Consider the following 258207-nt stretch of genomic DNA (forward strand, 5'->3'; position numbering starts at 1 on the left):
AGCTAGGCTATGGAAACAGCCAAGATGCCAAGATGTACATATCAAGAAAATGTGGTATTGATATACAATGGAATTTCATTCAGCCTGAAAGAATGAACTTTTGTCATTTGCAAGTAAATAGATGGAACTGGAGAACATCATCTTAAGTGAAGGTGGCTAGGTTGGAGAAGTTGAAAAGTTGCATGTTTTCTCTCATGTGGAATATAAACCTAATACAAGTATAGCAATTCTATGAAAAACAGTTCACAGTAAGTAAGGTTACATATAAGGGGGGAGGATGAAAGAAGGAAGTTGAGAAGGTAACTATGGTTTTTGTACTCTCTATAGAGGAATGAATATAGAATTTTTACTGTGGTTGAAACCACCATAAGAAAGGGACTAAGGTAGAAAGAAGGAAAAATAGAGGAGATGAACCAAATCAATCTATAACACATATAAAAATGGACATTCCACAAGAAAACTCCCTGTGTAGCTATCATTTTTTTTTGTGATACTGGGACTTGAACACTGAGCCTTCATCTTGAGCCACTCCACCAGCCCTGTGTTTATGAAGGGTTTTTCAAGATAGTTTTTCACAGAACCATTTTCCTGAGGCTGGCTTTCAGTTATGAATCTCCTGATCTCTGGCTCCAGAGTAGCTAGGATTACAGGCATGAACCACTGGTGCTTGGCTGTGTAGCTGTCTTAAACAACCAAAAATGTGATTTTTTTCTTCTTCTTTTTTTATACAAAACTGGAGAACAGAGGGGAGAACTAATCCTGTCTGCGGATGGAACCAGTAGGAAAGGGGAAAGGTAAAGGAAGGTGAATATGGTGCAAATATTGTGTACACATGAGTTTAAATGAAAAAAAGTATATCTGTTGAAATTATTCCAGGAATTGGAGGGAAGGGAGGATGAAGGAAAATGGTGGAGGACTGAATTTAAGTATGATATATTTTATATATTGTAAGGACTTTTATCAATGCCACACTGTACCCCCACCCAGCACAATAATTTAAAAAGAGTCCCCAAAGTCTTAATACCACCAGCACTGCAGAAATTTCAAAGTCCAACTCCCCTCCAAAAATCAAGTGAAACTCAGCTGTGAGACCTTGTAAAAAAATTCAAAAGAATTATTACATACTTCCTGTATATAGAACATTGAAACCTGTTGAGGTCACCATAAGAAGGGAATGGAGTAAGAGGGAGAATAAGGGACAAGATGAACTAATTCAGGAAATAATACATGAATATTTGGAAATATCACAATGAAACTTCCTGTATAACTATTACAAACTAACAAAATGTCTTTTTAAAAAAATGAAGAACAGGAAGGTAAAAAAGGTCCTATCTGTGGATGTGTATCAAGAGGGTATAAGGAAAGCGTGAAGAAGGGGAAGGTACTCATGTATGAAAATAGAACAATTAAAGCTGCAGAAATTGTTCTAAGAAGGGGGAAAGAAGGAGAAACCTTAGGGATGCATCTAATTAGGATTTATTGTAAGTATTTATGTAAAAATCACAATGTACCCCCTATACAACCAGAATATGTTAATAATTTAAAAGAAAGAATGGAAAAATAGCAAGGAAGGATCAGACCTAAGCAAGACTGAAACCCAGCAGGGCAAAAACTACACACTGAGGTCCACGTCCTGCATCTGAGGCACACAGAGGCATGATGTGAGCCCCAAGTGTCTTGGGAAGCTCTGTCCCATGGACTTGCTGTTTGCAGCCCACACAGTCTCTCTCTTGTGCTGGTTCTGATCACCACCTGTAGCTTCCCTTGCAGACTTTTCACATTCCTGGCCCCTCTTCCTTACTGAGGTCCCCAGTGCAGCTCCAGCTTCACCCACACAATTTCATCCATTCCCCTCTCAGGAGTTCCTCACAGGGACACCTGTCCTTCCACACTATGTCTGAGTTCTCAGGCCTTCTTTTGTAATCTGGGTGGAAGCCTCCATGATCCCACAGCATCTGCATTTTGATGCCTACAAACACAGCAGCATGTTTGATGATGTCAAACATAGCCACCAGCTCAAGTGGTAACTGGACCCCCTTGGAATGTGGCTTCAGTAGCCTCTGGGTACCTGAATGGCTGAGCAGGGGAAGCAAACCCTGGGGAAATATTTCCTAGACAGGCTAGTAGGAGCAGGACACCTAATGGTCTATTCTTAAGCCCAAGTCTTTCACATAAGTTTGTCCTGCTACATCATTTGACCTTGCAGTTGGATGAGGGATTTTTGACTCCTGAGATGTCCTCAAGGGATCTTCCTGATGTCCCAATGCAAATTACTTGGCTTCATTTAAAAAATATAATATACATATATATATATTTTTACCACAGTGTTCTCTCTCACTCACTCTCTCTTTTTTTACTATGGACATTGAAGTTGGTGTTCTACAATTCAACCATACCACCAGCCCTTTTGCTTTCTTAAATATTTTTCACATTTATTCACTTGTTAACTTTGTATGGGCTGTTTCAAAGCACAATCCTATAGTCTCCTGAGTAGCTGGGATAACAAGAGCAAACCACCATGGCTGGCATTTTTGTTTCATTACAAAATAGTGGGTTTCATTATGACATTTCAACATATGTATGCATTGTACTTTGATCACCCTCACTTGTTCCCCATCTCCCACTGTTCCTCAATCCCCAAATAATGTCTTTTTTGCTTGTTTTTTTTTAAATCTAGTTTCCATATAAGAGGGTGAAAAAAACATGCAATACTTCTCTTCCTGAGTGTGGCTTATTTTGTCTTTTTCTATTAGCATGTATTAAATGAACAAAGGGGTTTCATTCTTGTACTTCCATGTGTGAATATAATGTGCTTTGATCTTTATCCTCCCCTCTTGCTGGTTCTTATTCCTCATCTCCTAGCTGTTTTTCCAAAAATAATTGTTATTGAGTCTCTCCATTCTATTTTCACATATCCATATATAAGGACTTCAATCACATTTATCTTCGCAATCCCACTCCCACTGATTCATTTTCCCCAAATAGTTCCCTTTCATTTATTCAGGTCTACCTTTGAAATCTGAAAGGAAGCATGCAATATTTGGCTTTCTGAGTTTGAATTATTTCAATCAATATGGTGATCTCCAATTTCATACATGTTCCTGCAAAAGACATAACTTCATTTTTGTTTATAAATCAAAAAATATATAATATATTACATGATATGTGATTAATATGAATGATTTATCTCACATTTATTTATTGAGTCATCAATTAGTAGGTGCCTGGGCTGATTCATTACCTTGGCTATCGTGAATAGTGCTGCTGTGTAAACATGGATGTGCAGGAATCTATTGTACATTCACTTTGATTCCTTCACATATATAGCCCAGAATGGTGTGGAAGGATCATATGGTACTTCTAATTTTAAGTTTTTTGAGGAACCTTTATACTGAATTCCATAGTTGATGTAATAGTTTACATTCCAAACAACAGTTTCTTTTTTTCACATCCTCGGCAACATTCATTATTGTTTGTTTTCTTTGTTGTTTGTGCAGTACTGGGGTTTGAATTCAGGACCTACACCTAAAACCACTCCACCAGCCCTTTCTTTGTGATGGGTTTTTTTGAGATAGGGTCTCACCAACTATGTGCCTGGGTTAGCTTTCAACCACAATTCTCCTGATCGCTGTCTCCTGAGTAGCTAGAATTGCAGGTGTGAGCCACTGGCTCCTTGCTCATTGTTTTTTGAATGATAAGTACATCCTGACAGGGGTGACTTGGAATCACAGTGTCATTTTGATTTGTATTTCCTTTATGACAAAGGATGTTGACCATTTCTTCATGTATTTACGTGACATTTTAGCATCTTTCTTTGAGAACTGTCTGTTCAATGAATTTGCCCACTCATTAATTGGATTTAATTGATCTTTTAGGGATAAATTTTTGGCTCTTTATCGATAATTCTTTCTTTCTTTTGTTGGTACTGGGGTTTGAACTCAGGGCCTCATGTTTGCTAGGCAGGCACTCTACAACTTTAGCCACTCTGCTAGCCCCATAGCATTTTATCTGTTCTGGATATTGTCCAGTGAATATCTAGCAAGGATGTTCTTGAGGTCTGCAGGTTCTCTCCTCATTCTGTCAATTATTTCTTTACTGTGTTGAAGATTTTCAGTTTGATAAATCCCATTAATCAGTTCTTGCTCTGATATCCTGAACAGCTGGATTCCATTCACAAAATTGTTGCCTGTTTCTGTATCTTCTATTTGTCTTCCCTGTTTTCCTGTGGTACTTTCAAAACTTTAGGAATTACAGTAGATCATTGATATACTTGAATTGATTTTTCTACAAGGTGAGAGATAAGGATCTATATTTAGCTTTCTGCATGTGGAGATCCAGTTTTCCCAACACCATTTTGGGAACAGGCTGTCTTTTCAATGGCATATGTTTTTTGCCCTTTGTCAAATATCAGATGGCTAAAACTGTGTCCTTTTATTTCTGAATCTCCTATTCTATTTCCATGTCAAACATTAATATGGACACAGTATCCAGACCGAGAAACAATAAGGAAACAGGGGACATGAGCAACAATACAGACCCAACAGACCTACCAGACAAATGAGAACACCCAGCCAGTGGCAGCAGAGCACACGTTCCCGAAGATAAGCCAGAACAGAGCACATCAGGAAAGAACAGGGGTGGTCATAAGACAAGTCTGAATGAATTTCAGAAGACTGATATCACAACAAGTATCTTTTCGGGCCACAAAGGCAAGCAGGAAACCTAACAACTGCATGGGACTTTAAAAACACATTATTGAACAAATGTAGGGTCAAAGAAATCAATATGGAAATTGGAAACTATTGCAAATCAAACTAATTTGAGAACAGCATATATGGAATGTTATGGGATAAGGTGGGGTTACAGCTAGGTGGCCGAGCACATGCTTAGCATGCTACAGGCCCAGGGTCCAGTTCCCAGCACCAAAAGTGAAATAAAACCTTAATGAGTGGTGCAAAAGAAGTTCCAAGAGGGAAGTTTATAGTAATAAATGCCTCTAATATTAAAAATTTTTAAATTTCAAATAAACGTCCTCCCTTCACAATTCTGTGCCTGATCTCTCACGGAGCACTCCTCCCAGGGCTGATGCAGGAATCCAGCCTAATTAGGTTCATCTGTCCTGTGTAGTCCACTCTTATCAACTTAGCACTTTCTCAGATTTGTGGTATGTAAGAATGGGTCCAATGTGACCTTCACACTCGTGTGTCAGACAGACACCATGGATGACAGCACTGGAGTGAATCTGACTTATTCAAACAGATGGGTTCTGAACAGTGAGCAGAGAAAGCCCAGTGCCATCTGCAAACACAGGGAAAGTGACACACACCTGCATCCCTCACCTGGAGCCCTGACTCCACCTCCATGTGGAGGAAGAAAGCTGCCCTAAGTGACCCCTGGATGATCTTAGAATCCAGTGGCCCCTAACTCTGGCCTCTGTCTTTGATGTGGATTCTCCTCCATTTGGGGGACTTTCCTTTATCTTTTTCTGCTGATGACTGTGATGATATGTAGATTTTAGGTATATTGTATAGACCATTTCTAGTGCTCAGATCAGATAAAGACTGATTAGTGGGTGCCTACCTTCTACAACACCAAGAAACTCTCATGTCCAAAGCCCATGTTCCATCTTGCTCTACAAATTAATGATGGCTGAGCCACTCCAAGTCCCAGACTCCACTGACCCATGATGACTCTGAGGAGAGAAATGCGGGATGCAAAGGAGGAAGGTGGGGCTCAGAGATGGGGTGTCCATCCTCAATATGACCCAGGAAGTGTGTGGTGAGCAGGCATGAAATACAAATCAGCCCCCAACCAACAGGGAGAATTCAGATCTGAGAAACAGGGGCACAGAGGAGGTAAGAATGACTCAGAATGTCTTCTGGGGAGATGGGTGTGGGGATTTTGTTGCTAAAAAAAAAGGTATACCATAGATTGGATGGATTATCATGGTAGATCCACAATCAGATCCCAGAGAAGAGCCATGTTTCCTTCCACATGCCTCTCTATCTCCTCTATGGTCATTCCCATGATGAAGCTCCAGATGAGCTGCACAGTCAGGTGTCTTTGTGTCTCTTCTGCTCAGCATCTGCCCTGCAGCAGGGACCTGCAACTTTCCAACAGCATCCACAGCACTGGGAAAGTGACTGGCCTTGGTTAGGACCCCACAATGCAGTGCAGTTGGATGGGGTGAAAGTGTAAAGGGACTCCATGGAAGGCTTGAGAAGGAGGGACTGTACTTCAGTCACTTTCACCTGAAAGATGCTGGCTCTGAAAGAACCAGGTGTATTTGGTGCCATATACTAGCCATCAGTGAGATGAGGACAGACCAGGTGGATGTGGAAGGGAGTGGAGGAAACCTCATTTCTGTTGGAGGTGTCTGCAATGAGCATAGTGTAAGCCCTGGTCCCAGTTATAGGACAAGAACCAGGCTCCTGAGAAGGGTAGTTCCTCTTCCTGTGGGGCTGCTGATGTGACAATCCCATGACTGTCACAACATGAATTCCAAAGTCATACCCTGACCTGATGTGTTATGTGGCCTCATCCATCTGCACAGCTACAGCCATGGTTGATGTCATGACCCTCACTCTTACAACCTTGTTCTGCCTCTGTGAGACATGAGAGAGAATGGTGCCAATGTCTGGGAGGAATCTAAAACCATAGCCTCCCCTGATTCATAAGGAGACTCCAGGGGCTCAGGAGGCTCCAGGGAGGAGAAGAGGATCTGCTCAGACTTCTGGGGCAAACCTCTCACAGGGAACTCTCTTCCAGGGCTGAGGGTGAAACCAAAGACCCAAGTGCTGGCAGGTGTGTCTCCAGCTATCTTTCCTCATCACTGGGAGCAAGGGTAGTGGGGATGGAGAACAGCACGTGTGGCTGATGTTTGGAGTGCCTGGAAGATACTGGGTTGAGATCTGGGATAGGAGGTGGGAGATCCTTAGACCCAGCCTCAGATCTCCTTGCAGGGTTGCTCCCAAAACCCACCCTCTGGACTGAACCAGGGTCTGTGATCACCCGGTGGAATCCTGTGACCATCTTGTGTGAGGGGACCCTGGAGGCACAGGAGTACCATTTGAATAAAGAGGGAGGCCCAGAGACCTGGATTGGACAGACTCCACTGCAGCCCCAGAAAAAGGCCAAGATGTTCATTTCAACCATAACAGAGCAGGATGCAGGAGAATATCTCTGTTATTATGTCAGCCCTGCTGTCTCTTTAATGTTCAATGAACCCCTGGACCTGATGGTGACAGGTGATGGTACACTCAGGGGTCTCAGTACAGAATCTGCCTCCAGGAAAGGGTTCTAGTCTTCAGGATGTCCTCCTTTCACAGCCCAGCCCTGAGTACAGTGTGTGAGGTGTGAGTTAATTTAACACACTGTTTCCTTCTCTCCTAGGAGTTTAATACAGCAAATCCAGCCTCTCAGCCCTGCCCAATCCTGTAATGACCTCAGGAGGGAATGTGACCCTCCAGTGTGGCTTCGTGGCTGGGATTTGACAGGTTCATTCTGACTAAGGAAGGAGAGCATAAGCCCTGTTGGACCCTGGACTCCCAGTAACACCCCAGTGGGCAGTTTCAGGCATTCTTCCTTGTTGACCCTGTGACCACCATCCTCATGGGAAAGGTCTGATGCTACGGTTATTACAAGAACAAATCCCAGGTGTGGTCAAGACCCAGTGATTCCCTGGAACTCCTGGTCTCAAGTGAGGTAGCTTAATTTTTGACACAATTATTTTTGAATCCCAAACACTTTGCCATTAGCTGAGACTGAGGGAGTGCAGAGAAGCTGAGTCAGAGACCCAGAGGGGAGAATAACTAAAACGGGCAATGGACCTTCATCCACTGGCTCATCTTTGCTCCACTTGGATCCAAGAAGCCATTCCTCCTTATCTAGGAGGACCCTGAGTCTTCACTAATGGAGAAAACCAGATCCTCCAGGGTCAATCTGTCATCATCTAGGACAGATTCTCTCTGTCCAAGGATGGGGAACTTAACCTCAGACAGCATCCTGTCTGGCATCTCCAGGCTGGGATCACTGAGGTCAACATCCTCCTGGGTCCTGTGACTGGCTCCCATAGTGTCCAGTACAGATGCTATGTTGCACACAGCCTCTCCTCCAAGTTGTTGCCCTCCAGCACACATTTGGCATCCTAATCACAGGTAAAGAGCCCAGCAGTGTCAATCAGAGCTCACACTCTGCACAGGGACTTGTGGAGGAGCCTCAAGAGGTGATATGGACCATGGGAGGGATACATACAAGCATAGTAGGAGGTGTGAGGGGAAGAATCAGAGAAAAGAGAGACAGAGATGTGTGTATCCTCAGAGACATGCCCTGTGAGGTCTCAGCTGAGAACAAGATGGGGATACTTATCACCCTCTTCTATCTAGGACAGCTCCCTGATATTCCCTCCCTCCTGGTGCAGCTGGACACCACAGTGTCCTCAGGAGAGGATGTGACCCTGCTGTGTCAGTCATGGAGCTCAATAGACAATTTCCTTCTTTCCAAGGATGGGACAGCTGATTGACCCGCTGCCATCTCTTATCAAAGTTCCAAGCTCAGTAACACTGGGAAGAATTCTCCATGAAAACTGTGACCCCAACCCTCAGGTGTGCAATGATTCTAACATAGCTCATCCTCTTAACTTTTTTCACATCCCAGTGACCTTCTGAAGCTCCTGATCTCAGGTGAAGTCCTTGGACCTGTCCATTATGAGCTTAACAGGCCACTGAGGGCCCTGCCCCAGGACAGCTCTGAAATTGATTGAGAGTGAGGCAGACATAGGGGAAGCACGCCTCAGAGAGGAGTAGGGCTCCAGGGCCCTCTCAGGCATGTGACCAACTCCCCTTCATTGAAACTTAAAGTGCCAAATGGGGTGTGAGATGTCCTTGAATAAGGCACAGGGCAGGTGTAGGGGAATGAGAAGATCTAGGGTCCTCAGGGGCAGCTCCAGCTCCTCACCCAATTCTCCTTATTCACCGGACCCTCTGGGGTACCAACACCCCCATACTCAGGGCCCATCTCAACAGCTGGTGAGTCTTCACATATCAGTGTGTCAGAATCCATGAGGTACAGGAATTCAGAAGCTGGGTGCCATGCGGGTGAAGTCAAGACAGAGGGAAATTTAGGGACCCAGGAAGAGGGAAAAGTAGCCAGGCTAACACAGGGAGCAAGATGCCCAGTCACTCACCTCATATCCACCCCCACAGGCCCTGAGCATCATTCCCTCACCCCCATGGACTCAGGACCCCAGACAGGAAAAGGAAGGGCTCTGGTAGGAGGTTGGGTGCAGGGGAGCAGAGTCTGAGCTCTGGGATTCTTGCAGCATCCTCTGGAGACACTGACTTGTACAAGCCCCTCTCTCATGTGGGCCTCAGTTTCTCCAACTGTAAAGGAGTGGCCTGACCCAGACGTTCAAGCTTCTTCCAATGGTTGAACCAGAATCTTGGCATTCCAGCCATGTGCTATTCCACTGATTTAAACTCCCAGCTTTCGGTGTTTTGAGAGTCTCACTCTGTTCCCTGGCTGGCCTTGAATTTTCAGTGACCCAGCCTCTGCCTCCTAAATGCTAGGAATAGAGGTGTGTTCCACCATGTCTAGCTTCTGTTATGACCTTGGTAAAAAGTGGTGGGAGTGGACAGTTTGTCTCTTTCTAAATTTCAAATCATTCATATTTTCTCATGAGAGCAGCTATGGCACACAGCTCTGTATTGAGTTCCCAACCCCTGGCCCTGTGGATGTGTGGGAAGAAGAGGGAGAAATGGATGGGCCAGCAGGATGTGGTTTCCAGACCTGACTTGGAAACCGGGAAGATGCTGAAGCTGATGGGGGAGGAGGAGCAGCTGGTCATGTTAAGCACAGGACACATGGACACATCCCTAGGGACTCTGAGAACACAGTCCTTAATTCACACCTGATGGGTCCCTTGGTCTCTTAGAACTGGGAAAAAATCTGCTCTGATGGGGTCTGATTGTGGGTGAGAAAGGAGCCCCCACCACACTGACTCCATTAGAGACATGCATCCCAGGTATGGGTACTGCTAGCATGGCCCCTCCTGAACTCACCTTGTGTCTTCCATACTCAGAGCGTACCTGAGACTAAGGAAGGGCAATGCACCTGCTCACTGAGGTGACTCAGGATCCCTACCCTACTTGTCTATGTGCAATTCAATTTGTTTCTACTCTGCATTTTTTTATTATACTTGTTCTATTTTTCTGAGACTTTCAAAATAAGTTTTTCATTTAGGAATTTACACCAAGATATATAAATATATTCTTTAAAAAGAAGTGATTCTATGTACACAGATTTAGATAATATTATGCATTAATTATGTAGAATAACTTCCTCCTAATTTCAAGTCTTCTTAGTCTAGATATTTAAATTGAGGATTATTTTGGACATTAAAAATATTTTGTGCTAGTGCCTGTGTCTCATGGCTGTAATCCTAGCTACATGGGAGACTGAGATTGAGAGGATTGCAATTCGAGGCCAGCCCAAGCAAATAGTTCATGAGACTTCAATCTCCAAGACAGCCAGAGCAGAATCGACTGGAGGTGTGACTTAAGCAATAGAGCACCTGCTTTGCAAGTGTGAAGCCATGCATTCAAACCTCAATCCTAGCAAAATAAAACAATATTTCACACCTTTATTGTTAAACAATTATGTACTTTCAGGGGGATTTTTTTTAACTATAGGCTGTTTTAATAATTTGTATGTCAAGGTTTTTATTACTTTATATTTTATAATGATTGAGTATATATGAGAAAGCTATGAGTTTGTGACAATTACTTTTATTTCATATTAACTTAGGGTCCTCTCCCTTCTAATTTCAATCAATTCCTTTTGTTTTACTGACAAAATTTACATCCACCACAATAAGATAGAATTTTGCTTCTATTAAGAAGTGAAATTACAGACTTATAATTCTTGCCTTAAATATACATGCATAATTACTCATATATACCCTATAAAGTGCATATATGCATATGTGTATATAAACATATATGCATATCTATAATTACACATTGTGTATATAGTTCTTTACATTTGCTTAATATTTTCAAATATTCAACTATATCAATACTGCTCAAATGGTATGTTTTTACATTCTTGGTATTGGTGACTATGTACATTTACCCTTGCAAAATTAGCATATAACAATTGTACAGGGAGATACATTGTGATATTTATGTATGTGCTTACAATGTATCTCCCTCTTCCCCTTACCCATCTCTTAGGAAAATTTCAACAGGTTTCATTCTTCTATTTTCATAAATGAATACAAAATATCTACCATATCCACCCTCACTCACCCTTTGCTATGTCAACCTTCTCCCACTAGAATCTATCAATGGAAAAGTCCTATTTTTACCCTTCTGCCCTTCATTTATTTTTTTAAGTATATTGACAGCCTAAGGTTTTTTGCCTTGGTATTTTAGGCTTGTATATATCATGCTTTGATCAAATTATCCCACCCCCTAGTTACTTACACTTTCTCTATCACCATGCTCCACTAATATTTGACAGCTTACATTAAGTATAATATATTTACATGTAGATGAGTTATTTAGATATTTTTCACTATCTAACTTTTTCTTTTCCTTTTTGACTTCCCATAGTTCCCTCAGACAGACTCACTAATAAAATTTTGTTCTTCCTCTCACTACATATATGTGTGTACCTATAGATATATGATCATATACATAGCTACACTTATTTTTACTTTTGCAAGGGACCTAAATAAGCAATATTGTTTTTATAACACACAAACATCACCGCACTTTAGAATATGTGTGCGTGTACTTTTGTGGGTGGAGGTGTGTGTGTTACATTTCAGGTATTTTTTGTTATATGAAGATTAGTTAAGAAGAGGTTAAGTGCATCATGCACTTCAGAGGAGCTCTGTAGGGTGAGGTACAAGAGAGGGAGCCCCAGACTATCACCACTTTCTACTTCTGATATTCATGATCCTTGAGCCCCAACCCCTCACCCCTGGACCCTGGAGCTTCATGGTGAGTCAGTGGAAACTCATCTCCAGGGGAATTAGCTTACATGGTCCTGGGTTCTAGTGTAAAGAGAGAGAAGACAGGCTTCCACTATTTCTGAACTGAAAGGCCATTTCTCCCACTCATACTGACCACTTGGGAATCAAGTAAAATCTGTTCCCAGAAGACTCAGACCTCAATTGCTGAGCTCACAGAGCACAGTGAGGCTTAAGAATGAAATGAGGTGGTCAGAGGGAATCCTGGCAAAGAAGTACTAGGGTTTGTTCAGGATGTACATGAAATTATATCATGAGAATAAGACAGGAATGTGAAGTCCAGGGAAAAGGCTCAGGTCTCTTCAACACTTCACACACCCTACTGCTTTTAGTTCTCAGGAGCAGCTGAGAACCTCAATCAATCACAGAACATATCAGATCCCAAGATGTGGATAATGACAATTCTCAGAAACAGGGCTGGGCACAAAAGGACAGTTTTATTCAAGGGATCAGGTGCCCTGGAAGGACATGCAGTGATCCTGGTTATTTTGTACACTGCTGATCTCCATGTTCTCTTTTTCCACAATCCCCAGCCTCACAATCCCAGGATTACACAGTGGAGGATCTCATCCTGCTGGGGATGGATGGCCTGGTCCTCATGGTCCTCAGGATTCTGTTATTTGAAGTTCAACACAGCCAGAGAAGGACCCAAGATGCACTCTGAAGATGTGTAAGAAACAGGACACCACGCAGAGAAGTGGACCTGGAAGAACAAAATCTGGGGCATGAGTTGTGTTCTGAGAATGTTCAGGAAGCAAACGTGATTTGGGTGGATGGATTCCCTGGGGTTGGTGTGGCTCATCTGCTAAAGTGTGATTTCCTCCATATTGTCATGGACTTTTTTTGATTGCCTCCCTTCTCCAGTGTCCAAAATAACTAAAGGAAAATAGCCTGGAAGTATGGCTGAAGCAGTAGAGCAACTGCTTTGTAAGTGCAAAGTCCTGTGTTCAAACCCCAGTTCCAACAAAACAAAAACATATTTTGCACTTTTTCACGTAAAAATGATGTACAACTCAATCACTGTATTCTTTACATACACAAATCTAACAAGTTTTCTACTTCTGTATCTATTGCTCTACCCATGTTTTTACCAAATACTTCTCATTAATTTCTTGATGGTCTATTCTACATTCTTCCTTCACTATAACCAAGTTCTATTTGTGTTTCTAAAATATTGGGTAAAGTTGTTTGTCCTATTATGACGAATTTCATTTCACTGAGTTCTTTTATATCAGTAATGAAGATTTCAAAATGTTGGCATTTGGTTATGAAATACATTGCTTGTGCACACATATTTTGTTAGACAAATTATTTAAAATATTGAGGCACTCTGCAGGAGTGGGCTCTCTGCATTTCTTCAGATCTCATTTTACCTTCTTGATTTTCTTGTACTACTTCTTCTACATTTATTCAGTTGTGTGTTTGGTTTATGAAAGTTTATGTATTCTCTTAAACAGTTCTTTTATGACAATTTCAAAAGTAAAACTGTCCATAAAGAAAGTCTGCAAATGATTGCTTTACAAATAACTTACATATTTTTAAAACTCAAAATATTAATAAAATTACTTAATTTTATTCTAGTTAATCAAAAATTATAATGTTTAGTAATAATACACCTTTTTCACTTCCAAATGGTGAAATGGTAATTTTGTTGTTGGAATACATACATTCCTAGGTAGACTTTTTCTTGCCTTCTCGATTATGTTTGCTGGAGATATATTGAATCTTTAAAACTGGTGGATTCAAAAGTTGTGTTCTCATTTCTAAACAGCTTCCATGTGTTGAGAATTATAATCACTGTAATAATCAGAAAGATGGTCTTCACTGCTGAGGAATAATAAAATATTACAAGTGGTCATACCTTCTTAATATGTCATAGCTTTATCCTTTACCAGGTTCAGGAGTGGGACCCATGAGTCCCGAATGAGTAACAGACACATCCTGTTCTTCCTCTCTAGGCATGTTTTAAGTGAATTCATTAAAAATGCACAGCTTGATGCTTATATATATATGTGTACACTGTGAAATAATCACCGCAGTTAAGATAATTGTCATCCACCAACCCACAAAGTCACCAGTTGAACACCTAGGATCTGTTTTCAGCAGGTGCTGGAAGGTTGCTTCCAGTAGTCCCCATGCTCTGTCAGCTCTCCAAAATTTATTCATCTTAGAAAAAATTGAAACTTTGTATCCTTTGACTATCTCATCTTTCCTCATCCCACCTCCTAGTAACTGCCACAATGAGGGAGTGGGATGCAGGTAAATGTCCATCTTGGATGCATTTATTCTCCAAATTTTATGCAAATTGGATGCTATAATCGTATCTGTGGATACCTGAGGTCCCACAGCAGTATTTGTTGTTATGGACCGTGGTGAAAACTGATGATTTGTGGGTGTGTGCAGGCAAGAATTGTCTCCTCTCACACCTTGATTACATCTCTTAGCCTTGGGTTTCATTGTAAATTTGCTGTTTATTTAAATATATTTATTTGCTGTTTATGTGAAGTTAAAGATATTTTGAAAAACAACCTAGATTTGAAAATATGATATCGCAAAATTTTAAAAAGTCACTCCTGAGATCAAAGATCTCTGTGTCTCTCATTCTCTACTTGTCAATTCTGCCTGTGGCTGGGTTCACTGTTTATACATCAGAAAGACAAATTAGTGCTTATAATCAACATCCATCACCACCATTGATGTTTGTTGCTTGAACACTCAGAGTACAGAAAGCACACATCTGGTCCACCCTTTGCCATTATTAAGCAGAAAACTCCTACAGAACCGAGAATCTTGTGGATTAGCTCAGATAGAAAAGGGAGATGTTGCCTCTTTCCCTCTGTTTTCACCTTTCCAATGTAGTGATTGGATTGTTCAAGTTATCAAACGTGAGGTGGTTTTTGCTTTATTTTGGTTATAGCATCATTAAATATAAAACACCATGTTTAAATCTATTACAGGCCTTATTTGATGGGCTTTTTGAGTGACTTAAGTCGTAGAGCACTTGCCTAGCAAGGTTGACTCCCTCAGTTAAAACCACAGTTCTCCCCCCCAAAAAAATAACAATTAATTGCAGACATTCCTTGTTGCTCATACATCCCTCCCTTTGCTTTGGGAATCTTCTTCATAGTGTTTCTGATCTGATCACAGGTGTCATTTTGGGGTTGCAATAATAATAACTCACTTTTCTGTCTTTGCCTTCCCTAGATATGAATGAAATCAGATTATAACTGCTCCAAATAGGTTCTCAAAATACTTAAATAAAACATTGCTTTTACTTGGCAATTCTGTTTTTCAATATGTAACCAAAGAAATACAAGGAAAGATTGTCATACACCCATCTTCCTATTAACAATAATAAAAATAAAAACCATTCAATGACCACAGAGAGTTAATATTGTAGACATGTGATGGATGTTTTTCCACCTTTGTGGGGATCCCAGAACCAAACTCAGTGCTTTGTGCACACAAGGAAGTCAGTCCTCCAGTAAGCTACATCCCTAGCCTGGTTACCATCTCATCTTAAATACAAATTAACTAGGGCACAGAAGAACATTGAAGACAGTGTACTGAGTGACATCCTCTAGCTGCACTGTGACAAATACTGTGTGATTCATATGACATGAGGCAGATAGAGAAGTTCATCTCCTAGAGACAGAATTTGGAGCAGGGTTTGGGGAGGAAAGCAGTGGTTGGTGTCTCATAGGGCAGAGTTTCAGTCTGGAAAATGACAACCTCTAGAGATGAAGGTGGTAATGTTTGTACAGAAGTGTGAGTGAGTTCCAACCAAACCATTTGTGTGTGTGTGTGTGTGTGTTGGATATTTTCAAGACAGGCTTTTGGGAACTAGTCGCCCTGGCTGGCCTTGAGCCATGACCCTCCTGATCTCTGGCTCCTGAGTACCTAGGATTACAGGAGTAAGCCATGAGCACCAGACTCCTTATTCTCTCTTTGGTATGTGATTTTTCACTCCCTCTTCACTGGATAAAATGTCTTCCCCTCTGATGTTCTGGGCTGTTCTCCACAGAGAGCTCCAAGTCCACTGCACAGACACAAGAACAGTCTCCTGGCTGTTTCCAGAGACCCAGTTGCAACCTACTGCTTGTTTCCAGAGACCCAGCTGCAGTCTCCTGGCTGTTTCCACAGCTGCTCATCTCTTTTCATGGCCAGGGCTCAGTTGCTGAGCCTTTTTTAGAATATCCTGGGAAAATCCACTTTGTTTTCATGAACTGCTTGGTGGAATCAAAAATCCTCTCTAGACCACAGCACTGACCCTGAGTCTGGGCTGTGCTCAGAAGCTGAGAGCTGAGCCCATTCTCCCCATTAGGCAGCTCTTTGTGCATCAGTGGACATTTTTATGCAATGAACATCCACAGCCCTGTGGTGGTCCTGGGCACACAGACATGTGGATCACTTCTCTGCCTTCACAGGTGCTGAAAGGGGTAAAGGAGAGCCACAAAAGTGTCTAATTGAGCAAGACTGCACATGTTCAAGGTGGGCACTGTGAGGAGCTGATGTGCATGTCTGTTTTGCACCCATGGCTGCAATCAAACACACATCACATTTGCTATACCAATGCTGCACATAGGAACCCTGAATCTGTTCATTTGACTAGTGAAGTTCAGGTCCATCTTTGCTGATGGAGTGTGTGGATGAAGGATTAAGACAGTGAGGGTAGAATGGCTTCACATACCCACATCTACACACGTGTGTACCCTCACAGACACACACAGGCACCAGGAGAACCATGAACCCCTTGTGAGATGGAACTTACCAGTATTCCTGCCCTCAGGAAAAGTCATATGCTCTCGTTTCTCAAATTAAAAGGGAACAATTAATTCCCTATGAGGCTATCTTGCACAGAAATACACTTTTTCAAAAATAAAGGAATTAAGGTAGGTAAAAATGGGTCCTACTTGGGGGTTGGTACCAATGGGAGAGCAGAGGATTAGGGAAGAGGTGAAGGAGAGTGAATATAATGGAAGTAATATGTATTTGTGTATGAAAATGGAAAAAATGAGACCTGTTGAAACTGTGCTAACAAGATGTGAGGGGATATAAAGGAGAATTATGGGGAGTGAATTTGACTATGATATATTGTAAGCCTTTTATAAATGTCACAATCTACCCCCAGTTGACAATAATATAAGAATATTTAAATACATAATAAAACAAAAAATTAAAATGAAGAATTGTGCAGAGAATCAAGAGGGCAAGAGAGTCTTATCTTGATTATGTGCCTGTCTTCAGAACACGAACCACAAAGAATCCACCACAAAACCAGAAATCCTTTTGAGTGTACATGGATTAAAAAAATCAGACAGTGGTTCTGGCAAGACCTCATTGGGCAGAAGAGCTGCCAAAAGTGCATATCAAAACCCCACACCTTACCCAAATCCACATCTTTGAGGAGCAGGTACTCATGGATATGCAGACCCACTGGAACTAAGGGGATATTCAGTCAGCAAGAAATGACCCTACCACTGAAGGAGCAGAGACAAGATGGACTCCAACCAGAGCATCAGGCACAGACCCAACAGAAGCCCCCACCACCTGGTGAGCACCCAGAAACTCCAGTCAGCTCACCTCAGATCCATGGACCAGTAGGGGACAACAAATGACCCATCTGTGAATGCAAAGAAGGAGAAAGGAGGGTGACTCCCAAGTTGTCAGTGGATGCCTGCACGATCACCCTTCCCAGTCACTGAACCCTGTTCTGAGGTCCACCACGGTCCCAGGCAAGAATCAGCCACCACCCCAGAGCTATCTGGGTGTTTGTATTCTGGGCCTTCAAAAAAGCCCTATCCCGAGTGAATAAAGTAATCATAAACTGACACAGGCCACTATGGTGAGGTGAACAGGAAGTAGTGAAGAGGTCTGATAGAGATGAAGCAATTCGTATTCTAGTACACATGCACATGGAAGCTACTCTAGGAATCTCTCTGTATAGCTATCCTTATCTCAACTAGTAAAAATGCTACGTCTTTCTTATTATCTCTTATGTCTTATCCTCAAAAATATTGGAGAAGAGGGCAGAATAGGTTCTGTCTGGAAGCAAGAGGGTTGGGGGTAAAGAGAGGGGACGAGGGGCAATGGAGAGAGATGACCCAAACAATGTATGCACATATGAAAAAATGAATAAACAATTTAAAAAAACTTCTAAGTAATTCCAAATAAGAATAAAAAGCCCTGTTCAGCAGCCTCTGCACAATTGTTTCTCTGCTTTTGCATTTGTAAACTTTTTGTTGTTATTGTTGATACTGGGGTTTTAAACTCAGGGCCTTGGGTTTGAGTGGCAATTCCTCTAGAACTTTGAAGGAATTTAAACTTTTGCTTCAGCTGTTTTTCAGATAAGGTCTCAAATTTTCCCCAGGTAGGTGTTGGACCATGATCCACATACCTATGGTTCCCTCACTGCTAAGTGACAGAGGTGCACACCATGCCTGGCTTGTTCTTTGAAGTAGGGTCTTGATTTTTTTCCCTCAGGTTGGTATTGATCCACCATCCTCCTATCCCTGCCTCCCATGTAGGTGGTATTAGAGGCACAAGCCACCACACCCAGCCAACACATAGGCTCTTTCAATCCTGAATGGGGATATTTGAGAACCACAACCACATTTTCCAGTGCAGGTTCTACAAGACAGCTAGCTGGGGTCCTTCTGCTCTACCTCCATAGAAATTCTGGGTAGGCACAGAGAAGTTCCTCAGTTATCCCAGGCCCTTGGCTGTTTTGTGCAATCCTGTAGATGACACAGAAGGTAATAGCAGGTGACACGTACTCTTGGCAGAGTCAACAATGGGGTCAGGATCTGTGTTTCCTGTCAGCAGCTGCCTCTGAGCTTGATCACCTAGTGTCAGTTCTGCTCTCACTGCCCTGCTGTGATCTCTACTACTGCCCATTCTCTTCTTTATTCCTGTTACCAGTTCAGCTTCTCTATTAATGATGAAATTCAGAAGTAGGAAAGGAAGTCACTTGTGACAAATCTTCATTGGACCTGCAGTTGCCACAACTGGACCTGTTGTCCCCTGGTTACTCACAATGTGAGCCAAAGTCTGCTGATGTATCCAGAACAGGTTTGTGACAGGTATTTGCATACAGTCATGTAAATAAAGGATTATATTTGCACCAATCCTGGCACAGACCCTGTCACCAATTATGGTAGTCTCTTATGGAAGAGAAAGACAGTGTTTACACCAGTCACAGGTCTTCTCCTAGACACCCAAGAAAAGGAAGTGGTCCCCCTGTGGCCTGGGTGGAAGTGACTGGCCTCAATAGTTCAGCCAGGTTTGTAGTGACAAAATGGGTGGTGCTAGCTACTTAGAGAGGCATTGCCATCCATAGCTGAGTTGTACTTCAGCAGCCAGCTCTGGTTGTCATTCCACTCCCTCAAGGTGGACCTGGAATGAGGGCAGTCTGCAACTGCTTGGCTGCCATTCCTTCCCTCAAGGCAGCCAGCTACCCAGGGAAGGGGCTAAGAGCTTTCAATTAGAGCATTAAATGACCTCAACCCCCCTCACGTCGGCACAGTTATAGGAAAAATAAACATAAAATAAAGGTGTGCAACAAAGGTTCATTATTAACATTAACGGTGTTTGGACAGTGTTTAACAATGGTCTAATATTACTTAAATTCCTACCCTGGTGTCCAGGAGACAGGTGGTCTTTGCCATCTGTTTCACAGTGGAGGAAAGCAAGTTCTGGAAGGTGATAGCCAAAGGGACCTGACACTCTCCCTATGATTCTCAGCAGTGAAACACACTGAGGAAAGGAGGAGGCTGTGGGAACCAAGTGATCCCTGGTACCTGGGCTCAAAGCTCTCAATCTACCCAATAGCAAACCACACGTGTTGGGGAGGTGATCCAGTAAGTGGAGTAATTCACTGGACCAAAGTTCAGAGCTCTCTGCCCCACTTGCAAGCAACCATATGTGGCAGAGATGCAGCTCCAGAGGACATTCAGTCACTGGCCATAGTTTGGGGCTTGCAGTCTCTGAGGAAATTCACAGTAAGAGATTTGCTCCTTGCTACAGTGGGCAGCACCAACAACCACTGTCCTCTCGACAACCAAAGGTCTCTGCTTCCTAAAATTCTCAGTGGATCCATGACTGACTATCCCCAACTCCACAAGCCTCTCTCTTGGAAGTCTCCACCCAGACACTGTGGGCAGTGTCCCCAGGATCCCTGACTTGTGAGTATTCCTTGTGCTCAGGTCCCTAGAGTAGCTCAGCCTAAACAATGGACTCCCTCTGAAGATGGTACCTAGCTATGGCATCTGAAATGGGGTGTGATTACTCCCATAATGGACTCCTTCTCCAATGCTGGCCTGCCATGTAGGAGGAATCACAAAAAGTCCCCCATTAGATATGAGGCCTGTGAGAATTGTGGGTTCCTCCTACATCTCAGAATCCCAGTGTATTGTCACCATGAGTTCCTGGCTGACCTTGTCTGTGTGCTCTCATCTTTCCCTCCCACACTCTGCAAGCCAGTAGTTTGAGTTGTAGACTTTTTCTTTCTATTATCTGCACTGCCTATTTGATTCTCCATGCTTTTTGTGGGGTCTTCTTACCTCTTTCTTGATTCCTGATCCTCTATCTCTCAACTCTCTTTGGAATGTAATCTTTCCAATGCTTCTCATTCAATGATTCACATGGAGGAAAATTCTAATCCACCATTTTACTGAATTTTGTGTATCCATATGAATCTTCGGATTGCTTTTTAACTTGCCTAGAAATTGTTACTGGGATTTGGTAGGTCGTTTAGGGTCTTATGGGAATTTTAACAATGCAATGCTTCTGATTCACAAATGCAGGATGGCATCCCCAAGAAAAGACACAAACGACCCAGGTACATGAAAAGTGTCTCCACATCACTAATGCCCAGAGAAGAACAAATCAGAATCACATTAACATGTTGTTAGTTTTCCATTGCTGTGACAAAACTCCTGAGGAAATAAATTTAAAAAGAGGAAGGAATTATTTTGCCTCAAGTTTTACAGGCTTCAATCCATGGTCATTTGTTTCTGTTGATTTTGGGCCTGTGACCAGGCAGACATGTCATGCCAGTGTCATGGCAGGGAGCACATGGTGGAGCAAAGCTGCTCACCTCATGGTAGCTGGAAGCACAGATTGGAAAGGCTGGGAACCTAATGTACCCTTTGAGGGCATGAACCCATGACCTAATTCCCATCCCCTAAGCCCTGCTTTCTAACTACCCAGAGTGTTAGAAACTCCAATAGCACCACAGACTGTGACCACACCTTCAACACAGGGGTCTCTGGGGACGTTCAAGTTCCAAACTGTGACATTCTTGTACTAAATTCCTGTTCTGTCTTCATTTCTATAAATATAGCCACTACCTCTGCAAATATTGCCTAGTGCGTCCATTTGTTTCCACCTTGAATGTGACAGGTGTCCATTTCCTCCTTTCATTCCCTTTCTTGTGCATATTAGTCATCTGTTCTATTTTTCCACTTATGTTCTCTGTGTGGTGCTTTCCATAATCTTTAGTCAATATTTTACTCCAATTTAATGTTCACTATTTCAGCTATGAATTGGTCATAAAAGAATTTCTAGGCAGCATCATGCTACATTCTCAGTCTTCAAGCTCGTGATCCTCTTCCCTCAGACCCCTGAGTGCTGAGATTGTAGAAATGGAACACAATGCCCAGCCTCAGGTCAATATTTTTGTGGTACTTGGGCTTAAATTCAGGGCCTACACCTTGAGCGACTCAGTCCTTTTTTTATGAAAGTTTTTTTCAAGAAAGTGTCTCACTAATTATTTCCCCAAGCTGACTTCAAACTTTGATCCTCCTGATCTCTGCCTCCTAAGAAGCTAGGATTCTTTATAGGCATTAGCTGCAACACCTGGCTTCAGGTGCATTTTTACCCAATTTTTACTGTGTTATGTAACCTTAACAAGAAAGCTTCCCTCTAGAAAACTTAAATTCTCAATACATTATTGTGAATTGCAGGAATCCTGTTGTGCAGCAGATCTCTAGAACTTATTCACAATATCTAACTGTGACTTTATCCATATTGAACATAAACTCCTAACCCCACCAACCAAAGACCCCAAAATCACCTTGCGTGTTCTGTTTTTATGAATTTGACTGCTTTAGATCCCTTAGTTAAGTAACACCATCCAATTTTTGTCCTTATGTGACTGGGCTACTCCACTGTGTCATCCTTATTGTCAAATATGGCAGGATCTCTTTCTTTCTGGAAGTGTAATAACATTCTGTTGAGTCTAAACCACATTGTGTTCACCCAGTGGTCCACCAATAGGATTTTAGTTTGCTTTCACACTCTGGCTACTGTGAGTAATGCTTCTGTATCACAGGAGTCAGACATTTTGTAAGGACCTAATTATATTTCTTTCTGTAATAGCAAAAATTATGAGGGTTGAAATATGGAAATGCGTTCCTTCAAAAATGGAAGACAAACAGATTCTGAGGGAGTTCATTGCTACTAGATTTGCATTAAAACCAACAATGAATGGAGATCTTCATCTTTCAACCTAAGGAAGCTACTCAGCACTATGAGAGCTGGGTTCAGGCTCAGTTGAGTACTTTCCTTGCATGGTGAAGCCCTGATGCAATTCCAGGCCCTGCAACAATCACAAAACATCTGGGCAACAAAAAAAAGTGAAAGTATAAAGCTCTCTAATAATGGTCAAAAGTATGTAGGCAAATGCAGAATATCATGGGGTGTAATGGTGTCTGTAAATTACTTTAATACTAATGTATTACAAACACATTAATATCCCTAACCACAAACATGTGCTAATGAATGAATGATATAAATGATTTGAATTATGGCATCAGTGATGTAAGAATATGAAGAAATGAAATACAGTTTTTTGAAGTCAAAGTGTCATCAGCATAGGAAAGACTTAAGTGTAATGTAAATCTTTAGTTACACAGAGAAAATCTCTACAGAAGATGTACAAGAGAAAAAAGAGAAAAGAATCACACCATGTCACTACAAAAATATAGCAAAGGAGGACAGCAAGAAAGAAAAGACAGGCAAAATGCTATGAGACAAAAAATAAATTTAAAAATTGCAGCGGGAAGCCCTCACCTACCAGACAAAACAGATCCAACTCTCCAATCAAAGACACAAGGAGTTGAACACATCCAAACATGTTGCAGCTATGTACTGTCCACAATAGACTCCCTTTAAATTTTAGGACATTGTTTGTTTCTTGGTTTTACTTTATTTTAGTTTTTGAGGTAAGGTCTCATTATGCTCCCCAAGCTGATGTTGAGATGTTGAACTCCTGGATTCTAGTTATGCTCCTAATTCAGCCTTGTGAATATCTGGGACTGCAGCTGCCACCACAACTGTCTCCTAAGACTCCGTGTAGACATGAGGACATACATAGGCTGAAGGAGAAGAGTTGAAAAGGATATTGTACACAAATGGTAACAAAAGAGCAGGAGTTGGTATATTTATGACAAACAAAATAGACTTGAGTCAACATTCGTCACCAGAGACAAACTCACTAAATAATGACAAAAGAATCAATCTATTAGAAAATATAACAATTATTTATGTTATATTTTGGATGGATATATATATATATATATCCATTCAAAATAAAAACACATAAGTATAAAAGGCAAACACTGATGATGTGAGTGGAGAAAGAAGATAATAAGAGAAGTCGACATCCTACTTCAATGTCAGCCTCACAGAGAGAAAATCAATAAGGAAGCAGGGCACGTGAACAAGACTACAGACGTGATGGACCTGACAGACAATAAGAGCACCCAGCCCACATAGGGAGAGCACACGTCCCGTCACAGACACCAGACCACTCTCCAGGACACAGCACAGGGGTCACAAAACCTTCTGAGTGAATTTAAGATTCAAATCACATCAAGTACCTTTGCAGATCACAATGGAATGATGCCAGAAATCAATAACAAAAAAGAAGCAGGAAGATCAAAAACACATGGAAATTAAACAACATGTATCTTAAGAAGGCAATCCAGTATTTTTAAATCATATCCAATGTGAACTTACAAAAGAACATAAGGAAAATAATTCCCCAGCACAAAAATAAAATTAAATAGAATAAAAACTAAAAGTAGTGCCACACGGATCAGAATTGTTTTTACTACATCAGTTCAACTCACTGCTTCCCTCCACTATCACAACTCCCTAATCACTTCTGATGCCTGTTTCACCTGTAGCCTGCTGTGTGCTCTCCATTCCTGTTGGGTGTCTTTTCTGCCCTGCACCTCATCTTCCAGCCTGATGGGGGATGGTTCACCTGCTCTGTGGAATCCCCTCTTCCAAACTTAGAACCTTCTCATGGTTGTGCCTGACAGGGATGGGTCCAACGTGACCCTCACACTCACACGTGAGACAGACAAGACGGGTGACAGCACCTGAGTGAATCTGTTTTACACACATAGGGAGGAGGCTCAGTGTTGACCATGGGCCCTGGACAGTGAGCTGAGAAAGCCCAGTGCCATCTGCACACAGTAGAGGGGACACTCAGCTATAAGCCCTCATCTGGAGCCCTGTCCACAATTCCACCCCACACAGTGGAGTAAACCTGCTCTTAGTGAGGTTTCTCACTAAGATTTTCAGGAAGATCCTAGAATCCAGTGGCATCGCCTCTGGCCTCTGTCTTTGATGTGGATTCTTTTCCACTTGGGGAAGTTCTGTTTCTCCTTTTGTTCATAATTGTGATGATTTACAGGTTTCACACATACTACATTGACCATTTGTAGTGTTCAGAACAAATAAGGACCATTCAAGGGTACCTACATTGTACAACACCATGAACCTCTCATTTCCAAAACCCATGTTCCATCCTGCTCTGGAAATTAATGATGGCTGAGCCTCTCCATGTCCCAGACACCACTGACCGATGACCACTCTGAGAAGTGAAGTGCAGGATGAAAAGAAGGAAACAGAGGCTCAAAGACAGGTTGTCCATCCTCAAGATGGCCCAGGCAGTGAGTGGTGAGAAAGCAGAAAATACAAATTAGCCCCCACCCAATCAGCAGAATTCTGCCCTGGGAAACAAGGTCACAGAGGAGGAGAGAATTCCTCAGAATCTATTTTAGTGAGATGGAGGTGGGGATGCTGTTGCTAGGAAAAAGAAAGACCATGGAGGGGATAGTTTAGCAAAGGAAACCCACAACCAGAGCTCAGAGAAGAGCCGTGTTTCCTTCCACATGTCCCTGTGTCTCCTCTGTGCTCATCCCCATGATGAAGCTCCACGTGAGTTGCACAAATGCTCTCTGTGTCTCTTCTGCTCTGCTTCTTCCTTTCTGCAGAGACCTGCAAATTCCCATCAGCATCCACAGGTCTGGGAAAGTGACTGGCCATGGTAAAGACCCCACAACGCAGTGCACGTGGATGAGCTGAAGGAGTTAACGTGACTACAGCAGGGCTTGAGAGGAAATGACTAGACTTCAGTCACTCTGAAGGAACCACGTGTATTTGCTGCTGTATCCTAGCTCTCTGCATGTGAGATGAGAACAAATCAGTGAATTTGGATGGAGGTGGAGAGACTCCATGTCTGTTGAAAGTGTCTGCATAGAGTCTAGTGCCAGCCCTGGTGCCACCCTTAGGGCCATAAAAACTAGTTTTCTGAAAATGGCAGTTCCTCTTTCTGTAGGGCTGCTGAGGTAACAATCCTCTAACAGGCAAAACCCATATTTCAACATCACATCCTCTATGTCTGCCTGTCCTTCTGGACAATGTGGCCTCATCCATCTGCACAGCTAGAGTCATGGGTGGAGATGGCATGACCCTCACCCTCACAATCTTGTTCTTCCTCAGTGAGACCTTAGGGGCAAGGGTATCCTAGTCTGAGAGGAGTTTCAAACCACAGCCATTCGTGAGGTCCATCAGGAGACCCCATGACCTGAGAAGGCTCCAGGGAGGAGAGAACCTGCTCAGTCTTCAGGGGCAAACCTCTCACAAGGAACTCTCTTCCAGGGCTGAGCATGAAACCAAAGACCCAAGTGTGGGCAGGTGAATGTGTTCCCAGGCTGTGTTTCCTCATCACTGGGGACAAGGATGATAGGGATGGAGAATGGCAGGTGTGACTGATGCTGGGGGTGTCTGAAGGGTACTGGACTGAGAGCTGGAATAAGAAGGGGGATGTCCTGTGGCCTAGCCCTTAATTTCCTTGCAAGGATCCTCTTCAATCCAGTCCTCAGTGCTAAACCAGTGTCTGTGATCACCAGGGGGAGTGCTGTGACCATAGGGTGTGAGGGGACCCTGGGGGCTCAGAAATACCATCTGTATGAAGAGTGAAACTGAGTATACTGGAATACACAGAAGCCTCTGCATCCCAGAAACAAAGCCAAGTTCTCCATCCTATCCATGTCAGAGAACTATGCAGGATGATAGTACTGTAGCTATCACAGCCCAGCTGGTTTTTCAGAACACAGTGACCACCACCCCCTCCCCAGAGCTGGTTGTGAGAGGTGAGAGGACATTCAGGTTCCCAGCCCCAGGCTCTTCCCCCAAGAAGGGGGTCTGCTTTTAGGGGTCTCCCTCCCTTTCACAGTCCATCCCTGGGAATAATGAGGGAAGTGTGAACCCAATTAACACACTGCTTCCTTCTTTCCTAGGAGTCTAAAGCAAACCCAGCCTCTCAGCTCTGCCAGGCCCTGTAGTGACCTCAGGAGGAATGACGACCCTGCAGTGTAGCTACTGGCAGGGATTTGGCAGATTCATTCTGACTCAAGAAGGATAACCCAAGCTCTCGTGGATCCTGGACTCACAGTGACACGCCAGTGCACAGTTATAGGCCTTGTTCCCTGTGATCCCTTTGTCCCCCATCCACAGGTGGATGTTCAGATGCTATGGTTATTGCAAGAACAAATCCCAGGTGTGGCAAGGACCCAGTGACCTCTGGAGCTCCTGGTCTCAGGTGAAGTAGCTTAATTTTTGACACAATTATTTTCTGAATCCCTAATACTTTGCCACTAGCTGATGTTGACATAGATCAGGGATTCTGAGTCAGAGACACAGAATAAAACAGAACTGAGACAGGAAATGGACCCTCATCTCTCAGCTCATCTCCTTCCAGGAAGCCATCCTTCCTGACCCAGAAGGGTCCTGAATTTATTCCTGGAGAGAACTTGATCCTCCACTGTCACTCTGTCACCAGCTGTGACAGATTCTCTCTGTCCAAGGAAGAGGAACTTGACATCACCCAGCATCCAGGCTGGCCAACCTAGGCTGGGCTCTCTGAGGCCAACTTCCCTCTGGGGCCTGTAAGAGGATTCTATGGGGACAAATACAGATGCTATTGTGCACACAGCCTCTGCTCCACCTGGTTGGCCCCTGTGACCCCCTGTACATTCTGATCACAGGTGAAGAGTCCAACATTGTTATTGAGAGACTCTAACCATGGCCTGCTTTAGGAGACTCAAAGGTGATGTGGGCCTCAGGAGGGAGACATGGAGACTGGGTAGGAGTGGGGAGGGGAAGAGTCAGAGAAAAGAGAGACAGAGAGATGTAGATCCTCAGAGATATGCCACGTGAGGTCTCAGCTGAGGGCAAGGTGGGGATGCCCATCATCCTCCTTGTATCTAAGACAGCTCTCTACCAGAATCTCCCTCTCAGGGCACCTGGGAACCACAGTGTCTGTCACAGAGCTGATGGACACTTTCCTTCTACCCAAGGAGGGTGCGGCCAATATTCCCCCTCATGTCATGTTAAAGTCCTGAGGTCAGCAGCAATAAGCAGAATTCTCCATGGCTGCTGTGACCTCATCCCTCAGGGGCACTTACAGGTGATCTATTGTTTGTTATTGGTAACAATGTAGATACACACCTGCAAAATTAGCAATATGTTTTTTCCTTTTATAAAAATTTTATTAGGATACAATATTAGTACAGGGGAATACATTGTGATATTTGCATATGTGCTTTCAATGTATCTTAGTTAGATTCCTCTCCTCCATCATTCCCAGAACATTCCCAGAATATTTTCAACAGGGTTTATTCTTCTATTTTCATGTATGAATATAAATACATGCACCTACTCACTCTCATCCACCCTTTCCTTATATCCACCCCTCCTACTTAAACCCACCCCTGGAAAAGACCTATGTTACCCTCCTGCCCTTCATTTATTTTTAAGTGTATATTGATAGTCTAAGAAGGTTTCACCTTGGCACTTCAGTCCTGATTACATCATGCTTTAATCAAATTAACCCCCCCCATTACTTACTCTTTCTATCACCATGAACCCCTAATATCAACAGCATACAGTGAGTGTAATATATTCACATGTACACTGGTTGTTTCAATATTTTTCATTATCCTACATTTTCATTTCCTTTCTCGCCTCACAGAGTCCCCTCAGACAGACTCACTGATACAATTTTGTTCTCTCACTATATATATGAATATATACATACATGATCATATATATGTACATATGCATTTAACTTACAGTTCTAGCTTTCACATGTATGGGAAAACATGTGACCTTTGACATTTTGAGGCTGGCTTACTTCAATTAATTTGAAGTACTCCAGTTCCATCCATTTACCTGCAAACAACATAATTTCAAACTTCTTTATGACTGAATAAAACTCCATTGTGGATATATACCATGTGTCCTTTTTTAAAGGCTTCCAGTTAATATCTTTTTTAAGTTTTATAAATATTTTATTAGGATACATTTGTTATACAGGGGGAGATTCATAGTGACAATTCCAATTAGGCTTATATTGTATGTTAGTGACATCACCCCCATCGCAACTCCCCGTCAACCTCCTCGCCACACCACTTAAGGCAACTGCAAGAGTTACCTTTGTTATATTTCATGTAAGTATATGAAGTCCATCCACCATATACTCTCACACATTTTCTTAATCCATTCATCAGTCATGGGACATCTGAGCTGTTTCCAAAGCTTGGATATGGTGAATAGTGCTACAATCAACATGGGTGCGCAAGTGGCTCTATCAAGTCCTGGAGTAAATTCCTTTAGATATGCACTCAAGAGTGGTATCAGTAGTTCTACTTATACTTTTGTGAGGGACCTCCATAAGTTTTATGGTTTCTATGAACCACTGACATCACCAGTCCTTACAATATATGTGCATACACTTCCGTTGGGGGAGATGTGCTTGTGACATTTCAGGTGTTTCTTCTTATATGATGGTTAGTTAAGAAGAGGTTAAATGCATGATGAGGTTCAGAGGAACAGGAAGGGGTGGGGTACAGGGCAGGTAGCCCCAGACTGTCACTCCTTTGTGCTTGTTCAGTATCCTTGAGCCCCAACCCCTTACTCAGACCCTGGATTTTCAGTGCCGAGTCAGTGGAAACTCATCTCCATGGGAATTAACTTACATGGTCCTGTGTTCTAGTATGAAGAGAGAGAAAACAAGGGGTCCAGTATTTCTGAGCTGGGAGACCATTTTTCTGCTCATTTTAAACTCTTGGGGATCAGATAAAATCTGTGTATCCAAGGACTCAGACCACAATTTCTGAATTCACACAGCACAGTGAGGCTGAAGAATGCAATGAGGTGGCCAGAGGTAACCTTGATGTGGTAGAATGAGGGTGTGTTCAGGATCTACGTGTCATTATGTCATGAAAATAAGATACATGAATGGAATGTGAACCCAGGTCAAAACTCAGGTCTCTTTAACACTTTACACGTTCTACTTCTCTTCTTTGTTCTCAGGAGTAGCAGAGATTTTCATCCCATCCCAGAACATGTCAGACCCCACGATGATTGAGTAATGAGAATTCTCAGATACAGGGCTGGGCACAAAGGGACAGTGCTGTCCAAGGGATCAGGAGCGCTGGGTGGACATGTGGTGATCCTTGGTAATTTTGTCCTGCTCTGACCTCTATGTCCCCCTTGTCCACAATCCCAAGCCTCACAGCCCCATGATGAACAGTGGAGAATCTCATCAGCCTGGGCATGGCTGGTCTGGTCATCATGGTCCTCAGGATTCTTTTATTTGAGGCTCAACACAGCCACAGAAGGACCCAAGAGTCACTCTGAAGGTGAATAAGAAACAGGACTCCATGCAGAGCAGTAGAACCTCAAAACTGAATATGACAATTCCAGGAGGATCTGGAAGAGAATCTGGGGCATGAGTTTGGGGACTGTGTTCTGAGAATGTTCAGGGAGCAAACGTGGTTTGTAAACATGGAATGTCTGGGGTTGGTTGGCTCTTTCTCTACTAAACTGTGATTTCCTCCACATGTCAGGTATGAGGGATGAAGAGCAGTGAACTCAAGTGGTGTTGTGTGTTTCATTTCAAATTCCTCTGTTCATTGCTGGTCTACCCAACATAAATTCACTTGTATACTAACCATGAATCAACCTTCCTCTAAGCCTTCATTATCTTTTATTCATTTTGTCAAATCATAAAGTTTTTCTTTAAAAAACATTTTCTATATGTACAACAATCAATGTCTTCTGAAAATAAAGTTCTATTTTTCCTTTCTGATCTGTGCACCTTGTGTTTCCTTTATTTCTTTTCCTTCCTTAGCCAGGACTTCCAGCGCAATGCTGAAAAGGAATGGACAGGGGAATGCCCTTATTATCTTCCTTATTTAGTGGGAAGTTTCTCAAAATTAAATATCATGTAAGTGTCAGGCTTCTATGCATCTGATTTTAACCAGATTTAAAAATTTCTCAACTCCTAGTTATGTGGATGGTATTTGAGATCATGACAAATGCTTTTTTTACATCTACAGATATATCATTGTCATGTAATTTTTCTTTTTAACTCTGTTCCTATGACTGATTACATTGCTAGGCTTTTGAATATTAAAATAGCTTTATATACTTAGGGTAAATTGCACTTATTCATGCAATGCAATTCTTTTTACACATCATTGGATTTAATTTACAATTTACTTTTATGACTTTTTGACATAATATGTTTTGAGGAATGCATCCATGGACAATTTTGTCATTGTGTGATCATAGAGTGTACATACACAATGTCACATGGATCTGATGTCACAATGTTCTCTAATCTTGTGGGACCACCATCCCATATGACATCCGTCATTGACTCAAATGTAATTTTGTGGGTTATGAATGTATTTTTGAGGATTTTATACCTGCATTACTGACAAATATAGGTCTATACTTAGTTTTCTCCAATATTCTGTCCAGGTTCTGCATTAGGATAATGCTGCCTAGCATGAGTTAGGGTCGTTGGCCCAGTGCCTAGGCCTGTGTGCAGCTGTCTGAGTGGTTCAAATCTCACCTTCTCCCTCTAGGAGTTAAAGAGAACCTTCTGGGAGAGGAGAGGCCTGGTTGACCCTCCCTGTCCTTCCCCTTCCTAATCCCATTCACATGGGCACCCTATTCCTGCCACAGGTCATCAGTGTCTTTAAGGCTCATGATCTGACCCCATGGAGTAAGGGAATATCTCATGATCTTCTTTCTTCCCTGAAGAATCAGAATATTCCACAGATCCTGGAGCTCTGACAGTCATCACCATGGGATGTCAGCACCCAGGGATATCCCAGGACCTGGTATCTCACATGGGACACACCCATTTTTAGGTTCCCAAGTTCTTCTAATTATAAGCTCAGCGCATTGCCCCAAGAGAACTCCAGATGCTGGGGTGCAATACAGTTGACAAAGGAGGGGGTCAGGTAAAATCCTTCCTCTCCTAATAAGAGAAACACATGCATCATACAACTTTCATCCATAACTGGCACATTTTACAAGATCTCATACACTGGTGTTTTAAGCTATGATGCAGACAGATGGAACCTAAAACTGATGCAGGACACGAAGTGTGGATGGGAAGAGCAGGGACAGCCCTGTCTCCACTGAAGTTCCAGCTCCTCACCCCTGAATAAGATCATGGAACTCCAGGATGTGAGAACAAAGGGTCAATGTCATGTCTCTGTCCTCTCTGCATAGTTCACATGGTGGGTGAGTGGACATCATCAGGCACTAACCTCTCATTCATCCTCAAAAGGCAGAAGGGGAGTTTGTGTCTTAATTTAGTCCTGAGGTATTTGGGAATTGGGACCCTTGCCTAAAATCTTGCAGCTGACTTTGACCCAAGACCCAAGACAATGCCAAAGGAGAAGGTCCCTGGCATCCCATCCATGCTGTTGTAACATAATCTACCCAGGATTTCCTAACTTGGGAAGACTTAGAGATGAACACAACCATTGATGAGGAAGAAGTGGGACTTTGTTCAGATCCAAGTTGCTCCTGACCTTCACACATTGGGCTCTCTTTAGCTAATGGCATATTTGGAAAAGTATCAAGTATGACCCTCAGAGGTTCCTGACAGGCAGAAATTGATTTTGGAAAAAAAGATAACTTATGTATCTTATTTTGGAACTCTGCAAATGCCAATGTGTTGGGAAATAGCAGTTTTGCTTCCTGGGAAACTTCAGTGTTGAAACATAGATGAGATATTGTAAGGCCTGAGGATCAGGAGTGCTTTTTACAGTCCTTTGTAAGTCTTTATCAAAATAGCCTCTGCCATCTCGTCTGCAGGCCAAAAGCTCCTCCAGTGTTAAGAATACCTCATGCCCATCAAAGTGATTATGCATGAGATGGACCTCATAGACACAGCAGCTATTAGAGAAAGTTGATGGAAACAAAAGGATTCTGAGTGGAGAAAGAAACTTAGCAAAATTCAGGTTCTTACTGCCTTGATACAACTTCTAGGTGTCCACATTCGTGAGGCATGTTGAAATTCTCCATACAAAGTGAAGATATGTTTAGTTGGACATGTGTAATAAGGAGAATCCCAAAGCATTGTGGGCCTCTTCTGGAGTTCAAGGAAAGCATGTGCCTCTTTGGGTGTTTGATCTCAGTCGACCCATAAAGTATCTTGAAAGGCAGCTAGCTCAGGTGAGGACAGGAGCCAGAGAAATCTTTGAAATTGATGCAGGCTGCAGAAAACCTGAGTCACAGGATGCAGCACAGGCCAAGGTGTGGCAGGAGTATATGAAGAGTCACAGCACAGACCTTAATATTTTACAGCCACACTGTCCCATTTCTTCAGAGAGACAATCTTCTTTGGGGAAGGGATTTCTGTATTTCTATTGAGTTCCACATGAGTGGGAATGTCTGGCCATGTGTATGTAGCCTACTCATTATGGAACCAGAGGTGAACAACATGGCCCACTCAACACTAAATTGAACTCATCCACTGTCCATTGTCCAAGAAGTGACTCTTATGAGATTTGGCTTAAGAAGTTCCCAAAAACATGTGGTGTGCAAAATAGAAAATCCAGCCACTAGGCTGAACCAGGCTCTGGGATGACCTGTGGAAATCTGTGACCACATGGTATCAGGGGAACCTGGATGTCCAGAATAACTTTTGCATAAAGAGGGAAGCCCAGTGCCAGTTTCCAGTGAAGGGAAACTTCACTGGACTCAAGTACAATTATATCCACATGCTCATCCAGCGAACCCATGACTGCATTTCCTTACTTGGAAGGAATGGGCTTTCCAAATTAGCTTAATTTAAGGAACTTCAAAGGGAGATAATCCATAGGGTCCCAACACAATAGCAAGGTCCTTGTAGGTGACAGAGTGCGGCAGGGTCAGAGATGGAGGTGAGAAGGTGGTGCAGAGATGGGAACATCATGTTTGTCTGTAAGAGGGGAGGGATGAGGAGGCACAGGATGCACAGACTGCAGGAGCTTGAAGAGGTGAGTGAGCAGAGTCTGCCCTGGTCTGTAGAGGGCACAGCCCTGGGGGAATGTGAGTCAAGCTCAGAGATCATCTTGCACTTAAGATCTGCAGAACTAATGATCTGAGTTTTTCTAAGGAATAAGAAAGTTATACTGATTTTGTGTGTGTGTGTGTGTGTGTGTGTGTGTATTTCTTACTTTGAGTTGTGAAAATTAGTGTTTTCAATGTGTGTCATTCAGTGATGTACGTGAAAATACTCAAAGATATGTGGTTGATTTGAGGGCAGAGAAGAAAATAAAGATGGAAATAGCTAGTAGTCAAGGACATCACCCTTTCTGTCTCGTGTGTGCCACAGGTTGGTGTTCACTCCACCTCAGCCCTCAGTACATGAGAGCCGTTTTAGGCAGTGCACTTCCATTTAATGTAGGGCTCCTGATGCCACAACCACATGATAGGCAGGACCTGCCCTCTGATTGGCCACACTTTGCTTGTCTCTCTGGCTGTCCTGCTGGGGAACTTGGTCTTATCCATCTGCACATCCCTGGTCAGCGAGCAGAGACACCATGATCCCTACACTCGTGGCCTTGCACTGCCTCGATGAGCTGAGAAAAGGGAGACAGTGCACTCTTGGCTGGAAGGGATGCCACCCAAAGCCAGGTCTTGTACATCAAAAGACCTCAGGGCTCAGTAGCCTCTGAGAAGAGGTGCTTAGGCTTCAGGGAAAAATTCTCAATGGAACTCACTTCCAGAACTGAATCTGCACACTAGGACCCAAGTGTAAGGAGTTGAATTTCTCCCCAGCTAACCGAGATCCCTTCTCCTCACTGGGGTCAAGGGGAAACCCATGGGTAGTGGGGGATAGAGAACAGCAGGTGTGGATGATTTAAGGTGGCCTGTAGGGTCTTGAGGCTGAAAGCTGTGGTTTAAGGGGGTTGTGCTGAAACTACCTTCTGTTTCCATTCAGGGACCCTCTCCAAATCCACCCTCTGGGCTGAGCACACCCTCTGGGGTATGCCTGCAGCAGGATGGTGTGTGGTAACCCTGGATGCACAGGAATACCAACTGATTTAAGGAATCAGCTCATACCCTGGTACACATATTGCCCACTGCAGTCCAACAAAGCCAAGTTCTCCATCACCCACATGACAGAGCACTATGCAGGGCTAAATCACTGCAACTATCCCAGCACTGTTGGTTTGTCAGAAGACAGGGACCCCATGAAGCTCATGGTGACAGGTGATAGGTCACACAGGGGTCCCAGTTCCAGGCTCTGCCCTCAAGAAAGGGGTCTGCTCTCAGAGATGTCTCCATCTCACAGCATAACCTGGGGACAATATAGGAGGTTAGAGTCCATTTTAAACACTGCTTCATTCTCTCCTAGGACTCTACAGCAAACCCAGTGTCTCTGCCCTGCTCAGCCCTGTGGTGACCTTAGGAGTGTGGCATGATAGGGATTTGAGAGATTCATCTGACCAAGGAAGGGAAACAGAAGATCTCCTAAACCGTGGACCCACAGTGCCACCCCAATTTATGTTTCAGGCCCTGTACTCTGTGGGCCTTGTGACCCCCCCACCACCACAGAGAGACATTCAGATGCTATGGGTCATACAGGAGCAATCCTCTGCTCTGGTTTATACACAGTGACCTCTTGGAGTGCCAGGTCTCAGGTGAGGAAGCCCCAGCCTTTCACTTAAAGACATGTGACTTCATACAGGTCCTGAGGAGTTCCTGGTGTGTGGTGGGATGAGGAGAATCAGGACTCCTGAATTCATTGATACAGAGTGTTGGAGACAGTTATTTATATAGAAATTAAACCAGACAATGAAAGCCAAAACCAGAAGATATGAAAGTGGAGTGGGTTATCTCATGACTCCTCTGCTCCTTATGCTAGTTAGGGATCAACTTAAATGTCATCTCCAATTCAAACATCACAGCTGCACTCTTCAGAACTAACCCATTTCATTTTCTCTTGCTTCCTTGCAGGGACCATCCCCAAACTCACCCTCTGGGGTGAGTCAGCCTCTGTGAACATGTAGGAGAGCATTGTGACCATCTGGTGTTAGGCTACCAAAGAGACCCTGGAATACCAGGGGACCATGGATGCCCAAGATCTGTGGGAACTAGGACACACAGACCTCACTGGAGCCTGGGAGCAGTTTCCATGCCATCCATGATTGAGCAGCATGTATGATGCTATCTGTGGTACTATTGCAAACCTGCTGGATGGTCAGAACTCTGTGACCCCCTGAGCTCCAGATCTCATGTGAGGAAGCCCCATCTTGTCCCAATTACTTCTTGAGGCCTCATGCATTTTACCATGAAGCACGCTGCCAGGGAGCTCTAGGGACCTTGACACAGAGTCCCAGAGGGTGAGACACAGTGAGACCTGCAGGCCTGGAAGGGAAGGCCAGGTGTTTGGTAGGATCTGAGTACTTTATCTCTGGCTTTCTTTGCTCTAGGGCTGTCCAGAAAGCCATCTCTCAGGACCTAGCAGAACAATATTCTGGCTCCTGGAGAGTACCTAACTCTCCAGTATCTCTCTGACATCAGATATGACAGATTTGCACTTCCTAAGAAAGGGGATTGTGCTCTCCCCCAGCTCCCTGGCACTCAGCTCCAGTTTAGGCTCTGTCAGGCCAACTTCTTCTGGGACCTGTGAGCAGATGCTATAGGGGTTGGTACAGATACTATGGACAACTCAGTCTTTCCTCTGAGCTGTAGCCCCCCAGGCACCCCTGTAGACATCCTGATCGCAGGTGAGGAGTCAGCAGGGTCAGTGAAGACCCCAGAATCTACACAGGTCCTGTAGGAGAAACCCAGGGGTTAAAGGACAGGATGAAGGGTGAGATATCAGGAAAGGAGATAGAAAGAGAAATAGGGGAGGGTTGTGGAAAGCATAGTCAGAGAAAACATCAACATATAGAGAGACTGAGGTTGTCAGACATAGATCTGATAAAGTCTTACTCAGAACAAGATGGGGCAGCCCCTCATCATCTTTCTTCATAGGACACTTCCTGACATATCTATACTCTTGGTGTTGTCAGGCACTACAGTGTCCTTAGGAGAAGATATGACCCTGTTGTGTCAATCATGGATCCTGATAGATACTTTCCTTCTTTCCAAAGGGGGAGGCAATCAACCCTCAGCCCTGTGTCTCAGATCAAATTCCCAAGCTCAGCAACACAGGCTGCATTCTCCATGACTGCAGTGAGCTCAGCCCTTGGTGGGATTTACAGGTGCTATGGATCTTGAAGTTCATACCCCTACCTGTTGTCACTCCCTGGTGGCCCACTGGAGCTTGTGGTCTCAGGTGAGGAACTCCTGACCCTGTCCAATCTGAGCAAAAAGATTCACACAGGGGCTTGTGCCTCCCACCCATGCACAGCTCTGGTAACATAACAACTCATGAGGTGAAGGGGAGGACACAGATGGAGGGTCTTCTGCATTAAAGAGTTGAAAAGACTGAGCCTCCCCCATCTGGGTTTCTGACTTCTGATACTCAAACAGAGTTAAGTGGTAGAACAGATGGAATGAGATGGGGTGACGCTCACAGGAAACACGATTAGCCAGAGTTTGATGGACAGTGGCCTCAACGCCTACCTCACCATATCTCTATCTCAGAGTAAACTTCCTCAGGTATCCCACCTCTCACCAACAGTTCCTGACCCCACGTGGGGTGGAAAGACCTTTACCTTTTTCAAGAGAATCTTCTAGACCACTCTCAACCGTATTTCTAATCTTCAAGATTTATGTCCCAAGTAGCAGTTAGAAGTACACATTAAATGAATGTCAGGTGGTTTTCTGGGTCTCCAAAGATGGGGCAGGTGTTCATCTGTATTTCACAGGAGTGGAGGTGTTGAGATCCAGAGAGGAAGGAGACATGTGAGTTGATGAGGTGCGAGAGCTGTTCCTATCCAGCCCTCCTTGAGCAGGACTCCAGGAGCCCCTCTGCTCACTTAATTGTCAGGACCAGGACAGGCTATAGAAAAACAGAAAGACAATGAATCCAGTAACCAGGCATGGCAGTGAACACTGGGAAGTGTTCTGAGTCAGCACTGGCTCAGCCTGTCCTAGGAAGTTGACATTCTGAGAAAGTGCTCTCCTTCCTACTCTGTGCTTCCCTTCTCAACAAGGGGAGCTGTCAGGACCTGACCTACAGGGACGATTTATTTTTCACCTCAGGGGCATCTGGATGGGAGTATCCTAGGACTACTCCAGTCTCCATTCTTCTCTGTCTTGTGCTTCTCTCAGTAACTGACTTGTGAGGAAGAAAAAGCTGAGGGAGGTGGTTAGGCACAAAGATTTAATCCATATTTGCTGAGTGATAACCTTAATATGAAACCACAGTATTATAGAAAATGCTGAGATTTACAAAATCCCACACGTTTAAAGTTCACCCCATTTTGTGAGTCATGCATGATTGTTGAGGTTTTCTGCTAATACACACCACTACATACAACCACGCATGATGTCCAACACCAACCTGTCCCAGGGACCCTGTGAGGAATAGAGGCAGGAGAAGAGCCCAAGTCAACAGGACATGGTATCCAGGCCAGACTTGGACACAGGGAAGATCTTGAGGGTGATTGATGAGGAGGAGCCTCTGGACCATTTGGAGCATACACTATTATTTCATGAGAATAAGACATAAGAAAGTGGAACCCAGAGAAAACGTCAGTCCCCTTCAGAGTCCCATCAACACCCTCCTTTTTGGTTCTCATAAGATGCTAAGTCTACTGGTAAAGCGGTTCAGTTGATAAAAGCACTTGACTAGCAAGCATGAGGCCTTGAGTTCAAACCCCAGTGCTACCAACAAAGAAGATATTAAGGCATTCATCCTACTATAAAATTAGTCAGACACCAACAGAAGTCAGTAACGAGAATTATGAGATCTGGTCCTGGACACACAGGGACAAGTCCTGTCCAGAAGAGGCAGGTTCCCTGTGTGGATGTCTAGGGATATGGGTAAAATTTTTTCTTCCCTGAACTCTGTGACCCCTTTATCCACAATCCCCAGCCTCCCATTCCCAGGATTACACAGTGGAGAATCTCATCTGCCTGGGCATGTTTGGCCTGGTCCTTGTAGTCCTTGCGATTCTGCTATCTGAGGCTCAGCAAAGCCGGAATAGGACCCAAGAAGCAGCCAGGTGTTGAACAGGAGAGAGCAGTGCACTACTCAGACAGGTGGAGCCTGGGAGATGGGTCCAGTACACAGTGGTTCTGGAAGAAAATCTGGGGTATAAACTGCTAAACTGTCCTCTTGGAATCATCAGGGGAGTGACCTGGTCTGCGTGTAGGGAATGTCTGTGATGTCTTTAGAGAAATCTCGTCCTCTATTAAACTGTGACAGTTTCCTTCATATGTTTCTCACTTTCACTGACTGGTTTGTTCTTTTCTGACCCCTATGCACCTGTGCAGACATCACTTCCCTCTCACACTTTCACACAGTGCTCCCCAGAAACCACATTTCCTGATGTATGCTATTGCTTCTCTACATCTTCAGCTCAAACACGGAATCTGGTGAAAAGAACAAAATAAATGAGCCTAAGTCAGACTCCAATCTGACATGGCTACATCTAAAATGATGCCCACCCTCCCCTCTTCATGTGATCCTGTGTAGTTTCTCCTGGAACCCTTTTTGATCAACACACTTGTGTTTATAGGTACTGCCCAATGAAGAGGCAAAAACCACATCTGAGAAAATCATTTTTTATAAATGTACTGGTTTGTGGCATTTTCGGATTTATGTGGTGTGTGTCCTCTGTCCTCTGGATTCCGGGAGCCAGTGTGATGGCACTAGATGTGGAGTTGGGAAGTGATGTGCAGAATTGTCTTTCCCAGGCAAGCAATTTCTGAAGATGTGTGTGTGTCCCTTCTGTTTGATGATAATTTATGTCCCAGTGTGGTGCAACAATTTCAATGAAATAATATTTTACAATCCTGTCATATGTATGATAGACAAAAAAGAAACTAGTAAAGTCATGCTTGGAGACAGTACTTAGCACATAGAATGATCCTGCTCTATTTGTAGGAGTAGAGATTGATACTTAGGGGAGTGGATTGGAACCCTGTGGTTAAAGGAAGAGAAACAATGCTATTGCTCCTAACTACATAAACTAGAGAAGATCGTGTACATCTGCACTTGGAGAAACAACCACAGGAATATCAATAGGAATGTTGCTCACATCACCAACAGGACAAAGTTCAAAATCCATCAACCACAGCAACAATAATGTTTGTTAGTATATGTACACATTGGAACTCCTTGTGAAATTTTCTTTGTTGTAAATAGTGAGCATTGAACAAATTCACCCCTGTTTAATTTTCCCTTAACTCCTACCCTCCTCGCCTGTTATCAAACAGTATTTGTTAAGATTCACCATGGTATATTCATATATATACAGAGAAAGGGAGAGAGATTATATTTTGAGTCTCTTCACCCCCCAAATACCCTCTCCTTTCCCCTCCTTCTTACCTCTGAATTCCCCTGACGGTCTCTCTTTTATACTCATGTTCCAATGTTATAATAATTATTACTTTCAGCATTATCAACATCATCATTATCAGTTTAAACCTAGATTCTGCATATGATAAAGATGTGTGACATTTGACTTTTTGACCTTGGCTTATTTTTCTCAGTATGATGAGACCAGTTCCTTCCATTTTCCTGAAAATAATAATATAGTCTTGGACTTCCTCATGACTGAATAATACTCCATTGTGTATATGCCCCATGTTTTCCTTATCCATTCATCAATGTGGGGCATCTGGACTGATTCCAGAACTTGTCTGCTATAAACACTACTGTGATGAACACAGGTGTGCTCTCCTGTATGCTAATTTAAATTCCTTGGATATATACATATGCCCAAAAGTCATATAGCAGGTTCATAAGGTAGGTCTACTTTTAGTTCTATGATGAATCTCACACTTATTCCATTGGGGTTGCACTAGGTCACACTCCCACCAACAGCACGAGGGTTTCTTTTCCCCTGCATTCTTGCCAGCCTTTGTTGCTGTGTGTTGTCTTGATGGCAGCCATTTTGCCTGGGCTGACATGGAATCTCAATGTGGTTTGATTTGCATTTCCTTAATTGCTAAAGATGTTAACATCACTTCATGTGTTTATCAGCCATGTGTACTTCTTCTGAGCAATGTTTAATTCATCTGCCCATTTATTAATGGGTTATTTGTTCTTTTGCTGTTTAACTCTTTGAGCTCTTTCTATATTCTGGATATTAATTCTTTTTTGTTCATTTATTCACATGTGCATACATTGTTTGGGTCATTTCTCCTCCCTGTCCCCTGCCCCCACCCTCTCCTCCACAACCCCCCTCACTTCCAGACAGAACCTGTTCTGACCTTATCTCTAATTTTGTGGAAGAGAAGACATAAGCATAATAAGAAAGACAAAGCGTTTTTGATAGTTAAGGGTAGATATACAGAGAGAGTCCTAGCATTGCATCCATGTACAAATGTGTTACAACCCAAGTTGATTCATTTCTAACTGATCTTTACACTGGTTCCTGATCCCCTTCTCCTGTTGTCCTCTGTCACTTTAAGGTTTCTGTATTAATTCCTCTGGAGAGGGGACATCAAATGCGTTCATGCTTTGTGTTGTTTACCTATTCCCATACCTCCCGTATGTGCTCTCCTCTTGTCATGTGACCCAAGTCCAAAAACGTTGCTGCATTTGTAGATCTAAAGTCCACATTGAGGGAGAATATATGTTTTTTTTTTTGTCTTCTGAGCCTGGCTAACCATGCTCAGAATAATGTTTCTAGTTCCATCCATTTACTTATGAATGATAGGATTTCATTCTTCTTTATGGCTGAGTAAAATTCCATTGTGTATAAATACCACAATTTCTTAATCCATTTATCAGTATTGGGGCATCTTGGCTGTTTCCATAACTTGGCTATTGTGAATAGCGCAGGAATAAACATAGCTGTGCAGGTGCCTTTGGAGTAACCTGTGTTGCACTTCTTTGGGTATATCCCCAGGAGTGGGATTGCTGGATCATATGGCAGATCTATGTTTAGATTTTTAATCCTCCAAATTTTTTTCCAGAGTGGTTGCACTAGCGTGAGTTCCCACCAGCAGTGTACAAGGGTTCCTTTTTCCAGACATCCTCACCATCACCTGTTGTTAGTGGTGTTTTTGATAATGGCTATTCTAACAATGGTGAGGTGGAAACTTAGTGTGGTTTTGATTTGTGTTTCCTTTATGGCCAGAGATGGTGAGCATTTATTCATGTGTTTTTTGTCCATTTGAATTTCTTCTTTTGAGAAAGTTCTGTTTAGTTCAGTTGCCCATTTTTTATTCATTCATTGATTTTGGGAGAGTTTAGTTTTTTGAGTTCTCTGTATATTCTGGTTATCAGTCCTTTATCTGATGTATAACTGGCAAATATTGTGTCCCACTCTGTGGGTGGTCTCCTCAGTTTTGAGATCATTTCTTTTGTTTTACAGAAGCCTTAATTTTATGAAGTCCCATTTGTCCATTCTTTCTTAGTTTCTGGGCTACTAGGGTTCTATTGAGGAAGTCCTTGCCTATACTTATTAATTCCAGAGTGTTTCCTGCTCCTTCTTGTACTAACTTCAGAATTTCGAGTCTGATATTAAGGTCTTTGATCAATTTTCAGTTGATACTAGTACAGGGTGATAAACATGGATATAGTTTCAGTTTTGTGCAGATTGTTAACCACTTTTCCCACCATCATTTGTTGAAGAGGCTGTCTTTTCTCCATCATATATTTTTGGCACCTTTGTCAAAAATAAGGTGGGTATAGTGGTGTGGTTTCATGTCTGGGTTCTCTATTCTGTTCCACTGCTCTTAATGTCTGTTTTTGTGCCAGAACCATGCTGTTTTTACTGCTATTGCTTTGTAATTTAGTTTGAAGTCGTGTAGTATGATACCTCCAGCGTTGCTCTTTTTGCTGAGTATTGCCTTGTGTATTTGAGGTCTCTTGTGTTTCTCAGTGAACTTTAGGGTAGATTTTTCAATCTCTGTGATGAAAGTCATTGGGATTTTGATGGGAATTGCATTAAACATGTAGATTGCTTTTGAGAGTGTGGCCATTTTTACTATATTAAGTCTTCTAATCCATAAGCTTGGGAGATCTTTCCACCTTCTGTGGTCTTCCTCCATCTCTTTCTTCAAGGTTTTGTAATTCTCCTTATAGAGTTCCTTCAGAGCCTTTGTTCAGTTTACTCCTAGACATTTCACATTTTTGAGACTATTGTAAATGGAATTGTTCCAATATATTCTTTCTCAGTTTATTCATTATTGGCATAAACAAAAGCTGATGATTTTTGAAAGTTGATTTTGTAATCTGCCACCTTGCTGTAGCTGTTTATGGTGTCTAGGAGTTTTTGAGTAGAGTTTTTTGGGTCTTTAAGGTATAGGATCATACCATCTGCAAATAGGGATATTTTGACAGTTTATTTACCTATTCGTATTCCTTTTATTTCTTCCTCTTGCCTAATTGCACTGGTTAGGAATTCCAGCACTATGTTGAATAGGAGTGGGGATAGGGGGCACCCTTGTCTCATTCCTGATTTTAGGGGAAATGGTTTCAGGTTTTCACCATTAAGTATGATGTTGGCTGTAGGTTTGTCATATGTACCTTTACTATGTTGAGATACACTCCTTCGTCTCCTAGTTTTCTTAGAGCTTTTATCATGAAATGGTGTTGGATCTTGTCGAAGGGTTTTCTGCATCTATTGAGATGATCAAGGGTTTTTTGTCTTTCCTTCTATTAATATGCTGTACTACATTTATTGATTTGTGTATGTTGAACCACCCCTGCATCCCTGGCATGAAGCCAACTTGGTTATGATGTATGATCTGTCTTATGTGCTGTTGGATTCGGTTTGCCATTATTTTATTCAGGATTTTTGCATTGATGTTCATTAAGGAAATTGGCCTATAGTTCTCCATTTTGGAGGTGTCTTTGTCTGGTTTTTGGATGAGAGTAATATTGGCTTCATTAAATGAGTTAGGCAGTGTTCCTTCCCTTTCAATTTCATAGAACAGTTTAAGGAGGGTTGGTATTAATTCTTTTTTAAAGCTCTTGTAGAATTCAGCGGAGAATCCATCAGGTCCTGCACTTTTCTTGTTTTGGGAGACAATTGCTGCTTCAATTTCATTTTGTGTAATAGATCCATTGAGGTAATTATTATCCTCTTGGTTTAGTTTTGGATGGTCGTAGGAATCTAGAAATCTTTGCATTTCTTCAAAATTTTCAAATTTATTAGAATATAGTTTCTCAAAGTAGTCTCTGATTATTTCTGTGTGTTTGTTGTTATCTTCTCTTTTGCATTTCTGATTTTACAGATTTCGGTTTTTTCTCTCCTCATTTTAGTCAGGGTTGCCAGGGGTCAGTCAATCTTTTTATTTTTTCAAAGAACCAGCTTTTAGTTTTATTCATTCTTTGTATGGTTTTTTTTTGTCTTGTTTCATTGATTTCAGCCCCTATTTTTATTATTTCTCTCCTTCTGCTTATTTTGGGATTTGTTTGTTCTTGTTTTTCTAAGAGTTTGAGATGTAGCATTAGGTCATTGATTTGAGATATTTCTGACCTTTTAATAAATGCACTCATGGCTGTAAAATTTCCTCTCAAGTCTATGTTTGCTGTGTCCCATAGGTTCCAGTAAGTCGTGTTTTTATTTTCATTAACTTCCAGGAACATTTTAATTTCCTCTTTTATTTCATCAATGGCCCACTGATCATTGAGCAATGTGTTGTTCAGCTTCCAATTGTTTGCATGTTTTTTACTCTTGTTTTTATGGTTGATTTCTAGTTTTAATGCATTGTGATTAGATAGAATGCATGGGATTATTTCCATTTTTGTAAATTTCTGAGACTTGCTTTGTGCTCTATGATATAATCAATTTTGGAGAAGGTCCCATGAGCTGCTGAGAAGATGTATAATGTGCAGAAGTTGGATGAAATATTCTGTAGATATCAGCTAGGTCTGTTTGATTTATGGTATGATTTAGTTCTAGAAATTCTTTATTGATTTTTTTTGTTTGGATGACTTATCTGTTGGTGACAGGTTGGTATTAACATCTCCCACTACCACTGTGTTGGAGTCTATATATGTTTTTAGATCCTTCAGAGTATGTTTGATGAAATTGCATGCATTGATGTTGGGTGCTTAGAAGTTGATAATTATTATTTCCTTTTGATGTATCTCCCTTTTTATTAGTATGGAGTATTCTTATTTACCTCATATGATCAATGTATGTTTGAAGTCTACTTTGTCTGAGGTAAGTATTGCTACCTCTGCCTGTTTTAGGGGGCCATTGGCTTAGTAAATCTTCTGTCAGACTTTTACCCTCAGCTATTGCTTGTTTATGTCAATGAGATGGGTCTCCTGTAGACAGCAGATTGTTGGATCTTTCTTTTTTAATCCAGTTTGCCAAAAAGTGTCTTTTGATGGGAGAGTTAAGTCCATTAACATTCAGTGTTAGTACTAATAGGTATGTGCCACCTCCTGTCATTTAGTTGTCTTTGTTGTTTAAGGGTTTGATTGTGTGCAGCTGAGTCAGTGTTACTCTCAACTTTCTTAACTTTTCTTCTCCTGTGATTTGGTGCTACCTGCCCTTTCATTGTTTTGTTTGCTTTCAATTTCTGTATGCAGGATCCCTTGAAGAATCTTTTGTAGTGGTGGCTTGGTGGTCATATATTGTCTTAGTTTCTGCTTATCATGTAAGACTCTTATTGCTCCACCTGTTTTGAATGATAGCTTTTCTGGGTAGAATATCCTAGGGTTGCAGTTATTTTCATTTAGTGCCTGGAAAACCTCACTCTATTCTCTTCTTACTTTTAAGGTTTCTATTGAGAAATCTGCTGTGATTTTGATGGGTTTACCTTTGCATGTTATTTGTTTTTTCTCTCTTTCAGCTTTCAATATTCTTTATTTTCTGTGCTTGTTGTTTTAATGATAATATGTTGTGGGATAGTCCTATTTTGGTCGAGCCTGTTTGGTGTCCTGGAGACTTCCTTTACCTGAATGAGCATAGTTTTCTCTAGATTTGCGAAATTTTCTGTTATTATTTTTTTGAATTGATTACAGATTACCTTACTTGCACATCCTTTTCTTCAATGTCTATGATTCACAGGTTCAGTCTTTTTATGGAGTCACTGAGTTCTTGCATATTCCTTTCACAGGTTGAGTTGATGACAAATAGTTCTTCAGTTTTTCCTTTAATTAACATTTCATCTTCAAGTTCTGAGATTCTGTCTATAGCGACCTTCCATGGTATTTTCTATTTATATTTCATTCTTTTTTCTTGAGATCTTCCATATCATGGGTCACTTCCTCTTAATTAATTAATTTATTTATCTCTCTATTTATGGTGTTCTCTGTTTCACTTTGATATTTATTTAAGGCTCTTATGATTTCATTTATTAGTTTCTGTTTCTTGTTGTATTCTTTAGTTTTGCTGTCTTGGAGTTTCTTGAGTGCCTCCTGTACTTTTTGATGACCATGTGTAGTATCACCTCTATGAAATTCTCAATGATTACCTACAGGATTTTTTCTTTCAAAGAGTTCTGTGGTATTCGTTGGGTTCTTTGGTATAGTTTATCTTTGTTTGTTAGGACTGGATTTGGGTATCCATTTTCTTCATTTCCCTCTGAATCTTGTACTAATTTATTTTGAGGGGGAGAATAGTTTCCATCCTTTTTTCGTGTTCCCATGATTCTGCTTGGTGTTGTTTCTGTCCTTGGTCTATGTGTAATTTAGTATTAGCTAACTTACAATAGTAAAACTAACAAAACCAAGAAAGGAGGGGGGAAAAAAGAAAAAAGAATCGAGAACCAAAGAAATCAACAAGGAGATATGGTGGACAATCAGACAGTGAACAAGACAAACAAACACTTACTTAAAAGAGAAAAAAAGAAAAAAAGAAGAAAAATTCCTAATTCAGGAACAGTAGAATTTCAGTTTTAGTACTTCTGTTGTTGTGCAGTTGGCATCCAATCCTGTTTGTCTGCATCTCCTAGGCAGGTTTGGAGACAGTGTCTGGTTGTGTTGGAGCCCTCTTGTGGCAGGCTGGTGGGCCAGTGGACAAGCAGCAGTCTGGAAGTGTCACAGGGTGGAAGCCTGGCAGTTCCATGGGGCAGAGGCCTGATGGCCCAGCGAGCAGTGGTCTGGTTTTTCTGTGGGGCAGAGGCCTGGCAGGCCAGTGAGCAGCACACTGGTAGGCCTGCAGGGCGGAGGCCTGGTGGGCCTGCAGGGAAGAGGCCTGGCACAGGGTGGCATTGTTGGTGCCTGCTTGTTCTTTCAGTGTATAGTGACATGGAGAATCCTTCCAGGGTCTAGAGGTTCAGGGTGCTGAAGTTTCAGCTCTCACTTGTGCTTTACCTCAAGCTTGTGTGTCTCCACCATCTCAGCAAGGTCCCTGATTCACGGAGCTCACTCTCTTCATCTATGTCACAGTTGCCATTTTGGATCCTCTGATATTAATTCTTTATCCAATCAGTGGCCCTAGCTGGCAAAATTTTCCCTGTTCTATGGATTTTCTCTTCACTCTGGTAACTGTTTCCTCTGATGTTCAGAAGCTTCTAAGCTTGATGAAATCCCATTTGTCAACTTTGCTGGCAATTTTCCTGAGTGATAGGAGTCCAGTTTAGAAATGCTTTAAACTGAGGGTCTTGTGGTTGTTTGTCAAGTGCTTGAACACTTGAGCCCTGCCTCCCACCATTACTGATTTAATTTTTATTTTTCAGTGGAGTCTTATTCTCATGCCCAGAGCCAAACTCAGTATGAATCTCCTGTCTCTGCTTCTTGAGTAGCAGGGATTATAGATGTGCACCACCTGGCCTGCATTGTTTTCTTTTAAAATTGGTTCTTGACAACTTTTGGCCTGGGCAACCTTGAACTTCCCCCTGCACAGTTTTGATTTCAAGTTCTTACACCATGCCTGGCCTAAAATTGAGAAATAATTTATTTTAAAAACTATTAGAAATATCACTATACATCCAATGAGACTGTAGGAGAGAGAAGCTAGGACTTTCATAGGGAAAACTAGAGGTTTGCAAATTTTTAAAGTGGTAGCATTTTAAATTAAGAGTAAATTTAAATTCATTAAGTTTAAAATTTAAAAATAATGGAGTATAGCAAAGGAATGAATGAAAAGGAACATAAGTAAAAGGAAGAAAAGAAAATGGGATGATGGTACAAGAAATAAGGTAGGAGATAACAGTATAACTATACTAGAGAAAGGCAAAACAAAGTGAATTGGGGGGAGGAACCATCCAATATTTCTTCGTGCTGAGAAAGAGAATGGAAACAGGCTAGGTCCTCTCTGGACAACAGCTGTTTTTCCCTAATGTCCCTCAGAATTCTGTGCTCCCCTGATGTATTGTACTGTTCCCTTCTAGGCACAGGCCTGCCTGCAATTCCCGTCTCATGTGACTTGGGCTGGTAAAAGCATGGTAGTCAGCTAAGGCTCGGGTATGGAATGAGAACTGGTTGTGGCCACAGCAGAAGCACAGGGACATAAGTCTGCTTTTGGTGCAAAGCAGCAGCTCTGGGGCCTGGGGCAACTGCAGGAACAGCAGCCACAGCTTCAGTGGGGTCAACTATGGAAACCCACCCAACTACTACATCTGGAAGAGTGGGACTCCTTCAGGTATGTGGGGTTTGCTTCTTCCTTTGTACTTTCCTGATATCTCTTGAATGAACTGGAATTTATTTCTCTCATTTAACTATAACAGCACTTTGGAATTGATAGGTAGTCTTTCTTTTTCTGTTTTTCTGATGTTACTGAGTTGAACTCAAGGCGTCATGATTTCTAGGCATTTGCTCTACCACTTAAACACACTAACAGCCCTTTTGTTGGTGGTTAGTTTGAGAGTGGATTGCACTTCATACCTGGGTGGCTTGGACCACTATCCTCCTCTGTGTGCTTCCCAGCAAAGCTTGAATGACAAATTTGTGCTACTATGCCCAGGCATTGCTTGACAAGGGGCCTGGAAAATTATATGCCCAAACTGGCCTTGAACCAAGATCCACCCAATCCCCAATCTCTGACTCTTTGATAAATTATAGGCTTGAGCCAATGTATCCACTCTTTCTAAATGTTTCCAATATGTGGCATTTCTGTCTTTTTTTTTATCATTACCATTGCTGCAGAGTGTCTCAAGTGTAAAGTGCCTGCCTAGCAAGCATGAATCCCTGAGCTCAAAGCTCAGTACCACAAAAATTCAAATTGGTCATTACCCTCATTTTCACTGAGTAACTTGCATTGTTCTATGTACTGTTGTGCCTGGATGAAGGTTGGATCTTCTCACCTAATGACCTCATTTTGTTCACAGGCCTTGGTAACCTCTTCAATTTGCCTTCATTCCTTACTAAGCTTTCTACTTCAGTTGGGGAAATTGTATTTCACTATTTCTCCTCACAAATATTCTAGTTCATACGGAAGCAGAACTGTGTACAAATTCGCACTTTTAAGAGTAGATGGATGTTGTTCAGTGAACACATCACTTGTCCTCCTTGACTCTAGAGTCACATGTCAGGTTGCTTTGTGTCTGAACCATTTCCATTTGTCTTAATAACAATGGATCCCGTAACACTTCATAAGAACCACGGAACCCAACATAGGTTGTGGATTGGGTTTCATGGCGACATACTCCAGGATAGGGAACCCACGGTTCAGAGAAGTGGTGCCAATGCTCAAAGATGATAATTACCAGGAATTTTTTTTTTCAAATCCACAAAACCAGAGTTCAAACCTAAGTGTTATTCCACAAGACTTAAATGGACAGCAACAGATGAAGATGCCTTATGGTGCCCTGGAAAAAAATGTAATACTGAGGAATAGGAGCAACTCAAAGGTTTGTTACCCAGCACACAGGAGTAGATATGCTGGACAGGGTAAAAAGGAAAGACATACAGTGAATTGTTTATAGAAAAACAATAAGCAATGTCATGAAAAGACTCATAAATTTCAGTTGTTTCCTCTGTGCTCATCCTTGTCATGAAGCTCCATATGTGTAGCTCAGTCAGGAATTTCTCTGTGTCTCTGCTGCTTTGATCAATCACCATGGATGTGGAGGCAACTGGACCTTCCCATGAAGGGCCATGCAATGCTGTGTCGATGGACAGGCTGAAGAAGGGGTGGGGACCCCATGAGAAGGCTCCATTGGGAAAGGCCAGCTCACCTAGAAGGTGCCAGCTCAGGAAAGCTGCGTATGTATTTGCTGCTCCACCCAGGCTATTGGTGAAATGACAGAAGAGGTGGACAGCAGATGTGCTCAAGGGAAACCACACTTCTGTTGGAAGTGGCTGTAGGGAGTCTAGTGCACACCCCAGTTGCAGCACAGGAGAAATGAAAGTCTGGTTCCCAGTTAGGACAGTTCCAATTTCTGTGTCCTCCTGATGTGAAAATCCCTGTTGGAGAGATGTTCTACAACTACCCAAATCCTGTGCTTTTGTTAGTCCTTCCATGCTCACTAGTCTCATTAATCTGCAGAATCACACAGCCAGGGGACAAGAAGACCATGACTCCCCCCTCTCATGGCCCTACTCTTCCTTGGTGAGCTGTGAAGAGAGGAAGGGAAGCTGTAGCATGTGAGGGACCAAAACCCACAGCCAAGCACTGGTCTATCAGCAGACCCCAATGGATCATGAGGTTCAGGGGAGGAGAGGATTTGCTCTGGGACAATCCTATCACAGGGAACTCCCTTCAAGGACTATGTCTAGACTCCACAACACAACTGCTCATAGGTGACTGTGTCCCTACCTGTCCCAGGTCCTCTTCCTCACTGGCAACAGGGGCCACCCCTGAAAAGTGAGGATGGGAGAACTGCAGATGTGGGCTAATGGCAGGATTCCTGGAGGGTCCTGTTGTTGAGAGATCTGAAGGGAGATGACTTGGAACCAAGACTCTTATTTCCTAGATGATGTTTTCTACAAACCCCCTGAGTTGAGCCAGTCTCCATAATCACCTGGGGTATACCAGTGACCATCTAGTGTAAGGAGATGTTGAAGGCCCAAAAGTACTACCTGCTTTAAGAGGGAATCCTAGAGCCCTGGGACACATAAACGTACTGGAGCCCAGCAACAAGGACAAGTACTTCATCCCATGCATAGAAGATCAGCATGCAAGGCAGTATCACTGTTACTGCCAGAGCCTTCCTGGCTCTTCACTCTATAGTGATCCCATGGTGACAGGTGAGAGGACATTCAGAGGGACAAAGCCCAGTCTCCTCTTTCAGGAAGGGGAGGTCTGCTCTCACAGGTACTCCCTCGCATTCCCTACCCTGTGGATAATGTGGGACATTTGACTCCATTTAGCACACTGCTGCCATCTCCCCTAGGAATCTCCAGCAAACCCAGCCTCTGATCCCTGCCCAGCATTATGGTGACCTCAGCAGGGGATGGGACTCTCCAGTGTGGCTTAGGGCTAGGATTTGACAGTCTCCTATTGACTAAGGAAGGAGAACCAAAGTCTCCTGGATGTAGGCCAAGACACCCCAGACGGCAGTTCCAGCCCTGTTCTCTGTGAGTCATATGTCAACAAGCCACAGGTGGATGTTAAGATGCTATGGCTATAACAGCAGCAAAGCTCAGGTGTGGTCAGTACCCAGTGACCCCCTGTCCTGGAGCACTAGGTCTCATTTAACACATTCATTTTGAGCCCACAAACACAATACTTTGAGTAATGTTTCCAAGGAGTTTCCAACACTTTCTGGGAACAAAAGGGGATTTTGGTCTCCTGAAAAAAAATCCAGAGTATAAGAGGCACTGAGACCTGCTGTGAAAGATGTGAGAAGGCAGGTGTTTCCCAGGAACCAGTCACTCAGTCCCTGATTCATCTTCACTCCAGGGGGTCAAGGAAGCCCTAGAGTGACCCTACCTGACCCACGAGGGCCGTGTAATCATACCCTGGAGAAAATTGACCTTCTTGTTTTTCTCTGATATCAACTACAACAGACTCATTCTGTCCATGGAGGGAAATGTGACATAAACCAGTGTCTTGGGCCATGGCCCCATATTTGTCTTTCTCAAGCCCTGGGTCCTCTGAGTGGCTCCCATGTAAGAAGGTACAGATGTACTGCACACACAGTCTCTCATCTTAGCCCCAATAACCCACTGGACAACCTGATCCTAGGTGAGGAGCCAGCAGAATCAGTCAGAGACCAGACTCTGCAGAGGCCCTGTAGTTGAAGTCTCAGGAGATGATGTGCAAGATGAATGGTGGGGATGTCAGGGAAGGAGAAAGACAGACAGAAAGAAGAGGGGTGTGGGGATAAGCAGAGTCTGAGAAAACAGAGACGTACAGAGAGAACAAAATCTTCAAACACATGCCCTGGTGAGGTCTCAGCTGAGAACAAGGTAGGGAGCCCCTCACCCTCTTCTTTCTTTCTAGGACAACTCCCAGACAGACCCTCTCAGCTGCACTGAGATGGACACTGTGGGGCCCAGTGTCCTTAGGGGATGATGTGACCAAGAGCCCAAAGGACCCTTTTTGTCCAAGGCATGGGCAACAGATCTTTGAATAATAGAGTAGACTAAGTACAGTGGTTGGTTTGGGACACATTAACTCATTAATTCATTTTATATTAACTTAGAATTCTTAACTTACAAATGCTTTTCAATCAATCTCTTCTAATTTATTAGCAAAATGTAAATCAAAGACAGAAATTTCACCTATTAATTTTGAATTCCACAACATTTTTCTTGTTTCTGATATAAATATTTATGTATTCATGCATATATCTACTATTATATAAATATGTACATGTAAGTCTATAATATATATTATTAATAGTAATATAGATTTATAAATATATTTATACTTATATCATTAAATGCATTTATGTTGACAAGTAATTCATCTACAAATATTTATCCATATTAGTATTGTTCAATTGGTATGCTTTTACTACCTTATTATCAGTCATTCTACATTTATTTACATATCTAAAATGGATAAACACATGTCTTTATGAACCATGTGCATTACCACCATTTAGATTATACATACATTTGTTTATTTATCTCCATCTGTGCATTGCACATTGCAGGTGTTCTTAAATATGTGAGACTCAGTTAAAGAAAGGATAAATGGATGGTGAATCCCCAGGAGAACTGGCTAAAGTTTGTATAGGGGAGGTAGCCCCGGACATTCACCCCTCATTGCTCCTGAAGTACAGGATCCTTGAGTCCAACCACACACCCATGTACCCTGGGTTCCCACCTTGTGAGTCAGTGGAAACTCATCTCCAGGGGAACTACTTTATGTGGTTCTGTGTTCCACATTTATCAGAGCACAGAGGGAATGATTATTTACAAAGTGGGAGATCAGGTCTGAACTCATGGAGCAGAGTGAGGCTGAAGAATCCAATGAGGAGATAAGAGGGAGCCCTGCTACAGCAGGAAAAGGATTAACTCAGGGTCTGCATAAACCTATGTCTGAGACTAACACACGGGAATCGGGAGTCTAGGACAAAGGCTGGGCTCTCTTCAAGGCTTCACATATCCTACTCCAATTCTATGATTTTCAGGAGCAATAGAGACCATCAGCTCATCACAGAACAGGTCAGACCCAGAGACAGGTGAGTAAGGAGAATTTGCAATCATAGGGTAGGAGAGAGGGTAAGACAAGATGTAAAGTCCTGTCTAGGCAGGTGAGTGCCCTCAGTGGTGGACATGCAGGGGTACTGGGATGATTTGGGACTGCACTGACCACTGACCCTTTGGTCCATACTTTCCAGCTTCACATACCCAGGATTACACAGTGGAGAATATCATCCAGATAGGCATGGCTGCCTTGGTCCTGGTGATTCTTGGGATTCTGCTATTTTGGGTTTAGTAGAGTCACAGAAAACCCCAACATTCAACAGGAGGAAAACAGGAGGGCAAACCATGGACGTCTGAGGGTGGTTGAGGCTGCGCAATGAACTCTACATGCTGAGGAGATTCTGGAATAGCATCTGGGGATTCGGTGAACTGTCTGCTGGGGATCTTGAGTGAGGTGACATATTTGGTTTGGGTGAAGGGAATGTCTGTGTGAGTTGTGAAGGAAACATCCTGTATTAAATTGTGATGCTTTCCTCAAAACATTATTCACTTTAATTGATTGGGCACTTCTTTTCTCAACCCTAAGCCTTCTCACATCCCCACCTCTCCACTGCACTCCAGGTAACCTTTCCCACCTTGGTGCAGTTTCCACATTATCTGGTGTATGCTATTGTTTTCTATTTCTTCAGCTCAAACACAAAATTTGGAGAGAGTACTAGAACAAATGGTCTAAACTCAGATTGGAAAATCAAGAGAGCTAAATTGAAAACACTGCCCCTAAGATCCCCACTCTTCATATGTGGTCCTGTGTCATTTCTCCAGGATCCATTTGGGATCAACACAATGATGTTTCATGAGACTTAACAGTGGAGAGCCTGAAAAGCACACTGTAAGACAATGACTTTTTAAAAAATGAACTGTTTTCATAAAGACAAAAGCCACATCTTTTCTCTCATATGTGGAAAAGTCTAAAGATAAATGTGTACACAAAAATGAGCATGAACATACTGACATCTAACGTAGAACATGTTTGTAACAGTGGAAGGACACATGGAACACGGAGGAAGAGGGAAAGGAAAAGAGAGGGACAGAAATACAACAAAATCGAAATACTTCATATCTGGTCAGGTAGAGGACATAGTGATATCTACTGAAAGCTGTCAAATGATGGGGTGTGGGAGAGAAGGGGTAAGAAAGAATAACAGAAGTGGTTGAACCGACCAAATTAGAGCGTGTTCTCAGCTGGCATTCATTGAGAAACCCCTCTGAACATTGACTATGGAGATAATAATGAAAGACAGCACTGTAAAACAGGTACAATTTTGGGGATGCTTGTGGGATGGTGGAGGTGAATGAAGGAGAAGATGAAGGAATAGGGTCAGGATCGTGGGCTTTGTGTACATAATAGAACAATGGAACACCTTGTACTTGCTTTAAGTGGGACCAGGAGAAGGTGCAGAAGATGGAAGGGGCAGAGATGGAAGGAGATGATGTAATGGAAAGCCATTCAGAAAGGCCACAAGAAAAAAAATTTAAATAACAGTCTATGTCAATTAAAAAAAAGAAAAACAAGGAATACAAATGTCACAATAAATCCTCCCTGTACAATGAATACATGCTAATAAAATGTCCTGGCTTTGGTATTTTCCACCTGCGGTGGTATGAGTCCTCCCTCCGACAAATTCCAGGTGCTAGTGTCATGTCACTACATGTGGAGAAGGGACGTGATGTGCAGGATTGTCTCACAAGTGACAGTGAGGGAGCCACACACATCTTCTGCCAATGTGTGCATAGGCCTCTTTATGTGGATCCTGGTGATTATTTACACCCCAATGTGACACCACCATTCAATGAAATACTGGTGCAAAAATCCTACCACATCCCTGTTACTGGAAAAACAACTTAGTAACATCATGTTGGGATACAATATTAAGGATGTAGGTTTATCGTTCACTAAGTGAATGAGTATAAACTGGATTAATCAATTTGGGGAGTATACTAGGATCTTTCTTAAAAGGAAGAAACACAGAGCTATGGCTAGTTAGTTTATACCCTAGAAAAAATATGTAGATGCGTGCTAAGGATGTAATCACAAAAACTTCAAGAAGAGTGTTGCTCATATATATATAAATCTATAAAGAACAAGAGAATCTATTCAATGCCCTCCCAAAAAAGGAAAATTTGAGGGTATATGTACATATTGGAATATTACAAAAAAGGAAGATGCATCAAGTAAAACTGCAAAACGCTATGTGTTCAATTTTCAAGAATGATTGTGAGGCAATAACTAAGCTATGGAAACAGACAAGATGCCCCATTACTGGATGAAGGAAGAAAATGTGGTATTTATATATAATGGAATTTCATTCAGCCACAAAGAAGAATGAAATTTTGCCATAAGTGATCTTAGTCAGGTTCAGAAGGCAAACTTCACAAGTTTTCTCTCATATGTGGAATATAAACCTAATACAAATAGAGCAATACTATGAGAAATAGGTCATGATAACGGGAGGTCACAAACGAGAGTGGGAGGGTAAAACAGAGAAGGTACGCACAAGATGGTTGATGTACTCTCTATACAAGACGAATATAGAATTTTTAAGCTAGTTGAAACCACCACAAGAACGGGACTAAGGTAGAAAGAAGAAAAGTAGAAAAGATGAAGAAAATTGGGCTATAAAATATTTATACAAGGAAATGCCACTAGAAAACTCCCTGTGAAGCTATCTAAAATAAGTAAAAATATCATTTCTTTTCTTCTTTTGTTCTTATATAGTGGAGGGGTTTGCACCAGTGGAATGGGGGAGGATGGAGGAAAATTGTGAAGGAAGGTGAATATGGTACAAATACTGGGTACACATGTGTGTAAATGGAAAAATGATATTTGTTGAAATTATTCCAGCAATGGGGGGAGAGGAGAGGAAGGAGAATAGTGGAGGAGGTGAATTCAAGTATGATGTATCTGTTATATTGTGAGAACTATTGTAAATGCCACAATGTAACCCCAACCCAGCACAACAAAACAAACAATGGTTGTGAGAAGGGCAAGCCAAGATGGCAGATTGGATATGCCCCCCATTGTGATCACATGAATGAGAAAAGACAGGTAACAAAGGACAGACTATTATCTGAAGAGAGAAAGAGAGGAACCCCATTGAGAATCATGAAGGAGACAAGACAGCTGAAAACCAGGGAGAAAGGGAAAAGCAGAAGAGAAAGGCAAATAGCTTCAAACAGCATCCTCAGCTTCCCAGGAAAAGAAGGAAGCTAAAGATGCAACCACAAAGGAAGCCAGATGGCTCTAGTGGCCAACTGGCCACTCTAGAGGTGGGGTAAGCCCACACTCCCTGCAATACTTAAACACAGTGTGGGATTTGGTAAGACTGCGACTGCTCCAGTGTGGAAGGCTAGGCTCACAGAGAGGAAAACAAATTTTGTCACTCCCCTCATATTGCAGAGCTATAGCTTGATACCATCTTGAGAATAGCCAACTGAGACTAAGATGGGGTGGGGGGGACTTGAAAACAAGAACAAGCAATACTCTGATACCAGTGAAATTGCAAGCATCATTAGGGAATACTTTGAAAATCAGTATTCTAATGAACTGAAAATCTAGAAGAAACGGGTAAATTTCTGTATGCATAGGATTTATGAAAATGGAGGCAAGAGTATTGAAATTTCATGCAAACCAAACTCAGCCACACATTTAAAGATCACAACTCATTTCTTTCTTTTATTTCCTGGGCAAATGAAGTCCGGTTCAGAAAACAATTACCTAGGTTGCTATCTTCCAGAATTTTCCCTAGCTTTTTCCTGTAGTGTTTCAAACATAGAGGGCTTACTTTAAAATCTTTGATCCATTTGAAGTTGATTTTTTTTACAGGATGAGAGATAGAGGCTTAGTTTCAGTCTTCTGCATATAGATAGCAAGTTTTCCTAGCACCATTTGTTGTAGATGCTGTTGTTCCTCCAGTGTGTGTTTTTGGGCCTTTGTCACAGGTCAGATGGCTGTAGCTGTGTGAGATTATTTCTGTATCTTCTATTCTATTCCTTTGGTATTAGTGTCTGTTTTTGTGCCAGTGTTTTTGTTATGATGGCTCTGCAGTATAATTTGAGTTTCCTTTCATCAAAGTCCACAATTAGAAGAATCAAGAGACAACCCACAGAATAAGAGAAAATCTTTGCCAGCTACCCAATAAATAAAAATAATAAATATACCAAGGAAATCCACTACAAATGGATGTGGCATCAGCAAGTGGCAGACAGGATCTGTCTGTCACCTCCCCCAGCAGTCACTGGTTTTGACAGGGTTGATATTGCTGAAGGATGATATCACATTTAAGAGAGTCCAGTGAAGAATTAATTCACAGAGCACAACTGGAGCAAAACCGTCCAAAAGTGGACACACCGAGAAGAATGGTTCTACATCACTTTCCTCATCCTCCCCATGAGGAGAAGCTGAGTACCAACAGAAACATCTTACTCATGATTCCTACTGAAGAGGAGAGAGAGGAGCAGTGAGTGCAGGATCCCTCACTGTGTGGACTTGGTCAAGAAGCCCTCTTTCTTTCCACACACCGGAGTCCTCTTGACTGAGTATTAGGAGAGGTTGGGCACAAAGAAGAGAAGTCACAAGCAAAATAACTGCTCCTTTAGTCTCCTACAGGAAGGCCACCCACAAGTTGTTTGGCAAACATTACCTGCAGTCATCCCTCTGTTTGTTGATGGACACTCAGATGCACCCCATGCTGGTCTCAACCCTACTTGGCTTCCCAAGGACAGACAGCAAGGACAAGGGTCTCAGACACTCAGCTCACTGCTGGGTTGACCTTGTCAGGATCTAGCCCTAGCAAAACCTGTTGGGACATTCTCAACATCTGTGTTACCTGTGTGTGATCAACAGAAGGCATGTTGTTAATAGTCATAATTGTAGGAACCCCACTTCCAGACAGAACAAGCTGAGGCAGCCTCACAAACTCACATGGGATTCCTGGTGAAAATATTTCCTGCCCAAAGCCAGTCAGCAGATATTCCCCACCCTTTCCATTCCTATCCCTACATGAGGGTGACAGGTGAGGAGAGGGCAGAGATTGAAGAGAGAATCCAGGCCAACCTCTGAGCTGAAGAGGGAGGAAGAGCAAACCACAGCCCCACAACCTCCTCTGTCTACTTTTCAAGCAGCAAGTACAGTGTGTAGCCTCTCACCCCTGTGGACACTGTTGACTCACAGAGTACCATCAGCCTAGATGAGTCACAGTGTCCCTCAAAGTCCTTGCTCACCTTAGGTTACACTTTTCCATTTTGAATGTCCACAGAGGGACTGGGAGGGAAGAAGGGAGGAGCTCATGCATCTAACAGCACTGAGGTCATAGGTGATGAAGGGTGGTCAATGTGGAAGGAACTGTCCCGTTGATGGGGCAGAAAATACCAGATTCACTTTGGCTTATCGTCTCTGAATGAAGAAAAATGGAAAGAAACAGATTAGCTGGCAATGAGGACAAACAGAACATGGGCACAGCTGTCAGTGAAGAGTAAAACACAGGGAAGGCAATCCTGCAAGTTTCAGAGGTAGCCACAGAGCACGCTGAGCAATTTTATGACAACATGCAGATAAAACACACAAATCCCCCAGCATGAAATTCACTACATGGACACAAGGAAAAATACAAATATAGAATGTGAGCCATTTCATACACATTGATCATGGGTGTGGAGTAAGTGGTACAATGCCTGCGTAGCAAGCACAAGGCCCTGAGTTCAAACCCCATTACCACCAAAAACAAGAACAAAACGTTTCCCAAATGAAATCCTAGTTCTGGAAACTTTGTTGGTCATTTCTCAAACCCTTATGCAGTTATGAAGCACATATTCCCCAAAGTTACACAGACTATTTCTAAAACTAGAAAAGAGGAAATGCAGCCGAACACAGTTACCAGATTGGGAAGAAATTAATATCAAAACTTGACAAGAAAACCACAGAACGTGGAGGCCTCAGGACAATCACTCACATAACATACATTTGACCCCTAATTTTTCAAAGATAAGAGTCACTACTATATAAAAAGGATAATATATTATGACTGCACTGGTGTTTTCATTTTGTTTTCCTTTTTAATTTTGTTTGGAATACAAGTTTAAAATTCAATAATCATCCTAGCAAGCATGAGGTTCTGAATTCAAGGGACAGTACTGCCAAAAAACAAAAACAAACAAAATGAATCAATCATGAGAATTGTACACATTAACAGAATGTGTAAATTTATCATCTCTTACATACCTACATGGATAAATAAAAACACTGCCAAAGGGAAAAAAAGTGATCATCTCAGTAGATGCAGATGAGCTTTCAATAAAATAATACAATCCTTCATAATAAAAATACTTCAGAATTAAGGGGAATTCCTACCACTTACACAGATACTGTTAAAATCTCCACTATCATCATTTTTTCTTTGGTGCTACTGTGAGGTTTGAACTCAGGGCTTTGCTTGAGCCTCTAGTCCTGCTACCATCATTTTTAAAGTGAGAATTTCAAGTCTTTCTGCCTAGTGTTGGGAGCGGCCCCAAGTCACTTCTGTTCAGTGACTTCTCTTGTATCAGAGTTACCAACCAATTATGTAAACCAAAACAGAATGATAAGAACTGACAGGGTGAGAAGATCTCATCACATATTGCTGACACAAGTGTGTGTATAGGAAGCATAAAATCATGTAAACACACTTTACTCAAATTAAAAAGGAATATTGCGAATTGAGCACCCTACACCAATAATCTCAACAGAAGGCTGAGGCAACAGGACTGAGAGTTTGAGGTCAGCCTGAGCTACATAGCAAGACCTGTCTCAAAAACCTAAAAAAATAAAAAGGAAGGAAGGAGAAAAATAATTATACTTTCATGTCTGGAAAATATAGGAATCTTACAAATGTGTAAGGTCTTTATCCTCATGCATTTTTGTTATAATTGTTATATGTATTATATCTAATATCTATGCACATAATTATATCCATATCTAATACATTGAAAATGTCACCAGAAAAAATTAGAATTTTTATTTTAACAACCATGCATACATTAAAGAACTCTTTTTTTGTGGTACTGGGGTTTGAACTCAGGCCTACACCTTGAGCCACTCCACCACTCCTTTTTTGTAATGGGTTTTTTCGAGGTAGGGTCTGAGGGTCTCAAGAACTATTTGCCCAGGCTGACTTCAAACCACAACCTCCTGATCTCTGCTTCCTGAGTAGCTAGGATTATAGGCAAGAGCCACTGGCACCTGGTTACATTAAAGAACGTTAGAAAGAAAAATACATTTACCTTTGTTTGCCCTTTTCCATTTTTTGGCAGTAGTGGGGTTTGAACTGAGGACCTTGTGCTTGCTGGCAGGCTCTCTATCATGAACCACTCTGCCAGCCAGCCCTCCTTCTTCATTCTGGTTTTGTCTTTGTTGAGACAGGGTCTTGCTACACTGCCAGGCTGCTCTTGAATTCAAGAGTCCTACCATCCCAGCTCCTGTGGTGCTGGGACTACAACATCTGCCATCATGCCTAGTTCTAGTTCTGCTCTTTTAATTTTCATGCCTCCCTCTGGAATTATTGCCATTTTTCCTGGAGTACTTACTGTAGCATTTCTCTGACATCTTGTCTGCTGGCAGCAAATTTTCTTAGTTTTCCTTTCTCTAAGAATTGCCTTTGGGCTGGTGGAGTGGCTCAACACAAGGCATTGAGTACAACACTTGAGTACCACCAAGGGGAGGAAAAAGCCTCATTGTAGGCTAGGCATGGTGGCTCAAACCTGTAATCCAAGCTGCTCAGGGGAGAGATCAGCAGGACTGTGGTTTGAGTTCAGCTTGGGGAAAAATAACACATCAACAAACAAGCTTTTCCATTTCTACAAAAAGTGCTGTTAGAACTTTGGTTGGAAGTATATTTAATCTATAAATCATCTGGGAAAATGTTGCCATCCTAACAATATTAAATCATTGAATTCATGAACACAGGAGGTATTTCCCTTTAGGAAAGTCTCCTTTAATTTCTTTCAGTTATGCTAGTTTGTAGTTTTTCACCATCTAAGTCTTGTGCCCTTTGGTTAAGTCACTTCCTAAATATTTTATTCTTTTTACACTTTTGTAAACACAATCATTTTCTTAATTTTCAAATCACTAATTGATTTTTTGCATGCTGATGTCTATGTATAAGGTCGTGTCATCAGAGAACACAGTTGTGGTTAAAATTAAGTGGTTTTAATTTTCTTTCAGTTTAAATGTTTTACTCATCTTTGCCTAATCTCTCTAGCTCAAACCTTAGTCCAAGGGTGAGAAGAAATGGCCAAAGTGGCTTCCTGATATTATACCAGAACTTGGGGGAAAGCCTTCAGCCTCTCACCACTGAGAATGTCAGCTGTGGGATTTTCAAAAATGCCCTCACTTATGCTGAGGAAATGTTTTTGTTCCCTCTGATTGAAGGGTATTGGAACCCGTCAGGTGTTTGCTCTGAATCCACTGAGCTGATCATGCCTTCCTTTCATCCTTCTGTGCATACAGTGCATTGCCTTGACTTAAGTGTGTCAAAACAACCTTGCTTTCCTGGAATACATCCCACTGGGCCATGATGAAAATTCTCTCAACATGCAGTGGATTTGGGTAGCTAGGATTGCTGAGAAATTTTGCATTTGTGTTCACAAGGGCCACTGACTGATGGTTTTCTGAGGCTGCCTTTGCTTGGCTTTGACATCAGAGTAATGTTTGCCTCATGGAATGAGACTGGAAGTGGTTGCTCTTCTGTTTTTTGGAACATTTTGAGAAGGTGTTCATATCTCTTTAATGTTTGGTAGAATTCAGCAAGGAAGCCATCTATTCCTGGGCTTTTCCTTGTGGAGAGGTGTTTCACTAATTAATTCATTCTGTTTACTGGTTCTAACTTTGTATTTCTTCTGTGTCAGTGTCAGTGATTTGTCTCTAGGAATTTATCATCTTTATCTAGGTTATCTAATTTCCTGTTTTACAAATGTTCATAATATGCTCTCATAATCATTTTTTTATTTCTCCATAAGGTCTGTAGAAACATCATCATTTCCCATTGTAACTTCGGTAATTTGAGATGGCTCCCTACTTTTCATGGTAAATCTAGTTAAAAGTTTGTCAATTTGTTGATTTTTTCAAGAACCAGTTTTTAGTCAGGCACCCATGGCACAAGCCTGTAACTCTAGCTACTCAGGGAGCAGAGATCAGGAGGATCGTGATTCAAAACTAGCCCCCATCAAGTAGTTTTCAGGACCCTGTTTTGGAAATACACAACACAAAGAAGGGTAAGTGGAGGGGCTCCAGTGTTATAGTGCCTACCTCGCAAGTGTGAGGCCCTGAGTTCAAACCCTTGAGGTAAGAACAAAAAAAAGGAGAACAAATTTTTGTTTAGTTGATTCTACTGTTTCTCCATTTTCTATTTTATATATCTCCACACTAATCATTATTTTTTTTCTTTCCCCTAGTTTGGCTTGTTAGTCTTTTCCTAAGGTAAGAAATTGGGCTACTTTTTTATTTTCTGTTTCACTTTTGCAGTGCTGGGTTACTAAACTTGTTTTTTTTTCGTTTGAGACAGAATCCCACTATGTAGTGCAGGCTGATTTTGAGCTCTCTGTCTTTCTGCCACAGCCTTCCAGGTGCTGGAGCTAAAGATATGTTCCACATCACCCAGCTATTATTTTTTTTATATAAGCAATAAATCTATAGCACATTACTTCTGTTTTGCATTTGACAAATTATTTAGTTAAGGAAAATCTTTTTAAAATAACAAATATTTGTTTTCAAGCAACCAACCTGTAAATACTGTGTTTTTTTTTTAAACATCACATAGTTTTGCTTTTCTTGAGCTGGAGGCAGCCTCTTTATTAAACAGATGTTCATTACTGTCCTTCAGGGCAGATGAGTACAGCACAGCAATGTCAGAGGCCTGTGTCAGCCCCAGGAATGTGGATCTCCCTAATGCTCACAGTTGGCAGACTTCTTTGGAAAAGTCCCTAATTCTTGGACAATCAGTCTCCAGGTTTGAAGCAGAATTGGAAGGTCTCAGACACCTGCACACATCCAGAGGGCATCAGGGAGGAGATTTCCATGATGTGCCAGGTCTCCCCCTCAGACACCACTGAAGCCTGGTAGGAGAGCAACTGCATACCTCCCTCTGCTATTACAGAGTGGGACGGCTGAGCCCAGAACATGTGCAGGGTGACTGCAGTGTAGAGGCCCTTCTGGCCTGAAGACTACCCCACTGAGCACCTGAAGCACAGGTGCGTGCCCAGGTGCCCAGGACTCAGCCCACAGTCTGGTAGGGCTCCTACCTGAGCCATGGTCAGGAGATACTACACACTGCCCTGCTCCCTGGTGCCACAGATCTGCTGGTGGTGGTGACATTAAAGCTGGCCTCTCTCACCAGAAACTTGTTATTCACCAAGTTCACGTCCACCTGCTGGGATGCCTCTTTGGGGAGGGTGGCAATGACAACAAGGCTTAGGCAGTTCCCATCATTCTTCAGAGACATTCCCTATGTTACCACCAGGATGGCCTTTGGGGAAGCCAGTCCAGGCTCCTGTCAGTGTTCCCAGAGATTCTTCAGACTCATCCAAAGCTTGGTGTGTGAACAGAATGCACTGGTAAGGGCACACATGCTTACAAACCTTACACAAGATTCTCCCTCACCAAACGGATGGTAACTTCTACCTCATAGTGGCTCTGGGCTTCCCTGGTGCTTGAGTCAGGTGGGGGCAGCTGATGAAATTCTCATGGTCCACCAAGGCTTAGTCCTTTGTTGGCTGTCCTGCAAACACATCCAGTCAGATCGTCAGATCCAGCACAGTGAATAGACTGCAGGGCACAGCAGGACACATTCATCCTGTACCTACTTAAGCACAGATCACCAGACTCGGTCCTTCTTGCCTTGGGTGAAATGCTGTCACTCAGTAAGGCTGTCATGGAAGGCAGAGGATGTATGTGCACAGTGATGAAACCACAGAGAGACCAGATCTCCTCCAGGGGCAGCTGCTGAACACTGATAGAGTCAAACCTTTTAGAGTTCATCCCAAAGTACTACATCCAGATAGCCTGCCAGTCCAAGAATTCCCAGGGTCCTCCATTCAGCTCTGTTTCCAATATTCTTTCTGCTGCCATTTGCCATCCTTCCTCGAGCTATCCCTTGGGCAATCTGCTAGCCTAGGTCAGCCTAGAACACTCCTTCCCCATATACACATTCATACATACTCATACACACATTCTGTATTTAGAAGGAATGGGTTTCTGGGTATGCCCACCTCAAGTGATAAAGCTGGAGTTTAGCTAGTTTAGAACTAGTTGGAAATCAGGGGAAAGTACAGTTAAGCATTCCTGAGTCTGTGGATTCCCATCCTCCCTCACCTGAGTTGTGGGTGTAAAACCAACTCCCAATATCCCCAAAGCTGAGAGGTTGGGTGTGATCCCAGGATTCCAGGAACCTTGAAGAAAATTGAGAAGGGACCACTGTATGTTCACCCTCAGCTGGGAGTTGAGGTAAGCAAAGACTTTCATAAGACTCTCTTAGGAGAAGGAAAGATAACGTGAAGGACTCAGGGCAAACAGGTTAGGAGGCTCTACTGTCCTTATTCATCAACTGTCCTTATTCATCCACTGTCCTTATTCATCCACTGTTCTTATTCATCCACTGTCCTTCTTCTTAGGGCAAACAGTGTCCCAGAGTAGTGGATAATTAGAAAATTCCCTCTTCAGAATGTGGATGTATAAACACCCATCCAGAGCTCCTAATGTCCGTGAGTCTGGTCTAGACCTCAGTGACCACTGCCCTTTTAGTTGACAGACATTGTCCTCCAGACCACACAGTGTGTAAACTCATCTAGATGGGAGAGGTTGGCTTCATCCTGAAGGAGCACATTGAGAACCCAACATGGAAACTCAGGATGCACTTGAACTTACCTGTCATTTTGAACAACCTTGGAAAATCTCTACACAGGAAGCTTAGATGGGCCCAGAATAAAGTGGAAAAGCAGCTGGAGCTGTATTTTTGTGAAGTCTGTGCTTCATTTTACAAGAAGAATGACCTTAACCAGATATGGTGGTACACTCTCAACACTTGGAAAGCTGAAGCAAGGGGATCACAAATTCTGTGTCAGTGTGGGTGACATAGTAACACCAAGCTTAAAAGAAAAGAGAGAGAAATAGCCTTTCATGTGTCAGCAGATGTGTGCAGGAGGGCTTTCCCTAGGAGTGTTGAGTTTATCAACATTTTTAAAACATTTTGTTGTTTGTCGATAGCACATAGCCTTTGTATGCCAATAAGGTACACTGTGACATTTTAACACATGTACACACTGGGTGGTGATCAATTCAGAGTAATTAGCATATTCATCACCTTGAAAGTGTATCATTTCTTTACAGTGACTTTACAAGGTCTTCCATGTGGAATTGGCCCTTACTGTGAAGCTAGGAACATAGTTTTGGGAAAATTCCTTATGTGATTAAAACATGAGGTGGCTTTGTATGCCTGAGACACTTAATTCCTTGCTGTCTTGCTCTGCCTGATTGTTGAAAAGTTGAGATTCATGTCATATACCTGCTTTCCTTGTGGCTGATCACTGTTGTGTATAGAAACTCACACTTCATAAAACTTTGGGCTTTGGTGTCACCCTGGCTACCTAGAAAGCAGCATGGCACATGAGTTGTTTAGTTTTCTACTAACAGAAACAGTACGTTGACACCCAGACAGGAGGAAGCTAACAACACCATTACTTTCCTTCAATATTTGTTGGTAAATGAACAAATGTAACTAGTTTAAAAAATGTAAACTAGTTATACTGATATAAAAGAATCATGGCTTTATTTAACTTATCAATAATAAAGGAATAAGAAAGATGTTACAGTCAGTTCAGAGAAAACCAAGGGATAAGTGTTGACAGAACACTCTTGTTAATTGGGTTCCAACATGGGGAAAACTCATCTTCAAAGTGTTTTCTCTCTTTTGGAATTCTAAACACTCACCCAGGGTAGGTGGAACACTGCTTTCAACCTCCAACTCCTCCCTTAAATGTTACTTCATGAAACCAATATCTCCAGAAGACTGGCTGAATCCCCGTCTTCTTATCTCCTAACTGCGTAATGTTGTACCTCCCAACACGTGTTTTATATGTAGATATATGCTTGTTAAATGTTGATTACCATGTCTGTCTTTCCCAAGACAAATTATCTCAACACAGTAAGATTCTTGTTTATCACATATTTCAATTATATTCTTTGAAAATGTGTGAAATGCATTCAACTTTCCATGGACATAGTTGGAAAGAACAGATCAAAAATGGATGGATGGGTGAATAGATAAATGTGTGGATGGATGAATGGATGGACGGATGGATGGAGGGAAGGAGGGATACATGGAAGAAGGTTATGATGGATGAATGGATGAATGCAACTATTCATCAATAGATCAGTTGCTGCATTGCTGGATGGCAAATAGACAGATGGACATATAAAGTGATTAATCGGTTATTTAGTAGAACGTGCTGAGGTGAACCATCAACTTCCTGAAATTCCTGAAGATCTGACAAAATCTCTCCATCCTGACAGTAATTTCCTTCTCATTTTCTCTTTCCAAACACTCAATATCCTCCATATTGTAATTTGGCAAGTTATAAAATGAGATAAGAAGACGATCGTGGGTCTTAGATCACTAAGCACTGCATGGTGGGGAGGGAGGGTGCGATGGCCCTTGTCAGCTGCAGTCTGAGCACCAGGCCCTGTTTCCACCCCTTCACACGCCAATTCAATGTTCTCACACACCTTAGAGGTGGGAGCACCTTCCGTCTCTCAAACATAGCAGTTCTGAGGGTCAATTAGTGAGGGAACCTCCCTAGACTCCACATTCAGGAAGGGTTGACTTCAATTCCAAATCAGTCACCTGTCTGCACCATCCCGCCTTACCTTGCAACCTGTGTGGCCTATTCAGATTCTCCGAGTCTGACAGCGACCCCGGCCTCCTACAATCCTTCCCTTCCAGCTCCATCCTGCCTGCTCCACCTCAGGGCCCTGCAGAGTGAGATGACCCAGGGCCTTTGCCACCTACTGAGCTCCTGTCTGCCCACCAGGAATTTTCACCTGTACGTGGAGCAATAGCTTAATCCATTGGGGAGGGCAGCAGACATCTCACCTTCAGGTCCAGGTGACGGTCTTCATGTCTATCTCCAAGAGTTTTTAAAGTCTTAATGGCTCCAACATTGAAGAAATTTCCATGTCCATTGTCTCCTCCAAAAATCAAAGGAAACACAGCCATGAGTCCTTGTACAAAAAAGTCAAAACTCAGAACTCACAGAATCTTCTGTTGAGGTCACCATAAGAAAGAGAGTGGAGTAAGAGGGAGAATAAGGTAAATATGAACTAATTCGTTTTATAATACACGTACATACTGAAATGTAATATAAATTAATGAAAATATCTTTTTTAAAGAAAATAAATAACAGACATGAAGTGAAACAAGTACTGTCCGGGGTAGACAACAGGAGGGTATAAGGAAAAGGTGAAGAAGGACGAATATGGTGGAAATATTTTGTACTTATGTATGAAAATGGTCCTCCTCAAATCCACCCTCTGGGCTGAACCAGGCTCTGTGAACATTCGGGGGAATCCTGTAACTATACAGTGTGAGGGGACACTGGAGGCCAAAGAATATCATCTGTATAAAGAGGGAAACCCAGCACCCTGGTCAAAACCGACTCTACTGCAACCCAGGAATAAGACCAAGTTCTCCATCCCATCCATGTAAGAGAACTATGCAGGGAAATATCACTGTTACTGTCATAGCCCTGCTGGCTGTTGAAAGCTCAGTGACACCTTGGAGCTGGTGACCACAAGTGAGAGGACAAACACGGGTCTCAACCCCAGGTCCTGCCTTCAGGAAGGAGGTCAGCTTCCAGAGGTGTCCCCCTCTCACAGCTCAACCCAGGGGATAATGTGGGAGGTGTGAGGGCATTTGACACACTGCCTCCTTCTCTCCTAGGAGCCTACAGAAAACACAGACTCTCAGCTCTGTGGTGACCTCAGGAGGGACTGTGACTCACCAGTGTGTCTCAATGCAGGAATTTCTCAGGTTCATTTTGACTCAGGAAGGAGAACACCAGCTCTTCTGAACTCAGAACTCACAGAATCTTCCCAATGGGAAGTCCCAAGCCCTGTTCCTTGTGGGCCCAGTGAATCCAAACTAGAGGTGGACATTGAGATATTATAGCTGTCATAAACAACCCCTATTTGTGATCAAATCCCAGTGACCCCTTGGAGCTCCATGTCTCAGGTGAGGAAGCCCCAACTTTTCCCTTGAATGACCTTGGACTTGAGACAGATCCCAAGGGAGGCCACTTGGTGTGTGGTAACCTGAGGGGAGCCAGGGTCCTGAACCCATTGACAGAGTGTGGGAGACAGGGGACCAGTGATATAGAAACTCAGGGGACAGTGGAAGGGAAAAATAGATGGTCCAGAAGACTGATTGTTCTGCATGTGGGTCCTCTGTCTTTGTGCTGATGGGATCTGCTTAAATATCATCTGTAAGTACAACATTCGCTGTGCCATGATTAGAATAGATATGCTTCCTTCTCACCTGCTTCCTTACAGGGACCCTCCCCAAACCCAGCCTCTCAGCTGAATCAGGCTCTGTGATCACCTGGGGGAGCCCTGTGAAAATTTCATGTGAGGGGACCCTGGAGGCCAAGGAATACCATCTGCATAAAGAGGGAAGCTCAGAGCCCTGGAAAAGATAAACCCTGCTGCAGTCTAGGAACAAGACCAAGTTCTCCATCCAATCCATGATAGACTATGATACAAGGCGATATTACTGTTATTACCAAACCCAAGCTGATGGTCAGAGCACAGTGTCCCCCTTGAGCTGGTGGTGACAGGTGAGAGGATCCTCAAAGGCCCTGCTGCAAATTCTGTTCTCAAGAAGCGGGTTGTTCTCAGAGGTGTCCCCCTCTCACAATCCCCCCACCCCGGCTAGGGATAATGTGGGAAGTGTGAGCCCATTTGACACACTACCTCCTTCTCTTTTAGAAGTCTACAACAAACCCTGTCTCTCAGCCCTACCATGCCCTGTGGTGACCTCAGGAGGGAATGTGACCCTCCAGTGTGCTTCAGAGCAGGGTCATTCTGATGAAAGAAGAACACAAGCTCTCCTGTGTCCTGGACTCACAGCAATAACCCAGTGGGCAGTTCCAGGTCCTGATCACTGTGGGCCCTGTGACTACCAGCCAGAGGTGAATGATTGGATGCTGAGGTTATTACATGGGCCAATCTCAGGTGTGTTCACAGCCTAGTGACCCCCTTGAACTACATATTTCAGGTAACGACTCAAATCACTTGGGGCAGTACAAACACGTTTCCATGAGCCCTACTTCTAGGGAACCCCAGTTGGAGGGGGCCTGATAGTAGCCTGAGTACCCTGAGTCAGAGACCCAGAGTGTGATAGTGAGACCTGCAGACAGGATGGGAGGAGGGAGGTGTTTGGCAGGAAGCATCACCTCAGTTCCTGGTCATCTTCCTTCCAGCTATGTCCAGAATGCCATCGCTCCTGACTAGGCAGGGTCCTGTTCTGTACCCTGGAGAGAACTTGATTCTCCAGTGTCACTCTGACATCATCTATGATGAATTTGCTCTGTGCAAGCAGGGTGGGTGTGACATCCCCCAGCGACCTGGACAGTAGCCCCAGGTTGGGCTGTCTGAGGTCAACTTCCCTCTGGGCCCTGTGAGTAGCTTCCATGGGGGCCAGTACAGATGGTATGGTACACACAACCTCTCTTCTGAGTGGTCAGCTCCTAGTAACCCTGTGGACATCCTGATCACAGGTGAGGTGCCAAGCAATATCAATCAGATTTTAGGGTTGCTCTGAGAATGACCATGATCAGGTGTGGGGCTGTCAGAGAGGGAGAGAGGTAGGGAGAATTTAGATACAGGGTCAGAGAAACAAAGTCAGCCAAAGAGGTGATCAGACACCCTCCCTAGTGGGAGAGGTCTCTGCTCAGAATAAGGTAGGACAGGCCCTCATATTCCTCCTTCTCTCTAGGACAGCTCCCTGACAAACCTTTGTTCTTGGTGAAGCCAGAAACTACTGTGTCCCCAGGACACAGACTGCTGTGTCAGTCACAGAGCCTGATGGACACTTTCCTTCTGTCCAAGGAGGGAGCAGCTGGTCCCCTACTGAATTTCAGATCAAAGTCCCGAGCTCAACAGCATCAGGCAGAATTCTCCATGATGGTTGTGACCTCAGCCCTTGGGGGAACCTACAAGTGTTATGGGTCTCAAAGCTCATCCCACTTCCCATTGTTACAGCACAGTGACCCCTTGAAGCTCATGGTTTTCATGTGACTCACTCCTAACCCTGTCTTCTCAGAGACAAACGACTCACTCTGGTCTGTGCTTCTTGGAAGTTCTGGAAGGAATAAGAGTGTGGGGACCTAGGGAGGACAAGCTAGAGGGTGCTTCGTCCCTCATAGAGGAGGACAAGAGTGGTCTCCCAGGCAAATGCAAACCCTCCACCTTATTGAATTGAGAAAAATCTAGGTGGGCAAAGGAAGGGTCTTGGGGAAACCACAGGGTAGATGCAGGGGAGTGAGTGAGCAAAGACAGGATTCCCAGATGCAGACCAAGCGCCTTACCATCCTCATATCCTCATTCATAGGACCCTCTGTGAGACCCAGACCCCCACATTCAGGGTCCATCTGAACAGCTAGTGAGCCTCAGTGGCCTCTGAACAAGGAGTGTCCTGGGTCCCCAGGCTGCCTGGAGATATAGCCATCTAAGTCCTAGTTTCTTTCTCAGCTCTACCTGTGTTCAGACATTTGAATATTGGGAAAAACTGTGGGCAAATACCCCTGATCCCCAGTGGCTTAAAGGCTGGACTGCATGAGGGTGTGGGCAAGCAGAGAGAGATGTTGAGGAACAGGCTGAGTGGAAAGCAGTCAGGTGGAGGTGGGGAGCAGGGAGTCCTAACCTCCCATCCACTCCCACAGGCCCTGAGCATCAGCCCCTCTTCTTCAGAGTGAGGACCCCAGAACCTTAAGTGAGGGGATCTATTGGGAGGTGGGGAATAGAGGGAAGAAGCTGAGCTATGGGGTTAATGCAGCCTCCCTTGGAGACATTGACTTGAACAAGACTTTATCCCATTTGGGCCTCAGGTTCTCCAAGTATAAAGACTTGGTCCAGAACTTCAAGGGCCTTGAAGAGCTTAACATTGTAGCACTCATGGTAGAGGAGACATCCTAAGCCTGTCAGCTCTGCCACAGTGACAGTGACATTGTGTGGGATGGGGAATGGTACAGTGACAGTGACAATGTGCGGGGAGCAGCAAGAGACTGTGGTGACATTGTGCACAAAGGGGCACAAGGCTGTGTCAGTGGTGTTCAGTCTTTTTGCCTCCAGCTCAGGGGCCTCAGCTCTGGCAGAGGAAAGAAGGCTGGAAGTCAGATACCCCAGGTCCAACCTCAGTTCTGCTCTCTCAGTTACCACCTCTGCAAACTGGTTGGGTGGGATTGGCAATGCCAAGTTCCTGGAGTGTGATGGTCAGAGGTGAAGTTTACAAATACTCAGCATGGGCCTGGTACACAGTAGTTGCTTAGTTAAGCAGCATTGTTCCTTCTTCATGATATCACTTGCCCTCAAGGACTGGAGGAATACAAAAAAAGTTCTCATTGGGGTCTCAGTGCCCTTCTCCTAATGCTCTTCCCGTTCCTCCTCCTCCTCCTCCACCTCCTCCTCTCTATCCTCAGACACCAGCGTCAGGAAAAAGGCAGGAGGTCAAGTGAATATGGAGTGAGTGACCTGGGCCTCAGTTGTTGGTGGAATCTCTCGAGGGCCAGTCAAGGATGAATTCTGGGCAGGAGACCCAGGGAAAACATCCAGGTTTGAACAAGACAGCTTAGAAACCCTTCTGCAGATTCTCAGATCAGAAAACCTAGAACAGGAAATAATACTTGATCCTGGTGCCTTTGCAAATTTTAGGAATTCCCTGAGCTTTTTCATCTCAAAAACATGTGGACAACTGCCCAGTATTTTAAAATCTTTGTCCTCCCCTCAGGGGTCCTGTAGGGTGGGCCCTCCTGACCAGAGACTCTGCCCTCCCACACATACAGTCAGACTTCCACTGTCCTTCAGGAGCCATGGAGTCACTGCCCAGGAACAGAAGCCTACAAAAGAAGTAACTCTTGCCCAAGGACCCAGACCTTCACCCACCTGCCATCCCTCACTGACACCTGACCCCTCCCTGTCCCCCCAGGTTCAGCCCAGCTGTTGCTGTCCAGAAAGACAACCTCTGTGAGAAGAAGAGGGACCTTGAGAGGGAGATGCCCAAAGGCTCAACACCATAGAGGGAAGAAGGAAGGGACTGGTCTTTGACTGACTCAGAATGAACCCTACACTGTGGATCTGGAATGGTCCCTGGCTTTGTCTCCCATCAAGGACAGCAAAGGGTCTGTGGGACTAGAAACCCCAGGACTCTGGCAGGAGGTGACCCACATGTTCTTTTCCCACAGATGCCTCTGTGAAAGACACACAGCATGTTGAAAGGGTAGAGGTGGACATTTAGGCGAGAATTATTGTCACTCTAGGGCACCCCCCATCCTCTAGGGCACCAAGTCTTCTCTTGTCCCTCATTCAAGGGAGCCTCCCTGACCTCCCCTCAGTTCTCAGCCACGTCCACAGCTGACCCCTCCCATCTGGAGCCTCCTGTCTCTCTCTGCTGTGTCCATCTGTCTCCTGATTTTCTGTGACCTTGTGACCCTCTCCCTTCTGGCCTCTTTCCAGCTGCTGAGCCTCTGTTCCCAGCTCCTGGATCTCAGGAAGATATAAGTAAATAGCCCTCTCCACTCCTTCACCCAGTGACACAGAGGAGCCCCATCTTAACCAAGCTCGCTGTAAGCAGTGTAGATACAGGACCATTTACAGCTGCCCACCTGCCCTAAGCTTCCCTCAGATTCAGGGGAAGAGGTGCAAGTAAATGTGGTGTCAGGAGTGCAAGTTCTGTCAGGGAAATTAAACAAAGAAAAGAGAGCAAGGAGCAGAGAGGACCAGTGTGAATTACAGGGGGAACTCTGACAAGCTGTCTTCTGAGAAGCAGCCCAGAAAGGCCACACACACATCTAGTGGAACAGCTTCTGCAGGCAGGTGGCACAGCAAGTGCAAAGATCCTGAGGCAGGAAAATACTCTTTCAAGAAGATGAATCATGTGACTGGGATCAAATGAGCAAGGGTCAGAGTGTTAGGATGAGTCCTCCAAACTGAAGGAAGAGAATGAAGAGATTCAAGAGGTCTTATAAAGCCCCTGAAGACCCCATCAGGAATGACATAATCTTCAAGTTTTGAGAGGATCGCTAGCCACAATAAAGAAAACTGGCTGTGGAGATCCAGGTAGAACCAGGAGGTTCTGTCTGATTCACTGTCTCTCTGCTGCAGGAAACACCTGATGAAGATCCCCAGAGAGTGACCTATCCTCAGGTGAACCACTCCAGACTTAGGAAGGAAGGGCCTCTCCTTTTAAACACTATCCAGGGAATTCTTGGGCAGGAAGAACATACAGGCAGGAGGGGATAGAGATGTGGACAGTCAGGTGAATCCTGTCCTCCACAGGTCCCAAGGTTCCTCAATGCCAAGCAACCTCCTTCCCTCTCACTCTCTCCTCTCTAGGCTGCTGCACCTGAGGGTCCCCAGGATGTGACCTATGCCCAGCTTTGAAGCCTGAAACTCAGACAGGGGACATCTGCACCTCTTTCCTCTCTCTCAGAGGAGCCCAGTTGAGAGCAGCGAGCTCACTGCTCTGGTATCCACCAACCCAGGGAGACCCTGACTCCTCCTTCCACACAGGGCCCTCAGGGGACATTGGATCTGCCTTGGTAGACACTGACTAATGAGCCAGCCACCATGGGCACTCATGTATCACAAGGAGCCTCTGAGAACTTGTGGGACATACCTGATTTTGATTCTATAGTCAGAGATAACAGATATCTCCACATTTTGGAAATAAAGCAAGAAACCTTTTGAAAAAGAATGTGTGATGTGAGAAAACAGAACTGTAGTGAGAAGAGGATTGAATTGGGTGATCATGTAACCATGACATGATAACTATGGAAATGGAAAATCACAGCTGTTAATAAATAAATAAGTAAAGAAAAAGATTTCTAAGTCATTTTTCATATCTATCATATTGAGAAAATATCCAGAGAATAAAACCCTGTTGCAAGTGAAGGCACAAGGAGGAAGTAATGTGACATAGTTACTAATGAGGTCAAACACAAAAATGGATAAATATAAATAACACCCAAAAAGTTCATCTTAAAACACTAATGACATTTGTAAGTTTCACTCACAGTGACCCAGAAAGACAGAGAGAAGATGACATTTCCTCAGAGAACCACACAGCAGAGCTGAGGACATGTTCACTTGAAGAACAGAGCATATGAACATTTTATGTGCACAGATTAAAAAGGGAAAAAATTTTCAGTATGTAGCTTACAAAATGGACACAAGCATAAGCACAATATTTGAATTGTTTTCTATGCCTTAAATGCCTGTGACTTTAGTCTATTTCTTCACGTGTGAACATCATGGAGTTACTTACACAAACCCAGCCAGCACAGCTCACTGTCCATCCAGGCCATGTGGCTTAGCCTACAGCTACTGAGCTGAAAACCCATGCAGGTGTCACTGTCTTCAACACTGCAGGCAACAGTGATAAGAATTCATGTATCTAAAAGAATCTAAACTCAGTAAAGGTAAAGTAAATATGGCAGAGGATAAAAACTTTTCAGCTCCATTGCAATCTTACAGGACCACCATCTTATACACAGTTCACATTTGTTCTGTGGCACATGCTGTACATTGACTTACTAATAAGAACCTTTCTCACCTTAACTACAGTCTAGGGAGCTCCCTTAGGGATTTCTTCCAAATGTTTTTCACTTATGAAACACAAAAGCAAATACACAAGTATGTGGATACACACCCCAAACCTAAATTTCACCTGAGAGTAGGAAAAGAAGAAATATACTCAAATGCATTTCATCAGGCATGAAAAAGTTGATAATAACCTTGGCAAAGACTTTAAAAACTTGGAAAGTTGTAGGAAAATGCCTTACATGCACTGAGAAGTCAATCATTAAACAAATACCACCAATAAGGTTCATTAATGTATCAAAAAGACATTACATAAGGACCACACTGGATTTTTTGTTGTCGATTGAATGTTCATTTATTATTCAAACTCAACTAATGTATCTCAAGCACTCACAGATAATTTAAAACTTTCCATCTCAACCAATGCAAACCAATCTTTTGTCTGTTTTTCCCATGTTCTTATTTGCATGTCTTCTGCTTTTATTTCATTTATGTATTTATTTATTATTTATTTTGCAGTTCTGGAGTTTGAACTCATTGCCTCATGCTTGTGAGGCAGGCACTCTAACCTTGAGCCATGCCTCCAGCACATTCTGCTTTGGTTATTTTGGAGATAGTTTCTCAATTTTGCCTAGGCCAGCCTATAGCAATTCTATTTTAAGCATCCCCAGGTAGTTAGGATGACTGGTGCAAAAGCTTTCCCAGGCATTTTTTTGTTAGTGTGGCATAACCCCCTACGTCTATTTTGCTTCTGCTACCTGTGCTTTGAGGCCCCCAGACCAATGTCATGCAGGGGTCCCTGTGCTTTTCCAATAGCTTTGCAGTTTCACATCCTACATTTAACTCTTGAATCTCTCTTGTGTTGACATGTGTTGAATGAAGTTCCTACAGTTTCCACATTCATTCTTCTGCATGTGAGGAACCAGTTTTCCCAGCACAATTGACTAAAGGACTGTGTAGACACACTGTATGACCTTGGCAATTTCACCAAAAATCAATTGACTATAAGTGCATGGACTTAGCCTGGGCTCTCTATTCTGCTCCAGTGACTGTAAGTGTGATTTTATACCAGTTCCACACAGTAACCTTGTAATGGATTTTGAAGTAAAGTAGTGGCATTACCCCAGCTTTGTCTGTTTTCTCAGGATTGTTTTACTGTTGGGGAACTTTTTGCAATTCTTTGCAAATATTGTATTGTATTTTCTGTTCCCAGGGAAAAAAGTTACTGGAATTTTCATGGGTATCAATTTGACTTTGTAGGTAGCTTTGATAGTATGGATTTCTTAACAATATCAGACTGGTGGCATGGATCAAGGGGCTAGCATGCCTGCCTAGTAATTGTGAAGCCCTGAACTCAAACCCCAGTATTGCAAAAAAATTGTTTTAAACAGACAATAGCTAGGTCCTAGTGCTCATGCCTGTAATATTAGCTTCTTAGGAGGCTGAGATCAGAAGGGTTACAGTTTGAGGCTATCCTGGGCAAATGGTGATACCTAATCTTACCCAACAGCTGGCTCACTGGTGTGGGCCTGATATCCCAGAAGCACAGGAACCTGAGATAAGGAAAATCACTATGCCAGTCCAGATTGGGAAAAAAGTTTCTGAGACTCTGTCTAAATAAATGGATAAAAGCTAGGCTTGGTGGTACATGCCTGTCATCTCAGCAAATGTGGGAAGGGTAAAATTAGAGTACCATAGTCCAGGCTGGAGATTCTATCTCTAAAACAACCTGAGTAAAAAAAGCTGGAGATGTGGTGAAGCTGGAGAGCACCTGCCTTGCAAGTGAGAAGCCCTAAGTTCTAACTTCGGTTCCACTAAAATAAATAAATAAACACTATATCAATTTCTCTTGTTAATTTCTCTCCATTCATTTGTATCGTCCTTGTTTATTTCATTTTTTTCGGTGTACACATCTGCCACTCCTTGGATAAATTGTTCCTAAGTATTATGTTTTCTTTTGAAATTGTGGATAAAATTGTCAGTTTTATTTCATTTGGAGACTCTGCTGTGAATGTGTGAAAAACAAACTGACTTTTGTGTTGATTTTGTGTCCTGCAACTTCACTGGATTCATTTACCAGTTCTAATATTTAAAAAATTTTATAGCCATATATTTATTGTATATAAGTATGGGTTTCCTTGGCTCTGGATGTGTGGGTTTATTTCTGGATTTTCTGTTGTCTTCCACACGTGTTTGGTTTTGTGCCAGTACCATGCTGCTGCTGTTACTATAAATCAGTAGTGTAATTTGAAGTCAGGTATTGTGATTCCTCCTGCATTGCTCCTTTTGTTCAGGATTGCTTTGGCTATTCAGGGTCTCTTGTGTTTAAATAATGATTTTCAGGATTTTTTCTCTATTACTATGAAAAATGACATTGGAGTTTTGTTTGGGATTGCATTGACAATAATATGGCTATTTTCATAATGTAATTTTTCCAACCCATGGGCATGGAGGAGTCTTTCTCTCTTCTAGTATCTTCAGTTTCTTTCTCCAGTGCTGCACAGTCTTCACTGTGTAGTTCTTTCACATCATTGGTTAAGTTTATTCCCAGGCATTTCTAGAGGGAATTGTGAGTAGGTTGATAGGGTCTCTAGGGTTTGATTCTGATTTATGGTCTGTCTTCTGCTTGTTGGGAGAAGAATGAAAAAGAAAAGAAGTGAAAGGAAAGGAAAGGAATAAGAAGGAAAGGCAAAAGAAGGAATGATGGCCAGAGGCTTTTCTCACAGAGCCAGAGCTGGACACACCTTTCTGGCTGTGCCAGGCAGGATGTTCATGGCTGTTAGCTGCAATTCATGACTGTTTTAAGGGTCTTCTTTGAGTTTTATCTACACCTAATGTGATAGGGGTTATTATTTTGGCTAGGAGCAATCAGAATACCCCATGTGTGTCTCTAGCTTCTCTAGGAGGTTTCTGAAATCACAGAGCTTAGGAGTTCTGATTTTATACCTTAGCCACCATTTTTTTCTCTATATCACATTTCTTAAGAGTGGTAGCCTGATCCACTCACCTCCAGGCTAAAGATGACATGCAGTCAGGGACACACTCCTTTCTGGAGGCTCTGGGTGGATCTGCATCCTGGTCTTTTCAGCTTCAGGAGGCAGCTGGTTTCCATGGCCCATGGCTCTCATCTTCCTTTCATTACCAAATAAATCTTTCTCAGACCCTGACCCTCTGTGTTTCAGAAGCTTTTACAAATAAAGCCTCTTGTCACTTGCACACCCACGTTTATTGCATCACTATTCACAATAGCCAAGTTATGGAAACAACCAAGATGCCCCACTACTGATGAATGGATTTTGAAAATGTGGTATTTATATACAATGGAATTCTACTTGGTAATGAAGAAGAATGAAATGTTATCATTCACAGTAAATGGGTAGAAGTGGAGAACATCATCCTGAGCAAAGTTAGCCAGGCTCAGAAGACCTAAAGTTGAATGTTTTCCAACATATGTGGACTTAGATCCAGGGAAAATACAGGAAGGGGATTGGACTTTGGTCACATGATAAAGTGAAAGCCCACAAGGCAGGTATGAGGACAGGTAAGGAACCCAAAAAACATGATGTGCTCAATACAAAGGAACTAATGCAGAAACTTTAATGCAACAGAGGCAAAAGAATAAGGAGACTAAGAACTAGAGAAAGGGTCAGTTCAAGAAGAATCAATTTAGAATGTAACACATATGTACATGAAAACAATGTGAGCAATCTTCCTGTATAGCTATCCGTATCTCAACTAGCAAAAACCCTTTGTCTTTCTTATTATTGTTTATACCCTCTCTTCAACAAAATTAGGCAAAACAGTTTCTGCCTGGAAGTGAAGGGGTGGCGGTGGAAGGAATGGGTTTGGGGGAAAGGGGGACAAATGACCCAAACATTACATGCATATATGAATAAATGAAAAAAAGTCTCTTGTGATGACATTAGGTGACATCAGCATAGTACAAGATGATTTCTCTCCATTTCAAGAACTTGAGCTTAGTCACCTCTGCAAAGTTTCTGTTGTCACGAATGTAAGACACTGTTAGGTCACATCTACATGGAGAACAATATCCCTCTGGGCCTTTCCCCCTCCTCCTTTGACTTTGCCAATACAACAGGGGAGGAGCAATGTCCCCAACCTATGAGCCTTTACTAAAACCAATGAGAACATGAACCTCACTTGGGAGGAAACTTGGAGTCACAACTGATAGTCATCTTCCTCAATGTCACATAACATGTAACTCAAAATTGTTTGTGGATGTGTATGAATTGAAAAATACACGTCTTCAATTAAAATGAAAATTCTTCATTCTTTCCAATCAGATGTATAATGAATGTCTATGTGGGCTCAATTTCTGTATCAAATGCACTCAGGGGTCAATTAGAGGTGATCAGTCCTGAAATAATTTTATTTCATCTCATGTGCTGAGGTCCACTCATGGGAAGACTTTCTTCATGACAGTTTGCAATGCTTCCCTCTTCCTCACAAGATTACTTCATTTAGATAAATCAAATTCACTATTGATATCAGATCTACACATCAGCTCCCTTACCACCTACAAATCCAAATCCCCAAAACAGGTGATATATCTTGTGCTGTCATTGTGTTTCAAACAGTTCTATCATGAAATTAATCTTTGTAATTTCAGACTTACTTGTGCAGTAATTTTTACTCATTCAGTTGTTTCCTCTAACAGTAGACCTTCCATAAGCGAGAGAACACATGTGCTTTATTCAACATCAAAATTAGAGATAAGGGCAAAACAGTTTCTGCCTGGAAACTGTTCATCTTCTGGGATGGCCCTAGGTTGACTTCTAAAGTATTTCTTAAATAAAGGGCATAAGATTTACAGAATGGGGAATGGAGGAATCAATAAGCCAGGCCCAAGCAGAAGTCCTGCCTAGGTGAGGAGAGGGAAGCCAAGTGGTCAGGGAAGGGGTGGAGTCACTGAGGAAAGACAGGGCACTAGCTGGACCCATCATACCATGCATCACTGAGAAGGCAAGGCCTCAGTCACAGACATGAGTACAGGTGGTTTATTTGAGATGCAAGAATGAAGGGAGGTGGGTTGGGAAGTGAGAATGGGAGAGTGGGATGGGGAAAGAGAACATAAAGGGAGCTCCTGATGTCAGGGTGCACTTGAGTTCTCTGGAGTCATAATGTGGAAAGTCCACACCAGCATGTCCAAAAGTGACAAAATTTTATGTGAATCTTCTTCAGAGAGGACTTGCCTGGGAACATGTTCATGGGTTCCCACTCCCCATTGCTTGGACTTTCACCTAAGACTTGGTACAGTCTTCACTGTTTGGGACACAAATAACTTGTGTAAGCTCCTTACACACAGATGTTAGCATCTCATGGAAAGAATTCTAGCTACATGATTCTGAGATATACCGAACCATTGACCAAACCCAATATGAAGTCAACAGAGACAGAAAGGGACATACAATGTAGAACTTAATGTAAGTGGTTAAATGCAAAGCTCAGAGGTGTTAATGCAGGGCCTGGTGATTTGATGTTTACCTCTTGTGCAAACCTCTGCCTTCTGGACAAAGACATGAAAGGTACTTTCCAATTATTTCAATTCCTGCTCATCTTTCTCCACCAAGCCTAAGTTTCAGATCTGAAATGAGAAGCTCCTCTGCTCCTTTTAAGGAGAATGAATCTGAAACATTAGTAAGATTACCTAGAACAGACCACAGTCCAGGTTACCCCAGGCCACAGCCAACGGAACTGGGGCTCATGGGTACTGGGCAGTCTTGGAGTCTAGACAAGCAGCTATGCAGTGACCCCATACTGGACACTGTGTTTGTTTCTTTCTGTCTTGGATTTAGTTTTTTCTTCTTAAAATATTCACTTATTTTTGTTGCATTTTACATCAAATAGACAAAAAATTATACTTATTTAGGGGGCCAATGAAATGTTATGATATATGGATACATGGTAGAATGACATCAAGGGTATTTACAGTGAGGACACTTAAATATATTTTAAATGTTTCAAGTATACAATTCACTGTTACTAACTATAACCACAAAGATGAGAAACAGATCTGAAAACTCCTTCTTTTTGTCTCATTGAAACTTTGTAGCCTTGAGCCAATAACTTCCTGTTTCCCATCAACCCAACCCACATCCCCGAATAACTCACATTGTCCTCTCTGCTTTTACACTTTGATTTTTAAAAATTCCACAGAAAAGTGAGATCATGTGGTACTTGTCTGGCCTTGCATTATTTCACTTCTTCAGGAAGATGAATAAATGAGGTAGAAAAGGACGCAGGCACTGGTTTCCTGCTTGGAGTCTCTAGTGTGTGGTCAGGGATGGGAGAGAACACAGATAAACAGCCAGGAGTGGAGGCAGCTGGATTTATTACAGAAAGAAACAGGTAAGAATTTTCTGGAAGATGAAGGGAAATGAAGGATCGTAGCCAAAGGCTTCATACCTTAGCTTGTTGTTTGGTTCTATTAACCTTAAAAGATCCCTCCAGAAACTCTGGCCTGGAAGGAAGGGCTTGTTTTTATTGCTTGTCTCACTGTATTGTCATTTAACATTCTCATTTTGTTAATTAGTTTGAGAAATAATTTCACCATGTAAAGATATAAGACAATATCTCATTTGCTCCCAAACCCATTATTTGTCAATTAAAAATTAAAGATATTTATGAAAAATTGTAAAGATTCTTATACTTTCCTATTATTTGCTCCCTAAATTAGGCATCTCACTTCTATTTCTTACATTTTCAGACTGTTTTCTGCCAGGCCACTTGTCAAGGAAAAAACATGGACTATTATAGTTCTTGTAACTGAATGTTGACAAATGTTTGTGCTCACTAAACTTGTTTGCAATGTGCGACCTTTTCTGTGCATAGATCATAGTGTGCTACTCTGCAGGAAGATGAGCAAAAGATAGAGCTGCCAAGGCAGATGCATTCCAGCCCCTTGAGCACATTAAATTCTGGGAGATTTGAGCAGGTGGTTCTTGGACATCCTGAAGACATGGGATGTGGGTTAGAAATGATGGGTCCTGCAGTGAGGGTGAAGGGTTCAGCCACTCATAAATAAGGCAATCAGCAAAGTGATTGTAACAAAATTAGCTCATGCAAGCCAAATAATGACCAGGAAGAAGAAACTCACTTGAGTATCAATGAAACAAAGAAAAATCTAAGGGCAATCATAATACTAATGTGAAAAACAGAAATGTGTACCTTTAAATCATCACTGGATGGCACATATACTGTACAAGAATGAGAGGGGAAATGGGCCACATTCCTGGATAGAATGACTCTGTGATAAAGAAGTCTGTTCTCCTACATTATTTAATAAGCTCCTCCAGCCACCAAAATATACGAAAAAAGGGTTCCTTTTGAATTAAATAGTTGCTGGGGTCCACTCTGAAAAATTTGAATGCATAACTTAAAATGCAGATGTACTAGCAAGAAAAGATTGGAAAGTAGATTTCATAAATAAACATATCTCTATATGTGCATGGGACACACACACAAAAGAAAATCAATGCACAAGTTGAAAACTGAGATAAATATTTATAGACATTGAAAAGATTATGTACACTTGTATATATCCACATAAACCTGCATTAAATTACATGATATAAAATTATGGAATCATAAGAATTACATAGTACATAGTTTGTGCTACATCATTATACAATTATGTGAATTAAATATCATTATATACATAAAGTTAGCCTTCATCCTTCCACGTACACACACATGGATCTTAATTATTAAAGAAAAAGATGGAAAAATGGCATATGATAGAGGTAAAAATTACTAAAATCACTAAATTAGAATTACTAAAAAAAGATTATGAGGGCCATTGAATACATGAAGAACTGTTCAACTATAATTGTATCAAAAGAGAAATGAAAAGCTAGACTAAATCAGAATGCAACTGTACCTATTTGCATGAAATCAGTAACTTCCTAACTTACTGCTTTTAGGAAGTCTTTGAATAAACAGACTGAGCTTACACTTTTAGTAGGAATGTAAAGGGGACAGTCCATGATGAGGGAAAACTGTCAATATTGACCAGTGTGTGAATTCATGCTTTTGTCCCAGGAAATGTCTTCAAACAATTTTCTGAAGGCATGCATCCACAATAAGGAAATCTATTTCCTAAGGCTGTTAATGGAAACATTGCTTGTACTGTGAACTATGGGGAAAAAACCTGGAATACACCCAAAAGTAGATAGTCTACATGAACTCAGGTTCTTAACAAAATGGAGTCACATGCTTCATTGAAGGAAAAGAAAAAAGTTTCCTTTGTATGGAGGATGCTCCCTCATGTGCTTCCAAGTGAAAAGAACAAATAAAAAGACAAGAAAAATGATGCTGGGGAAAAGTTGACATTGATGAGAGAATCAGGAGGAAATATGAAATCGGGAGACACCTGCATGATGACAGAGGGAAGCATGAGAAGCACCAACTGTCCTCCACAGACAGCTGAAGGAATGGATTACTACAATGTGTTTATGCATAAATGATACATTTGGTAGCCATGAAAGCTTTGGCTACTGTGGTCCTTTAAGTGAAAGTTGAATGGAGAACATGATGTTTACACTGTCTCAAAGTATCTCACTACAAATAAATGACCAATTATGAAAGACAAAGAACAGCTTTAACTTGGAGAAACCTGGTGGATGCCAAATCAGTCAAGGTGTCAAAGCAAAACCTCACCAGTGAGGAGCAGAAGACAGTGTCACTTAGGTGTATTGCCCTCACAAATGGGACCACAAATCTAACCATGATTCATTATTGTTTAAGGTAATTAAAAAATTTTTACTAGCATATAATACTTGTACAGGGGGTAGGCATTTTGATATTTACATATGTGCTTACAACATAACTTAATTAGACCACCCTGCCCATCATTTTCCTTCCTCCTCCCGTTATAAAACAATTCTAACAGACTTCATTATTCTATTTTTATAGACATGTACAACGTACACCCACAATATTCGTCCTCCTTCACCCTCTCCATCTACCCTATCTTCTCCCACTGATGTCCTCCCTCCCACAGGATCTGTCTTAATTTCCTGTTCTTCATTTTTAAGCATATATTGATCAAAGTGGTTTCAACTTGGAATTTCACACACACATATATTGTGCTTTAATCAGATTCACAACCTTTATTACTTACTCATCATTGTCCTGTCCCCTTTTATTCAACAGCTTACAGTGCATTACTTTATACCATCTCCACACAGAGTGCATTCTGTATCAGTATTGTTCATAACTCATTTTCTTTTCCTCTTTCACCTGCCCATAGGCCCCTGAGCCACTAACACAATCATGCTCTGTCTCAATCATGTTTTCTCTTCATGTGTGTATGTGTGTAAAGATCATACTTGTATTTATTCATTTACCTTGTATGTCTAGCTTCCACATATGAAGGAAACATGCAATCTTTTCCATCTGAGTCTGGCTTACTTCACTTAACATGATGTTCTCCAGTTCCATGTATTTACCTGCAAACAACATAATTTCATTCTTCTTTATGGATAAGTAATACTCCATTGTGTATATATATATACACCATATTTTCTTAATCCATTCCTTAGTTTTAAGGCATTTGGGCCATTTCCCAAGCTTGGGTATTATGAATAGTGCTGAAATAATCATGGCTGTGCATATACCTCTATTGTATCCTGGCTTACAAGACTGAGAGAGTTATGAAGAACCTCCCAACAAAGAAAAGCCCATGGCTGGATGGATTCACTGCTGAATTTACCAGATCATTAAAAAGGAACTAACACCAATGCTGTCCAAACTATTCCACAAAATATAAAAGGAACACATACTATCAAACTCATTCTACAAAGTCAGTATTACCCTAATAACAAAACCAGGTAAAGATGAATCAGAATGAAAAAGGTATCTCTGAAAAACATATATGTATATGTATAAATCCTCAAAATACTTTTAGCAGAATCCAACCCATAGTAAAATAGATCATACACTGTGATTAAGGAGGTTTCATTCCAGGGATTCAAGGAAAGTACAACCTACACAAAGCAACAAATGCAGCAAAACACATAAACAGAATCAAGGCAAGAACCACATCATCACACCCATGATTCAGAAAAAGCCTTGAACAAAACTCAACATCCTTTCATGATTAAAGCTCTTGAGAAACTAGGAATAGAAGGAATATTCCTGAATCTAACAAAGGCTATATATGACAAACCTATAGCCAACCTCATACTAAATGGGGAAAAATTGAAACCATTTCCTCTAAAATCAAGAATGAGGCATTGGTGTCCACTCTCCCCATCCCTATTCAACATAGTACTAAAATTCCTAACCAGAGCAATAGACAGGAGAAAGAAATGCAAGGTATTCACATAGGGAAGGAAGAAGTCAAATTATTTCTATTTGCAGATGATTTGGTGTTATGGATGAAAGACCCTAAAAATTCCACCAAGACCTTAAAATCTTATAAACACATTCAGCAAAAAAGCAAGATACAAAATGGATACATACATAAATCAGTACCATTTCCATATACAATCAGCAGTCTGAAAGAAATTAGGAAAGTAATACCATACACAACAGCATAAAAATGCTAGAGAAAATGTAATAAAAGAAGGAAAAACCTGTACAACAGAAAGTATAAATCACTGAAGAAAGAAATCAATGAAGTCATTAGAAGATGTATGATATCCCAAACTCATGGGTTGGCAGGATCAATATTGTGAAAATGACTATACTACTGGAAGCAACTGGTATGTTCAATGAAATCCCCAACCAAATTTCCATGACATTCTTCAAAAAGATGGGAAAATCAATCCTGAATTCACATAGAAATGCAAAAGACCTTGAATAGCTAAATCAATCTTGTGAAAAAAAAGAGCAACACTGGAAGTATCACCACACCTGACTTCAAACTATACCAGAGAGCCATAAACTCAGCATGGCACTGGCACACAAACAGACATGGAAACCAATGGAACAGAACAGAAGACCCTGACACAAACCCAGGCAGCTTCACCCACTTGAGTTTTGACAAAAGACATGAAAACATGTGTTAGAGAATGGATAGCTTCTTCAATAAATGGCATTGGGAAAACTGGATCTCCAATTGCAAAATATTGAAATTAGATCCCTGTGTCTCAGCCTGTCTTAGTATCAGTTCAAAGTGGATCAAAACTCTTAATGTAAGATCTGAAAGTGAGAAACTACTACAGGAAAGACTAGGGAACACACTGGACCACATAGGCATAGATAACAACTTTATGAACAGAACTCCTATAGCTCAGCAATTAAGAGAACGGATTGACAAATGGGATTGCATGAAACTAAAAAGCTTCTCACAGCAAAGGAAATAGTCACTAGAATGAATAGACATTCCACAGAAAGGCAGAAAATTTTTGCCAGTTACACAAGTGACAAAGGATTAATAACCAAAGCATATGGGAAAATCAATAAACTAACCCTACAAAGAATCAATGACCCAATAAAGAAATTGGCAAATGAACTTAACAGACAATTCTGAAAAGAGCAAGTACAGATGGACAATAAATACATCAAGATGTCATTGAGAGCTGACCTCACTCAAGTCAGAATGGTGATCATCACTAACATACCCAATAACAAATCCTGGCAAGGATTCTGGCAGAGGTGGTGGGATGGGCAAAGCAACATTTACTCATTATTGGTGGTTGTAAATTAGTGCAACCAGAATGGAAAGCAGTATGAGATTACCCCATAACTAAAAACAGACCTATCAGATAATCAGTGATGAATCATTGTTGACGCATCTCTTTCCTCAGAAGAGCTCATGATTTCTTTCTCTTCAGAATTCCCTTCTTCTCCATCAGCCCTCACTCATCTCCACTTTTCACATTAGCTGTGAACAATAAGAAAAGGATCCCCAAGGTGCTATTCACACCCTTACTGTAAACAGATCAAACCAGCTGGTTGAAATTCATATCTGATGTGTCTAAACGAAGCTCCAGCCCAGTTCTGGGGAAATGAGAGCCAGGCTCCTTGAGAGGACAGTTCCCCTCTGAGTGGTTATTGATGTGCCAACTGCTTGATAGGGAGGATCTGCCCCAGTGTCCACACCCTGTGTGTCTGTCCACCCTGTTGCATATGCTGTTTTCATTCAACTGCATAGCTTGATCGAGAGAGAGGACACGGCATGACTCCCACACTCATCACTCTTCTCTGCCTGTGTGAGATGTGAAGAAAGGAGAGGGTACCCTAGCTTGGGGAACACCTCACCCCACAGCCAAGCTCTTGTAAATCAGGAAACCCCAGGGCTCAGGAGTATCTGGGTTGCAGAGGACCTGTACAGGCTTCAGGAGCAAACCTCTCACAGGGATCTCTCTTCCAGGGCTGACTCTGCAACGAAGGACCTATGCACAGGCAGGAAAGTGTGTCCCCATCTGTTCCAGGTGTTGATCCCTCCTTGAATACAAGGAGAATGTCCTGGGCAATGGGATAGATAACAGCAAGTGTAGGCTGGTTTTGAAGGAGGGGATGTTCCGAAGGTATTGGAACTGAGAGAGTAGGCCGCAAATGATATCCTGGGACCCAAACCTTGAATTTGTCTCAGGGACTATCCCTATACCCATCCTCTATGCTGAACCAGACTCTATGAGCACTTTTGGAAAGTCTGTGACCATCTGGTGTCAGGGTACCCTGGAAGTAAAGAAGTACCATCTTTATAAAAAGGTAAGCAAAGGAAATTGAAAGACATACACAAGAGAGAAGCCAAGGATCAAGGCCAAGTTCTCTATCCCCTCCATGAGAGACCATCATGCAGGAAAATATCACTGTAAATATTACAGCCCTGCTGGTTAGTCAGAAAGCAGTGAATTCCTGGAGCTGAGTGAGAGGACACTCAGGTTTCCCAGTCCCAGTTTCTGCCCTCAAAAAGGGGGTCTGGTCTCAGGGTTGTTCGCATTTCAAAGCCCAGCTTTGGTATAATGTGTATGGTGTGAGTCCACTTACTAGACTGCCTCCTTCCCTCCTAGGAGTCTACAGCATATGCAACCTCTCAGCCCTGCCGAGCCTGTTGACCTCAGAAGTGAATGTGAACCACCAGTGTAGCTCATGATAGGGATTTGACAGTTCCATTCTGATTAAGGAAGAAGAACACAATCTCTCCTGGACTGTGGACTTACAACAGCACCCATATGGATATTTCTATGCCATGTTTCCTGTGGGTCCCATGACCCCCAGTCATAGGTGGATGTTCAGATGCCATGGTTATGACAGGAGCAACCCACACATGTGGTCAGCATCCAATGACCCCCTGGAACTCCTAGTCTCTGGTGAGGAAGCTTATCATTTTTTATGCCCTAAACTCATTGCCATGAGCTCAGCCAAGGGAGCCACAGTTGGAAAGGGGACTGAATGTTTTCAGGAACCTGTGTCAGAGACCCAGAGCTTGAAAGATGGTGCAGGGCAGGATAGGAGGACCCAGGGGACTGGCAGGAACTGGGCTCTCAATCCTGGCTCATCTTCCCTCTAGAGTTGTCCAGGAATCCAACTCTCCTAACCCAGAAGACATTTATCTTGAACTCTGGAGAAAATCTGACCCTCCAGTGTGAATCTGAGGTTGGCTATGTCATATTTTCTCTGTCCAAGGAGGGAAGTTATGTTTTCTGCCAACACCCTGGCCAGGAACTCGAAGCTGGAACCTCTCAGGCTGACTTCCCCCTAGGCCCTGTGAGAGGTTCCCATGGGAGTCATTATAGATGCTGTGGTGCACACAGCCTGTCCTCTGTTTGGTTGGCCTGCAGTGAGCTCCTGCACATACTGATCACAGATGAGTGGCCAGAAATTTGAGTCTGCAGCAAACTCTGTCTAGACTCTGATGAGGGATTTTCAGGAGGTGACAGCATAATGGGAGTGGTGGCCTCAGGGAAGGAGAGGGACAGAGAGAGACAGGAGAGCAATGGGAGAGGCAGAGTGGAGAAAACAGAGACAGACAGAAAGATCAAAATTGTCAGACACAGGCCTTAGTAAGGCCTCAGCTGTGAGCAACGTTGTATAACCCCTCACCCTCTTGCTTCTCTTTAGGACAGTTCCATGACAGACTCCCACTCTTGGTGCAGCCAGGTCCCAGAGTGTCCCCAGGAAAGGATGTGATCTTGCTGCACCAGCCACAAAACCAGATGGACACTTTCCTTCTATCCAATAAGGAGGCAGTTGATCCCCCCATGCATTTCAGATCAAAGTCCCAAGCTCAGCAGCACCAGGCAGAATTCTCCATGACTGCTCTGACCTCAGCCCTTGGGGGAACCTACAGGTGCTATGGGTCTCAGAGCTCATTCCCCTGTCTGTTGTCACAGCCCAGTGACCCCCTGGTGCTCATGGTCTCAGGTATGGTGTCTGTTATGGCTTACGTCTTATGGATCCTACAATATCTCTTGTGTTACACACACACTCTGCTCCAGCTGAGGGTGCAAGTGGACATCATGGAGACTGTGATCTCTGGGTCTTTGTTAGAGGAATAGGACATTGGGTGCTTGCACACAAAGGGTATATTGGGACCCCAACCCCTTCCTCTTTCTTCTCCTGCTTCCTGGCTGCCATGAGGTGAGACCTGTTGTACGCCATGTGATTCCACTCTGATGAACAGCCCAACTACATGCCATAAGTCTACTGGGCACATCAGCCATGGCCTGCAGCTGTGGATCCATACACCAAATAACCTTTCCTCCTTTAATTTGTTTTACCTCAGGTACTTGTCACAGTAAGAGAAAGATGACTAGCACAGATCCCCTACCATGTCCTCTCCCTGAGCAGCATTTCAGGAACCCCACTACTCCTCAGGGAGCCAGGACCAGGTAAAAACAAGGCAGGCACAAGTTCCAGAAACCAGGTATGGGAAGAACCCCTGGGAAGTGGGCTGACTTTATGCTGGCTCACTCTCCTTAGGAGGTGACCTTCTGACAGAACCCTCTCCCTCCTGCCCTGGTCATCTGAAGAGCGGAGCTGTCTAGACCTGATCTGCAAGGATCCCTGATTTCTGACTTCTGAGGCTCTGGACTGGGAGGATCCCAGACCTGCTCCAGTCTCCAGCCCTCTGTCCCGTCCTACTTGTCTCAATAAGCTGTGATCATGATGATGAAAAAGCAGAGGGTCAGGGCAGGTATATGAGATTTTACCTATAAGTCCTGGAGTGTCAGCTTAGTAAGAAGATCCACAGTATAGGGAAACAGTAAATCTTTAAACCCACATGAGTCTAGAATTAGTCCCACTTTCATGGGTCACTAAATCATTAATATTTTCTAAGAGCCAGTAAAACACTGCTGTGTATGACCTGCTGGCTCCAGTCTGTCCCAGGGGCTATGTGAGGAGCAGAGGAGGGAGAAAGTGCCAGATCAGCAGGATGTAGTTTACAGGCCTAATTTGGACAGGGGAGCTGTTGGGCTGATGGAGGCAGAAGAGTGGCTGGATAGGACACTGTTCTTATTCCTCATTATTGAGAGACCCTGAGGACACAGGCCCTCAGCCACCCCTTCAGGGTCCCCAAGACTTCTCAGAACTGGCAGAAGATTGATCAGGCAAGCAAGGGATCTGAGGTTGGACAGAACAAGTCAGATTCAAAGACACATGAGTCAGGAGAATCTTCATTTATGGGACTATACATAGAGGTTAGAGTCCTCTCATGGAAAGACAGGTATCCTTGGTGGACATGCAAGAACATTGGAGTGATTTTCATCTGACCTCACCCAGTGTTCTTTTTGTGCACAATCCCTAGCATCACAGGCCCAGAATTACACACTGGAGAATCTCATCTGCATGGGTGTTGCTGTCCTAGTCCTCATGGTCCCTGGAATTCTGCTATTTGAGACTCTGCACAGCTGGAGAAGGACCCAAGATGAAGCCAGGAGGTGAACAAGAGAGAACCATGCACACACAGAGTAGTGGAGCCTGGGAGGTGTATCTGACCATCCCAAGAGTCTCTGGAAGAAAATGCAGTGCTTGATTTTGGAAACTATGGTCTGAGAATGTTCAGGGGCGAACGTGGTCCAGGGAAGAGAAACACCTATGTGTTGAGTTGGAGAGTTATTTCCCTGCTGAACTCTGGAGATTTCTTCTACCTTGCTGTGGATTTCTGCTGGCTGTCCTCTCCTCTCACCTCCATGACCTAAACGTGAAACCCACAAACACATTTGGGTTCTCATCTTTGTGCACCTCCTACTTTGCTCCACTTCATTTAACATTTCATTTATTTTAGGGAAGAAGTTTTTTTTTTTTGTCTTTTTTCTTTTTTGGTGCTGGGATCGAACCCAGGGCCTCACGCATGCTAGGCAAACGCTGTACCACCGAGCTACTACATCCCAGCCCACATTTCATTTATTTTAAATCATCACATTCCCCATGCCTCTCTCATCTTTTCAGCTGAGGATGTGAGCCTTGGCTCAAATAACAGAATCAAGTTGCAAAAATCAGACTTCAGCATGAAAAATATTCAATGCACAATGAAACCCCAACAAAGTCTGCACCCTCTAATCTTTCAGCCTTCATCAGATACCCCTTGTGATGTTTCCCCTGAACTTGTGACTTGGAATTAACACACTACTGCTGGAAAAAAGAGTCTGTTGGAACACCAATGACATCACTATGAAAAATGCCACTTAAAAATATCCCACTTAGTGGAATTTTCTGATTACTGTGTCCATTCCTCCATGGCCAATCTCAAAAATTCCAGTGTATTGTCACTTGTGTAGAGTTGAGAAGCAATACACAGAACACTGCTATGGCTTCAACGTCAAGTTCCTCTCATCCTCTTTATTTCTGCCAGTTTTTCCCTCAGGTGCCTCAAGATGCTTTCTGTGGTTTAAAAAAAAAAGCTTTCAAGGAAAACCTTGTGCTAATGCAGCTTGGTCTTGGTTGTGTCCCATCTTTGAGATCCTAGAGGACTCGTGGGTCAGAGCTGCACTGATTAGATTAACTTGGTAACTTAAATAGAGATCTAACCAGATCTCTATGTCCACATGCTATCTGAAATTATCTCATTGATGAAAAGCAGATCTCTCTCTCTCTCTCTCTCTCTCTCTCTCTCTCTCTCTCTCTCTCTCTCTGTCTCTTTCTCTCCAATCTCATTTGTACTACCAATTTTTCAAAAATGTTCAGAGAGGGGAAATATTTGAGGATTGTGAAGATCTGAGACTCTGATCCACCTGTGTGGCAGAAGACAGAGAATGGTGCATCCTGCAGCCAGCAATTGGTGTGAAAATCAAATGCCCAGTCGAACTTCAACTTGTGCTCTTGACGAGGCTTCATTACTACAGACAGTCCATAACTTTAAATAGATATGTACCTATGCATATCTATAATTACAGACATTGAATATATCTATATTAACATATATTTATATTAACAGACATTCATCCAATTTAACATTGCTAGAGTGATATACAGTTAAATGATCATTATGGGTCATCCATGTAGATTTACATATTTTTTATGAATCACTGTCATTACTACTCTTTAGAATTAATATCCATTAGTGTGTGGGTATCTGTGTCTATGGTTGTTATATCCCAGGTGTTTCTAACTATGTGATAACTAGTTACTGAGAGCAGCAGAGAAATGGATTGGGATGCAGAGAACACAACACCAGAACTTCACTTTGTGTTCTTGTCTTTCAGAATCCCTGAAGACCAATCCCTCACCCCTAGATCCTGGTGATTCAGTGTTACCTCATCTCCAGGGGATTTAGTGTTCATGTTTCAAACTGAACAGAGAGCATACAAGGGCTTTATGACTTCGGAACTGGGAGACCATTTTTCTTTTCGTTTTTAAAATTTTTATTAGGAGATGATCCAAGTTGGTGACTAGGGAGAGAAAGTAGACAGTGTGAGCTCAGTAAATCAGAAATCTTGCCGAGACACTGAAGCCACACTTGGCCAAAAAAACCCACCAAGAATAAACAAAACTCCAACGCCCTGATCCCCCAGCCCATACAAAGCTTCTCCATGCCATGTTGCACTGAGAAACAGTTGGGTTCCTGGGCTGCCAAATGCTGGCTGCAAACCTGTTTGGGAGATGCAGACCAACAGAACAGGGACAGAAATAGCACCAAATGGAATGATGGGAAGATGAAAAAGGGACAGAAACCATTCTTCCCCAAAAAATACATTAGTACAGGATTCAGAGGGAAATGAAGAAAACAGATATCCAGTTGCAGAACACAACAAAACAAAGATAGACTATCCCAAGGAACCCAACAAATCCCAGAAGAACACCCTGAAAGAAGAAATCCCTGAGAATTTCACAGAGATGTTACTAAACAAGGTCAATAAAATGTACAGGAGGCACTTAAGAAATTCCAAGAAAATAAAAATAAAGAATATGAGAAGACACAAAAGCAAATAAGTGAACTCATAGGAGACCAAAATAAGTACCAAAGTTAAACAGAGAACACCATCAATAGATAAATGAATTAAGGACGAAAATTGACAATATTAAAGAGGAAGTGACCCACAATATGGAAAACCTCAGAAAAAAAATGAAACAGAAATACAAAACACAGTGGATGGCCAATCCAGCAGACTAGAACAAGCAGAAGACAGAATCGCAGAACGTGAAGTTGAAATGGAAATTAAAGGGAAGATTGAAGAAATAACACTCAAACAACTCAAAATTTGTGAACAGAATATGCAAGAACGCACCAACTCCATCAAAAGACCAAAACTAGAATCATGGGCATTGAAGAAGGTAAGAGGTGCTAGAAAAAGGAGTTCATAATATGTTCAACAAAATGATAACAGAAAATTTCCCAAATCTAGAGAAAATTAGGCCTATTCAGGTACAGGAAGCCTCCAGGTCACCAAACATACTTGACCAAAATACAACTACCCCAGACATTTTATCATTAAAACAACAAGCACAGAAAATAGAGAAAGAATATTGAAGGCTGTAAGAGAGAAAATACAAATAACATACAAAGATAAACCCATCACAATCATAGCAGATTTGACAACAGAAACGTAAAGGAGATGAAGAGCATGGAGTGAGGTCTTCCGGACACTGAATGAAAATAACTTCAATCCTAGGATACTCTACCTAGAAAAGCTATCATTCAAAACAGGTGGACCAATAAAAGCCTCCCACCATAAGCAGAAACTAAAACAATATATGACCTCCAAACCACCACTAAAAAATATTCTCCAAGGAATTCTGCACACAGAAAGTGAAGGCAAACAAAACCATGAAAGTGCAGGCAATACCAAACCATAGGAGAAGAAAAGGCAAGAAAGTAGAAAGTAACATTGATTTAGGTGCATACAATCAAACCCTTAATCAACAAAGACAACTGTATGACAGGGATCACCTCATATCTATCATAACTAACACTGAACGTTAATGGACTTAATTCCCCCATCAAAAGTCCAGTTTGGCAACCTGGATTAAAAAGGAAGATCCAACAATCTCTTGTTTACAGGAGACCGATCTCATCACTAGAAACAAGCACTGGCTGAGGGTGAAAGACTGGAAGAAGATCTACCAAGCCAATTGTCCCTGAAAACAGGCAGGAGTAGCAATACTTATCTCGGACCAAGTAGACTTCAAACCTACATTGATCAAATGATATAAAGAAGGACACTCCATACTTATAAAAGGGGAAATACACCAAAAGGAAATAACAATTGTCAACCTATATGCATCCAATGTCAATGCACCCAATTTCATCAAACACACTCTGAGGGACATAAAAACATATATAAACTCCAACACAGTGGTAGTGGGGGACTTAAAATCCTCCATCACCAATAGATAGATCATCCAAAAATATCAATAAAGAAATCCTAGATATAAATCACACCATAGATGAAGTGGACCTAGCCAATGTCTACAGAATATTTCATCCAACTTCTGCACACTATACATTCTTCTCAGTAGCCCATGGAACCTTCTCCAAATTGATCATATCTTATAGCACAAAGCAGGCTTCAGCAAATATAAGAAAATAGAAATAATCCCATGCATTCTGTCTGGTCACATGGTATTAAAACTAGAAATCAACAGTAAAAACATGCAAACTGTTGGAAGCTAAACAACACATTGCTCAATGATCAATGGGTCGTTGGTGAAAAAAAAAGAGGTAATTAAACAGTTCCTGAAAGTTAATGAAAATGAAAACACAAACTACTGGAACCTATGGGACACAGCAAAAGCAGTCCTAAGAGGAAAGTTTATAGCCATGAGTGCATATATTAAAATGTCAGAAAGATCTCAAATCAATGACCTGATGCTACATCTCAAACTCCTAGGAAAACAAGAACAAGCAAATCCCAAAACAATCAGAACAAGAGAAATAATAAAAAGTAAGGGTCAAAATCAATAAAATAGAAATAAAAAAAAATACAAAGAATCAATGAAACAAAACGTTGACTCTTTGAAAAAATAAAGATGATGGACATACCCCTGGCAAACCTGACTAAAACGAGGAGAGAAAAATAACCCAAATCAGTAAAATCAGAAATGCAAAAGGGGAGATAACAACAAACACCATGGAAATCCAGGAAATCATCAGAATACTTTAAGAACCTATATTCTAAAAAATTTCAAAATCTTGAGGAAATGGACAGATTTCAAGATACTTATGACCATCCAAAATTGAACCAACAGGACATTACTCACCCAAATAGATCTATAACGAAAAATGAAATTGAAGCAGCAATAAAGGGTCTCCCAATAAAGAAAAGTCCAGGACCTGATGGATTCTCTGCTGAATTCTATCAGACCTTTAAAGAAGAACTAATACAAACCCTCCTTAAACAGTTCCATGAAATACAAAGGGAAGGAAAACTGCCTAACTCATTTTATGAAGCCAGTATTACACTCATCCCAAAACCAGAAAGAGACATCTCCAAAAGAACTATAGGTCAATCTTCTTAATGAATATCGATGCAAAAATCCTTAATAAAATAATGGCAAACCAAATCCAACAACACATCAGAAAGATCACTCACCATGACCAAGTTAGACTCATCCCAGGGATGAAGGGGTGGATCAACATACATAAATCTATAAACGTAAAACAGCACATTAATAGAAGCAAATACAAAAACCACTTGATCACCTCAACAGATGCAGAAAAAGCCTTTGATAAGATCCAACACCACTTCATGATAAAAGCTCTAAGAAAACTAGGAATAGAAGGAAAGTACCTCAACATTATAAAAGCTATACATGAAAAACCTACAGCCAACATGATACTTAATGGTAAAAAACTGAAACCATTTCCACTAAAATCAGGAGCAAAACAAGGGTGCCCAGTATCCCCACTCCTATTCAACATAGTATTGGAATCCCTAGCCAGAGCAATTAGGCAATAAGAAGAAATAAAAGGAATACAAATAGGTAAAGAAATTTTCAAAATATCCCTATTTGCAGACAATATGATCTTATACCTTAAAGACCCAAAAACCTCTACTTAAAAACTCCTAGACACCATAAACAGCTACAGAGAAGTGGCTGGATTACAAAGTCAACTTACAAAAATTATTGGCTTTTCTAGTCACCAATAACGAACAAACTGAGAAAGAATATATGAAAACAATTCCATTTACAATAGCCTCAAAAAAAGTCAAAAACCTAGGAGTAAGCCTAACAAATGATGTGAATGACCTCTTTAAGGAGAACTGCAAATCCCTGGAGAAAGAGATCAAGGAAGACTACAGAAGATGGAGAGATCTCCCATGCTCATGGATTGGTATAATCAATGTAGTAAAAATGGCTATACTACCAAAGCAGTCTACAGTTTTAATGCAATTCCCATCAAAATCCCAATGATATTCATCACAGAGATTGAAAAATCTACCCTAAAATTCATTTGGAAACACAAGAGACCACGAATAGCCAAGGCAATATTCAGGAAAAAGAGCAATGCTGGAGGTATCACAATACCCAACTTCAAACTATATTACAAAACATTAGCAATAAAAAGAGCATGGTACCGGCAAAAAAACAGACATGAGGAGCAGTGGAACGAAACAGAGGACCTGGACATGAATCCACACAGCTATGCCCACCTTATTTTTGACAAAGTTGCTAAAAATATATGATGGAAAAAAAACAGCCTCTTCAACAAATCGCATTGGGAAATGTGGTTATCCATCTGCAAAAAACTGAATTAGATCCATGTTTATCACCCTGTACTAGTATCAACTCGAAATGGATCAAGAACCTTTATATCAGAAATGACAACTCTGAAGTTGGTACAGTAAACAGCAGGAAACACTCTGGAAGTAATAGGTATAGGAAAGGACTTCCACAATAGAACACCTACAGCTCAGCAACAAGAGAAAGTGTGGACAAATGCGACTTCATAATACTAAAAAGATTCTGTAAAAAGAAATGGTCTCTAAACTGAAGATACCATCCACAGAGTAGGAGAAAATATTTTCAGCTATACATCAGACAAAGGACTGATAATCAGAATATACAGAGAACTCAAAAAAGTAAACTCTCCAAAAATCAATAAACCAATAAAGAAATGGGCAACTGAACTAAACAGAATTTTCTCAAAAGAAGAAATTCAAATGGCAAAAAAATATATGATAAAATGCTCATCACCTCTAGCCATAAAGGAAATGCAAATCAAAACCAAACTAAGATTCCACCCCACCTCGTTAGAATAGCCATCATCAAAAACACCACTAACAACAGGTGATGGTGACAATGTGGAGGAAAAGGAACCCTCATACACTGCTCTTGAGAATGCAAGCCAGTGCAACCACTCTGGAAAAATAATTGGAGGCTTCTTAAAAATCTAAACATAGATTTGCCATGTACTCGAGCAATCCCACTCCTGGGGATGTTCCCAAAGGAATGAGACACAGGTTATTCCAGAGGCACTTCACACCCATGTTTATTGCAGCACTATTCACAATAGACAAGTTATAGAAACAGCCAAGATGCCACACTACTGAAGAATTGATTAAGAAAATGTGGTAGTTATACACAATGGAATTGTACTCAGCCATGAAGAATGAAATCTTATCATTCACAAGTAAATGGATGGAACTGAAGAACATCATTCTGATCGAGGTTAGCCAGGTTCAGAAGAATAAACATCATATGTTCTCCCCCATATGCAGACTTGCATCTAGGGCAAATACAGCAATGTGATTGGACTTGGATCACATGATAAGGGGAGAGCACACATGGGAGCTATGGCGATAGGTAAGAAACCCAAAATATCAAAGTATTTTATGTCCCCAAAGAAACCCAAAATATCAAAGTATTTTATGCAGAGGAACTAATACAGAAACCTCAAAGCGACAGAGGTTAATATGAGAAGGGGATCAGGAATTAGTGAAAAGGTCAGTTAGAGATGAAGCAACTTGGGATGTAACACATTTGTACGTGGAAACAATGCTAGGAATCTCTCTATATAGCTATCCTTATCTCAACTAGCAAAAATGCTTTGTCTTTCTTATTATTGCTTATGTTTTCTCTTCAACAAAATTAGAGGTAAGGGCAGAACAGATTCTGCCTGGAAATGAAGGGGGTGGAAGGGAGAGGGAGGGGGTGGGGGTTAGGGGGAGAAATGGCCCAAACGTTATGCACATGTGAATAAACGAATAAAAAACAAAATTTTTATTAGCATGTAATTGTTGTACAGGGTGATACATTGTGATAGTTGCATATGTGCTTATAATATATCTTAGTTAGATTTACCTCCCCCAACATAATCCTTCTTCCTCCCCTCCATCCTCCTTAGAACACTTTCAACAGTTTTCATTCTTCTATTTTCATATATGGATACAAAATATATCCACCACATTCATCCTCATTCAACCTTTCCTTATGCCCACCTGTGCTCCCACTGTGTCCAACCCTAGAAAAGACCTAAATTTCCTTCCTGCCTTTCATGAATTAAGTGTATATTGATAGTCCAGGGGGGTTCACATTGGTACTTCAAGCCTGCATATATCTTGCTTTAAAAAAATTAAACTCCTTCCTGTTACTTACTTGTCCTCCATTACCATGTTCCCCTAATATTCAAAAGCTTACCATACAGTATATTAAACTATATTCATATGATAGTAAAAAATCCAAGGAATATCGCAGACTGAGCCCTGCAACAGCAGGGAAATGGTTCATTCAGGATCTACATGATGTTATGTCATGAGGATCAGACATAGGGATGTGGAGACCAGAGGAAATGCTCAGTCTATTCAGGCCTCAAGCATCCTACTTCTCTTCTTTGGTTCTCAGGAGCAGCAGAGACCACCCACTTATCACACACTATGGCAAATCTTAGTTATGAGGCTGAACACAGAGAGCCAATCTTCTCCAGGTGAGGCAGGAAATTGTGAGGACGTCAAGGATTCTGAAGTGGTTTTTGCCCTGGCATCTGTGTCCTCCTTGTTCACAACTCACAGCATCACAACCCCAAGAGAATCCATCCACATGAGTGGAGCTGACATGGTTCTGGTGGTCCTGGAAGTGACCCAAGGTATAACTAAAGAAAAGGAGGCAAAGAACAGTGCACCATGCAGATGATGGAGATTTGGAAAGAAATCTGAGGAACCCAGGAGGCACTGGAAGAATGTCTGGGGTAAAAATTGGGAAGTATGTTCTGAGAATGTCTTTGTAGCACACATGGTTTGGGTGCAGCAATGGCTGGTGTTGGTGAGGGGAGCTCTTTCCCTGATTAAAAAAAATGTGCCTTCCTTCACCTGGCCAGGGACTTTGCTGACTGTCCTTCCTCCCCTCTCACCTCCATGATGTGAGATCAAATTCCACATGCCAGTGTTGTGTCCTCATCTTTGTGAACCTCATGCTTGTTCCACATCCATCCAACATTTGCTTTAAATTTAGTCACCACATTTCTCCTCATGCACTAATGAGATCCCATCTTTTCAACTGAGAACATGGAACTAGGTCATATGGCAGAAAAAATGAAGAAAAATCTAATTCACCATAAGTCCAAAATGATGTTCTAATACTGTGTCTGGACCCTCAAACCATTCAGTTTTCATTAGAGGCCCTTTGTGAGGTGACTCCTGAAATATAGTGACTTGAAATCAATACATTTTTGTTTGAAAAAACAGTTGGATGAAGGACTCTTTTCATGACTCTGAAAAAAAGTCATTCTGTAAAAAAGACAAAATCTTGGTTTGTGGTGTTTTTTTATTACATTTCCTTTATGGGGCACTTCAAAATGTCAATGTAATGGCACTTGTGCCGAACTTTGAAGATTGCACGGAGGATATTCTTCTGTGAGTCCTCCCTGTCCTCCCTCTCCTTGTCCCCATGCACATGGACGCTCTGGTAATTTCACGGCATCCTTAGGGTCTGTGAAGCTTACACTCCAACCCTATGTGGGAGGGAACATCTCATGGTCATAGGACCTAAGGTCTCAGGAAAAACCTGCAGATCCTGGAGTAGTGAAAGTCACCACCATGGGATGCTGGCATGAGGGGTAGCACTGGGGCTGGGAGAGCAAATGGACTCCCCAAGCCCACAAACTCTAGGGTCCTCCTCACTGTATGGTCAGTACACAGCCCCAAGGGACCCACAGATATTGTGATAGAGGAGGATCACTGAGAGAAAGGAGAGCAGAATTCTTCCTGGCTATGTCAGAAATGGAAACACAGAGTCATCCAACTTCATCCATCCCTGACCCCTTCCAGGATCCCAGATGCTGAAGTTTGAAGCTATGAGAGGAGGGATGGGAGTACCCACAAGTGAAACAGGAAACAAAGGGTGATGTGTGCTGGGCAGAGACAACCCCAGCGCCTCTGGAGTCCCAACAACTTCCTTGGATCCAGGTCATTGAGTTGTATCCATGAGGCAGTGACAAGTCATAGGTCCCATTGTCTGTCACTCATCATCATTTGGCTATAGGACCTGGCTTGAGCCTGTGGATGACTCGGTCACATGCAGTGTCCAGAGGACAGCACACCCTGGTGAATGGAGGATGGTGTCCATACTTCCCATGTGTTCTGTGTGAGGCAGTGGCAAGGAGGTGGATTCTCTTTTGTCCCTGTCCCTCTTCTCAGGACAAAGGAGTCCTGTTTGAGTACTGTCTTGTTTTCTAGGTTAAAATGCAACCCAGCTTCTCCTGTGTCCCTAATGAGAGTCCTTGATTCCTTGAACAAAGTCTAGAGAATGAGGTGGTGTCTCTGTGCTCATGGCCAATGGGATTGTGTTCTTTATGGGACCCTTAATTTTCAGGGATGATGCAAAGAGTGAATTCACCAAGATGTTTCTACTCCTGATGTGAAATTACACAGTTTTATCACCTTTTATGGTATGATGATGTCCTATGATTAAAACCCCAGGTCCTCATATGTTATGTGTGTTCACTTTTGCTCCAACTCGTGTTTGTATTGTCAACTTGATATAAGCTCTTGTTTATTTTTGTTTATATTTGTCTTAAGGTGTATATTTTTCATATTTTACCATTTTACTGAGTACTTTGGAATACATATACTAAGTGTTTCCAAGTTATGGCTATACACAGTGGCACATCAGAGACCATATGTATCACCCTACACACCCATGTATTGCAGGTAACTGTCTTTATTGGTTTCTGGACTTTAGAGAGAAAATGATATGTAAAAAATAAATTCTGAAAGTTAGTGATTTTCATGCATGTCATTTAGTGATTTACAATGAAAATACTGAAAATATATGATGATTATTTGGGGGCAAAAGAGAAGATAAAGCCAGGTGGAAGGAACCAGAAGTCACGGACATCACCATTATTATCTCATTTATCTGCCAGGAGCCTGGTGTTCACCACACCCCAGTGCCCCTCTCACAGCCCAGCCCTGGGTCAATATTGGAGGTTTGAGCCAATTTGACACACTGCCCCCTTCTTTCCTAGGAGCTTACAGCAAACCCAATCTCTCAGCCCTGCCCAGCCTTGTGGTTATCTCAGTAGAGACAGTGACCCTCCAGTGTGGCTCACTTCTGGGATTTGCCAGGTTCATTCTGACTAAGGAAGGAGAACCCAAGATCTCCTGGACCCAGGACTCTCAGAGACATCTCACTGGGCAATTACAGGCCCTACTCCCTGTGGGCCCTGAGCAGGTGGATGTTCAGATGCTTTGGCCATTACAGAAACCAACCTCAGGTGTGGTCAGCACCCAGCGATCCCCTGGAGCTTGTGGTCTTATGTGAGGTAGCTTAATTTTCAGACAATTACTTTTGAATCCTTAACACTTTTCTATGAGCCCTGTTCCCAGTGGTATGGAAGCGGTGTCACCCTGAGTCAAAGATCCAGACTTGAGAGACAGTGTGACAGGATCCACTCTTTAGCCCTGACCTGTCTTCACCCAATGGATGTCTAGAGAGCCATCCCTCATGAATAAAGGCTTCCCTATCTTCACTCCTGGAGATATCTGACCCTCCAATGTCACTCTGCTTTAGACTATGAAAGATTTTCTGTCCAAGAAGGGTGAAGGCATGATTTCACCAAGCATCATGGCCAGCAGCCCTAGGCAGGGCTCTCTCAGGCTGACTTCTCCCTGGACCCTGTCAGTGACCCATATAGATGCTATGGTACACACAGTCTGTCCTCTGAGTAGTCACCCTCCAATGACCCCCCTGGATATCTTAATCACAGATTAACAGTCCAGCAGTTTCATTCAGAGACCATGCTCTGCACAGGGTGAACTGGCAGAACACAGATGTGATGGCCAGGATGAGGTCTGTGGGCATCAGGAAGGGGACATAGAAACTGGGTAGAGATGGGGAGAGGAAGAGTCAAAGAAAAGAGAAACAGAAAGATGTACATCCTCAGAGACATGCTCTGTGGATCTCAGAAGAGGGCAAATTGGGCAGCCCCTCTCCCCTCATCTTCTCTCCAGGGCAGACCCTCCTTCTCAGTGCAACCTGGCCTCATAGTGTCCCTAAAAGAGAATGTGACCCTACTGCCAAATGGACACTTTCCTTCTGACCAAGGAGGGATCAGCCAATCTGCCCACCTCCCAAAGTCCTGCACTCAGCAGCAGCAGGCAAAATTCTCCATGACTGCTGTGATCTTAGAGGACACTACACGTGTTAAGTTTCTCATAGCTCATCCCCAAACCTGTCATCACATCCCAGTGACCCTCTGAAGCTTTTAGTCTCAGGTGAGGCCCCTCAGTCTGTTTACTCTGAGCTCAGAGGATCAATCATGGCCCTGCCCCTATGAGAGTTCTGAACTTTATTGGGAGTGATGCACACAGAGGGGAGCATTCCACAGAGAGGAATAGAATAGCAGGGCCTTCCCAGGCATGTGACCCCATCTCCTTCATTGGAACCTAAAGTGCCATTGGGCAGTGGGAGTTCTTTGAACTAGCCACAAGGTAAATATAGCAGAAGGAGCACAAATGGGGTCCTCAAGAGCAGCCTCAGCCACTCACAGTTCTCTTCTTATTATTCACAAGAACCTCTGGGATACCAACAACGCCATATTCAGGGCCCATGTCAACAGTTGGTGAGTCTTAGAGGTCTCTGTTCAGAGAGTGTTCTGATTCCCCAGGCTGCCTGGAGACATATCAGAACACGCAAGTCCTCCTCCTGTGCCAGCTCTGTTTGTGTCCAGTGTGCTGTTGGTCATACTGAGAAGTGTGTTGGGACCCATGAGCTACAGGGGCTCAGAGGCTGGAGTAAGACGAGGGTGGAGCTAAGACAGAGCGAGACGTTGAGGCCCAGCCTGAAGGAAAAGTAGAAAGGCGTAGGTGAGGAGCATGGTGCCCAGCCCCTTAATGCCTATCCACCCCCATAAGCAGTGAGGATTAGCCCCTCATTCCTATATAATCGGGACTCCAGACAGGTAAGAAAGGCCTCTGTTGGGAATTGAGGTGCAGGGGGTCAGAGGCTGGGCTATGGGATTAGTGCAGCCTCCTCTGGAGTCACTGACTTGGATAAACCCCTCCCCCATGTGGACCTCAGTTTCTCCAGGTGTAAAGAGAGGCCTGACCCTGACCTTTAAGCTGCTTGCAGTGCTTAACTTGACTGTGACTTCCAGGAAGAGAAGGACTTCCAGGGCAACCTCTAGGACACTATTATGCAGTGGACCTGTCCCATGTGCCATAGTGACAGTGACACTGTGCAAGGAAGGAACACAAAAATGATCCTGCACCCAGGACAATTTGATTCTTCCTTTCCAGTTCAGATGCTTTGGATACAGCATCCATCATTTTCTTTTAATTCTTTCACTTTTTTGGTGCTAAGGATTGAACCAGAATCTTTTGCATTCCAGGCATGTGCCATCCTGCTGAGTTTAACTCCCAGTTCTTGGTGTTTGAGACAGTCTCACTATGTTCCCTGGCTGGCCTTGAACTTGCAATGGCCCAGCCTCTGCCTCCTGAATGCTAGGAATACAGGTGTGCACCACCATATCTAGCTTCCATTATGATCTTCATTAAAAGTGGTGGGAGTGGACAGCCTTGTCTCATTCCAAATTTCAAATCATTCATATTTTTTCATGAGAGCCGCCATGGCACACAGCTCTGTATTGAGTTCACAGCACCTGTCCTAGTGGATGAGTGGGGAAAGGAGGCAGAACTGGATGGGCTAGCAGGATGAGGTTTCCAGACCTGACTAGTAAACAGGAGAGATGTTGAGGCTGATGGGGGGAGGAACAGCTAGGCAAGTTGAGGGCAGGACACAGGGACACTTCCCTGGAAGCTCTTATTTCTCATTTATGAGGACACAGCCCCTTACCCACACCTGCCTTGTCCTGGAGTCCTCACAGAGCAGGTCAAAAGGCTGCTCAGCCCATGGTGGGTCTGATTGTGAGTGAGGCTGGAGACCACATCAGACTCTCCCAATTAGAGACATGCATCCCAGGTTTGGGTATGGCTGGCATGGCCCCTCCTGAACTCACCTGGGGACCTGCATATTATGTCCACACCTGAGACTAAGGAGGGGACATGCACATGCTCAATATAGTGACTGGGGATCTCTACACAGCTTGTCCATGCAATTCAATTAATTCCTACTATGAATTTTCTGCTTGTACTTGTTCGATTTTTTGGAAACTTTTAAAACAAATTTTTCATGTGAAAATGTATACCAAGATATATGGATATCTACTTTAAAAGGAAGTGACTCTGTTTACAGAGGTTTAGGTCACATTATACATTAATTATGAGGAATAACTTCCTCTTAATATCAAGTCTTCTTATTCTAGTTCAAACTGAGGATTATTTTGGACTTTAAAAGTATTTTTCACCAGCTCATGTGGCTCACACCTGTAATCCTAGCTACATCAGAGGCTGAGATTGGAAGAATCACAGTTTGAACCCAGCCCACTCAAACAGTTTGTGAGACTCCAATTTCCAAAATAAACAGAGCAAAATGGACTGGAGGTGTGGCTGAAGCAATAGAGTGTTTGTTTTGCAAGTGTAAAGTCCTGTGTTCAACCTCAGTTCCCTGCAAAACAAAAAATAGTTTCCACTTTTATTCATAAAAATTATGTTCAGAGGAAATATTCTGAACTGTAAGCCTATTCGAATCATTTGTAAGTCAATTCTTTTATTACTTTGCACTTTGTAAATAATGATTAAGTATACATGAAAAAGCTGTGGGTTTGTGACTATTAATTTTCCTTCATTTTGACATAGGGTTCTCTCCCTTCTAGCTGTAATAAATGTCTTTTAATTTACTGGTAAAGTTTATATCAACCTCAATAAGATGGAATTTCACTGCTTAATTTCTAAAGTACAGATTTACTATTCTTGCCTTTAATATGTATATATAATTATATGTACATACACTATAAAGTGTATATCTGTATATTGCATATAGGTTCACATAATTGCACAAATCATATATTTAGTTTACATTACTTTAATATTTTCAAATATCCATCCATATTAATGTTGCTCAACTGGTATGTTTTTACATGTTTGTTATTGGTGGCTATGTAGATTTATACTTGTGAAATTATAAATATGGCTTCTTTCTTTTTAAAAATTTATTATCAGTAGTAGTTGTATGAGGGGATACATTGTGATATTACGTATGTACTTATAATGTATCTTAGATTTACCCCCTCCATCATTCTCCCTCTTCCCTCCTCCCAGCTTCACAGAGTAACTTCAAAAGGTTTCTTTCTTCTATTTTCATATGTGCATACAAAAACATCCACTGTATTCACCCTCATTCATTCTTTCCTAATGCCCACCCCCTCCCACTAGTACCCATTCCTGGAAATCACCTATTTCCCTGCCCTTCATTTATTCTTTAAGTGTATACTGATTGTCAGAGAGTGTTTCACCTTTTACTTCAGGCCTTTATATATCGATCTTTAATCAAATTACACCCCCCTTACTTCCTCTTTCTCTATCACCATCCTCCCCTAATATTCAACAACTTACAATAAGCATAATATATTCATATGTATATGGATTGTTTCAATATTTTTCATTCTCTAACATTTTCATTCCATTTCCCAATTCCCATAGTCCCCCCCTACAGATTTACTGACACAATTTTCTTCTCCAACTATAGAGAGATAAATTGATAGAGAGAGAGATGCATGATCGTTTACTTATCTGATTACATTTCTCTTATAATTCTAACTTCCACACATGAGGGAAAGCATGTCACCTATGACTTTTTGAGTGAGACTTACTTCCTTTAGCGTGATGTTCTCTAGTTCCATTCATTTCCCTACAAAAAACATGATTTCATTATTTTTAGGACTGAATAAAACTCCATTGTGTATATGTACCACATTTTCTTAACCCATTCATCACTTGTGGAGCATCTGGGCTGTTTCCAAACCTTGGATACTGTGAACACTATTGCCATATTCATGGGTGTGCAAGTGACTCTATCATATCCTGAGCACATTCCTTGGATGTACTCCCTAGAATGATATCACCAGATCCTATGGTAGATCTATCTTTATTTTTGAGGGAACTCAATAAGCAATATTTTTTCATGAACCATTGACATCACCACCCTTTAGAATGTGTATGTGCATAGACTTTTGGGGGGGGGATGTGTGAGTGTGTTACATTTCACATGTTTCTTATTTTATGATGGTTAGTAAGAAGACTAGTGCATGATGAAATTAAGAGGGACTGGCTGGGGTGGGGTTCACAGGAGGCAGCCCAATATTTTACCACTTTGTGCTTCTGATATTCAGGATCCCTGAGCCCCAGCCCCTCACCCTTGGACCTTGGAATGTTGGTGGTAAGTCAGTGGAAGCTCATCTCCAGGGAAATTAATTTACAAGGTCCTGTTTTTGACTCAGAAGAGAGAACAGATTAGGGGGATCCATTATTTCTGAACTCTTGGGGATCAGATCTCAGACCTCAATATCTGAACTCACAGAGCACAGTGATGCTGAAGAATGAAACTAGGTGGTAAGAGGGAGCCCTGGTGTGGTAGTACTTGGGTTTGTTCAAGATCTACTTGATATTATGTCATGAGATTAAGACACAGGAATGTGGAGCCCAGGAAAAGGCTCAGGTCTCTTCAGCACTTCACACATCCTACACCTCTTTGTGAAGCCAAGTCCACCTTGGATGGGCACACTACCTTTAGATTCCCCTCTAGGTCCATAATATGAATCTGCTCCACCATCAGGGAAATAGTAAATATGTCAGAGGTGCAGTGAGCAGCAGCTTGGCCACATCTGTCATCTCCTCTCCCTCCTCCTTGCTTTCCCACCTTGGCTTCTGCTCCCTCCCCCCTAGCCCCACCCCCTGGCTGTCTTCTTTTTAGAGCTCTGTGTTTTGCCCTTGCCTCAGCAGCATCCCTGTCCCCCAATATGCAGGTACTCCAGGATGGATGTATAATCTGATCAGCCATTAGCAAGGGAAACATAAGCATCTCATGGCTGTCTCAATAACAGACCAAGCTTATAGCACCAACCTTCTGGAACAGTTTTTCCCACCAGCAACAGTCAAAGACTTTTTTTTTCTTTTTACCTTTTTTTTCACATTCATAACCCTTCTGTGACCTTTCTTTTCTTTTAAGTCAGACCAGATCTTATGTATCAGTGCAAGTCCATCCTTTATGTGTTAACTTTTGTAAGAGCTCAGTTACTGGTGAGCCTCAATCCTCCTTCAGGATGTTCATTTATATGTGCCTTATAATTGCAGATGTCACAAGATAGACAAAGGAGGGGGGTGCCTCTCAGGGAGGGTACACAGATGCTGGCCTGGCCACAACTTCAAACAATGGAGCCATGTGACTTAGCCAGAGTGGGCTCAGCCCAAAAGGGTGATTTACAATTGGATGCCAGTCCAATCCCATCATAGACCATATGTCAATGAACATGACTCAGATGGAGCCCACTCAGACTCCACAGCCTTCAGGGAACCTTAAGGGTGCCCAGCTATGGAGCCACAAATTAGAGCTTGAAATGCCAGTGAATCAAGCTTCTCACTCACACACCATTCACTCAGAGTTTAAAATAATCAGTCCCTATTTATTTCCCCTGAAATCCTGGGTAGCCTTAAACCAAGATGACAAGAATCACATCAGTCCCTAAATCCAGATGACCAGAATCACATCAGTCCCAGAGAAAGGGGACATATCACCCTGGAATCACGTCAGGGCTCAGCTGGTTCACTGTGGGGATAAATTCACTCTGGCTCCTATGCTGACTACCTGTGGGGTTCCTACCTGGTTCAGATATAGTTTGCAGGTCAGGTCTCCATTTCATTCCACTAGTCTGAAGGGCTGGTCCTTGACTCCAAAGCTTCCTTCAGTCATCTGGAAGGAGAACCAGGAATCACATCGGGGTGTGCACTGTCCAGTTCCAGAAACCTCCATAGGATACAGGGCCAGGGAGTGGGCATCCACTACCCAATGGGGTGTGGTAGTCTAATCTCACTGCAGCCTCCAAAGTGTTGCAGAAAACATTACAGACAGGATGACTGACCAGCGAGAATAAGACTCAAACCCAGGTGGTTGGAGGAAAGGAAGGTTTATTATGCTAGTATGCCAGCTCCAAAATGGAGAAAAAGCTTTGTAAACCAAAGACTATAATATTGAGAAAATAAACAGTGAAATAAAAATGTATTTCAAATGAAGGCACAAGGAAGAAGTAATATATGATAAGCATAGTTACTAATGAGAATAACACAAAAATGGACAAATATAAATAATGCCCAAAAGAATTCATTCTCAAAATACTAGTAACATTTGTAAATCTTAGCCACCTAGAAAGAAAAAGAGAGCAGGTGACATTTCCATAGATGAGCGACACAGAACCACACAGGAGAGAGCACATATTCACATGAAGAGCAGAGTGTTATGAGTATTTCATGTGCAGATTGAAAATGTCAACAAAGGGAAATTTTTCAACATACAGTTTACAAAATGGACATAAGAATAAGTACTATATTTGAATTGTTTTCCATGACTCAAAGACCTGTGACTTTAGTCTATTTTGTCATTGTGTGAAGGTCATGGAATTACTTACACGAACCAGAAGGCACAGCTCACCAGGGCCACGTGGTGTAGTCTACAGCTCCTGGGCTGAAAATCCTTGCAGGTGTCACTGTCTTGAACACTGAAAGCAACTGTAACACACTGATAAGTATTCATGTGTCTAAAAGTATCTAAACTCAGTAAAAGTACAGCAAAAAGGCTGGGAATAAAAACTTTCCAGCTTCATTGAAATCTTACAGGAACACCATCCTACACACACTTCAAATTTGTTCTGTGGCACCTGCTGTACACTGACTTGCTGATCAGAACCTTTCTCACCTTTACACCATTCTGGGGAGCTTCATTGGGTATTTCTTGTAATATTTCTCCACTTATAAAACATAAAGCAAGTATGCATGTGTATGGACACACCCCAAACTGAAATTTTCCCTGTCAATAGAGAAAGAGGAAATATACTCAAATGCATTTCAAGTGGCAATGAAAAAACCTGATAATAATAACCTTGGCAAACAACCTAAAAGCTTGGAAAGTTGTCCCTAAACAAAGTCAATCCATAAACAGTATCACTAATAAGATTTGTCCCTATATCCAAAAGACAGCACATGAGGACCACACTGGATTTTTGTTTTTTGTGGATTTAAGGCATGGTTCCTTTATTGTTCAAAACTCAATCAATATATTTCAACAACTATCAGAATGACTAAAAACTTTCCATATCAATTAATCAAGCAAATCTTTCTGTCTGCACTTTTCCCATGTATCCATTGGCATTTGTGTGTCTTCTGGTTTTTCTCTTATTTATTTATTCATTTTTGAGGTTTAAGTTGAACTTGGAGCTTGATGCTTGTGACACAGGTGTTCTACACTTGAGCCATGTCTCCAGCCCATTCTTCTCTGGTTATTTTTTAGATAGGTTCTTACTTTTTCCCTAGGCCAGTCTGGATCATGATTCTCTATTTTAAGCTTCCCACAATAGCTGGGATGTCAGGTGTGCATGATCATTCCCTTTTTTTTCTGTTGAAGGCAGGGTCTTATGAGCATTTTTCCCAGGCTGGGCTCACACCATGATCCTCCTGATCTCAGCCTTCCCAGTAGTTAGGATTACAGGCTTAGCCATGGAGGCCTGGCCCATTGCCTCATCATGAGAAATGTCTGTTCAGGTTCTTTTCCTAGTTTTACTTGTTTGAGATGTTTGAGTTCTTTATGAATTTTGAGGACTCATCCTTTTGTAAATAAAGGTTCACAATTTTTTTCTCTCACTCCATGGACTGTCTCTTTCCTCTTGGTTGCTTTCCTTAATCTGCAAAGTTTATTTAGTTTGGCGCAACCCCATTTGTCTATTTTACTTCTGCTACCTGTGCTTTGAGGCCCCAGACCAAAGTCATGCAGGGTCCACTGTGCTTTCCCCAAGAGCTTTCCTGCTTCACATCCTACATTTAACCCTTGACTCTGTCTTGTGATAACGTGCGTTGTATGAGGATACAATAATGTCCATATTCACCCTTCTGCAAATCAGTACCCAGTTTTGCCAGCATCATTTATTGAAGAATTGTGTTCTCTACTGTGTGATCTTGGAGATTTCAACACAAACCAATTGACCATAACTGCTTGGATTTATTCTGGGTTCTCTATTTTGCTCCAGTGACTGTAAGTCTGATTTTATACCAGTTACATGTGGTTTTCCCTATTGTTGACTTGTAGTAGATTTTGAAATCAAGTAGTGGGACAACCCCAGTTTTTTGTCTTTTCTCAATTGTTCGTGGCTACTATGGGTCTTTTGTGATTTCTTGCAAATATTGGATTGGAATTTCTGTTCCTGTGGAACAAAACACCACTGGAATTTTCATGGGTACTATATTGAATTTGCAGATGGCATCTCTGCTTGAGGCCAGCCTGGGTAAATAGTGAGACCCAATCTTAACCAATAGCTAGGATCAGTGGTGTATGCCTGTCATCACAGCTGCACATGAAGGTGAGATAAGGATGATCAACATTCCAGGCCAGATTGAAATATATGAGACCCCATATTACAAAAAAATCTAGGCTTGGTGGTACATGCCTGTTATCCCAGCAAAAGTAGAAAGTGTAAATAGGAGGATGTTGTCCAAGCTGGGCATTCTATCTCCACAACAGCCAGAGCAAAAAGAGATGGAGGTTTGGCTCAAGCCTAGAGCACCTACTTTGTAAGTGAGAAACCCTATATTCTCACCTCAGTACCACTGAAAAAATAGAGTATCAATTTATCTTGTCAATTGCTATCCATTCATTTGTATCATGTTCAGTTTATTTCATGGTTTTCAGTGTACACATCTGTCACTCCTTGCATAAATTGCTCCTATGTGTTATGTTTTCTGTTGCAATTGTAAATAAATTGTCATCCTGTTTTCATTTGGAGACTTTGCTGTGGATGTGTAGAAAGGAAACTGATATTTGTACTGACTTTGTATCATGTGACTCAACTGAGTTCATTTATAAGTCGAAGATTATAAAAAATTCATTAACATATATTTATTTTTGCAAGAATGAGTTTCCTTCGCTCTGGATGTGTGGGTTTAATCAAGGGTTTTCTCTTCTCTTTCAATTGTGTTTTGTTTTGTGCCAGTCCTATGCTATTTGTGTTACTGTGGCTCTGAATATAATTTGAAGATAGGTATTCTGATGCATCCAACATTTCTCTTTTCAATTTTATTTGTAATCACTTTTGCATTTACTTACATGTGTATACATTATTTGTACCTCCCCCCCAGCATTGGTCTTTTTGCTCAGAAGTCCTTTGACTATTCAAGTTTTCTTGTGTTTCCATAATGACATCAGGATTTTTTTTTTCTCTATTACTATGAAAAATGACTTGGGAACTTTCTTTGAGATTGCATTGAGTCTGTAGACTCATAAAGCTTTCAGTAATATGGCTATTTTAAGCTATGCTTGCAACATGAATTCTGCCAATCCATGAGCATGGGGCTTGTCTCCCTCTTCTAGTGTTTTCAACTTCTTTTTCATTGCTGTGTAGTCTTCACTGTTGAGGTCTTTCTCTTCATTGGCTAGGTTGATGCCCAGGCATTTCAAGAGGCAATTTTGAATGGGTTGATGGAACTGTTAGGGTTTATGATCATGTCCTCTGCAGAGACAACCTTAGTTCTTCATCTCTGATGTGGATTGCTATCAGGTCATTTTCTTTTCTTTTTTTAAAAAAAAGTTTGCTGGGAAATATTCATAATATGGGGTGGGATTCATAGTGACAATTCGGATTAGATTTATATTGTAAATTGGTTACATTATCCCATAGTCTCTCCCCCTCAAGCCCCTCGCTGCCCCATATAAAGCAATTGAAAGAGGTTTCTTAGTTTTGTTTCATAATAGTATATGAAGTGCATATACCAGATACCGTCACCTTAATCACTTCATTCACCTTCCCCATTCCAATAGTACCCCACACAAACTGTGCCTGTTTTATAGGCATTTTTTCATAATCAATATTTAACTTGATGATCAAAGGGGAGTCTCAATGTACACTCACTGTGGGTGTGTTTTACTTTCGTCCAGTCAACCCCTTCCATTACTATCCCTTACCCCTTTACCTACCACCCTCCATTTTTCAACAGCTTTCCATACACACCCTTATATCTTCTACCTTCACATCTTATATTATGCAATATTATTGAGGCTCTATCATTCTCTTTTCCTATCCCTCATTCCCTGAGTTGCATAAAGTAATTCCACTGTTACAAACATGTTCTACATCTGAGATCGAATATGATGATGCTTGTTTTGTGTTGATGTTTGTCTTTGGATCTACCTTCCATGTATGAGAGAAAAGATGATGCCCTTGTGATTCTGAGCCTGGTTTACTTCACTTACCATGATATCCTCTAGGATTTCCGTAAATAAAATCATGCCATCAGCAAACAGAGACATCTTCACTTTTAAGTCTCCAATGTGGATGGTGGTCAGGTCATTTTCTAACCTGGTTGTGTGTCTAGGGTTTGCAACATTATTCAGTGTCTAGGTGATGAGAGTAAATACAGTTGAGCAGGGATTTACACCTGTTCCTTCAGAGAAGACGGTTCTACTGAAACTAACTGAACTCTGATACTCATCTAGAAGGAAGTCTGAGCCTGTGAGTGTTCCCAAAAGGGGAGTTCCTTCTCAAGAAAACACAAATAGTGGATGATAGGTACATAATTAAGTAAAGTTCAGATTTCCCCTCAAAACTGGAAAGAAACCTAATCATCACCCTAGAGAATGAAGCCAGAGTACAGAGGGAGGAGAGTTCTGAGGGAGGAAGTAGGGACACTGCAGAGGCTGGAGTCAGTCAAGTGTGATGTGCAGTGACAGGTGGTGCCTCTGTAGGACAAAAAGAGAAGTCCAGGGAAAGAATGTTTGGAATAAAGAAAACCATACTCTAGGGTGAGAGGATATTCATGGTATCTTCCTTATTCCCTGCATCTCCTCTGCTCATTCCATGATGAAGCTCTGTGAGCCACACTCTCAGGTGTTAACTCTGTCTCTGCAGCTCTGTGTCCCCCTGCAGCAGGAACCTGCCACTTCCCTGCAGGATTTCCAGGACTGGGGAGACATCTGGCCATGGAAGGATCCAACAGTGCTGTGCAGAAGGATAGACTGAAAGAGTGAATGAGACCCCATGGCAGACTCTAAGATGGAAGATACCTTCTGACTTATTCTAAGCTGCCAAGGCCAGCTCAGGTCAGCACAATGTCTAATTGATTCTATGTCCTGACCCTCAGTGAGATGAGGAGGGATCAGCTACTCAGAAGTTGTGGTAAATGAATACCCTATTTCTATCTTCAGAGAGGGTGGTGCCCACATTAAGCCAGCCACCTGTGGAGGGCAGCTCACCTTCCTGTGAGGCTGGTGATGTGACATCTACATGCTAGGAAATGCCTGGCTTCAGTGTGGCCATGTCCTGTATCTGTCCATCTTCCTGGGAGCAATGGGAGCAGATGCTATGACCCAAGTTTTCATGGTTTTACGACTTGTGATATTTGCAGCAGTGGAGTGGGCAACCTAATCTAGGAGGGACCCCAAATTGCATCCATGCCCTGTTCTATCAGGAGTCCCCAAGTTCTCAGAGCCTTAAGGAGAAGACCTGCTCCAGCTTCAAGGGCAAACGTGTCACAGAGATGTATTCCTTGAGCTAAGTCTGGGCACAGTACCTCAGTGCAGGCAGTGCATCCCCAGCTACCCAGGTTCTTCCTCTCCATGGACAAGAGACTATCCTTAGGCAGTGGGCATAGAAAGCACCAGTTCTCACCAGCAGATGTTGGAGACGCTTGGAGTGTCCTGGAGCTGAGAGCTGAGATCTGAGGGGTACATGTCCTGGGGCCCATCTTGATTTCCTACAGGGACCCTCTCCATACCAACCAGAGGTTTCTCTGGTCCAGGGCAAAACAACCAATCAAAAACACCCGCAGCCTCACCTGTGTACCCAGCAGTGCCCATGTACCTGTTGAAGATTTAGACTTTAAAAGGATTATTTAGAGTTCAGTCATTGTAGATGTGCTCTGTATATTCATTGGTGACCTCCACTTTAGCTAACCAACCCGACCAACTACGTTTTCTACCATGAACCTATTATTATCTATCAGGTTTGTAGTATTTTGGTGATCTGAAGTCTGTCAGCAATTGCCATCATGTAGCCCAGGAATGGATGTTTTATTGTTTATTTATATGTTTATTATAAACCATAATATTTATGGTTAGGATAGAAAATATATTATTTAGGAAGAAATGTAAATGTTTACAATCTATGAATAAAGACATGAAATGACTAACTTCAAATTCAGTTGAATAGAAGGAGTCATTTCTAGGGCTCTACTACAGGACAGGTAACACTTGTTCACAACAGTTTATTAGGTATTGTATAAAGGAGTAGAAAGGAGGACTTTGAGGGTTTACATCACAAAGTAATGGTAAATGTTTATGGAGATGACAGTGCTGATTTTTTGTTTTTGAAACATTTCAATGTAATTTTTGCTTTGTGTTTAATTAACAAATAGTTTCACATATTTATGGGGTAAAATGTTATGCTATGACACATGAATAAATTTTTCAATGATTAAATCAAGGTAATTAGCATATACACATTTCACATATTTACAATGTGAGAATAGAAGAAGGGAAAGAGAGGTAAGAATTGAAGTACTGCCTGCCCCATTTCACCACCTGGTTCTATAAATTTTTAAAGATAGCTCCTGAAAGAAAAAAAAGAGAGAGATTTTTCCAGAATACCTAGTCTGGTAAGAAGGGTTTATTCTTGATGATTTTCTTATTGCTTTGTACTTTTAGACTTTTACTTCATAAATTTGTTGATTTCATATTTTAACCATGTGTACATTCATGAAAACAACACATGATACTCCAGAAAATGTACAATTACATTTGTCCATGATAAATTAAACTAAATACACTTGCAGAAATGTTTAGACACTGTTTTGTTAGAACTTATTCTCTTATTTGAAAATCTAGATATTATTCCTGTATTTTCAGAGCAATTATAAAAGTGCATATTGAATGCAACATGCTATGTTGTTCTATAATTATTAAAATGTAAAAACAGATAAAAATTGACATCAACCCATATATACTTATATATATATAGCTTCATTATTAAAAACAGAAAAATTTCCTATAATACAAACAAAGATCAATGATATAAAACATTAATGGGTACTTTATCTTGTAGAAAAGAATTCAGATTTACTTAAGTCAAAAGACAAGCACAGATTTAAACTACACTGGAATGCAGTGCTGTCTGTTTGAACAAAGTCAGTATCTTGCTCACTCACTGCTCCCAGAATGTCTGTGAATGAACAGCTCTGCTCTTAGATTATTGGTGAAAATTGGACAACCTATATTTATGGGAATTTGTCAATGCTGCCAGAAACATGTGCATTTATATTTTCCCCCAGAAAATGTCTTCAACGAATATTCTTGCACACACACTACAAAAGTACAAAAATGTAATTCTCCAGGGCACTGATGAAAACATTGTTTATACTCATGAACTATGGGAAAGAACCATGAATGGGCAAATTTATTACATTGCTAATAAAATGAGGTTCTTGTGAAAAATTCAGTGATTAGCTACTTGAAATTTATCATGGTATGGAATGAATTCCAGAACAGCTGTGAAGTGAAAAGGACAAACCAATAAAAGGAAAAAAATGTATGCAAGAACCCTGGATATTGATATGAGAATCTCAGGAAATAAGAAAGTCAGGAGAATCTGGTTATTATTGCATAAGAAGCATCAACCATATTCAATAACTGTGTGAATGTAATGAGGTGGCATGACCAATGATTTTACACATGACAGAATACATTCAAAGCAGGGGAGGCTTTTGCTATAGTATAAAGTTTAGTGGCTGATTAAATGAAAGGTGAATGAGAAACATGCTGTGTACAAGTTCTCAAAATGTCTTCTTGGAAATTCATGATTAATGATGAAAGGCAAATAGCAACTTTCCTGTGGTGAAGCCTAGTAGATGGCAGGTTAACTAAGCTTTCCAAGAAAACATCCCCAGTGAGGACAGAGAAGAGCAGTGTCAAAAAGTGGTATTCAGCCAAGAATGCATACTCACATCTAATCGGGAGACATTGTTGACAGTTCTCTTCCCTTGGAAACAACTCAGGACACTTTCCTCCACACAATCCCTTTCCTCTCTATCAGCCTCAATAATTTCCAGTCATTAACACTGAATGACCAGTAACCATAAGAAAAGTATCCCCAAGGTAGCATTCACACTCTTGCTGTGAACACAAATTAATACACACAAGATTCTCTGTCCCAGGAAGACATAGAGATAAGCACATCCACTGAGGAGTGGGGAGAAATGGGACCTTGGACAGAACCAGGCTGCTCCTGACCTTCACACATTGGGCTTTCCCTACTCCAAGGAATATCTGAAAAAGAAGTGAAGTGTAGAATTTGGGGTTCATAACAGGCAGAAATTGATCTCTGAAAAAGGTGAAGTCCTGCCTCTTAGTTGGGTCCACTACAAAGGCTGATGTGTTGGGAAATAGCTGAATAGAGTACTGTAAAACTTTCAGTGTTGAAACACAAATTGGGATGAATGCCCACCTTTGCATCATCTCAGGCCATTGAGCACTTGGGGATCCTCCTCCCATCCTTCCACACAGCACTGCAGGAAAGAAAATCATGCAGTTCTGAAACTCACCACCCAGCATAGCCCACTCCACAAGGAAGACAATGAGGCATATTTTCTTTATTGTTTTGAACTTTTAAAAGAAGCCTTGAATTTCACTTTCATAACTGTCCCAAATAATATTATCACAATCATGTTACTAATGTATCTATTAAAATTATTTTAAATAAAGTACTAGTTCCCAAAAAGCTTAGTCACTGTGTATGAGTCCATCTCCAACATGCTGTAAGGCCAAAGAAATAGTCAGATGCAGGATAATGTAGTGTGATTTTTTTTTCTTGCCATCTGTTTGAGCTCAGAGCCTTGCAAATACTAACCAAGTTCTCTGCCACTGAGCCACCAAACTGCCACCTATGGAGTGCACTTTATTGGTGCTTACAGAAGCACGGTCATGAGCAGAAAAGAGAACAACAGGTCCTGTGATTTGGGTCACAGGTAGGGGGCTTATGTAGAAGTCAGGACTAAAGTTACTTCCTCTAACCCAGAATGATCCTGGCTTATGTGAAGAAAATATCAAACACATCAGGCACATTCCTGGTGCTGACTGTACCAGGTCCATCATGGAACTCCACACACCTCTGGATGAATCTGTGCATAACTATAGTGTGCTGGGAACCGTGGTGGGGAGAGAGACTAGGGCCAATCAGACACAATCATGGTGGTCATGACTGACAACAGAGGTGGTTATGTTAAAAATGCCATTCCCAAACAGCGATCACAGAAATACAGGGGAATCACTCAACAAGGCAAAAAGAAAAGTTTCACTTCTGCAGGAAGTGCAGCCACAGACCACAGTCTGATATGCGGAACACACTGTGCAAGGAGACAGCTCAGTTTTTATCTCTCTGCCCCTCACCCTAACAGATGGGTTTGGGTTCACAATCTTCCCTATTGGTTATTTAGAAAAGGTGGCACATGGGATAAGGGGCACCTTGAAGCAGGGAGAATGAGAAAATTCTTTTGGGCAGCATTCATCTTTATTTAGCTGTTTCACATGAGGACACCTGGCAATGTAAGTGGATGAAAGTGAATAACATCACCTTAAGTGAAGTTAGTCAGGCACACAGGCCAAAACTCACATGTTCTCCCTCATATATGTAATATAAACCTAAAACAAATGAGTAATATTATTGGACACGGGCCAAACACTAATGGGAGACTGTGAATGGGAGGAATAGGGAAAGAGAAGGAAATTTAAACCTTGAATGTGGTTGATGTGCTCACTGTAGAGGAGTGAATAAATTAATCTAAACTGACAGAGGCCACTACGGGAAGGGGATCAGGAAGTAGTGAAGAGGTCTGGTAGACATGAATCAATGTGGGTTGTAATACACATGTGCATGTAAGCAATGCTTGGAATCTCTCTGTATAGCTGTCTTAATCTCAAACTAGCGAAAAAGCTATGTCTTTCTTATTATCTCTTTTGTTTCTCTTCAACAAAATCAGAGAACAAGAGGGCAGAACAGGATTACCTGGAAGTGGGTGTGGGGAGTGGTGAGGTGGCCCAAACAATGTATACACATGTGAGTAAATGTAAAAATGATAAGATAAAAAATAAAGAAAAAGGTTTCTTCATTCCATTTCATAATGATATATGACTTCCCATCTACCATATGCCATCACCTTAACCTCCTTCATTCATCTTCCCCGCTCCTACTAATACACAACCACACACACTGTAACTATTTTATAGTCCTGTTTTTTGTCATTAATTTTAAGTTGATGATCAAAAGGATCACTGTGGGTGTGCTTTACTATGGTCCGTCCTACACCCTCCATTATTCTCCCTTATGCCTTTACCTCCCACCCTCCATTTTCATCAGTTTTCAATACACATCCTTATATCCTCTACCTTCACATCTTATGTTTTATGATATTACTGATGCTCTATCTTGTCTTTTCCTTTCTCTCTTTCCTTGAGTTCCATAGAGAAGTCCCACTATTACAATCTTGTTCTACATCTGAGTTTGAATATGATCATGCTTGTTTTTGTGCAAATGTTTATCTTTGGATCTATTTTCCACTTGTGAGGAAAAACACGTGACCTTTTTGTTTCTTAGCTTGGCTTATTTCACTTACATGATGTCCTCCAGTTGCATCCATTTCCCTTCAAGCCACATGTCATTATTCCTTATCACTCAGTAATACTCCATAGTATATGTACACCCCTCATTCTTGATCCATCCATCAGTTATCAAGCTCTTGAGTTGTTTCTAAATGTTGACTATGGTGAATAGTGCTGTGATGGACATCAGTGTACAGGTGTATCTATTGTATCCTGTCTGTATTCTTTTTGGTAGATGTCCAAAAGTCATATCGCTGGATCATACACCAGTTTTATCTTTAGCTTTTCAAGGAATGTCCACATTGCTTGAATCTGTGTTGTGATGATGTGTGTTATATGAAAATGCAAAATCTCAACCAATAGCTGGGGACACTGGTATGTGCCTGTCATCACAGCTGCACAGGAGATTGAGATAAAGAGTATCACTATTCCAGTCCAGATTGGTAAAAATGTTTGTGAGACATCATGGCAATGGAGAAAACCTAGGATTGGTGGTACATGCCTGTCATCCCTGAAAAAGTGGGAAGTGTAAATTAGGAGGACCTTGATTCATGCTGGAGATCCTATCTCCAAAACAACCAGAGCAATAAGAGTTGGAGTTGTGGCTCAATCTGTAGAGCACCTGCTTTGCAAGTGAGAAGCCCTGAGTTCTCACCTCAGTATCACTGATAAAAAAAAACCCACAGTATCAATTTCAGTTTTCAAGCTCTCTCCATTCATTTGTGTCATGTTCAGTTTATTTTCTGGTTTTCAGTGTACACATCTGTCATTCCTTAGATAAATGGTTCCTAAATATTATATTTTCTGTTGCTATGGTAAATACAATTATAGTCTTTATTTCTTTTGGAAACTTTGCTGTCAATGTACAGAAAGGAAACTGGCTTTTGTGTTGATTCTGAGTCCTACAACTTCACTGGGTTCATTTACCAGTTCTAAGATTTTTAAAAAATTAATTATATATATTTATTCATTGTACACAAGAGTGGGTTATTTTGGCTCTGGATGTGTGGATTTATTACTGAGTTTTCTGTTCTTTTCCATATGTGCTTTGTTTTGTGTCAGTCCCATTTGGATTTTTTACTGTGGTTCTGTAGTATAATTTAAAGTCAGATATTGTGATTCCTTGAGCATTGCTTTTTTTGCTCAGGATTACTTTGGCTATTCAGGGTCTCTTGTGTTTGCATAATGAATTTCAAGGTATTTTTCTCTATTACTATGAAAAATGTCAGTGGAAACTTGTTTGGGATTGAACTGAGTCTGTAGATTGCTCTTAGTAATATGGCTGTTTTCACAAAATTAATTCTGCCAATCCATGAGCATGTGGGACTGGGTTCTCCCTCTTCTAGTGTCTTCCATTTCTTTCTTTAGTGCTGTAGAGGCTTCGCTGTGGATTTCTTTTACATCACCAGTTAGGTTTATGCCCAGGCAATTCTAGAGGCAATTGTGAGTGGCTAGATGGAGTATCTAGGGTTTCTATATTTAAGGTCATGTCATAGGCAAGCAGTGACAACCTCACTTCTTCCTCTGCATCATGAATGGTGTTCAGGTCATTTTCTAGCCTGGTTGTCTATCTAGGATTAGCAGAACTATGTAGTGTCTAGATGATCAAAGTAAATAATGCTAGGCAGGGATTCCTCACCTCTTCCTTCAAAGAAGACAATTTCTACCGACACTGTCTGAACTCTGACCCTCACCTAGGAGTGAGTCTGAGCCTGAGAGTGCTCAGAAAAGGGAAGTTCCTGCTCAAGGTCACCCATACAGTGGATGAATCATTAGGTAAATTTCAGATTTTCCTTCAAACTGGAGAGGAAGTCAACCAGTGCTTGAAGGCAGGAGCACAGGGTGAGGTTACTTTTGAGAGAGGATACAGGGATGCTGCCGAGGCTTCAGGGAGTCAAATGTGCTGTGCAGGTACAGGTGTTGCCTTTGTAGGACAAAAAGGAAGTCCAGGAAAAGAATGTTTGTTATAAAGAAAACCACACTCCACGGTGGGAGGAGATTAGTGGTATCTTCCTTATTCCCTGCATCTCTTCTTCTCATCCTCACAATGAAGCTCCCTGTGAGCTGCTCTCTCAGTTAGCTGTGTCTCTGCAGCTCTGTGACCCTCTGCAGCAGGAACCTGCATCTTCCCTGCTGCATCTCCAAGGCTGGGAAGACAACTGACCATGGAATGATCCCACAATGCTGTGCAGATGGATGGCCTGAAGGAGTGAAGGAGACCCCATGGGAGGCTCTGAGAGTGCAAAAACAGCTCTCAGTTATTCTCAGCTTCAAAGGCCATTTCAAGAAAACACCAGGTGACTTTTTTCTCTGTCCTGTTTCTCAGTGAGGTGTGGAGAGATCATGTACCCACAGGATGTGGTCAATGGAAACTCTATTTTTATCTTCGCAGAGCTTAGCGCCCATCCAAATTGCAGTGTCCTTGGGAAACAAGAGACAAGCACCTGTGCTGGGCAGTTCCCCTTCCTATGAGGCTGATATCTGACCACCATCTCATATTCAGAGTGATCACACCTGGTGTATCTGTCCATACTGCTGGACACTGCTCTCATCCACTTTCACAGCTGCGAATAATAGGAGGAGATGCTATGACCCTTCATTGTTCTTCTGGAATAAAATAAGGCTCTATTCTCCATCCCAATATGTGTACCTCTTGTTTCCTATGTTTCTCTTCCTGCAGAAGACAGAATATCCAGAATATCCACGGGACAACCTTGACTTCTATATTTAGTGGGAACATTTTGGTATCTCAAACTTGAATATGATGTAAGTGTCACACTTCCTTATATATGATTTTAACCACATTAAAAATTTCTCAGTTTCAAATTTGCTGATTTTTTTTAATGAGGGATGGATTTGGGATATGACAGTGCTTTTTCTGCATCTACAGATATGGTGTTGACTGGTATTTTTTCTATTTAACTCTGTAGCTATGACTGACACATTACTTGGTTTTTCAATGTTAAACTGACTTGGTAAATTTTGGGCAAATACCAATCGTTCTTTGAATATAATCCTATATGTCATTGAACTTAATTTACAATATATTTGTTCATGACTTCATAAAAGAATGTTTTGAGAAATGCATCCCTGGGGAATTTTGTCATTGTGTGATCACAGAGTGTGCATACACAATGTCACAAGGATATGATGTCACAAAGTTCTTTAGTCTTACCATCACATCAGAGGTCTGTCATTGACCTAAATGTCATTATTTGGGATGTAACTGTATTTCTGATGCTTTTGTATCTGCATTTATGACAAACATGGGTCTATACTTTGTTTTCTCTAATATTCTGTCCAGTTTGTGTATTAGGATAATACTGGTCACTTAAAATATATTAGGTTCAGTGGACCACTGCTTGGACCTGTGTGCAGCTCTCTGGGTGGGTTCCAATCTAGCATTCTCCCTGTAGTATTTGAAAAGAACCTTCCAGAATGTTGCCTGGCTGACTCTCCCTTTACTCCTCTTCCATGTCCCCATGCATCCGGGTACATCATCCCTCACTGAGTCTTTTTGCATCCTCACACAACACAAGAAGTGTTTGCCTCCCAATTTAGACTTGGGGCTGGAAGGGACCTTTGCCTTCAATCTGGTAATTGAGTTTGACCCAATCAAGTGAAAATGCCATATGAAAAGCTTCCCCCTACATCCCTTCCACACTGTTGTAACATGAACAGCTTATTTAGGATTCCTGGGAAGAATCAAGATTAATAAAACCATTGATAAAGGGAAGATCTTCGACTTTGAACAGAAACAGACTTTTCCTGACCTCCCCACATTGGGCTCTTTACTTTCCATGGGATATGTGGAATTCTCTCAAATATGCAACTTGGGTTTCGTGACAGGCAAAAATTGATTCCTGAAAAAGGAGAAGCCATGTATCTTATTTTAGACCACTTCAAAGATCAATGAGTTGGGCAATAGTAGTTTTGCTTCCTATAAAACCTTCACTGTTGACACACAGACTTTGGTGATGTACTCCCACTCACAGGGTCTTCTCATCTAATGAGACCTTAGGTTCTCTCCCTCCATCTCCTCCACACAGTGGGCATACAGGAAAATCCCCAAGATTCTGAACTCACCACCTAGCTCTGCCCACGCCATAGGCAAGGATGAGTGACACTTCTACTGTTGTTCTGTACTTTTAGAGGAATCCTTGAATATTCCTGCTTTGATGATCCCTAAGTAGGCTTCTCACAGACATTTTGATGATTTATTTTTTATTAACATTTATTTTTATTAGCAACTTATTCATGATTTCTTTAAAATAAGAATTGGTTCTGGTCAAAATCATCCTCAGTGCATGAGAACAACTTGCAAGCTGCCAGACAACCAAAGAAAGAAGCATACAGACCAAGTGCTGTGTATGTTGTGATTTCCTGGGGACTCACTGACAAAAGTGTCGCCATAGGGAGCACAAATACCAGTGGATCCTGTGATTTGGTCAGAGAAGTGGGCTTACTAGCAATCAGAAAAAGGAAGGCCATCCAAGCCTGAAAGACCCTGATTCACATCAAGATCACATCAAATAAATCAGTCTCATTCTTGGTGCTCAGTATAGCCAATTCCTTCCATAGAGCTCCACAAATCACACTAAGGATCTGTGCATACAAAAAGTGCTCTGGGTACCATGTGGGGAAAGAGACCAAGGCCACTGGGCACAATCATGGTGGTTATGACTCAGGATGGCTCTGAATAGGTCAAGAATGGACCCTATAGCAACAATGACAGATCTGTCAATAACTGATTACTTAACTGGAATAAAGAATTGCACCTATTAGTTTTCACCTATTTTCAGTTTATTATCAATTAATAAATATTCTTAATTGAAGCATTGTTGATCAACTTGTCAATAATCATGGTCCATTCATTTTCTTTTTCAGGCTAGAAATTATGAATGAAGAGTTGGTGATTTGCTTCGGTATTGAGAAAAACATGCCTTCTAATGCCAAGTGGTATTTAATTTCCACCGATTCTGCTGTTTGTCTAGAGAAGCTCTATAACACATTTTGAGGTTCACTTCCTTCCCTGAAAAGCACAGTTTCTTATTTAACATGTGGAAAATGTACAGATACTAAATAAAATCAGTTTGAAATGTAGAATCAGTCAAATCCCTGATATTCCTGAATACCATAAGCTTCTTCATTTGTAAATAGGAAAAATAGACATACACCCTGCAGATATTTGCACTAAAGTATTCATTGTTGACTATTCCATTTTACTAAAGAGCATGCATTCCCCAGGACCACTGTGATTCTGGATATTTATGGTCATCATAGACACACATGCTAGTGGGTTGGTTAGTGGGGGTCTGGCTTGGGTCCATGATACCACTCCACAGATATTGGGATGATCAAGAGGTATGAACACACTTACCACCTCATTCTGGCATCACAGACACCATGGAAGGAAAAGCCAGAGGGAGTCACTAGAGATGCCTCTTCCTACAGAAAGAGATACAATAGCCACTCCACATTCCTGGATGGAATGTGAAATCCAGTATCCTATCAAGGACCCCATGTTCCCATGCAACTCTCCTGTGTGGCAGAAGAAGAGGACAGTGAAGCCTGCAGTGGGTGTATGAATCAAGTGCTAATTCCAACTCCCAACTTCTGCTCATGAAAGGCTTCATTCACTGCTAGGGAAAATCCATACTTCCCTGCCCCCAAGGCTGAGGATCAGAGATGCTTGCCCACTGTCCTGTGTAGGTCTGTGTCAATCCACTCACTGCCATCTGGTCTGAAAACACAAAGTCACACATGATCACTGTGATTTGATCATGTACATCACAGAGATGATGTGTGAGGTGGACCTCACAGGAAGAGCAGCTATTAGAGTACCTGGTGGAAAGACTGAGTTCCTGAGTGGGAGATAGAAACCTTTCAAAATTTTCATTTTCATTCTTGCTGCCTTGAAACAAGACCTAGGAGTCCAGATGCCTGAGGCATGTTGAAATTCACCATAGAAAATGAAGAAATGTTCAGTTGGATATTCATATAATAAGTAATATCCCAAATCCTAGTGGGCCTCTTCTGGAGGACAAGGACAACATGTGTCTCCTTGGGTGTGTGATCTTAATCTATTCATTAGCTACCTTGAAAGACAGCTGCTTCATGTGGGGCGATGAATAAGAGAAGTCTATGCAACAGATCCAGGCTGTAGGAAACCTGAACCACAGGACCCAGACGAGGCCATGGTGTGGAACATCTGTGGTAGGAAGAAGTGAAGAGTCACAGCACAGCACGTTAGGACTTTTAGATATTATGTCACATGGTGCCATTTGTACAAAGAACTAATGTTTTAAGAAGTGATTTCTGGAAATGATTCCACCTGAGTGGGAATGCCTAGACATGAGTAATAAAATCATCATGCAATCAAGAGGTGAGCACAATTAGCAGGTTTTGATTGACCTACCCATCTCTAAATTGGTCTCATCAACTTTCTATTTTCCAAGAAGAGGGTCATATGAGTTTTGGCTTAAAAATTCCCAAAAACATTCAGTGTGCAAAATGGCTATGTGAGTACCTGGGAGAGACCAGTCACGTTATGGTGTCTGGAGGACTGCAATGCCCAGAGTAACTTCTGAATAAAGAGGAAAGCCTAGCAGTATGGGACAAAGACTTCATTGCTGTCAAGCACAACCATGTCCACATGCTCATCCCACAACCTGTGACCATGTTGCCTCACTTGGCAGAAAAGAGCTTTGCAAATGAATTGAAGTTAAGGATTTGGAATGGAGATTACCCATGTGGTCTCAATGGAATAAGAAGGTCCTTGGAAGTGAAGGAGGGATACAGGGGATCAACATCAGAGAAGGAGTCTAGAAGGTGGTGCAGGTTGGGAACAATGTATTCCCTTTTTCACATGGGAGGATGCACATTCTGCAGGAGCCTGAAGGAGTGAGCACAGCCTGCCTTGGGCATGCAGAGGACACAGCCCTGAGGGAAACTTGACTCAACTACAGCAGTAACCTTGCACTTCAAAACCTGAAGGACAGTGAGATAAAGAATCTGAGTTTTTCTAAGACACTATTACAGCAGAAATAGAAAGCTAATGTACAAGACATTTATGGATTTCTTACTAATATGACATGTGCAGTTAAAACTTTGAATCTACTTCATTCAGTGATTAAAGTAGAAGTACTCTACAAATATTTGGTAGAAACTCTATGAAGAAGTTCAGGCCAACTCAAAGCAGGCAAGAGTCCAAAGAGACATCGTTTCTATCTGAAATACTTTGGGGTTCAACCCAACCACAGCACTGGGAAATGAGAGCCAGGTTCAGGGGCAGGACAAGTGCCCTTCCTATAGGGATGTTGATGTGTCAGCCACATACATTGGAGGACCCGGGTGCTTGTGGCCACACCCTGGGTGTCTGTCTTTTGCTGCGGGACAGTGAGGCCTCATCAATTGCAAGGCTGTGGTCAGTTAAAGCAGACACCAAGAGCCCCGCCCTCACAGTCCTGATCTGCTTTGGTAAGATGTGAAGTGGGAAAGGGGTTCCCCTAGTCTAGGAGGAGCCACCCAACAGCCAAAATCTGGATTATCAGTAATCCAAGGTTCTCAGAAGACTCTGGAGAGGAAATTTTCTGCTCTAGCTCAGTGTCAAAGGTTTTACAAGGAATTCTCTTCCAGGGTTGAGTCTGAGAATCTGGACCAGAGTGTAGGCAGGTAAGTGTCTCCATCTGTCCCATGTCCCTCCTATCCATTTGGGACAGGGGACACACGTGAGAAGTACAAATGGAAATGAAAACCTGAGGAAAGCGGTGCTGGTAAACACTGGGTCTGAGAGCTTTAATCTTAAAGGGAATGTCCAGGGATCCAGCCTCTGATTTTCTTACAGGGAATCTCCCAAAACCCAACATCTTGGCTGAGCCAGATACTGTAATCAGCTAGGGGACACCTGTGAGTATCTGGTGCCAGGGATCCCAAAAGCCCAGGAGTACCACCTGTATTAAGAAGTGAGCCCAGCACCTTGGGACAGAAAGACACCAGGGCAGTATGTGAAGAAGGCCATGTTGTTCATACCAACCATGGCAGACCACCATGCCTGACAAAATCAATCTCTCTTGGAGTCATACTATTAGTCAGAATACAGTGATGCCCTATTTATGCCAGGTGGGAGGACTCTCAGGTGTCCCATCCCAGTCTCTGTACTCAGTAAGGGGGTATGGTGTTAGGTGTGCCCCTTTCACAGCCTGGCCCTGGGAATATTGTGGGAGGTATGAGTCCGTTTAACACAATCCAGTGATCCACTCCTGATCCAATGGGTGTCCATCACAGCATCCCATTACTGACATTGAAAACTTGCAAGATGGGCTAGTGAGAGTTAGGGGGAGGCAGCAGAGCATATGGAGGACTGTGAGCAGAAATAGGGTTCACAGAGTGTTCCCCTATCCCTCACTATCCTCTTGTCTTCATTCATAGGCTCCTCTGGTGGCTTCAGCACTCCACATTCAGGGACTATCCCAATGGCAGGTGAGTCTAGGGTCCCTGTCATGGGAGTTTCCTGGCTCCCCAGGCTGCTTGGAGCTATCTCAGATCATTTAAGTTTCTGTCACAGCTCGACCTGTGTCTAAAAAGTTGGACATCAGTCTAGGATGAGGGTGGGGACCCCTGAAACTGAGAGGCTCAGAAGATGAGCGTGGAGTCAAGGCATCAATGATGTGGGGTTTAGGCTGGGGGAGGAGTAGACATACTGAGGTGTGGAGCAGGTGCACAGCCCCTCATCTCCCATCCAGTCCCACAGGCCCAAGCATAAGCCCCTCTCTGCCATGGTGTCAGGACCCCAGAGAGGCAAATGAGAGACTGTGTTGGGAGAGCGGTCCCAGGAGCTGAGGTATGGGATTGGTTCAGCCTCCTATGAAGATATTGACTTGGACAAGCCCCTAACCCACTGGGGCCTCACTTTCCCCCAATGGAACCAAAGGCTTGGCCTGGACCTCCAAGATCCTTCCATTGTTGACCTTGGCATCCCAGGGGAAAAGAAGCATCCCAGGGGAGCATGAAGGACATGATTCTGCATGGGCCTATCCCCTCTGCCACAGTGATGGTGACATTGTGCAGGGAGGGTGGTAGATAAGCTGTTATTTGGCAGGGAGTGGTGTAGACCTGTAACAGGAGAGAGCTCAAGTTCTTTCCTTCCAGCTCAGAGGGCACAGCTGCATTGGCAGCATCAGAGCTGGAAGTAAGACATCCCAGACCAATCCCAGTTCTGCGGCTTTCTGCTGTGTGACCTGAGGCAGACGATTCATCTCCCTGAGACTCAGTTTCCTCCTCTGTAAACTGGCTGGGTGGGATTGGCAATCCCATATTGCAGGAGTGTGGGGGTTGTAGGAGATTGCTCCAAATACCCAACATGGGCCTGACACACAGTAGGTGCTGAAAGAAGGACAATTCTCCTCATTCATTATGTCACTTATGCCCAAGGTCTGGACAGCTACTTGAAGGTTCTCATCAGGGTCTCAGTGGCCTTCTGCCTGATGCTCTTCCTCTTGCTCCTGCTTGTCCTCCTCAGACACTGTCTTCATGGCAAAGGCAGGACTTCAGGTGAGTAGGGAATGGATGACAGGGTTCTCAGGAGTCTATGGATCCCCTATAGACTTATTGAGTTTTGGCTTCAGAAGCCAAACCCCAGAGAAAACAGCCAGATGAGTACAGGACAGCACTGAAACACTTCTGCAGATTGTCAAATCAGAAATCCTAGAAAGGGAAACACTTGATGTTGGTACATGGGCAAATGTCAGACATTCTCTGAGGTTTTCAATCACAGAAACATGTGCATGCATGTTTAAAAGCTCAGTCCTTACTTCAGGTGCCTGTGGAGTGGGCTCTAAACCTCCTGGCCTGAGACTCTTAGCTCTCACGCAGCCCACAGAGAGGCCAATGTCCTGCAGGGGTCATGGAACCAGAGTCCAGAGAAAGAGGCCTGCAAAAGCAGTAATTTCTGCCTGAGGACACAGACTCCCAAACTTCTGCTTTCCCTCACTAACACCTGATCCCATCTTGTTTCCCCAGCATACATTGTACAATGATTAAATCACAGAAGTTAATATATGCATCAACTCACATATTTACAAAACGTGAATAGAAGAAGGGAAAGAAAGATAATAAGCAAAGCACTTCCTGCCACATTTTACCACCTGGTTCTATCAATTTTTTAAGAAAAAAATGTCGCCAAAAAAAACAAATGAGAGAGAGAGAGAGAGAGAGAGAGATTTCTCCAGAATCCCTGGTCTCATAAGAATGGATTATTCTTCTTGATTTTCTTCTTATTTTCTACTTTCTGACTTACCTCATTAATTGGGTTGATTTCATTATTTCACCTTGTTTACATTCATGAAAACAACACATGATACTCCTGAAAATATATGACTTTTATCTTTACAAATTAAACTAAATACACTTGCAGAAATATTTAAACCCCATTTATTATTACTTGCTCTCACAATTGAAAATCTAGATATCATTCTTACATTTTCAGAGTAGTTATAAAAGTACATATTACAGGTAACATTACGTTGTTCTAAAATTATTAAAATCCAAAAATACATAAAATTGACATCAATTCATACATACTTACAAACATAGCTTCATTGTTTATAAAAGACAAATTTCATATGATATGAACAAAGATTAATGACATAAAAGATTAAAAAGGCAATTTAACTTGTGGAAAAGAATTCAGATTTACTTACGTCAAAAGACAAGCAAAATTTAAACTACACTGGAATGCAGTGCTGTCTGGTAGAACAAAATCAGAAACTGCAAACTCACTGCTCCCAGAATGTCTGTGAATGAACAGCTGTGCCCTTAGATTATTGGTGAGAGTTGGACAATCTGTATTTAGGGGAAATTGTCAATGCTGCCAGAAACATGTGTATTTCTATTTTCCCCCAGAACATGTCTTCATAGAATATTCCTCAACACACTTCAAATATACAAAAATGTATGTCCCCAGGGCACTCGTGAAAGCATTGTTTATAATCATTAACTACGGGATAGAACCATTAAGTGATCAAATTTATTACATTTCTAATAAATTGAGGTTCCTGCTAGAAATGGAGTGATTAGACACTTTAAAACACACAAAGAATTTATCATGATTTGGAAGGAATTCCACAATATACTGTGAAGTGAAAAGGGAAAACTAATAAAATGAAAAAAAAATATATGGAAGAAAACTGGTTGCTGATATGAGAATCTCAGGAAATAAGAAAGCCAAGAGAATCTGGTTATTATTGCATAAGAAGCATCAACCATATTCAATGGGTGTGTGAAGGTTATGACATATCATGAACAATGTTTTTACACACACTAAATACATTGGTGAGCAGGGAAGGGTTTTGCTATAGTGTAAAGGTCAGTGGCTGATTAAGTGAAAGTTGAATTTGGAACACACTGTTTACAAGGTCTCAAAGGGTCTTCCAGGAAATCATCGATTAATGATGAAAGGGAAGGAGAAAATTTCGTGTGGAGAAGCCTAGTGGATGGCAAATTAACCAAGCTTTCCACGAAAACATCCCCAGTGAACACCAGAAAAAGACAGAATCACTAGAGTGGTATTCCAGCCAGGAATGCATACTCAAATATAATCGGGAGGCATTGTTGACAACTCTCTGCCTTGGAAACAACTCAGGACACCTTCCTCCACACAATCCCCTTCTTCTCTATCAGTCTCAATAATTTCCACTCATTAGCAATGGATGTGACAACTGGCCATAAGAAAATTATCCCCAAGGTCTCATTCACACTCTTGCTCATCTGTGAGATGGGAGGGATGAGGAGGCACAGGATGCACAGCATGCAGGAGCTTGAAGAGGTCAGTGAGCAGACTCTGCCTTGGGCCTGTAGAGGACACAGCACTGAGGGGAGCTTGCCCTTCAGACCTGGAGAAGTGCAACATAGTGATCTGAGTTGTTTTCAGACACTGTTTGTTACAGTAGAAATAGGAAGGTAATATATTCTTTGTGTGTTCTGTGTGTTTGTGTGGTGTGTGTGTGTGTGTGTGTGTGTGTGTGTGTGTGTGTGTGTATTGTGGTTTATGACCACAAGTGCTGAAAGTTAGTGATTTTGGTGCATGTCATTCCGTCATGTACAATGAAAATACTCAAAAAATATATAGATGATTGTGGGGCAAAGAAGAAGATGAAGCCAGATGAAGGTAGCCAGAGGTCACAGACATCACCATTTCTTTCTCATGTGTCTGCCAGGAAACTGATGTTTGTCATACCCCAGTGCTCCGGAAATGAAAACCAGGTTCCTATACAGTGCATTTCCATTTCCTGTGGGGCCCTGATGTTACAACCATGTGTGAGGCAGGACCTGCATTCTGAGTGGTCACACTTCGCTTATCTCTCCATCTTTCCAACAGGGCACCTTAGTCTTTCTTATCCATGTTTCCATCCCTGATCAATACGGGAAGAATCCATGAACCCCAAAGTCATGATTTTGCTCCTCCTGAGTGAGATGTCAAGAGGGGAAGGGGATTCCCTAGTCTGGGAGGGATGCCACCCCAAAGCCAGGTCATGGATATCAAGAGACCCCAGTGGCACAGGAGACTCTGGAGAGGAGAGGACCTGCTCAGTCTTCAGATACAAATTTTTCAAAAGGAACTCTCTTCCAGGAATAAGTCTGACTCCTGGACACGAGTGCTGGCAGGTGAGTTTGTCCTCAAATGTCCCATATTCCTCTCCTTTACTGGGGAAAAGATAACACCCTGGGCTTTGAGGATGGAAAACCTCAGGTGTGGCTGATGCTGGGTGTGCCTGAACGTTCCTTCCTTGAGATCTGGAATGGAGCAGGGGATTTCCTGAGATCCAGCCTTTGATTTCCTTGAAGAGATCCTCCCGAAACCTACCCTCTGGACAGAGTCAGGCTCTACGAACCCCTGAGGTGTGCTGCTGACCATATGGTGTGAAGGCAACTTGGAGGCCCAGGAGTACAATCTGTTTAAAGAGAAAAGCTAAAAAAGAAAGAAATTGTACTGAAAACAGTTAAAAAAAATAAAGAGAAAAGCTCAGCACCTTGGGACACACTACTTTTAGAGTGTCCTTAAATTTTACTACTGTGATGATCCCTTGTAGGATTTTCACTGGCATTTTGTTAAATTATTATTTGTGAACATTTATTTTTATTTGCAAATTATTCTTAATTATCTTTAAATAAGAATTGGTTCTGGTCTTGTCAGCCTAAGTGCATGAGAACCAGTTGCAAGGTGCCAGGAGACCAAAGAAAGATACAGACAAACCCAGGGCTGCACAGTGTGATTTACTGAGGACTCGCTGACAAAAGTGTGGCCATATGGAGCACTAAAACTAGTGGACCCTGTGATTTGGATCAGAGGAAAGAGTTTATGTAGTAGTCAGAAAAAGTGACTTCATCCAAAACAGAAAGTTCCTGATTGAGCTCAAGATGACATTACAGGTGACAAGCATAATCCTTGTGCTCACTGTGTCAGGCCCTGTCATAGAGCTCCACATACCGCTCTATAGATCTGTGCATAAATACAATGCCCTGGGACCCATGTGGAGAAAGAGACCAGGGACACTGGGACGATGATGGTGCTTATGACTCAGGATGTCTGTGAACAGGTCAACATGGGTCCCTACAGCATCAATGACAGGTCTGTCAATAACTGATTACTGAACTAGCAAAAAGAATCACGACTACTTGTTTTCACTCATATTTTCAAAAAGTTTATTATCAATTAATAAACACTCTTAATTGAAGCATTACTAATAAACTAGCCAATAATCACTTTAATTAGTACTAGTTTTGATTATTAACAAATGTCCATTTATTTTATTTTACAGGCTGGAAATTACCTGTGAAGCATTGGTGATTTGCTTGGGTACTGGGAAAAATGTGTACTCTAATTCCATAGGATATTTAATTTCCATCATATCTGCTGTTTGTTTAGAGAAGCTCTGTAACACATTCTGAAGTTTTGGAATTCCCTTTCCTCTCTGTCCTCCTTGACTACAATCCTCAGAATTAAACAGTGGGGAATCTCGATGCATGGACATGGATGGTGTGGTCCTCCTGGGACTCAGGATTCTGCTGTTTGAAGTTCTGCACAGAGAAGGCCACAACATGCAGCCAAGATGTGAACTGGAGAGATGACAGTGCAGAGTGATGGGAGGGAGACAGAAGAATCTGGCCATCCCTAGAGGTTTTAGAAGAAAATATGGGACCAAGATGGAGAAATGTGTCTGCAGGGACCACCCTGGATTTGGGTGCAGAAAAACAAGTTCATGCTGGTGTGCAGACTTCTTTCCACACTACACTTTGGCTCATTCTCATAACTTGCTGTGAACTTTTGTGAACTGGCCCTCCTCTCCTCTCACCTGCACGACATGAGTGTGAATCCCACAGGCCAGGTTTGGGACTACATTACCTCACTTCTGTGTAACATTTACTATTTTCATTACTAATCACTGCACTCACATTGGACATTAGTGAGACTGTATTTTTTATCAGAGAACATGAATCTCGGGTGAAACAACAGAAAAATTAAAACCAGATTCCAGAATGAAAAAATGCCCAAATGCAAAATGCCCTAACACTCTGTGGACTCACAAATGCCCGTTCTCTTGAGATGCTGCATCTACAGTTTCTCCAGAAACAAAACAACTGGGATCAGTACCGTGGTGTTTGAAGGAACAGTAGAATTCCTCTGCTTATTGCTGCCATGTACAAAAGAAATTAACTGTGTGTTAGCACTTAATCATCTTACGGTAATCATGATAATTTCCAGAAGGTTTTCTTTCTTTTTGTCAGATAATTCAGATATTCAATTTAGACAACCATGTCATCTGAATGGAAAGATGGTTCTATTTCTCCTTCTCACCTGTGTACCTCTTGTTGTCTTTATTTCTCTTCCTGCGTTAGCCAGGCTTTCCAGTGCAATACTGAAAAGGAATGGAATGGGTGATGCCCTTGCCTTCTTCCTCATTTAGTGGGAAATTTTAGATTTCTCATGATGATATATGATGTAAACACCAGGCTTCTTTGTATATGAGTTTAATGAGATGGAGGAATTTCTCTATTCCTAATGTGCTGACACTTTTTATGAGGAATGGGTTTGGATCACGACCAATGCTTTTTCTGCATCCACAAAGAAATTCTGTTGTCATGTAATTTTCCATTTTAACTCTGTGGCTGTGAATGATCACATTACTTGGTTTTTGAATGTTCAACTGACCTTACAACCACTGAGTAAATCCCACTCACTAGTGGAATATAATTACTTGCCCAACATTGGATTTAATTTATAATGTTTTTATTCATGATTTTATGAAAGAATGTGTTTTGAGAAATACATCCATAGACAACTTTGTCATTATGTGATCATCAAGTGAACAATGTCACATGGATCCAATGTCACAAATCTTATTGGGCTCACCATCACATATGAGATCTGCCATAGATTCAAACATCGAGTGCGAATGTTTTTTGAGGGTTTTCCATCTGTGCTCATGAAAATGTTGGTATATGCTTTGTTTTCTCTAAGGTTTGTCTGATTTGTGTATTAGGATAATGCCACCTAAAATGAGTTAGGTTCTGTGGCCTCACTGCCTGGACCTGTGTGCAGCTTACTACATGGGTTCAATCTCATCTTCTCCCTCTAGTATTTGATAAGAACCTTCTAGGAGGATGAGAGCCCTGGCTGAACTTCCCTGTCCTCCCCTCCCTTACCCATACATATGGGTACCCTTTTCCTATCACAACTCAGCATTGTCTGTGAGGCTCATGCTCTGACCCCATGGTAGAGGGGCACACTGCCCTGAGTTCTCAGCCAGACTTGGATCCTGGTATTCTGACAGTCACTGCCATGTGATGTGAGCAATCTGGGATGTCCTGCAGCCAGGGATTCCATGTGGGACACACCCAGACCATAGGTTCACAGTTCCTCACTATATGCTCACCATATAGCTCCAAGTGAACTCCAGATACTGGTATGCAGGACAGTTGACAAGGGAGGGCAAACAGAAGTCATCATTCCTGTACTAAAGACAGAAACACGTGGGTCATACTGCCTTCATCCATCACTGGAACTTCTCACCAGGGTTCAGACACTGATGTTTGTAGCTGTGAGTGGATAGAGATGGAACCTAAAACTGAAGCCAGGCACAAATGCTGAATTGGCAGAGCAGAGGCAGCCCTGCACCTATTGAAGTTCCATGTCCTCACCCCTGAATAAGATCATGGAACTCCAGGATGGGAGAGCAAAGGGAATGTGTCATGTCTCTTCCCTCTGCATGCTTCTCATAGTGGCTGGCCTCTCATTTCTTCATCAAAAGGCAAAAAGTGTTTGTCTCTCAACTTAGTCCTAGGGCATATGAGGGGGTGGGTCTCTTGCACTCTACCTTGGAACTGAGTTTGACCCAAAGCAAGTGTCAATCCCTTAAGAAAAGGGCTGCCAACATCCCACCCTTGCTACTGTTGTAACACAGTCAGCCCAGGATTCCTTACTCTGGGAAGACTTACACATGAACACAACCATTGAAGAGAAGAAGTAGTAGAACCATGGATAGAACCAGCTGCTCCTGACCTTCCCATATGTGGTTCTCTTTTCTCCATGTCATATTTGGAAAATACATACGTATGAAACTCGGGATTCAGGACAGATAGAAACTGATTTCTGAAAGAGGAGCACTTGTATATATTATTTGGGACCATGCAAAGGCCAATGTGTTGGGAAATAGCAGTTTTGTTTCCTGTGAACCTTTCAGTGTGAAAATACAGACAAGGGTATTGCATGCCCATCTGTGGAGTCCTCTTATCTAGTCAGACCTGGAGCTCTCGCCTCTCATGTCCTCCACATAGTGTGCAGGCAAGGAAATCATCATAATTTTTAAATGCAGCACTCAGCTCGGCCCACTTCATATGGAAGGACAATGAGTTACTTTATTGATAAACAGAACGTGTATTCTGTGGAGTTTTTGTACTAATATGTGTATTGTTGACTTATCCATGGAAGAAAAGCCAGGGGAAGGCACTGCAGAACAATGAGAAAAATGTCACTCCACATTCCAAGAAGGAGGTGACTCAGACTCCCATCAAATACTGCACATTCAATGCTCTTGTAGGGAAGACAACACAGGACCGTACAGCCTGCAGTGGGTGTGGGAATCAAGTACTGATTCCTACTCTAGCTGCTGCTCAAGACAAGGTTGCATTAAAATGAAAATCCACACATCTGTGACCATGTGTGAAGCTATGGGTCTGGCTGAAGTCTATTTTCCAAGGGTCTTAGGGCTGAGGATCAGAGGTGCTTCTCCACTGTCATATGCAAGTCTGTGTCAAACCAGCTTCTGCCATGTGGTCTGCAGGTGAGGAGCTTCTCCATTGAGCAGGTTGCCCTGAGTCCATCACAGTGATGGTGCATGTTGTGGAACTCTAATAGCTGTTGTACTATTAGAGGGTGTTGGGTAAAACAAGGAGTTTCTGAGTGTTGAGTATAAATCTATCTGAATTCAAGATCTTGGTACCTTGATCAAAGCTCTAGGAGACCAGATTCCTGAACATGTACAGATTGTCCATACAAAGTGAAGACATGCTCCACTGCACACATGTTTAATAAGTTAAAAAGTTCCAAATATATTGGGCCTCTACTGAAATTTAAGTACATCATGTGCCTCTTTGGGTGTGTGATCACAATTCATTCAATAAGATCTTTAAAAGTCAGCTGGTTCAGATGGGGCCACACACAAGAGAAAACTTTGCAACAGATACAGGCTGTAGAAAACCTGAATCACAGCATCCAGCAGAGTCCATGTATGGAACATCTGTGTAAGGAGGCTGTGATGAGTCCCAGAATATACCTAAAGGTTTGAGAGTCACACTGTGACATGTCTTCAGAGAGCCATTCTTCTTAGGGAATTGACTTCTGTATTTCTATTGAGCTCCACCTGAGTGTGAATGCCTGGACACATATAGCCAAGTCATCATGGAATCAGATGTCACCATCATGACCAACACAACCCTAAATTGAATTCAACCATCGTCCAATGTCAGAGAAATGGCTCATATGAGATTTGGCTGAAGAAGTTCCCAGAAGTGTTTCGTATACAAAATAGCACACTCACTTCTGGGCTCTGCCAAGCTCTGTGACAACCTGGGGAAAACTTGTGACCACATGGTGTCAGGGGAACCTGGATGTCCAGAATACCTGCTGAATTGAGAGAAAAGCCAACCATGATGGAGAGACAGACATCATGGGCCTCACACACAATCAAATTCACATGCTCATTCCCAGAACCTATGACAGTGTTACCTTACCTGACAGAAAGGGGCTTTCTCAATTAATTGACCTTAAGGAACTAAGAAGACAGAATAACCACGGGGTCACAGAAAAATAACCAAGTCCTAGTAAGTGAAAGAGGGAAGCAGAGACTCATCATGAAAGACGGAGTAGAGAAGGTAGAGCAGAGTTGGGAACAACATGCTAACCTCTGAGATGAGAGGGATGAAGAGGGATAAGATGCACAACCTGCAGGAGCTTGAAGAGGTGAATGAGCAGAATCTGACCTGAGCGTGAAGAGGAGACAGCTCTGAGGGGAGCTTGACTGTGTCCCTGTGGTCACCTTACCCTTCAGACCTGGAGAAGAGTAATATAGTGATCTCAGTTGTTTTCAGACACTGTTACAGCAGAAATAGGAAGGTAATAATATTCTGTGTTTGTGTTCTGTGTGTTTGTGTGTGTATGAGTGTGTTTACACACTAAGTGCTAAAGTTAGTGATTTTGGACCATGTTATTCTGTGATGTACAACGTAGATGACTTTGGAGGAAAGAAGAAGATAACGCAAGATGGAAGTAGCCAGAGGTCACAGACATTACCATTTCTGTTTCATGTGTCTGCCAAAAGAGTGGTGTTTGCCACACCCTAGTGCTCCAGAAATGAGAACCAGGTTCCTATACACTGCATTTCCATTTCCTTTTGGGCTCCTGGTATCACAACCATGTGCGAGGCAGGACCTGCATTCTGTGTGGTCACACTTCGCTTATCTCTCCATCTTTCCAACTGGGCAACTTATTCTTATCCATCTGTGCATCCCTGGTCCATATAGAATACGCAATGGATCCCAAACTCAAGGTTCTGCTCTACCTGGGTGACCTGTGAAGAGGGGAAGGGATTTCTTTAGTCTGGGAGGGCTGCCACCCCAAAGCCAGGTCTTGGACATAAAGATACCCCAGAGGCACAGGAGACTCTGGAGAGGAGAGTACCTGTTCAGTCTTCAGGTATGAAATTTTCAAATGAAACTCTCTTCCAGAACTAAGTATGGACTCCTGGACACGAGTGCTGGCAGGTGAGTTTGTCCTCAAATGTCCTATATTCCTCCCCTTCACTGGGGAAAAGATGACACCCTGGGCACTAAGGATCAAAAACCTCAGTTTAGGCTGATGCTTGGTGTGCCTGAACGGTCCTTCCTTGAGACCAGGAAAGGAACGGGGGATTTCCTGAGACCAAGCCTTTGATTTCCTTGCAGAGATCCTCCCAAAACCTACCCTCTGGGCTGAGCCAGACTCTATGAACCCCTGGGGTATGCTGGTGACCATATGGTGTGAAGGCAACCTGGAGTCCCAGGTTTAAAGAGAAAAGCTCAGCATCTTGGGACAAACAGAAGACTCCGCAGTCCACACACAAGGCCAAGTTCTCCATCATGTATATGACAGACCCAAATCTAGAGAGATGTCACTGTAACTATCACAGCCCTGTTGGCTGGTCAGAGGACAGCGACCCCCTGGAGCTGTTGATGACAAGTGAGAGGACACTCAGGGTTCCCAACCTCTGGCTCTGCCCCAGGAATAGGGTCTTCTGTCAGGGGTGGCCCATCTCACAGCCCAACCCTTGAACTACTGAGAGATGAGAGCCACTTTGACACACTGACCCCTTCTTTCCTAGAAGCCTACAGCAAACCCAGCCTCTCAATCCTGTCCAGACCTGTGGGGACCTCAGGATGGAAAATTATTCTCCAGTGTGGCTCAAGGGAGGGAGGGATATGACAGGTTCATTCTGACTAAAGGAGGAGAACAGAAGGTCTACTGGTCCCTGGACTCTCAGAGTCATCCCAGTGGGCAACTACAGGCCCTGTTCCCTGATGGCCCTGTGATTCCCAGTCACAGGTGGATATTCAGATGCTTTGGCCATTACAAGAACAAACCTCAGGTGTGGTCAGCACCCAGTGAACCCCTGGAGCTCCTGGTATCAGGTGAGTTTCCTTAATTTTGACCCAATTACATTTGAATCCCCAACATTTTGTCATGAGCCCTGTTCCCAGTGGGAGGGAAGCTGTGTCACCCTGAGTAAAAGATCCAGACTTGACAGACAGTGTGGCAGGAATCTACTGTTTAGACCCTGACCTCTCTTCAGGGATGTCCAGAAAGCCATCCTTCATCAACAAACATGGCCCTATCTTGGACCCTGGAGGAACCTTGTTCTTCCAATATCATTCTGCATTTGGCCATGACAGATTTTCTGTGGAAAGAGGAGTAGGCATGACCTCACCCAGCAGCATGTCCAGCACCCCAATCTGGGCTCTCTCAGGCCAAATTCCCAATGGGACCTGTGCGTACCTCCATTGGGTTCTGGTATAGATGTATGATTCACACAGCCAGTCCAGTGAGTGTTCAGACACCAATGAACCCCTGGACATCCTAATCATAGGTAAAGATCCCAAAAGCGTCAGTCAGAGAAAAGACTGCACGGCTCATGCTGGTAGATCCCCAGAGGTGATGGCCAGGATGAGGGTTGTGTGCCTCAGAAAAGGGACAAAGAAACTGTGTAGAGGTGGGGAGAGGAAGATGGAAAAGAGAAAAAGAAAGATGTCAATCCTCAGAGACATGCCTTTTGAGGTATCAGCTGAGAATAAGGTGGGGTCAGATCTCCAGAGAGTTAAGCAATGAGCTCCATTAGGAGTTGGAGTCCAGGTGGGAAGGGACTGAGTTAGAGGGTTTGTGTAGAGTCCTGTAAGCTGTTGACTTGGACAAGCCCCTGTGCCATCTGTGCCTCAGTATCTGCAAGTATGAAGGGTAGGCTTAAACTATACCTTCAAATTCCGTTCAGTGTTGAACGTGGCCCTTACCTCTTGGGGGAGGAGGCTGCCCAGGGGAGATTCCAAGACCCATTTGTGCAGTGTACCTGTCCCCTCTGCCACAGTGATGGTGACATTGTGCGGGAATGGGGCACAAAGCAGTGACAGGAAAATTCAGATTCTTTCCCTCCTGTTCAGGAGGCTCAGCTCTGGTGCAGCCATCCAGGCTGAAAGTCAGACTCTGCAGGTCCAATCCCAAATCTACTGCTTCCTATTGGGTGACCTGGGGCAGTTGATTTGCCACTCTGAGCCTCAGTTTCCTCCTTTGTAAACTAACTGGGATGGGGTGGCAATCCCATGCGACAGGAGTGTAAGGGTCAGAGATAAAGGGTACAAATTACCCAGCATGGGCATATCACACAATAGGTGGTCAGATGAGTGGCATTGTTCCTCATTCACTACATCATTTGTCCCCAAGGACTGCAGTGGTATCAGCTTGTTCTGATCGTGATCTCAGTGGCCTTCCTCCTGCTGCTCCTCCTCTTTCTCTACCTCTTCTGGCATGGACGTCAGGGAAAATGCAGGAGGTCAGGTGAGCAGGTAGTGGGTGACATGGACTGCAGGTGTGAGTGGGCTTCCTCAAGCACTGAACAAGTTTGGGCTCAGGACACCAACTCCCAAAACACCATCCACGTGGAGACAGAACAGTTGAGAGACCCTTATGCAGAATCTCCTATCAGAAAACCTACAACAGGAAAACTTGATCTTGGTATGTGTGAAAATTTCAGATATTCTCTGAGCTTTTCCACCTCAGGAACATGTGGACATCAGTCCAATGTGTTTAAAGTCCCTGTCCACCCATGCAGAGGCCTGTGAGGTGGGTTTTGCCCTCTGGTCTGAGACTCTTCCCTGTCATGCAGCCCACAGAGAGGCTGATTTCTAACATCCTGCAGGGGCCATGGAGCCAGCATCCAGGGACAGAGGCCTGCAGAAGACGTAATTCCTGCTCAAGGATGCAGACCCCAATCTGTGTACCATCTCTCACTGATACCTGATGCTCTTCTATTCCCAGCTCCAGCCCAGCTTCTGAGGTCCTGGAAGAAAACCTTTGTGAGAGGATGAGAGACTTTGGGTGACCAATGTTTCAGGGTTCAATACCACAGTTGGAGGAAAGAAGGGACTGGGCTTGGCTGAGTCTCACTGAACTCCACACTGTGAACCTCAGGACATCACCAGAAGATGACACCCAGTTCTGTCCCAACAGATGCAGCTGTGAAGGGCACACAGACTGAGTACCAGGTGGAGCTGAGAAGTGGGGTGAGACCCCCCACAACCATCCATGGCTCTAGGAACGTCTGTTCCTCAATTTCATTCAAGGAACCCTCTCTGTCCTCCACTCATTCAGCACTTTGAGACATTCTGATCCCTATCTTCTGGGAGCTCTTACCTCCACCTGCTGTGCCCTCTCTTTCTCTCCTGGCTTTCTTGTGCCTCCCTCCTGTCTCTTTCCTGCCTCCTCAACATCTGTCTGGCTGTTAGTCTGCTCCTGGGTCTCAGAAGCACTCATGAGTAAATGAGCCCCCTATGCACCTGAGGACCCTCCACTCCTTCCCCCAGCCATGCAGAGGAAGACCTGTCTTGGCTGGGCTCATCTGCAGGGGCTGCAGATGCAGCAGTGACAGGAAACCCACTCTGCCCTAAGTTCACCTTCAGATTGGGATACAACACCAAATAAATGCCACATATTGGGGGTGCAAGTCTGTTAGGGAAAATGAAGCAAAGAATGGAGAGCTTTGGGCAGAGAGGTCAGTGTGAACTACAAGGGGACTCTGATGAGTTGTCTTCAGAGATGCATGGATGGAGAGAAACTACAAACATTGACTACACTAGTGCCTGCCTGCAGGGGACACAGCAAGTACAAAGGTCTTGGAGGGGAACACACTTTTTCAGACAGGCCTCTGTGGCTAAAGCCATGTGAACAAGGGTCAGAGTGTTAGGATGAGAGCTCAGAACTATAGGAAGGAAGCTGTCTGAAGTTCAGAGGTCTTAGGAAGCTCCTGAATAGCCCATCATAAATGACATAATGTGATTTAAGGTTTGAAAGTATCACTTGGGCCAACATGGGGAAAAATGGCTGAGGAGATCCAGATGGCTCCAGGACAGTCTGTCTCTGTCTGTCTCCTTGCTGCAGGTAACACCTGAGGAAGACCTCCAGGGGGTGACCTACATCGAGGTGAAGCACTCTGGACTCAAGAGGGGAAGGACTGCCTGTCATTCCCTGATGTCAGGGGAATTCCTGCACACAAAGGAAACACTGGTAGATTGGGACAGGCAGGTGTACACTCAAGTGGGTCTTGTTTACCCAAGGCCCTGGCTCCCCAATACTAAGTGTGCACCTTCCCTCTCACTCTCTCCCCTCCAGGCTGCTGCTCCTAAGGATCCTCAGGAAGTGACCTATGCCCGGCTGGCACTCAGACAGGGAAAACTGCACTTCCTCCCAGTCAGAGGTGCCCAGCTGAGACCAGCAGGCTCACTGATCTGGCGTCCACCACCCCAGGGAGATCATGAATCCTCACTCCCTGGAGGGTTCTCAGAGGACATGGAACCTGCCCTGATGGACATTGACTGATGAGCCACACATCACAGATGTCTCACCTGGCACCAGGAGCCTCCAGGAACTTGTGTGTTTAACCTGATTAGGCATTCAGAGATAATTTATATCTTTATATTTGAAAATAAAACAAAGACTGTTGATAAAGAATGAGTGATGTGAGAAAACAAAACTGGTGAAAGAAGGTTTGAATTGGACAGTCATATAACAATGGCACATTAAAATATGATGTTGGAAATTTCAAATGCATTAAGAAATAAAGAAAATTTTAAAACTCTTAAAATCTCTTCTGAAAGAAAGCAAGGGAAGGAAATAATGTGATAGAGTAGCTCCTAATGAGGATGAACAGACATATAAATAATACCCAAAAAGTTCATGCTTCAAACATGAATGACATTTATAATTCTCAGACACAGTGACCAAGAAAGACAGAGAGCAGGTGACATTTCCAGAGGAATGAGACAGAGCCCATATTCATGTAAAGAAACAGTGTTACGAACATTCTATGTTCACAAACTGAAAATGTAAACATCAGGAAAAATTTTCAACATTTAGGTTACAGAATAGACATAAGAATAAATAGAAGATTGAATTGAAAGATGGTGGCTAGAGAGAGGAAGCAGAAAGCGTGCCTCCTATAGTGAAATCTTGGAGAGACCCTGGAGACACGCCTTGCAGGCAAAATCACTGAGAAGAGGCAAAACTTTGACCCTTCCACACCTTCAGCGAGAGCAGAGAATCTCCACTTCATGTTAAACAGAGAAACCAGGAGGGCCCCCAGGCCACCAGTTGCCCATGTCCACACAGCTTGGGAAGACAAGGTGAGCTAAGCAGTACGCAGTACTCCCACAGACAACCCTGGGCCAGAACAGCATAGCTCCCTGGACAGACGGACCTCCACCCCGGGAAAAAAGGGAAACTGAGTAATAAGCAATAAGAACAATAAAGACACCTTGCAAAGAAGTGGGGCACCCTGAGCACCGAAGAGGGTGGAGGGGACTCCTTCCTGGAACTGTAAATTAACAAGCCAGGACTGGCCGGGGAGGGCAGGAGCAGCAGAGCTTGCCCAGCAACCAGAAGCAGGACAGCTTGTGAGAGTGGAGGACGGAGGAAAACCCCACAGGAGAGGGGGGAAGACCAACTTCCCATGTGAACTGTAAACAAACATGTCAGCTGGCAGGAGCAGCAGCACCGCCCAGCAATCAGGAGCTAGAAAGCTTGTCAAGTGGCAGTGGGAGGAAAACTCCACAGGAGAAGGGGGAAGATCCACTTCCACTGTGAGCTGTAAACAAACATGCAGGCCAGAGAAAGTGGGTGCAGTGTCACCTCCCCCAGTGTGCTTGGAAAGGGGAAAGCTTGTACCAGAGGTTCACACACAGCAGAACTCTGAGTAAACAAAGCCTGCAGGGCAAGGGGAGTGTTAAGCTTACCCCAAAATCTGCATAAATAACACCTCCAGCAACAGCAGGCTGACAGTAGGGGGCAGGGAAGCTACAGCCGCAGATACCATTCACAGAACTGTCTCCAGACTCTTTTTTTTTCTCTCTCCCTACATTTGATAAGAAAACAATGGAACTACACCTGCATGCTGAAAAACTTACTGAAATTGTATTGCATTTGACTTGGGACACTTTTGTCTACTTTATGCATCCCCTTTGATGAGACAACTACAGAACAACATCTGAGGCACCATCTCCACTATTGGAGATTGAGACAGACACCAAAATTATTAAGACTGAAACTTCGTTGCATTTGAATTTGGAGGATTTTTTTTCTATTTTTCATTTGTTTTATTTTATTTTTACATATATATATATATCTTTCTTTCATTTACTTATTTTTTATTTTTATTCTTACCTTTATTCTTTTTATTTCTTATTTTCATTTCTCTCTCTGTCTCTCTAATGCCAGTTGAGTTACTGTCGACTAACGCTCCCTGTTTATACCCTTGAACCTTTTTTGTTTGATTGTTTGCTTTGCTTTTTCCTACTTGTCTGTTCATTTGCTTTTCCCTTTTTCTTTAACTTCTTTGCTTTCCATCTCCTCTCACCCTTCCATTCTAAATATCACCATTGTTATTATTACAAGCTAGAAAGGACTTAATTGCACACAGTACAGGGACAGTAACAACACCAAGGGCAATGATGGGAAGACAGAAAAAACAGGGAAACCAGTTTTCCCACAGCAAAAAATTAGTACAGGAACCAGAGGGAAATGAAGAAAACAGATACTCAGATCCAGACTCCAAAAAATGAACATAAACTATGCCAAAGAACCCAATGAAGCCCACAAGAATAATTTAAAAGAAGACATACTACGGGTACTCAATGAGAATTTTATAAAGATGATACTGGATATGGTCAATCAAAATGTACAGGAGACACTCAAGAAATTCCAAGACAACAAAAATAGGAAATTTGAAAAAGCAAAAGAAGAAATAAAGGAAACCATAGAAGCAATGTATAAACCCTAAAGTGAAACAGAGAACATGATTAATAAACAGATAAATGAACTCAAGACAAAAATAGACAACATTAAAGAGGAAACCACCCAGGATATGGAAAACCTCAGGAAAAAAAGAAGGAAACAGAACTGCAAAACAAAATGTAAGGCCAGTCCAGCAGAATAGAACAAACAGAAGACAGAATCTCAGAACTTGAAGATGAAATGGTAATTAAAGGAAAAATAGAAGAACTATTAGGTAAAAAACTCAAGACCTGTGAAAAGAAAATGCAAGAATTTACTGACTCCATCAGAAGACAAAACTTGAGAATCATGGGCATCGAAGAAGGAGAAGAGGTGCAAGCGAAGGGAATATGTAATATATTCAACAAAATAATAATGGAAGATTTCCCAAATCTAGATACATACAAATCCCATACAGATGCAAGAGGCCTCCAGGACACCAAACAGACCCGATCAAAACAGAACTACCCCACGACATATCATCATTAAAACAACAAGTTCAGAAACTAGGGAAAGAACATTGAAGGCTGCAAGAGAGAAAAACAAATAACATACTAAGGTAAACCCATCAAAATCACAGCAGATTTCTTAACTGAAACATTAAACGCAAGAAGAGCGTGGGGTGAGATCTTCCGGGAATTGAATGAAAATAACTTCAACACCAGGATACTCTACCCAGCAAAACTATCATTCAAAATAGGTGCAGCAATAAAACTCTTCCAGGATAAACTGAAACTAAAACAATATGTGACCACAAAGCCACCACTACAAAAGATTCTTCAAGGGATTCTGCACACAGAAAGTGACACCCAACTTAACCATGAAAAGACAGGCAGCACAAAACCATAGGAAAAGAAAAAGCAAGAAAGTAGAGAGTAACCTCAACTTAGGTACACATAATCAAACTTTCAAACATCTAAGACAACTAAATGATAGGAATCACCACATACCTATCAGTACTAACACTTCTTTACCATCTTAATTCACCCATCAAAAGGCACCACTTGACAAAATGGATTAAAAGGGAAGATTCAACAATTTGTTGCTTACAGTAGACCCATCTCACTGACAGAAATAAGCATAGGCTTAGGACAAAAGGCTGGAAGAAGATTTACCAAGCCAATGGCCCTGGAAAACAGGCAGGAGTAGCAATATTTATCTCTAACAAAGTAGACTTCAAACCTACATTGATCAAATGAGATAAAGAAGGGCATTCCATACTAATAAAAGGGGAAATAGACCAAAAGGAAATAATTATCAACCTGTATGCACCCAATGTCAACACAACCAGTTTCATCAAAATACCCTGAAAGACATAAAAGAATATATTAACTCCAATACAGTGGTTGTGGGAGACATTAACACCACATTATCATCAATAGATAGGTCATCCAAACAAAAAATCAATAAAGAAATCCAAGATTTAAAATATACCATAGATGAAATGGACCTAGTTGATGTCTACAGAACATTTCATCTAACTTCTACACAATATACATTCTTCTCAGCAGCCCATGGAACCTTCTCTAAAATAGATCATATCCTAGGGCACAAAGCAATTTTCAGCAAATATAAGAAAATAGAAGTTATACCATGCATATTTTCTGATCACAATGCAAGAAAACTGGAACTCAACAATGAAAGTAAAGACAAAAAACATGCAAACAGCTGGAAACTAAATAACCCATTACTTAATGAACAATGGAACATTGATGAAATAAAAGAAGAAATTAAAAAGTTCCTGGAAGTCAATGAAAATGAAAACACAACCTACCGGAACCTATGGGACACAGCAAAGGCAGTACTGAGAGGAAAGTTTATAGCCATGAGTGCATATATTAAAAAGACTGAAAGATCCCAAATCAGTGACCTAATGATACATCTCAGACTCCTAGAAAAACAAGAACAAGCAAATCCCAAAACAAATAGAAGGAGAGAAATAATAAAAATAAGAGCTGAAATCAACGAAATAGAAACCAAAAAAACCATACAAAGAATTAATGAAACAAAAAGTTGGTTCTTTGAAAAAATAAACAAGATCGATAGACCCCTGGCAAACCTGACTAAAATGAAGAGAGGAAAAACCCAAATTAGTAGAATTAGGAATGCAAAAGGGGAGATAACAACAAACACCATGGAAGTCCAGGAAATCATCAGAGACTACTTTGAGAACCTACATTCAAATAAATTTGAAAATCTTAAAGAAATGGACAGATTTCTAGATACATACTGCACCAAGAGGAAATTAATCACCTGAATAGATCTATAACACAAAATGAAATTGTAGCAGCAATCAAGAGTCTCCCCAAAAAGAAAATCCAGGATCTGATGGATTCTCTGCTGAATTCTATCAGACCTTTAAAGAAGAACTGATACCAACCCTCCTTAAACTGTTCCACGAAATAGAAAGGGAAGGAAACTGCCTAACACATTTTATGAAGCCAGTACTACATTTATCCCAAAACCAGGCAAAGACACCTCCAAAAAGGAGAACTAAGGCCCATCTACTGAATGAACATTGATGCAAAAGTCCTCAACAAAATAGTGGGAACACATCAACAACCCATCAAAAATGTTATTCAGCACGACAAAGTAGGCTTCATCCTAGGAATGCTGGAGTGGTTCAACATATGAAAATCCATAAACGTAATAAATAACATTAACAGAAGCAAAGACAAAAACCACATGATCATCTCTTTAGATGCAGAAAAAGCCTTTGATAAGATCCAACATCATTTCATGATAAAAGCTCTAAGACAACTAGGAATAGAAGGAAAGTTCCTCAACATTATGAAAGCTATATATAACAAACTACAGCCAGCATTATACTCAATGGAGAAAAACTAAAACCATTCCCTCTAAAATCAGGAACCAGACAAGGTTGCCCACTATCTCCACTTCTATTCAACATAGTACTGGAATTCCCAGCCAGAGCAATTAGGCAAGAAGAAGGAATAAAAGGAATACAAATAGGTAAAGAAACAGTCAAAATATCCCTATTTGCAGACGACATGATCCCACACCTTAAAGACCCAAAAAACTCTACTAAGAAGCTTCTAGACATCATCAATAGCTACAGCAAGGTAGCAGGATATAAAATCAACATAGAAAAATCATTAGCATTTCTATACACTAATAATGAACAAACTGAAAAAGAATGTATGAAAACAATCCCATTTACAATAGCCTCAAAAAGAATCAAATACCTAGATGTAAACCTAACAAAACATGTTCATGACCTCTATAAGGAAAACTATAAACTTCTGAAGAAATAGATTGAGGAAGACTATAGAAAGTGGAGAGATCTCGCATGCTCATGGATTGGTAGAATCAACATAGTAAAAATGTCTATACTCCCAAAAGTCATCTGCATGTTTAATGCAATTCCCATCAAAATTCCAATGACAATCATTAAAGAGATTGAAAAATCTACCGTTAAATTTATATGGAAAAACAAGAGGCCACAAATAGCCAAGGCAATACTCAGTCAAAAGAACAATGCTGGAGGTATCACGACACCTGACTTCAAACTATATTACAAAGCAGCAACAATAAAAACAACATGGTACTGGCACAAAAACAGACATGAAGACCAGAGGAACAGAATAGAGAACCCAGATATGAAGCCACACAACTATTACCAACTTGTCTTTGACAAAGGAGCTAAAAATATACAATGGAGAAATAGCAGCCTGTTCAACAAAAACTGCTGGGAAAACTGGTTAACAGCCTGCAGAAAACTGAAACTAGATCCATGTATATCACCCTATACGAATATTAACTCAAAATGGATCAAGGATATTAATATCAGAGCACAAACTCTAAAGTTGATACAGGAAACAGTAGGAAATACTCTGGAGTTAGTAGATATAGGAAAGAACTTTCTCAAGGAAACCGCAGCAGCACAGCAACTAAGAGATAGCATAGATAAATGGGAATTCAGTAAACGAAAAAGCTTCTGTTCATCAAAAGAAATGGTCTCTAAACTGAAGAGAACATCCACAGAGTCAGAGAAAATTTTTGCCATTTCACATCAGACAAATGACTGATAATCAGAATATATAAGGAACTTGAAAAACTAAATTCTCCCAAAACTAATGAACCAATAAACAAATGGGCAAGTGAACTAAACAGAACTTTTTCAAAAGATGAAATTCTAATGGCCAAAAGACACATGAAAAAATGCTCACCATCTCTAGCAATAACGGAAATGCAAATTAAAACCACACGAAGATTCCACCTCACCCCTTAGAATACCCATCAGTAGCAATACCGCGAACAACAGGTGATGGTGAGGATTCGGGGGAAAAGGAACCCTCTTACACTGTTGGTGGGAATGCAAACTAGTAGAACCACTCTGAAAAACAATTTGGAGGCTACTTAAGAAGCTAAGCATTGATCTACCATTTGACCCAGCCATACCACACTTGGGGATATACCCAAAAGATTGTGACACAGGTTACTCCAGAGGCACCTGCACACCCATGTTTATTGCAGCACTATTCACAATAGCCAAGTTATGGAAACAGCCAAGATGCCACACCACTGATGAATGAATTAAGAAAATGTGGTATCTATACACAGTGGAATTTTATACAGCCATGAAGAAGAATGAAATGTTATCATTCGCTGGTAAATGGATGGAATTAGATAACATCATTCTGAGTGAGGTTAGCCTGGCCCAAAAGACCAAAAATCGTATGTTCTCCCTCATATGTGGACATTAGATCAAGGGCAAACACAACAAGGGGATTGGACTTTGAGCACATGATAGAAGTGACAGCACACAAGTAAGGGGTGAGGATAGGTAAAACACCTAAAAAATTAGCTAGCATTTGTTGCCCTTAACTCAGACAAACTAAAGCAGATACCTTAAAAGCAACTGAAGCCAATAGGAAAAGGGGACCAGGAACTAGAGAAAAGGTTAGATTCAAAAGAACTAACCTAGAAGGTAAAATACATGCACAGGAAATTAATGGGAGTCAACTCCCTGTATAGCTATCCTTATCTCAACTAGCAAAAACACTTGTTCCTTCCTATTATTGCATATAATCTCTCTTCAACAAAATTAGAGATAAGGGCAAAATAGTTTCTGCCTGGTATTGAGGGGGTGGTGGGGAGAGGGAGAGGGTGGAGTGGGTGGTAAGGGAGAGGGTGGGGGCAAGGGGGAGAAATGACCCAAGAAATGTATGCACATATGAATAATTTAAAAAAAAAGAAAAAATATTGATAGGACCAGGTGGTAAAATGGGGCAGGAAGTACTTCAATATTACCCCTCTTTCCCTTCTTCTAGTCACATATTATAAATATGTGAAATGTGTATATGTTAATTACCTTGATTTAATCTTTGTAAAATGTATGCATGTATCATAACATCACATTTTACCCCATAAATGTGTGAAACTATTTGTTAATTAAACACAAAGCAAAAACTTATACTAAAATGTTGCAAAAACAAAAAATCAGCACTTTCATCTCCTAAAACATTTATCATTACTTTGTGATGTGAACCTCCAAAATCCTCCCTTCTACTCCTTTATACAATACCTAATAAAGTACTGTGAACAGGCATTACCTGTTCTGTAGTAAGCCCTAGAGATGACTCCCTCTATGCAACTGATTTGAAGTTTGTCATTGTATGTCTTTTTTCATAGATTGTAAACGTGTGTTTCTTCTTACATAATACACATTTTCCATCTTAACCATAAATATTATGGTTTATAATAAGCATATAAATAAGCAATAAAACATATCCATTTCTGGGCTCCCTGATGGCAATTGCTGACAGACTCCAGATCACCAACCTCCTCATGGCAGCAAATGTATTGGTAAGGTTAGTTAGCTAAAGCATAGGTCACTAATGAATACACAGACCACATTTACAATGATTGAACTCTAAATAATCCTTTTAAGGCATAAATCTTCATCAGGTACATGGCCACCGATGGCTACACAGGTGTGACTGTGGGTGTTTTTGTTTGTTTGTTATGCCCTTGACTGTAAAAGCCTCTATTTTGTATGGAGAGGGTCCCTGTAGGAAATCAAGATGGGTCCCGGGACATGTACCCCTCAGATCTTAGCTCTCAGCTCCAGGACACTGCAGGCATCTCCAACATCTGCTGGTGAGAACTGGTGTTTTCTATCCCCACTTCCTAAGGATAGTCTTTTGTCCATGGAGTGAAAGAAACTGGGTAGCTGGGCACACACTGCCTACACTCAGGTACTGTGTCCAGACTTATCTCAGGGAATGCTTCTCTGTGACAGATTTGCCCTTGAAGCTGGAGTAGGTCCTCTCCTTAAGGCCCTGAGACTTTGGGGACTCCTGATAGAACAGGGCATGGATGCAATTTGGGGTCCCTCCCAGATTAGGTTGCCCACTCCACTGCTGCAAATATCACAAGCCATAGAACCATGAGAGTTTGGGTCATAGTGTCTGCCCCCATTGCCTCTGTATGTGCTGGTAGATGAGAACAGAGTGTCCAGCAGGATGGACAGATACAGGATATAGCCACTGAAACCAGGCTTTCCCTGTCATGTGGATGTTACATCACCAGCCTCACAGGAAAATGAACTGCCCTCCACAGGTGGCTGGCTCTCATTTCCCCAGGACACTGTGGTTAAGGTGGGTACCAAGCTACCTAAGATAAAAATAGGATCTTCATTGACCACAACCTCTGAGTGCTTGATCTCTCCTCATCTCACTGAGGGTCAGGACATAGAATCAATTAGACATTGTGCTTACCTGAGCTGGCCTTGGCAACTGAGAATAACTGAGAATGTATCTTCCATCATAGAGTCTCCCATGGGGTCTCCTTCACTCCCTGAGCCTGTCCTTCTGCATAGCATTGTTGGATCCTTCCATGGCCAGATGTCTCCCCAGCCCTGGAAATCCTGCAGGGAAGATGCAGGTTCCTGCTGCAGGGGGACACAGAGCTGCAGAGACAAAGTTAACACCTGAGAGTGCAGATCACAGGAGCTTCATCATGGAGATGAGCAGAGGAGATGCAGGGAATAAGGAAGATACCATGAATATCCTCTCACCCTGGAGTGCAGTTTTCTTTATTCCAAACATTCTTTCCCTGGACTTCCCTTTTTGTCCTACAGAGGCACCACCTGTACCTCCACACCACACTTGACTGACTCCAGCCTCTGCAGTGTCCCTACTTCCTCCCTCAGAACTCTCCTCCCTCTGTACACTGGCTTCATTCTCCAGGGTGATGATTAGGTTTCTTTCCAGTTTTGAGGGGAAATCTGAACTTTACTTAATTATGTACCTATCATCCACTATTTGTGTTTTCTTGAGAAGGAACTCCCCTTTTGGGAACACTCACAGGCTCAGACTCACTTCTAGATGAGTATCAGAGTTCAGTTAGTGTCAGTAGAACCTGTATTCTCTGAAGGAACAGGTGTGAATCCCTGCTCAACTGTATTTACTCTCATCACTTAGACACTGCTTAATGTTACAAATCCTACACACACAAGCAGGTTAGAAAATGACCTGACCACCATCCACATTGGAGATTTAGAAGTGAAGTTGTCTCTGTTTGCTGATGGCATGATCTAAATTATGGAAATCCTAGGAGACATCAAAGTAAGTGAAGTAAGCCAGGCTCAGAAACACAAGGGCCTTATCTTTTCTCTCCTATATGGAAGATAAATCCAAAGATAAACATATACACAAAAACAAGCATGATGATATTAAAACTCAGATGTAGAACATATGTGTAATAGTCGAACTACTTTATGGAACTCAGGGAAGGAGGGACAGTTAAAGAAAATGATAGAGCATCAATAATATTGCATAATATAAGATGTGAAGGTAGATGATATAAGGGTGTTTATGGAAAGCTGTTGAAAAATGGACAGTGGGATGTAAAGGGGTGAGGGAGAGCAATGGAAGAGTTTTACTAGACAAAAGTAAAGTACACCCACAGTGGGTGTACATTGAGACTCCCCTTTATCATCAAGTTAAATATTGATAACATAAGACATGGCTGTAAAATAGGCTGAGTGTATGTGGTACTATTAGAAGGGGGAAGATGAATGAAGGTGATTAAAGTGACGGTATCTGGTATATGGACTTCATATACTATTATGCAACAGAACTAAGAAACCTCTTTCAATTGCTTCATATGGTGCATGGAGGGGCTTGACAGGGAGAGAAAATTTGACAATGTAGCTAATGTACAATATAAGTCTAATCTGAATTGTCACTATGAATCCCACCCCATACTATGAATATATCCTAGTAAAAATTTATAAAGAAAATGATCTGAATGCAATCCACATCAGAGAAGAAGAACTAAGTTGTCTCTGTGGAGGACATAATCATAAACCCTAGCAGCTCCATCAACCCATTCAAAATTGCCTCTTGATATGCTTGGGCTTCAGCCTAGCCAATGAGGTGAAAGACCTCCACAGTGAAGACTATACAGCAATGAAAAAGAAACTGAAGACATTAGAATTGGGGGACAAGCCCCATGCTCATGGATTGGCAGAATTCTTGTTGTGAACATAGCTTAAAATAGCCATATTACTGAAAGCATTATGAGTGTACAGACTCAATGCAATCATAAAGAAAATTCCAAAGTCATTTTTCATTTTAATAGAGAAAAAAACTCCTGAAATCATTATGGAAACACAAGAAAACTTAAATAGTCAAAGGACTTCAGAGCCAAAAGAGCAATGCTGTGGGGGGGTGGAGGTGAAAATAATGTATATACATGTAAATAAATGCAAAAGTGATAAAAATTATAATTGAAAAGAGCAATGCTGGATGCATCACAATACCTGTCTTCAAATTATATTAAGAGCCACAGTAACACAAACAGCCTGGGACTGTCAAAAAACAAAACACAATTGGAAGAGAATAGAAAACCCAGAATTAAACCCACTAGTTCAGAGCCAAGGAAACTCATTCTTGCATAAAATAAATATATGGTAATGAATTTTTTTATAAATCTAAGACTTGTAAATGAACTCAGTTGAGTTGCATTAAACAAAATCAATACAAATATCAGTTTCCTTTCTACACATCCACAGCAAATTCTCCAAATGAAATCAGGATGACAATTTTATTTACAATTGCAACTGAAAACATAATACTTAAGAGCAATTTATCCAAGGAGAGACAGATGTGTACAGTGAAAACCATGAAATAAACTGAACATGGTACAAATGAATGGAGAGCAATTGGCAAGATAAATTGATACTCTATTTTATCAGTGGTACTGAGGTGAGAACTTAGGGCTTCTCACTTGCAAAATAGGTGATCTACCCTTGAGCCACACCTCCAGCTCTTTTTGCTCTGGCTGACAGGCATGTACCACCAAGCCTAGGTTTTTTTGTGAAATGGGGTCTCATAAACTTCAATCTGGCCTGGAATGGTGAGCATCCTTATCTCAGCTTCATGTACAGCTGTGATGACAGGCACATACCACTGATTCCAGCTATTGGTTAAGATTGGATATTACTATTCACCCAGGCTGGTCTCAAACTGAGATGCTACCTGTTTTGTTACACAGGAACAAAAAATCCAATCCAATATTTGCAAGGAATCACCAAAGACCCATAGTAGTCAAAAGCAATCAATAAAAGACAAAAAACTGGGGTTGTCCCCCTACTTGACTTCAATGGCAGGGAAAACCAAATTTAACTGGTGTAAAATCAGACTTAGTCAGTGGAGCAAAATAGAGAGTCCAGAATAAATCCATGCAGTTATGGTCGATTGGTTTGGGACAAAATCCCCAAGATCACACAGTGGGCAACACAATCCTTCAATAAATGATGCTGGGAAAACTGGGTACTGATTTGCAGAAGGGTGGATGTGGACATTGTTGTATTCTCATATAACACACGTTATCACAAGACAGAGTCAAGGGTTAAATGCAGGATGTGAAGCAACAAAGCTATGCAGAAAGCACAGGAGACCCTGCATGACTTCAGCCTGGGGCCTCAAAGCACAGGCAGCAGAAGCAAAATAGACAAATAGGGTTACACGAAAGTAATACACTCTGCAGAGTAAGGGAAGCAGCCAAGAGCAAAGAGACAGTCCATAGAGTGACAGAAAAAAATTGTAAACCTTTATGTACAAAAGGATGAGTCCTCAAAATTCATAAAGAACTCAGACATCTCAAACAAGTAAAACTGTGGAAAGAACCTGAACAGACATTATTCAAGACGAGGCAATGGGCCAGGCCTGCATGGCTCATGCCTGTAATCCTAGCTACTGGGAAGGCTGAGGTCAAGAGGATCAGGGTTTGAGACCAGAGTAAAATGCTCATAAGACTCTGTCTTCAACAGAAAAAAAGAAGAATGGTCATGCACACCTGACATCCCAGATATTGTGGGAAGCTTAAAATAGAGAATCATGTCCTGACTGGTCTAGGGAAAAAGTGAGAACCTATCTCCAAAATAACCAGAGCAGAATGGGCTGGAGACATGCCTTGAGTGTAGAACACCTGTGTCACAAGCGTCAAGCACTGAGTTCAACCTTAGAACTGAAAAATGAATAAAATAAATAAATGAATGAATAAACAAATGAAAAACCAGAAGATACACAAATGCCAATGGAAACATGGAAAAAGTGCAGACAGAAAGATTTGCTTGATTAATTGATATGAAAAGTTTTTACTCATTCTGTTAGTTGTTGAAATATATTGATTGAGTTTTGAACAATAAATGAACCATGCCTTAAATCCACAAAAACAAAAACTCCAGTGTGGTACTGATGTGCTGTCTTTGTGATATAGGGATGAATCTTATTGGTGATATTTGTTTATGGAGTGACTTTGTTTAGGGACAACTTTCCAAGCTTTTAGTTTGTTTGCCAAGGTTATGATTATCAGGTTTTTCGTTGCCTCTTGAAATGCATTTGAGTACATTTCCTCTTCTCTACTCTCAGGGGAAGTTTGGGGTGTGTCCATACACATGCATAGTTGCTTTTCTGTTTTATAAGTGGACAAATGTTACAAGAAATCCCCAGTGACGCTCCCTAGACTGGAGTTAACATGGGAAAGGTTCCTATCAGCAAGTCAACCTACACCATGTGCCACAGAACAAATTTGAATTATGTGTAGGAGGTGGTCCTGTAAGATTTCAATGAAGGTGGAAAGTTTTTATTCCCACTCTTTTTACTATACTTTTACTGAGTTTAGATACTTTTAGATACATGAGTACTTATCACTGTGTTACAACTGCTTGCAGTGTTCAAGACAGTGACACCTACTTGGGCTTTCAGCCCAGGAGCTGTAGGCTACACCGGGTGGCCCTGGTGGACAGTGAGCTGGGCCTTCTGGTTCTTGTAAGTAACTCCATAACCTTCACACAATGACAAAACAGACTAAAGTCACAGGTATTTGAGGCACAGAAAACAATTCAAACATTGTACTTATTCTTATGTTCATTTTGTAAAGTATATATTGAAAAATTTCCCATCATTGACATTTTCAATCTGCACATGAAATATTCATAATGCTCTGTTCTTCATGTGAATATGTGCTCTCTCCTGTGTGGTTCTGTGTTGCTCCTTTGTGGAAATGTCACCTGCTCTCTCTCTCTTTCTAGGTGGCTAAGATTTACAAATGTTACTAGTGTTTAAAGAATGAACTATTTGGGGTGTTATTTATATTCATCCATTTTTGTATTATCCTCATTAGTAACTATGCTTATCATATTATGTCTTCCTTGTGCCTTCATTTGAAATACATTTTTATTTTGCTGTCTATTTTCTCAGTATGATAGTCATTGGTTTACAAAGCTTTTTCTCCATTTTAGAGCTGGCCCACTAGTATAATAAACCTTCCTTTCCTCCAACCACCTGGGTTTGAGTCTTATTCTCGCTGGTCAGTCATCCAGTCTGTAATGTTTTCTGCAACATTTTGGAGGCTGCAGTGAGATTAGACTTCTATGCACCGTTGGGCAGCGGGTGTCCACTCCCTGGCCCTGTATCCTCTGGAGGTTCCTGGAACCAGAAAGTGCACACCCTGATGTGATTCCAGGGCCTCCTTCCAGATGACTGAACGAAGCTGTGGAATCAAGGACCAGGTCCTTGGACTAGTGGAGTGACATGGTGACCTGCAACAGATGTGTGGACCAGGTAGGAACCTCAGAGTTAGTATAGGAGCCTGTGTGGATTTATCCCCACAGGGGACCAGCTGAGCCCTGCTTTGATTCCAGGGTAATACGTCCCCTTTCTTTGGGACTGATGTGATTCTGGTCAACTAGATTTAGGGATTGATGTGATTCCAGTCATCTGGGTTTAAGGTCTTTCAGGATTTTAGGGGAAATAAATAGGGACTTATTGTTTTAAACTTTGAGTGAATGGTGTGTGAGTGAGCAGCTTGATTCCCTGGCATTTCAAGCTCTAACTTGTGGATCCAGGGCTGGGCACCCTTAAGGTCCCTTGAAGGCTATGGAGTTCAAGTCAGCTTGATCTGAGTCACTGTGGTTTTCATATGGTCTATGGTATGATTGGACTTGCATCAAGTCATAAATCACCCTGTTGGGATGAACCCACCCTGGCTAAGTCACACAGCTCCATTGTCTGAAGTTGCAGTCAGGTCAGCATCTGTGTGCCCTCACTGAGAGGCACCCCCCTCCTTTGTCTATCTTGTGACATCGGCAATTATCAAGCACATGTAAATGAACATCCTGAAGGAGGATTGAGTGTCAGCACTAACTGAGCTCTCAACAATTAACACACAAAGGATGGACTTGCACTGATACATAGGATCTGGTCTGACTTCAAAGAAAAGGAATGTTACAGAAGTGTTATGAATGTGAAAAAAAGAGAAAAAAGAAAAAAAACACCTTTGACTGTTGTTGGTAAAAAAAACTGTTCCAAAAGGTTGGTGCTATAAGCATGGTCTGTTATTGAGACAGTCATGAGATGCTTGTGTTTCCCTTGTTAATGGCTGTTCAGATGATCAGATTATACATCCATCCTGGAGTACCTGTGCATCATGGGCTATGGATGCTGCAGAGGCAAGGGCAAAATACAAGGCTCTAAAAAGAAGACAGTTGGAGGGGAGCAGAAGCAAATGGGAAAGCAACGAGGAAGGGGAGGAGATGACAGATGTGGCCAAGCTGCTGCTCACTGCACCTCTAACAAATGGACTATTTCCTTGATGGAGGAGCAGATTCATATTATGGACCTAAAGGGAAACATAAAGGTGGTGTACCCATCCAAGGTGGACTTGGCTTCTGCTCCTCCCCATGTGACTATGGTTCACTGATGAGCCCAGCTATGTGTCAGTACCAAAAGCTGTGTCACACGTTTTTTAGAGCTCATGGATGATGCTGCTAAGTTATTCAGTACTTTGCAGCTTGGTGTTTTTAAGATGTCTGGGCTCTTTGTTCTGCCTTTCTAGGTTGTTGTTAGGTAATGCTGTGTTCTTATTACAATACTACTCTGATCTCACTGGTTTCCATAAAATTAAAAGAAACAAGGTGTCTTAAAGAGAGCTTCTGCCAAAACCAATTGATAATTATTAAATAGATCAGGACTCCAAAACAAAGGGGAGCATTCATCCTAAGGTAAACTCAACTACCCCTGGATACAAGTTAAAGCAGTAAGGACTCTCAATCTGACCAAATATTTACCAGAAGAGGAGGGGGAACCCTTCCACTCCTGTGAGGAAGTTTTAGACAAGGTCTTCTTTTCCAGCCCAACATAGCAGACAATGCTAGTCCCAATGCTGACCTGGAGCTCTTCACTGATGAAAGCCAGAGCTTACAAGAAGGATACCAGACTGGGTATGCAGTGACCACCACCACAATAGATGTGAAACATGGACAGCTGTCAGACCATTGGTTGGCTCAACAGACAGAGTTATATGTCCTTATCCGGGCCCTCACTGTAGCAGAAGGGAAGAGAGCAAATATCAACACTGACTAATGTTATGCCCTTGCTACCTTACATATGCATGGGGCCATGGGGTCCCATGGGGTGACCATGGGGTCAGAGTACAGCCCACAAGAAGGGAACAGGCCCATAAAACAGGGGCTAAAGAAAACTCAGAAAGCTGGTTCATCACCACAGAGGGAATGATCCTAATACCAGAAAAGGTGACTGTTCAGGCTTGGTAAGCCTGGCACACTACATCACCCATTTGAGCAAAACCTCCCTACAATGACTGTTACAAAAATATCTGGTCATTCCTTGATTGGCGACTCTAACTCAGTTGGCCAGCCAGGAAGCCTTGTCTGTGTTGTGCCCAACACAACCCAGGATAGGGGTCTAAGCCCCCACTACTCATCCAGAAGTGGGGAATCTACCCATTCCAACACCTGGAAATGGACTTCCCTGAGATTTAGCCAATAAAAATTATTGTTTGCACATGTTTCTTTCCTGTGTTCCCTTTGAAAATGGTAATGCCTCATGCCAATTTTCCCAAAGTAACCTGGGTGATACCTATGTGCCAGAAAAGGAGGGAAAACTCTTCCACTCCAGGGAGGAGAATGTAGAGAAAGTCTTCTACAGGATAAAAACAGGGTCCCTGGGTAGTCCCCCTGGCAGGCCCATTTACTGTGCTTCTCCTACTACTGTTCATAGGGCCTTGTGTGGTAAGCCTCCTCACTAGTTTCATTCACAACCAGATGAATGACATTAAATTACAGTTAGTCAGACAGTACCAAAGATTGCCCCTAGATGACTTCCCCAAAATGGCCATAAGGGATTATGATGGAAAAGAGGAGGGAATAATAAGGAAACCTGGAGAAAGATCAAGGGCAGGGAGAATATCAAAGAGTAAAGACCTTCCCCCCTGTCAGCACTCCTGCTTCCAGGTTTCCCATTAGAAATTGTGGACCACCTTCATCCACAGCTGTGCTGACATGACATATTGTAACCTTGAACAGCTAACTGCCAAGTCTGCTTCTGTACTCCCTGCTTGATTGCTGCTGCTTTTCTCAGTATAAAAACCTCAACCACCCTGAGCTTGGGGCCTGTGCCATTTTGGAGATATCCAGGTACTGGCACTCTACATAATAAACCTTCCTTTCCTCCAACCACCTGGATTTGAGTCTTATTCTCACTGGTCAGTCATACTGTCTGTTATGTTTTCTGCAACAGATTTATTTCCAAAATGTGAGGATATCAGTTGTATCTGACTATAGAATCAGAATCAGATGAGCTCCACACGTTCCCAGAGGCTCCTCATGGTATGTGAGGTGTCCATGGAGGCTGGATCATCAGTCAGTGTCCACAGGGTCGATCCCGTGTCCTCTGAGGGCCCAGAATGGAGGGAGGGGTCAGGGTCTTCCTGGGCTGGTGGAGGCCAGAGCAGTGACTTCAGTGGTCTCAAAAAGGCTCCTCTGACTGGGAAGAAGTAGGTATAGTTCTCCCGTCACAGTGTCACACTTCACATTTGGGCATAGGTCACATCCTGGAGACCCTCAGATGCAGCAGCCTAGAGTGGAGATGGTGAGAGGGAAGCTGCACACTTGGCGTTGAGGCACACAATTGCTAGAGGCCTGGAGAGGAAAGGACTCACCTGGCAGTACAACTTGTCTGTCTGTCCCCTCCTGTATGCCTGTCCTTCCTGTCCAAGAATTCCCTGGACAGTGGGGAAGAATTAGCAACCCCTCCTGTCCCAAATCTGGAGTGGTTCACCTGGGCATAAATTGCTCCCTATGGGTCTTCCTCAGGTTTTCCCTGCAGCAGGGAGACAGAGAGACAGAGACAGATCCTCCTGGTTCCACCTGGATCTCCTCAGCCAGTTTTCCCCATGAGGACCACAGTGATCCTTTCAAAACTTTAATCAGATTATGTCATTCCAGATAGAGTCTTCAGGGGCTTCCTATGGCTTTGGAAGTCTGGCATCTTCCTTTGTGCAGTCCTGATCTCTCACACTAACACTTTGACCTTTGCTCACTTGATAACAGTCACAAGATCCATCTCCTGAAAGAGTTTGTGCTTACCTCAGGCCCTTTGCATTTGGTTTTCTATTGTACTTCCCAAGGGTGGCCCCTGTCCCAAGTGTGGAGGAGAGACCTGGGAAAAAAGGAGACACTTACTTGCCTGAGCTGGAGTCCAGGTACTCAGAATCAGCCCTGGAAGAGAGTTCCCTGTGAGACCATTGACCCTGAACCTAGAGCAGGTAATTTCCTCTCCAGAGCCTCCTGAGAAACTTGGTTGTACTGATGATCCAGAGCCTGACGGTGTGGTGGTCTCCTTACAGACTAGGAGACTCCCTCCCTCACTTCCCATCTTATAAAAGCACATCAAGACTGTGAGAATGGCAGTCATGGTGTCTGCTCCAAATGACCTCAGCTGTGCAACTGATGAGGCCACAGTATCCAGCAGCACAGACAGATACCCAGGGTGTAGCCATAAAGGCCTGGATCCTCTCATGTATGTGGATGTCAGATCAGCAGCTCCACTCAAAGGGCACTTGCCCTGGCCGGGTGTCTGGTTTTCATTTTCTAGTGCTATGGCTGGGTGCAGTGTTTCAGATAGAATTGATGTCTCTTCTGACTCTTGGCTGCTTTGAGCTAGCCTGAACCCCTTCATGGCCAAGAATTACTAAATATTGTTGAGTATTTCCATAGCAATACTGAGTGAAGAAGATCCAAAGAGCTAACTGCACATGTCAGATTAGTAAGAAATCCATAAATGTCTTGTACATTAGATTTCTATTTCTGCTGAAATAGTGTCTTAGAACAACTCATATTCTTTATCATATAGTTCTGCAGGTTTGAAGTGTAAAGTGAGTGCTGGGGTTGAAATAGGTTTCCTTCAGAGTTGTTTCAATTGTGGGCCCAGGTAGGACTCTGCTCACTCACTTCTTCAAACTCCTGCAGGCTGTGCATCCTCCCAACTCACAGAGTAAACACACTGCTTCCACCTCTGCTCCACCTTCTCACCTCTTTCTCTGATGTTGATCCCCTGCCTCCCTCTTTCACTTCCAAGGACGTTTTTATTCCGTTGAGGCCACATGGGCAATCTTCCTTCCAAATCCTTAACTTAACCTCATTTGCAAAGCTGTTTTCTGCCAAGTAAAGCAACATGGTCATGGGTTCTGGCATGAGCATGTGGACATGGTTGTGCTTGACACAAATGAAGTCTTTCTGTCCCATAGTGCTAGGATTTCCACTTTATTCACAAGTTTCTCTGGGCATCACAGTCCCCCTGACAACATAAGCTGACAGGTCTCCTCCCAGAGGAGGAGAGGCTGTGCATACCATACATAGCATTTGTACCTCCGCCAAGGATCTGGTCGCAGGGCCCAAGTTGAAGTTTGCCTGAGAAAACCTAACCTGGGACTGCCTGCCAGGTAGCTGGGGGAGGTCACAACCAATCCCCATTGCACAGAACAAATCTCTCCAAGTGGCACCGATGGGTCAGGTCCACTCAAGGTGTCAGGACATGGCTCTGCTGGGTCCTCGATGATGGCTTTCTGGACAGCCCTGGAGAAAAGAAAACAAGGGACTGAGTGACCATATCCTACCAAGTATTTTCCCCTCTCCTCCTGTCCTGCAGGTCTCACTGTCTCTCACGCTCTGGGTCTCTGTGTCAAGGTTGCTAGGGCCCAATGGCAATATGATTAATGGCAAGTTTTGAGGCCTCAAGTAAGTGGTAATTAGGAAAAGATGGGGCTTCCTCACGTGAGACCTGGAGCTCCAGGAGGTCACTGAGCTCTGACCTTCCAGCAGGATTGCAATAGTAACTCAAATATCATCATACATGGTGCTCGGTCATGGATGAGCCTTGTTGCCAGGCGCCAGTGAGGTCTGTGTGCCCTCGATCAAAGATTCCTGGTTTAATAAGATGGTATTTCTGGGCCTCAGGATTCCCTGACACCAGATAGTTACAGAATTTGGCTCAGCCCAGACAGCAGATTTGGAGAGAGCCACTGCTAAAAAACCAGAGGCTGGGTCACAGGCTATCTCTCACTCACATCTCAGTCTTAGACCCAGTGGTCCTACAGAAACTTCCAGCATCTCCCTGCTTTTATCCATTGTAACTTTCCAAACTGAGGAGGAGAGATTTGGGGCAGCTGGAGAGTACTCATCTGACTGAACTCAGGTCCTGGAGCCCAGAATCATCCCTGGAAGAGTGTTCCTGTGAGACCTTTGACCCTGAAGCTTAAGCAGATCTTCTCCTCCCCAGATCCTCCTGAGAACCTTGGGTATAATGATGGCCCAGGGTCTGGAGAAGAGGTGGGCTCCTTCCAGACTAGGCTACCCCCTCACTCACTTCACTTTCATCAAAGTAGAGCAGCCTGTGAGGGAACGGGTCATGGTGTCTTCTCCAACTAACCACAGCCGTGCATCTGCTGAGACCTCACCATCCAGCAGCACAGACAGACACCTAGGGTCTGACGACTAGAACCTGGTTTTTCTCGCCTATGTGGTTGTCACATCTTCAATTTCACAGTAAGTTGAGCTGACCTGCCCATGGTCCTGGCTCTCATTTTCCACTGCTGTAGATGGGTTGAACACTAGAGTTCATTCTCAGAAACGAATGACATCTCCTCTGACTCTTGGCTGCTTTGAGTTGGCCTGAACACCTTCTTGTCCAAGAATCATCACATATTTGTTGTGTATTTGCATTGCACATCCGTGAATGAAGTAGAATCAAACAGTCCTCTGCAGATCTCAAATAAGTAAGGAAACCACAGATATCCTTTACATTAGCTTCCCTATGTCTGCTGTAACAAATAGTGTTACATAACTCAGATTATGTGATTGTTCTCCAGGTGTTAACTGCAAAGTGCTTTCTGGGCCCAGTCAAGTTTCTCTCAGGGCTGTGTCCTCTGCAGGCTGAGGGCAGACTCTGCTCCCTCACCTCTTCAAGTTCCTGTAGGCTGTGCAACCTGTGCCTCCTCATCCCTCCCATCTCACAAGGTGAACATGCTGTTTCCACCTCAGTTCCACCTTCTCACCTGGTTCTCTGATTATGAATCCCTTCAGCCCTCTTTGACTTACAAAGACCTTGCTATTATGTTGAGACTCATGGGTAATCTCTACTTCCAAGATTCTTAAGCAGCATATTTGGAAAACACCTTTCTGCCGAGTAAGTTAACACATTCTAGGTTCTAGGATGAGCATGTGGATATCATTGTGATTGACAGCAATCAGGTCTCTTTGTCCATGGTGCTGAGATTCCCTCTTTATCCTAATTTTGCTTCTGAACATAAGGTTCCCTGGTTACCATGTGGTCACAGGTCTTCCCAGGTGGTCACAGAGCCTGGTTCAGCCCAGAGGTTGGGTTTGTTATTTTTCACACCACACTTCTTTGGGAACTTCTTCAGTCAAAATCTCGTATGAGCCACTTCTCCGAGTATGGGCAGGAGATGAATACAATTTAGGGTTGGGTGTGTCAGTCAACACCTGTTCATCCTCTGGTTGCATGGTGACTCAGAGGCATATGTCCACTCAATCACTCAGGTGAAGCTCAACAGAAATACAGATGTCACTTCCACAAAGAAGATTGGATCTCTGTAGAAATGTCATAGTGTGGTTCTAAAATCTGAAGGTCTGTGCTGTGGATCTTCACATCCTCCTGGCACAGATGCTCAACACCATGGCCTACCTGCATCCTGTGGATCAGGCTTTGTGCAGCCTGGACCTGTTCCAAAGACTTCTCTTGTTTGTGGACCACCTGAGCCAGCTGCCTTTCAAGATTCTTAATGAGTGGGTTGAGATCACACATGCAAGGAGGCACAGGTTGTCCTTGAACTCGAGAAGAGGCCCACTAAGCTTTGGGATTTTAGTTCATTATATAAGTGTCCAAAGGAACATGTATGGCAAATCACAACATGCCTCAGGCATATGGACTCATAGAACACATATCAAACATCAAGAACCTGAATATTGATATATTTGTATCCCCCCTCAGGATCCCATTGTTTTTTCCAACTTTCTCTAATACCTGCTGCTTCCTGTGAGGTCCACCTCACGCATCATCACTGTGATGGACAGGAGGCATCCTCTACAATGGAGGAACTTGTGGCCTGCAGAGGATGGGTTGACAGAGACCTGCATAGGACAGTGGAGAAGCACTGCTGATTCTCAGCCCTTACACATAGTCCTGTGGAACACAGACTTCTACCAGACCCGTAGCTGCACCCAGGACCAGGAACTTGTGGATTTTCCCTAATAATGGAGCCTTGTCAGGAACAGAAGCTGGAGTTGGAATCAACAGTTAACTCCCACACCCAGTGTAGGTTTCAAGGTCCTCTGTCTTCTACCATACAGGAGATTTGCATAGAAACTTGGGGTCCTTCATAGGATGCTGACCCTCACAGTCCCTCCAGTAATGTGTAGTGACTGTTGTTTCACTGATCTGTAGGAAGCGGTATCTCCAGTTCCTCCCCAAGTCTTTCCTTACTTGTTGTCTGTGACTCCAAGTGAGAAAAAGCACAAGGTGCTAAGGGTGTTTGTGTCCATTCATCATCTCGGACCTGTGGCAAGATCCTGAGGTGTGTTCAGGGACCTCAGCCAAACCCCCACTAACCACCAACTTCTATACACTGCATACATCCAATCACAGAGGCACTGGGCTATCCAGGCTCTTTAGCAGAATAGAACAGTCAACAATGAACACTTCAGTGAAAAAATTCCACAGGTTTTGGAATGGTAGGTGGATTGATCCTGTACAGCAACAGTGTGGATGGGATGTTGGGGGACTTCTCAGTATGGTATTGTCACTTGCCTTGGGTCAAACTCAGTTCCCAGATGTTAGGCAAGTGTCCCACTCCCTCAAATACCCTTGAACTAAATTGAGAGGCAAATACTTCTTCTTTCTTATAAGGATGCAGTGAGAAGCAGTGAGGGATGATGTCCAGGTTACTCACTATGAGTACCAAGCAGAGAGGGCAGTGGCTGGGACACCTGATGACACTATGTCCCTGGGTCTCCCATTCTGGACTTCCACTGTCTGGCTCAGGGGTGAGGGACTGGAACATCATTGGGGATAGAATTGCCTCTATTCTGCCCATCCAGACAGAATATCCATATCTCTCCATTCACGGTTTTGAAGACATAGATAATGGTGTTAGTGATGGATGGAGGTAGGATGACTCCTGTGTTTCCATCTCTGGGACAGGAAAGATGAGTTCTGCTCATTCCTCCCTGTCAACTCTCCTACATTCCAACATTTGAAGTTCACCTTGGGCCATGTGCTGAGCATACAGTGAGGAGGACCTGGGAACTTTAAGGCTGGTTGGCTCCCACATGGGAACTTCAGCCCCAGTGCAACCAGAGCTCAGGATCTGTGGACCTCAGGACACGATCTTTCAATGTCCTCTCTCTCCTTGGGGTCAGATCATGTGTCCCACAGACACTGAAGCTGCAATAGGACCAGGGTGCCCATATGCATAGGGACATGGAAGGTCAGCATACTTCTCCTTGTCCTGGAATTTTCTCCTCAAATACTAGAGGAAGAAGGTGAGATCATAACCTATCCAAACAGGTGCACACAGGTCTAGGTAGTAGGACCACTGAATCTAACACCATCTAGATAGCCAGTATTATGCTAATGTGCAAACTTGACAGAACCTTGGAGGAAACAAAGTGTAGACCAGCATTTGTCATGAATGCAGATGAAAAACCCTCAAAAATACATTTATACCCCAAATAATGGTAGTTGAGTCAATGACAGATGTGATGGTGGTCCCACATCATTAGAGAACTTTGTGACATGGGATACATGTGACATTGTGTATGTACACTCTGTGATCACACAGTGACAAAATTCCTATGGATTAAATTCTCAGAATACATTTTTCAACAAAATAAAAATAAAATATTGTAAATTAAATCCAATGGCCTGTAAAAAGATTATATTCCATGTATTGTGGAATTTACCCAAAGTATGCAAAGTCAATTCAATATTCAAAAACATAATAATGCAATCAGTCACAGCAACAGAGTGAAAAAGAAAAATTACATGACAATGACATATCTGTAGATGTAGAAAAAGCACTTGTCATGATCCCAACCCGTTCCTCATAAAAAGTATCAGCAAACTAGGAATTAAGAAAATTTTCAATCTGGTTAAAATCATGTGCAAAGAAGCCTGATGCTTAGATGATATTTAATTGTAGAAACCAAAAATTTCCCACTAAATAAAGAAGATGACAAGGGTTTCCCCCAGTCCACTCCTTTTTAGCATTGTATTTCTCTTCCTGGTTAATGCAGGAGGAGAAATAAAAGAAACATGACATACACAGAATGAGATGGAGGAACAGAACTTTCTTTATTTGCAGATGACATGATACTTTATGTTTAAAATCTTGTTGAATTGACTAAATAAAAAAAGTCTGCAAATATTAACTGACTATATGAAGGATGATTAATGGTTAATATACAAGTTAATTTCTGTTGGATAGAGCAGCAATGAAGAGATAAAGTTGAAATGAAAACCACAACACCAGTTGACTTCATTGCTTCCCAACTCCTCATGCTTAACATGACATTTGCATTTTGAAGTTGAATGTGAAGGGAATGCACACAGTTTTCAGCCAATACCACAAATCATGCTAGAATCTGAGTTTTTTCCTTTATTCTGTTAATAGAGAAAATGTTCACATTCTCAGATGAGAAGATGCAGTCCAATGAAATCACAGTGGGGAATGTGGTAATTAAATATCTTGTAAAATATTACATATAAGTAAAGCCAAGCAGTAGGTGCAGAAAGATGAGGACCCACACACAGCTTGTGGGAATCAGCCTCACATGGAATTGAGAGGAGAGGAGAGGCTATCAACCAAAGTCCACTGCAATGTGGACAAAACCACAATTTAGCAGAGAAAGAGGTTCCATGCTCCAAAACCACGTTTTCTCCCTGGACATTCTCAGAACACAGTCCCCCAGCTCATGCCCCAGATTTTCTTCTAGACTCTGTGGGATTGTCATATTCAGTTTCAAGACTGCACTGCTCTGCGTGGTCATTTTTCTTATTCATCTTCAGAGTGCATCTTGGGTCATTCTCTGATTGTGTTGAGTCTCAAATAACAGAATCCCAAGGACCACAAGGACCTGGCCATACATGGCCTAGCTGATGAGTTTCTTCACTGTGTAATCCTGTGGCTGTGAGTTGGGGATTGTGGACAAAGAGGACATGGAGGTCAGGGCAGGACAAAATTATCCAGGATCACCGCATGTCCACCCAGGGCACCTGATACCTTGGACAACACTGTCCCTTTGTGCCCAGACCTATAGCTGAGAATTCTCATTATTCACCCATCTTGGGGTCTTACATGTTGTGTCATGGGCTGAAGATTTCAGCTGCTCCTCAGAACCAATGAAGAGGTGTAGGATGTGTAAAGTGCTGAAGAGACCGGAGCCTTTTCCCTGGGCTCCACATTTCTGTGTCTTAATCTCATGGCATAATGTCATGTAGATCCTGAACAAACCCAAGTTCTACCAGAGCAGGGTTCCCTCTTACCACCTCATTTCATTACTGTGCTCTGTGAGTTTTGATATTGAGGTCTGAGATCTGATCCAAGAGAGTTCAGGATAAGTGTGAGACATGGTCTCCCAGTTCAGAAATAACGGACCCCCTAATCTGCTCTCTTCTGACTCAAACACAGGACCTTGTAAACTAATTTCCCTGGAGATGAGCTACGGATAAGGATAGCTATACAGAGAGATTCCTAACATTGTTTCCATGTACAAATGTGTTACATCCCAAGTTGATTCATCTCTAACTGACCTTTTTACTAATTTCTGATCACCTTCTCATATTGACCTCTGTCACTTTGAGGTTTCTGTATTAGTTCCTCTGCAGTGGGGACATCAAATACTTTCCTGTTTTGGGTTTCTTACCTATCGCCATAGCTCCCATGGGTTCTCTCCCCTTATCATGTGACCCAAGTCCAACCACATTGCTGTATTTGCCCTAGATGTAAATCTGCATGTGGGGGAGAACATTTATTCTTCTGAACCTGGCTAACCTCGATCAGAATGATGTTCTTCAGTTCCATCCATTTACTTGTGAATGATAAGATTTCATTCTTCATGGGTGAGTACAATTCCGTTGTGTATAAACACTACATTTTCTTAATCAATTCTTCAGTAGTTTTCAGGCACTGTTTGTTACAGCAGATAGGAAGGTAATATATTCTGTGTGTGTGTTCTGTGGGTGTGGGTGTGGGTGTGGGTGTATATGGGTTTACAACACTAAGTGCTGAAAGTTAGTGATTTTGGCCTATGTCATTCTGTGATGTACAATGTAGATGATTTTGAAGCAAAGAAGAAGATAAAGCCAGATGGAAGTAGCCAGAGGTCACAGATATTACCATTTCTGTCTCATGTGTCTGCCAAGGGACTGGGGTTCACCACACCCCAGTGCTCCAGAAATGAGAACCAGGTTCCTATACACTGCATTTCCATTTCCGGTGGGGCTCCTGATGTCACAACCATGTATGAAGCAGGACCTGCATTGTGAGTGGTCACACTTCGCTTATCTCTCCATCTTTCCAACAGGGCACCTTATTCTTATCCATCTGTGCTTCCCTGGTCAATACAGAATATGCAATGGATACCGAACTCATGGTTCTCCTCTACCTGGGTGAGATGTGAAGAGGGGAAGGGATTTCTCTAGTCTTGGAGGGATGCCACCTTAGAACCAGGTCTTGGACTTCAACAGACCCCAGAGGCACAGGAGACTCTGGAGAGGAGAGGACCTGCTCAGTCTTTAGGTACAAACTTTTCCAAAGGAACTCTCTTCCAGAACTAAGTATGAACTCGTGGACACGAGTGCTGACAGGGGAGTTTGTCCTCAAATGTCCTAAATTCCTCCCCTTCACTGGGGAAAAGATGACACACTGGGCATGGAGGATGGAAACCCTCAGGTGTTACTGATGCTGGGTGTGCCTGAATGGTCATTCCTTGAAACCTGGAATGGAGCGGTGGATTTTCCGAGATCCAGCTTTTGATTTCATTGCAGAAATCCTCCCCAAACCTACCCTCTGGGCTGAACCAGGCTCTATGAACACCTGGGGTGTGCTGGTCACCATATGGTGTGAAGGCAACCTGGAGGCCCAGGAATGTAATCTGTTTAAAGAGAAAAGCTCAGCACCTTGGGACACACAGAAGCCTCTGCAATCCAGCAACAAGGCCAAGTTTTCCATGAAATATGTGAGTCAATTTGAAATACTGACCCCTTCTCTCCTAGAAGCCTACAGCAAACCCAGCCTCTCACTCTTGTCCAGACCTGTGGTGATTTCAGGAGGAAATGTGACCCTCCAGTGTGGCTCTGAGGAGGAATATGACAGGTTCATTCTGACTAAAGAAGGAGAACCCAATGTCTACTGGGCCCTGGACTCTCAGAGACATCCCAGTGGGCAATTACAGGCCCTGTTCCCTGTGGGCCCTGTGACTCCCAGTCACAGGTGGATATTCAGATGCTTTGGCCATTACAAGACCCTACCTCAGGTGTAGTCAGCACCCAGTGATTCTCTGGAGCTCCTGGTTTTGGGTGAGTTTCCTTAATTTTGACCCAATTACTTTTGAATCCCTAACACTTTGTGATGTGCCCTCTTCCCAGTGGGAGGGAAGCTGTGTCACCTTGAGTCAAAGACCCAGACTGGAGAGACAGCATGGCAGGAATCTATTCTATAGCCCCTGACCTGTCTTAATTCCAGGGATTTCCAGAAATCCATTCCTCCTGAACAAACAGGGCCCTACCTTTGTCCCTGGTGGGACCTTGAACCTCCAATGTCACTCTGCATTTGGCTATGACAGATTTTCTGTGGAAAGAGGAGGAGGCATGACCTCACCCAGCAGTATGTCCAGCAGCCCAAGGCTGGGCTCTCTCAGGCCAAATTCCCTCTGGGACTTGTGAGCAGCTCCCATGGGGGCTGGTAAAGGTGTACGATTGACACAGCCAGTCCAATGAGTGTTCAGACACCAATGAACACCTGGACATCCTAATCACAGGTAAAGATCCCAGCAGGGTCAGTTAGAGACCAGACTACATAGCCCATGCTGGTGGATCCCCAGAAGTGATGGCCAGGATGGTCTGTTTCCCTAAGAAAGGGGACATTGAAACTGTGTAGAGGTGGGGAGGGGAAGAGAGAAAAGAGAAACAGAAAGATGTCGATCCTCAGAGACAGGCCTTTTGAGTTCTCAGCTGAGAACAATGTGGGGCAGCCCCTCACCCTCCATATTCACTCTAGGCCAGCTCCCTGAGAGACCCTCCCTGTGAGTGCAAGGAAGGCAGCCTGTTTCCCACCTCTTCCCACCCCACCCCTGTCTCAGATCAAAGTGCTGAGTGCTCAGCAGCATCAGGCATAATCTTCCATGACTGCTGTGATCTCAGGACTCAGAGCACTAATGGTGCTGTGGGTTTCACAGCTCATTCCTCTACCCCTTATCACTACCCCAGTGACCCTCTTAAATCCTGGTCTCAGGAATCAATGCCTGAGCCTATCCACTCTAAGCTCAAAGGATCACTCAGGGCCCTGCCCCCAGGATTGTTCTTAACTGGGTTGGGAGTGAGGCAACTGGAAGGAGTGTCAGCCAGAGGGATAGTGACCCCTCAGTTAGGGGTAGGAATGCAGGAGTTCTCCCAGGCATATGTGCCCCTTCCTTTCATTGGAATCAAGAACATACTATATGGACACTGAGAGTTCCTTTTTTTTATTATTCATATGTGCATGCAAGGCTTGGGTCATTTCTACCCCCTGCCCCCACCCCCTCCCTTACCATCACTCTGCACCCTCCTTCTCCCCCCTACACCCTCAGTACCCAGCAGAAACAATTTTGCCCTTATTGCTAATTTTGTTCTAGAGAGAGTATAAACCATAATAGGAAGGAACAAGGGTTTTTTCTGGTTGAGATAAGGATAGCTATACAGTGAGTTGACTCACATTAATTTCCTGTGCATGTGTGTTAACTTCTAGGTTAATTCTTTTTGATCTCATCTTTTCTCTAGTTCCTGGTCCCCTTTTCCTATTGGTCTCAGTTGCTTTTAAGGTATCTGCTTTAGTTTCTCTGCGTTAAGGGCAACAAATGCTAGCTAATTTTTTAGGTGTCTTACCTATCCTCATCCCTCCCTTGTGTGCTCTTGCTTTTATCATGTACTCAAAGTCCAATCCCATTGCTGTGTTTGCCCTGGATCTAGTGTCCACATATGAGGGAGAACATATGATTTTTGGTCATTTGGGCCAGGCTAACCTCACTCAGAATGATGTTATCTAATTCCATCCATTTACCAGCGAATGATAACATTTCGTTCTTCTTCATGGCTGCATAAAATTCCATTGTGTATAGATACCACATTTTCTTAATCCATTCATCAGTGGTGGGGCATCTTGGCTGTTTCGATAACTTGGCTATTGTAAATAGTGTCGCAATAAACATGGGTGTGCAGGTGCCTCTGCAGTAACCTGTGTCACAGTCTTTTGGGTATATCCCCAAGAGTGGTATTGCTGGATCAAATGGTAGATCCATGTTTAGCTTTTTAAGTAGCCTCCAAATTTTTTTCCAGAGTGGTTGTACTAGTTTACACTCCCAACAACAGTTTATGAGGGTTCTTTTTTCACTGAATCCTCGCCAACACCTGTTGTTGGTGGTGTTGCTAATGATGCCTATTCTAACAAGGGTGAGGTGGAATTTTAGTGTGGTTTTAATTTGCATTTCCTTTATTGCTAGAGATGGTGAGCATTTTTTCACATGTTTTATGACCATTTGAATTTCTTCTTTTGAGAAAGTTCTGTTTAGTTCACTTGCCCATTTCTTTATTGGTTCATTAGTTTTGGGAGAATTTAGTTTTTTAAGTTCCCAATATATTCTGGTTATCAGTCCTTTGTCTGATGTATAGCTGGCAAATATTTTCTCCCACTCTGTGGGTGTTCTCTTCAGTTTAGAGACCATTTCTTTTGATGAACAGAAGCTTTTTAGTTTTATGAGGTCCCATTTATCTATGCTTCTCTTACTTGCTGTGCTGCTGGGGTTTTGTTGAGAAAGTTTTTACCTATACCTACTAACTCCAGAGTATTTCCTACTCTTTCCTGTATCAACTTTTGAGTTTGTGTTCTGATATTAATATCCTTGATCCATTTTGAGTTAATATTGGTATAGGGTGATATACATGGATCTAGTTTCAGTTTTTTGCAGACTGCTAACCAGTTTTCCCAGCAGTTTTTGTAGAAGAGGCTGCTATTTCTCCATCGTATATTTTTAGCTCGTTTGTCAAAGACAAGCTGGTTATAGTTGTGTGGGTTCATATCTGGGTCCTCTATTCTTTTCCACTGGTCTTCATGTGTGTTTTTGTGCCAGTACCATGCTGTTTTTATTGTTATTGCATTGTAATATAGTTTGAAGTCAGGAATTGTGATACCTCCAGCATTGTTCTTTTGACTGAGTATTGCCTTGGCTATTCATGGCCTCTTGTGTTTCCATATAAATTTAACAGTAGATTTTTCAATCTCTTTAATGAATGTCATTGGGATTTTGATGAGAATTGCATTAAAAATGTAGATTACTTTTGGGAGTATAGATATTTTTACTATGTTGATTCTACCAATCCATGAGCATGCGAGATCTCTCCACTTTTTATAGTCTTCCTCAAGCTCTTTCTTCAGAAGTGTATAGTTTTCCTTGTAGAGGTCTTTCACATCTTTTGTTAGGTTTACACCTAGGTTATTTGATTTTTTTTTGAGGCCATTGTAAATGGAATAGTTTTCATACATTCTTTTTCAGTTTGCTCATTGTTAGTGTATAGAAATGCTAATGATTTTTCTATGTTGATTTTATATCCTGCTACCTTGCTATACCTATTGATGATGTCCAGAATCTTCTGAGTAGAGTTTTTTGGGTCTTTAAGATATAGGATCATGTTGTCTGCAAAGAGGGATATTTTGACAGTTTCTTTACCTATTTATATTCCTTTTATTCCTTCTTCTTGCCTAATTGTTCTGGCTAGGAATTCCAGTACTATGTTGAATAGAAGTAGAGATAGTGGGCATCCTTGTCTGGATCCTGATTTTAGAGGGAATGGTTTCAGTTTTTCTCCATTAAGTATAATGGTGGTTGTAGGTTTGTCATATATAGCTTTTATAATGCTGAGGTACTTTCCTTCTATTCCTAGTTTTCTTAGAGCTTTTATCAAGAAATGGTGTTGGATCTTATCAAAGGCTTTTTCTGCATCTATTGAGATGATCAAGTGGTTTTTATCTTTGCTTCTGTTAATGTGGTTTATTACATTTATTGATTTTCATATGTTGAACCACCCCTGCATTCCTGGGATGAAGCCTACTTTGTCATGGTGAATAATCTTCTTGATGTGTTGTTGAATTCGGTTTGCCATTACTTTGTTGAGGATTTTTGCATCAATGTTCATTAAGGAGATTGGCCTATAGTTCTCCTTTTTGGAAGTGTCTTTGCCTGGTTTTGGGATAAGTGTAATACTGGCTTCATAAAATGTGTTTGGCAGTTTTCCTTCCCTTTCTATCTCATGGAACAGTTTAAGGAGGGTTGGTATCAGTTCTTCTTTAAAGGTCTGATAGAATTCAGCAGAGAATACATCAGGTCCTGGACTCTTCTTTTTGTGGAGACTCTTGATTGCTGCTTCAACTTCATTTTGTGTTATAGATCTATTCAGATGATTAATTTCCTCCTGGTTCAGTTTTGGATGATCATATGTATCTAGAAATCTGTCCATTTCTTCAAGATTTTCAAATTTATTTGAATGTAGGTTCTTGAAGTACTCTCTGATGATTTCCTGGACTTTCATGGTGTTTGTTATTATCTCAACTTTTGCATTTCTGATTCTACTAATTTGGGTTTTTTTCCTCACCTCATTTTAGTCAGGTTTGCCGGGGGTCTATTGATCTTGTTTATTTTTTCAAAGAACCAACTTTTTGTTTCATTAATTCTTTGTATGGTTTTTTTTGGTTTCTATTTCATTGATTTCAGCTCTTATTTTTATTATTTCTCTCCTATTTGTTTTGGGATTTGCTTGTTCTTGTTTTTCTAGGACTTTGAGATGTATCATTAGGTCATTGATTTGGGATCTTTCAGTCTTTTTAATATGTGCACTCATGGCTATAAACTTTCCTCTCAGGACTGCCTTTGCTGTGTCCCGTAGGTTCCGGTAGGTTGTGTTTTCATTTCAATTGACTTCCAGGAACTTTTTAATTTCCTCTTTTATTTCATCAATGATCCATTATTCATTAAGTAATGAGTTATGTAGTTTCCACCTGTATGCATGTTTTTTGTCTTTACTTTTGTTGTTGAGTTCTAGTTTTACTGCATTGTGATCAGATAGTATGCAAGGTATATTATCTATTTTCTTATATTTGCTGAGGCTTGCTTTGTGTCCTAGGATATGATATATTTTGGAGAAGGTTCCATGGGATGCTGAGAAGAATGTATATTGTGTAGAACTTGGATGAAATGTTCTGTAGACATCAACTAGGTCCGTTTGATCTATTGTATATTTTAGGTCTTGGATTTCTTTATTGATTTTTTTTGTTTGGATGACCTATCCATTGATGATAATGGTGTGTTAAAGTCTCCCACAACCACTGTGTTAGCATTAATATATGCTTTTAGGTCTTTCAGGTTATGTTTGATGAAATTGGGTGCATTGACATTGGGTGCATATAGGTTGATGATTATTATTTCCTTTTGGTCTATTTCCCCTTTTATTAGTATGGAATGTCCTTCTTTATCACGTTTGATCAATGTAGGTTTGGAGTCTACTTTGTCTGAGATAAGTATTGCTACTCCTGCCTGTTTTTGGGGGCCATTGGCTTGGTAAATCTTCTTCCAGCCTTTCATCCTAAGCCTATGCTTATTTCTGTCAGTGAGATGGGTCTCCTGTAAGCAACAAATTGTTGGATCTTCCCTTTTAATCCATTTCGTCAAGTGGTGCCTTTTGATGGGTGAATTAAGTACGTAAACATTAAGTGTTAGTACTGATAGGTATGTGGTGATTCCTGTCATTTAGTTGTCTTAGTTGTTTGAATGTTTGATTGTGTGTACTTCAGTTGGGGTTACTCTCTACTGTCTTGCTTTTTCTTTTCCTGTACATTGGTGCTGCCTGTCTTTTCATGGTTAAGTTGGGTTTCACTTTCTGTGTGCAGAATCTCTTGAAGAATCTTTTGTAGTGGTGGCTTTGTGGTCACATATTGTTTTAGTTTCAGCTTATCATGGAAGACTTTTATTGCTGCACCTATTTTGAATGATAGTTTTGCTGGGTAGAGTATTCTGTGGTTGAAGTTATTTTCATTCAGTGCCTGGAAGATCTCACTCCACTCTCTTCTTGTTTTTAATGTTTCTGTTGAGAGGTCTGCTGTGATTTTGACGGGTTTACCTTTGTTTATTACTTTTTTTTCTCTCTTACAGCCTTCAATATTCTTTCCCTAGTTTCTGAACTTGTTGTTTTAATGACGATATGTCGTGGGGTAGTTCTATTTTGATCTGGTCTGTTTGGTGTCCTGGAGGCCTCTTGCATCTGTATGGGAATATCTTTCTCTAGACTTGGGAAATTTTCCATTATTATTTTGTTGAATATATTACACATTCCCTTCGCTTTTCTTCTCCTTCTCCAATGCCCATGATTCTCAAGTTTGGTCTTTTGATGGAGTCAGTGAGTTTTTGCATTTTCTTTTCACAGGTCTTGAGTTGTTTAATAGTTCTTTGGTTTTTCCTTCAATTACCATTTCATCTTCGAGTTCTGACATTCTGTCTTCTGTTTGTTCTATTCTGCTGGATTGGCCTTCCATTTTGTTTTGCAATTCTGTTTCGTTCTTTTTTCTGAGGTTTTCCATATCCTGGGTGGTTTCCTCTTTAATGTTGTCTGTTTTTGTCCTGAGTTCATTTATCTGTTTATTCATCCTGTTCTCTGTTTCACTTGGGTGTTTATACAGTGCTTCTATGGTTTCCTTTATTTCTTCTTTTGCTTTTTCAAATTCTCTATTTTTGTTGTCTTGGAATTTCTTAAGTGTCTCCAATACATTTTGGTTGACCATATCCAGTATCATCTCTATAAAATTCTCATTGAGTACCTGTAGTGTTTCTTCTTTTAGATTATTCTTGTGGGCTTCCTTGTGTTCTTTGGCATAGCTTATCTTCATTTTGTTTATCTTCATTTGAGTATCTGTTTTCTTTATTGCCCTCTGGTTCCTGTACTAGTTTTTTGCTGTGGGAAAACTGGTTTCCCTGTTTTTTCTGTCTTCCTGTCATTGCCCTTGGTGTTGTTATTGTCCCTGTACTGTGTTCAATTAAGTATTTTCTGGCTTGTAATAGTAGCACTAGTGATATTTAGAATGTAAGGGTGAGAGGGGATGGAAAGAAAAGAAGTTAAAGGAAAAGGGAAAAACAAATAAACAAGTAGAAAAAATCAAACAAAAAAAGTTTAAAAGATATAAACAGGGAGAGACAGTGTACTAATCAACCATAAGCTGAAAAGGCATTAGAGAGACAGAGAGAGGATTGAAAATAAAAAATAAGAAAATATGAGAATAAAAACAAATTATAAGTATATGAAAATATATATGTATGCATATAAAAAATAAAATAAAATAAATTAAAAATAAAATTTAAAAAATCTCCAAGTTCAAATGCAATGAAGTTCAGTCTTAATAATTTTGGTGTCCGTCCCTCAGCCTCCAATCCTGGAGATGGTGCCTCAGATTTTGTTCTGTAGTTGTCTCATCAAAGGGGAAAAATAAAATAGAAGTAAACCATACAAAACAAACAAACAAAAAACCCCACAAAGTGTCCCAAGTTGAAATGCAATACAGTTTCAGTAAGTTTTTCAGCATGCAGGTGTAGGTCGGTTGTTTTCTCATCAAAGGTAGGAAGAGAGAAAAAAAAAGAGTCTGGAGACAGGTCTGTGAATGGCTATCTCTGGCTGTGGCTTGCCTGCCCACTGCTGTCAGCCTACTGTTACTGGAGGGTTTATTTATGCAGATCTCTGGGGTAAGCTTAGCACTCACCTGGCCCCACAGGCTTTGTTAAGTCAGAGTTCTCCTGGGCATGAGCCGCTGTTACAAGCTTTCCCCTTTCCAAGCACACTGGGGAAGATGACACTGCACCCGCTTTCTCTGGCCTGTGTGTTTATTTACAGCTCACGTGGGAAGTGGGTCTTCCCTCCTCTCCTGTGGAGTTTTCCTCCCACTGCCACTTTTACAGGCTTTCCCACTCCTGATTGCTGGGCATGTGCTGTTGCTCCTGCCAGCTGGCATATTTGTTTACAGCTCACATGGGAAGTGGGTCTTCCCCCCTCTCCTGTGGAGTTTTACTCCCTCTGCCACTCTCACAAGCTTTCCCACTCCTGGTTCCTGGGCACGCAGCACTGCTCCCGCCCTCTCCAGCCAGGCCTGGCTTGTTTATTTACAGTTCCAGGAGGGATTCTCCTCCCCGCTCTTCGCTGCTTAGGGTGCCCCACACTCTTTGCTGCATGTCTTTATTGTTCTTATGCTTATTACTCAGTATCTCTTTTTTTTCCCTGGGTGAGGGTTGGTCTGTCCAGGGGTCTATGCTGATCTGGCCTAGGGTTATCTGTGGGAGTACCATGTACCACTTAGCTCACCTTGTCCACATCTTCCCAAGCCATCTGGGCACAGGGGTCTCACGGCAGCCCACGGGCCCTCCTGGTTACTCAGTTCAACGTACAGTGGAGGGTTCAAAGTTTTGCCTCTTCTCAGTGGCCTTGCCTGCAAGGTGTGTCTCCAGTGTCTCTCCAAGATTTCACTTAAGGAGGCACGCTTTCTGCTTCCTCCCTCTAGCTGCCATCTTGGAATCTCCTGGATTCAAGTCTTAAACACTGTAAAGGCCACCTTGAGAGAGAATCCTTAACCTGTTCTGCTAGCAGTGGTTGACGCTATGACCTCTTCTTTTTGTGGGAAAAGTATTCTCTTGACTTCCCTTGCTGCCTCTCAACTCTGCTGCTCTGGTTTCTCCGCTGTGTTTGTATCTTTGAGTCTGTGTGTGTTTCTCTGCAGTTGTTTCTAGTTATGTGAGGGTTGCTTAATGAAAGTTAAACAAATGATGAAGCTCAGGGGAACTATCTGGGTGGATGCAGGAGAGCAGCCCCAGACTGTCACCCCTTGTGTTCCAGAAGTTTAGGATCACCAAGGAACAATAATCACCCCTGGACTCTGACCCCTCATTTGGTGGTTCAGTAGAAACTCCTGTCTGGCAGAATTACCTTCTGAGGTGCTATGTCCCAGACTGAACAGAGAGAACATGAAGGCTCCATTACTTCTAAACTGGGAGACCATTTTTCTCACTCATCCTGGGTCCTTGGGACTCAGATAATCTTTGTTCTAAAGTGACTCAGACACAAGTTCTATTCTCCCTGAACAGAGTGAGGCTGAGGAATTCAGTGAGAAAATGAAAGGGAACCCTGATACAGCAGGAAAGAGTCATTCAGGATTCACAGAAAGTTATGTCATTAAAATAACGCATAAGAATGTGAACCCCAGGGGAACGGCTCAGTCTCTTAAACACATCACACATCCTACTCCTCATTGGGTCTCAACAGTTGCTGACACCATAAGCCCATCAGAAAAATTCATTTCCCCAGATACATGAGAGGGGAAATTTGTTAGTTTAGGGGCTAGACACAAAGGGTCAAGCACTGTCCAGGTGAAGATTGAACTGTGGGTGTACATGCAGGGATCTCAGTGTGATTTTGGTGTTCTCTGACCTCTCTGTCCTCTTTCTCTACACTCCCCAGCCTCTCATTCCCAGAATTACACAGTGGAGTATCTCATCCACATGGGCATGACTGCTGTGGTCCTCATGGTCCTAGGGATTCTGCTATTGAAGCTCTGAACAACAGAAAAAATACGACATGCACTCAGGAGGTGAAGAGGAGAGAGGACAGGGCTGAGTGATGGAGATTGGGAGATGAATCTGGCTATCCCTGGAAATTCTGGAAGAAAATATGGGCACAAGAAAGAAAACAGTTTTTGAGAATGTGCATAGCCCTGGTTTGGGTGAAAAAGAAACACAAATTTCTGGGTGTTTAGAACTCTTTCCAATGAAACTGTGGATCAATCCTGCACGTTACTGGGAACTTTTCTTACTGTCCCTCCTCTCCTCTCACCTGCATGATGGGAGGGTGAAACCCACAGGCCAGGTTTGAAGGGTTCTTGACTTTGTACACCTGCTACTTTGCTTCATTTTCAAGCAATATTTTGCTATTTTCACTATTAATTAATCTACTCCCATTGGATGCTAGAGACACTATATTTTCATCAGAGAATGTGTATCTTGGCTGAATTAACAGAAAAAAATAGATCCCAGGATGAACAAAAGCCTAAATGTAAAATGTCCTAACACTTGTGGATCCCCAAATGATCAGTCCTCTTAACATGCTGCTTGTATGGTTTCTCCAGAAACATAACAACTTGAGATCAGTACCCTGGTGCTTGAAGGAACAGTTGAATTCCCATGTTTGTTGCTGGCATGTACAAAAGAAAATAAATTGTGTGTTAGGCCTGAATCATCTTCCTGTTATCATGATTACTTCCTGAACATTTTTCTTGCCTTTTTGTCAGCTCATTCATATCTTCAACATAAACAATCATGTCATCTGAACAGAAAGATGATTCTATTTCTCCTTCTCACCTGTGCACCTCTATTTTCTTTATGCTTTTCCTGCGTTAGCCAGGGCTTCCATGCAATGCTGAAAAGGAGTGGACAGGGGGATGCCCTTGCCTTCTTCCCTATTTACTGGGAAATTTTAGTTTTCAGGTTATTATATATGAAGTCAACATCAGGCTTCTTTGTATGAGTTTAATCAGTTTGAGGAATTTGTCAATTCCTAATTTGTTAACACTTTAGGAGGAATGGGTTTGGGATAATGACAAATGCCTTTTCTGCATCTACATAAACAATGTCACATGGATCCAATGTCACAAAATTCTCTAATCTTGTGGGACCACCATCCCATATGAGATCTGCCACTGAGGCAAATGTTATTATGTGGAGTCTGAATGCATTTTTGAGTGTTTTTATGTTTATGAGAAATGTTGGTCTGTACTCTGTTGTCTGTAAGGTTTTGTTTGATTTTCATGTTAGGATGATGCCACCTAGAATGAGTGAAGTTCAGGTTCAGTGGCCTCACTTACTGGACCTGTATACAGATGTTTGGGTGGGTTCTGGTCTCACCTTCTTCATCTAGTATTTACATCAGCATGGTTCCTGCTCTGACCCCATGGAGGAAAGGGCCATCTCATGGTCCTCTTCCCTGAGGTCAGCAGGACTCACAGATCATGGAGCTCTGACAGTCACCACCATGAGATGTCAGCACCCTGGGATGTCCCAGGACCCAGCAACTCACATAGGACCCACCCACCTGACCATAGGTCTTTCTCACTATAAGCTAAGCACATTGCCCAAGGTGAACTGCAGATACTGGAATGCAGTACAGTTGACAAGTCAGGGGTGAGCAGAACTCATCCTTCCTGTCCCAGAGATGGAAACAGATGAGTCATACAACCTTCATCCATCACTCTCACCTTTCCCAAGGTCCCAGACACTTATATTTGAAGCTATAATGGAAAGAGATAGAACCTAAAACTGAACCTGGACACAAAGGCTGGATGGGCAGAGCAGAGGCAGCCCAGGCCCAATGATAGTCCAGCCCCTCACCCTTTAGCCAGATCATGGAACTCTAGGATGTGAGACCCAAGTGACAATGTCATGGCTCTGCCTGCTTCTCATGGTGGGTGAATGGACATCATCATTCACTGACTTCTTCCTTCATCCTCAAAAGGCAGAAGAGGTGTTTCCTGGTGCATTTCAGATGTGGGTCCCTTGCCTTCCACCTTGGAGCTCAGTTTGACCCAAAATAAGTGACAATGCCATACAAAAATGTTCCTCAATCTCCCATTCACACTGTTGTGACATGAAAAATCCACCCAGGATGACCTAACCTGGGAAGACATAGAGATGAACACAACCATTGATGAGGGGAGAACTGGGACCTTAAACAGAAACAGGTTGCTCCGACCTTCAAACATTGGGCTCTCTTCATTCCATGGCATATCTGGAAAATGTCTCAAGTATGGAACTCGGGATTCACTACAGGTAGAAATCAATTACTGGAAAAGGAGAAGTTGTATATCTTATTTGGGACACTAAAAAGGCCAATGACTTGGGAAATAGCAGTTTTGCTTCCTATGAAACTTTCAGTTGTTGAAAGATAGACTAGGTGGTGCATTCCCACCCTTGGCATCCTCTCATGCTGTGAAACCCCAATCTCTCCCCTCTCATCCCCTCCACATAGTGGGGCAGACTGGAAAATCATTGTGGTTCTGAAATGCACCATCCAGCTCTGTACTCACCATGGGGAAGGACAATGAGCTTCTTTACTGGTTAATAGAACATGTCCTCTGTGGTGTTTTTGTACTCAAATGTGTATTGTTGACTTACCCATGGAAGGAAAGGACAGGGGCAGGCTGGAGTTGCCTCTTCTGATAGAACAGTGAGACAATAGTCACTCCAGTGATGACCGTGAAGGTCAGCATCCCATCAAGGACCCCATGTTACAATTCAATGTCCCAATTGCTGTGTGGCAGAAGACATAGGACTAAGCAGCCTCTAGTGGGTGTAGGAATCAAATGTTACTTCCAACTCCAGCTTCTTCTCCTGAAGAGGCTCCATTACTAGGGAAAATTCACTTGTTCCTGGCCTGGGTACAGCTAAGTTTCTGGCAGAAACCTGTTTTCCACAAGTCTGTGCCTAAGGGCTGAGGATTAACAGTGCTCTCCATTGTCTTATGCACGTTTTTGTCAACTCAGCCTCTGCCATCTGGTTGGCAGAACACAAGTCCTTCCAGTGTGAATGATGCCTCATGTCCGTCATTGACGATGCATGACGTGGACCTCACAGGAACCAGCAGCTATTAAAGGAACTGGTGGAAAGAATGAGTTCCTGAGTGAGGGATAGAAATCTATCAAAATTCACATTTTTGCTGCCTTGATACAAGTCCTAGGAGTCCAGATTCCTGAGGCATATTGATATTCTCCAAAGAGCCTGGAAATGAGGAGGGTGAGGAGGGAAGTGGAGAGGGGCATATGGGAGAGGTGGCCAAGACAACATATACACTTATGAATAATTGTATAACAATAGAAATATTCTCCATACAAAGTGAAGACATGTTCAGTTGGACACATGTATAACAAGTAAAAGTTCAAAGCCTAGTGGGCCTCTTCTGGAGTTCAAGGACAGCATGTGCCTCTTTGGGTGTGTGAACTCAGTCCATTCATTGAGAACCTTGAAAGGCAGCTGGCTCAGGTGGGATAACTAATAAGAGCAGCCTTTGCAACATATCCAAAATGAAGAAAAGCGGATCCACAGGACCAAGCCATGGTGTGAAGTGTCTGTGGCAGGAGAATATGAAGAGTCACAGCACAGACCCTAATATTTTTGTGCCATACTGTACCATTAGCTCTATGTACCATTTATACATATTGCTAATCTTCGGGGAAATGATTTCTGTGTTTTTATTGAGCACCACCTGAGTGTGAATATCTGGACATGTGTAACCAAGTCATCATGGAACCAGAGGTTCCATCATGACCCAACCAACCTGAAGTTGGTCTCATCCACTGTCCATTATCATGATGTGGTTCATATGGTGTTTGGCTGAAGAAGTTCCCAAAGATATGTGGTGTGCAAAATAACAACCCAATCTCTAGGCTGAGCTAGGCTTTTGATGTCCTGGGGGAAACTTGTGATCACATGGTGTCAGGGGAACCTGAATGACCAGAAGTAATGTGTGGACAAACAGGAAGCCCAATGACACAGGATAGAGAGACTTCATTGACCTCAAGCACAATGATATCCACATGCTCATCCCCAAAACCTGTTACTGTGTTATCTTGCTATAAGATTTGTAAATGTGTTAGTTAAGAATCTTGATTTACAGATTACCCATCAGGTCTCAAAGGAATAGCAAGTTCCATGTATGTAAAGAGGAAGGCATGAATTTATCATTAGAGGAGGTAAGAAGGTGGAACAGATGTGGGAACAGCATGCTGGTCAGCAGCCTCTAGTGGGTGTAGTGGGTGAGATGGGAGGGACAAGGAGGCACAGGAAGCATAGTCTGCAGGAGCTTGAAGAGGTGAGTGAGCAGAGTTTGCCCTGAATCTGCTGAGGACTCAGCTCTGTGGCGAACTTGACTGGGCCCAGAAACTGCCTTGCAGGTAACACCTGCACAACTGTCATAAAAGTTGAGTTGTTCTAAGACACTACTTGTTGCAGCAGACATCTGAAGCTATGTACAGGATATCTGTGGTTTTCTTACTTATTTGAGATCTGTAGTTAACTGTTTGGATCTACTTCATTCAGAGATGTACAATGCAAATACTCAACAAATATGTGATTATTTTTGGACAAGAAGACATTCAGGCCAACTGAAAACAGCCAAGAATCAGAAGAACACCATTCCATTCTGAACGCTCTGGTGTTCAGCTCAACCACAGCTCTGGGAAATGAAAGCCATGACCATGGGCAGGGCAGCTCAACTTACTGTGGGACTACAGATGTGACAACCACATAGGTGGGAGGAACAAGGTTCTAGTGGCCTGTGACCCGGCCTCTGGTTTTTTAACAGAGGCTCTCCACAAACCCACCAGCAGGTTCTGAGATCACAGTGGGAACACCTGTTACCATCTGGTGTCAGGCGACTTTGGAGGCTCAGGAGTACCTTCTGTATAAAGAGGAAACACACAAACTCTGGAATACACAGACCCCATTGGAGCCCTGGAAAAAGGCCATGTTCTCCATAGAATCCACAACAGGCCACCATGCAGGACGATATCACTGTTACTATTGGAATCATGCTGTGTTATCAAAGGGCAGTGAAGCCCTTGAGGTGGTGGTGACAGGTGAGAGGCCACTCAGAGGTCACAGCTAAGGCTCTGCCTTTAGGAAGAGGGGTGCCCTTCTTATAGCACAGGCCTGGGGATAATATGGGAGCTCTGAGTACATTTAACAAACTGCCTATTTCTCCCCAAGAATTCTACCACAAAACCAGCATCTCAGCCTTGCACAGCTCTGTGGTGACCTCAGGAAGGAACCTGATCCTCCAGTGTGGCTAATGGAAGGGATTTGACAGCTTCATTCTGACTAAGAAAAGAGCACCCAAGCTTTTCTGGACCCTGGACTCACACTGCCACCCCAATGGGCAGTTCCAGACCCGGTTCTCTCTGGGCCCATTGATCCCCAGCTACAGGTGGATATTCAAATGCTATGGCTATTTCAGAAGCAATTATCAAGTGTAGTCTGTACACACTGACCTCTTGGAGCTCCAGTTGTGAATTAAGGAAGCCCTAGCCATTCACTTAAAAACCTAGGACTTGATAATAGGTCCCAGGGCCGGCCCTGGTATGTGGTAGATTTAGAGGAGCCAGGGCCTTGAGCTCATTGACACAGGGTGTGGGAGACAGAGGACCAGTTAAATAGAAGCCAAAAGAGACAGAGAAAGCCAAAGCTAGAAGATATGAAAGGGATCTGTGTTATCTCCAGAATCCTCTGGTCCTTTTGCTATTCAGAGATCAGCTTAAATATTACACTTCTCTGTTGATCTGTTCAGAACTGACCCACCTCATTTTCACCTGCCTCCTTGCAGAGACCTCGCTAAACATATCCTTTGGGTGGGGGAGCACTGTGACTAGCTGGTGTCAGGGGACCTTGGATGCTCAGGGATACCATCTGCTTAAAGATGAAAGCTCCATGAACTAGGTCATGCAGACTGGGAACTGGACTGCAAACAAGGCCAAGTTTTTGTTCTGTTGTGGTTTTTCTCAATTCTGTGCTCTAAGTCTGTCTGAGCCTTACCTCCAACTTCTAGGATATTCATCATCATATTCTTGTGTGTGATTTCTTGGATTTTGGGAGGAGGATATTATGAAGACAGAGAAGTCCTATTGCATCCTCTTGCTGACATCACTCTCCAGTTGACATTATTTCATTCACATTGATTCTGCCTTCTACTCCAAATAATTTGACTTGTTTTAGCAAATAATTTTTCATAACCAAAGATAGGAAGAGTCTCTTATTCAATTAATTTTCCATTTTCTTCTACAAAATTGGAAAACAGAAGGGCAGAACGATTCATGCCTGGGGTGTGGGAGGGTGGTTCCTGTGGAAGTGGGTGTGTGGCTGGCAGGAAAATTGGGTAGGTGGGTGAATACAGTGCAAAAAGATGTACACACATATGTACATGTAAAAATGATAACTGTTGAAATTATTCTAGGAATGAGGGAGGGCCAAAAAGGAGAGGGTGGAGGGAGGAATTCAAGAATGATATATTTGATACATTGTAAGAACTTTTGTAAATGTCACAGTGTTCCCTACCCTGAAAAAAATAAAGAATAAATGGTCAGCCAAAATACTCCCTGTAGGAAGGTGTGTCAAGTCTTTGTGGTGGTGGGAGACATGGTACTGGTACACTTGCATAATAAGTAAAAATCCAAAGCTTGTGGGCCTCTTCTGGAGTACAAGACAACATGTGGCTCCTTGGGTGTGTGATCTCAGTCCATTCATTAACTACCTTGAAAGACATCTGGTTCAGGTGGTGTGATGGATGAATAAGAGAAGTCTATGCAACAGATCCAGGCTGTAGGAAACCTGAACCACAGGACCCAGAAGAGGCCATGGGGCAGAATGTCTATGGTAGGAGGATGTGTAGAGTCACAGCACAGACCTTTAGGACTTTTAGATATTAGAACCACATGGTTCCATTTGTTTGTAGAACTAATCTTTTACAAAATGCTTCCTGGAAATGATTCCACCTGAGTGGGAATGCCTGGCCATGAGTAATGAAGTCAGCCATCACAGAATCACAGGTGACAACAATGAGCAGGTTTTGAATGACCCACCCATCCCTAAATTGGACTTATCCTTCGTGTATTTTCTTAGAAGAGGCTCATATGAGTTTTGCCCAAAATAGTTCCAAAAGACATATAGTATGCAAAATAGCAAACTCAACCTCTGGCTATGTGAGTACCTGGGAGAGACCTGTCAACTTATGTTGTCAGGGGTACTGGGATGCCCAGAGTAACTTCTGAATAAAGAGGAAATCCTAGCACTATGGGACAGAAAGAGTTCACTGGTGTCAAGCACAACCATGTCCACATGCTCATGCCAGAACCCATGACCATGTTGCTTTACTTGGCAGAAAACAGCTTTGCAAATGAGCTTAAGTTAAGGATTTGGAAGGGAGAGTGCCCATGGGGTCTCAATGGAATAAAAAGGTCCTTGGAAGTGAAAGAGGGAGGCAGGGGAACAGTGTCAGAGAAGGAGGTGAGAAGGTGGAGCAGAGATGGAAGCAGCATGCTTACTCTGTGAGTTGGGAGGATGCACAGCTTATGCAGTTTGAAGAAGTGAGTGAGCAGAGTCTGTCCTGGGACTGCAGTGGAAACAACTCTGAGGGAAACCTAATTCAACCCCAGCAGTCACCTTACACATCAAATCTACAGAACTATGAGATAAAGAATATGAGTTGTTCTAAGACATTATTTCAGCAGAAATAGAAATAGAAATAGAAATCTAATGTACAAAACATTTGTGGATTTCTTACTAATCTGACATGTGCAGTTAACTCTTTGGATCTTCTTCACTCAGTATTACTATGGAAATACTGGACAATATTTGGTAATTCTTGGCCATGAAGGGGTTCAGGCCAGCTCAAAGCAGCCAAGAGTCAGAAGAGACATCATTTCTATCTGAAACACTCCACCCAGCCATAGCACTAGAAAACGACAGCCAGACTCCCGGCCAGGGAAAGTGCCCTTTGAGTGGAGCTGTGATGTGACAGCCACATACATAGGAGGATCCAGGCCCTTATCGCTACACCCTGGGTATCTGTCTGTGCTGCTGGACACTGAGGCCTCATCAGTTGCACAGCTGAGGTCATTTGGAGCAGACACCATGACTGCGACCCTCACAGTCCTGATCTGCTTTGGTAAGATGGAAAGTGGGGGATGGAGTCTCCTAGTCTGTAAGGAGCCCACCCTACAGTCAGGCTCATGATCATCAGTACAACCAAGTTTCTCAGGAGGCTTTGGGGAGGAAATTGCCTGCTCTAGGTTCAGGGTCAATGATCTCCCAGGGAACTCTTTTCCAGGGCTGATTCTGAGTACCTGGACTCCAGCTCAGGCAAGTAAGTGTCTCCTTTTTTCCCAGGTCTCTCCTCCCTGCTTGGGACAGGGGCCACCTCTGGGAAGTACAAAGAGAAGACCAAAGTCTGAGAAAAGTGGTTCCTGGTTGACACTGGCTCTGAAAGCTGGAATCTAAGGCAGAATGTTCAGGCATCCAAACTGTGATTTTATTGCAGGACCCTCCCCAAATCTAGCATCTTGGCAGAGCTATATTCTGTAATCAGCTGGGGGAGACCTGTGACTATCTGGTGCCAGGGACCCCAGAAGCCCAGGAGTACCATCTGTATAAAGATGAAGCCCAGAATCCTGGGACAGCAAGATACCAGGGTAGTACGGAAACAAGGCCATCTTGTTCATACCAACCACAACAGACCACCACGCAGAACAATATCACTGTTTCTATTGGAGTCATACTGTGTGATCAGAGTGCAGTGATACCCTAGAGCTGATGGAGGAGAGTGAGAAAAATATGACCCCCAGAAGGTGCCCCTAAACCTCACTGTGTTCTTGTCCTCATTCACAGGCTCCTCTGGCAACTCCAGCACTCCACATTCAAGGACTATCCCAACAGCAGATGAGTCTCAGTGGCCTATGTTCTGGGAGTTTCATGGCTCCACAGAGTGCCTGGAGACATCTCAGCCTGTCTATGTTCCTGTCTCATCCCCACCTGTGTCTAACCAGCTGGAAATTAGGCAGGGATGTGGGTGGGTACCCCAGAACCTGAGAGGCTCAGAGGATGAGATGCCTGAGTGTGGGATCAAGGCATCAATGATGTTGAGTCCAGGCTGGGAGAGGAGTATCCAGACAGAGGTGTGGAGCAGGCACACAGCCCCTCACCTCCTATCCACCCCCACAGGTCCTGAACATCAGCTCTCTCCACCATGGTGTCAGGACCCCAGAGAGGTAAATGAGAGGCTGTGTTAGGAGGGGGGTCCAAGGAGCTGAGCAATGGTGTTGATTCAGTCTCCTCTGGAGACATTGACTTGGATAAGCCCTAACCATTTGGGGCTTCACTTTCTCCAAATGGAACCAAAGGCCTGGCCCAGACCTCCAACTTCCTTCCAGTGCTGAAAATGACTGTGACCTTTGGGGTAAGGAGGCATCCCAGGGGATCCTGCAGGACATGATTCTGCATGGACCTATCCCCTATGCCACAGTGATTGTGACATTGTATATGGAGGGGTGGAGGGTAAGATGTTATTTTTCAGGGAGTGGTATAGACCCATAACAAGAGCGAGTTCAGGCTCTTTCCTTCCAGCTCAGAGAGCTAGCTCTGTTGGAGGCATTGAAGCTGGAAGTAAGACACCCCAGATCCAATTCCAGCTCTGCTGCTTCATGCAGGGTGAACTGAGGCAGATGATTCACCTCTATGAGCCTCATTTTCCTCCTCTGTAAACTGCTGGGTGGAAATGGCAATCCCATGTTGCAGGAGTGTGGGGGTTGTAGGTGATTGGTCTAAATACCCAACATGGGCCTGTCACACAGTAGGTGCTGAAATAAGTGCATTGTTCCTCATTCACTATATCACTTATGCCCAAGAACTGGACAGCTTCCTGAAGGTTCTGATCAGGATCTCAGTGGCCTTCCACCTGATGCTTTCCTCTTGCTCCTGCTTTTCCTCCTCAGATACTGTCATAATGGCAAAGGTAGGAGGTCAGGTGAGTAGAGAGTGGGTTACAGTAGCCACAGGTATCTATGGATTCCCCTAAGAACTAACTGACTTTGAAATCACGCCCCAAACTGAAGAGAAACCATTCATGTATGGACAGGACAGCACTGGGAAACACTTCTGCAAAAGTCAAATCAAAATGGGATACATTATTTTGGAATGTGAGAAAATTTCAGGCGTTCTCTGAGCTTTTCCATCTCAGAAACATGTGGACACGTGTGCAGTGTGTTTAAAATCCCATCCTCACCTCAGGGACCTATGGAGTTGGCTCTAACCCTCCTGGCCAGAGATTCTTCCCTCTCAAGCAGCCTATAGATAGGCCAACTTCCAATGTCCTGCAGGGGTCACAGAGCCAGTTACCCAATATCATCCAAGGGACTCTCCCTGACCTCCTTCTGGGTTCTCAGCAATGTTCACAGTTGACCTCTCCTACTCATGCCTCCCCTGCTGTGTTCTCCCTTTCTCCTGGTTTTTCTGAGTTTGTGGGCCCCTCCCTTTTGTCCTCCTTCCTACTTCTGGGCCTTTGTCTCCCTGATAGTGTGATCCTGGATCTCAGAAACATGGATGAGTAAATGAATACCCTTCACTTCTTCACCCAGCCACACACAGAGAACCCCATCCTGACCAAGTCAGGACTGCAAGTTCTATCAGAGAAAACAAAAAAATAAAGAAGGGCAGGGGGCAGAGGAGGCCACTGTGAGTACAGGGGGTAGTCTGACAAGTGTCTTCTGAGAAGAGCCTGGACAGGCCACACACACATATCTAGTTGACCAGCTGTTACAGGAAGATGGCACAGCAAATGCAAAGGCCCTGAGGTAAGCACAAACTCTGTAGGGGATGGATCTTTTGGCTGTTATCAAGTGAGGAATGGTCAAAGTGTTAGTATGAGAGCTCAGAACTGCAGGAAGGAAGATGCCAGACTTCCAAAGCCATAGGAAGCCCCTGAAGACTCTATCTGGAATGACATAATCTGATTAAAGTTTTGAAAGCATCACTGTGGTCCCCATGGGGAAAACTGGCTGAGGAGATCCAGGTGGAACCAGGAGGATCTGTCTCTGTCTCTCTGTCTCCCTGCTGCAGGGACAACCTGAGGAGGACCCACAGAGAGCAACCTATGCCCAGGTGCACCACTCCAGATTTGGGACAGGAGGGGTTGCTAATTCTTCCCCACTGAACAGGGAATTCTTAGACAGGAAGGACAGGCATACAGGAGGGGACAGACAGACAAGTGTACTGTCAGGTGAGTCCTTTCCTCTCCAGGCCCCCACCAAGTGTACACCTCAACACCAAGTGTACACCTTCCCTCTCACCATCTCCACTCTAGGTTGCTGCATCTGAGGGTCTCCAGGATGTGACCTATGCCCAGCTGTGAAGTGTGACACTGAGATGGGAGAACTGTACCTACTTCTTCCCAGTCAAAGGAGCCCTGATGAGACCAATGAGATCTCTGCTCTGGCCTCCACCAGCCCAGGAAGACCCTGACCCCTCCCTCATTCTGGGCCCTCAGAGGACATTGTCTCGACCCTGTGGACACTGACTGATGATCCAGCCTCCATGGACACTTAACATACCATGAGGAGCCTCTGGGAACTTGTGGAGCTCATTTGATTCTGATTCTATAGTCAGAGATAACTGATATCCTCACATTTTGGAAATAAATCTATTGCAGAAAACATAACAGACAGTATGACAGACCAGTGAGAATAAGACTCAAATCCAGGTGGTTGGAGGAAAGGAAGGTTTATTATGTAGTGTGCCAGCACCTGGATATCTCCACATGGCACAGGCCCCAAGCTCAGGTGGTTTAGGTTTTATGCTGAGAACAGCAGCAGCAAGCAAGCAGGAAGTACAGAAGCTGACTTGGCAGTTAGCTATTCAAGGTTACAATATATCATGTCAGCACAGCTGTGGACGAAGGCTGTCCACAATTTCTTGGAATAGCTGGAAGCGCAGGTCATGGCAGGGGGTAAGAGCTTTACTCTTTGATCTTCTCCGTGTCCTTGATCGTTCTCCAGGCTTCCTTATCATTCCCTCCTCTTTTCCATCATAATCCCTTATGGCCATTTTGGGGAAGTCATCTAGGAGCAATCTTTGGTACAGTCTGACTAACTGTAATTTAATGGCATTCATCCAGTTGTGAATGAACCTGTTAAGGCAGTTTATCACACAAGGCCCTAGGAACAGTAGTAGGAGAAGCACAGTAAGTGGGCCTGCCAGGGGGACTACCCATGGGGCCCTGTTTTTATCCTGTAAAAGACTTTGTCTAGAATCTCCTCCCTGGAGTGGAAGAGTTTTCCCTCCTCTTCTGGCACATACGTATCACCCAGGTTACTTTGGGAAGTTGGCCTGAGGCATTACAATTTGCAAAGGGAACTCAGGATAGAAACATCCACAAACAATAAGTTTTATTTGGCTGAATCTCCGTGAAGTCCATTTCCAGGTGCTGGAATGGGTAGATTCCCCACTTCTGGATGAGTAGCGGGACTTGGGCCCCTATCCTGGGTTGTATTGGGCACAATGCAGACAAGCCTTTCTGGCTGGCCAACTGAGTTAGAGTCGCCAATCAAGGAATGACCGTTTTTTGTAATAGTCTTTGTAGGGAAGTTTTGTTCAAATGGGTGATGTCGTGTGCCAGCCTTACCAAGCCTGCACTGCCACCTCTTCTAGTATTAGGATCATTCCCTCTGGGGTGATGAACCAGCTTTCTGAGTTTTCTTTAGCCCCTGTTTTATGGGCCTGTTCTCTTCTTGTGGGCTGTACTCTGATCGGTCCAGGAGGACAGAGAGGGTGAAGCATATTTTGGCTGAAATAGCATGTTCTTTTTGGACGTCTTTTAAAAGGGTTGCTTCCTTTGGTATCCTGTCCACTAGTCCATTTCCTTGATTGATCTTGTCTGGTTGGTTGGTATGGGCTGGACAGTGGATGACTGTAATGGCTCAGGGCTTCCAGACTGCCTCTGACAGTTGTAAGATTTTTTTACTGTTTTTGATTTCTTTACCTTCAGACATCAGTAGGACTCTCTCTTTGTAAATGGTCCCATGGATATGTAAGTTAGCAAATGCATAACATGAGTCAGTGTTGATATTGACTCTCCTCCCATCTGCTATGGTGAGGGCCCAGGTAAGGATGTATAATTCTGTCTGTTTAGCCAACCAATGGTCTGACAGCTGTCCATGTTTCACAATTTGTGTGATGGTGGTCACTGCATACCCAGTCTGGTATCCTCCTTCTTGTAGGCTCCGGCTCTCATCAATAATGAGCTCCAGGTCAGCCTTGGGAATAGCAGTGTCTGCTAGGTTGGGCTGGAAGAGAAGACCTTGTCTAAAACTTCCTCACAGGAGTGGAAGGGTTCCCCCTCCTCTTCTGGTAAATATTTGGTCAGATTGAGAGTCCTCACTGCTTCAACTTGTATCCAGGTGTGGCTTGAATTTACCTTAGGATGAGTGCTCCACTTTGTTTTGGAGTCCTGATCTATTTAATAATTATCAATTGGTTTTGGCAGAAGCTGTCTTTAAGACACCTGTGTTTCTTTTAATTTTATGGAAACCAGTGAGATCAGGGTAGTATTGTAATAACACAGCATTACCTAATAACAACCTAGAAAGGCAGAACAAAGAGCCCAGACATCTTAAAAATACAAAGCTGAAAAGTACTGAATAACTTAGCATCATCATCCATGAGCCCTGAAAAATCATCAATGCACATGTGACACAGCTTTTGGAACAGACACACAGCTGGGCTCATCAGTGAACCATAGTCACATGGGGAGGGGCAGAAGCCAAGTCCACCTTGGATGGGTACACCACCTTTAGGTTCCCCTTTAGGTGCATAATATGAATCTGCTCCTCCATCAGGGGAATAGTCCATTTGTCAGAGGTGAAGTGAGTAGCAGCTTGGCCAATCTGTCATCAACTTCCCATCCTCTTTGCTTTCCCGCTTTTGCTTCTGCTCCCTCCTTCCCCTCCCCTCCAGCTGTCTTCTTTTTAGAGCCTTCTATTTTGCCCTTGCCTCTTCAACATCCCTGTCCCAAGATGCACAGGTTCTCCAGGAAGGATATTATAATCTGATCAGCCATTAGCAAAGGAAACACAAGCATCTCATGACTGTCTCAATAACAGACCAAGCTTATAGCACCAACCTTTGGACCACTTTTTTTACCAGCAACAGTCAACGTTTTTTTTTCTTTTTACCCTTTTTTTCACATTCATAACACTTCTGTAACATTCCTTTTCTTTTAAGTCAGACCAGATCTTATGTATCAGTGCAAGTCCATCCTTCATGTGTTAATTGTTGAAAGAGCTCAGTTAGTGCTGATCCTCAATCCTCCTTCAGGATATTCATTTGTATGTGCCTGATAATTGCCAATGTCACAAGACAGACAAAGAAGGGGGATGCCTCTCAGTGAGGGCACACAGATGCTGGCCTGACTGCAATTTCAGACAATGGAGCCATGCTACTTAGTCAGTGTGGGTTCAGACCAACAGGGTGATTTATGATTGGAAGCTAGTCCAATCCCACCATAGACCATATGTCAATCACCATGACTCAGATCGAGCCCCTTGAACTCCATATCCTTCAGGGGACCTTAAGGGTGCCCAGCCGTGGATCCACAAATTAGAGCTTGAAATGCCAGGGAATCAAGCTGCTCACTCCACACCATTCACTCAGAGATTAAAACAATCAGTCCCTATTTATTTCCCTAAAATCCTGGCTAGCCTTAAACCCAGATGACTGGAATAACATCAATCCCTAAATCCAGTTAACCAGAATAACATCAGTCTCAAAGAAAGAGGTGCATCACTCTGGAACCACATCAGGGCTCAGTTGGTCCCCTGTGGGGATAAATCCACAAAGGCTCCTATACTAACTCTGGGGTTCCTACCTGGTCCAGACATCTGTTGCAGGTCTCCATTTCACTCCACTAGTCTGAGGGCTTGGTCCTTGACTCCACAGCTTCCTTCAGTCATCTGGAAGGAGACCCTGGAATCAAATTGGGGTGTGCATTTCCCGGTTCCAGGAACCACCACAGCATACAGGGCCAGGGATTGGACACCCGCTGCCAATGGGGCATAGAAGTCTAATCTCACTGCAGCCTCCAAAATGTGGCAGAAAACATTACAGACAGGATGACTGACCAGCGAGAATAAGACTCAAACCCAGGTGGTTGGAGGAAAGGAAAGTTTATTATGCTAGCAGGCCAGCTCCAAAATGGAGAAAAGGCTTTCTAAACCAATCACTAACATATTGAGAAAATAGACAGCAAAATAAAAACATATTTCAAATGAAGGCACAAGGAAGAAGTAATATGATAAGCATAGAAACTAATGAGGATAACACAAAAATGGACAAATATAAAACCCAAAAGAGTTCATCCTTAAAACACTAGTAACATTTGTAAATCTTAGCCACCTAGAAAGAGAGAGAGAGAGCAGGTGATATTTCCACAGAGGAGCAACACAAAACCACATATTCACATGAAGAACAATGTGTTGTGAATATTTCATGTGCAGATTGAAAATGTCAACAAAGGGAAATTTTTCAACATATACTTTACAAAATGGACATAAGAATAAGTACAATGTTTGAGTTGTTTTCTATGCCTCAAACACCTGTGACTTTAGTCTATTTTGTCATTGTGAGAAGGTCATGGAGTTACTTACAAGAACCAGAAGGCCCAGCTCACTGTCCACCAGGTCCACGTGGTGTAGCCTATAGCTCCTGGGCTGAAAAACAAAGCAGATGTCACTGTCTTGAACACTGCAAGCAGTTGTAACACAGTGATAAGTACTCATGTATCTAAAAGTATCTAAACTCAGTAAAAGTATAGTAAAAAGAGTGGGAATAAAAACTTTCCACCTTCATTGAAATCTTACAGGACCACCTCCTACACATAATTCAAATTTGTTCTGTGGCACATGGTGTAGGTTGACTTGCTGATAGGAACCTTTCCCATGTTAACTCCAGTCTAGGGAGCGTCACTGGGGATTTCTTGCAATATTTGTCCACTTATAAAACAGCAAAGCAACTATGCATGTGTATGGACACACCCCAAACTTCCCCTGAGAGTAGAGAAGAGGAAATGTACTCAAATGCATTTCAAGAGGCAACGAAAAACCTGATAATCATAACCTTGGCAAACAACCTAAAAGCTTGGAAAGTTGTCCCTAAACAAAGTCAGTCCATAAACAAATATCACCAATATGATTCAACCCTATATCACAAAGAAAACAGATCAGGAGTACACTGGAGTTTTTGTTTTTGTGGATTTTAGGCATGGTTCATTTATTGCTCAAAACTCAGTCAATATATTTCAACAACTAACAGAATGAGTAAAAACTTTCCATATCAATTAATCAAGCAAATCTTTCTGTCTGCACTTTTCCCATGTTTCCATTCGCATTTGTGTGTCTTCTGGTTTTTCTTTCATTTATTCATTTTTTTATTGTATTCATTTTTCAGTTCTAAGGTGCTTGACGCTTGTGACACAGGTGTTCTACACTTGAAGCATGTCTCCTGCCCATTCTGCTCTGGTTATTTTGGAGATAGGTTCTCACTTTTTCTCTAGGCCAGTCTGGACCATGATTCTCTGTTTTAAGCTTCCCACAATAGCTGGGTTGTCAGGTGTGCTTGACCATTCCTTCTTTTTTTCTGCTGAAAAGAGGGTCTTATGAGCCTTTTTCCCAGACTGGGCTCAAACCCTGATCCTCCTGATCTCAGCCTTCCCAGTAGCTAGGATTACAGGCGTGAGCCATGCAGGCCCAGCCCATTGCCTCATTTGAGAAATGTCTGTTCAGGTTCTTTCCACAGTTTTACTTATTTGCGATGTCTGAGTTCTTTATGAATTTTGAGGACTCATCCTTTTGTAAATTAAGGTTTACAATTTTTTTCTATCACTCCATTTACTGTCTCTTTGCTCTCAGTTGCTTCCCTTACTCTCCAGAGTTTATTACTTTGGCATAACCCTATTTGTCTATTTTGCTTCTGTTGCCTGTGCTTTGAGACCCCAGCCCAAAATCATGCAGGGTCTCCTGTGCTTTCCACAGTAGCTTTGTTGCTTCACATCCTACATTTAACCCTTGACTCTGTCTTGTGATAACGTGTGTTGTATGAGGATACAACAATGTCCACATTCACACTTCTGCAAATCAGTACCGTGTTTTCCAGGATCATTTATTGAAGGATTGTTTTGCCCACTGTGTAATTTGGGGATTTCGACCCAAACCAATCAACCATAACTGCATGGACTTATTCTGGGCTCTCTGTTTTGCTCCAGTGACTAAGTCTGATTTTACACCAGTTCCATGTGGTTTTCCCTACTGTTGACTTGTAGTAGATTTTGAAGTCAAGTAGTGGGACAACCCCAGTTTTTTGTCTTTTCTTGATTGCTTTTGGCTACTATGTGTCTTTTTTGATTCCTTGCAAATATTGGATTGGATTTTCTGTTCCTGTGGAACAAAACAGATAACATCTCAGTTTGAGGCCAGCCTGTGAATATAGTGAGACCCAATATTAACCAATAGCTGGGATCAGTGGAGTGTGCCTGTCATCATAGCTGTACATGAAGCTGAGATAAGGATGCTTACCATTCCATGCCCCATTTCACAAAAAAAGCTAGGCTTGGTGGTATATGCCTGTCATCCCAGAAAAGCCGAAAGTGTAAATAGGAGGATGTTATCCAGGCTGGAGATCCTATCTCCAAAATAGGCAGAGCAAAAAGAGCTGGAGGTGTGGCTCAAGCCTACAGCACCTGCTTTGCAAGCAAGAAGACCTAAGTTCTCACCTCAGTACCACTGAAAAAATAGAGTATCAATTTATGTTGTCAATTGCTCTCCATTCATTTGTTTCATGTTCAGTTTATTTCATGGTTTTCAGTGTACACATCTGTCACTCCTTGGATAAATTGCTCTTAAGTATTATGATTTTAGTTGCAATTGTAAATAAAATTGTCATCCTGATTTCATTTGTGGACTTTGCTGTGGATGTGTAGAAAGGAAACTGATATTTGTATTCATTTTGTATCATGCAACTCAACTGAGTTCATTTACAAGTCTTAGATTTATAAAAAATTTCATCACCATATATTTATTTTATGCAAGAATGAGTTTCCTTGGCTCTGGATGTGTTTGTTTAATCATGGGTTTTCTATTCTCTTCCAATTGTGTTTTGTTTTGTGCCATTCCCATGCTGTTTGTGTTACTGTGGCTCTGAGTATAATTTGAAGACAGGTATTGTGAAGCATCCAGCATTGCTCTTTTCAATTTTAATTTTTATCACATTTGCATTTACTTACATATGTATACATTATTTGCACCTCCCCCCCACAGCATAGCTCTTTTTGCTCTGAAGTCCTTTAACTATTCAAGTTTTCTTGTGTTCCCATGATGATTTCAGGATTTTTTTTTTCTCTATGACGATGAAAAGTGACTTTGGAATTTTCTTTGTGATTGCATTGAGTCTGTAGACTCATAATGCTTTCAGTAATATGGCTATGTTCACAACATGAATTCTGCCAATCCATGAGCATGTCCCCCTCTTCTAGTTTCTTCAATTTCTTTTTCATTGCTGTATAATCTTCACTGTGGTGGTCTTTCACCTCATTGTCTAGGTTGATAACCAGGCATTTGAAGAGGCAATTTTAAATGGGTTGATGGAGCTGCTAGGGTTTATGACCATGTCCTCTGTAGAGACAACCTCACTTCTTCATCTCTGATGTGGATTGCATTCAGATCATTTTCTTTATAAATTTTTACTAGGATATATTCATAATATGGGGTGGGATTCATGCTGACAATTTGGATTAGACTTATATTGTACATTAATTACATTGTCCCATCGTCTCTCCCCCTCAAGCCCCTCCCTGCACCATATAAAGCAATTGAAAGAGGTTTCTTAGTTCTGTTTCATAATAGTATATGAAGTCCATATGCCAGATACCATCACCTTAATCACCTTCATTCACCTTCCCCCTTCCAATAGTACCCCACACACACTGTGCCTGTGTCATGGGCATGTTTTTTGTTATCAATATTTAACTTGATGATCACAGGGGAGTCTCAATGACACCCACTGTGGGTGTGCTTTACTTTTGTCCAGTCAAACCCTTCCATTACTCTCCCTCACCCCTTTACCTCCCACCCTCCATTTTTCAACAGCTTTTCATACACACCCTTATATCTTCTACCTTCACTTCTTATATTATGCAATATTATTGATGCTCTATCATTTTCTTTTCCTGTCCCTCCTTCCCTGGTTCCATAAAGTAGTTCCACTGTTACAAACATGTTCTACATCTGAGTTTGAATATGATCATGCTTGGTTTTGTGTACATGTTTATCTTTGGATCTATCTTCCATATATGAGAGAAAAGATAAGGCCCTCGTGTTTCTGAGCCTGGCTTACTTCACTTACCTTGATGTCTCCTAGGATTTCCATAATTAAGATCATGCCATCAGCAAACAGAGACATCTTCACTTCTAAATCTCCAATGTGGATGGTGTTTAGGTCATTTTCTAACCTGGTTGTGTGTCTAGGATTTGCAACATTATGCAGTGTCTAGGTGATGAGAGTAAATACAGTGGAGCAGGGTTCACACCTGTTCCTTCAGAGATGACAGGTTCTACTTACACTAACTAAACTCTGATACTCATCTAGAAGTGACTCTGAGCCTGTGAGTGTTCCCAAAAGGGGAGTTCCTTCTCAAGAAAACACAAATAGTGGATGATAGCTACATAATTAAGTAAAGTTCAGATTTCCCCTCAAAACTGGAAAGAAACCTAATCATCATCCTGGAGAATGAAGCCAGAGTACAGAAGGAGGAGAGTTCTGAGGAGGAAGTAGGGACACTGCAGAGGCTGGAGTGAGTCAAGTGTGGTGTGCAGGGACAGGTGGTGCCTCTGTAGGACAAAAAGAAAAGTCCAGGGAAAGAATGTTTGGAATAAAGAAAACCACACTCCAGGGTGAGAGGAGATTCATGGTATTTTCCTTATGGCCTGCATCTCCTCTGCTCATCCACACAGTGAAGCTCCCGTGAGCTGCACTCTTAGGTGTTAACTGTGTCTCTGCAGCTCTGTGTCTCCCTGCAGCAGGAACCTGCATCATCCCTACAGGATTTCCAGGGCTGGGGAGACATCTGGCTATGGAAGGATCCAACAATGCTATGCAGAAGGATAGGCTGAAGGACAGAAGGAGATCCCATGGCAGACTCTAAGATGGAAGATACATTCTCAGTTATTCTCAGCTGCCAAGGCCAGCTCAAGTGAGCACAATGTCTAATTGATTCTATGTCCTGACCCTCAGTGAAATGAGGAGAGATCAAGCACTCAGAGGATGTGGTCAATAAAGACACTATTTTTATCTTCAGAGATCTTGGTGCCCATGTTAACCACAGTGTCCTGGGGAAATGAGAGCCAGCCACCTGTGGAGGGCAGTTCACCTTCCTGTGTGGCTGGTGATGTGACATCCACATGATAGGAAAAGCCTGGCTTCAAAGTGGCTATATCCTGTATCTGTCCATCCTGCTGGACACTGTGTTCTCATCCATCTGCACAGGCAGGGGCAATGGGGGCAGACGCTATGACCCAAACTCTCATGGTTCTATGGCTTGTGATATTTGCATCAGTGGAGTGGGCAACCAAATCTGGGAAGGATCCCATATTGCATCCATGCCCTGTTCTATCAGGAGTCCCCAAGGACTCAGAGCCTTAAGGAGAGGGCCTGCTCTGGCTTCAAGGCCAAACCTGTCACAGAGAAGCATTCCCTGAGATCAGTGTGGACACAGTACCTGAGTGTAGGCAGTATGTGCCCAGCTACCCAGGTTCTTCCTCTCTATAGACAAGAGACCATCCTTAGGCAGTGGGGATAGAAAACACCAGTTCTCACCAACAAATGTTGGAGACAACTGGAGTGTCCTGGATCTGTGAGCTGAGATCTGAGGGGTACATGTCCTGGGACCCATCTTGATTTCCTACAGGGACCCTCTCCATACCAAATAGAGGCTTCTATGGTCAAGGGCATTACAAACAAGCAAAAACACCCACAGTCTCACCTGTATACCCATTGGTGCCCATGTACCTGATGAAGGATTAAAAAGATTATTTAGAGTTCTGTCATTGTAGATGTAGTCTGTATATTCATTGGTGGCCTCTACTTTAGCTAACTAACCAAACCAACTTCATTTGCTGCCATGAACTTATGATTATCTTTCAGGTTTGTAGGAGGTTGATGATCTGGAGTCTGTCAGCAATTGCCATCATGGAGCCCAGGAATCGATATGTTTTATTGTTTATTTATATGCTTATTATAAACCATAATATTTGTGGTTAGGATAGAAAATATGTATTATTTAAGAAGAAATGCAAAGGTTTACAATCTATGAATAATGACGTGAAATGACTAACTTCAAATCCCATTGCATAGAGGGAGTCATCTCTAGGGCTCTACTACAGAACAGGTAATGCCTGTTCACAATACTTTATTACGTATTGTTTGAAGGAGTAGAGGGAGGATTTTAAAGGTTCACATCACAAAATAATGGTAAATGTGTAAGGAGATGAAAGTGCTGATTTTTTGTTTTTGAAACATTTTAATATAATTTTTTGCTTTATGTTTAATTAACAAATAGTTTCACACATTTATGGGGTAAAATGTGATATTATGATACATGCATATATTTTACAAAGATTAAATCAAGGTAATTAACATATACACATTTCACATATTTATAATATGTGAATAGAAGAAGGGAAAGAGTGGTAATATTGAAGTACTCCCTGCCCCCATTTTATCACCTGGTCCTATCAATTTTTAAAGATAGCTCAAAAAAGAAAAACAATGAGAGAGATTTCTCCAGAATCCCTGGTCTGGTAAGAAGGATTTATTCTTGATGATTTTCTTATTGTTTTTTACTTTTAGACTTATTTCATTAATTTCTTGATTTCATATTTAACCATGTGTGAAAACAACACATGATACTCCAGAAAATGTACAGTTACATTTGTCCATGACAAATTAAACTAAATACACTTGCAGAAATGTTTAGACACTATTTTGTTAGAACTTGTTCACTTATTTGAAAATCTAGATATCATTCCTGCATTTTCAGAGCAATTATAAAAGTACATATTGAATGTAACATATTATGTTGTTCTAGAATTATTAAAATGTAAAAATACATAAAAATTGAGATCAATTCACATATACTTACATATATAGCTTCATTATTAAAAACAGAAAAACCTCATATGATACAAACAAGTTCAATGACATAAAAGATTAAAGGGTACTTTAACATGTGGAAAAGAATTCAGATTCCCTTACGTCAAAAGACAAGCACAGATTTAAACTACACTGGAATGCAGTGCTGTCTGTTTAATAACATCAGTATTTTGCCCACTCACGGTTCCCAGAATGTCTGTGAATGAACAGCTCTTCCCTTAGATTATTGGTGAGAACTGGACAACGTGCATTTAGGGGAATTTGTCAATGTTGCCAGAAACATGTACATTTATATTTTCCCCCAGAAAATGTCTTCAAGAATTATTCCTGAACACACACACAAAAGTACAAAAATATAATTCTCCAGGGCATTCATGAAAACGTTGTTTATACTCATGAACTATGGAAAAGATCCATGAACGAACAAATTTATTGCATTGCTAATAAAACAAGGTTCTTGCTAAAAATGCAGTTATTAGCTACTTGAAATTTATCATGACATGGAGTGAATTCCAGAATAACTGTGAAGTGAAAAGGAAAAACCAATAATAGCAAAAAAAATGTATGGAAGAACACTGGATGTTGATATGAGAATCTCAGGAAATAAGAATGCCAGGATAATGTGGTTATTATTGCATAAATAGCATCAACCATTATCAACAGGTGTACGAAGGTGATGAGGTGGCATGAACAATATTTTTACACACAACTGAATACATTCGAGAACAGGGAAGGCTTTTGGTATATATAAAGTTTAGTGGCTGATTAAATGAAAGATGAATGAGGAACATGATGTGTACAAGTTCCCAAAGTGTCTTCATGGAAATTCATGATTAATGATGAAAGGCAAATAGCAACTTTCCTGTGGAGAAGCCTAGTAGATGTCAAAATAACAAAGCTTTCCACGAAAACATCCCCAATGAGGACAGAGAAGGGCATTGTCAAAGAGAGGTATTCCAGACAAGAATGCATACTCACATCTAATCAGGAGACATTGTTGACAATTCTCTTGCCTTGAAAACAGCTCAGGACACCTTCCTCCACACAATCCCTTTCCTCTCTATCAGCCTCAATAATTTCCACTCATTAACACTAGCTGTGACCAGTAGCCATAAGAAAAGTATCCCCAAGGTCACATTCACACTTTTGCTGTGAACATAAATCAGTCCACACACTATTCCCTGTCCCAGGAAGAAATGAAGATGAGCACATCCATTGAGGAGTGGGGAGAAATGGGACCTTGGACAGAACCAGGCTTCGCCTGACCTTCCTCCATTGTGCTCTCTTTCTACTCCATGGAATACTTGGATAACAAGTGAAGTATGGGACTTGGGGTTCATGACAGGCAGAAAATGATTTCTGAAAAAACTGAAGTTCTGCCTCTTAGTTGGGACCACTACAAAGGCTGGTGTGTTGGGAAATAGGTGTATAGAGTACTGTAAAACTTGCAGGATTGATCCACAAAGTGGGATGAATGCCCACACTTGCATCCTCTCAAGCCAGTGAGAACTTGACGCTCCTCCTCCCATCCTCCCACACAGTATTGCAGGAAAGAAAACTGCAGTTCTGAAACTCACCACCCAGCACTGCCCTCTCTACAGGGAAGACAATGAAGCATATTTTCATTTTTGTTTTGAACTTTTAGAAGAGGCCTTGAATTTCACTCTCATAACTGTCCCAATTAATATTATCACAGTCATATTACTAAGTTATCTATTAAAATTATTTTAAATTAAGTACTAGTTCCTGAAAAGCTTATTCACTGTGTATGAGTCCCTTTCCAACATGCTGTAAGGCCAAAGAAATAGTCAGATGCAGGATGCTATGGTGTGAATTTTTTCTTGCCATCTCTTTGAACTCAGGGCCTTGCAAATGCTAAGCAAGTTCTCTGCCACTGAGCCACCTAACCGCCACCTACTGAGTGCACTTTCTTGGTGCTTACAGAAGCATGATCATGAGCAGAAAACAGAATAAAAGTTACTGTGATTTGGGTCACAGGAAGGGGGCTTACATAGAAATCAGGACAAAAGTGACTTCATCCACCCCAGAATGATCCTGGTTTATGTGAAGACAATATCAAACACATCAGGCACATTCCTGGTGCTGACTGTGCCAGGTCCTGTCATAGAGCTCCACACACCTCTGGATGAATCTGTGCATAACTACAGTGTGCTGGGAACCATGGGGGAGAGAGACCAGGGCCACTCAGGCACAATCATGGTGGTTGTGACTCAGGACAGTTGTGGTCATGTTAGAAATGCCATTCCCAAACAGCGATCAAACAAACACAAAGGAATAGCTCATTTAGGCAAAAAGAAAAGTTTTACTTCTGTAGGAAGTGCAGACACAGACCACAGTCTGTTAGGCAGAACACACTGTGCAAGGAGTCAGCTCAGGTTTTATCTCTCTGCCCCTCACCCTAACAGATGGTTTTGGGTTCACAAACTTCCCTATTGGTTATTTAGCAAAAGTGGCACATGGGGTAAGGGGGACCTTGAAGCAGGGAGGATGAGAAAATTCTTTCGTGCAATATTCATCTTTATTCAGCTGTTTCAGATGAGGACACCTGGCAATGTAAATGGATGAAAGTGGAGAAAATCACCTTAAGTGAAGTTAGTCAGATACACAAGGCCAAAGCTCACATGTTCTCCCTCATATGTGTAATATAGACCAAAAACAAATGAGTAATATTATTGGACATGGTCAAACACTAATGGGAGACTGCGAATGGGAGGAATAGGGAAAGGGAAGGAAACCTAAAACCTGAATTTGGTTGATGTGCTCACAGAAGAGGTGTGAATAATTAATCTTGAACTGACAGAGGCCACTATGGGAAGGGAACCAGGAAGTAGTGAAGAGGTGTGGTAGACATGAACCAATGTGGGTTGTAATACAATGTACATGTAAACAATGCTGGGAATCTCTCTGTACAGCTGTCTTAATCTCAAAATGGCAAAAACGCTATGTCTTTCTTATTATCTCTTATGTTTCTCTTCAACAAAATCAGAGAACGAGAGGGCAGAACAGGTTCTGCCTGGAAGTGGGTGTGTGGTGAGGTGAGGTGGCACAAACAATGTATACACATGTGAGTAAATGTAAAAATGATACAATAAAAAAAAAGGTTTCTTCATTCCATTTCATAATGATATATGAGTCCCATCTACCACATGCCATCACCTTAACTTCCTTCATTCACCCTCCCTGCTCCTACTAATACACCACACACACACATGTACCTATTTTACAGTCCTGTTTTTAGTCATTAATTTTTAAGTTGATGATCAAAGGAATCACTGTTTTTGTGCTTTACTATGGTCCGTTCAACCTCTTCATTATTCTCCCTTATGCCTTTACCTCCCACCCTCCATTTTTAACAGTTTTCAATACACATCCTTTAATACTCTACCTTCACATCTCATGTTTTATGATATTACTGATACTCTATCATTCTCTTTTCCTTTCTTTCTTTCCCTGAGTTCCATAGAGTAGTCCCACTGTTACAACCTTGCTCTACATCTGAGTTTGAATATGATCGTGCTTGTTTTTGTGCCTATGTTTATCTTTGGATCTATCTTCCACTTGTGAGAGAAAACACATGCCCTTTTTGTTTCTTAGCCTGGCTCACTTCACTTAACATGATGTCCTCCAGTTGCATCCATTTCCCTTCAAGCCACATGTCATTTTTCTTTATCACTCAGTAATACCCCATAGTATATGTACACCCCACATTCTTGATCAATCCACCAATTCTCGGGTTCTTGGGGTGTTTCTAAAGCTTGGCTATGGTAAATAGTGCTGTTATGGACATCAGTGTACAGGTGTCTCTGTTGTATCCTGTCTGTATTCTTTTGGGTAGATGTCCAAGAGTGGTATCGCTGGATCATATGCCAGTTCTACCTTTAACTTTTCAAGGAAACTCCATACTGCTTGAGTCTGTGTTGTGATGATGTGTGTTGTATGAACATGCAAAGCCAGCCTGAGCAAATAGTGAGACAAAATCTCAATCAATAGCTGGGTTCACTGGTGTGTACCTGTCATCACCGCTGCACAGGAAAGTGAGATAAGGAGTATCACTATTCCAGACCAGATTGGGAAAAATATTTGTGAGACCTCATGTCAATGTAAAAAACCCATGATTGGTGGTACATGCCTGTCTTCCCAGCAAACATAAGAAGTGTAAATTATGAGGGTATTGATTCATGCTGGAGATCCTATCTCCAAAACATCAGAGCAATAAGAGCTGGAGGTGTGGCTCAAGCTGTAGAGCACCTGATTTGCAAGTGAGAAGCCCTGAGTTCTCACCTCAGTATCACTGATAAAACAAAACAAAACAAATAAAAACCACAGTATCAATTTCTAGTTTCAAGCTCTCTCCATTCATTTGTGTCATCTTCAGTTTACTTTATGGTTTTCATTGCACACATCTGTCATTTCTTAGAAAAATGTTTCCTAAATATTATATTTTCTGTTGCTATGGTAAATAAAATTATAGTCTTTATTTCTTTTGAAAACTTTGCTGTCAATGTGTAGAAAGGAAACTGGCTTTTGTGTTGATTCTGAGTCCTACAACTTCACTGGGTTCATTTACAAGGTCTAAGATTTTTAAAAAATTACATATATTTATTCACTGTACACAAGAATGGGTTATTTTGGCTCTGGATGTGTGGGTTTATTTCTGAGTTTTCTGTTCTTTTCCATGTGTGTTTTGTTTTGTGCCAGTCCCATTCTGATGATGTTACTGTGGCTCTGTAGTATAATTTGAAGTCATGTGTTGTGATTCCTCCAGCATTGCTCTTTTTGTTCAGGATTACTTTGGCTATTCAGGGTCTCTTGTGTTTCCATAATGAATTTCAGGGTATTTTTCTCTATTACTATGAAAAATGACAGTGGAAACATGTTTGGGATTGCACTGAGTCTGTAGATTCCTTTTAGTAATATGGCTGTTTTCACTACATTAATTCTGCCAATCCATGAGCACGTGGGACTTGGTTCTCCCTCTTCTAGTGTCTTCCATTTCTTTCTTCAGTGCTGTATAGTCTTCAATGTGGAGTTCTTTCAAATCATTGGTTAGGTTTATGCTCAGGCATTTCTAGATGCAATTTTGAATGGCTAGATGGAGTATCTATGGTTTCTATATGTAAGATCATGTCATAGGCAAGCTGTGACACCCTCACTTCTTCCTCTGCATCATGAATGGTGTTCAGGTCATTTTCTAGCCTGGTTGTCTATCTAGGATTAGTAGAACTATGTAGTGTGTAGGTGATCCAAGAAAATAATGCTGGGTAGGGATTCCTCACCTCTTCTTTCAGAGAAGACAATTTCTACTGACACTTTCTGAACACTGACCCTCACCTAGGAGTGAGTCTGAGCCTGAGAGTGCTCAGAAAAGGGAAGTTCCTGCTCAAGATCACCCAGACAGTGGATGAATAATTAGGTAAAGGACAGATTTTCCTTCAAACTGGAGAGGAAGTCAACCATTTCTTGAAGGCCGGTGCACAGGGTGAGGTTACTTTTGAGAGAGGAAACAGGGACAGTGCAGAAGCTTCAGAGAGTCAAGTATGGTGTGCAGGGATGGCTGGTGCCCTTGTTGGACACAAAGGAAAGTCCAGGAAAACAATGTTTCTCACTCCAGGATGGGAGGAGATTCGTGGTATCTTCCTTATTCCCTGCATCTCCTCTTCTCATCTCCACAATGAAGCTCCCTGTGAGCTGCTCTCTCAGTTATCTGTGTCTCTGCAGCTATGTGACCCTCTGCAGCAGGAACCTGCATCTTCCCTGCTGCATCACCAAGGTTGGGGAGACAGCTGGCCATTGAATGATCCCACAATGCTGTGAAGATGGATGGCCTGTAGGAATGAAGGAGACACCATGGGAGGCTCTGAGTGGGCAAAAACAGCCCTCAGTTATTCTCAGCTACAAAGGCCATTTCAAGAAAACACCAGGTCTATTTTCTTCTATGTCCTGTTCCTCGATGAGGTGAGGAGAGATCATGTACCCACAGGATGTGGTCAATGGAAACTCTATTTTTATCTTTGCAGAGCTTAGTGCCCACCCAAACTGCGGTGTCCTTGGGAAACGAGAAACAAGCACCTGTGGTGTGCAGTTCCCCTTCCTGTGAGGCTGATGATCTGACCACCACCTCTATTCAGTGTGACCACACCCTGTGTATCTGTCCATCCTGCTGGACACTGTTCTCATCCACTTTCACAGCTGAGAATAATAGGAGGAGATGCTATGAACCCTCATGGTTCATCTGGAATAAAATGAAGACTCTATTTCTCCATCCCAATTTGTGGAACTCCTGTTTTTTTAGTTTCTCTTCATGCAGAAGACAGAATATCCAGTGCAATGTTGAAAAGGCGTGTTCAGTGGACACCCTTGACTTCTATATTTAGTGGGAATATTTTGGTATCTCCAAATTGAATATGATGTAAGTGTCATGCTTCCTTGTATATGATTTTACCCAGATTGAAAAATTTCTCAGTTTCTAATTTGCTGATTTTTTTTTAATGAGGAATGGATTTGGGATTATCACAGTGCTTTTTCTGCATCTACAGATATGGTGCTGATTTGTATTTTTTCTATTTAACTCTGTAGCTGTGACTGACACATTACTTGGTTTTTGAATGTTAAACTGACTTGGTAAACTTTGGGAAAATACCAATCGTTCTTGGAATATAATCCTATACACCATTGAATTTAATTTACAATATGTTTGTTCATGACTTCATAAGAGAATGTATTTTGAGAAATGCATCCCTGTGGAATTTTGTCATTGTGTGATAACAGAGTGTGCATACACAATGTCACAAGGATATGATGTCACAAAGTTCTTTAGACTTACCATCACATCAAAGGTCTGTCCTTGATCCAAATGTAATGATGTGGGATGTGACTATATTTCTGATGATTTTATATCTGCATTCATGACAAACATGGGTCTATACTTTGTTTTCTCTAATATTCTGTCCAGTTTGTGTATTAGCATAATACTGGTCACTTAAAATATATTAGGTTCAGTGGCCCACTGCCTGGACCTGTTGTGCAGCTGTGTGGATGGGTTCCAATCTAGCATTCTCCCTGTAGTATTTGAAAAGAACCTTCCAGGAAGTTGTCTGACTGACTCTCCTTTTACTCCTCTTCCATGTCCCCATTCATCTGGGCACATCATCCCTCACTGAGTCTTTTTGCATCCTCATACAACACAAGAGATGTTTGCCTCCCAATTTAGACTTGGGGCTGGGGGGACCTTTGCCTTCCATCTGGAAATTAAGTTTGAACCAAATAAGTGACAATGCCATACAAAAAGCTTCCCAATACATCCCTACCACACTGTTGCAACATGAAAAGTTAACTTAGGATTCCCTAACCTGGGACGAATCAAGATTAACAAAATCATTCATGAAGGAAAGAATTTGGACTTTGAACAGAAACAGGTTTCTCATGACCTCCCCATATTGGGCTCTTTACATTCCATGGGATATATGGAATTCTCTCAAGTATGCAACTTGGGGGTCATGACAGGCAAAAATTGATTCCTGAAAAAGGAGAAGCCGTGTATCCTATTTTAGATCACTGCAAAGATCAATGAGTTGGGCAGTAGCAATTTTGCTTCCTGTAAAACCTTCACTGTTGACACACAGACTTTGGTGGTGTACTCCCACTAATAGGATCCTCTCATCTAGTGAGACCTTAGGTTCTCTCCCTCCATCTCCTCCACACAGTGGTCATACCAAAAAATCATTTTGATTCTGAAACTCAGCACCCAGGTCTGCCCACTCCATAGGGAAGGATGAGTGACACTCCTACTGTTGTTCTGTACTTTTAGAGGAAACCTTGAATATTCCTGCTGTGATGATCCCTAAGTAGGCTTCTCACAGGTATTTTCCTAAATTATTTTTTATTAACATTTATTTTTATTAGCAACTTATTCATGATTTTCTTTAAAATAAGAATTGTTTCTGGTCAAAGTCAGCCTCAGTGCATGAGAACCACTTGCAAGCTGCCAGAAGACCTAAGAAAGAAGCAGACAGGGCTGTGCACGTTGTGATTTACTGGGGACTCACTGACAAAACTATGGCCATAGGGAGCATAAGGACCAGTGGATCCTGTGATTTGGATCAGAGAAGTGAGCTTACTAGCAATCAGAAAAAGTGAGGCCATCCAAGCCTGAAAGATCCTGGTTCACCTCAAGATCACATCAAATAAATCAGTCTCATTGTTTGTGCTTAGTATAGCTAATTCATGGCATAGAGCTCCACAAATCACACTGAGGATCTGTGAATAAAAAAAGTGTTCTGGGTACTATGTTGGGAAAGAGACCAAGGCCACTGGGCACAATCATGGTGGTTATGACTCAGGATGGCTCTGATCACATTAAGAAGGGACCCTATAGCAACAATGACAGATCTGTCAATAACTGATTACTTAACTGGAATAAAGAATTGCACCTATTAGTTTTCACCTATCTTCAGTTTATTATCCATTAATAAATATTCTTAATTGAAGCATTGTTGATCAACTTGTCAATAATCATGGTCCATTCATTTTCTTTTTCAGGCTAGAAATTATGTATGAAGAGTTGGTGATTTGCTTCGGTACTGAGAAAAATGTGTCTTCTAATGTCATGTGGTATTTAAGTTCCATCAATTCTGGTGTTTGTCTAGAGAAGCTCTGCAACATATTCTGATGTTCACTTCCTTCCCTGAAAGGCACAGTTACTTATTTAACATGTGGAAAATGTAGAGATACTGAATAAAATCAGTTTGAAATGTAGAATCAGTCAAATCCTTGATATTCCTGGATACCATAAGCTTCTTCATTTGTAAATAGAAAAAAGAAACATACACCCTGCAGATATTTGCACTAAAGTATTCATTGTTGACTATTCCATTTTGCTAAAGAGTATGCATTCCCCAGGATCACTGTGATTCTGGATGTTTGCAGTCATCATAGACACATGCTAGTGGGTTGGTTAGTGGGGATCTGGATGGGGTCATGATACCACCTGACAGATATTGGGATGATCAAGATGTATGAACACCCTTACACCTCATGCTGTGATCACAGACACCATGGAAGGAAAAGCCAGGGGGAGGCACTAGAGATGCCTTTTCCTACAGAACAGAGAGACAACAGTCACTCCACATTCCTGGATGGAATGTGAGATCCAGTATCCTATCAAGGACCCCATGTTCCTATGCAATTCTCCTGTGTGGCAGAAGAAGAGGACTGAGAAGCCTGCAGTGGGTGTATGAATCAAGTGCTAATTCCAACTCCCAACTTCTGCTCATGAGAAGGCTTCATTCACTTCTAGGGAAAATCCATACTTCCCTGCTCCCAGGGCTGAGGATCAGAGATGCTTGTCCACTGTCCTGTCCAGGTCTGTGTCAATCCAGTCACTGCCATCTGGTCTGCAAACACAAAAATCCACACATGATCACTGTGATGTGATCATGTCCATCACAGTGATGTGTGAGGTGGACATCACAGGAACAGCAGTTATTAGAGTACCTGTTGGAAAGACTGAGTTCCTGAATGGGGAATAGAAACTTTTCAAAATTTTCATTCTTGCTGCCTTGAAACAACTCCTAGGAGTCCAGACTCTTGAGGCATGTTGAGATTCACCATAGAAAATGAAGAAATACTCAGTTGGATATTCATATAATAAGTAATATCACAAATCCTAGTGGGCCTCTTCTGGAGGACAAGGACAACATGTGGCTCCTTGGGTGTATGATCTTAATCTATTCATTAGCTACCTTGAAAGACAGCTGTTTCATGTGGGGCGATGAATAAGAGAAGTCTATGCAACAGATCCAGGCTGTAGGAAACCTGAACCACAAGACCCAGAAGAGGCCATGGTGTGGAACATCTGTGGTACGAAGAAGTGAAGAGTCACAGCACAGACCTTTAGGACCTTTAGATATTAATTCACATGGTGCAATTTTTACAAAGAACTAACGTTTTAAGAAATGATTCCTAGAAATGATTCCACCTGAGTGGGAATGCCTAGACATGAGTAATAAAATCATCATGCAATCAAGAGGTGATCACAATGTGCAGGTTTTGATTTACCCATCCATCCCTAAATTGGACTCATCAACTTTCTATTTTCCTAGAAGAGGCTCATATGAGTTTTGGCTTAAAAATTCCCAAAACCATGCAGTGTGCAAAATGGCTATGTGAGTACCTGGGAGAGACCTATCTCCTTATGTTGTCTGGGGGACTGGGAAGCCCAGAGTAACTTCTGAATAAAGAGGAAAGCCTAGCAGTTTGAGACAGAGTCTTCATTGCTGTCAAGAACAACCATGTCCACATGCTCATCCCAGAATCTGTGACCTTGTTGCCTCACTTGGCAGAAAAGGGCTTTGCAAATGAGCTGAAGTTAAGGATTTGGAGGGGAGATTGCCCATGTGGTCTCAACAAGGACCTTGTGGAATAACAAGATCCTTGGAAGTGAAAGAGGGATGCAGAGGATCAACATCAGAGAAGGATTCTAGAAGATGGTGCAGGTTGGGAACACTGTATTCACTTTTTGAGATTGGAGGATGTACAGTCTGCAGGAGCCTGAAGGAGTGAGTGAGCAGAACCTGCCCTGGGCCTGCAGAGGACACAGCCCTGAGGGAAACTTGACTCAGCCCCAGCAGTAACCTTGCACCTCAAAACCTGAAGGACTGTGAGACAAAGAATCTGACTCATTCTAAGACAATATTACAGCAGAAATAGAAAGCTAATGTACAAGAAATTTATGGATTTCTTGCTAACCTGACGTGCACTTTATACTTGAATCTACTTCATTCAGTGATTAAAATAGAAGTACTCTACAAATATTTGGTAGAAACTCCATGAAGAAGTTCAGGCCAACTCAAAGCAGGCAAGAGTCCAAAAAGACATCATTTCCACCTGAAATACCCTGGTGTCCAACCAAACCACAGCACTGGGAAATGAGAGCCAGGTTCAGGGGCAAGGCAAGTGTCCTTCCTATGGGGATGCTGATATGTCAACCACATACAGTGGAGGACCCAGGTGCTTGTGGCCACACCCTGGGTGTCTGTCTGTGCTGCTGGACAGTGAGGCTTCATCAATTGCATGGCTGTGGTCAGTTAAAGCAGACACCATGACCCCTGCCCTCACAGCCTTGATCTGCTTTGGTAAGATGTGAAGTGGGGAAGGGGGTCCCCTAATGTGGGAGGAACCACCCAACAGCCAAACTCTGGATCATCAGGACACCCAAGGTTCTCAGGAGACTCTGGAGAGGAAATTACCTGCACTAGCTCAGTGTCCAAGGTCTCACAGGGACACTCAAAATCTTCCAGGGTTGAGTATGAGAAGCTGGACCCCAGTGTAGGCAGGTAAGTGTCTCTGTCTGTCCCAGGTCCCTCTTATCCATTTGGAACAGGGGCCACACCTGAGAAGTACAAATGGAAATGAAAACCTGAGGAAAGTGGTGCCGGTAGACACTGATCTGAGAGCTGTGATCTTAAAGGGAAAGTCTAGAGATCCAGCCTCTGATTTTCTTACAGGGACCCTCCCCAAACCCAACATCTGGAATTGAGTTAACTGTGGGGATCAGAGACAGATGGTTCCTTTGTAACACAAAAAAGGAAGTCCAGGTAAGGAATGTCTGGAATAAAGAAAAAAACCACATTCCAAGGTGAGAGGAGATTCATGGTATCTTCCTTATTCCCTGCATCCCCTCTGCTCATCTCCATGATGAAGCTCGCATGAGCTGCACTCTCAGGTGTTCACTGTGTCTCTGCAGCTCTGTCCCTCTGTAGCAGGAACCTGCATCTTCCCTGCAGCATCTCCAGAGCTGGGGAGAGAATTGACCATGGAAAGATCCCACAATGCTGTGCAGATAGACTCTCTGAAGGAGTGAAGGAGACACCATGGGAGGCTCTGATAAGGCAAAAACAGCCCTCATTCTCAAAAACAGCAGTCATTCTGGCCAAAGCCAGCTCAAGAAAGTACCAGGTCTATGCTTCTATGTGCTGGCTCTCAGAGAAATGAAGAAAGAACAGGTACCCAGAGGATATGCTCAACAGAGACTTTATCTCTATGTTCAGAGTGCTTAGTGCCCACTCAAACTTCAGTGTCCTGGGGAAATGAGAGAAAACCACCTGTGAGAGTCCATTTCCCTTCTTGTGAGGCTGGTGATCTGACAACCACATGACAGGAAAAACCTGGCTTCAGATTGGCCACACCTTGTGTGTCTCTACCACAGGTAGGCTCTGGTCCATCAAGAGACACGAGGGGCTCAGGATATTCCGAGAAGAGGACCTCCCTGGGCTCCAGGAGCAACCTCTCACAGGGAATGCTCTCCCAAAGCTGAGTCTGGACCCAGGACCTAAGTGCAAGCAGAAGAGTGTTCCCAACTCTCCTAGGTTCATCCTCTCCATGGACATGATTCTACCCTAGACAGTGGGGATATAACACACCAGTTCTCCCCAGCAACTGTTGGGGATGCCTGGAGGGTCCTGTGAGATCTAATGGGTACATGTCCTGGGGCCCACCTTGATTTTTTAACAGGGGCCTGCCCCATACCAACCAGGACTTTTCTGGTCTAGGAATAACACAAGCAAAGAAGCAAACAAAGAAACAAAACACCTGCCATCTGTGCAGTGTGTATCTGTCAGTATCCAAGAATCTGGTGTATATTTGTGCTTTGAAAGGCTTATTTTGCAGTCTGCAAAAAGCTGAAATTAGATCTACGGTTATCACACTGTATGAGTATTAACTCAAAATGAATCAAGGACCTTAATATCAGACCCCAAACTCTAAAGTTGATACAGGAAAGAGTAGGAAATACCTTGGAAATAATGGGTATAGTCAAGGACTTCCTCAATGGAACCCCAGCAGCTCAGCAACTAAGAGAAAGTATAGACAAATGGGACCATATAAAACTAAAAAGCTTCTGCTCAATAAAAGACATGGTCTTTAAACAGAAGAGACCACCCACTGAGTGGGAGAAAATATTTGCCAGCTACACATAAAACAAAGGAATGATAACCAGAATATACAGGGAATTCAAAAAACTAAACTCTCCCAAAATTAACAAACCAATTAAGAAATGGGCAAGTAAACTTAAAAGAACTTCCTCAAAAGAAGAAATTCAAATGGCCAAAAAACACATGAAAAAAATTCTCACCATCTCTAGCCATAAAGGAAATGCAAATCAAATCCACACTAAGATTCCACCTCACCCCTGTTAGAATAGCCATCATTAGAAACATCAACAAGAAAGGTGTTTGTGAGGATGTGGGGAAAAAGGAACCCTTATACACTGCTGGTGGGAATATAAACTAGTACAACCACTCTGGAAAAACATTTGGAGGCTTCTTAAAAATCTAAACATAGACCTGCCATTTGATCCAGCAATACCACTCTTGTGGATATACCCAAAGGAATGGGACACAGATTACTCCAGAGGTACTTGTACACCCATGTTTATTGTAGCACTACTCACAACAGCCAAGTTATGGAAACAGCCAAGACTCCCCACAACTGATGACTGGATTAAGAAAATGTGATATTTATACACAATGGAATTTTATGCAGCCATGAAGTAGAATGAAATCTTATCATTCACAAGCAAATGGATGAAACTGGAGAACATCAGCCTGAGCAAAGTTACCCAGGCCCAGAAGACCAAAAATCGTATGTTCTCCCTCATACATGGACTTTAGATCAAGGACAAACACAACAAAGGGATAGGACTTTGATTACATGATAAGGCGAGTACACACAAGGGAGGTATGAGGATAGGTAGGTAACCCCCCCAAAAAAAGATAGCATTTGATGCCTTCAATGCAAAGGAACTAATGCAGAAACTTTAAAGCAACAGAGGCTAATGGGAGAAGGGGACCAGGAACTAGAGAAAAGGTTAGTTCGAGAAGAATCAATTTAGAAAGTAACATATATGTACATGGAAGCAAATCTAGGAATCTTCCTATATAGCTATCCTTACCTCAACTAGCAAAAACCCCTGGTCCTCCTTATTAATGTTTATACTCTTTCTTCAACACTTAAATCGAGGGGTTGGGGTTGAAAGGGAGGGAGTGGAGGGAATGGGAGGGGCAGGGGGAAGGGGGCAGTAATGACCCAATCATTGTATGCACATATGAATAATGGAAACTATGAAAAGACTTATTTTTTATTTTTTATATATTTTTATTTTTTATATTTTTATTTAGAGGTTGATCATTGTAGATATGGCTTGTATATACATTGGCAACCTTTTATTTAGCAAAATAACAAGACCAACTATGCTTGCTATCACAAACCTAAGATACTATATAATCTTTCAGGTTTCTGAGAGCTTGGTTTTCTGGAGTCGGTCAGCAATCACCATCTTCGAGCCCAGGAATGGATATGATTTATTGTATGGTTGGAATAGACATATTCCATATTGTTTAGAGAGACATGCAAAAGTACAAAATCTGTTAACAAATAAGCGAAATAACTAACTGAAAATACAATTGCATAGAAGGAATAATCTCTAGGGCTCTACAACAAAGTGGGCAACACATTATTATTATATATATATATTCAGAGTTCACAACACATTATTAAGGGTCGTATAAAAAATAAGGAGAGAATTTTGAAGGTTCCCAACACAAAGGAATGATAAATGTTCCAGGAGATAAAAGTGCTGATTACTCTGATTTTGCTGTTACACATTGTGTTGTACCTGTATCCAGTCACCACAGTGTACCTCATGAATCAGTACCATTGTTATATGTCAATAAAATGGTGATGGTCACACGTGATTATTTTCGAGGTAACCCAAGCAGCTTCTGAAATGATTGTCATGTTCTTTTAAAAAATCTTTTTAGGTTTATTTTAAATGTGATTAATATATTGATTCCAGTGGGGGAGAGGAAGGAACAAGGAAATGGTGAAAGATGGTGAATATGGTGGAAGTATTTTATATTCATGTATGAAAATAGAACAATGAAACCTGTTGACATTGATCTAAGAAGGGAGGGAGGATGAGAAGAACTATGGAGGGGTGAATCTAATAAAGATATATTGTAAGTACACACATGTACCATGTGTCCGTCTATGCAACTAATACATGCTAATATTTTTCAAAAAATCATAAATTTCCTTGAGGCATTTTTATCTGTGCATGTAATATATCCAATAATATTCACTCTATTAACCTCTGGCATCCCTTTCCCCTTTCCTCTTCCATAGCAATAATAGTGCAGCCTTTATCTTCATGTATTTTCTCCCTGAAGTTCACATCTGGGAGAAAGCAAATGATTCTTTCCTTCACAAGTTCCCCCTACTTCATTTCACAGGCTCACTACAGTTCTATCAATTTTCCTGCAAACAACATAACTTTGGTCTCTTTTTTTTCTCTAAATGTTCCTTTTTGATGGGCTTTGTACTGGCTTCAGGATTGAAATATCTTTCCTTACCTATTAAGAAACCAACAGTATTAATTTTTAAAGCTTTCTTCTGCTTTTGCTCCTGATACTTCCATGGTCAATTTTCTCTTTATTACTTTGGTCTCTGTCTTTCTCATGGAAGACTGGGGAGACCTTCAGCTCCCTGTTTATATATAAATATCTGAAGGTCTTTCTCTTGGGCCAGGTAGTTACTCCATCAATCACCCAAAGGCTGTGATGGAAAGAGGAGGTAACAGTGCTAGCTTCCAACCCTTAGAAAAGAGAATGCTTGGACAGGGGCTCAGTTGCCTGTGAGTCCTGACCACAGATGCATTGTGTTCTCTGGCCTGGAGTTACTCTTCTTTTTTTTTGGAAGCACCTGTGTTTGCACACATAGCCTCACACTTGGTACACAGGGGCTTTTACCGCTTGAACTGTTCTTCCAGCCCACCTTTGGTCTTCTTAAAGCTGAATCATCCTATGTCTTCTGCCACACAGCAATTCGGACATTGAATTGTAACATGGGGTCCTTGATGGGATACTGACCTTCACGGTCATCACTGGAGTAACTGTTGTCTCACTGTTCTATCAGAAGAGGCATCTCCAGCCTACCCCTGACCTTTCCATCCATGGGTAAGTCAACAATACATATTTGAGTACAAAAACGCCACAGAGATCTGTCCCTATGTTCTTGTTGGGAATTGGAAAACCTATATTTAGGAGAAATTATCAATGCTGTCAAAAATGTATGCATTTATATTTTCCCCCAGAAACTGTCTTCAAGGAATATTCTGTATAGAATCCCCCAAAGCCCAAATACATTAGATAGGCTAAATAAATTGAGGTTGCTACTGACATGGAATAATTTCCCACTTTAAAAGACAGGAAGAATTGATCATGATATGGAATGAATTCCAGGAAACATGGAGAAATGAAAAGAAAAAACATAATAAAAAGAAAAATACCTGGAAGAAAATTGGACACTTATATGAGATTCTCAGGAAACAAGAGTCGAGAGAATCTAGTAAGTATTGCATAAAAGCATCAACCATATTCACAGGTGTGTGAAGGTGATGAGGTGTCATGAACAATACTTTTACATACAACTGAAAATGTTGGGAGCTGGGAAAGCTTTTGCTAAAGTATAAAGTTCAGTGTTTGATGAAGTGAAAGTTGAATGAGGAACATGCTGTTTACACTGTCTCAAGTATCTTTCTGGAAATCCATGATTAATGATGAAAAGGAAATAACAACTTTCCTGTGGAGAAAACTGATGGATTGCAAGTTAAGAAACCTTTCTAAGAAAACACCACCAGTAAGGACCAGAGAAACGCAGTACCACTAGAGTGGTATTCTAGCCAAAAATGCATACTCAAATCTAATCATGAAATGTTGTTGACAAGTCTCTTGCCTTGGAAACAGCTCAGGACACCTCCCTCCACACAATCCCCTTCTTCTCTATCAGCCTTAATAATTTCCACTCATTAACACTGGCTGTGATCAATGGCCATAAGAAAAAGTATCCCCAAGGTCCCCTCCACACAATTGTTGTGAACACAATCAATCCACACAGGATTCCCTGTCCCAAAAAGACATGGAGATGAACACATCCATTGAGGAGTGGGGAGAAAAGGGAACTTGGACAGAACCAGGTTGCTCCTGACCTTGATTCCATGGAATATTTGGGAAACAAGTGAAGCGTGGAACTCAGGGTTTATGAGAGGCAGAATTTATTTCTGGAAAAGGAGAAGTCATGTATCTTATTTTGGACCACTGCAAAGGATAATTTGTTGGGAAATAGCTGTTTAGTGTACCGTGAAACTTTCACTACTGAAACACAAATTGGGATGAACACCCACCCATGCATCCTCTCAGCCAGTGAGACCTTCAGGCTCCTCCTTCCATCCTCCCACACAGCAGAGCAGTAAAGAAAATAATGTGGTTCTGAAAGTCACCACTGAGCTCTCCCTACTTCATGGGGAAGGACAATGAGGCATATTTGTGCTTTTAGAAGAAGTCTTGAGTTTCACTGTCATAACTGTCCTTATTAGTCTACACTGGCATGTAATTAATTGGTCTGTTAAAATCATTTTAAAGTAAGTGTTAGTTCCAAAAAAACTCAGTCATTGTACATGAGTACCAGGTCCACGGTGCTGTGAGACCAAAGAAGTAGTCAGATGCAGGATAGTACAGTGTGAGTTTTCTCTTGTAGTCTGATTGGATTCAGGGCCTTGCACATGGTAAGTAAGTGCTCTGCTACTGAGCTACATAACTGCACCTACTGAGTGCTCTTTGTTGGTGCTTACAGAAGCATGGTCATGAACAGACCATCACATGACCAGTGGGTCCTGTGATTTGGGTTGGAGGACAGGAGGCTTATATAGTGGTCAGGACAAAAGTGACTTCTCCAAGAAGAAATGCATGTGGTTTACCTTAAAACAATGTCACCCACATCAGGCATATTCCTGGTGCTGACTCTGCCAAGCCCTGTCATAGAGTTCCACACACCACTTCATGCATCTGTGCACAAATACAGTGAGCTGGGAACCATCTAAGGAAAGTGATGAGGGCTGTTTGGGGACAATCATGATGTCTATGACTCAGGCGAGCTACTGTCAGGTCAAGAAGTGTCCCTGCAGCAACAATGCAGATCTGTCATCAATTAATTACTCAACTAGCAATAAGGAATCACTCCTATTAGTCTTCATGGATGATTTCAGTTTATTATTTAAAAATAAATATCTTTCTATGCACAAATGAATGCAGAATTTTTAAACCTGTTGAAAGTACAATATGAAGAGGAGTACGGTAGAAAGGAGAGAAATAGAGAAGATTAACCACTTTGAGTTATAATACATATATACATGGAAATATCACAATGAAACTCCCTGTGTAGGTATTTTGAACAAATAAATGCAAGTTTTTTATAAAAGCGGAGAGCAGGTTGTCAAACCAGGTCCTGTCTGGAGGATAGGTATCAGTGGGAGGGAGAAAGATATAAGGACAAGGTGTAAGAAGGTGAATATGGTGGAAATATATAAATGGGAAAATGAGACCTGTTGAAACTATTCCAGGAATGGGCAGAGGAGGGATAAAGGAGAATGATGGAGGGAAGGAATTCAACTATGATATGTCATAAGAACTTTTGTGAATGTCACAATGTACCACAGTACAATAATAATTTGTAAAACTGACCATAAACATCCTAATTGAAGCACTGCTGATTAATTAGTCACTAATCATTTTCATTGATGATGCACTTGACTGTTAAGTAAGTGTTCATTTATTTTCTCTTAGAGGCTGGAAATCATGTGGGATGTGTTGGTGATTTGCTTCAGCAGCAAGGAGAATGTGTCTTGTGATTCTATGGGGCATTTTGTTTGCATAACTCTGCTGAGAATCTCTGTAACACATTCTGGGGTTCAATTCCTTCCTTGATGGAGACCATTGCATATTTTTCGTGCTAAGACAAGGAATGTGTTAGGTGGGAAAAATAAACTCATTTGAAATGTGTAATAAGTCACTGACTTGACATTCCTGGATACCATAACATTCATTATTGGTTACAAAAAAAGAGCAACACATATCACATGTACTTTTTACACTAAAGTGTTCATTGTTGAATGCTCCATTCTGCAAACTACCTTGGATAACCCAGGAATATTGTGGCTCCAGATTTCTGTACTAAGGATGGAGGCATATGGTTTGGTGGTTAATGGGGGTCTGGCTGGGGCTCCTGAAACCACTCTGCAAATATTCCCCCAATTCTAGGATGATCAAAATGTATAGACACCATTAGCACCTGTTTCTCACCTGGTCAGAGGTATTGTGGAGGGAAATACTAAGTAGAGGGACTAGAGACACCTGTTCAATCAGCACAGTGAGAAAACAATAATCTTGCATACCTGGAGAGAACAGGAAGGTTAGCATCCCATCAAGGACACCACGTTCCCATCACTCTCCTGTGTGGCAGAAGACAGAGGATGGTGCAGCCGGCAGTGGGTGTGTGAATCAAGTGCTGATTCTATTTCCAGCTTCTGCTCCTCATGATGCTCCATCACTAAGGAAAATCTACATACTCCTGGCCCTGGGTGCAGCTGTGTTGTGCAGAAGTCTGTTTTCCATGAGTCTCTGGTAAGGGCTAAGAATAAGCAGTGCTACTCCACTGTGCTATGCAGGTCTGTGTCATCCCAACCTCTGCCTTCAGTCTGCAGGCCACAAGTTCTTCCAGTGTGAAGAATGCCTCATGTCTGTCAGTGACTATGCATGACATGGAGCTCACAGGAAGCAGCAACTATTACAGGACCTGGTAGAAAGAATGAGTTCCGGAGTGGGGGATGGAAATCTATCAAAATTTACATTATTACTGCCTTGATACAAGTCCTAGGAGTACAGAATCCTGAGACATGTTGAGATTCTCCATATAAAGTGAAGACATGTTCGGCTGGACACTTGTATAATAAGTAAAAGCCCCAAGCCTAGTGGGCCTCTTCCGGAGTTCAAGGACAGCATGTGTCTCCTTGGGTATGTGATCTCAGTCCATTCATTAAATTCCTTGAAATACATGTGGCTCAGGGGGGGACTAGGAGCCAGACAAGTCTTTGCAACAAGTCTAGGCTGCAGAAAGCCTGAGCCTCAGAACCCAGAAGAGGCCACGGTTTGGAGTGCTTGTGGCAGAAGGATGTGAGGAATCATAGAACAGATATTTAGATTTTAGAGGCACACTCTGTCATTTGTCAGAGAGCCAATCTTCTTTTTACTTTTTCTTTCTTTAGGAGTGCTGAGGTTTGAAATCAGGGTCTCAATTTACTAGGCAAACCCTCTACCAATTGAGCTACACCACCAACCCAGAGAGCCAATCTTCCTTGGGACAGTGATTTCTGAATTTCTATTGAGCTCCACCTGAGTGTAAATAGCTAGCCATGTGTAACTGAGTCTCCATGAAACCGGAGATGACCTTCCAACCTCAAACTGGATCCATTCACTGTCCATTATCAGAGATGTGTCTTTTATGTGATTTGGCTAAAATGTTCCCAAAGACATGTGGTGTGCAAAGTAATCACCCAATCTAGTTTGAGCCAGCCTCTGTGATGACCTGGGGGAAACCTGTGACCACATGGTGTCAGGGAAACCTGGATGCCCAGAATACCTTCTGGATAAAGAGGGAAGCCCAACACTATGGGACAAAGAGACCTCCTTGGCCTCAAGCACAATCATATCCACATGCTCATCCACAGAACCTGTGCCTCTGTTACCTTATCTGGCAGAAAGAGGCTTTGCAAATCACGTTAAGTTAAGGAACTTGGAGTGTAGATTATCCATGGGAGCTCAAGATAACAAAGGTTTTGTAAGTGAAAGAGGGACCCAGAGTCACTGTTGTGCAATGGGAGGGATAAGCACAACCTGCAGAAGCTTGAAGAGTTAAGTAAGCAGAGTGTGCCCTGGACCTGCAGAGGACACAGCCCTGAGGGGAACTTGACTGGAGCGCAGAGGTCATCTTGCACTTCAGACCTGCGGTGCTGTAATGATCTGAGTTCTTCTAAGCCACTGTTTGTTACACTAGAAATAGGAAGGTAAAATACAGGATGTGTGTTTGTGTGTGTGTGTGAGTTTCTTTACTACAGTAACTTCTGAAGGTTAGTGATTTCTATGCATGTCATTCAATGATGGTTTTGGGGCAAAGAAAGAGCCAGAATCCTGGGTAGTGCACTTCCATTTTCTTTGGGTTGGCTGCTGTCACAATAACATGACAGGCAGGACCTGCCCTCTGACAGTTTTGTCATTGTGGGCTCATAGAGGGTACCTACACAATGTCACATGGATGGGGTGTCACAAAGTTCTCTAATCTTGTGGAACTGCCATCACATGTGAGATCTGTCATTGACTAAAAAGTCATTTGTGGAGTGTGAATGCATTTTTGAGGGTTTTTACGTTTATGAGAAAAGTTGATCTGTACTTCGTTTTCTCTAAAGTTTTTCTGATTTTCATGTTAGGATAATGCCACATAGAATGAGTTAAGTTCAGGTTCAATGGCCTCACTTTCTGGACCTTTGGGTAGTTGTCTTGGTGGGCTTCCACCTCTCTTTCTCCATCTTTTATCTGAAGTGAACCTTGCAGGAAGAGGAGAGCCCTGGCTGAACCTCCCGGTCCTCCCCCTTCATGACCCCATGCACATATGCACTCTGGTCCTGTTATGTCTCATCAGTGTCTGTGAAGCTTATTTTCTGACCCCATGGAGGAAGTAGTCACTGCCATGAGGTCTCAGCAAGGCCCAAGGACTGTGCGTGACAGTCACCACCATGTGATGTCAACCCACAGGCATATCCCTGATGCTGGATTCTACATGGGACCCACCCACACCATAGGTTCACAAGTCCTTCTCACATAATGCCAGGTGAACTCCAGATACTGGGATGCAGGACAGATGACAAGTGAGGTGTGAACAGACTCATCCTTCCTGTACCAAAAATGGAAAGACATGGATCATACTACCTTCATCCATCACTGTCACTTTTCCAAGGTCTCAGACACTGATATTTGAAGCCATCATGGAGAGAGGTGGACTCTAAAGCAGCACCAAACACAAAGTCTGGATGGGTAGAACAGAGACAGCCCACTCAAATTCCAAATCCTCACCCTTGAGCCATCGTGGAACTCCAATATGTGAGACCCGGGCTCAGCATGGTTCTCATGGAGGGTGAGTGGATATCATCAGCACTATCCTCTCCTTGCATCCTCAAAGGCAGAAGAGATGTTTGTCTCTAAATTTTGTCCTGGTGCATTTGAGATGTGGGTTCCTTGCCTTTCATCCTGGAGCTCAGTTTGTCTCGAGGCAAGTAACAATGCCATACAAAAAGGTCCTTCAACATCCCATCTAAGCTGTTGTTGTGACATGAAAAATCCACCCAGGATTGTCTAACCTGGGAAGACTTAGAGATTAACACAACTATTTATGAGAGGAAGAAATGGGATCTGGGACAGAACCAGGCTGCTCCTAAAATTCCCATGTTGGGCTCTCATCACTCTGTGGCATAATTGGAAAATTCCCAAGTATGGAAGTCAGAGTTCATTACAGGTAAAAATCAATTTCTGAAAAAGGAGAAGTTGTGTATATTATTTGGGACAATGTATTGGGAAATAGCAGTTTTGCTTCCCATAAAATTTCAGTGTTGAAACTGAGACTAGGTGGTACACACACACCCATGGCATCCACTCATCCAGTGAGATCTTGAGCTCTCCACTCTCATCCCCTCCACATGGTGGGGCAGAATGGAAAATCATAGTGGTTCTGAAACTCAACATCCAACTCTGCCCACACCATGGGGAAGGACAATCAGCTTCTTTATTGGTCAATAAAACATGTCCTCTGTGAGGTTTTTATACTAACATGTATATTGTTGACTTCTCTGTGGAAGAAAAGGCCAGGGGGGCGGCACTGGAGATGCCTTTTCTTATGGAACAGAGACACAAATGTCACTTCTCATTCATAGATAGATATGAGAGTCAGAGTCCAATCAAGTACAGTACATCCAACTCTCCTGGGTGGCAGAAGACAAAGGACCATGTAGCCTGCAGTAGGTGTGGGAATCAAGTGCTGATTCCAACTCCAGCTGCTGCTCCTGAAAAGGTTGCATTACTAAGAAAAAGTCACACATCCCTATACCTAGAGGCAGCTATGGATCTAACAGAAGTCTCTTTTCAAAGGGTTTTAAGGTTGAGAATCAGAGGTGCTTCTCCACTGTCCTATGCAGGTTTGTGTCAACCCAGCCTCTGCCATGTGGTCTGCAGGTGAGGAGTTCCTCCATTGAGCAGTATGCCCTGGGACATCACAGTGATGGAGCATGAGATGGAGCTCTAATAACTGCTGTGCTATTTGAGGGTGTTGGGGAAAACAATGTGTTTCTGAGAGTTGAATGTAAATCTATCAGAATTTAGGTTCTTGGTACCTTCATCGAACCCTAGGAGTCCAGATTCCTGAACATGCTGAGATGGCCCATACAAAGTGAAGAAATGTTGCACTGGACACATGTACAATAAGTAAAAAAGCCCCAAATCTATTCGGCCTCTTCTAAAATTTAAGTACACCATGTGCCTCCTTCTTTTTGTGATCACAATCACTTCATTAAGAACCTTGAAAGGCATCTGGCTCAGATGGGGCCAAAAACAAGAGAAAACATTGCAACAGATACAGGCTGTAGAAAAACTGAGCAACAGGATCCAGCAGAGTCCATGTGTGGAGCATCTGTTGCAGGATTCTGTGATGAGTCCCAGCATAGACCTAAAGATTTTAGAGTCACACTGTGACATGTCTTCAGAGAGCCATTCTTCTTTGGGGAAGTGACTTCTGTATTTCTATTGAGCTCCACTTGAGTGTGAATGCCTGGATACATGTAGCCAAGTCATCATGGAACCAGAGGTGATCATCATGACCCACCCAACCCTAAATTGAACTCATCCATGGTCCACTGTCAGAGAAGTGACTCATAAGTGTTTTGGCTGAAGAAGTTCCCAAAGACATATGATATACAAAATAGAAAACTGAACCTCTGGTCTGAGCCAGGCTCTGTGACAACCTGGGGAACTCCTGTGACCACATGGTGACACAGGAACCTGGATGTCCAGTATACCTTCTGCATATAGAGGTAAGCTGACAATCATGGACAAACAGACATCACTGACTTCACACACAGTCAATTTCATATACTCATCCCCAGAACCTATGACAGTGTTACCTTACCTAACAGAAAGGGGCTTTGCCAACTAGCTTAAGTTAAGGATCTAGGAAGGAAGATTACCCAGAGGATCACAACATAATAACAAGGTCCTAGAAAGTGAAAGAGGGAGGTAGGGACACATTATCAGAGATGGAGTTGAGAAAGTGGAGCAGAGGTGGGAACAGCATGCTTATCTGTGTGATTAGAGGGATGAGGATACACAGGATGCACAGCCTGTGGGAGCTTGAAGAGGTCAGTGAGCAGACTCTGCCCTGGGCCTTCAGAGGACACAGCCCTTAGGGGAGCTTGACTGGGTCCCAGAGGTCACCTTGCCCTTCAGACCTGGAGAAGAGTAATATAGTGATCTCAGTTGTTTTCTGACACTGTTTGTTAGAGCAGAAATAGGAAGGTTATATATTCTGTGTGTATGTTCTGTGTGTGTGTGTGTGTGTATGTGTGTGTGTGTGTGTGTATTTACAACACTAAGTGCTGAAAGTTAGTGATTTTGGACTATGTCATTCTGTGATGTACAATGTAGATGATTTCAGGGCAAAGAAGAAGATAGAGCCAGATGGAAGTAGCCAGAGGTCACAGACTTTACCATTTCTGTCTCATGTGTCTGCCAAGAGACTCGTGTTCGCCACACCCCAGTGCTCCAGAAATGAGAACCAGGTTCCTATACAGTACATTTCCATTTCCTGTGGGGCTCCTGATGTCACAACCATATGCGAGGCAGGACCTGCATTCTGAGTAGTCACACTTTGCTTATCTCTCCATCTTTCCAACTGGGCACCTTATTCTTATCCATCTGTGCATCCCTGCTCAATACGACAATACACTATGGACCCCAAACTCATGGTTCTGCTCTGCCTGGGTAAGATGTGAAGAGGGGAAGGGAGTTCTCTAGTCTGGGAGGGATGCCACCCCAAAGCCAGGTCTTAGACATCAAGAGACCCCAGAGGCACAGGAGACTCTGGAGAGGAGAGGACATGCTCAGTCTTCAGGTACAAACTTTCAAAAGGAACTCTCTTCCAGGACTAAGTCTGGACTCCTGGACGTGAGTGCTGACAGGTGAGTTTGTCCTCAAATGTCCCATTTTCCTCCCCTTCACTGGGGAAAAGATGACATATTGGGCATTGAGGATGGAAAACCTCAGGTGTGGCTGATGCTGGATGTGCCTGAATGGTCCTTCTTTGAGAGCTGGAATGCAGTGGGGGATTTCCAGAGACCCAGCCTTTGATTTCCTTGCAGAGATTCTCCCCAAACCTACCCTCTGGGCTGAACCACGCTCTATGAACAACTGGGGTATGCTGGTGACCATATGGTGTGAAGGCAACCTGGAGGCCCAGGAGTACAATCTGTTTAAAGACAAAAGCTCAGCACCTTGGGACACTCAGAAGCCTCTGCAGTCCAGCAACAAGGCCAAGTTCTCCATCACGTACATGACAGACTGAAATGCAGGGAGATATCACTGTAACTATCTCAGCCCTGCTGACTGGTCAGAGAACAGCAACCCTCTGGAGCTGGTGGTAACAGGTGAGAGGACACTCAGGGGTCCCAACATCTGGCTCTGCCCCCAGGAATGGGGTCTGCTGTCAGGGGTGACCCATGTCACAGCTGAGCCCTTGAACTACATGAGAGATGTGAGCCAATTTGACACACTGACACCTTCTCTCCTAGGAGCCTACAGAAAACCCAGCCTCTCAGTCCTGTCCAGACCTTTGGTGACCTCAGGAGGAAATGTGACCCTCCAGTGTGTCTCATGGAAGGGATATGACAGGTTCATTCTGACTAAAGAAGGAGAACACAAGGTCTCCTGGACCCTGGACTCTCAGAGAAATGCCATTGGGCAATTACAGGCCCTGTTCCTTGTGGGCCCTGTGACTCCCAGTCACAGGTGGATATTCAGATGCTTTGTCTATTACAAGAACCAACCTCAGGTGTGGTCAGAACCCAGTGATACCCTGGAGCTCCTGATATCAGGTGAGATTGCTTACGTTTGACCCAATTACTTTTGAATCCCTAACACTTTGTCATGAGCCCTGTTCCCAGTGGGAGGGAAGCTGTGTCACCCTGAGTTAAAGACCCAGACTTGAGAGACAGTGTGGCAGGAATCTACTGTTTAGCCCCTGACCTGTCTTCTTTCCAGGGATGTCTAGAAAGCCATCCCTCAAGAACAAACATGGCCTTATCTTGGTCCCTGGAGGGACATTGACCCTCCAATGTCACTCTGCATGTGGCTATGACAGATTTTCTGTGGAAAGAGGAGGAGGCATGACCTCACCCAGCAGCATGTCCAGCAGCCCCAGACTGGGCTCTCAAGACAAATTCCCACTAGGACCTGTGAGCAGCTCCCATGGGGTCTGGTAAAGATGTACGATTCACACAGCCAGTCCAATGAGTGTTCAGACACCACTGAACCCCTGGACATCCCAATCACAGGCAAAGAACCCAGCAGGGTCAGTCAGAGACAAGACTGCACAGCCCATGCTGGTGGATCCCCACAGGTGATGGCCAGGATGAGGTCTGTGTGCCTCAGATTAGGACATTAAAACTGTGTAGAGGTAGGGAGGGGAAGAGAGAAAAGAGAAACAGAAAGATGTTGATTCTCAGAGACAGGTCTTTTGAGGTCTCAGCTGAGAACAAGGTGAGGCAGCCCCTCACCCTCACCCTCCATTTTCACTCTATGCCAGCTCCCTGAGAGACCTTCAGCAGCAAGGAGGGCAGCCAATTTCTCAAACCACCTCACCCCACCCAGGTCTCATATCAAAGTGCTGAGTGCTCGGCAGCATCAGGCATAATCTTCCATGACTTCTGTGATCTCAGCACTCAGGGCACTAGTGGTGCTCTGAGTTTCACAGCTCATTCCCCTACCCCTTGTATCTTCCCCAGTGACCCTCTTAACTCCTAGTCTCAGGTAATGAACCCCTGAGCCTATCCACTCTAAGCTCAAAGGATCACTCAGGGGCTTGCTCCCAGGATAGTTCTTAACTGGGTTGGGAGTGAGGCAACTGGAGGGAGTCTCAGCTAGAGGGAGAGTGGCCCTCAGATAGGGGTAGGAATGCAGGGGTCCTCCCAGACATGTGCACCCCTCCTTTTCATTGGAATCCAGAACATACTATATGGACATTGAGAGTTCCTTGAGGAGGCCACAGGGTAGATGTAGGGGAGTGAACAGAGATGGGGCTTTCAGACACAGCCCCTATCCCTCACTCTATTCTTGTGCTTATTCACAGGACCCTCTGGGATACAAACACCCCCATAATCAGGGCCCATCTGAACCGATGGTTAGTCTCAGGTGCCTCTGTCCAAGGAGTTTCTTGGGTCTCCAGGCTGCCTGGAGACATCTCAGACTATCTAAGTTCTTGTTTCTGAGCCACCTCTGCTTGTTTCCAGGGGTTTTGGGTCACATGGAAAAGTGGGTGGTAACCCCAAAAGTATAGGGTCTAAAGGCAGGACTGAATGTGGGTGGGTCAAGACAGAGGCAGATGTTGGGGCTAAGCTTATAGAAAATAACTAGAGTGAGGTGGGGATCAGGCAGCCCAGTGCCTCATCTCCCATGCATCCCCACAGGCCCTGAGTATCAGCTGAGCACCCCCATGGTGTCAGGACCCCAGAGAGGTAAGCACGAAGCTCATTAGGAGGTGGAGTCCAGATGGGCATGGATTGAGTCATAGGGTTTGTGGAGAATCCTGTGAGATGTTTACTTGGACAAGCCCCTGTGCCATCTTGGCCTCAGTTTCTCCAAGTATAAAGGAAAGGTTTGGACTAGAACTTCAAATTCCTTTTAGTGTTGACCTTGGCTGTGACCTCTTGGGAGAGGAGGCCACCCTGGGGAGACTCCAAGACCCAATTGTGTAGTTACTTGTCTCCTCTGCCACAGTGATGGTGACATTGTGCAGGAATGGGCACAGGGCTGTGACAAGGACATTTAGATTCTTTCCCTCCTGTTCAGGAGGCTCAGCTTTGGTGCAGACATCCAGGCTGGAAGTCAGGCTCCCCAGGTCCAATCTCAGCTCTGCTGCTTCCTGTTGGGTGACCTGGGGCAGGCGATTTGCCTCTCTGAGCCTCAGTTTCCTCCTTTGTAAACTAGCTGGGATGGGGTGGCAATCCCATGTTACAGGAGTGTGAGGGTCAGAGACAAAGGGTACAAATTACCCAACGTGGGCATATCACACAGTACATGGTCAGATGAGTGGCATTGTTCCTCATTCACTACATCACATGTCCCCAAGGACTGCAGTCGTACCAGCTGGTTCTGATTGGGATCTCAGTGGCCTTCCTCCTGCTGCTCCTTCTCTTTCTCTACCTCTTCTGGCATGGATGTCAGGGAAAAGGCAGGAGGTCAGGTGAGCAGGGAGTGGGTGACATGGGCCGCAGGTGTGGGTGGGCTTCCTCAAGAACTGAACAAGTTTGGCTCTGGACACCAAGCCCCAGGAACACCGTCCAGATGCAGACAGAAAGGTGAGAAACCCTTCTGCAGAAACTCAAATCAGAAAACCTAAAACAGGAAACACTTAAACTTGGTATCTGTGCAAATCTTAGACATTCTCTGAGCTTTTCCACCTCAGGAACTTCTGGACATGAGAGCAGTGTGTTTAAAGTCACTGTCTTTCCCTGCAGGGGCCTGTGAGGTGGATTTTGCCCTCTGATCTGAGATTCTTCCCTGTCACGCAGCCCACAGAGAGGCCAACTTCCAACATCCTGCAGGGGCCATGGAGCCAGTGTCCAGGGACAGAGGCCTTCAGAAGAGGTAATTCTTGCTCAAGGATGTAGACCCCCACCTGCCTATCATCCTCACTGATACCTGCTGCCCTTGTCTCCCCAGCTGCAGCCCAGCTTCTGAGTTCCTGGAAGAAAACCTTTGTGAGAGGAAGAGGGACCCTGGGAGGCCAATGCTTGAGGGCTCAATACCACAGTGGGAGGAAGTGGGCTTGGGGTGGGTCAGACTGAACCCCACATTGTGAACCTGGGGACATCACCAGAAGATGACACCCAGTTCTGCCCCCACAGATGCAGCTGTGAAGGACACACAGACTGAGTACCAGGTGGCACTGAACAGTGGGGTGAGACTCCCAAACCATCCATGGCTCCAGGAACTTCTGTTGCCCAATTTCATCCAAGGAACCCTCTCTGACCTCCTCTCATTCAGCACTTTGAGAAATCCATTCCTGATACCTTTCTTCTTGGAACTCTTATCTCCACCTGCTGTAAACTCTCTTTCTCTCCTAGCTTTTTTGTAACCTCATGGCGCCTCCCTCCTGTCTGTTTCCTGCCTCCTCAACCTCTGCCTGGCTGTTAGTCTGCTCCTGGGTCTCAGAAGCACACATGAGTAAATGAGCCCTGTATGCACCTCAGGACCCTCCATCCTTCCACAAGCCATGCACAGGAAGCCCCATCTTGACCAGGCTCCCTGCATGGGCTGCGGATGCAGCAGTGCCTGGAATCCCCTCTGCCCTAAGTTCACCTTGCGATTGGGAGACAACATCAAATAAATGCTACGTATTAGGAGTGCAAGTCTGTTAGGGAAAATGAAGCAGAGAAAGAAGAGCTTGGGTCAGAAAGGCCAGTGTGAATTACAAGGAGACTCTGATAAGTTGTCTTCTGAGAAGTATGGATGGAGAGGAAGCACAAACATCTAGTACAGTAGTTCCTGCTCACAGGTCCTGGGACAGGAACAACTTTTTCACATAGGCTACTTTGGCTGAAGCCATGTGAACAAGGGTCAGAGTGTTAGGATGAGAGCTCAGAACTGTAGGAAGGAAGCTGTCCAATGTTCAGAGGTCTTAGGAAGCTCCTGAATAGTCTGTCATGAATGACATAATCTGATTTAAGTTTTGAAAGTATCGCTTGAGCCAGCATGAGGAAAACTGGCTGAGGAGATCCAGATGGCACCAGAAGGATCTGTCTCTGTCTCACTGTCTCCCTGCAGCAGGGCCCACCTGATGAAGACTCCCAGGGAGTGACCTACATCCAGGTGAAGCACTCCAGACTAGGAGGGGAAGGGCTGCCTGTTATTCCCTGATGTCAGGGGAATTCCTGCACACGAAGGACACACTGGTAGGGACAGACAGGTGGACACTCAAGTGGGTCTTGTTTTCCCCAGGCCCTGGCTCCCCAACACCAAGTGTGCGCCTTCCTGCTTACTCTCTCCTCTCCAGGCTGCTGTTCCTAAGGGTCTTCAGGAAGTGACCTACACCCAGTTGGCACTCAGACAGAGAACAAGTGCACTTACTTCCTCCCAGTCAGAGGAGCCCAGCTGAGACCGGGGAGTCACTGCTCTGGCGTCCACCACCCCAGGGAGACCATGAATCCTCACTCATGGAGGATCTTCAAAGGACATGGAAATTGCCCTGGTGGACATTGACTGATGAAACACACATTGCACCTGGCAGCAGGACCCTCCAGGACCTTGTGGGTCTAACCTCATTAGGCTGTCAGAGACAACTGATATCTTGATATTTGAAAATAAAACAAAAGACTTGTTGATAAACAATGTGTTATGTGAGAAAACAAACTGGTGAGAGAAGTTTTGAATTGGACAATCATGTAACCATGGCACATTAAAACATGATGCTGGAAATTTCACAGCCATTAACAAATGAAGAAGTTTTTAAAACCTTAAAGTTAAATGACCCTGTCTATCATTGTGAGAATACAGAAAGAGAATAGCAATCTCTTCTGAATGAAAGCAAGGGAAGGAAATAATGTGGTAGAGTAGCTACTAGTGAGGACAAAGAGACATACAAATAAATATAAATAATACCCAAAAAGTTCATGTTTCAAAAATGAATGACATTTATAATTCTCAGACACAGTGACCAAGAAAGACAGAGAGCCCATTACATTTCCACAGAGAAGTGAGACAAAGCACATATTCATGTAAAGAAACAGAGCGCTATGAACATTTTATGATCACAGATTGAAAATGTAAACAAAGGGACAAAATTTTCCACATTTAGTTTATAGAATAGACATAAGAATAAATAAAAGATGTGGATTGCTTTAAAACCTTAACTGCAGTTGTGCAGGACTTAATGCCAGGGCTATGTTCCAATAAATGTGACTTTTGTCTATCTTCATTGTGTGAAAGTCACAGTTACACAAACCCAGAAGGTGTAGCTCACTGCACACAGAGGCCACATGTTGTTGCCCACAGTTCCTAGGCTACAAACCTGCACAAATACTATTAAGAACATTCCTGGAAACAGTAACACAGTAGATGGTAAGTTCCAATATTTCTAAAAGTATCTAAACACAGAAAAGGTTGACTAAATGTTCTAGATTAAAGGAATTTTCCAGCCCCATGAAAACCTTGCAGGACTTCCATGCCATACATGGTCCAAATTTGTTATATGGCATGTGACTGTACATTGACTTGGTAGTGAAAAATTCCACCTTAATTCCAATACAGGACTCTTCATTAGTGATGTCTTCTAAGTAATTATGCACTTTTCAAACACAGCATGTACACATACAAATGCAATACACACCCCAACATAAACAATCACTGAGAATAGAGAAAAGAGGAAATATTCCCAAACACATTTCATCAGGCAATGAAAAAATGAATACAAACCTTGGCAAACAAAGTACAATATTGGAAAGTCATATGAAAATGTTTCCCATGAACTTAGATGTAAATCCTAAAAAGTATCACAATTATCCTTCATTCTACTCAAAAAGGCAATAAGGACCACACTGGATTGTTGGTTTTGCTAATGGAAAACAAGGATAGCTTAATTTAAAAAACCAATCATTATTCTTTAATAACCTAACAGAGATCATTAAATTTTTCCATCTCAATCTATGCAAACAGAGCTTTATTTTTACACATGGAACGTGTCTTTTTTTGTACATTTTTATTAGTATACATAGTTGTACAGGGGTTTCATGAGACATTCTTATACATGCTTACAATGTATCTTGGTTCAGTTCACCCACCATCACAAATCTTTTTCTAATTATACACAATGCAAAACCTTAATTGCAGAAACAAACACGTTCATAAGTAAGATAAGATCCTTCACTAGAGATCTATAAGTTCAAGCATGAAAGATTCCCCCTTGAACATGAATTTGATGGCACATACAGAGGTAAGATTGGCCCCCCAAAGCTGTGGTCCCACCATAGAGAAGCTGAGTAAACACTGGATGCAAACATGAGAGGATGGCTTCCTTCACTGTGCCTGTGAGAGAACAAGACACACATAAGCACCAGTGATGCTGATGAGAGTGAATAAATGAATGATCAGAGGTTATTGAACATAACCTTTGATATTCCCTATAGAATTACTTAATTACAGAAAAGAACCGTCATTCAAAAATAGTATGACAAAGCAATGTATATGTCATTTTATAGGAGACAAAAATTTAGTGATATAGCATGGTATAGGAGATTTTCTGGAAGGAAGCAACACATGATTCCTTAGAAATAAAATGCTATTAAGCTGGGTGTCAGAGGCTCACGCCTGTAATCCTAGCTACTCAGGAGGCTGAGAACAGGAATATCTCAGTTCAAAGACAGCCCAGGGAAATAGTTTGTGAAACTTCATAGCCAAAAAACATATCAAAATGGACTTGAGGTGTGGCTCAAGTGGTAGAGTGCCTGCATTACAAGCATGAAACCGTGGTTTCAAACTCCAGTCCTAACCTCATCACGTGGGATGAACACACTGGGTCTTAAGCAATGGCATGGTGGCATCTTGGCAAATCAGCTCTTAATAAAATCAGTGGTTGGTGATTTTGCCAATTTCTGTGATGTACACAACTCACTTCCTTCACTAATTCCAGGTGACAGTGTTTCATCACTGTGTGGAGAGTTGAAGTGAAGCACAAAATTGATTTCTCAAGCTAGTGTGAGACAGCGGCAGCCATGTCATTGTCAGCCTCATGTGTGCCTATGTCTCCTTTTACTTAAAGATATGACAACACCGTGCTGCACCATTTCTGCACAGTATCTGAGGAACTAGGATACTAGAATCCTAGGACGTCAACATTAGGGGGAAAAGAAAAAAAGAGCAACATCAGCTTTGGGAGAAAGTTGAGCACATAAACTCCAGTCTCTTCTTATGCATTACAATAACCAATTGGTCTATGGCAGTACCTAGTTGGTTATCACTTATAGGAATTCATTGAAATGATCTACTTTGAAGGAGGGGATGCACTTCTATGGTGTTTATTCACGTACAGTAGATGAATTAGTCTGACTGTGAACCAGAACACACTCACAGGAAAATCTATATCAGTGCCTTTCATATTGGACAAAATCTTCTAAAATCAATCAATCTCCTAAAAATGAGATATAATCCTTTATACCTATGATAAAATATTACATGAAAAGTTAACACACTAACTCTACGGCAGCAATGGAGACCAGTCTTAAAGCATGATGTTGAATTAACACAGGATGGTTTAAAAGTGTGTGAGAGAATATCCTATTTACATAAATTCAAACAAAGAAAATACTTATCACTTAGGAAGGCATAGCTATGTTTGACCCGAAATAAAGAAAGGAGGAAATCCCAAGTGATACTAAATAGTGCTGACATATGTGAATTTTTAAAAGTTCTGTTTAAGAGGAAACCTTGGGGACTGACAATTGGTAGTGTCACTGACACCCATGTTTACTAGGACACTGTTCAGAGTAGCCAGGCTATGGAATCGGCCTAGGTACCCATCAACAGATGAATAGATTTTAAAAATGTGGTATATAAAGAGAATTGAGTTTCACTCACAAATAAGAAATCATGTCACTTTTTTGGAAAATGGATGAACTGGAGACTATCATAGTAAATGAAATAAGCCAGACCCAGGAAGTCAAATATCACTTAGCTTTTCTCACATGCAGAATCTATATTATTAAGACATGAGAGAAGAAGGGGGATGATTTTCAAATGAGGAGGAGTAACAAGACAGGATAATGGGGTAAAAATAAACAGAGTATTTTGTATATGAAAATGTGGTGATGAAACCCAATGTTTTGTACAATTACTAAATAAAATAAAATAAAACCAATATATAAACGATCTAAACAAAAATACAAGAAAAGCTTTTGATTCAATTGCAAAATTTGATCATTCTCAACAAAAGGGATTGGGTCTAAGATGTGCTCCAGCTCCAGCCATGGTACATGCTGAGAAGACACGGCTGAATCTGAACAATTTCCAGGAAGCCATCTTCCTCACTCAGCCACATGCAAGGCAATGATAACCTGTGTGTGTCACCTTTCCGTGATATGGTCAATGGTTCACCAGAGGATCTGGGCCCCTCACAACATCCTGTGCACTTCTGCTGGCCTGCCACCCTCCCATCCGGAGGGTCAGCACCATGTTGCCCACACTCATCACTGTGCTGTGTCCTGGTGAGTCCTGCTGAGAATGAAGGATAGGGAGCATTGGGGTGGAAATGTTGTCCTGGTAGTCTGGCCCTGGCTCAGAAGAGAGCACTGCTTCCACAGTGTGGGTGGACACTGGGGGCAGAGCTGACCTTTAGAGCAGGGTGCAGCTCACCTGGTCTGTGTCTTTGTGGCACTATTCACAATAGCCAAGTTATGGAAACAGCCAAGATGCCCCACCACTGATGAATGGATTAAGAAAATGTGGTATCTATACACAATGAAATTTTATGCAGCCATGAAGAAGAATGAAATGTTATCATTCGCTGGTAAATGGATGGAATTGGAGAACATCATTCTGAGTGAGGTTAGCTTGGCCCAAAAGACCAAAAATCGTATGTTCTCCTTCATATGTGGACATTAGATCAAGGGCAAACACAACAAGGGGATTGGACTATGAGCACATGATAAAAGCAAGAGCACACAAGGGAGGGGTGAGGATAGGTAAGACACCTAAAAAACTAGCTAGCATTTGTTGTCCTTAACGCAGAGAAACTAAAGCAGATACCTTAAAAGCAACGAGACCAAAAGGAGAAGGGGAACAGGTACTAGAGAAAAGGTTAGATCAAAAAGAATTAACCTAGAAGGTGACACCCACGCACAGGAAATCAATGTGAGTCAATGTCCTGTATAGCCATCCTTATCTCAACCAGCAAAAACCCTTGTCCCTTCCTGTTATTGCTTATACTCTCTCTACAACAAAATTAGAAATAAGGGCAAAATAGTTTCTGCTTGGTATTGAGGTGGGGGGAGAGGGAGGGGGCGGAGTGGGTGGTAAGGGAGGGGGTGGGGGCAGGGGGGAGAAATGAACCAAGCCTTGTATGCACATATGAATAATAAAAAAATAGAGCAGGGTGCAGCTGCCAGAGATCACACCAGGAAGGGACAGAAGGGATACATGCTTTGGGGTTTGTAAGTACATGCATCATCAATCATGACTCTTTCTTTCCAGGGTTCTTCCTGGTCTAGAGGATCTGGGCACAAGTGGGTGAGTCTGTCGCCAAACCTTAGGTCACCATCCACCCCAAATGGAAAGATACTCCTGTACAGGAAGGCAGACAGCACAGGGTCAAGTCTGGTGGGTTGATGAAGGAAATTCTTGTACATGAATCTCTTGTGAAATGTAAAGAGGGTTCCTTGGAAACCTGGGCGCTGACTCTGTCCCAGACCTATCCAGCCACTCAGCAGATAAATAAGACAGTTTCCCACATTTATTCTAAAACAAACAAATGAAAAGAAAGCCTCTAATTGTATTCACTTCTTACCTATCCCCCATATATATTTTAGGTCTTTATTTCACAAGTATGACTTTTTAGATTGTGCATAACTTAACAAATGATTGAAGTTATTGTTTTCCTGTTTTAACTTTCATGCTGCACATATGAACTGGCTCCACCTTTACACTATTAGTGGTTCTAATAGTCACTCTGTTTACTTTTATACTTTTCCAAGGGGGACTTGCTTTCAGAGGGTCTCGTGTTTTATTGACATCCTTTCCTTTGAGCTTGAAGAACTCTCTTTAGCATTTCCTGTGAGACAGGTCTGGTGGTGATGAAGTCCCTAGTGTGTTTTTCTGAGAAAGTCTTTATCACTCCATCATTTCTGAAGGACAGCTTTGCTGGGCTGGGGTCATAATTCCTGGTAGGCATTTTTCCTTCAGTCCTTAGGATACATCATTCCTCTCTGTCTTGGCATCTAAAGTTTTCCTCACATGTCTGACACTAGCCATGTTAAAATTCCTTGATGTGTACTTAGCTTTTCTTGTATTCCAGGATCCTCTCTTGTCTTTGACTTCGATGGTTGTGTGATAATATTAATTGGGGCCATGTTGCTTGGATTTATTTTCATCTGTGCCCGTTGATGTTCTTGTCACTGGATATTTGTATCTCTCTTGAGGTCTGTAAATAGTTCTCTGATTATTTCTCTAAATAATGTTTCTTCTCCTTTGTTTTCTCAACTCTCACTTGAATTCTAATGACAGAATTTTTCCTTGTTTGATGCTATCTAGTAAATTGTGCAATGTTTGTTCATTTCCTTTTCATTTGTTTGTTTGGTTGGTTTTTGCTGTGGCTGTGCATCTGATTGGGTAATTTCAAATGTCGAGTCTGAGCTCATTAATGCTTCCATCTGACCAAGTCTATTGCTGAACTTTTCTATTTTTCTTTTAAATTTAAAATTTATCTATACTCTTTCTTCTTTTCTTTCTAGTTCATTGTCAAACTACTTGTGTTCGTCAATAATTTATTTGCATGTGGCAATGAACTTTCTACCTGTATTCTCTCATAGCTCCTTGACCTTCATTAAGAGAATTACTCTGAGTTATTTCTGGCTCATTCCATAGATCTGATTTTTTCTGGCTCTCTTACTGGAGCTTAATAGTTTTTTTTCTCTGCTCATATTTCCCTGATTTTCATAGTCCTCTGTCCTTACATTGACACCTGAACACTTGAGGAGGAGGCCCCCTTCTTCTGGCCTTTTCAGGAATTCTTTGGCAGTTATAGACCTTTACCATTTAGTCTAGCCTGGGATTCTAGATGGGCCAGACATCTGAAACCCTGGACAGGCAGGTCTTGGTGTCCAGTTCTCTAGCTGGACTGGCTTCATCTCTGTTCTCTAATGACAAATGTCATTGCTGACTGTGCTCTGATCTCCAGAGAGATGGCTGGCTTCTCTCTGCCACCAGGTGTGGTTTCTGGATGGGCTCTGTGATTGTCTCTGACTGAGGAGGGTTGACAGAATGTCCTCCCTGGCTGAGAGTCACTCTTGGTTGGAGTTTCATTTTGTTGGCTCTTTTCTCTTATGAAGCATCTACATTGGCTTAATGTAAGGCCATATTCCAAGATTTATGTGCCAGTCATTGTGAGCCCCACCCCCATCTCCAAATGGCCTTGGGTCAGTCTGCCCTGCCAATACCCACAGTGTTTCCCATGCAACCTTCCTGTAAAAGGTCCCAAAGTTGTGGGGAAGACAAACATTTGCCTCTAACCCACCCTTTCCAATGGGCACAGGGATTTCTATCATGCAGCCCTGCACAGGACAAGAAAGAGGGGCAGTGTGGTGCAAGAGTATCACTCCACTTCCTGTTCTGTAGTGGTTTTTCTCAATTCTGTGATCTAAGACTGTCCAGGACTTTCCTCCAATTTCTAAGATATTCACAATGGTATTTTTGACTGTGTTTAGTTGGGTTTCTGTTGGGAGTTATTGTGAAAACAGAGAAGTCCCATTGCACCTTCTTGCTAACATCACTTCCCACGTTACATTACTTCATTCACATGCATCCTTCCCAGTCTGCCATCTTATTTGACTTATTTTAGCAACTAATTTTGCATGACCAAAATCTAGAAAGCACCTCTTATTCATTTTTTTCCTGAAATAGGGTGAAATAGATCCTGCCCTGAAGGGGTGGTGGTACCAGTGGGAAGCGGTGGTGGCTGGAAAATGGCATAGGACAATGAATATGGTTCAAAATGTGTACACATGTATGTAAATATAAAAATGATACCTATTCCAAGAATAAGGTCAGGGGGGTATAAAAGAGAATGGAGGAGCTAGTCAATTCAAGTATGATATATTTGATACATTGTAAGAACTTTTGTAAATGCCACAATGTACCCCAACCCAGCACAATAAAAAATATTCTCAGACAACATATTTTGTTGTAGGAAGAAATGACATGTCTATATGATGAGGGGGAAAGTCTTCTTGTAGCTGTGGGCATCCCTCATTATATATGTATGAAAACAGCATATTGAAACCCAGGAAAACTGTTATAATTGGGGGTAGAGAAGACTGAGGAAGTAGAGTGTGGAGTTCTATGGACAAGAGACAGAGTTCATGAAGGTGTTAGTTACCAGCAGAGACAATGAATAAGGTCATGATCGAAATCACAGGTCCCAGAACAATGCAGAAGACACATAAATGGAATATAGAAACAGATAACATGCACCAGAGAGCAGGGTCTTCTACTCCAATGTTGTTCAGAGTTCTGGGACAGTTCAGAAGTTGGGTTTTCATTTTATCTTCATCTTCTCTTCTCTACCAGAAGAACCAGACTTGTCACAGATCTGACATGAGTTTAGGGCTGAACTGAGCTCTCAGGCTGATTCCCCATGGATCCTGAGGCCTTAGCCCAGGAGTCACCCACAGATGTGTGTTCATTTTAACACTTCTTCCTTCCATGTGGTTGAGTCATAATTTGTCCCAGAATAACATGATCTTGGGTGAAGGAGCAGAACACCAGTGCCTGTGTGTTATGTGTTTTTTGCGTCTCTTGTTTTCACAGGCCCATGTTACAAAGTGACCCCAGATGTTATAAGTTGACTGAGGACAAAGATACCCAATCAATGAGAAGCAGACTCAATGAAAGGCAAAGACATAGAAACACGCATGCATGCACACGCAGAATGGGCCAGGAATTGGGGGCTGAAGGAAAGACTCAAAGCAAAATAGGAAGTATAGGGGTAGGGAAGTGGAGAGACTGACATGTAGTGGCAAAGAACAGTCCTAAAATTCAGGGCCAGAATGAAAAACACAAAGATAAAAGACAAAGATGTGGTTATAGAGATTCTAAAAGAGAGCTACAGAGACAGAGAAGCAGAGAAATACATTGTGATAGATGACAGATGTTAGGTATGAAGAGATAGATGATAGATAAATTGATAGATAATAGATGTTTGATAAATAGATAGATGATAGAGAGATAGATAGATACATGGATAGATAGTGCTCGCATCAGCAGCACATATGCTACAATTGGAACCATGCAGACAGCACAGACCCTGTGTAAGGAAGACACATACATTCAAGAAGCATTCCATTTTTTAAAAAATAGATGTGTTGACATAAATAAAGATGTGTAAAAAACAGAGACATTAGGAAAAATGAGATTTCAATTGAAAGATAAAGGACGAAAGATGATAGTAAAGGCAGAATGTAAAATACAACAAAAAGGAAAGCCTGGGATATAAGAGTGAGGTCAGAGACCCAGAGAGATAGAGAAAGTATAAGCAGATAAATGGACATGGTGGATAAGTCCTGGGAGAAAGAAGAGAGAGTTCCCAACTCAGCAATGAAGGGCACAGTGATAATGAATAGCCTCCCTAACTAAACAGCCTCTTTTTCTTCCAGATCAATTAAAAAATCCTTCTTTCAGCCCAGCCATGTCCTATGGTAAGGTCAGGAGAGAATGTGACCTTGTCTTACAATTCTGACAGTTTCATTGGCTGGTACCATCTGTCCAGGAAGGTGGAGCCTCAGGGACATTGGCTCCCTGCAGTGAAGAGCCACAATGGTGCATCCCAGGCTGACTTCCCTCTGGGTCCTGTGACCCACAGAGGGATCTACAGATGCTATGGCTCCTTCAATGGCACTCCCTATGCCTGGACACCCCCAAATGATCCCCTGCACCTTTCTATCACAGGTGAGCAAGGATCATATCTGTCCCATGTCCTGTGACTCAAACTAACTGAATCCTAAAATTGTATCTGAAGAACATTCTGCTGATGATGGAAATAAACAAGCACAGAGAAGCAGAGAGAGGAAAACAGAGACTGAGTATGACAGAAGACATCAAGCTGCAGAATGTCAGACAGGACTCCTCTAATCCCTCCTCATCTTTCATGGAGGCCAACACTGAAGTGACTATGCAGCCAGGCAGATGAAAGAAGAGGTCAGAACAGGCCAAGGGAGAGGTGAGGCTGGGTTCAGTTTGTGGAGGTCAGAAGTGGCATCAGCCCCCTCACCTTAGTGCGTTTCCCAAGATCTCCAGCTAACCTCTCACCAACAGAGATCTCTGTACCAGTATCTCCCGTCCTCTCCTCACAGATGAGGTCTCAGTGAGGGAGTCATCTCCACTGAAGACTCTAAGAAGGGCATCCTGTGAATCACAAGACTCAGAATTAAGGGGAAAAGTGAGTTATGGGTCCTGACCAACCTCAAAGAAGCCTCCATAGAGTAGAAGACAGGCTGCCTGATTGCCCACCTCTCTTTCCTCTCCTGTCCTGTTTTCTAGCAAACTCTGCAAGCAGAGGCCCTTCACTCACAGAATCAGACTCCAAAACTTGTGAGCCAAGCACTTTCTTCTCTCTGTAGTGGAAACCTAGGAAGCAGAAGCCTTGAGTTCGAGTGTTGGCTCAGCCACCTTCCTGCTCTGTTGTCTTGGCCTTGTCATCCTCCCTCACTAATCCCCAAACTCTACAACAGCAGAAGGGGCTCAGAAAACATTCTGAGCTCTAATTTCCTATAGCCAAGACTTCCTAACTTCCTCAAAGAGGAACAGGAGAGTAAACAAGATCCCCTGCCCAGAAAAAATGCAGCATTGATTCTAGTTCCGATATTTACTGAAGAAGAGATGAATGAGAAAGGAAGAAGAAACTGTTGGTGGAGTTCTTAGAGAAATCCCATTGACCAGGGCATGAGCTTCTGTCTGCCAGGATGCAACTGTCATCCAGTCAGTACAGTGAGAGCCTTGCAGTAAGACAGAACCAGGTAAACACACACACACACACACACACATGCACACACTTTCATTAACCTCATTCCACTGTTGTTCCTTGAGTTGGTTATGAAATGTTTATCTGCTAGTGCTGATATAACAAATTTCTGCAAGTTCAGTGAATTAAAACTATGCAGTTTCAAAGACTATTTTACAGCTCTCAAGCTTGGAATTCAGAAATGGGTGTCAGGGGAATAAAATCAAGTCACCAACAGAGACTCACTCCTTGCTGAGACCCTACTCCTTAGAATAACATTATTTTATTTGCATACACAAATATAAAATATTTCCACCATATTCACCTTTCTTTACCCTTTCCTTGTACCCTCCCACTGGTACCCACCATTGGACAAGACCTATTTTACATTCCTGTCCTTCATTTAAAAAAAAAGAAACCTTGTTAGTTTATGACAGTTATACAGGCAGCTTCATCGTGAGATTTCCGTATATGCCTGTATTCTACCCAAATGCATTCACTTATCAGGAAATCAGAAATATGCTAATGAACTTGACTCAAAAATACTATTTGATAAAAATATATCCATTGAGTATTGGTATGTAAAACACATGCACATGTAATAAGCACACACATACATCCTATTGTATTACTACATACATGGCTATTGGTTAATGAGAGGTTAAATGAATGGTGAAGATCCAGGGATTGGCTGGAGTGAGGATCAGGGGAGACTGTCCTGATTGTCACCCCTTTTGCTCCTGACTTCTAGCATCTGTGAGGACCAAGCCCTCACTCCTGGACCCTGAGTTCTCAGCTGGTCACAAAGTGGAACTCATCTGCAGGAGAATTAGTTTATGGTCTTGCGTCATGAAGTGAACAGAGAGCACATGACTGCTTGTTATTTCTGGGTGAGAGAAATTTTCTCTACACTCCAGACACAGATTAATTGCTCTTCTGTGACTCAGAAAAGAGAACTGGGGGAGAGTGTGGGGGGGCAGGGGGAATAAAAGACCCAAACAATGTATGCATATGTGAATAAATGAACAATAAAAAATAAAAATAAAATAAAAAATAAATAAGTAAATAAAAGAAAGGTGAACTGAGTACGCATAATATACGATCCTGGAAGAGCCCAGTGAGGAGAACTGAGAGGACCCTGCTACATCAGGGAAAGGGTTCCTTCAGGATCTACATGAAGCTATGTTATGAGGAGAAGACACAAGATTGTGAAGCCCAGGAGAAAGTTGCAGTTCCTTAAAACTGCACAGGTCCTACTTCTCTGCTTAGGTTCTCAGGAGTAGCTCAGTCTTCAGCCCAACATGCAGAACGTCAGACTTCATGATGGGATATTAAGGAGAATTCTCAGTTATGGGACTCAGAGGGTCAACTCCTTTCCAGGAAGCAGATGCCCCAAGTGGATGTGCAAGGATCCTGGGGTCATTTGGACTTCCCTGGCCTACATGTCCTCTTTGTCCACAATCCCCAGACTCAGAGTTCCAGGATTATGCAGTGGAGAATCTCATACATGTGGGCATGGCTGGGCTTGTCCTTGTGGTCCTTGGGATTCTGTTATTTGAGGCTCAGCACAGCCAGAGAAGGACACCAGGGACAAAGAGGAAGTAAACAGGAAAGAGAGCAGTGCGCACAGACTGTGGAGTCCTGGAGATGAATCCTACAGGAGAAGATCGCTCTGGGAGAAAATGTGGGACATAAATTGGGTGAACTGTCTGCTCTGAACCATTTGGGGTGACATGGCTGGGATAAGGGAATTTCTGGATTTTCTCTATAGAGAACTCTACCTCTACTAATACAAACACGGTCACTGTACTTAGAGCTGAAATGTTAATCACCTCCCAGCAAGGAGATGACCTCATAGCACCCCAAACCTTTATCTCACAAACGAGAATCTACCTTGAGCACAACTTCTCTGACTGTGACCATGGGAGCCACTGCCCCAGCAGAAAAAAATATTCAGTATGTACATTTGTTTTCTAAGTAGAGCTGTGTCCCTAAGGAAAGAATGCTTGTCATAAATAAATGTGCTATGGTGGGGATTTGTCATAAACATTAAATCACAACATTTGGGAGAATGAAACAGAAGGATCTTGATTTTCAGGCCAGTTCAGGCTATATAGTAAAATTCTGTCTCAAAAAATACAGTGGGGATATTTAATTCTTTTTCCTTTCAATAGAATCAACACTAAAGATCAATAATCACGCATCAGAGATATTTTCTCAGTGTTCCTGAAATGTGGAGTCACCCTGATCTTCCTGCCCCAGGCTACCTGACACGTTTTGTCTGCCTTCCCTGTCATGGCTCCTCTGGGTGAGTACACTGATCTCACAGACTTGGCTCTCCTACTTGTACAGGTTTAAGAGTTTGATTGCCTTCTGGGTCCTACATGCATACCTGTCATCTAGTGGTACTGGCTACTTAGGACCTAAAGAGAAAAGTGTGATGGTGACATGTTCTACATTGGGTGACCTTGGCAGTCCATCTCTGAAAACTTCCTGTGAGGTTTACTAAAGCATTCCACTGCATCTCCTTCTTATAGGCTCTGGGGAGCAGGAGGCACGTCATTACCTTATAATTTCATGTCCATAGACAGTTTCTGGTATCTGTGTGAAGAAGGTAAGACCTACATATCTTTCAGAGAGATAGAAATCTTTTTTTTAGAAAAACCAATTGAGCAGGATCCAGGCTCAGGGTGTAGGAATAACCAGGACTATACTTGGATTGATGTCTAAATGCAACTCTGACCTTGACTACAATAAAAGGTGCTTTCATTATTCCCACACCTTTGCACCTGCGCAGATCCACTGGGATTTAAGCTAAAGGTTTCTAAAGCTGCTGCTCCACTCAGCCTGGTCAGCAATCATTTGCTGTGTTTTGATGTTGAGCTCCCAGGCAGAAGGGCTCAAGTGGACACTTCCTGTCTCCAACCCAGGAATTAACAAGGGCTTTTGATTCTCTAATTATACCTGTAATATCATTTTGATAGAAGAGTGGAGACAGGTCTTACTATTTCAGGGATGACTGCATTTCTTAATGAGCACAGGGAACCCAGAATCACAGCAGGTCTGGGATTCATTAGTCTTTTCTGTCTCCATCATTTACCATAATTTTGTGGCTCTCTGTCCTGTTCTTAGTAACATAAATTAACAACTTAGTAACATAAATCAAATTCATTCTTGTAATTCTGCTGTGCTTGCATGAGCTGCTCCCTGCCTCTTATATGTATTGGTCATAAATATATATATATATATATGTATTAGTTAATTTGAGAATATTTTTCCTTGTTTGTCCTAACACAATTTCTTCTCATGGTGGATCAAGCATATTCAGGTGCATGTGTGTGAAATGTATTCTCTTTCCTCTCTTTCCATTCCTATCGTCTTCCATGACACTGGCTCACATTGTGACTGATGTTTGGAGATCCTCCAGAAATGAATTTGATTTCCTAAAGCAACCATTTTCCTTAACTGTTTCTGCACATAACCAAGATTCTAACATTTCTTAAATTTTAGTGCCACTTAAATCACTTACTGCAATTTAATAAGTTATTAATAGAGTAAAGAAGTAAAGTAGTATTACAAACATAAGGAAGTAGAATTTGTGGAAATTTCTTTACAAGGTATGCTTTATTACATAATTTTTTGCTTGGATAATATATGATCTCTTGTTTAACTCTTTAGAATGAGTATTGAATGTTAGCCAAACTTTTTATTTGCTGCATGAAATACATTCTAATATTCTGAATTTCATATTATTGTGTCTATAATCTCATGTAAGTTTTATTATCATAAACACTTTAATATATGAAGCATTGTGTGGCTCAAAATTTCTTTACTTATTAAGTATCTCATCCAGCACTTGTTTAAAAAATACATATTGTTCTTATGTGTTAATCACCTTTATATTATCATGTATGTTTGTATGCCTGTGTAGAAATGTTTAAATGACATCCAATAGAAATCAATCATTTTAAACTAAGTTCAAAAATATTTAATGCCATAAATTTAGTCAATTTTCTCTCAAGTGACTTTTGGTTCATTTTCACTCATATCCTGAGTTTCTTATACATATATATGTTTAGTTACATAGCACTCTGTGTTGATATATTCACAAATCTAACAAATTTTCTACTTCTGTATCTATTGTTCTACCCATGTTCTTACCAAATACTTCTCATTTTTTTCTTTATGGTCTATTCTACATTCTTCCTTCACTGTTACCAAGTTCTATTTGTGTTTCTAAAATACTGGCTAAAGGTGTTTGTCCAAATTATGACCAATTTCATTTCTCGGAGTTCTTTTATATCAGAACAGAAGGTTTCAGAACATTGGAATTTGGTTATAAAATACACTGCTTATGCACACATATTTTGTTAGACAAATTATTTAAAATATATATTGAAGCATTCTGCAAGATGGTGGTTTCTCTGCATTTCTTCAGATTTGATTTTACATTCTTCATTTTCTAATACTATTTCTTTGACATTTACTTGGTTGTGTGGTTAATTTATACAATTACATACCTTTTCTAGAAGTTATTTTATCATAATTTCAAATGTAAAACTGTCTCCAGAAAAAAAATCTGCAGAGAGAAAGAAGGCAAGGTGACAGATAGCTGAGGTACAATGGGACTCTATGCTCCATAGTTTCAGAAAAATAGTTCAGATTCACAGTAGCAAGAATTGAGCAACCCTGCTATTTTGACAAACAAGATTCCACCAACAGATATGGTTCACATAATGTTCAACAACAGATGTTTAATTACCTTTTCATAGTACATGGTAACCAGGGAAGCCCAGGCTGGGACCAGCATCAGCTGCTGGTCTGCTTAGTGGAAAGCCATTTCTCTGTTTTTTTCTTTTTCTTTTCTGGCTTCTTTTCTCCTGTCTTGGAACTTGAAAAGCATAAACTCAATGCAGAGAACTGCACAAGAAGTCCTCCAAGCATCTGTGACATCCTTGCTGTGCCATAATTCATGGACATGGAACCTCCATACTGCACCTCCCCCTGCTGCTCCAGATCTGAGTTTACCTGAAACTCTGCCATGTGAGTGTGGCACGTCAACTTCTCTGGAGGGCACCACACAAAGGACAACACAGCTGGTGGGACGAGGGCCCCTCCCCTGGACAAAAGTTGTGGCCAGATAAAGGGAGGGAATATTTCACCCCTACCTGGTGATGGTGAGGCAGAACGTTGAGGTGGCCCAGCCTGAGTGGGGCTAGGGTAGCATGGCTGCTGTTTGGTGAAAACAAAATATTCTACCATCTTGGAGAAACTGGTAGTGAGTTCGAACTCACAAACTTCCAAGAGAAAACTGGTGAACCATAAAGTTCAATTCTAGCACCCAGTCTTGCCCTGTGGGCAGTAGCAACTGGTGACTGCTCAAATACCAGCTCCTCTTGAGATCACTTTGGAGAACCTGCCTGCATGAGTTGGCCCATCCCACCATGGAAATCCTGGGCACAAACACCCTGAGAAGATCCCCTCCAAAGTCAGCAGGTAGGGAGAGACAACATCCACTGTCACACAGCCCAGGATACCAGCCTTAAGAAGGGACAGAGACATAGACAGAGGCCCAGCCTGAATTTGAAATCAGAAGAAACACTACAGAATATTCGTAGTATTTTTTTTTAATTTAGTATTTTTACTTTTTAAAAAAATTTTATTCTTCTCATTTTTTTGTTTTTCTTTTTCAACTTATTGTTCCCTATCTCCCTCTTACAAATATCAATTTGTCAGCCCTCTCTTGCTCCACTTTCTTTTCTTTCCCTCATTTTAAACTTTATTTTACTTTCCTTTTCTTCTTTCTTCCCTTCCTCTCTTCTCCTTTCCTTTCTTCCCTCCCTTTCTCTTTCCCCTCATTGCCACTACCTCCTCTATAATCACCACACACTAAATAGTATATCATGCCAAGGTTACATGTTACCTCCATGCTCACTATCTCTCTGCAATCCTTGATGATAGCACCTTCCATCCCAATGTCAGAACTACACCTTTACACACATTTAGGCCTTATTACTCTACAGCCCACCTCACACCTCACACCTCTTCTCTCCTTGCCCATTCCCCTCTCCCTGCCCCCCCTTTAGTGACATCTTTTTAATTAACTAAATAACTACTTCTATCCAAACAACCGTTTTTTCCCCAATACCTGCTGTTCATAGATAATATTGCCAAGGGCTACCTTATATATTATATTGAATTTGTGAATTTATTATTGCTAAGTTATACATCCAGGTCAAGTGACAGAAATGTTACAACAACCTAGCCCACAACTAAGCTGGGAAGAACATAGAGATTAAGTCAAAGAAGAGAGAACAGGTTATTAAAACCCCAACTAATGAATCAATAGCATACAAGCAAAGCACAAAATTGAAGCATGGAGAGAAAAAGAAGAGAGGGGAATAGGACTCCTCAAAAGACTAACAATAACAAAATAGAGGATTTGGTTGAAAGTGAAGAGGATGAATCCCCAGTATCTGACCTCAGAAGAATGATGATAAGAATGTTCAATAAGTTCAAGAAAACACAGAAAAACAATTCAATAAATAGCAAGAGAACAGAGATTTAAAAAAAACAACTCAGGAAGACACAAAAACACCTAAACTAACTCGAGGATTTCAACAAACACCAAAATGAAACTAAGGAAAGTATAAAAAAATATATGAAATAAAGAAGACAGTGCAAGATATGAAAGAGCAGTGTAACAAAGATATGGAAAGTCTAATGAAAAAATATCAAACAGAAATCTGATTGATTTCTGTTTCTAATTCAAATAAGTCTCTAATTCAAATACACAACACAGGTGATAACCACTCCAGCAGATTGGAGCAAGTGGAAGACAGAATTTCAGGGCTCAAAGACAAAATAAATATTAAAGGAAAAAAAACAAGAATTCATAGACAAAAGGACTCAAGCATTATGAAGCAAATACATGAGAAATATGTGAGCCAATCAAAGGATCAAACTTGTGAGTCACGGGCATCAAAGAAGGAGAGGTGCAAACCAGATGTGTATGTAATATATTCAGCAAAATAATAACGGAAAATTTCCCAAATCTCATGAGGAAGATGCCCATTCAGGTACACGAAGCCTCAAGGAAACCAAACAGACTTCACCAAAACAGAACCCTCCCATGGCATATATAGTTAAAATAAATAGCACAGAGAACAAGGAAAGAGTATTGAAGGCTGTAAGAGAGAAAAATCAAATAACATAACAAATAACAGCAGATTTTTCAACAGAAATTTTAAAAGCAAAAGGACATGGAGTAAGATACTTTGAATGAGCACTAAAAAAAAACAATTTCAGTCCTAGATACTTTACCCAGCAAAGCTGTCATTCAAAATTGAAGAAGGAATAAAAATCTTCCAGGGTAAACAGAAACTAAAAAAACACATAAGTACTAAGCCACCACTAAAGAAGATTTTGAAAGGAGTCCTAAACAGGGAAGATGAAAACAAACATAGCCATTATAGGATGGGAATTATTGAACCTCAAGGGAAAAGCAGACAAGTAATCAGAGAGAAGCACAGAATGCAAGCACATAAAACCCTAAGCAACAAAAACAACTAAAGGGAAGGAAATCACCACATACCTCTCAATATTAACACCAAATGTTAATGGACTCATCTCTCCCATCCAAAGACACTGTCTGGCAAACCAGATTAAAAAGAAGATGAAACAACTTTTGTTTACAAGAGATCCACCTTATAGACAGAAACAAACATTGCCTTAGGGTAAAAGGGTGGAAGAAGATTTAATGAGCTAAATAGTCTCCCAAAATAGGCAGGAATAGTAGTAGTTATATCAGAAAAAGTAGACTTCATATCTAAATTAGTTAAAAGAGACAAAGGTCACTGCATACTAATAAAAGGAACAATACAAGATGGAAATAACAATTGTTAACATATATGCACCCAGTGTTCATACACTCAACTTCATTAAACATACTCTTTTGGACTTAAGAACTCAGACTAAACACAGTGATGATGAGGGCTATCAATACTCCTCTATCACCAATAGATGAGTCATCCATACAAAAAAACTGAACAAAGAAACTCTACAATTGAATGACATCACAGATCTAATGGACATGACAGACATCTACAGTTTTCCATTTCATCCTGCATCAGACAATATGCATTCTTCTCAACAGTCAATGGAACTTTCTCAAGAACAGATCACATTTTAGGTCACAAAGCAAGTCTTAACACATGTAAGAAAATTGAAATTATCCCTTGCTTATTGTCTGACCACAATGCAATAAAACTAGAATTAAACAACACAAAGAAATGGCAGAAAATAGTCAAACAACTGGAAGATCAACAACATGTTATTCCATTTCAGTGGGTCATTGAAGAAGTAAGGGAAGAAATAAAACAGCTCCTAGAATTCACTGAGAATGAAAGCACAACCTATCAGAACCTAAGGGACACAGCAAAACAGGTCCTAAGAGGAAAGTTCATAGCCATGAGTGCAAATATTAAAAACACAGAAAAATCTCAAATAAATGACTGAATGCTGCATCACAAAGTCCTAGAAAAACAAAAACAAGTTAAACTCAAAAGTAGCAGAAGTTGAGAAATAATAAAAATAAGGGCTAAAATCAATGAAATAGAAACCAAAAAGGCTGCAGAAAAACAATGAAACAAAAAGCTGGTTCTTTGAAAAGATAAACAAGATCAACAAACCCCTGGAAAATCTGACTAAAATAAGGAGGGAAAGACCCAAAATAACAAAATTAAGAATGAAAAAAGGCAGATAACAACAAACATCAAGGAAACTCAGGGAATCATCTGGGACTACTTCAAAAACATATATACAAATGAATAGGAAAATCTAGAAGAAATGAACAAATTTCTAGACACATGTGACCATCCAAAATTGAACCAAGAAGATATTAGTCACCTAAACAGATGCAGGGAAATTGAAGCAATAATAAAGTTCTGAATAAAGAAAAGTACAAGACCTGATGGATTCACCCCTACAAGTCCTTGAAAGAAGAACTAACACCAACACACCTCAAACTTTTCCACAAAATATAATAAGAAGGAACATTGCCTAACTCATTCTATGAAGAAGACTTGCAGTCATCCCAAAACTGGGTAAGGACACAACAAAAAAAAAGAGAATAACAGGCCAATCTCTTTAATGAACATCGATGCAAAAACCCTCAATAAAATATTGGCAAACTGAAATCAACAGGATATCAAAAAGATAATACACCATGATGAAGGGAGTTTCATCCCAAGGATGCAGGGATGGTTTGACATATGCAAATCATTAATACAGCACATAAACAGAAGCAAAAACAAAAATCACTTGATGATCTCAATAGATGCAGAAAAGGCCTGCGATTAAATTCAACATTCCTTCATGATAAAGCTCAGATGAAACTAGGAATAGAAGGAATTTATGTCAACACTATAAACAGTACATATGACAAACCTACAGCCAACATCATACTAAATGGGGAAAAACTGAAACTATTCCCCCAAAGTCAGGAATAAAACAAGGGTGTCAACTCTCTCCAGTCCTATTCAACCATAGTCTTGGAATTCCTAACCAGAGCAATAAGAAAGGAAGAAGAAATGGAAGAAATAGAATAGGAAAGGAAGTAGTCAAATTACCCCTATTTGCAGACAACATAATCTGATGCCTAAAAGACCCAAAATCTTCACCAAAAACCTCCTAGATACCATAAATATCCTTGGCAAAGTAGGATACCAGATCAATTTACAAAAACCAGTAGCCTTCTATACACCAACAATGAACACATAGAAAAAGAATATAGGAAAATAATTCCATATACAATATCCACAAAAAACAAAATACCTTAGAATAAACTCAATAAACGATGTGAAAAATGTCTACAAGAAAAATTATAAACCATTGAAGAAAGAAATTGATGAAGACTACTGAATGTGGAAAGATCTCCCATGCAAATGGATTGATAGGATCAACATAGTGAAAATGGCTATACTACCAAAAGCAATCTACATGTTCAATGAAATCCACAACAAAATTCCAATGACATTCATCACAGAGATGGGAAAATCAATCCTAAAGTTCAATTGGAAACACAAAAGACTGTGAATAGCCAAGGCAATACTGAGAAAAAGATAAAAATTGGAGCTATCACAATACTACAGAGCAATAGCAATAAAACAGTATGTTAGTGGCACAAAAACAGGTATGAAGACTAGTGGAACGAAGACTCAGATATGAATCCATGCAGCTGCACCCTCCTGACTTTTGAAACAGGTGCCAAAAAACATACATTGGAGAAAAAATAACCTCTTCAACAAATGTTGGTGGGATAAAGTGGTTATCTGCCTGCACAACACTGAAACTAGATCTGTGTACAAGTATCAACTCAAAGTGGATTATGGCCCTTAATATGAGATCCTAAACTTTGAAGCTTGTGCAGGAAAGAGCAGCAAATACACTGGAGTTAATAGGCATTGGCAATGACTTCCTCAATAGAACTCAAAAAGTCAGCAACCAAGAGAAATGGGACTACGTGAAATTACAAACTTCTCCACAACAAAATAAATGGACTGTAAACTGAATAGACCACCCAAAAAAATGGGAAAAATCTTTATTTATTTATTTATTCACATGTGCATATATTGTTTAGGCCATTGCTGCCCCCTGCCCTCCATACTCTCTCTCCCCGCACCAAGCCCCCTTTCTTCCAGACCAGCTGTTCTGTCCTTTTCTCTAATTTTTTGAAGACAAGACATAAACATAATGAGAAAGACAAAAAGGTTTTGGTAGTTGAGTTAAGGATTCCTATACAGAGAGATTCTTAGCATTGCTTCCATGTACAAATGTGTTACAACCCAAGTTGATTCATCTCTATCTGACCTTTTCACTAATTCCTGATCCCCTTCTCATATTGACCTCTCATATCCCCCTCTCATATTGACCTCTGCAGCTTTAAGGTTTCTTCATTAGTTCCTCTGCAGTGTTTTGCCAGCTATACATCAGACAAGGGATTGATAACAAGAATATATGGGGAGCTCAAAAAACTAAACTCTCCCAAAGTTAATGACCCAATAAAAAAATGGGCAAATGAGTTAGTTCTTTCTCAAAGGAAGAACTACTAATGCCCAAAACACACATGAAGAAATGCTCAATATTCCTGGCCATAAAGGAAATGCAAATCAAAACCATGTTAAGAGTCCACCTCAATCCTTTAGAATGGCTACCATCAAGAATACCACCCACAACAAATGTTGACAAGAATATAGGGAAAAGGAACCTTCACACCCTGCTTTCCACTATGGAAAGTGGTATAAAACTAAAAATAGAACTCCCATGTGATCCAGCAATTCCACTCCTAGGGTGGAGCAAGCGTTTTCTTGCTCCTGTCACTACTGAACCAAACAAGGGGTGAGGGGAGATGCAGAAATGACAGGCGATAGTTGACAAAACTGTGGCCAGGTGTGTTGGGTGCTCAGATGGAGATACACAACAGCCTCATTGCTTCTTCTCTCTATTATTCTCTATTCTTTAAGGCCTTGCTCCTTTACAATTCTTTAAAACCTTGCTTCTGAAGTCTTCTTTTTCTATTCTTTAAAGTCTCTTTCCTTTGACTCACTCTGTCCCATGTTTTCTCTTACCTTTTTTTAGCATAATTTCTCTTTAAGTCTTGGCCCTTAGACTTGCAGACAAACAACAACAACCACATCTAAAATCTGCATTAGCATAACTCTTAAAGTCTTGGTCCTTAGACTTGCAGACTCATGTTCTCTTTAGCTTTTCTTTAGCTTAGCTTTTCTACAGTCTATGCATAAAAATCTGGGTGCAGAAAGCTGCTCTGTCCAATGTTCCCTTTAATCTCTATAACTCAGCTGAAACAACAGCAGTGTCATTCTCACAGCAGCCTCCCAAGCAGCCCACAGCCAGCCAATCAAAAAACCCCATCAAAAAAATCTTAGTCTCCTTCAGGGAGTCTTTTATATCCAGTGGTAAAAAAGGAGGTGGAGCAACAGTTCTCAAGGAGGTGTGTGACACTGTTACAAGAGAAACCTGCATTTCTACTCTGAACTTAAACAACTTAAGAAAAGCAGCTGTGCTGCATCTTGCCTCTTGCTCTCTTCAAATTCTCATAGGTTTCTCATAATTCACTCCCCACACTAGAGCTATATCCCAAAGAATGTAAGTCAGGTTACAAAAAAATGTAACATATACAATAATTGCAGCATCATTCACAATAGCTAGGCTATGGAAACAGCCAAGATGCCAAGATGTACAGATCAAGAAAATGTGAATTGATATACAATGGAATTTTATTCAGCCAGAAAGAATGAACTTTTGTCATTTGAAAGTAAATGGATGGAACTGGAAAACATCATCTTAAGTGAACATGGCTAGGTTGCAGAAGTCAAAAAGTTGCATGTTTTCTCTCATGTGGAATATAGACCTAATACAAGTACAGCAATTCTATGAAAAACAGGTCACATTAAGTAAGGTTACATATAAGGTGGGGAGGGTAAAAGAAGGAAGTTGAGAAGGTAACTATGGTTTATGTACTCTCTGAAGAAGAATGAATATAGAATTTTTACTGTGGTTAAAACCACCATAAGAAAGGGACTAAGGTAGAAAGAAAAATAGAGGAGATGAACCAAATCAATCAATTATACATATAAACATGGACATTCCACAATAAAACTCCTTATATAGTTATCTTTTTTTGTGATACCAGGACTTGAACTCAGAGCCTTCATCTTCAGCCACTCCATCAGCCCTTTTTTTATGAAGGGTTTTTCATGATAGTTTTTCACAGAACTATTTTCCCGCAGCTGGCTTTCAGTTGTGATCCTCCTGATCTCTGCCTCCTGAGTAGCTAGGATTACAGGCATGAGCCACTTATGCTTCACTGCATAGCTATCTTAAACAACCAAAAATGTGATATTTTCTTCTTCTTTTCTTATACAAATTTGGAGAACATAGGGCAGAACTTGTCCTGCCTGCAGAGGGTACCAGTAGGAGAGGGGAAACAGTGAAAGAGGGTGAATATGGTGCAAATACTGTGTACACATGCGTTTAAATGAAAAAATGATATCTGTTGAAATTATTCCAGGAATTGGAGGGAAGGGAAGATGAAGAAAAATGGTGGAGGAGTGAATTTAAGTATGATATCTTTGATATATTGTAAGGACTTTTTTATTTTTATTTATTTTAATTTTTAATTTTTATTGTGTTATTATTCATATGTGCATAAAATGTTTGGGTCATCTCCCCCCTGACCTCACCCCCTCCCTTACCACCCACTCCACCCCTTCCCTCTCCCCCCACCCCCTCAATACCCAGCAGAAACTATTTTGCCCTTATCTCCAATTTTGTTGAAGAGAGAGTAGAAGCAATAATAGGAAGGAACAAGGGTTTTTGCTGGTTGAGATAAGGATAGCTATACAGGGAGTTGACTCACATTAATTTCCTGTGCGTGTGTGTTACCTTCTAGGTTAATTCTTTTTGATCTAACCTTTTCTCTAGTTCCTGGTCCCCTTTTCCTATTGGATATAGTGTGCTTTGATCTTTATTCTCTCCTATTGCTCTTTCTTATCCCTCATCCCCTCACTGTTTTTCCAAAAAATAATTGTTAGTGAGTCTCTGTATTCTATTTTCACATATCCATATAAAAGGACTTCAATCACATTTACCTTCTCACTCCCCCTCCCACTGGTTATTTTCTCTAAATAGTTCCCTTTTATATTCAGGTCATTTATTCAGGCCTACCTTTGAAATCTGAAAGGAAGCATGCAATATTTGGCTTTCTGAGTTTGAATTATTTAACTTAATATAGTGATCTCCAATTCCATACATTTTCCTGCAAAAGACATAATTTCATTTTTTGTGGATGAATAAAATACATATATATATAATATATTACGCGATACATTATTAATATGAATGATTTATCTCACATTTTCTTTATTGATTCATCAATTGGTAGGTGCCTGGGCTGATTCCATAGCTTGGCTATAGTGAATAGTGCTGCTGTGTAAACATGCATGTGCAAGTGTCTATTGTACATTGACTTTGATTCCTTCATATATACAGCCCAGAATGGTGTGGAAGAATCATATGGCACTTCTACTTTTAAGTTTTTGAGGAACCTTTATACTGATTTCCATAGTTGCTGTACTAATTTACATTCCAACCAACAGATTCTTTTTTTCACATCCTCTGCAACATTCATTATAGTTTGTTTTATTTGTTGTTTGTGGAGTACTGGGGTTTGAATTCAGGGCCTACACCTAGAGCCACTCCACCAGCCCTTTCTTTGTGATGGGTTTTTTTGAGATAAGGTCTTGACAACTATTTGCCTGGGCTGGCTTCGAACAACAATCCTCCTGATCTCTGTCTCCTGAGTAAGTAGGATTGCAGGTGTGAGCCACTGGCTCCTTGCTCATGTTTTTTATAATGATAACTACATCCTGACAAG

The 258207-nt window shown here is 42.2% G+C and overlaps 1 protein-coding gene, 1 long non-coding RNA gene and 6 pseudogenes across 2 annotated transcripts; 7 read left to right on the forward strand and 1 right to left on the reverse strand.

The window, feature by feature from the left end:
* Positions 1-5686: 5686 nt before the first annotated feature.
* Positions 5687-12698, forward strand: LOC109703378 (leukocyte immunoglobulin-like receptor subfamily A member 5; annotated as a pseudogene).
* A 12213-nt stretch (positions 12699-24911) lies between these two features.
* Positions 24912-29766, forward strand: LOC109703379 (leukocyte immunoglobulin-like receptor subfamily A member 5; annotated as a pseudogene).
* Positions 29767-36353: 6587 nt separating this feature from the next.
* LOC109703380 (leukocyte immunoglobulin-like receptor subfamily B member 3) lies at positions 36354-74004 on the forward strand (annotated as a pseudogene).
* A 13620-nt stretch (positions 74005-87624) lies between these two features.
* Positions 87625-90059, forward strand: LOC109703381 (leukocyte immunoglobulin-like receptor subfamily A member 6; annotated as a pseudogene).
* A 9448-nt stretch (positions 90060-99507) lies between these two features.
* LOC141410450 (leukocyte immunoglobulin-like receptor subfamily A member 5) lies at positions 99508-171200 on the forward strand. The gene is made up of 6 exons (XM_074057372.1): positions 99508-99538; positions 101918-102166; positions 128119-128169; positions 129209-129240; positions 139602-139908; positions 170707-171200. Exons 1-6 carry the CDS (start codon positions 99508-99510, stop codon positions 171198-171200), a joined length of 1164 nt encoding a protein of 387 aa, XP_073913473.1.
* Positions 171201-192291: 21091 nt separating this feature from the next.
* LOC141418102 (uncharacterized) lies at positions 192292-196557 on the reverse strand. Its single transcript, XR_012442747.1, has 3 exons — positions 196419-196557; positions 196223-196285; positions 192292-195529 (listed from the first exon to the last, which is right to left on the reverse strand). It is a non-coding gene; the product is annotated as an uncharacterized lncRNA (long non-coding RNA).
* Positions 196558-228092: 31535 nt separating this feature from the next.
* LOC109703382 (leukocyte immunoglobulin-like receptor subfamily A member 6) lies at positions 228093-248896 on the forward strand (annotated as a pseudogene).
* LOC141418307 (U6 spliceosomal RNA) lies at positions 242005-242105 on the forward strand (annotated as a pseudogene).
* Positions 248897-258207: the final 9311 nt, after the last annotated feature.

This window comes from Castor canadensis, chromosome 16, assembly GCF_047511655.1.
Source record: "Castor canadensis chromosome 16, mCasCan1.hap1v2, whole genome shotgun sequence".
NCBI lineage: Eukaryota > Metazoa > Chordata > Mammalia > Rodentia > Castoridae > Castor > Castor canadensis.

Coding starts and splice junctions, on each gene's coding strand:
- LOC141410450 (XM_074057372.1), top strand. CDS start 99,508: ATGGTTCTGGTGGTCCTGGAAGTGACCCAAG. Junction 99,539..101,917: donor GGTCCTGGAAGTGACCCAAG/GTATAACTAAAG, acceptor CTTCTTTCCTAG/GAGCTTACAGCAAACCCAAT. Junction 128,170..129,208: donor AGGGACTATCCCAATGGCAG/GTGAGTCTAGGG, acceptor TGTCCTCCTCAG/ACACTGTCTTCATGGCAAAG.